Source organism: Ictidomys tridecemlineatus, chromosome 10, assembly GCF_052094955.1.
Source record: "Ictidomys tridecemlineatus isolate mIctTri1 chromosome 10, mIctTri1.hap1, whole genome shotgun sequence".
Taxonomy (NCBI): domain Eukaryota; kingdom Metazoa; phylum Chordata; class Mammalia; order Rodentia; family Sciuridae; genus Ictidomys; species Ictidomys tridecemlineatus.
This window is the reverse complement of record NC_135486.1, coordinates 49201232-49489589: the sequence shown is the minus strand read 5'-3', so window position 1 is coordinate 49489589 and position 288358 is coordinate 49201232. Positions and strand designations below refer to the sequence as shown.

Here is a 288358-nt window from a genome sequence, read left to right as displayed (position 1 = left end):
GACCATCTCCAGATGGGCCATCAGCCTCGGAACAGGAAGGAATGTGCTGTGGAGCAAAGACGCTAAGGGAGAGGGAGGGATGTGTGCCTTGTGACATTTACTGTTCAGGAAGGTTTGATGGGTTTTTGCTGGGTGCAAACTTTGAACAAGCTAAAAGTGATGGAAATTTCTGGGTCATTGATTCTCATTGAGTTCCTTAGGAGGAGTTGGCCTTGGGGAAAATAGGGAGGTTGAGCTTAGAGTGAAGGTTCATGCTGAAACTGTATGGGGAGCTTTTTCCAAAGCCACCAGGGTATATCAGAATCTTGTTTCAGGGGTGTGTGTGTGTGTTAATAGCTGTCCCCCAGTTGATGCCAATACAGGTCCTTATCTCTATCTGAGGTGCACAGACCAAGGCTGAGGAACAGAGAATAGCAGCATGCAGAAATGACAGTAACTGAGGCTGTGAGACCACAGCCCAGAAAAGGAGACCCTACCTTTGTGTAATTTATAGTGTACAAATTTTTTTCTCAGACATCCTTCTATTTGATGTCCAAGTTTATGCTCTGATAGTCAAGGCTGGAATATTTCTGCTTTATAAAAGAGAAAGTCAAGCTGGGACAAGCACATAAAGCAAAAAGGGAAGAGCAAAAAGAGGAAGAATCCTTCTGACCCACCTTGCTGTGGTACCAGTTCAGGCCACACTGAGGGTATGACCAGTGGAGCTGTGGCTGTTACCCAGGTACAGGTGGGGGAATTTCAAAATGTGAATACAAAAAGCATTTCTTCTATCCCTCTGTTAAATTCACCATGGCCAGACACGAGTTTCTTTGTTTGATGTCATTTTAAGCTGGGTTGTCATCATTCTTTTGGGAAAGTTTCTGGGTGGGCCGCCTCCCACTGGCAATGGAACAAGAGGGAGCTTTTCAACTCTTTTGGCAAGTTCTGGACAGCCGGATGTCTCTGTTGGCTGCACGGCAGCTTAGCTGCTCCCTAGCCCAATCTTGCTTCTCTCATTCACCCAGCAAATGTGTTTGTCCAAGAGCACTGCCCAGTACCCTCCTGCTTCCTGGGAGCCTGAGCTAGGATGGCTCACAGACTGTGGTCTCTACATCACTGCACGGTTTGCTACGTAAAAGGATGACGGTGAGCGGAGCCAGAGACCCGCCACCCTCACTGTGACCCTTAGATATGAGCCCCACCCAAGCACTCGTTCGAAGCCTTGGAGATGTACACAAAAAATGGAAAGAGTCTTTTGAGAAAGAATGTTGCAATTACTGGGAGTCTATTTCCTGTGTGTCCCCAGTCCCAAAGGGACCTTGGGAAAAATAAAGAAGGCCAAGTCTAGTTTAACTTGAGGTTGCTTTGGGCTCTTTATTGACCCAGATGTCCACTAGTATCACAAAGATTTGTATATGGTCCTGCCCTTTGTAGTAGTCAGCACTCTCCAGAGAAACAGATCAATAGGATGCTGATAAGAAAGGAATTGAATATAAAGTGTTGTATATACTTGTTCCAGGATGGGCTTTGACTTTCTCATTTGTCCATTTGTATTTGCAGGACCATATACAAATTTCTGTGATGCTAGTGGGCATCCACGTCAATAAAGAGCCCAAGGTGTCTATAAGTTAGACTAGACTCTGCTTTCTTTATTTTTCCCAAGGTCCCCTTGGGACTGGGGTTGTGCAGGAAACAGGATCTGGGTAACTGCAACACCCTCTCTCTAGGGACTCCAACTAATTTTTGGTGCACATCTTCAGGACTTTGAAAGAGGGCTCAGAGTCAGGGCTTGCATCTAAGGATCTCAGAGCAGTTGGTAGGTGTCTGGCTCTGCTCACTATCATCTTCCTATTTGGCAGTCCAAAAGCTGCAGCATAGGCTGACAGGTGGGAGCCCCTAGGAAGAGTGGATGCTGTAGAGTGGAGAAATCTGGAGGCCATATGTTAGCAGAATTCCCTCTTGCTTGGGGGAGGTCAGACTCTGTTCTTGTAAAGACTTCTTAGGTGAGATCCACCACATCATTGTTATTATCATGAAATACCAGAGGCAGGCTAATTTTGTAAAGAGAAAATGTTTATTTTGGCTCATGGTTCTGAAGGTGCAAGAGGCCACCTCTGTTGATGGCCTTCCTCCTAGCAGGGTCCTGAGGTGGTGCAGGTCACTAACTGGTAAGAGTCAGGAAGTTTGCAGGTGTGTGTATATCTGGTCTCTCTCTTCTAAAATCACCAGAATTCAACCATAGAGCTTCACATAAGAATCTTATCTAATCCCTAATCACCTATCAAAGGCCCTACCTCTCAACACCATAGTCAGATTAAATTTCCTCCTCTTAATAACCATAGCCTATTGATTTAAATGTTATCTCATCTAGAAACACCTTTACAGAAACATCCAGATGTGTTTGACAAGGCATCTGGGTGCCAGGGCCCAGCCAGGTTGGTATGACATTAACCACTCCTCCCTCCACATTGTACAATCTCTCACTCAGTTGAGTCCTGGGAGACTTTGGCCCCATCACCTTAACATTCCACATCCCATAATAAGCAGGCGGGGTTCCGCTGAGAGGGGAGTCCTTCGCCTGCTAAGATGTCTGCATCCTCAATTGGAAATGGATGTTTGCCCTCAAGGATTCTTCTGGATCCTCACTTTTTCTTGAGAACTTCGGACATTTCATGGTCTATAGCACTTCCATTTACCAGAGGCAGGCAAACTTACTGTACAAAGGGCTAGAGGGTAAATATTTTAGGCTATGTGGGCCATGTACGTCTGTCACGAATCCTTTTTCGTTTGTTTTACAAACCTTTAAAAATGTAAAAGCTACTCTTACTTTACTGGAGGTACAAAATTAGGCTGAGGGCTGGATTGGCCTGATTTGCCAACCCTTCATTTAAATGACTAACGTTCCAGGCTACACCTGGATTCTTGACACTTCTGGGCCACTTCAAATCTTCAAATCCATTAGAGCACTCACTCCTCCAGTTGCCTGCAAGGCCCAGGTGTGCAACAACAGAAAGCTAAATGACACAAACACCAAGAAGTCAACAGGAAGAGAGGGCCTCTTTCCCCTAAGCTCAGATAACCAAAAAATATTCCAGAAGCTCATTTTAAGATAAGGAAAAAATGCAGACTCTGGAGAAGGTATCCTAAAAAAGCAGCATAAAAGCTCTAAGGAAGGAGAACCAGGGGTGAAGAAAGACCATGGACAGAATACAAACCATGCTCCCTCGCTCCACCCAGCTGGTGACCCAGCTCAGTCCTCTCCATTTTGGGGAGATCAGATCTCTCTGCTTAGGGTTCTCAGCAGAGAGATCTACCCATAGTGGCCTCTCAGGCTGTGCACCTCTGGGTTGGGAGGAGGAAGCTCTGGGCTTTGACAGTTGCTGCCTATGGCTGAGACACACAGTCATGTGGTCAGGAGCTGCAGGTAGATGGAGTCACATTCAGCCAGAGGGGCCATCAGTCTCCTAGAGCTCTGACCAGTGCCAAGGGCCACAGGATTCTTTTTTTTTTTTTTTTAAGCCTTGAGGGGCTTAACCACTGAACCACATTTCTAGCCCCTTTTTTTAAAAAGGGGAGGGAGAGAGAGAGAGAGAGTGAGAGAGAGAGAATATCTTTTTTTTGTGGATGGAAACAACACAATGCCTTTATTTTTTCTTGTGGTGCTGAGAATCGAACCGGGGTCCCGCCCGTGCTAAGCGAGTGCTCTACCACTAAGCCACAATCCCAGCCCTCAGGGTCTTGCTGAGTTGTTTAGGGACTTACTAAGTTTCTGAGGCTGGCTTTGAACTCACAATCCTCCTACCTCAGCCTCCTAAGTCACTGGAATTACTGGCATGTGCCATGAGCCACCATGCCTGGCCAATGGGATTCTTTTTGTGTGTGTGTGTGTTTTATGATTAGCATAATTTTTTGTATTGTTGGTTGTTCAAAACATTACATAGTTCTTGATATATCATATTTCACACTTTGATTCAAGTGGGTTATGAACTCCCATTTTTACCCCATATACAGATTGCAGAATCACATCAGTTACACTTCCATTGATTTACATACTGCCATACTAGTGTCTGTTGTATTCTGCTGCCTTTCCTATCCTCTACTATCCCCCCTCCCCTCCCCAATGGGATTCTTAAACCCTGCTTTCTGGTGTGTAGATGGGGGAAGAGGGTGAGAGTGTTTTTGTTTTGTTTTTCTTGAACCACCTGTGAATCAAATCAGCTGAACAATCTTGTTGGGTAAAGACTTTCTTTTTTGTAACAGGAATTGAATCCAGGGGTGCTTAAATCACTGAGCCATATCCCGATTTTTAGTTTTTTTTTTTTTTCTGTTTTTTAAATTTTGAAACAGGGTTTCAAAGTTGCTCAGGCCCTTACTAAAGTACTGAGGCTGGCTTTGAACTTGCAATCTTTCTGCCTCAGCCTTCCAAGCCACTGGGATTACAGAAGTGAGCCACTTCACCCAGCTGGATAAAGACTTTTTGTAGAAATAAGAATTCTTTTTTACTGCAAGTGATATTTCAATATGTGTGGGTTCCCTTCTCCCATGAGAGGTAAATGAGAACGGAAATAGTTCACTGCTACTGTAGTCTTGTATTTGATCTCTGTTTATAAAGAACTCTCTTCTCATAGCTTAGACTTTTTATGAGATTCTTGGGATTTCTTTTCTCTCTTCCTCCCTCCCTCCCTGCCTTGGTTTCCCTCTCTCCTTTTCTATCTTCTAGCATCTGTCCAGTACCTTTGATTGCAAATGCTGTGAGAGATACGGTAGCAAACCTGTCCTCAGGCAGCTTGGAGGAAGGTATATCTTACGCAGTATAGAAGGATCCCTGTTCATTTGTAGTCTTCTCTTCTTCACTCAAAGCATGGTTTCTGTGATACAAACAGCTTATATCCCGGGTCTCTGGCCTCTGAGTGGTAGAACAGGAAAATGCAAATGTCCTAAGTACTGAATCAACAGTGGGAACACCTCACAGGGCCAGGCAGAGCAAGCGGAATGAGAGCTCAGGTGTCTAAGCCCAGGGCTGAAAATTGTGAGCTCTTGGAAAGCTCATTCCCTAGAGGGACCCATCAGAATGAGATGCCCCAAACAGAATGTTAGAAACAGATGCAGAGAAATAGAGAGTGCAATACATCTTGAAGGGTAGAACAGGAATAAACCTCCCAGACCTTTGATTGCTAGGGAGACACGATCGTTAACCCCCTCAGAATGGTTTTTTTTTTTATGGCATAATTTTAGATGCATTTTCAGAAAGTGAAATAATATATTTTAAGCAAATGCTTTGTGTGTCTTCTTTGAATAATGATTATCTTTTCCTAAGTTTGCCTTTCGATTTGATTAAAAATGTATTGTCCCAGCTGCTGCTGTTTGGATCCACTGGAATAAAGTCTGTAAATAAACTTGTTCCATAGAACGTTCCAAGTCTCCTCATGGGGTCCCAGAACTTTCTGCTGGGAAACCTTGTGGGGAACACGTATAAAAACTTCCACAAATGCCAGCATTGTTCTGATCACTTTAGAATTTGTACTTTGGTCCTAATTAATACAAAAAGAGGTTTTTCAGAGATATCCTATTTTATTTCTTTTTCTTTGTGAAGTAGAACAGTTCAACTGGCTCCTCTTATTGTAAATCATTCAGATCCAGCTAAAGTGCAGGAGACTAATAATAGGTGCTCTGAAAACCATCGAGTGTGTCTTCAGAATTGGCCTCAGATGGGGCTATTATTTTAATTTCCTGAGTTAATACAGGCCCTAACTTACGATAACGACGACTTTATGAAGGCAGGCTCTGGATAACAAAGCTGTTTTCATCCTTTGCTGAATGGTTCAGAAATCATAACTGCTTTCATCTGTTTTTTATTACATATTTTTTTTTGTTCTCTGACTCTTTGAAAAAGGTTTTACAATTCAGAAAACTAGGCCATCTTTGAGTAACGTAAAGAGAGAGATAAATGGCACAGCTATTTGTTCATTTAATCATCTCATTTACTTCTTTGTTTTTTAGATCAGTAAAACCAGACAAATAATAATAATACCTTCTTTATAAAGTTGTTGGAAAACTTAAATAAAGCCATGTTGTTGTTGTTGTTTTTGTTGTTGTTGTTTGTTTGTTTTAGGTACTGAGGGTATTTAACTCAGCGGTGCTCTACCATTGAGCTATATCACCTGCTCACTTTTATTTTGAAACAGGATCTTGCTAATTTTCTGAGGGTCTCACTGAGTTGCTGAGGCACCAAATCTGTGATCCTTCTGCCTTCGGCTCACTGATTTGCTGCGATCACAGATGTGCATCACTGTGTACAAACTATGTTTGCAAAGTGCCTGTCACTGTGTGCTTGCAGAAGGTACTATTGAACCTTAGTTTCCACAATGCAACTTTGCTGTTCACTCTTCTTTCCTTCTCAATAAATATTTAAATAAACGCCTCATGCTAGGGATTATAACATAGGCAGGGTATACAATGTTCAGAAAAACACCAAGTAAAGCAACAATAATAATAATATAGTATGAGGATGGTTATAATATAAATACAAAGGGAAATTTCTCTCTCTTTCTCCCTTCTCTGCTCCTGAAAAGGAACTGGGGAGCTTCCACAGTTTTTCTTAGTTGGATTAAGTCACCTTTGAGGTACCAAAGGTACGTGAAAGGGAGGGGTGTTGGGTCCCCAGCAGAGGATTCAGGTCTTCTGCTGAAGAAAGTAAGTGACTTTATCTTTGAAGAAAAAGGTACATTTATACCTTTTGTATTTGGAGGCTCTTGGGCTCCTGGCTATATTTAAGATGACCACTTTGCCAGGAAAGATGTTTTCCTCTGAATCCCTTGGCCAGGAAAGGAAAAGTTGCCCCATCTCCTCTGGGTTGGGTCTCCAGGGAAGGGAGCAAGTGGAGTCCCACAGGATGGAGACCTCAGCCAACTCTCTGCCAGCGCTTCTAGAATAGTTAGCTTTGGTGGAAGGGCTGAGTGGGGGCCTGTGTTCCCCAGGCACAGAGAACCCTGGAGACTGAGTAGTACCAGAGAGTGGGCTGCTTTCCCTTAGAGACAAAGGAAGTCTGTGCCTGGGGCAGTGGCCTGCCAGCCCTGTATTAGAGGACCAAAGTTTATAGCAGTTGACATCAAAAAGCAAGGAAAGGCCCTGGGGAGCAGCAGGAGAGAGGTCCTGGACTTCTCATTAACTTGATATGTAGGTTTGAGCTCATTTTTTTTTTTTTAAACAGAATAGATATGACTTTACTTGCACTCCGAATTTGTGCAACAGTTCCTACTGGCTACCCAACCACAAAAAACAACTGTGGTACATGCAGAAGTAGAGTCCACCTGAGACGCTCTTCAGCAACAGGTGTTTTCCATATAGTAATTATGTGCGCTTCAGACACTAGTTTGTTGGTTCATTTATTCAACAAGTTATGAAGAAGTCACAGTCATCCATTTTACTTGTCATTCTGGAAATTTCCATGGTCTCCCATCATCTTTGGAAGTAAGGATGAACCCTGCCACTCCTCACACCGACTCTTGATCTTTCCAGTTTTCCCTCTTCAGCCTTCATGTGTGGCACTGCCCAGTCAGAACCGACAGACCCTTCTCAGGTTTCCAATGTGCCCGGGGCTGTTCCATCTCAGAATAAACTTCAGCTGGTGAAGTTGATTCCGCTTAGAATGTCCGGACCCAGCTCTGCCACTCATTCCTGGATGCACTCCTCCGGCTGCTTCCAAAGCCCAGGTGTGCCATAGAAACCTAAATGACACAGACCCCAAGAGGTCCACAGGAAGAGAGGGACGCTGTCTCCCAAGCTCTAATGATCAAGTTGCCCCTTAACATATTCCAGAAGCTCCTTCTGAGGTAAGGAAAAATGCAGACTCTGGAGAAGTCTTCTCCATTATGAAAGCTCCATACCAGGACAACTAAGGGTGACTATGTTCCCTCCCTTCACCCAGCTGGTGACCCAGCAAAACCACCTCCATTTGTGGTTCATGCTTAGAGTCCTCAGCAGAGAACACTACCCAGAGCGGCCTCTGTGGGCTGTGCACATCCGGGTTGGGAGGAGGGAGCTGCCTGGGCTTGCACAGCTGCTTGTGGCTGGGACACGCTGTCCTGTGGCCTGGAGCCTGGTGGGGAGGCACAGGTGGATGGAGTCACGTTCAGCCAGGGAGGTCCTTTGGTGTCTCAGTGTGCTGGACAGCGCCAAGGGTCACGGGACTCTTAAGTCTTGCTTTCTTGTGTGAATGTGGAGGGTGGTGGGATTTTCCAACTAACTTTCCGTGACCTGTGGGGGGTGGTGTCTAACCCTTCTGAGGTTTGGTTATCTCCTTGGGAAAGGAGAAGATGTCAGAGGTCAGTTTTATATTTACATCCCAACAAGGGCCAGTTCAAACACCATTACCTTTAGGCTTTTCCTAATTCCCCACTCCATGGCTACTGAGTCTCTGTTTTAGGATTCCCACAGCATTTAGTTCATCTTATTCTACCATGGCCCACGTAGTCATAATGTCACATAGCTGTTAACTCCTTAAGGCAGGAAGTAGCTCTGACAAATCTTTGTATTCCTCTCCATGGCCAGTGGAGTAGAGTAGGAATTATTCACTCCTAGATGATTTGAAATCTTATAATATTCACTAACATTTATTGGGGGTTTTTTCTACGTGGTGAGCATTTTACACAGGCTCCTCTCATGTGGTTCTCCATAACACAACCTCAGGGGGTAGGTACTGTGATTGGCCCCACTGATGTCTTGGAGAAGTGAAGCAACTTACTTGAAGTCACTTAATCAGAGGGTGCATACAGGGTTGGCCCAGGCAGTGTGGCCCCAGTCCATGCTCTTGATCCCTGTACTGTAGGTGAGCTGGCTCATACTCATGTTGTCCTTATTAGGACCCAAGATGGTGTGGGCTGTCTTTGGCAGCTTACAGAAGAGGAAGGTTCTCCTCCAAGAAAGGATGAAGATAATTAGTCCAAAGGCCAATGGTTCTAAATCTTGGCTGCGCATTGGAATTATCTGGGCAACTTCTCTTTTAGTAACTGCTGAGGTCTTTGGAGAAACAACTGCAAGGGTCTTTGCATCTTATTTTTTATATTTTATTTTTATTTTTTGTAGTTGTTTTTTTTAAATTATGGCAAAATATACAATAACATAAAACTTACCCTTTTAGCCATTTTTAGGTGTATAGTTCAGTGGCAATAAGCGTTCACATTGGTGTATAGCCATCACCTCCCCGCCATCTCCACAATGTTTTCATTATTCCAAGTGGAACTTCAAACCATTAAACATTAACTCCCTGTCCCAGTCTCTCCAGCCCCTGGTGACCACCATTCTACTTTTTGTCAACAGGAATTTGAATTTGACTATTCCAGAGACCTCAGATGAGTGGAACACTACAGTACTAGCTTCTTTCACTTAGTACAATGTCTACAAGTTTCACTCATGTTGTAGCATGTGTCAGAATTTTATTCTCTTTTTAAGACTGAAACTATTTCAGAATATGTCTTCTGCATGGTGTTTATCCATTCTTTTGTCAATAGACTTGGATTGTGTCCATCCCCACTTTGGCTATGGTGAATCGCCCAGCTGTGTACATAGGTGTACAGACATCTGTTTCAGTCCCTGCTTTCAATTCTTTTGGGAAAATGGAAACAGAATTGCAGGACCAAATGGTCATTCAATGTGTAATTTTTTGAGGGTCTGTGGTACTGTTTTCTATACTACCTGTACCATTTTACATTCCCACCAACAGAGCACAAGGGCCCCGATTCTTCTCCATCCTGATCAACACTATCGATTTTCTATTTCTTGGATAGTGGTCATCCTATCACACAGTGGGTGTGAAATGGTATCATGGTATCATGGAAACTTTAAAAACAATGCCCAACACTGTACCCGAGCCCTATTAAGTCAGACTCTCTGGTGTGCCCAGGCCTTCGTGCCTTTTAAAGCTCCCAGGTGATTCCAATATATGGCCAAGACTGGGATCCAGTGGTGAACCCTGGTTGTGAGCTCTATTGCCACTGCCCTCTCTTTTCTTTTGAAGAATGATTCAAGTTACCTCCCTTTGAAGAAGTTACAGGAGGGAACAGAGAGCTGACAAAATGTCCCCCTGAAATGTGGGACCTGGGAAGGTAGTAGTGGGAAATTTGAATACTTCTGTATCTTTCACTTTAAGCAGCATTCACCATGTGGGGACCCCAGTTCCCAGTCACATCATCCTGAGCCATCCTGAAAGCCCCGTCTGAAAATTTCCTCTGCCAGGTGCCTAACAGGACCACATACGGGTTCTGAGACTCTGCTGTCAGTCAGTTTATACTGATGAGGGTTCTCCCTGAAAAGCCCCAAGCGGCTTCTGAGAGGTGTTGATAGCATGCCCTGGAGCATTATTTGCCTGTGTCCAGGCATCCACCAGGAATGTGCCTCCAGAAAGCCAGCTCCAATCCTCCCATTCCAGGGACTGAGCTGCTGATGGCACAGCCCTGTGACAGAGTCCCTTTGGGCATTCCCAGGTCTCTGGAAGCTGCCTAAACATTGCAGAGTTCTCCTGCAATTTCGCACCTTGTAGGAATGTCCTCAGCCTTCCTCATCTTCCTGACCTGCCTCCTCAGAGAACCAGTGTTGAGTGGTCTCCACTCTTCCAGCCACATGTCCCTTCTGTGTAGGGAATCACTATCAAACATCCAGCGCTGCCTTCTGTTCTTGCTTTGTGCTCACTGCAGTCTGTTGGCCTGGCTTTCTCCCAGCCTCTTACTTCCTGTCCCCATCCTTCTCAGAGGCTCTTCTCCCCGCCCTGCACAGTGGCAGGAGCCAAAGCTTTGGAGAACCACATGAAGGTTTCAGGTGGTTCTTAGCTTTCCTCTGTCCATGGGAGTGATCATCGAGATGCTCTCCTCTGCAGAGCCTCTGTTTCCTCACCTATAAAATGGGCATAATGCCTATCACACATGATTGTTGTGAGGATGATAGGAAACGAGGTAGATGAAAAAGCTCTGTCACTAAGGGTGGCATTTAAATAGAGTCAGTGAGCGTTACTGTCCTTCCTAACCCTTCCCCTTTCTCTCCTTAATCTTAAAAACTTCACCTTTATGTAAAAGAGTACCCCATATACGCAGGTAGGAAAGAAGTAAGGGAGAGACAGCTGGAAACATGGATCCGAAATAATTGAGAGAAAGCCTTGAATGCCATAAGCTATTCTGTAGATATCTGCTGTTATGGGTTGAATTATGTCCCTTCAAAATTCGTGTGTTAAAGTCTAGGTTAGCCCAGGATGTGACCTTATTTGAACTTGGGTGGAGTGAGGGTGGAGTCATCCTGGGGTAGGATGGGCCCTTATCCAACATGACTGGCATCATTCAAAAGGGGCAAAGTGGAGGAAGGTATAGGCACACAGGAGAATGGTAGAGATCCAACCCCACCGATACCTTGATGGCAGACTTCCAGCCTTCAGAACCGGAGGTAGTAAGTGCCTACTGTTTAGTTCCCTGGTTTGGGGTGCTGTTATGGCAGCTGTAGCAAACTGGGAACAATGCAAAACAGGGAGCCCAGGTGAACTAGAGAGGGTAACACAGTGGAAGGAGCGTGAAGAATGAGCTATGATGAGGGAGAGAGAGATGCCGTCGGCGTGTCCAGGTGGCAGGAGGGACTGAGGGATGTGGGAAGCCCTGGGCATCCCAGGGTGGTGCTGACAGATGTGGAGATGGATTGAAGTAAGAGGAAGGGCTGTAGAGAAAAGCCTGAGGTGGGTCTGGCAGGCAAACGACTCTGTGAGGTTTTAGCCATCCTTGTGACAGCTCTGAGGAATCTCAAGTCCCTGCCCCAGCAGCTGTGGGCTTTGTCTCCTCTTGCCTTTGATGTGGGTCATACGGAGTCCCTACACCTGGGCAGGGGGAAGATGCTTCTAGAAAACCAAAGGTGAATCTGGGTGGAGGAGTCCAACCAGATGTGACAGGGAGAAGGGCGTCGGGGGGCGGTCATAATAACTTCATGTTTCTCCAGCTTCTAGCGTTCTGGGGGCTGATAGTCCTCTCCAAAAGACATCGAATGAGAACAACATGCATGTAGTTAATAATCCTCATTGTTTTAGAAATGCAAACCAGGTGTTCCAGTCCTCCGGGTACGTGTGTGTCAATCTGCTGGGTATAATATCTGGTACAGAGGGAGAGGAGGGGGTCTTCTTACAATCCAAGACCTCCTGGGGCTTGGATGGTTCTCCCACTCCCATAATTGCAACAGGGTATAATTTCCTTTTAGGAAAGGAGGACCTTGCCCTTATGATAGTGACTTTATATGTTCTTGAAAATGTATGTTCTTTCACACCCATTTATTTATTCACTCATACACACACACACGTGTGTGTGTTTTATATATATATATATATATATATAACATAGTAATATATATATATATATATATATATATATATATATATATATATATATTACTATGTGTCATGCACTATTTGAACCTGTAGTTTTCTTGGGGGGATGTACGAGGGATTGAATTCAGGGGCACTGGACCCCCGAGCCACATCCCCAGCCCTATTTAGTATTTTATTTAGAGACAGAGTCTCACTGAGTTGTTTAGCACCTCACTTTTGCTGAGGCTGGCTGTGAACTCACCATCCTCCTGTCTCAGTGTCCCAAGCTGCTGGGATTACAGGTGTGCGCCACCACACCTGGCTGAACCTGCAGTTTAAAGGTAAATAAGAAAGAAAGAGTACCCATCCTCAGGAGCTTCACTGTTGAGACTGTGCCCTGCAATTTAGGAGTGGTACAGAGACAAATAGGGCAAGGTAAGATGCAGGACTTACAGGTTGATGGGCAGAAGGGCCCCCTGAGGAAAGATGGAGGTGAAGCAAGAGAGGGGCCACATGTTCTGGAGGGAGCAGTCATGAGGGACTGTGTTTTATTCTAGGTGTGCTGGATACTCCTGGGGAAGGCATGGGATCTGACACACATTTTGCAAGAACAGGTGCACAGAGAAATGTTCACTCATACACACACACACACGTTTAACTCTGGGTGTTGTGCAAGTCCATAAGCCCCAAGGTTCACCAAAAAGAGGGAGCTACTCTCTGGGGCTGGTAGAAGTGAGGACAGTGGCATGAAGAAAGAGAACAGGAACATGGCAGATCTTCTGCCTCCATTGCAGCGTCCTCCAGGAGCATCTTGACCACTTGGAGTTAAAGATAGAAATATTAAATGAGCACCTGCTATATGAGGGGGCACCTGAGCTGGTGTCCAAAGATAAGAAGATTCGGGGAGGCCCTGCCTGTAAAAATGTCTCCTGTGGCCAGACTGAGGCTTCTTACAAAGAGAACTTCAAGTGTGAAGAGCCAAGGGCGCCCTGAGCAGGAGAAGGTGGAGGGAGCTGTCTCATTATCATCACTGACATTTGTCATCATAAAAGACATATTAAGCATCTAATTGAGCCTGATATCATATTTTGTTTTTCAGAACTCTTAAGGCCTACACAACATGTAAATAAGCCAAACAGATATCCATATAAGGAAAGTTATTGGTATCACTAATTTTCCCTTTTTCTCTCCTTTCTTTTCTCATAGTTTCTGGCTCACAAGACCTGACTTGTATATGCAAAAGGTTATCACTGAGCTGGTGTGGAGTCCCCTGTCACGACTACCTCACAGATATACCCTTCCTCCAACACACACTTGTTTATGCTGAACTCACACCAACACACAACACACATCCCACATCACAATGCTACTCTTACAATGCACCACAAACACACCACCCCGTGACACCACAGCACATACGCACAGCACATGCCAGACACAGATATCCCACACGTCACATGCATACATTCTGCAAGATGCCTGGAGGTGAAGCTGCTGTCTGGAGAGTTGTGGGGAAAATATTGAGTTTTAGAGACAATATGGGACCACAAATGGAGAGAGAGAGAGAGAGAGAGAGAGAGAGAGAGAGAGAGAGAGAGAGAGAGAGCGCGAGCTGAGGGTAGCAGGATAGCAGAGGGACACTAACTCCCAGGAGGGCAGAATCCCAGCAGGACTGCTTCAGGCACTGACCCCAGGTGCTCACCTCCTTCTCTCTCAGTCAACTCCCTCCACAGGAGAAGGGGAGGGAGGTGACTAACCTGCTTGGTCTGATTCTTATTGGGCCAAGCCCCAGGGACTCTTAGGGGATTTGGAAGGATAAAAGGTGAATATGTAGGGGTGGCTGTTACCCTCTTGCTCTCCAAGGCTGGTGTGGTGAGTGCTTGTCCCTCATCCTCTGTTTCCATACCTGCACCCTTAAATACAGGGACAATTAGAGATGTTAAGAAGACGGTTGGCTCTGTTAATTGAGGGTTCATGGAAGATACCAGGCTATCACTTTGAGAGTCATTGGCATACAGTTGAAAGCTGTGACCCTGGAGGAGTCACTTGGGAAGAGACTGTGGATAAAGAAAAGTCAACAACTGAGCCCTGGGGCTCCTCGAGATTTAGAGGCCTGGTGGAGTGGGGTGTGATTAGGGGTGACCAAAAGGACTCTCAGAATAAGCAGTAAGTAAAAGAGGAGTTGAGAGTGGTTTTATGGAAAGTGTAATTGTCAACTTTTGGTGTGTAACGAACAATCCCCAAACTTCTGTGATGTGTAAAATAAGAATTTATTTAGCTTAAAACTGTGTGGGTCAACTGGGGAGCAGCGCCTCCATGCTGGCTCATCTAGGGCAGTCCTCTTCCTCGGCACATGTCCTTCATCCCCCCCACCCTGGCACAAGGGACATTCTCTTGGTGATGGCAGCCATGCGAGACAACAAGCCTAATCACACAAGCACTTTCCAAACCTTTGGTCACATCACACCGGATAAACTTCTATTGGCCAAAAGAAATCACAACCAGAAACTAATGTCAAGCTCAGGAAAACAGACTCCTTCTATTTGGTGGGAGGAGCTCCAAAATCATGGCAGAGTGTGCGCATGTGGGGAGTAGTGAAGAATGGCACCTGCTAGTGCAATCTACCATGGAAAGCCAGAGAGGACAGCTTCCAGGAGGACACAGTGGTCAATCCCCTCAAATATCCCTGAGAGATCAAGTAAGATGAGGACAGGCCCTTGACTGTTGGATTAGGCTGGATGCCACTGGAGACCTTAAAAGGGGGCATCTCGTTCTGGCAGAGTCCTGGAGATACAAGGCTCACTGAAGTGGATTGAAAAGAAACAGGAATTGAAAAATGGAGATAGTGAATACAGAACACTTCCACGCTTTTGCTATGAGAACTTAAAGGACATGAGATATAGATGGAGGGGGACGCAGGTAGCAGAAATAGCTTTTTCCTGCTGCTCCTCTTCCTCTTCCTCCTACCCTCTCCTCTTTCTCTTCTCCATCCCCCTCTTCCTTTTTTCCCCCCCATTTCTTCCTTTCTTTTGCTGCCTCTCTGATCCCGGGAGTCAATACTAAATCAATACTAATAATGCTAAGTCAATATTAAACTATGGTTCAGTATTATGGATTAAATGGGTTTCTGAAAGCCTCACTAGTAATTATAGCATCGCTCTTAGGGGAAATTGTATCCTGGGTAACCAACAGCCAATTTAAAAACATTCTTATAATTTGGAATTGCAGTATGGTGTGGAAATGTGCATTCATAACATATACACACCCCAGAAGTCCCAGTGGATGCCTAAGTTGTATTCACTACTGGAAGTTCCTCTTGGGTGAATCTGATGAGAGCATGGAGGATACTCTCTGTGATAGCTAATTCGTCTGTGGGTAAAAGGCCCAAGTGGGGTTGCTGAAGAGAAAACCCATATCAGGGAGAGGAATTTGTAACCGTCCAGGAGACTGTGCCAGGGCCCTAGGAACGTCTGCCAGCTGTGGGGATGGGGAATGGTTCAGGGAAAGGGAGTGCCTCTGAGGTATGGGGCCCAGTACTTAAAAACATTATTATAAAGATAAAGTTCCTTGCAGCGTTACTCACAATAGCACAAGATGGACACAGTCCAGCAGTCCATCTACAGATAAATGGATGAATAAAGTGTGGTGTACACGTACAGCCTTAAAGGATGGAAATGCTGATACCTGCTACCACCAGGGTGAACCTGGGAGGCGTTAATCTGAGTGAGGTAAGTGCTCACTGAAGGACAGATATTGTCTGATTCTACTTGCATGAGATACCCAGAACAGGCAAGTTCATAGAGACAGGAAATATAATAGTTGGGTGACGGGGGGCTGGAGTTTCAGGAGAGGGTCATGAGGGTCACGAGGAGTTAGTATTTCATGGGCACAGAGTTCCAGTTTGAGAAGATGTGAAAGTTCTGGCAATGGATGCTGGTGATGGTCGCACAGCAGCATGAATACTCTTAATGCCACTGGTCTGGACACTTAAAAAATGGTCAAAAGGCTAAATTTTACGTGAGGCTCATTTTATCATAATAATGCTAGCTAGCTAGTCAACTCTCCCTCACTGTGACAAAATACCTGGGATAAAGAGCTTAGAAGGAGGAAGGATTTGTCTTGGCCCATGGTCTCAGTCCATGGTCACTCGACCCTGATGCTTGGTTTGGGGTAGCATGGTATATCATGGCAGAAAATGCATGGCAGATGAGCCCTCGCCACCACATGGCAGCTGGGAACGGGGGTAGGGGTGGAGGGTGGGCAGGGATTCCATCACTTCTTAGAGGACACTCCCCTTCCCCAGTACCTAATTTCCACCCGGTAAGACCTCTCTCTTAGAGGTTCCTTCACCTCCCACTAGTGCCACAGGCTGGTGACCAATCCTTTAATATATGGGCTACTGGGGACATTCAAGACCCAAACTATAATAGATGATTATAGATGACAAATAAATCGTCAGACATACAAAAAGGGTTAAGGCAAATGTGGGGACTCCTCTAGGTGCCTCCCAAAGGCCCTTCCAGACCTGGCTCGATGACTCCCCACCTCTGACAGTCTCAGCCCAGTCCCCATCCTCTGAAGCCACAGAGTGGCACACGGGGCTCTTGTTATCAGAGTGACAGGGCCGCGGCTGTCTCCAGGAAGCTGTGGCTCTGGCCACCTAGTGAAAAGGCCTGGAAGCTGAGCGAGGGGTGTTGTTTTCACAAGGCTAATTAACCAAATGTGTTTTCCTTGCACGTGTCTGTGTTTTCGTGTTAGGTTTTTGCTGCAGAGAGGATATTAAAGCTAATTAGACTCTCAGCTTTGGACAGATCTTTGAATAACCAGTGAGTTGTTTCTTATGGAAACATACGAGTCAGTTTCTCTGTCCTTTACCTTAAATTACACACGTCCCAGCCCCACAAGGCTCAGGCTAGGTTTGAGGGGTCGCCTAAGGGCAGATAGATTGCTAGAAAACGTGTTCTGCCTCCGAGAGACTGTAAGACTCAATGGAGGCTGGCCTCTGGCTGCCCCAGGAAGTCCGTCTTTACTACCTAGGTCCAGGCAGGGCTCCTCTGTATGATCTTTTTTTTTTTTCCTTGCAGTGCCGGGAGTGAACCCAGGACCTTGTGCATTCAAGGCAAGCACTCTACCAACTAAGATATATCCCCAGCACCCACCTGTATAATCTTATGGCAGGAGACCCTAGCCTCAGGATCTCATCCAGAAAGGTGTCTTCTTTTCTCAGCACCGAGCTGTTCCCTAATACTCCCAAGAGTAGGGAAAGCTATAGCCAAGTTTCTAAGTAGCCCTGCACCTACCCCGACTCCACCCAGTCACACTGATTGGCCATGGGGTGGACACTGGATCCAGAAGAAACCATTTCAGAGATGAGATAGAGCTAATCAGATTCTCTTTCTAGGAAATATGAAATAGAGTCACTGAGAAAATGATTCAGTTAGCCTCAGAGTTCTTTTTTTTTTCTTTTTCTTCTTCTTTTTTTTTTTTTTTTTGCAGCCAGTGGAATCAAACCCTGGGTTCATCTAAGCAAAAACTTAGAATTCATAATTCCTGAGAACAAAAGAAATGGAGACAGCTTCAGACACTGAGCAGCAGCATCTCCTGGGCTGCTACTAATGTATGTGATTCTACCCCTGTTGTTTTGACCCTCCTTTCTAAATTCAAATTTACAGGAGGCAGTGGCCGGCTGAGATCCAGTGGAAATTTACCCTTTGGACAATCAGCTCTGGTCAATAGGGGGCTCACTCCTGAGTTTCAAGGGTCTTTCCAGAGAAGAGAAAATTTTGTGGACCTGGTTGTTCCTTGGGAGGTGTCTTGGAGCAGTCAGGATAGAGGCAGAACAGAGGAAGGCTGTTTGCAGAGAGGGAGGGAAGAGAACAACCCCAATGCATGGAGAGAAGCACATGCAGACAGTAAGGTAGGGACAATAAAGGGGGATCCTCAGCTATGAAGTTCAAGGATGGGTTCCTTGCCATGTCTTTGGAATCCCAATCTCTGTGGCCACCACAGAAGTGGTTCTGTCCTTGCTAAGATCACTGTGCATGGGTTTCACTCATCACTCCTCTCATGAGAACAGCCTGTGAATCTGCTGTCACATGTGAGTTGTGCAGCTGATCTCCACCCTTTACTGCAACTTAATTCCAAAGATGATTGCATTGGGCAGGTCTCCCATCCCCCCTCAGCTTCATCAGGCTCCTGGAAACCAAATGTAAAGAACTCGCCGTGCCTCGTGGAAAAGATGAGACTCAGGACTCCTGCTGGGAGGTGGCCATCTTTTCTTTTCCAAGTTCCCTGGGCCAGAACAACATTTACCCGGGGATCAAAGTTGCAAGAGTTGAAAATGCCACATTTATTCTGTGATGAAAGGACCAATTTGTTCATGCATGTCCCTGCATTTCTTACCAACTTGCCAGTTTCTGGCTTAAAGGACGTTTTGCCCAAATTCTCTGCAAATCTCTAGCAGCTGTGGCCCCTTGGAGAGAACGATGCCTGGAGAGAGTCAGAACAAATGGGAAATGTCACAGGGCAATGGACACCATGTGTATGGAGGCATGGAGCTGGGCTGGGTGTGGACCACACCGCAGAGGGACAGTCAAACAGAGGGAGAGGGGGACTAGAGTCAGACTACAGAGCTGCTGATGAGGCGGAGGTGGACCCAACAACTCTGGGGAAACTTCTAGAAGGGAAAGGTTACTTTCCAATTGTATCCTGAAGGCAGGGACAGCTGTGGGTAGGTGGACAGGACAATAGCAATAAGCAAATAACATATCCAGGCATATAAAGCAGCTGCCTGTAAGGGCCCTGTGTAGACTGGATCAGGATAGGTCAGAGCCAATATCTGAGGAGCTGCCAGGAGGACAGCTTAGACCAGAGATCTGAGCGGGGCATGGAGAGAGTGTGAAATCCACATCATGCCACTGACCATTAGCAGATAGGAAAGACAGACAGCTGGCCAAAGTCAGGCACAGGACCGGGTTCTGCTTGTGTCGGGGCCAGTGGCTCCCAGGCCCTCGTGAAGTACGAACTGACGTCAGGAGGTCAGCGAGAGATCCAGGCCAAAGTGGAAGGAGGAAGCAAAGCCAAGGCCTGAGCCAGGTGTAGGGGTGGGATACAAAAAGATGAACGTCATGGGACTTTTCAAGCAGTGTCATATCCCTCTTTGGGTGATTGTTCTTCTCTGTCCACTTGGTAACAGTGATAGGTCCCTGACAGCCACTTAGGTACAAAATGACCGTGCCCACTGGCCTCATGGACTATCTCAGGAGTGGGCACCTTTTGCAGCCGGGGCTGGGGGAAGTTCTCTTCTGTGAGCATTTGGGATGGGGGCTGTCCCCATCTCTGTTGGCTTCTTCAGCAAAGTGAATGTAGGGAAGAGAGAGTGAGATAAAGATAGAGACAGAGAGATACAGAGAAGATATGTAGGGCAGGAGGAGAAAGCTGGAAATGCCTTCCTTTCTTGCTGGGGCCTGTTTCTGAGGCCCAGGACCCCGAAGGCCTTGAGCCCCATGAGCTCCCTCTGTTGTATCCTGCATTCCTGATGTTGCCCCTTGGGAGGCAAAGTTAATTCTTGGGGAGCAAAGAAACCTTCAATATTACTATGGTTTGGGACCCACTGTTCGTAGCCCCTAAACAGATACATAGCATATCGTGGTCTTCAGATTTGATGGGGGTCAGGGACCTCGATTATCACCCAGAAACATCTGCAGTGGTTGCTGAGGGGAGTGATAATGAAACAGAAACCCAGCTCTAAATCCTTGCAATGCCCCACTCTTTTTCCATGATTTCAAGTCACAGTAGCCCTAAGGAAGACAGGTATCCTTGGCCAGTGCCTGTGTGAAAGAGGTGAGAGGCCAGCTGAGGGATCTTGACAGAGTGGACACCCCTCTGAGACAATCAGGATGGGAGTCGGGAGCCAGGAGCTCAGGGGCTCTGAGGGAGCCTCAGGCGATGGCTGGGAACAGGGAGGCAGCGGGTGCCTGGCCTTCCCCACAGCCTTTACTGGAAGCAGTGGACGTCTACTCTGATGGTTCTAGACCAAGTTCTCCACTCTGTGTGCTTGTGTTTTAAGATCATGTCTGCATTTTCACTCCCAAGCACTGAGGGTGGAGTTGGGCCGGGCTGGATTCAAAGTCCCTGAGCTAGAAAATGGAAGATATAACCCTGCACAGGGCAGACGGGCCCACAGGGAGCCCAGACTTGGCTCAGGCAGGTGCTGGCACTAAGGCCTATTTATTTATTTGTTTTAACAGATTTAATGGAGATATAATTAATAATGGCTTGTAATTATATATAGTCATAGATAAGCACAACCATCACTAGTCAATTTAGGATATTTTCATCACGATGAAGAGAAACCATGCACTCTTTAGCTAACAACACCCACCCCCGATTCTCTCGTCCCCTCTCTAGCCTTGGGCAACTACTAACCTACTTTCTGTCTCTGTAGATTTCTCTATTTTTGATTTTCATACAAATGGAATCATATAATATGTGATATTTTGTGATTGGTGGCTTTCATTTAGCTTCATGTATTCAGGGTTCACCTAGGCAATAGCATGGGTCTGTATTTTCTTTCCTCTCATAGGCAAATGATATTCCATTTTATGGATATACTACTTTTTATTTGTTTGTTGACAATGGACGTCTGGGTTTTTCCATCATTTTTGTATGAATGGTGCTACTATCAATGTTTGTGTACAAGATTTTCTGTGGACATATATTTCCATTTCTCTTGGGCATATATCCAGGAGTAGAATTGTTAGATCAAATTTCCACCAGCAGTATGTGAAGTCTGGATGTTTTCCCACACTCTTTCCAGCACCTCTGTGCTTTCTAATTCTAACTTTCCTAGTGGATATGAAGCAGTATCTCAATATGGATTTGAAGCAGTCCCCAGTTTTGCAGGTAAGATATGGTGGCAGGAGAAGCTGATCATGTTAGAACACTTGAAGGTGAAAAGGTAGTGCCTATGGCATTCTTGCAAGTGATCAGTCCCTAGAAGGTAGGAGCCTAGCCCAGGGTGAATAGGCAAGCAGGTCACCTCCCCCAAGAGAGATGGAAAGGATTTGAGCCTCTGGTAGGAGGAGTAGAGATCACACTGAATCTGCAGAGAATCAGAGTTATTTAGGGAAACTGAGTTAAAATCTCTGTTAAATAGATGGCAAATACCAGCAGATAGACCACCCCTTCTCACTGCGGCTCCCAGGGTGGGTGTCATGAATCATTTGTATTTTTTCATGTTCATCTCAGAAACAGTCTTGACAATCCATTTGAGGCAGTCACTACTGTTGAAAAAGGGTTGTCTTAAGAAATGTACTTACCTGTCATCCCAGGGCAGGCCCACACAGGATTGGAGAGAGGGAGGCTGTGACTCCGAGAACACTTGAGTTAAGACCCAGGACTTGAGGGAGCAGGACTAATGCTAGAGATCATAGTACTAATGCTAGAGTCCACCATGGATAGGGATGAGGTTGCTAGTGGACTTCCTGTCCCGGTCAGGGTTCCAGATCTACACAGTCAAGCTGAGCACAGGTGGAGAGCAAAGAGGCTGAAGCTTAGTGCTCTTATACACACCTGAGGATACGTGGGAGGGGAGGCTGGTGATATGATAAACAGGAGGACATGATGTACCTATCAAGAGGCATCGCCGAGCTTAAGGAACTATCTGACCTGGGGAGAAAGCTCCATGCATTCAAGGCTACTGGTGGGCATGGGTGTACTGGGCTGTGCAGGGTGCCAGATAGCTCAAGAGAGCAGTAGGCCCCAGGGCCAAGCATCTTGGGCAATGCAGGCCAAAGGAGATGGGCATGGTGTCAGGGTTGGGTCTGGCAGGGCAGGCATAGAGTTTAGATGTCCAGTGGGCCAGTTTGTAAAGGGTGGTTCCAGGAAGGGGATAGAAAACCAGAAAGAACCAGAGCAAGGCTCATGGGAGAAGTAGGGCACGGGGCGGGGTTGTCAACACAAATGATGGGTGCCCCCAGCAACCCAAGGGCTCTTCTCAGCTGAGGCTTTGGGGTGTCAGGAGTCTGACGGGGGGACAGAGGGCAATGAGAAGCACCAGGCTGGGTGGGGATTGTGTATGAGGAACAGCATAGCACAGCGTCTGAGGAGAAACAGAACTGGAGTAGGGAAAAGGAAAGTTCCAGCAAGGGGAAGAACTCTTCCAGACACAAAATATCAATAGCTGTCAAATCACGAGCAGGGGCTGACCATTTCACCTCTTTATTCACAAAGCAAATTTCTTGCCAGGAAAGGTCAGAGATGAGGTGTACTGTATGCTCAGAGCTGTCATCCGTGGAACAATAGGTGAGGTTTGGAATCTCTAGGTCTCTGAGTTGAAATCGCATTGGAGGAGGGACTTGGAAACCAGCCACATATTTTCAGTATCGTTATTTTTCCCTTTGGTGATCCTGTGCTGCCTCTAAGTGTGTGTTTGATGGACAGTCTGCTAATTCTGTAATTGGATTCATTGGCCCTAAACATAATAAGGGCTGTGTCTGCTGTATTGTAGGATTTTTTTTTTTCACTTGAAAAATAATGTTTCAGGAAATGAAACTGGAATCTAGAATTTATGCCTTTATTTATTCATTAATCTAACTAGCATTAACTGAAATACAAGCCAGGAGGATCCTGTCCCCCTGCAAAGAGCTTTTTTTTTCTTTTTTCCATTAAAGTTATGAACTATCTGAAAAGTAAGACATGTAATAGGCAGATGGAGACCAAAATATCACAATTAGAGCTGATTGAGGCTTAACCGAAAGTGTATCTTAGAGTGAGAGTAACTGGGCTTGTTGAACACCCATCACTAGATACCCCCAGGCCTACTCCCACAAGGGCTGGTACCATATCATTGAGCACTCTGGCTCCCAAGAAGAGAAAGGAAACATGCCCAGTTCCTTCTTTCCCAACCCACTATCAAATAAAGTCACTTCTCTTGCCTAGGGTTTAGCAAATTGAAAATGGGGAGCAATGATAGGAGTCTCACATTTGCACATAAATGATACCTTCAGGAATAGGTTAAAATTATTTCCCCCTAGCCACATCAAAGGACAGAAATAATAAAATTAAAACCAGTTGGCATTTACTGACAAATAACAATTGCTAGGTATGTTAGTCAGCTTTCCATTACTGTGACAAAACACCTGAGATAATCAACTTATAAGGAGGAAAGTTTTCTTTCAGCTCAGTTTTAGACGTTTTAGTCCGTGACTGGTGGGCACATTGTTGTGAGGCCTGTGATGAGGCAGAACCTCATGGTAGGAACACATGGTGGAAAAAAAGCAATCAATTCATGGCAGCTAGAAAGCAGAAAAAAAAAAAAAAGATGGGGCTGGGGTCTCAACATCCTCTTTGAGGTCATACCCCCAGTGATACAACCTCTTCACATTAGGCTCTACCTCCTAAAGTTTCCACTGTCTAAGGATTAAGCCTTTAATCCATGGGTTTTTGGGGGACACTTCAGATCCAAACAATTGTAAAAGACATTATGCCAGGAACTTTTGTCTGTTATATAATTTAGTCTTTAAATTATATAAAAGAATCTTATAGGCTATACTTTTATTGTCTCCATTACACGGATGAGGGACCAAAAGGGTAAGGAACCCATCCAGAGTCACACAGCTTGAAGAAAGTTAAACTGAGGCTTCACTGTAGGCAGCCTGAGGCCCAAAGACCCTCTTGGCCTCCAATAAACAAGACACAGGTCTTGCATCAGCCTAACGGGAAGACACTACGGATTCAGAAACAGCTGTGGTGTAATTTGAAAGGTGAGAGGTGCAAATAAAAGACTGCAGTTATTCAGAGGAGGAAGAGATGGCATTGGAATAGTGACCCAAGAGGTCCTTTTTATCCAAGCATGATTGTTTCTAAGAAAAGCCACTGAAATGAGAGCATTCACTAGCAAATAGTGTGAAAGCAATTTGATTGGGACTTTGTCTTAAAAAATCAAACTAAAAATTATGAATAAGATTATTTTGTCTTTGATGTAACGCAAGTTATGTTATAATTACAATTTTTAGAATGATTAAAGGCTGAATCCAGGGTTGATTAGAGTTTTCTTGTAAAATTGTCAGACCAAACTGTCTTAAGTTTTATAAAACACAAACTCCTTCACTTCCCGGTTGATAATCATGGACTCACCATAGAGGCTGTCTTTTTCCCACAAATGTTCAAGGGATTCACTAACTTTCCAAGAGCCTCCTCTAATTGTTTGGTGTCTAAATCACTGCCTTCTGAAAGTCCCTTTGGAGTTATCATCCTCTTTGATATTTTCCTCTTTAGTTACTAGTGATCGGTGACTTAGCATGAGATTCAACGTCACTGCCATTGACTTCGTGAAATCCCTCATCTTCCCCAAGATTTGGCTTTGTAGTCAATTGGCATCATCTTGCATTATACCATAGGCATTTATGATGGCCTTCCATTAGGGTAAGATTGAGAGGCAGACTTTGGAGGGGAGTGTAAATCCCAGTGTTAATCAAGGTCAAGTGGAACTAATTTTATTAGGATCAGTTCCTGAGTCAATATTTGCTTGGTAAGCATTTTTATTTCCAAGTGCAACAAGTACCTATGAGACGCAGATATGAAGAGACAGACAACATGGATCACTTAGTATGGAAAGGGCTTAAAGAGGAAATGATATTTATGCTGGGCCTTAAGGAGGAAAAATGTTGGATATGCAAAAACAAGGATCAGGGAGGATAGGGCATTGGCATGAGCAGAGATGGTTAAATAAAATGTGTGCACAGTAAGAACAGTAAGTATGCCTCGAATGCACAAAGCCCTGGGTTCAATCCCCAGCACCACAAATAAACAAACAAACAAAACAAAAGAAAACAAAACAAAACAGTAAGGATACTTCAAGGTAAATGTTGGAGAGTAGTGTTAGGAGAACTAGGTTTAGAACTAGACCTTGGAGGATTTTCAAGAATGGACCTTCTTTTTTGTAGGGAATGGGGAGCCACTGATGGTTTTGGATCCTAAGCTCAGCATGGAGCCTGGCAAGTGTGAAAAATTTAAAAGTTCAAAAATATTGTTGAAAAAAGTTTATATTAGGGATGATAGGTAGTATATTAGAACACACACCAGCAAAATACAATATAGATATCAAAATTACCTATATGTAAACCCTAGCTAATGGCGTAATTAAATTTTGATGAGGATCAAATTCCCATTGAAGTTGCTTGTGGTGAAATTTTGAGTTTCATACTGGAAATTGTTCTTTTTCAGAAAGAAAGCTGCATTGTAGAGCAAAACTTTTTTTTTTAAGGTTAAGACTTAAATGGCATGCTGTCACTACATGTCCCAATGTGCTTTTTGAAGCTGTCACTCTACAGTGGGAACATCTGAACTCTCTGGCCATGTGAAAGATGAACACAGTTCAGGAGACTTACTTTTGGATCTAGGAGAAACCCTTTGTATTCCAAATTTGAGCTTCTACTGATCTTTCAGTACAACAGAACTATGAAGAATTCTATGAAGAATCTCTGCATTTGGTTGAGCCTGTGAACGCTTTTGGGTGGCTGTGCGTGCAAAAATCATGTGCCCACAGGTATGTTAAAGACTCAAGCACAGCCAGCGTTCTTCAAGCAATAGTGAGGTTTAGCTGGACATCTCTGAGAAGACAGGGTTGCTGAACTGCAGCAGGGAATTTGCCCTGCCCTGAGTACCGTGGGAGTCACAGCTGATGTTTAGATTTCTCACCCTGTAATTATGATGATTAAAGACCTACAGATGCCCTCTTTCCTTTTTGGTAACAAAATCAATGTTATGCCAGAAATAAGATAAAACTTGAAATATGCAATAGGCAACGCTAATACTAATACTAATGCAGTAGGCGCTGCTAATAATGCTCTATAGTGGCTTTTCAGGTGGGGAAGAGGGAATAAAAAACAATGAATGCTAATTAGTTTACATTAATCAAAATTGTATTCAGCTCCCTTTTTTTTTCTTTTCAGAGCTCTTAAGTGTGCAGAAGCAGGTTATTCAAATTTCACCCCTATTTTTCAAAAATTAATAAGGGCCATACATTAGTGTAACATTCTGCCTGCTTCATAGAATATATTAGTAAAGGTTTTAATTACTGAAATTATACAGTCATAAAAAGATGATTTAATGAAAGCAATCATATCATTTGCATTCTAGGCCTGGCTGCAAGCAGACACTGTGAGGATCCGTAAATTTTCCTGAAGAGCAGTCGAATAATTACCACCATTGTAATTCTGCCTGAGGACACTGGGCTCCAATGACTTCAAGTTCCAAGTAAATACCTGTTCGTGGACAAGAAAACCAGCTTCGTTTGAGAAGGATTAGAGATGACAGTAGAGTCCTAAAATCCTTTTTCTTTCGCAATACCCAGAGCCTGTCTTTCCTAGAGGAATCCATTATGGCCTCACCTCAGATAAGGGAAAATTGATTGCTATGTTCTTTTATTGAAGAGGATCTTGTGATGGTTAAAATAATTAGAGACAAGGCTGATGTGATGGCCCTGATGTCAAAAGAGACAGATGATTTTCTTCACGTGGCAGGACACAATTTTATTCGCAGGTGGGCACAAGAAAGGGTTGTGCCCATTGGGTTTGCAGAATCAGACCCTAGGTGTGGGCAGGTTCACTGAGACTCATTCTCAGGAAGGGGAGATATAAGTGACACAGTCCTGACGAGGGCCACTGTAAGTCCTCTAAGGAATCGTTTGCTATGATCATTTGCTGTGTAGTGATGGTGTAGTGATGGTGGCCAGTAGAAAGGGTCAGCGGCCTGAACTCTTTTATTCTCCTTCCATTATACCAATCTTAAGGTGTCAATTCTGGTATTTCAAGTTAAATGTACAAAGTCTCCGACCCACTGTGCCCTCCTAATAAAATGCCCCTTACCCATGAACTCTAAGGCCCTTTGTTGATGGTTCCTTGACTTAATGACTACGGAGATTGGGGTGCACCTCCGCAACCATCGTTTCTTTTCTACTGATCCAACTGACTGATGTTCATTGTGAACCTACTCTGTGTGGCTTGTGTGTTGATCTTGGATAGAGGACAAGGATAACATGGATTCCACTCCATAATAACACTTTCAATTCAAGATAAACTTCATTTATATCCTTGGAATGATATAAATTTAGTATTATAATGGTTTAATGATAAAAAAGATCCCAAACCATTAGTTGAGCTGAGGAAGGGATTCCAAGAAAAGGCTGCATGCATGGAAAGACAGGAAGGAGATGGGTCAGGGATTCCCAGGAGGAGGGCTCTGCATGGACGAAAGGCAGAGGGAGAAAAAGGTTGAGGCAGGCTAAGGACACAGGCGGGTCTATTTTGGGTGGAGAGGAGGAATCAGTGGGAAATTGATAATAAAGGCAAGCTGAAGGCATCCTGGGAGGCCTTGGACACCAGCCAAGGAGTTATTCAGGCAGCACTAGGGAAAGATTCAATATATTAACTTTGGGGGGTGGAGGGTTTATTTGAGGCTGTGATTTGGGGCACTGGTGTGCAGGAGAGGGAGGAATCAGGGGGTCTGTTGGGTCTTTGAACATATGAGCCACAGGGAGCTGAAATGAGGGAGAAGAAACACTGGGTAGAAGATCCCTAAGGTCTAGGCAGCTGAGGAGATAGAAGGGAACCAAAAGGATCCAACAGTTCACCGAGATGCCAGAGTGAGTGATGGCCAGAATGGCACCTTAGGAAGAGGAAGGGGACACGGATAAGAGTCAGGGATGGTCCTCCATGGGACATAGGTGCTATTAGAATCACTTCAGATCCAAACTATAGCATAAGGCATTATGCCAGGAACTTTTGTCTGTTATGTAATTTATACTTTCAAAGAATCTTATAGGCTATACTTTTATTGTCTCCATTACATGGATGATGAACCCAAAGGGTAAGGAACCCATCCAGAGTCACACAGCTTGAAGGAGGTTAAGCTGAGACTTCACTGTAGGCAGCCAGAGGATCATTAGGGACTGTTTTGATAATTTATATTCCAATAAATTGGAAAACCTAGAAGAAATAGATACATTTCAAGGCATATATGACCCATCAAACTGAATCAAAAGGACAGAAAATCCAAATAGACCAATAACTAGCAGTGAAATAGAAGCAGTAATAAAAAGCCTTCCAACAAAGAAAAGCCCAGCACATGCAAACCAACACATGTAATTCATCACATAAAGAGAATTAAGGGCAAAAATCACTCGGTCCTCTCAATAGATGCAGAGAAAAACCTTTGAAAAAATTCATCAGCCATTCATGATAAAAATGTGAAGAAATTAGTGATCGAAGGAACCTCCCTCAATATCATAAAGGCTATATGTGAGAAATCCAAAGCCAACCTCATAGTCAATGGGGAAAAACTGAAAGCATTTTCCTTAACATCTGGATCAAGATAAGGATGTCTACTCTCACCACTCCTATTTAATACATACTAGAAATTCTAGCCAGAGCAATTAGGCAAGAGAAGAAAATAAAAGGGATAAAAAATAGAAAGGGAAGAAGTCAAATTGTCACTCTTTGCAGATGATATGAGCCTATACTTAGAAGATCCAATTAAAGCTATACAAAAAGACTGCTGGAGCTAATAAACAAATTCAGCAAAGTAGCAGGTTACCAAATCAACATACAAAAATCAATAGTTGTCCCATACACCAACAATGAATCTGCTGAGGAAAAAAAATCAGGAAAATAATTCCATTAATAATAGTCTCAAAAACAAAAACACAAACAAAAAAACCACCCAGGGAAAAAACTCTAACCAGGGAGGTGAAAGACCTCTACAATGAAAACTACAGAAGACTGACGAAAGAAATTGAAGGAGACATAAGAAGAGGAAAAGGCCGTCCGTGGATAAGCAGAATTCATATTGTTAAAATGTCCATGCTACCAAACACAACAGACAGATTCAATGTAATCCCCATCAAAATACCAAGGACATTCTTCACATAGCTAGAAAAAAATAGTCTTAAAATTCATTTGGAAGAATAAAAGACCCATAATAGTCAAAACAATTCTAAGCCAAAGAAACGATGCTGGAGGCTTCAGAATACCCAACTTCAAATTATAGCACCAAGCTATAGTAACAAAAGTTGCATGGCACTGGCATAAAAACACAAGGACCAATGGTGAATAGAAGACACTAAGACAAAACCCACACATATACAGTCGTGAAAAAACGACAGGGAGGGTTGCAGGGAAATGGGGGTGGAAAAAGGGGAGGATCATCAATCTAATTGATTTCCATTCATGTGTGAGTTTATTGGGATGAATCCAATCACTATGCCTCACCATAAATCTTTAATAATAATAAAAGAAAATGGTGCTGGGAAAACCAGTTATCCATATGTAGAATAATGAGACTAGTCCCTTATCTCCCACTCTGCACAAAAATCAACTCAAAATGGATCAAAGACCTGGGAATTAAAACAGAAACTATGCAGCTCCTGGAAGAAAAGGTAGGGTCAATACTTCAGCTTACAGGCATAGGCAACAGCTTTCTCAGGCAGACACCTAAAGCTCAGGAAATAATGCCCAGAGTTAATAAATGGGATGGCATCATATTAAAAAGCTTCCACACAACAAAGGAAACAATTAAGAATGCAAAGAAAATGCCTACAGAATGGAAGAAGAATTTTTCTAGCTATTCTTCTGCCAGAAGATTCATATCTAGCATATATAAAGAACTCAAACAACTGAACTCCAAAAAAAAAAAACAACAACAAATAATACAAATTAATAAGTGGGCAAATGATTGAACTGGCACGTCTCTAACATACTTCATATACAACCAGATATATGAAAAATTGTGCTGTATATGTGTAATAAGATTTATAATGCATTCTGCTTTCATTTATTTTTAGAAAATCAATTTTAAAATTCTAAATAAATTAATAAATAGGCCAATCAATATCTGAAAAAAATTCAACATTGTTAGTAATTAGTGAAATGGAAATAAAAACTACACTGAGATTTCATCCCACACCAGTCAGAATGGCAGTCATGAAAAATACAAATAAAAATAAATGCTAGAGAAGATGTGGAGAAAAAGGAACAATTTTATACTGTTGATGGGATTGTAAGTTAGTACAACCACTATGGAAATCAGTATGGAGGTTTCTCAAAAGACTAGGCATGGAACCTATGAAGAATTATGGAACCAACACAATTCTTTAATCTTAAAGAATTAAAATCATCATACTATAGTGATACATGCATACCCATGTTTGCAGCAGCACAATTCACACTAGCCAAATTATGGAATCAGTCCAAGTGTCCATCAATGGATGAGTGGATAAAAAAATGTGGTATATATACACAGGGGGATTTTACTCAGCCATAAAGAAAAATGAAATTATGTCTTTTGCAGGAAAATGGATGGAACTTGAGAATATTACATTAAGCAGAATAAACCAAACTCACGATGTGAAGGGTCAAACACTTTCTCTCAATGTGGAAGCTAGAAAGGAAAAAGGAAAAGAAAATGGGTGGTGCCCATTTTCTCATGAAAATTGAAGAGAGATCAGTGGAATAGAGGAAAGGGATGAGGAAGAGTGAGGATGGGAGAGAAGGGAAAATACTGAGATTGATATTGGCCAAATTGTTATATTTCGTGCATGAACAAATATGTTACAACAAGTCCTACCATTATGTACAGCTATAATGCAACAATAAAACTGTGGAAAAAAAGAAAAATAATTTGAGATAGATCATAGATAGAAATATAAATGGTAAAGCAATACAGTCTCTGGAAAGATAACATAGAATATTTTTTTTATAATCTTGGGTAGGCAAGCAAGATTTTTTAAAAATGTGTGAATCATAAAAAGAAGATTGATGCTGAGAAGGAGTTCTTCAAAACATTACCATTAAAGGACCAAAAAATATAAGTCATAAACTGGTAGTGGTATTTATAGAATAGATATCTAACTAAGAACTCATGCAGAATATTTAAATAACTTCTATAATTCAAAATCAAAGATAATTCAATGTAACTTTTTTAAAAATATAGGCAAAAGATTTTCAGGAGTACTTCACAAAAAAGGATAAGGAAATGTACTCAACACCATTTCTTATCATAGAAATGCAAATTAAAAACCACCATAAAATTGGCAATGTTAAGTGTCAGTCATGATATGGAGAAACTGGAACTCTCATAAATGGGAATTTATTTATTAAATATTTATTTTTTAGTTGTAGTTGGACACAACACCTTTATTTTATTTATTTTTACGTGGTCCTGAGGAGATCAAATACAGGGTGTCACACATGCTAGGCAAGTGCTCTATTGCTGAGCCATAACCCCAGCCCTCATAAATGGGAATTTAAATCATTATAATCTCTTTGGAAAAATATCTAAATATCTAAAACTAAACATTGATATAATCCACGATTCAGCAATTTCATGCCTACATATATACCCAATAAAAATGAATGCTTGTGTCCCTTAAATAGCATGAATAAGCTCTTTATTCATAATAGTCAAACTAATTGGAATGTTCATAATCATCTCACTCAAAATAACCAAATGCTTTGGAACAACTCTACTCTCCACCGATAGCAAAATGGATAAGAAATGATTTACTTCTTTACTCAACAATGTTGAGTGTAAGGTATATTGAGGGAGGTGGGTGGACAATAAGGGAAGCTGAACATGATCTATATCTCAATCAGTATGATCATAACACAGGTGGGTGTGCATGTAAAAATTCACCAAATTGTACCCTTAAAATTTGCCCTTTTCATTCTATGCAAGCTTTGTGTGTGTGTCTATACATATGTATATGTAGACACATACACAAGCACTTTTGTGCCCAACTATAAGAATTACAATTTAAGTTTAGGATCTTTCTTGGGTGAATGCAAGGAGAGAGAATAGTGAGCTATTGTTTGAAAAATGCCTTTGTGAACATTAACATGGGGTCTTTGTCAAAGCCCATGTAATCTATAGTACATGAATTCAGAGAATAACCTGCTATTTTGCATGTGGAAGGTTCTATTACTCCGGAGGTGGCCATACCTGTGCCCATTGAATGCAATGGTTTCTAGAAAAAGGAGCTGAAACAGATCCAGTCAGGTAGCTCTGGATCTCTAGAAATACATGAAGTCCTATTGCAGGGGACAAGGGAACAGATTCAGTAAGTAACATCAGCCAATCCAACATAAGGCATTTCATTTTCACAGGACCCCTGAATTCTGACTACACTCACTTAGGGAGGAAGGCGGGTCTTAGTTTTCTCGGGCCATGATGTGAGAGTCCAAACGTTCACTAGTGCTTAGTTGATTAGGAGGTGATCTGTTGGACTCAGGTCAAGAGGAATTACATGGCTGTGCTGGGTGCTGTTCTTCACTGCCCCATGCCCCCTCTAAGAATGAAGGATTTATTGACTCAGCTGCCGCCAGTTGACAGCCGAGGCCTGAGAATCTCCCTTAGCAGAGGAGAGCTGCCTGACCTAGGTTTATTCCTCTACCCCCCAGGGCTAGTCTATATCCAAAGACTGGGTAAGGCAGGTGAACAAAGGCCTATGACTCTTGTTTAGCTGGGGACAACTCTGAAGGGCTGACCCTCTGCAAACTGCCTGGGGGTTGGGTTGAGGTCTTTGCTGTACCTACATCTGAGCCCAGCTTCTCCCTCTGGCTAGCTTTCCTGCCTTGGCTTCCCTTTGGGACATTGGCCTAATGAGTTTCCTTTTGTTAATCCACTTTTTGGTCACACGTGAGATAGGCCAAGAGGTGCAATATGTGATTCTCTTTTAATTTTATAGGAAGTCTAAGGGGAAAAAATTAAAAATAAGCGTTGGAAACTTGAAGCTTAAAGCCCCTGGTCCTCACCTTGCATCTCAGGGTTATGGTTCAAGAATGCTGTAATGCTGTTATCCATAATTCCAATTTCTGGATGAACTTAAGATGAATGAATTCTTTGAAAAAATACTATCACTGATTACCCAATTAGCCAAATGATTGAAAAACAAGGAAGTATAAATCTAAACCAGTCATAGAAATAATGAACTTGATAATAAAAGATGAGGCTAGACAGTCCTAAAGAAAGGACAGGAAATCACAAAGTAGATGCTACTCTAGTTTCCATGGAGCTTAAGTTAAAATGATGAGAGCTCATTGTTAAGAAAAAAAAATAAAGACTTGTTCATGGATTTATCTAAATCCCACTTTGATTGCCTCCTTGAAGAAGGTGTTTAAGAGAGCAAATGATTTGTAGAAGAAATTTGCTTTGCCCATAGCCTTGGCCTTGGGCAATTCGCTTTCTTTCTCTCTGGACACCAGGTTCTTCATCTGTGTGCAGAGAGGTTCAGAATGCATCAGTTTCTCCAAGCTATGTTCCATGGAGCACTGGGGTCCCAAAGGCCATGAAGCAGTGTTACATGAAAGAAAAGTTCTATGATTGAGTAAGTTTGGGCCAAGCCATGTACTGTAGTACCCTTTTGAATATACACATTGCAAATAATATATTAAAACACTGCTTCCCAGCAGTTTTGACATCATTGCACACACAGAAAATGATGATACTCTATTTCTATGACTCACTGGAGCAAACAGAAGGGGATTTACATTTACATATATTACATTTTTCTTTATATTATATGCTCATGATTAGAAAATAAAACACAATGTCTTGCTTTTCAAAAATAATTTGTAATAAGAAGCAAGAGCTTGTTTTCATAAACTTTACTTTTTTAATATCAGATTTTATATTTGAAGTGGCTGCATATAAATCTCAACCAGGATTTTAATAGTCAGCCCTGGGAATAAAGTTTCTTTGACACATATGTGGTAGCAAAAAGCAAAATGGTATTTCTTATTCCTCAACTGGCAGAAACTTCTTCACCATTAGAATTTCGATAATTTGATCTCTTTAAGTTGTATTTTAAGGGTAAAATGATTCTTTAAATCCAGCAGCTTACCTTTTTCTTTTATTAGCAGATAAAATATCTTATGATAATATGTATAGATCTAGCATGCAATCAGACTTGATCATATTGAGTATTTCTAAATAATGATAAAGCTTTTCCTTAATCCTACACAGATGCTCCTTCATTAGTTTTTAATCATGTTTAGGATTCCTATATTAGTCCTAGTTAAATATTAGTAGTAAATCATATTAGCTCCACTTATCCAAAGTTAAATTTTCATTTTGAATGCATATACTTTGTCCATACACATTTATGTATTTTTATGCAATTCTTTTAATTTTTAATTAACTTCAACCAGATGCTCAAAAATTATCAGTTTAAACTATTTAAAAAATCATTAGCTATTCTTTAGTATATCTGCATAGTGTGAATGACTCATAAAATAATTATTAATTCTTCCTTTTATTCATAAATTGCTGACATAATTCTTCCAGCCAATGTACTTCAGTGTGAAGGTCAGAAATGGGTATTGTGATGCCATTGATTTACATAAAGGTGGAAACAGAGGGAATGTTCAGCTTGTATTTCATTAGATTCACCATTTTTATAGCATCATTCAATACAAAGTTTGCATGAGGACTTCCCTGAGAACAAAGCTGTGTATTATTTGTGTTTCATGGTTTTTGGAATGAAGCCTTGATGTATAGCTTTGCTTTTTCATGTCATCAAGGTTATATCATCAGTGCACAGATTTATATAGAACTCTGATAATATGTGTTTCAATGTTTCTGTTCTGTTTTGATATTCCATCACCTGTGCTTTGTTTAGTTACTTGTTTGCAGAACGAATAAAGAGTTTGTCTAAGTCGTTTCTTCAGGGATTCTAACCAATGCCATTAGTGAGCACAGTTATCAACATCTGTGGATCATCAACTTGCAACAGAAATATTTGGATTCATTAATTTGCCAGGTCCCATCCCCATGACAGGATGCACTTACCAAGAGCATTATTCAAAAGTGTCTCCTTTTCCGTTACTTCATCAGTCCCAAACACAGTGCTGACAATTTTGGCAGCTGGATAAAATGAGCCATTATGTCACTGAGGCATTTTGGCTTTTAGTTATTAATTGCATGGCTTTATATGTAACTTCTTGAGTTTGATCTGATAACGTTGCAACCCCTTTAAAGTCATTTGTTTCTTATTTTGCACACAGGGACACAAAAAACATTAATTTCTTTTTCCTGGAGCGGGTGGATGTTTTGAGATAACATGCTGACATAGTTCATTTGGCATCACTGAATTCTTTTATTTCTTTCTTCTCAATTGTTTCCAGGTATACATAACATACAATTTTCCATCTTATCAATTTACTGTACAGAAATGTTAAGCATATTCACATTATTGGGAACATTTTCATTGGTCTCAAACTGCAACTTTACACATTAACTCCTAATTTCCTCTTACTATCTCCTTTCTGTCTCTGTGATTTTAACTCTTTAAGGTATTTTATATAGGAGAAATCATATAGTTCTTGTCTTTTTGTGTCTAGCTTATGTTGCTAAGCATAACATCCTCAAACATCATATTCCTGCTTTTTTTGAGCTGAATGGGATTTCTATATGTGTTAGACCCCATTTTGTTTATCCGAGATCAGTTGATTGGCACTTGGGTCGCTTCCACCTTTTAGCTATTGGGAATAATGTTTCTATGAACATGAAGGTACAAATATCTCTTCTAGTCCTGCTTTTGATTCTTTTGGATATATACCCAGAAATGGAACCACTGGATCATATGGTGACTCTACTTTTTTAATATTTGAAGAAGAGACATACTATTTACCAGTAGCTATACCCTTTTACATTCCACACCAACAATGTGCATGGATCCCAATTTTTCAACATCCTTGCTGACACTTGTGATTTTTCTGTTTTTATTTTTTTTATATTAGCCAACCTAACAGGTGTAAGGTGATATCTCATCGTCAATTTTATTTGCATTTCCCTAATGACTTGTGATGTTGAGAATCTGCTAGGGTTTGGATAATGTCCCCCAGTGGCCCATGAGTTAAGGCATGGTCACCACCATGGTGATGACCTCCCAATATGGTACTGTTGGGAGGTGGTGGAATATTTAGAATGTGGGACCATCTGAAATCCAGTTAGGCCATTGGAGGAGCACCCTTGAAGGAGACATTGGGACTGCAGCCACTTCTTCTCTCTCTCTTTGCTTCCTGTCAGGCTTACTTCACTAGATACTCCCTCTATTGATGTAGTGCTTCATGTTCAAAGGTAACAGAGCCAAATGACCATGGACTAAAACCTCCTAAATTGTGAGTCCAAATAATTTGTAATTAACTCACATGGCAACTTTTCATATGCCTTTGACCATTTGTATATCTTCTTTGGAGAAATATCTATTCAAGTCCCTTGTCTATTTTTAAATCTGTTTTATTTTTCAATTTTGCCATTGAGTTATAGGGATTCCTTAGATATTCTGGATGTTAAATCCATATCAGATATGTTTTTCCCAATATGTTTCTCTCAAATATTTTCTCCCATTCTTCAGGTTGCGTTTCAACTTTATGGATCTTGTTCCTTAATGTGCAAAAGTTTTAAATCTTGATATAGTCTAATTGATCCATTTTGACCTTATTTTTGCCTCTGTTTTTGATGATATTGCTTCATTTTGATAGCTGGACCATACCAATAGGAATAGGTTGAGGAGGCAAAGAACGATCATGTACTTTAATCCACATTTCAGGCAATATACATTTTGGGGCTTAATTAGTGACTTTAACTTTTTTTTTAAACCCCGATTTTGCTTATAGATCTGATGAATTGTGCCTGCATTGCATAGGTATATGGATCAGACAGATCTGTGTTAAAAGTTTTGAGAGTTACTAAAGGAAAGAAACAGGTTTAACCAGGATAACCTAGAAATTTCTGAACTTACATGAAAACATTGGTTATTTCACAGAATATTGTACAGGTTAGTAAAATTACATGAAAGACAGTTTGAGAAAGTCTGGATTTGTTGATTTTTTTTTTTTTGACATTTCTGCATACAAGTTGGGTAAGTGATTCTGCTGACCTGGGCCAGGCTTAACTTACCTCAGCTGAGGTCAATCATACATCTGTGGACAGGTAGAAGACGCTTGGGTCCAGACCCTGCTGCCTGTGGCCGGGCATAGAGCAGTCCAGCCCAGCCTTATTTTGTGGCAGAAGCAAGGATCTGAGAGAGAGTAAAGTACACAAAGCCTTTTGAGGTCCAGGTTTGGACCTGGCACCCTGTCAATTCGGCCACATCCTATCAGTCCCAGTAAGTCACCACAGCGTCCCTGATCCAATCAGGGAATGGGGACAGGCTCCATCTCTTGATGGGAGGAGGTGCAAAGTCATATTGAGATGGGGAGGGGTGGACAATTAGAGCCATTCTGCAATCAGTCTTCTTCAGCCGTGCTCAAGGTAGCTTTTTAGTGGAAAAACCAAGCTGCCTGACTTCAAAGCAATCTACCCTAATTTCCATAATCTCGACAAGAAACAGCAGCTCATTACTCCAGATTTGCTGCAGAGCCTGGCCTCCAGATGCACAGGCTGGGGACAGATTGTGCCTTGTGCGTGCCCCACCCCCAACTCACACTTCTTTCTCTCAATAGGCAGGCTGTTGAAAAAAGATTAAAATGAACATCAAGACTAGCCCCCAAAGGGAAAAGAAAACATCAAAAGCCAACAGGTAACCTGAGAGCTATGTGAAGCAGGAGGAGGGAGGTCCTGGCCTATCACTCACATCTTAGGGGTCCAAGGAAAATGTACAAATGTCTACAGATGTACATGTTCTGAATCATGCAGAGCAGTATGAGGTGAAATATGATCTCCTACTTGAGAAATAAGCCTTCCTAAGAGTATATGAGCCAGGCTTGAATTTAAAATTCTTGACCTCTTTCAAGTTCTGTGCTAGGAACTTGGAAAGAGCTGGCCCCTAACACCCAGGCCTGGCACATTCTCTGTTCCCTTCTCTTCTCCCTCCTGACTCCAAAACACACTACAAGAAACCTTGTGTTTATATATAACAAGGAATTAGAGGATGCTTTTGCTAAAAGCACTGTTTTGTCACTAGGGCCTGCAGATGCTCGATGGATGACTAAAAGCAGGATAGAAGCTTGGCACCTCTGCCTTCATTTTGCATCTGTCTCCTTGATTACCTTAAACTTCAGGTCAAATTCTGGCTCAGTTCTGCATCTAGACATGTGAATCATTAAGGAGTGTTTATCCCAAACTGGTAATCCTCCTCCTTCAAGGCTGAAGATACCAAGATATGAGTAACTAAAGTGTTTTTCAAGATTTGCAGGAACATTCAACTTCCAGCTTTTAAAACGTCCTGTTCTGGAACCCTTGGAGTGGTGCCTGGAAGATTCCGGTCATTGCCTTACACCTTCCAGGGACACTGGAATCTTGTAGGCAGATCATCTCATAATGAGATTGCACTCCCAAACAGGAGCAATCATTTCATGGAAATTGAATTGTACCTCCTTCCAGGATCATAAGTCTGATAGATAAACATCCTGCAAAGCAGATGGAGATGTCCCCTTGGGTAATAAGGACTTCTCTAGAGCTATCTCTCATAACCAGAACTGAGATAATAATTAACCAAACTGTAGTTTGACCAGGAATGTTTAATTATGCATACCTCTAGCCTCCTGCCCCAATTCTTCCTCTGTTTAAACTTAAAGCTCACGTTAGTGCCCTGAAGACAGCACTGAGACACTTGATCTTATTACCCTCCCAGTATGGCCATGTTGATCAAGGTTCCTTTCCCGCTTTTCACCATTCCTTTTTCCATTGGTTTTTGGGATGAGTGGCTTGACCTAATTTGTTGGGACTCATAGACTCATAGCTTCTGGCCTAGAACTCCAGTAATCAACACACGTGAAGATCCACCTGTGAATACGTGCAAGTTCCAGCAGCATTCTCGGCACACAGCTGTCTACCTTTCTCAGGCAGCTAAGATCTGTGAGTCAGCACCGGGATGTCCTCCAAAGAGGCTGAAGTCATTTGAGCCAGCAGTTCTAGGGTTCCAGGCACAGAGGTCTTGAGTTGGGTGAGGACTGATGGTGGCCTACGCTTTGGGTGCTGGGTGGGTGTGGGTAGGATGTGGCTGAAGAAGGGAAATCAGAGTCTAGGACAGGGGCCCTCTTGCCTAGCTCTGAGGGTGGTTTTGTGTAGGCCAGCTGGTTTGTTTGGTGATCATGGAGGAGTTAGAATTGATTTTAAGAAATTAAATCCAAGATCCTTTTATGTCACTTCTTCCTGGGCTGGCCATTTCCCCTAAGTTCCAGTTTAGTTACTAATTATGGTTGTAAAAGGAGGCTGGGGAAGGAAGAAGGGTAAAGCCCAATCCAGGGAAAAATACCCTGAGGAGGACCCAGAGATGCCAAACACTGCTCTAGGATCTTACCAGAACCATCCATCCCTTAGAACATTCTATGCTGGCCTTTCACATCCACATGAGGAAGTAAAACCATGCCCACCAAACATGCCACTTGTTAGTCAGCTTTACATTACTATAACAAATAGCGGATATAATCCGTTTATAAAGAGAAAAGATTTCTTTTGACTCAATTTTAGAGGCTTTAGTCCAAGATTGGTTGACTCCATTGCTTGGGGCCTGTGGTAGTATATCATGGTAGGAACACATGGCATAGCAAAACCTCTCCCCTCATGATCAGGAAACAAAAAAGAGGTAGAGGAAGAGACCACGGTCTCACAATTCCCTTTCAAGGATACACCCCCAATGACCTAAAGACCTCCCATTTGGCCCTACCTCTTAAAAGTTTTACTACCTCCCAAGAGTGCCATAGTGGGGAACATGCCTTTAACATGTGGGCTTTGGGGGACATGTATACAAACCATAGCAGCCACCATTGACTACATGCCTCATGTCCAAACAGAAAATTCTCATTACATTTCATAACAAATTGATGTATGATAGCTAGAAACTGGAGACAATTCAAATGTCCATCAACAGGTGAATGAATAAACAAATTGAGGTCAATAGATATGCAGACAATGGACTGCTTCTTAACAATAAGAAGGAATCAATTATTGATGCACACACCATCAAAGATAAACTTCAGTTCTGCTGAATGATAAAAGGTAGACCCCCAAAAGAGTACATATTTTCCTATTTCATTTATATAGAAGTCTAGAAAAAGAAAACTAATCTACCGTGACAGAGATCAGTGGTTGCCTGAGATTAGGGGTAGGTATGGTGGTAGGCAAGAAGGGGAGAGGACTGTGGGGAGGTAGATATGTTCATTAGCTTGATTATGGTGATGGTGTCCCAATTAGATATGTATGACAAACATTAGTAAATTGTATATTTCAAATAAGGACAATTTAGTGTACTGTACCTCAGTGAAGCTGTTAAAACAAAATATACTGTATCTTTCACACAATTTTTCCTTAGAATGGATTTTTGTTTTTTATTGTTTTTTTGTTTTGGGGTGCCAGGGATTGAACTCAGGGGCACTGGGCCATTGAGCCACATCCTCAGCTCTATTTTTGCATTTTATTTAGAGACAGGGTCTCAGTGAGTTGCTTAGTGCCTTGATATTGCTGAGGCTGACTTTGGACTCCTGATCCTCCCGTATCAGCCTCCTGAGCGGCTGAGATTACAGGCATGCTCCACCATGCCTGGCCTAGAATGGATTTTTACCTCTTTAACAGGAAAAAGTAAGACTTTGTCAGAGCTGATCTGTGTTTTTCTGCAAAAGATGCTTTAGATGTCTTGGGCTCTTGCATGGTAGAGTTTTGTTTTTGCTGGGTTTTAAAAGCTCCTCTGAATGTTCTGGGCACCTTGAGATGACCTGCTTTCTCCTGAGACCCTCATTTCCTCCCAGCACATGCCTCCCATAGAACCCTGTTTGAGGAGAGACTGTCCTTGTCTGGAGGGTCATTTTTATTGTTTTTTGTTTTTGGGTGCCAGGGATTGGAGTGTCCCAAGGACCCTTCCATTGAGGTTATCTTTCCCCAGGAGGGCAGCCACCCACCACCCAAGCTGTAAACGTGGTCTTTAATCTGGTGTGCTGAATATTCTGGGCTGAGAGAAATGCCTGGGGCAGTGGGGGAGCCTCGGGATCTTCTTTTCTGGGAATTTCTACCACAAATCTCCTTGAGGCTTTCTTCTCTATGTGAAGTCCTGTGCCCTAGCAGGCATCAGAAGGATTAACTCCAAAAGAATATTGGAGGACCTCAAGGGCTAAATTTTGCAGACTTACTATAGAGAGATTACCCAGTGGGACCACAGATGGGGGTGACAGTGTGATGAGAGAATCTCTCCTCGGGCTTATTGTTTTCCTATCTGTCATCTTCCATAAGCTAGAGGGAGGGGAAAGTGATTTTACACAATGGCTGCAATGAAAAGCCTCATCTATGCTTTTTCCTCCTAAAAAAGGCATCATTATAGAGACCTTTAGGATTGCTGGCCCAGCATCCATTTTTGTTGTTTGCTCGTGTCTTCTTCCTAATGGAATCCAGGTTTCTTTTAGCTCTCCACTCCCCATTCACATGCTGTGGTTTGAATTGCGGTCCCTCCAAATTCGTATGTTGAAGCCTTAGCCCCAGGTATCTCAGGATATGAACTTACTTGGAGATATGGTTATTGAAGATTTTGAATACGTAAAGAATTACATTCCAGTGAGGTCATCCTAGAGTGGGGTGAATCCCTAATCCAGTACAACTGGTGTTTTAGTCAGCTTTTTTTTTTTTTTTTTTTTTTTTTTTGCTGCTGTGAACCAAAGACCTTCCAAGAACAACTTTAAGGAGGAAAGGTTTATTTGGGGCTCACAGTTTCAGACATCTCAGTCCATAGATGGCTGACTCCATTCCTTGGGGCTCTAGATGAGGCAGAACATCATGGCAGAAGAGTGTAGAGAAGGAAAGCAACTGGGAACATGGTTCCAGGAAGGAGGGAGAGAGGAGGGGGAGGAGGGGAGGGAGAGGGGAGGGAGAGGGGAGGGGGGAGGGGGAGGGGAGGGGGAGAGACTGACTCCACTTATCATGTACAAAATATTGAAGGCACAACTGCAATGACCCATCTCTTCCAGTCACATCCCACTTGTCTTTAGTCACCACTCAGTTTATCCCCCATCAGGGAATTAATTCATAGATTGGCTTAAGTCTCTCATAACCTAATAATTTCACCTCTAAGCTTTCTTGTAATTGTCTCACACATGAGCTTTCATGAGACACCCCTTATAAAAAGGAGAAATGAGGACACAGAATCAGATATGCACAGAAGAAAGATGTCAGGAGGAAATGTAAGGAGAATAGAGTTGTCTACAAGCCATGCAGAGAAGCCTGGAGGAGACTCTGGAATGAGCCAATTCTGTCAACACGCCTTGATTTTGAACCTCTAGTCTCCAGAATGCTGAGCTGGTAAATTCTGGTTAAGTCACCAGTTTATGGTACTTTGTTATAATAGCTCTAGTAAACCAACACACCGTGAAATTTCTAGGAAAAAGCTGATCAGCCAGTCCCTATTCCCAAGCATGTGTCTTGTCTGGCCACCAGCATGCAGCACACTCCAACCCCGTCCGCCTCCTTTCATCTCATGTGGTGCAATTCTATCTCTAGACGGTTGCTATGTCAATGATATGCCCAGAACTGCTGCAGCCATGTGGATACCATGAGCAAGTAAATCTTGGGAAGACAATGTGGAAAGTAGAGATGAAAGAAACTGGGGTCATATTAACACCCTTGAGTGGCTGAGAACTTCAATCAGTTCTAAAGCCTGCCCTGGCTCAAGAATTTCCAGTTTCCGAACCAACTTATCACCAGCGTTTCCAAGGCAGTTCAATTAGCTCCCTAAATCACCCTGCTAAGTGTGATAAGTGTGGTGCATTTAGGTGTTGTTTCCCAATGAAAAACAATCAAAGAGCTGGGCACAGTGGTGCATGCCTATAATCCCCGCAAGTTGGGAGGCTGAGGCAGGAGGATCCCAAGTTCAAAGCTAGCCTCAGCAACTCAGCGAGGCCCTTAGCAACTTAGTGAAACCCTGTCTCAAAATAAAATATAAAGAAGCACTGGGGATGTGGCTCAGTCATTAAACATCCCTGGTACAAAACAAAACAACAACAAAACACCATATCAAACAAAGAAACAAAAAACATGTAAAGAGAACATCATTCTCTCTCCATCCATCTTTACTTTGCTTAATTCTCTCCACTGCTGCCATGATCTGTTATGGGAAATAGACTCCATTCAACCAGGACATATTGATAGTTTACCATTATAAGACATATATACTGAGTACTGAGGGGGACACAGAGCCGAACAAGACCGTGTATAATGGAGCTTAGAATTCAGTAAGATAGATGGTTTGTGAATGAATGACTGATGGGAGGCAGAACAGAATATAAATAGTATAAGATAAGTCTACAGGGAGCTACATGGGATCATGAAACAGGGAGAAAAATTAATGGTGTAAAGAAAGCAGAACCCTTATTCACCACTGGGGATAAGATTTGAATTGAGTAAAGACCAGGATGTGTTGAGTCTCTTTAATGTGGCTGTAGTGTGTTGAATATACAGTAAGAGAGATGAAGTAGTTGTCACCTCATCAATATTCATTTTCTCTGTCCTCTTCCCAATTGCTCCTGATTTTTTTTGGGAAGTCTAGCATACTTGACCTAGAAAAAATGAACAGGCCCAATTTGCTTCTCCCCAGTTCCCTTAACATACAGGGTGTTGTCATTCAGGTGTGACCATGGGAACTGAACTTTTTCTTGGAATGCCCGGACAAAGGTGTTTTCTTTTCTTCTGGTGGGTGCCTATGTGAGGCCTGGCACTTATGCAACTATTTTGCTACAATGAGTAAAGATAACATAGGATAAATCCAACAGACAGAGGAGAGCAGAGACAAGAAAAATAGAAGTAGTAGGACTCCAATAACTTTGTGTATGTTTGGATGAGATAATGCCAAACAATTTGATTCCTAGACTTAGTTACATGTGACAATGCATTCTTTTTATTATTTAAGCCAATTTGAGTTGGATGATCAGTTACTTGCATCTGCAAATATACTGATTGATGCAGAATTCAGGAGTTCTAATCCCTTATGCAAAATCCCTAGAGTTAGGCACGTTTCTAATTCAGAATTTTTTCAAATTTAAGAAAGGTAACTCGGCTCCTTGCATATTATGTAACACCACACGTGGAATGTGGGCAGCAATCTGCAATCAGCTCATTAATATTTCTGCAGTGAAACATATGAATATTCATACTGGGAGGATAAATAAAGACTATAAATAGTCTCACATCAGTTCAGGTCAAGGTTTGCCGGCTAGGGAGCTTGTGTAAAACTTTGTGGAAGAAAACACTTCTGTTCTGAGGGCTTTTTGGATTCCACAGCTGCAGACAAGTGATTGTGGCTCACTCTACATTTCTCCCTGTACTTAAGTTTGTTCTAGTTCAGTTGAAAGACACCAGTTTAATAATTGAAGCTTTCTAGCTTAAGGTGATTTCTAACCAGGGTGATTTTGTGATGCAATCACTGTGTTGCAAATGCACTTAACAGCATTTGGGTAGGTGTCTGTTCACAGAATTGATGAGCTAGCCAATATATATTTTTGAACATCAAGTAATAGTCACAGCATAGTTCTCTACCCAGAGCAAGAACAAAGAAAGTGTAAAGATGAATTGGTCAGTGTTTAAAAGTATCCTGGCAGATACAAAAGACTAAATAGTAATCAACTGGTTGAACTAATATTTTTAAAGTAATTTTATTTAGTTGTAGATAGACATAGTACCTTTATTTTGTTTCTTTTTATATGGTGCCGGGAGATTAAACCAGGGCCTCATGCATGTGTGGCAAGTGCTCTACCACTGAGCCACAATTAATATTGGTTGAATTAATATTACAGTGAACCGACTACAAGCCTTAAATCTTCCTCTTAGAAAGCAAGCCAGGGGAGGGTGGGGGTAGGAGAGAGGGGTGGGAGAGAGGAAGGTTGGAGCCCTGGCTGAATTTTTGGAAAAGGAATCCACAATGAGTGCAGTTCAAGAGGACTAGAGCGTCATGGAAATGTGTCTCAAATTTCATGCCTGGGTCTTGAATTCCAGGTCAGAGAGTTTCCTCCAGACAGAGTTGCTCCACAGCTGCTTGAAATGGTTTCAGAAAATGTGGGAGGAAATGTTTTGGAGTCTGGTGGACTTGGGACAGATTTGGGCCCTGCTACCTGTAGAATGACTTCAGGTGAGTCTGTTTTCTTAATTTGAAATTAAAAAAAAATATTTAAAAAAATTTTTTTGCAAGACTGAGGTAAAAATTTCAGATAATGAATACATGAGGTGTCCAGTTCAGAGGCAGACATGTAGTGCTTGCTAACTCAGTGGAACTCATGGTTGTTTGCTCTTTTCTTATGCCTCTCTGCCCTGCCAGCCTTCCCTCCCCTCCTGATTAATTGCCCTATTCCTCTCATTAAAACATGACATTCAACAAGTATGAGAAACCATTTCTGCTCTTTCAAGAGTTTATATTGATGATGATGATGATAATGATGATGATGATGATGATGATTACTGCTAAGAAACTCAGTGGAACTCCACCTGTGTTTGTGTGATATAACCAAACACACATATTTGTTTCTTGTCCCTAATTCCTGGCACAGGGCTCTGAAATCCTTTGGGATTTCCTGGGTGACAGGAGCATCTTTTATTCTAATGAAACCCCAAATAGGAGCTTCCCATCTAAAAGATCAAGCCACAGTTAGAGGGTTGCAACTTTCAGTCACACTCCCAACCTCTGGGAAAAGGAGAGGCTAGAGATGGAGTTAATTGTCAATTATGCCTACATAATGGAACCTCCATTAAAAACTCGTAAGTGATAGGGTTCTGAGAGCTTCCAGATTAGTAAGCACATGGAGGTGCTGGGGGAGCAGTGCATCCAAAGAGGTCACGGAAGTTCATACTACTTCCCACATGCCTTGCTCTATGCATCTCTTCCATTTGACTGTATCTGAGTTATATCCTTTATGATAAACCAGTAAGTATAAGTAAAGTGTTGTCTGGGTTTTGTGCATATAGTAACAAATTACTGAGTGTGAGAAGTGCGGGTCATGGAAACCCCTAACTTTTTAGCCAGTGGTCAGAAGTTGGTTTGAGGTCCTAGTCTTGTGACTGATAGCTGAAGTGGGGGAAGTCCTGTGGTACTGAAGCTTAACTTGTAGGGTCCGCACTAACTCCAGGTAATGAGTATCAGAATTGAGTTGAAATTCAGGACACCTGGTATATCTGGACAGTTAGAGAATTAGTTGGTGTGAGGAAAACTCCCACACGTACTCTGCAAGTAGTCCAGGAAAAAAACATTAATAATGTGAGGCTCAACGGGCCCTAGAGTCAGCTCCAGTCCCTTCTCGAGCCCTATGTGTTTTGTCCTTGACTTTCAAAAACATCCTTAGTTCATTGCTGTTGCTTTGAATGGAATTCATTACTATTGGTATCTGAGCCATGAATATTTTCTTAAGAATCATTATCAGAGTTTTAGACATAGGCTTTTTGCAAAGTCTCCTTGGGTTGGTCATGGAAATGTGCTACCAGATCTCCACTGCAGGAGATCCAACGAGACTGACTAATGCTCCAGCTGGACCCACCACCATATTGAAGGTCAGGCAGCCCTAGAGTGGGTCCAGTCAATGACTGAGCAAGGTGGAGGCGATAAATCAGCCCATTCCTGGAGGAAAGGGCTTTTTTTGGTAAGCACTCTGTTTCAGCGGCTCCCCATCGACCTCATTGAACCCTCTGAGAACGGTGCTGAAGTCTGAGAGCCTTCCAGCCCAATTGTTAATCCTTTCCTCACCTCTGCAAGGGCCAGACCTGCATCACATGTGGAAGGTTGTCCTCCCTCTCCCTACTCCCCTCCCTTCATCCTTCAGACAGGTCCCCTGTACATCTCTTGCCATCTTGGCATCTGCTTTTCAGAGAATCTAAATAAGGACAATCCTGAACAACTTTTTGACAGGGACAACCTGTCGTGACAGCAGAGGCAAGGCCATTTCAGCCTTCCTCTTTGACCTCAAAACTGTTCTCAGACGGGGGCTGCTGGCCGAGCGCATCTTAGTGCCACAGGGATTAGATAAGATTTTCCCTCTTGGCCAATGTTCCCACTTGGAATGTGTTTTTCTCTCTGTCTGCTCCTGGCTGTGTTTTTTTTTTTTTTTTTTTCTCTGAAGCAGACACCAGCCTGGATCAAAGATGAAAATATCTAGAGTTGGCAGCCTAAAGCAGCTACCATTATAAATCGGGATCTCAATCCCATTCATTGTTTTAAATAGGAAAATGAATTTTCTGGTCCCAGAATACACCTGGTCATGTAGAGATAAGGGAGAATTGTGTGCTTTCAGGGAGGCATCTTTTAAGGAGGGCATGCATGTTTCACAGTATTTAAGTCGAGACTTGAATGTGAAAGACAGTGCGTGTGTGGCATTTTGCCATAAATAGTATGACAGATTCTTATTCATCACCCCGAAAGATAACAAAAAGAGGAAAAGAGATAATATAAGTCTTTGGCCAGGTTGCTTCACCATATTTCCAAATCTCTACATAGTGAGGGAATTGGGAAGGGAATGAGTTACTGGTACCATTGTAGGCAGAATCGATTTCAAATCCATTTTCCTGAAGCGTCTCTACAGGGACCGGGCACAGGACCATCCACAAAGGGGGAGACTAGCCGACCACCCTTCAAGACTGTCCTAATCACGAAATTGAGAAGCGTAGAGCTGCAGAGAGGGCTGGAAGGTGAGCCAGAGCCTGCTGCTTGGCAATCTCCTAACCTTCCCTGTGGAGTCTCCCTAGAGATAGGGCAGCCATGCCTAGAACCTCGTTGTCCCATCCTGGGCTGGTTTGCCTCTTCCACAGACCTGAGTAGCTCTCAGTCTTGTTTCTGTGGCTTTCTCCAGTCTATCTTTTGTGTTTCAGTGGCCAGTTAGGCCACCACACCTGCTCTTGCCCTTCATTTTGTTCCCACGCATCTCTTCTTTGTTCTCAAATATCTTGGCTGCTGGTTTCAATATTTCAATGGCACTTCTTCTCAGGGTGGACTAATGACTTGCTCTTGCTTGTTGAATACAACGATGATTCTCCCTCTTGGTCCCCATTGCCTTCTGGCTGCCGCATTTGATGAAAGTCATATCCATTCCCTACCCTTACCTCCCCGCAAGGTCTCCTTAGCCCTGCACTTGCTCAGGATCTTCTGCCTCTCCGACGCTCTTGTTTTCTTGCCAAGTTGACACCTAAAACTAACCATCATATCACTTTTAGTGGCTGGATGGACTTTATTTACCTCCTCCCCTCACTCTTTCTGGAATCATGCTCAGCTGGCCTCACGTATCCTGCTCAGTTGGCCCCAGCTCTTTACTCTTCTGGGGCCCCTCTTTCCTTCTTTTCCGATCATATCAATGCCCAAGGACCAGACGAGCCTTCTACAGCCTTCTCAGCCCACTTCACCCCATAATGACGTCTCCCTTTTCTGGTTTCTTTGCACTTATCTCTAGCTCAGATTGCCCTTGTCACCTGTGGGAAGTGATAGCCATCTATATAATTTCTTGGAGAGGAATGGCTTCCATTTTTCCTAAACTTGGAGATTCTTATAAAAAGAGAGGAAAAGAAGAAATCCAAGTGGCGACTGCAAAGTTAGAAGGCTGCTCAGATGGACAGACCCAAAAGGACATTCTCAGTAGGCCATAGGATGAGGTGTCAGGTTTGCAAGGTCCAGCTCCAGGGAGAGAAGTGGTCATGCCTGGTAAAGTCACAGCCCACCGCTGTCTGGCACATAGAAAATCCTGTGGGAAAGAGGAAAGATGGCCAAGCCTGGAGAGAGGTGGGGACTCTGCAGCCTTGTCTTTCCAGATTCAAGTGATGAGCTGTCACAGAGATGACTCCCAAATCCTCAGGGTCTATACTTGGTATTTCCTATAAGGATTATAGAATACCATTTGCCGATCAAATGTATTCTAATAGGCTACAGTGTTTGGAAGGAAAGCTATGTTTGGAAGAATAGTAACCTAATTAACCTTCAAAAATATCTCAAGGGAGCCCCATTTCATAGAAAGGGAGCCCTTCCCAGAGATGGATAGTCGCCCATAAGGTATGCACAGTGATTCAGGACCATACACCATAACATTGATTTTTCTCATCATTTTACATATATTTGTCATTCCAAGAAAGATAATGATTCTGTAAAGGCCCAGGACCGTGTTACACTGTACTTTCTCATCAAAAATGCCAAGTTATAGGGACATAATAGGTTCCGGATAATTGATGAGGTACTAAAATGAATGCCAAATATCTTCTTATTTCTATGTGAGTTATAAATAAGCACAAAATTAATGACATTATTTTTTGAAAATTCAGCATTGGAATTATTTAATATACTCTGTCCCCACTTAGAGGGTGACCCATGTAAAGTTAAGGAAATAGCTTTTAAAGGGAATGGAGGAGTCGGGGAGTTCCCCACAGCACAGAGTTGGAGAAGGATGGTTTGGGCTATGGGGATCAAGCTCATGTAAAGCACAGAGGCAGCTCTGGCAAGCTAAGGCCCACAGAGAGGAGTCAAGGGTGGGTTCTGATGAACCACTTGCAGTTGCCCCTCTGCCTACTACCAGAATGCTCCAGGAGGCCCCAGTACCATTAGCAACCCTCTCCCAGCTTGCTTCTGCCATTAGGATGGCACCCTTTGGAGATAGACTAACTCTACCTCTCTTTCAGATCCAGAATCTCAGGGGCAGTATTGGATGCTTCTGATTCCCTCTTACCTCCCAGAAAAGGCCCAGAGTACAGCAATTCTCACAGGGGCTGTTTGCAGCACTTGTTGAGGTGAGCTGCAGGATCCTGCAAGGACCCCTTTTCCCATCAACTCACTATCCAATCTTCAAGTGATATAAGATGCTCCAGCAGTTGGGGAACCAGGAACTTATGGAGTGGCACCAAAAATTCACTTCAACCATCTCTCAGGATGGCTGAGAGCCTACTCTGCCCCCAACAAATTGCATTTGTCTCAGAAGTGTGCATGAAGCATTTCACCCCAGGGCAAAGCAAACATCGTACCAGGTGATCTCCGATATCCCTTCCTGTGTCAGGAAGCAATGGTTCTAAAATCAGGGCTTAACTAGCAGCAGACTCAAGCCCTTTGCTTATTTTCCTCTGCTGCCTGCATTTGCTTTTTCATCTTGTTCCTTATCTCCTCTGCCTTATGGGACTAAGAGTAAAAGGAAACTCAAATCCATCATTTTCACAGTTTGTTGGCAGCTCAAATTCACCAGTTTTGCAGTTTATTTGCAGCTGTTAGAAAAAAAGCGTTGTTAAGAAGGTTTTGTAAGTTTTGTTAGCCTGGTAGGAGAGAGAACAGTGTGATGGGATAAATACAGCAAAGTTCCTTGCAGGTACAGGCAGGGAGTGACCGGCAACTCAGGGAAGTGAGCGAAAACTTTGGAGATTAGTGTACTGACATTGCAATTGGGGCTTAAGTAATGCTTAGGAGTTGCCCAGGCCTGTGTCTTTGTTGTTTCATTCACTAGGAAACCACTACCCCAGCAATTTTTGTGGCTAGTTCTTCTTGTCCTTTAACTATCATTTCACATGTCACTTCTTTAAACCCAAGTGTTCTCTGATGGGTGATTGGTTAAGCAAAATGTAACACACACACACACACACACACACACACATACACACACACTGGAATATTGTTCAGTTTTCAAAAAGGAAGTAAATTCTGATATATGCTATACTGTTTAAGGACAGACGAGGTAAGGCACCGAAGATAGCAGGAAACAGTTTTATTTCGATGCAGCAAGGTTCAGAGGGCACAGCTTCTGCTGTAATCAATCAATCCCCTGAACCCCAAGTTCAGGTAGTTTCAGAATTTTATACTCAATAGTTAAGGGGAGGGGCTCAGAAGTTCACAGTCTGCAGAAGTTCACATAAAAGCATTTTTTTTCTTTCACTGTTCTGGGCAAGTTAATCCTTCAAGGACAACACCTGAGAAGGGGAGAACTGCTTCTTCCCTTTCTTTCCTCCCCCTGCCAGCTGTCACCATGGAGCCCAATTGGTAACTTCTCTTAGAAATGTAGACATTTCTGTGAAACCCCAGCTCAAGGCCAGAGGCCTTGTTTGCATGTTTCTACAAACTAGTATACTGGATATGTCTGTGAAAAACTAGTAAGGGGGTGTCCAGCACCTGGAGTGCCGATTTCATACATATATATAATATATATATATATATATATATATATATATATATATATATATATTAGTTGTAGTTGGACACAATACCTTTATTTTATTCATTTATTTTTATGTGATGCTGAGGATCAAACCCAGGGTCTCGCACACGCAAGGCAAACACTCTACTGCTGAACAACAACCCCATCCCTTAGTGCCGATTTCTTCCAGGCTAGCGGCCAAATTAAACAGGGCAACACAAAAATAGGAAGTTTATCTACATTGTAGAGACTCTTTTGCTGACAGTACTAAAATCAGCCACGGTGAAGATTTTTGGAGAAGCCCAGTTAAGACTTTTCCTGGAGAAAGGGGGCACCAGTTCAGTACCATGGATGGACTTTGCAGGCATTACGCTGAGTGAAATAAGGTAGTCATGAAAAAGTGATTCCATGGATATGGAATATCCAAAGAAGTCTATATGGGAGATCTAAATGCACAGAGACAGACAACAGAATGGTGTTTACAGGGGCTGGGGGGCATTCTGGGGAACTGGGGTTTAATGGGTATAGAACTTCAGTTTGGGAAAGACAAAAAAAGTTCTGGAGGTGATGGTGATGATTGAACAACAATGTGAACACATTTAATATCATTGAACTGTACACTTGAAAATGGTTAAAGTGATACTATTATGTTATGTTATGTATATTTTACCACAATAAAATTTTAAGGAGTTAGAGGCAATTACACATGAAAAAGAAAAAAATGTTACCTCCTCAGAGAGGCCCTCTCTGGCTACCCACCCAAAGAGGTCTCCTTGCCCCAGTTCCCTGTTTTGTTTAGTTTTGTTTTCCATTCCCTGATAATTTTCTTCCTGTCCTTTCACCACAATTTGTACTTGTTTTCTCATAAGCTTCTTGAGGACAGAGATCTTGGCTGTTTTGCTCACTGCTGCATCTTCCTTACTTTGAACTTTGTTTAGCTCATAGTAGGTGATTGAGAAGGGCTTGTTCAAGGAAAGATGGAAGGCTCTGTATAAAGTAAAGTGCAATAGATATGTCAAAATTGTGCATTTCACTTTGTCCTTCTGTCTGGAAGGATTCCATGTAATGAAAAAAGTACAAGACTAAAGAAATCCAAATGCAGATCACTTTGTTGCTTAAAGCAGTAAAAATCTTGACTTGGAACATGCTTTCACTAGTGACTAATGCAGGTCTGAGGCTAAGCCAGGACATGGATTGACAAGACTTCAAGAGCGATGGCTCCTTGAGGCTGCTTTTGGCTGCAAGAACAGAAACCTTGACTCAGAATGTTCAGACAAGGATGATGCATTCCTTCACATAAAGAAATGTGGAGGCAGGGACTCCAGAGACTGGTTAACTCAGCAGCTCAGCATGCCATCAAGCTTCTTTCCCTATTTCTGTTCTGTACCCTTCACTATGTGAACTTTGTTCTTGGGTCAAGGTGACTCCCTTAGTTTCAGATGTCACACTCAAAGACATGAAGAAGCAATCACTACTTTGGAAGAGGAGAAATTTTCCTTCCTTGTGTCTCTTTTGGGAAAGTGTCATAATTTTGCATAGAAGACCTCTAGCATGTGTCCTTGTCCAGAATTGCATGCCATATCCGTGCCTAAGCCACAGGAAAGGGGAAAAGGACCACCATGTTGACTTAGACACATATAGACTTTTGGGACTAAGGATATACCCAGCTTTCTCCAAAGGACATGGCAAATTAAGGAAGATGGATACACATAAAAAAAGTTGTCATCTTAGGAAGAAGGGAATATCTTTTGGGAAGGCAGCCAGAAAAATTAGGGGTTTGGACCATAACACAATACTCATGGTGGTTTCATGGGGTGAGATTCATTGGTCTTTCAAGGTAGGATTGAAGGGAACATTATGTAGTCCTCAGACCTGTACTGCTTTCCCACCACCAATGTTAGCTTATCTTAGATTAAATTGGCCGCAAAGGATGGAAGGAAATGATACATCCCTAGGAACTTGCTATTCAGCCAGGAGAGGACATGCGTATTACTAAATGAAAGAAGCCAGTCCACGTGGCTATGGGTTGTAATTCCAATGAAATGACATCCTAGAAAAGTCAAAACTACAGAGACAATAAAAAGATTGGTGGCTTCCAGGGGTTAGAGGAGATAGAGGGAGGGATTCCTAGGGGCATCACAGGGGAATTTTAGGGCAGTGAAACTATTCTGCATGGTAGTATGATGGTGAATACACATCATTATACATGTGTCATCAATTCTATGTAAACTGTGGGCTCTGAGTAATAATCATGAGATCACGTAGGTTCATTAATTGCAAATGTACCCCTCTGGTGGGAGATGTTAATAGTAGGCCAAAGTGAGGGTTGAGGGAGATATGGAAATTCTCTGTACTTTTGGCTCAATTTTGCTGTGAACCTAAAATTTTCTCTGGAAAATAAAGTACTTTTTTAAAAAATAATTTCACAGATGGATATGTGGTAGGAAGAAAATGGGATGGAATCATAGGATAGAGAATGAAGGGGTCCAAGTGGCCACATCAGCAAAGTGAGAATGGAAGCTTTTCTGAGGAGGTGAGAGATCTGAGTCATGTAAAGAAAGAAGTCAGGTGAAGATGTAGGAGAAGATTATCCCAGGTAAGATAAGCTCCTGAAGGCAGGAATGAGATGGATATGTTTTAGGGAATTGACTCAGCCTGTGTTACTGGAAGGTGGAAGGCATGGTAGAGATGAGACAGGAAAGTTCAGCGGGCTACGTGGACCATGGTGATGGGAAGTCATTGAACAGTTTTGAGCAGGGAAGGTAATAGGGTCTAATTAATTCCCTCAAAAAATCACTCACTATGTGGGAGAGGATGTGTTATGGTCAGGGAAGGTGGACAGCAAGTACAGAGACAGGAAGAGTTGGACGAGACCACTGGTGTCAACCTGCTGAGAGACCCTATGGGCTTGGTCTACAGTTTTGGCTGTGGAAATGTGGAAAGTATTGGAATCCAAGATCTAGTTCATAACTAGAGCCCACAAGACTTCCTAATAGATTGAGTGTATGTGGAGGAGGGAAAGAGGCAAATCAAGCAAAGGAAATAATAAAAACGTGAAGAGAGAGCCTAGAGCATGAGATAAAATCTTTTTTAGTTAGTACTCTCAGATTATATCTACAATATATAAAGAAAAAAACTTATTACCATAAAACAGAAAAACAAACAAAAAAGAAAGAAAGAAAGAAAAGAAAAAAGGAACAAATCAATAAATGGGCAAAAGAACTAAATAGGCATTTCTCAAAAGAAAAAATACAAATTCCCAATAAATATTTAAAATATGTTCAGCATTCCTAGCAATCAGGAAAGAATAAATCAAAACTACATCAAGACTTCTTCTCACTCTAGTTAAAATGGCAATCATCAAGAATACAAATAATAAATGTTGGTGAGGATGTGGGGGGGGGGAATACATTCATACAATATTGGTCGGACTGCAAATTAATACGATCACTTTTTGAAGCAGTACGGCAATTCCTCAAAAAAAAAAAAAACAGGAATGGAACCACCATGTGACCCAGCTGTCCTACTCCTTAGTATTAATCCAAAAGAACTAAAATCAGCATATGAGAGTGCTACAGGCACATCCATATTTATAGCAGCCCAATTCACAATAGTGAATTCGTGAAACCAACCCAGATGCCTGTCAACAGATGAATGGATAAAGAAAATGTGTGATAAAAAAAATCTGTGAGGTTAACAGAGAGCCTACATCCTGGGAGCAAATTTTTACCCCTCACACATCATATAGAGCACTAATCTCTAGAGTATATAAAGAATTCAAAAAGCTAAGCATCAAAAAAAAAAAACAACCCAATCAACAAACTTGCCAAGGACCCGAACAGACACTTCTCAGAAGAGGATATACAATCAATCAACAAATATATGAAAAAATGTTCATTATCCCTAGCAATTAGAGAAATACAAATCAAAACTACTCTAAGAAATCATCTCACTCCAGTCAGAATTGCAGCTATTATGAAGACAAACAACAATAAGTGTTGGCGAGGATGTGGGGGAAAAGGCGCACTCATACATTGCTGATGGGACTGCAATTGGTGCAGCCATTATGGAAAGAAGTATGGAGATTCCTTGGAAATCTGGGAATGGAACCACCATTTGACACAGCTATCCCTCTCCTTGGTCTACACCCCAAAGATTTGAAAATAGCATACTACAGGGACACAGTCACATCAATGTTTATAGCAGCATAATTCACAGTAGCTAAACTGTGGAGCCAACCTAGATGCCCTTCAGTGGATAAATGGATAAAAAAATGTGGCATTTATACACCATGGAATATTACTCAGCATTAAAGAGAATAAAATCATGGCATTTGCAGGTAAATGAATGGTGTTGGAGAAGATAATGCTAAGTGAAGTTAGCCAATCCCCCAAAACCAAATGCCAAATGTTTTCTCTGATATAAGGAGGCTGACTCATAGTGGGGTAGGGAGGGGGAGCATGGGAGGAATAGACGGATTCTAAACAGGGCAGAGGGGTGGGAGGGATAGGGGGCAGGAGATTAGCAAGGATGGTGGAATGTGATAGACATCATTATCCAAAGTAATACAAATTGGTGTCAAAATACTTTATATACAACATACTTTATATACAGACACGAATTGGTGTCAACATACTCTATATATATGAAAAATTGTGCTGTATATAAATGTGTAATAAGAATTGTAATGCATTCTTCTGTCTGTCATTTATTTTTTTAAAAAATCAATAAAAAGAGATAACATTTGAATAAAATTTTTTTAAAAAGCATGTGAGGGGCTGGGATTGTGGCTCAGCGGTAGAGCACTCACCTAGCATGGGCAGGACCTGGGTTTGATCCTCAGCAATATAAAAATAAAGGCATTGTATTGTGTCCATCTACACCTAAATAAATAAATAAATAAAAAGCATGTGAATATACAAAAAAAAAAAAAAAGAAAATACCTTTTGCTTCTTCGGTTCAGTTAGTGTTTCTGAGCTCATAGAATAGTGATTGACATATAATAGGTGTCCAGTAAATATTTGTTGAATAAAAAATGAATGAATGATAAAAAAAACAGGAATGGAATCACCATTTGACCCAGCTTTCCTACTCCTTAGTATTAATCCAAAAGTACTAAAATCAGCATATGAGACTGCTACAGACACATCAATGTTTATAGCAGCACAATTCACAATAGTGAAGTCGTGAAACCAACCCAGATGCCTGTCAACAGATGAATGGATAAAGAAAATGTGGTATGTAGGTACATATATATGTGTATGTATATATGTGGTATGCGTGCATTCTCGCACACACACACATACACACACAATGGAGTTTTACTCAATCAGAAAAAAGAATGAAATTATGGCATTTGTTGGTAAATGAGTGGAATTGGAGAACACCATGCTAAGAAATAAGCCAGAAACAGAAAGTCAAGTTTTGATTTTTTTCTCTCATATTCATAAACTAGAGCAAAATAAGGGGAAAGTGTGTCTGTGGGAGTGGTGATTCCCATGAATATAGAAGGGAGATCAGTGGCGTAGAGGAAGGGGCCTGGGGGAGGGAGAATAGTTGGGCAAAGTGAGGAACAGTAGAAAGCCATTGACCAAATTCTCCTATGTCCACATATGAACACACTGCATAAATTTCACTGTTTGTGTATCCATAAAATACCAATTAAAAATAAATAAACAAATAAATAGAAAGATCAGTAGAGTAGAGAAAGGGGGAGATGGGAAGGGAGGAAGGGAGGGAAAGGGGAAGCACCAGGGACCGAAATGAAGCAAATTATATTCCATGTATGATTGTGTCAAAATGAGCCCCACTATCATGTATACTATTATACACTAATGCAAAAATATTTTTTAAAAGAATGACTTGTGGGTCTTTGGTCCAAGCAACTATGGTTTCACTAAATAGATAAGGAAAATGGGGAAGCAGGGAGGAACAATTTCAGTGAACAGTGGAAAACTAAGACTTGTGTTTGGACCTGTTAAATCATCTAGGCGGACTGGCCATCTAAGTGGAGATGTGAGTGGGTAATCATGTGGCGTCTGACACTAAGCTATAGATATGAATCTGGGCATAGTTAGGTTAAGGATAGTGCTTTAAATCTGGAGATCACTTAAGGAGAGATTGTAATAAAGGAGAAATGAACGTAAGAGCTGTGTGACTTGAACATCTTATAACTCTGCTGAGCTTGATTGTGAACTTGTCTTCAAGTGAGTTTTATAATAACTATCTATAAAAATTGTTATCATAATTAAGTTAGATAATGTTTACGAAAGTAACTGGCCCAAGTTTCAGTTCATGATAGATTCTAAAGAAATACTAATTTATTAACTCTGTTCCATTTCATTTGGAAATAAAAGAATTAGTATAAACCATTAAAATCAGACCTAAACAGAGTGAGTATCTAGAACTTGACTTTTTCTTTTCTGATTGATCACTTTTCAAAAATTATTTCTTGGGCAATTTGTAGAATTTGCCCTAAGGGATGGCTAAGGAAGGATTGATATACAATTTCTCTGCCAAAAGTCCAGATATCTTAGACAGGTGTGTGAGGAGATGGGGTAGCGTAGAAGAGGAAGGGAAATGAGGGAAAATATATGGGTGAGCATATAGTGAAACAGGAATGGAAAAGCTGAAGATTTCAAACTTTAACCCTTCAGAGAATGATGTCACAGCATAATAAATAGAGACATCCAGATGTTAATTCATTTGGTAAAAAGAGAGAAGTAATGGTGAGCTGGGTGTTGACCAGGTTGAGTGTAAGCTCCACAGAGAGCATCCAGAAAAGATGGAAGGTCAACAGCTCAAAGTAGAGTGGCTGGACTAAGCTAGTGACTCAGGATCTAAGGATCCCCTCAAGGAGGAGATGAATGGAGCCTGAGATTTGATGAGGTCATCTAAAAAATCTATAGAGAATGCCTTTTCCAGAGGGTTCTGTTATGGCTTGGATCTTATATATCTTCCAAAGGTTCATTTACTATAGCCTTGGTCCACAGCCTTGGCACTATTGAAAAACAGGGGAAGCTTTAGGAGGTGTGGCCTTATTGCAAGAAATTATGTCATTGGAAGTGTGCCCTTGAAGTGAATATTGGTACCCTGGCCACTTCCTGTCTTTCTTTGCTTCCTGGCCTCCCTGAAGGAAATAGACCTCCTCTGTCATGAATATCCACCATGATATCCTGGGCTGCTGCAGACCCAAAGCAAATGGGCCAAGTTACTACTTGGTGTGTAGTAACTTCTGAAACTACACACCCAAACAAACCTTTCCTCCTTTTTAAGTTGATCATATATTCATTTTGTTTCAGCAACAGAAATCAGATCAGCATAGGATCTTTTATTGCTATTTAATATTTCATGTGGATATGTTTGGCTTCCTGTTGTGACTATGAACTTCCTAATTGCTCTCCCAGTTTCTCAAAGATGACCTAGAAAATAACCGCTTTGCCTTTCCTGGCTTCAGTATCCTCAACTCTAAAAGAGACTAGCGATATGTGTTCCTATAAGGACTGAAGGAGATCATCTGTTATGACAGTTAGCACAGTGCTGGCACACAATAGATGCTTCTTGTATCTACAGAGGTCCCAAGAAGGCCCCCCAAAGATAGGTAGATCACATTTCAGGCTATGAGGTTCCTTGACATCACCTCAGAACGGAATTTAAAGACGGGTCAAAGTGAGATACAGATTGACTTTATTGAGAGAAAGCAAAAATACACACTCTGAGAGACAGGGTAGAATGCAGGCATTGGAGAGGAACATGCTAGCTTCCCTTTAGCAAGGCATATTTATGTATGTAAAATCTATAGCACAAAGACATGATCTAAGAGGGCATTTTTAGTCTTTTGTGTTGGTGACTTGACATGTTAATCATTACCTACTAGGAGTTGTTTTCTTTCTTTATTCCTTTATTATTGATGAAAAATGTTTATTGACTTCCTCATCGGGGTTTCACTGTTCTGCTTTGTGAACTTAAACAGTCCTACATTCGTGTAATGTTGAGGGTTTGATCGAGAGCATGACTTATAGATGAAATAATTAGATCCTAAAAATATAAATCACAGAAATATCTATTTGTTGAGCAAAACATTCTTACACCTGTTTTTTTTTTTCTTTAGGTCCAGATCAAGAGAGTTTATTCATGGACCTGTGGGTAGTTTGTGATCAAAGTATGTAGGAGTGGACTTTAAATCTGGACTTGACATCATGGCCACTCTTGCTCTGTCCTGCATGTCTCTTTCCTACCTGCCCTTATATCTTCTATCCTACCTCAAACGGATATTGAATATTACCTTGATTCTATGTATTAGATTCACCAGTGACCGAGCAGGTTTGGAGAAATGCATAGACTTGGAGCCTGTGGTCTCTGATGTAAAGGGAAAAAAAAAAAGGGCCTGTCCTTCCTAGAAATCAGCTTCAGGGTTCCCAGTATCTCAGGGTCTTCCTACCTTCCCCTGCTCCCTCACTGGGATCTGACTCCATCACGGCCACTCAGGAGACACCCAAGCTTGAACCTGACCTTGGTTGCTTGTTCTCCATCAGTCCGTGCTCTGACGAATGAAGGAAGGTGGAGAAAAGTTTAATTAGATTTCTCTGAGCTTCAAAGCCAGCAAGGGAGCCCTCAGGCTGTCTGATGTGTCCGTAGCTTCAGGCTACTTCTGAATTATATTTAGGGCCATAAGAAATCAGCTCCCCGAGGCGGAATCTAGCTCAGCCAGCACGGAGCAGGCTCTGAGAAATTTATCACTGTGGAGCACTGGGATCTTGACTTTCCAGATTATCTCTCTCAGAAGCCAAGTAGATGCCAGGCATGGTGGCACATGCCTGTAATCCCAGCAGCTCAAGAGGTTGAGACAGGAGGTTCATGAGTTCAAGGCTAGCCTCAGCAATGGTGAGGTGCTAAGCAACTGAGACCCTATCTCTAGATAAAATATAAAATAGGGCTGGAGGTGTGGCTCAGTGGTCGAGTGCCCCTGAGTTCAATCCCTGGTACCAAAAAAAAAAAAAAAAAAAAAGCCAAGTAGAACTCCCTGGGGATGGGGGAGCTGGGTGGGAGTGTGCAAGGTATGTGTTCTTTTAGAAATATAACTACTATCCATCACCATGCTCATGGCCTCCTCAATTTTTTTCTAAGCAATTTGAAACAGCCATTGAAAAGTTCATAAATGGCTCAAACTGAGCTCATGTGATGATTTTTTGGCTCACTGAAGTGCTGGGAAGCCACCTGGGATCTTATATCTGGACTTGGCTATTGCTCGGAAAATAGCAACCACATGCCCCATGGATCCTGGATTGACAACAAACAAATATGTCTTTAGACATTTCAAAGATTTGCTCAATCTGAGCAAAAATTTAATTTAAAAAAAATTAAATCAAATTTTGACAGTTTTCAATTCACAGAGACATTTATAAGAATAGTACAAAACATTTTCACTCGAATACACCCAAATGCTAACATTTCACTACATTTGTTTTATTCCTTTCTCTTCTACTGTATATATTGATAAGACTATCAATATTTTCCAACCCATAGACTCTCTTCAGATTTCACCCCTGTTCCTGACAACGTCCTTTGTAGCAATAGAAAACCTAGGACTGTGTGTTCAGTTGTTATACCTATTTGTTTTCCCTGAATGTAGACCTGTGATCGAATCTTTTTTTTTTTTTTCACATTCCTGATGTTGACATTTTTTATGGTACAGGCAGGGTATTATTTAGAATGTCCCTCAATCTGGGTTGGTGTGTTTCTTCATGGTTGCATTTGGGTCGTGTGTTTTCAGTGACAATGCTGCAGAAGTGGTGTGGTCTTTTCTGTGAGCCTGGAAAAGACCTGCTGTCCCTTAAATCTCCAAAACTATGAGCCAAAATAAACCTTTTCCCTTTATAAGTTGATTATCTTGGTCACCTGCTGTCCCTTTGTCTCATGATTGGTGATATTTACTTTGATCATTTGGTTAAGAATGGTATTTGCCAAATTTCTTTCTAGTAAGGTTCCTTTGTAAAATAGCGTCTCTTTGCTTGGTATAGTTACTTTGTAATTAAGAAATGTCTGTGGGGAGATACTGTATTTATTCTTGCAAAAAATGAGGTAGTGAGTGTCCTTCCTGAGCCCTCACTGAGAATGAACCTGTCTGAGACTGTCTGGTGAGCTGGGCCAAGGGAGAAGTCAGTTTGCAAGATCTGAATCAAACTGGGCCTCTGAGCATGGCTGAGGGGGATTTGTACTAGGCTCTTGGATGAAAGGGAGGGAGCAGGGGGCAGCAGGCAAAGGCTGAAGAATCTGTCTTGCACGAAAGACTATGAGCCACAGGAATGTGTATTCCTATGAAAAATCATAGTCCCTGGGGGACAGGGACATTCATTCTGCATATTCTGGGAACACTGTGCCCTGGGATGTAAAATCTGAACCTAGTAGCAGTGGCAGTGTAGAGGGACAAGGACTCTGGGGATTCACTTGGATAATGCCAGACACTTTTTATCTGGGCTTTCTGGAGAATAGGAGCAAGAAAGAGGCAGGCCATGGCCCACACATCAACTAGGATGACTGCACCCACTGCCTGATGCGTGAACAGGTGATAGTCAGCTTTCCGTACTATAATGAATAACCAAGACAGTCAACTTATAAAGGGAAAAGGTAAGGCTCATAGTTTTGGAGATTTAAGTCCATGATTAGTTGGCTGTATTTCTTTGCGCCTCTGACAAGGCAGCATACCATGATGGAAACATGTGGCAGAGCAAAGATACTTATACCACACGTCAGAGAACAAGAAAAGGAAAGGGCTGAGTCTGCCTGGTAAGGTTTACCCAAGAGGCTAGTGAGAGAGAGAAAACACGCCAGGGAGCGAGCTTTTATTGGGGAACAAAAAATTCAAGGGAAAATTTCATCCAATGAAGGTCGGAGGGGCAGCATTCCAAGGTCAGGGTCAGTGATTGGTCTTCGGGTCAGTGGCCAGGCACACCTCTACACGGACAAGCCCTCGCACCTGGGACAGGGTGGGGAAGACTCTGACACAGCTGTATCTAAATGCCTCTCACTCAGCCAGGGAGGTAACTCAAATCACATGCGGGAATGGCTTCCCACAGCTGAGGTCCCACAGTCCTCTTGAACGGCACCCTCCCCCCAATGACCTAAAGACCTCCCATTAGGCCCCACCTCTCAAAGGTTCTACCACCTCCTAATAGTGCCAACTTAGGGACCAAGATTTTAACACATGGGTCTTTGGGGGACATTTTATACCTAAACTATACCAACAGGTACTTTCAGAAGCAAATTTGCAGGAGTCTAAGATTGGAAAGAGACCACAGTCAATTAAAATTAAGAGGTGCTTCATGTTAGAGAATGGAGATGCCATGGGACATAAGTTCCAATCCATTCAACACTTTGGCCTGGCAAATCATCTCTGAAAAATTACACTAATCAAAATAGAAGTGAGTTTTGGTTTAATTCAGAATGCAGTGCCAACTAGGTGAGTGGTTCCCTCTGCTAGTGTCCCATGTTTGTCAACACAATTGGTATCCTCCTGCTCATTCATGGGCCCTCCATGGGTTTTGAATGATAGTCATAATTGTCCTCCTCTCGTATTACGTGCACCCTGAAGGAACCAACTCATAACTAGGTGCTTGCATAGGTTGACAAATTCATGAAGAGTCTTGCTTTAAAGAAAACACACAAGGAAGAGAGAAAAGGAAAATTTGTGATTTCTTGAGAAGAGCAGCTTCATTGAATCCACCAATCAGTTCCTCAGGGAATATTGCCCAATCTTTCATTTAAGTGAAAATCAGAACGTTATTATCTCTGGTGTGTGAAGAAGGGATCCTAAAGAATATTTACAATGGTATTAATTTTTCATTGACTCAGAGATAACTAGCATTTCCAAAATTCCACTTTAATTGTATGTGGGTACCACATCAAATCAAGCTCTGCACATCTCTTTAAGCATGAAGAGGCAGTATGCTAGAAAGGCTTAATTTGAGATGCTATGTGCATTTTTCCATTGTGTACGCTTTAGTAGTTTCCATTTGGAAGTTGTTGGTGGTACAGTGTTTTCTGCAATACAATCTTTACATCAAGCTTTTGAAAACATGCCAAGATTTACAGAACAGAATAGCCACGTGCTCTCACTTGTAACTTCATAAGTGATTCTGAAGCTTTGAGACATTCTTTTGGCAGGGCTGGATGATGCCCCAGGGCTTCAGACATCTGCCCAGACACCTGGAGGGATCTGGATCTGATTCCCTCTTCACAGGGTGGGGTGTGTTCTCTGGTCTGCTGTCCTCAGAAGCTTCATGTACGATGGCCTCTGAGTTTCCCTTGTGCGGAGGTCATCCCACCTGGAGCAGGGAGTCACATGGAGCTCATGAAACAGTTGTCGGAGAGTCTGACCTGGCCAGCAGGGACCTTTCCACCAGGCTGAAACATTTCCATTTCAGTAAATATTTACTGGCAGCTAGCACCAGAACAGATGCTCTGGGATGAGAGTTCAGGAAATACAAACAGCACCTGCCTTCAAAAGATGGACAACCTATTTGGGATTCAACCAACATTTATTGAAGAAGCATGATAGAAAATGAAGAGCCTGGGACGGAAATCACTGGGTTTGAGTTTGGACCCTGAAATCCCATCACACAGTCTCAGTTCCTCTGGATCCCCATTGTAAATGGAAAATAACAATTCTTACCATGTAGGTTTCTTGCAAAGAATAAGGAGAGTGTGGACATAAAAGCATTGTGCAATGTATGGTGCAGAATAAGAAGAGCTTATTAAACAGTCGCTGGTTATGAGGGACTCCATGTCTTAGGCACTTATACCTTCATTACCTCCCATCAACTCTAGAAGCATGGTGTTGATATGCCCCACTTACAGATATGGAAGCCTGAGGCCAGAGAGAAGGGCTTACTGGTAGTTAGGTTAATCATCAGTACAGCTGTGTTTGACCCAGGCCTGCTGGCTCCAGACTGGATGATGCCCTCCCCACTCTGACACAATTGGCCATTGTGGTGTCAAGATCATTGATCGAGAAGAAATATTCTGGCATTTTCGTAGCAAAACACACCACTAATAACAATGATCTCTTACCTTGGTGTAATCCCTTTAACTTCCTCAAGTGCTTTCACATCTATTATCTTCGATCCTGTCTGCTCCAAAGAGGTTTCTTTTTTTGTTCAACCTGGAAAAAAAAAAAATCACTCCTGCCAGGGCTTTTTCTGCCAGGAATCTCTGACTGTGCTAAATCGTGTCCAAATTAATGTTCTGGATGGTGTCTTCTTTATTGTGGGCAGGAGTAGGGTGGCTTTTCTTGTGGGGCATTGCTTCTATTTGGGGCTTTATGTAGCACCCCTACCGTGGCCCAGCCTACTTCCAGCTCCTTCCTGCTTTCTTTCATGAATTGGAGGAACATTGCCTATTTTTCACACTGTTTTAAAAGCCTCAAATCCATCTTGTGGTGAAACAAAAGTCACACTGGGAAGATACTTGGGACAGTCGGTCCATTCTTATGTCCCCTGGAGTGTGCATTCCCACCCCTGTGTGTATTTGCTGCTTTCCTCAATTGCCCTGTCTAATGAGTGACGTTCAGTGAACACTGATTGGTAAAACTCTATGGGAGTCTGGCTGCTCACGTTGGCGGCTCCCTGCCAAAATCCAAATGCTGCTCATTCACGTGTCCCCTTTCCATCTCCTCCAGTTTGGCTCAGGGGTGCTCACATTAATATTGGTTATATGAAATAGGCACATTTTATTCCTTCTCTCTGAGCAAGGCTATTTTTCAAACACTAAGCATAAATAATTATTCAAGAAACACTTCGCAAAACAAGCATTGTAGGACAACCAGGCAATCCAAAATCTATTTCAGAAGCTTTCACAAAAAGCAGGAAATTTGGGACAGGGGGGAAGCAGGTGCTGCATTCATTTCAAGATAAATGTCTGTGCATCCACAGGACAGGGTGAAGTGGAGGTGGGGGGCTGCCTGACTAGCTCCTAATAGAGTGGATGGAGAGGCATGGCAATGGGTTCCGTCGCCTCTCAGCTCCAAGTCAAAATGTCTGCAGACTCAAGCAACCCTGACCATAAAGGTAAAAATGAAAGCCTTTTTTTTTTTTTGTTCCGATATTTGTAGGAAGCATAAATGCACTAAAGTAAGAATTGACTTAGCATTTCTAAACACTGAGTCCCTCCCTATGCATATAACCTGGTATGAGGGGTTTTTTTGGCCTCACCATTGCTGAGGCTGGCTTTGAACTCACAATCCTCTTGCCTTAGACTCCTGAGCTGCTGGGATTACAGGCATGAACCACCACTCCTGGCTAGTTGAGAGTTTTAATAACAAAGCAATACCAGTACAGGCTGACAAGCCACGTCTCTGGTGGGGATCTCCATAGCAGTCTTGGAGGAAACACAAGACTGCCTGCTGAGTTCAGCTCTATTTGTTTCTTGTGTTTTGATCACATGGGTTGTTGCTCTAGACTCCTACTGAAGGGGCCCACGAACAGTAACACTGCTAATGTCATTTTCCAGAACAAGCTGCTTCACATACATTATCTCATTCACCTCACGATAATCCAGTGATGCAAGTATCCTTATTATGCTAATTTTTCAGTTGGAGAAACTGAGTCTTGCAGAAGGTCAGTCTACTGGGAAAGTAGCATTTAAACCCGGCACTGACTGGCTCTACATCCCATAGTGCATACCACGCCCTTCTGTCCTAGCCCCCATCCAAGGGTAAACTACCCTCCTGTCTGCAGCAAAGATTAATTGAGCCTATCTTCACATTTTACAGCATGTGCTCTTTTGTGTCTGGCACCTTCCACTTAACATTAAGGTTGTGAGATTCATCCATGTCATTCATGCCCTCTGCTGTCTGGACTCCACTGTTGCTATGGAAGCCATTGTGTAGCCTGAATGTAGTCACCCATTCATCATTGATGGATCTCAAATTGTTTCCCATTTTGGCTATTACAAAACACACTATTACTAACATATAAACTTTTAAAATAGTTTATGTGAAAATCATATCTGTGAATAATAACAGGTTTAAGGTTTTTCTCTTTCCAAACCTTTTACTTCTTTTGTATTTTCTTCTCGATTTTAAAAGCCTTTGCAGTTTCATCATCAAAAATAATGTAGGTTTTTTGTTAAGAGTCCTTTTATGAGATTAAAAAAAATCCCTTTCTATTCTGAGCTAGTTAATTTTTTTAACAAAACCATAAATAGGTATTTTGAATTTCATAAAATGTGCTTTCTCCTTATTGAAATAACCATATTGCTTTTGTTCTTTTAATATGCTAATAAGGTGAATGATAATTACAGATTTTCTGAAGTTAAGCTTTACATTCCTGGAATAAACTCAGCTTAGTCATGTATTATCTTTTTTCATAAAGAGCAGGATTCATTTTGCTAATATTTGTGTAGGATTATTGTCTTTATGTTCATGAATGAATGTTTCCCAATGAATTTTCTCTATTGTATTCTTTGAGTTTTAGTATCAAAGGTACAGTGGACTCATTGAATAAGTTTTCTTTCTTTATTTCCTCATTTTTTTTGCTTTGGTACTACAGATGGAATCCAGGGGCACTCTACCACTGAACTACATCCCTGGCCCTTTTTATTATTTTATTTTGCCGCAGGGTCTCCCTAAGTTGCCCAGGCTGGCCTTGAACTTACAATTCACCTGCCTTATCCTCCCAAGTAGCTGAGACTATTGGTGGTCTCATTTTTTTTTTCTCAAGGAGTTTGCATAAGAGTAGAATAATACATATGGCCTATTGATTAGGCTTGATACCTCATGTCTGTGCATGATGATTCTCTTTGTTGGAAAATTAAAGAACTGATTGACTTCTTTTAGCAGTTAGGGGCTATTGAGTCTGTAAATTTGGGACTGTTAGTTTTTTTGTTTTGTTTTGTTTTGTTTTTTAAGAAATGTCTTTATTTCTTCTAAGTTTCTACATCTTTGTTATCCTTTGGCATATATCTTTTATAGTATGCTTTTACTATTTTAGTCTCTACTGGACCTCTCATATCTTTTTATTAATTTATTATTGTCTAGTTCTAAATATTTTAAAATTGTTATTATTTTTTAATCCATAAAGTATTTAGAAGTGGCATTTAAAAAAATCTATCATCTATCTATCTATCTATCTATCTATCTATCTATCTATCTATCTATCTATCTATCTTTCTATCTATCTATAAACATATATACGGGGATTGAACTCAGGGGCACTCAACCACTGAACCACATCCCCAGCCCTATTTTGTATTTTATTTAGAGATAGGGTCTCAATGAGTTGCTTAGAACCTCACTTTTGCTGAAGCTGGCTTTAAACTCCTACCTCAGCCTCCTGAGCTGCTGGGATTACAGGCGTGAGCCACCTGTAAGTATATATTTTTGAGTTGCAATTTAATTGTATTGCAAATTGAAAGCTCAGTCCATATGATACTGGATTTTTGATAGTCTTTATTTACATTTCTCTTATGGCCCATTCCAGGTCAATTTTTGTAAATATTCCATTCTTATATGGAATCTATATTTACTAATTGACTTTTACTAATTTTACTAAACTTACTAATTGACTTTTTGTCTATCAAAAAAAATAAAAGAGGTAACTTGAACTTATCTTATTCCAATGATGACTTTGATTTCTCTATGTGTTCTACCAATTGTGCTTTATAGATATGGAAGATTTTTAGAATTGTTGCATCTTCCAGGTGAATTGAACATTTTGTTATTGATATCCTCTCTCTGTACTATGCTCTTCTATACTAAAGTCTCTATGTCCTGACAGCAGAAAGCTTTCTTTTGATTAATATTATCTTTTACTTCCAACCTTTCCCTGTCCTTATGTTTAAATGTGTCCCTTGTGAATATCACATGACTAAAATTTAGAAATATCTAGTGAGACAATCTTGGTCTATTATGTGGTGAGTTTAGTCATTTTTCATTCATTGTGATGACTGACATATCTGTATTCCTTTCTACTATTTGTCACTTTTTGCTTCTTATTGACCCACATTTTTCCTATGCCCGATTTCCTCTTCTTGACTACTAAAACTTTGCATTTTTGCTTGCTTCTTATTACATTTTTTCTTTCACTTGTTTGGAAGTTATACTGTATTCTATTTCTGTTCTTTTATGGTTTCTCCTGAAAATTTACCATGCAAACCTACTAAACTCTAATATGAGTATCTCAACACTTTTGCCAAATCACAGAAGCATTCTTCTCTTAACTTCCATACTATTGTCCTTTGGTAATTTGAGTTTGTTGCTTTAAATGTTTTTATTTCCATAAATAAAACATGAAAATCAGATATTATTATTTTTTATTTTATTTTATTTTAAGAAACAATGTCTATTAACATTTAACCTACTTATTTGCTTTTTTTTTTTTTTTTTTTTTGCACTACAGGATGTTTTTGCAGGATTATTTTCCCTCCTCCTGGAAACTGTACATCTTTTACAAGTTCCTTTGGCTTGGGTCTGTTTGTAGTAAACTCTGTTTCTGTTTCATTGAAAATGTGTATATTTCACTCTCGTGAGTGAAGATATTTTTGCTGGGTGGACAATCTTAGGATGACTGTTATTTTCTCTTGGCTTTTAGGAGATAATATTCCACTGTCTTTTGACTTTGGCTTTTGCTGTTGAGAAAGTTGCTGCCATTGTGACTGTTGTTTCTTTGTATGTGATTCATTTTGTTTTTCAGGGATTTGAAGATCTTCTGTCTGGTTTTAGTGCTCAGCAAGCTATTTTCAATGCCTAGCTTTGATTTACTTGTTTTGTTGGGATATTGTTGTGTTTCCTGTGTCCTCACTCTTGACTTTCATGAGTTCTAAAAATAATCGTTTGTTTTGCCTTATCCTCCATTTTCTCTATTCCATCCTCCTGAACTGTGGTTTGATATTGTAGCTTCTCACTTTATCTTCCATATTTCTTAAACTCTTTTTCCCATGGTATATCATGTTTCTCTGTGCTACATTGCTGCATTCTGGGAAATTCCAATAGCTCTATCGTCAAATTCACTAATTCTCTCTTCAGTTGTATTTAATATGCTATTTATCTTATCCTCTGTGGGTTTTTTTAATAGCAAAAACCATATTTTTACTTTTAAAAGTTCTATTTCTTTTTGAAATATGCCTATATATATATATATATTATTCCTTTCTACTTATTCATTTTTAGAATTTCATTGCTTCTTTTAAACATGCTATCTATATTGGATATTTTTTATTCTAATTCTGATACTTCTAACAGCTCAAGTCTGTATGGGTCCTAGTTTATTTTATTTCTGCTGATCATCCTTCATTATGATTTGTTTCCTTGTGTAGTGATCTTTGTGAGCTCATATTTGACTGATTTTAATGTGTGGAAAACCTGAGAGCTTAAATTAAGCATGCTTGTCTCCAGAACAGATTTGTGTTCGCTTCCACCAGGATCATGGGGCCCCAATTAGCCTGGACCAATATTTTCTCCTTCCAGAGTCCCTAGTCTAAACTAGGGAATCTCAGAGTCATCTTCTCCTCCTTGCTGTGGTGTTATTTGGAATTGTCCTCACACTAATTCTATCTTTGTGCATACTGATTTGTGTGTGTGTGTGTGTGTGTGTGTGTGTGTCACTGTAGAGGTTTATATTTATTCCACAATCCCAGAAATGCAAAAAAAAAAAAAAAAAAAAAAACATGAGTTATGTGAAGGAGATACCTGTTTTGATTCAGGCTGGCCCCCAAGATACCAAGTTTCAGGCTGGGGGTGTGGCTCAGTGGTAGAGTATTTGCATCTCATGGGCAACACCTTGGGTTCAGTTCCCAGCACCAGGGAAAAAAAAAAAGAAAAACTAGTCTTTTGCACTGTGAGAAGTTTGGACTGGTTTTTACATTAACAAAAAGGGGAAAGCGTATGAGAATCCAGGAAAAAAAGTGGAAATGTTTCATTGTCATTTAAGCAGTCTTCAATAAATTTTAGTTATTGCTTGTAGCATATTCTTTCTGTATCTTGTAATTTGTCCTGTGGCTATCTTATATATGTGAAGCTGGTCTGGTACCCTTTCTTTAGAATCCCAAGAACACCCTTGCCAACTCTATACTATTCAACTAACAACCCCAAAATGCCCAATTGGCAGGTTGGACCCAGTAAAATGCTGTATGCTGTAGTGCCATAATGGTCATTCATAGGGCTCAGAGAAGGCCTGTGACCCAGGTTGGTCTACTCCAAGCCGTCTTCTGGGATTTTCCATGTTGGAGGCCAAAACAAAGTGTCTTTTCTTGGATTGCGAATGGAATGCACATAAACTGGAGGCTTTTTGTGGCCAGCTTCCATTCCGCATAGACACAGTCAGTCTCAAGGCTTGGTTGACACAGGGACCTATTTCTGAGCTAAACCTAATGAAGATATTTAAGATATAATTATAAAGAAGTATGGTTAGTCACCAGAAGTATATGGATCCAGACTGGATCCGTGAGGAGACTTCCTTACTGTGATACCACTGAGACCTGAACCTTCTGCCCCTTTAGTCACCTACAGGGCAGTGAAAGAACCAAGACTTTTAGCAATGACTATCACCCACCCAACACTAGTGACAATTAGGCCAATGAGGAAAATAAGATCCAGAACTTTTTTGAGTGGTCCTCTGTAAATCTTTTTGAGTATTAGCTTGCCTCTGCTTAACCTCAAAAAATACAAACTTGCCAGTAAATTCGACCCATCAGCTCCTTTGAATTAGAACATCTGCAATATCAGAGTGAAACAATAACTCCTTTTGAAGCACAGAAAAATTAACTGGAAATAGAACTATTCTGCTTCAAGTGCTGTTAAAAAGGAAATGGGTCCTGTGTAACTAGACATAGAATTGGAAAATTCCCAGAACTTTCCGATTTTTGAAAAAGACAAAAAATCAATCAAATTGGCAAGTGCACGATGTCTCCAAAAGATTTTTTTTGAAAGCCTACTATTGAAAAACTCTTGATTATGCCAGAATAACACAAAAGGAAAAGAATATGGCTCCATATCACTTCAGTATCATTCCAGACCTAGAAAGGATTAAGGCCTGAGAATGCTCAATGGAGTTAGTAGTTTTCCCCTCAGTGCAGAATCCCTCCAGGATCAGAAAGAAGGGAGAATGCTAATAAAAGTGGGCCAGATGTGGAATTAATTCAATTATTCAGTCATTAGAGAAACACTTAGAAAATCCTAAAGTCAAGTAACTTCTTTGAAACTCCTGATGTCTTGCATTTTTTTTACATATTTATTTTTTAGTTGTAGTTGGACACAATACCTTTATTTTATTTATTTATATGTGGTGCTGAGGATCGAACCCAGGGCCTCACTCATGCTAGGTGAGCACTCTACCACTGAGCCACAACCCCAGCCCCCTGAAGTCTTCTATTTTAACGATCATTGCCAGTCTTTAAAATTCTGCTGTAAAACATATGTATATTTTAGCTTTTGACAAGAGTTAGGTTAATTTGCCATTAATTCTTCCCAAATTCTGAATATACTTTAGAAAAAAAGATTTTTAACAATAAGAATTTGTCCAGCATTAGATTGAAGACAATATTTCATAACAAAAGTTAAATTGGAATTCTTATCATGTGTCAGGTACTCAACATTTTTTGCGTGTATTCATCCATTTAATAACCACAACTTCATGAGTTATATACTTTATTTTCTTTTCATGGGTAAAGAAACATGCATGAATTGATTAAGAACCTTGCCTAAGGTTGCTTGTCAGTTCCGCAGAGGAGCCTGGATTTGAACATGGGCACTCTGGCTACAGAGCCTAAGTCCTAACCACTGGGCCCTATTTCCTCTTCAAAGGCCATGAAAATGACATTGGGGAGGCAAGGAGACTTGGGTTCAAATTCCAGCTATATTACTTACTAGTAGCAGCATCTTAGAAATCTTGTCCAAACTCACTTCTGTGCTTTTGTTCCTTATCTGTGAAATACCATAATACTTGTGTCATTGAGTGTTCATCAAATTAAAGGAGATAAACTAATGTGAAAAAGCCTAGTGGGTTCCCTATGTCTGGCATATAATAAGCTTTTGATAAGGTCTGGCTATCAGAGAGTATGATGCATTGATCCCCTTGTTTAGATCTGATATGAACTTAAATACAAATGTTTAAGTCAGAACACCAAGGTTAATATATTTTTGCAGAGAGACTCTTTCCCAACACAAACTCCTTTAAGACATTTCAGTTCTGTAATCAGTTTTCTAAAGTATCTAGTTGCTCTTTCCAAATTTTTCTTTTTTCTTTTTTTGTTTTCTACTAACAAAAGATTAGTTGCTTTGAGATGAATTGCACTTATTGATCTGTGTTTTTGGCAATATAAAATGTGACCAATTATACTCTCTGCCATTGTAGACTTTCCTTTATGAGAATAATTTCTACCCAGCTCATGTTTCCTGGGTCAAGGTCTAAGTGTTATAAAGAAAGTTTGACTCCATGATTACATTTTAGTCAATAACCAATGTTACTAACTGCGATTTTAGCAACGATTGATTTTTGTCTTCAGTTTCTACCAAATCTAGTTTTTCTGGAGTCAACTTTTGAAGTTCTCAAGAATAAAATGTTGTTGTTGTTGTTGTTGTTATTATTATTATTATTATTATGTGCCATTTTCTCCCAACAATGTGCATTGTGCAGTTTTAGTAATGGGAATTTTGTTTTGTTTTTATAAACATTTTTTGAGATCATTGCATTCTCACATGCTGTGTGAAGAAATGATTCAGTGAGATCCTGCATGCCTTTTACCTGTTTCCCCCCATAATCACTTCTTGTAAACTATAGTACTCTATCATACAGGATATTGACAGGATAAAGTCAAGATACAGAACATTTCCATCACCAAGAGCATCCTTCACATTTCAATTCCATATGTCACATCTACATCTGTCCATCTCTAGTCCACCAGTAGTCCCTAATAGTCTGTAATATGTTCTCCATTTCTACAATTTTGTCATTGCAATAATGCTATATTTAAACAGAACTGCACACTGTGTAATCCCTCAGGATTCAATTTTTTTTCACTCTGCATAATTCCCTGGAGATTCATCCAAATCATTGTGTGTGACAATAGTTGGGTTCTTTTCATTGTTGTGTAGTATTCTGTGGTCAGGCTGTACCACAGTTTGTTTAATCTTTCATCAATGTAAGGACATCTAAGTTAACCTTGTTTTCAGGCTATTGTGAATAAAGCAGTTATAAACATTCATGTGCAGGTTTTTGTTTCAACATGAATCAATATAAATTTCTCAATATAAAAATTCTACAAGTTCAACTACTGGGTGGTGTCACTTTTATACATGGCTTTTCAGAGTGCTTACGCCATTTTATTTTCCCAGCAGCAACATACGAGTGATGAGTTTCTCTGCATCCTTGCCAGCATTTGGTGTTGTCACTCTTTCTTATTTTAGTCATTTTGGTAGGTGAATAATGATATCTCATTATGGTTTCAATTTGCATCTTCCTGCTCTGTAGCTTGTCATCCCATCCTCTTAACAGACTCCTTCACAGAGCGAAGATTTTAATTTTAGTCAAGTCCACTTTATCAATCTTTCCTTTATGGATTGTGCTTTTGGCATCAAGCTTAAGAACTCCCTGCCCCTAGATCCTGAAGATTTTCTCCTGAAAGTTTTATAATATCACAATTTACATTTAAGTCTAGGATCCATTTTCAGCTAATTTTTTTTAAAAGAGAGAGAGAGAAATTTTTTAATATTTATTTTTCAGTTTTTCGGTGGACACAACATCTTTATATTATTTTTATGTGGTGCTGAGGATCGAACCCAGTGCCCTGTGCATGCCAGGCGAGCGCGTTACCACTTGAGCCACATCCCCAACCTCTCAGCTAATTTTTGTATAAGATGGGAGACTTAGACTCAATTTCTTTCATCAACCCCCACATCTACTTGCTCCAGCATTATTTGTTGCAAGATTCATCCTTCTCTGTTGAATTGCTTTTGCATCTTTGCCAAAAATTATAGTCAGACCCATTTCTGTGTCTCTGTTTTTGACTCTCCTTTTACATTCCTTTGACGTAGGCGTCTGGTCCTTTATCAAAACCACACCATCTTGATTACTGTAGCTGTCTAGTAAGTCAGGACATCGAATAGACCAATTCCACCCTCTTTTCTTTTTTGAAATCATTTTAGCTATTCTAGTTCTTTTGTCTTTCTGGATAAATTTTAGAATAATCTTGTCTGCAGCTACAAAAAAAATCTGGCTGGGATTTTGATAGGAATTATAATAAATCTGTATCTCGGTTTGGGGAGAATTGAGTTTTATTATGTTGATCCTTCTAATCCATGAGCAGCATGTCTCTCCATTTATTTAGTTTTACTTCTATTTCACCAGAAAAGTCTTATGCATGTTTTGTTAGATTAACATCTAGATATTTTTTTCTAGATATTATAAACAGTATGGTGTTTTTAAAATTTTAGTGACATGTATTTATCAATAGTACATAGAAATACTATTGATTTTTGTATATTGATCTTGTATCCTCTTTCTCTTACTGAAATCATTATTTCTAGAGTATGTATGTCGATTTCTTGGATTTTCTACAAAAATTATATTTCTATCAAAGAAGAATAGGCTTATTTCTTCCTGTCCATCTGTATTTATTATTATTATTATTTTGCCTCCCAGCACTGTTGAATAAGAGTGGTAAAAATACTTGCTTTGTTTCTGGGTTTGAGGAAAAACATTTTGGCTCTCACTATGATGAAGTTAGCTGTAGGATTTTTGTTGATGCTCTTTATCAAGTTAAAGAATTTGTCTTCTATTTCCATTTTTCTGAAAGTATTATTTATGAATGGGTGTCAAGTGATATGCTCATGTGATTTTTCTTTTTTAGCCTGTTAATATAACGTCATTAACAGTGTGATTGATTTTAGAATATTGAATCCACCTGGCTTCTTGGAATAAACCCCATTTGGTTGTGGTGTATAATTGTTTTTAACATATTGCTGAATGTGGTTTGCTAACATTTATTGAGGATTTTTATGCCTACATTCATGAAGGACACTTGTCTGGTTTCTCTTTATTTCATGCTGTCTTTACCTTTGGTTTGGTACTAGGATAATACTAGCTTTATAACATGAATTTGAAAGTGTTCCTTACTCAGGAAAAGGCTGTGTAAAATTGGTATTAATCCTCCTTTAAGAGTTTGTGAAATTCTTGAGCAAAACTATCTGGGTTGGAGATTTTATGGAGTGGGCTTACAATTATGAACTTAATCTTACTACAGTTATGGGGCTATTTAAATGATCTATTTTATAATGGGTAAGTTGTGAGAATTCGGTTTTTTTTTTCAGAGTTGGTTAATTCTTCTAGGTTGTCAAATTTGTGTGTGTAAAGTTGTTCACAGTGTTTATGTATATATATATATTTGTACCAGGGAGTAAACCCAAGGGTGTTTAGCCACTGAGCCACATCCTCAATCCTCCCCCACACTCCAGCCCACCCCTCCGTTCCCAGCCCTTTTTAAATTTTTTTATTTAGAGACAGGGTCTCACTAAGTTGCTTAGGGCTTCTATAAGACTGAGGCTGAGGCTGGCTTTGAATTTAAAATCCTCCTGAGTCCTTATTCTTTTTTTTTTTTTTTGGTCTGAGGATTCTGTAATAATATACCTGATTCATTCATTCATGAATACATATTATATATTGGTAATTTGAGTCATCTTTTTTGTCAGTTTTGCTAGAGGTTTGTCAATTTAATCAAAATTTTCTAAGAACAAGGTCTTTGTTTCACAGAGTTTTCTCTATTGATTTTTGTTTTCACTTTAATTTTTAGTCCTTATTGTTTTCTTCTGCTTGTTTTGGATTTATTCTTTTCCAGGTTCTTGAGGTGGGAGCATGGATTTTTGAATTGACACTTTTCCTCTTTTCTAATGTATGTAGCTAATGCTATAATTTTTCCTCTTGCTATGGTTTTAGCCATGTCTCATATATTGCACATTTTATTTCCATTCAGTGATATATATATATATATATGTATGTATATATATATATATATGTATGTATATATGTACTAGGGATTGAACTCAGAGGCACTCAACCACTGAGCCACATCCCCAGCCCTATTTGGTATTTTGAGACAGGGTCTCATGAGTTGCTTAGTACTGTTGCTGAAGCTGGCTTTGAACTCAAGATCCTCCTGTCTCAGCCTCCTGTGCCTCGGGGATTACAGCTGTGCACCACTGTACTCTGCAGTGCAATGCATCTTTAAATTTCCCTTGAGACTTCCTCTTTGACTTATGGATTACATAGAAGGGTTCTGTTTAGTTTTCATGTGTTGAAGGTTTTCCTGTTATCATTCCATTATTGATTTATAATTTGATTATATTGTTTTGTACGATTTCAATTCTTTCAAATTTGAAGAGTTTGATATAGGGCACAAGATATGTTCTAGCTTAGAATGTATTCCATGAAGACTGGGGGAAAAATGCATATTCTGCTGTTGTTGGATACATCTATAAATGTTGAATAGAACCTACCCTGTTGGTTGGTGAGCATTCTTAAGTTGTATGTTTCTTAATTTTGTTTAGTAGGGGTATCAGTTGTTGAGAGGGGATATTGAAGTCTCCAACTGTTCAAATGGATGATTCGTCTATTTCTCATTTCAGTTCTGTTAGTTATTGCTTCTTGCATTTTGTAACTCTATTGTTTGATATATACATGTTTAGAATTGCTATGTCTTCTTGATAGATTGAATCATAAAGTTTACATTCCTTTGCCTCTGGTAGTTTTCTTTGAATACTTCTCTGATATTAATATAGCCACTTTTTGAAAAAAAAATTCAGTCCATGGCTTATATTTTTATTGTGTTGATCAAGAAAATTTTCCCTTGTCTTTAGTTTTAGAACTTTGACTATGGTATATCATGAATTTCTATGGATTACTCTTTATGAATTATCCATTGAATTTACGGTTTACCCTTTTGGGGGTTTGCTTAACTTCCTTACTGAATTTGTCATTATTTCCTTGAGGATTTTTCCATCCTTGTCCTTTTCCTACTTTCCTTCTGGGATTCCCGTGCCATTAATGTTAGATCTCTTGCTATAGTCCCACAGGTCCAAGAGGCTCTGCTGTTTTTTTTCCAATAATTTATTGTTTCTCAGATCAGATTTTTTTTTTGTTTTATCTTCCAATCACATTCTTTCTTGTTTCCTACTCTGTTGTAAAGTCAACCCAAAATTATATTTTCCAGTTCCATATTTGCCATTTGGCAGCTCTTTATACATTTTGCTTCATTACTGAGACTGTCTTTTTTGATTTAAGTATGTTCACAATTACTTGTTACATTTTCTTTTTTACTAAGGATGTTTTGAAATGTTTTTTAGGTAATTCTAACATTTCTTGTTCTTCTGTTAGCATTTATGGATTCTTTTTTATTCCATTTGAGATATTCTTGGTTCTTGGTGGAGGGATTTTCAGTTGAAACCTAGACAACTTGGGTAGTGATGCTAATAAAACTTTTAACTTTTCACTAGGCTTCCTGTGACACCCTGCAGGAGTTTGGGGAAGTGTCTATGGAGCTAGTGGTTGAGAATCTAGGCTTTGTGTGGTCTCTGCTGACATTGCTAGGAAGGAGAAGGGAGCTTCTGTTACAACCTGGTGAGGGTAGAAATCTAGACTCCTGGCTGGGTCTTTGCTGGCTTGGGTAAGGATGAGGTCACAGGTTTTTCTGTGGTGTTTGGCTGGAGTAGAGTGATTATCATCTAAAATATTTCTGCCTTGTTAGGTTGCCCTTCCCAAGTGTTTTGGCTGGAAAGATTAGGCTTGAATTGGGACTTAGTCTGTACTTGGTGTTTGGGGGTTATCAGTTTCTTTAGCTTCGGGTTGAGGATATGTGAAGCAAAAAGAAAACGTAGGAAATGTACTACTGTGTGATTCCTTAAGTCCTGAGGTCTCCAGTCATTCTGATTTATCCTCACCTTTCATATACTGTGTTCATGTTTCTTGTCGTATTTAAGGGAAGGATAGGGAAAAGCCTACTCTGCTTCTGTCAGTGTTAGTTTGTACAAATCATTTCTGTCAGTAACATTCACAGAGGACTGGACAAAAGTATGTAAGTCTCTTGGAGCAAAGAGATGAAAATATAGGATAAAAATCATGAGATGTGTATGTGGATTCAAAATAGCCCCATGAGAGGCTTTTGACTGTATATTGACCACCCCATGTTATGCATAAATGTAAAGAAGTCCCAGACAATGACTCTAGCCTCAGATTGCTTGCAGTCTAGTTAGGAAACCAAGATGTAGATTGCAAAATGCATATGCTACACAAAGCAGTAACTATTAAGTGTTCATGAGACATACAGTTTGTCAGAGAGATACTCAAGAGGGGGTGTCTGGAAAGGTCTCACATTTCACAAAAGCAACAGAATGTGAACTAAGCTCAGGAAAAAAACAAAAACAAAAACAAAAAAACAGGCTTGGATATGGTGGAACAAGGAAGCTGGTGAAAAGGCATCAAGATGGGGAGAATAAAATGACAAAGGTACAAGGTCAGTATTATGAATAATAAAATCCACCATTATATTTATCTGGTATTATTAGAATCTGGGCATTATGCCAAATATCTTATTATGTTATTTAATCATTCCTTGGAATGTGCCATTGAAGTATGAATTATTTCCCACGTTACAGATGAGGAAACTGAGGTTCAGGGAAGCAACTTTCCAAATATCACATAATTGTATGGAGGGAGCACTAGGATTCATGCCCAGGTCTGTCTGAAATATATTAAGCATTAACCCTAGACTACCTGGATTGCATGCAATACTTCTCTAGATGATGGAATTGACTACTCTGAGCAAGTAGAAGAAAATAAGGTTGGGGTTTGAGGCATGATGTATGAACCCTCACATTTTTTAGCAGGGGACTCCCTGAACATTTCTGAGCAAAGGAATGAGGGCTCTACAGCAAGCCTCTTTGTGGGGGGGAGCATCAGGGAGTGGAGACTTAAGGTAGAGAAAGAAAACATAATGGAGAAGATGACCTGGTTTCCAGTAGCTAGGTGGAAAAAGTAGACAACACACATTGATCTCTGCACAAAGTCCCTTGTCAGGTGAACTTTAATATTAAATCGAATATTAAAACTAATTAATATTAGTAATTTCAATATTACTAATAAACCGGCACCATGATACATACCTATAATCCCAGTAGCTCAGGAGGCTGAGTGAGGCAGGAGGATCATAAGTTCAAAGTCAGCCTCAGCCACTTAGTGAGGCCCTAAGGAACTTAGCAAGATACTGTCTCTAATAAATAAACAAACAAATAAAATGGGCTGGGGATGTAGCTCAGTGGATAAGCACCCTGGGTTCAATTCCAGGTATAAAAAAAATACTAATAAAACAAAATAATTCTTCTGGGGCTTATTAATTCTGTCCCTGTCTGTCTCTCTCTGTTTCCCCTTCATCCTTCTTCTCCTTCCCTCAAAACAAATGTTACCTTAGAGTCTTTCTGAAGAAAAAACATTCAGAGCTTTTCAATGGAGACTTTGAGATGCGCATGGGTTAATTTCTATTTAGCTGCTGGCTCCTTATTTTAAAAATGTCATGTTACTGAGTCATGCTTAGTCAGTCATTCAGAGCCTAGTTAAGTTAATTAAACACAATGTGGGTAGATGGAAATGACATCACATACCTCCTTCAAAAGAAGCAGAGGAGAAATAGAGGGGAAAAGGAGGATTCCAATAGAATTTTGTTGCATAAGACTGGATAGAAACAACAACAAAATCAGACCAAATATATTCCAGTGATCTCTCAAATGGGACAGTCAAGACACTATGCTGGAATTATAATCAGGTTCAGGAGCACAGGGAGGGACGGCCAAAGCAGTCCTCAAAATGGGAGGAATTAGAGTTTATAGAACATTCTACAAAATACATTCCACGGAATGACCCATGGAGTGTGTGTGTGTGTGGGGGGGGGTGTCCATAGTTTGTTACAAAACACTAATTAAGCAAATGTTTCATTACTGCAAGTCTTTTCAGAGCCTTTAAAAATTTAAAGTGCACTATAAACTCTCAAGAGGGGACTTAATATCCAAGATTCCCAGATCTACTTATTCACAGAAATTCTCCTACCCCACTTTTTTTTTCTTGGAGATTTTAATTATGACTGGTCATTCACACTTTATTCTTTTGGAAGTTCTGGGATAGGAAAAGACTTATACATGGCACAAACTGTATCCCCACATGTAGATTATTCTCTGGTTCCTGGAGGCTATGCCTAATGTCTGCCTCTAAGATTTTTTTGAGAGCTACATGAATATTTTCTCTTCAAATAAAAATTTACAAAGCCAAGCAATTTTCTTCACAGCCCCAAATTTCTCTCCCCAACCCTCTAAACCACCCAAGTGAATCAATAAACTAGTTCATGAGAGGAAATTGCAGCTATTTTATATACTTTTAAAAATCAATAATTATAATCAGATTATAAACCCGAATCGCTTGGCCACATCTCTCTCTGGCTGCTGGGGCTGAAGCTTTTTGTCCTCAGTTCTCAATAGCCCCCTCTCGGCTGATGGGCACACAGCTGGGCCTCTGATGTCCTCTGGTCAAAGCAGCTGATGGGAAGCCCTCTGCCGTTCTCTCTCCTGGAGGTGAGAGAGCCCTTCTGAAACTCTGACAAGGTGGGATCTTTCCCGCGGGAGAACTGCTCCATTTTCTGCTCCTTTTTCTTAATGGCTTCCTTGATGCCCTCAATGTGGCACTTTTCCTCTTTTTCGGCTTTCAGCTTCAGAATGTGATGATTCTTCTCCCGCAGGATGTTGAGCTCCCGGAGGCGCTGTGCCTTGTCCCTGGGGGTCCTGTGTGCGTGACTCCTCTCCTGCTGGCTCTTCTGCTCGGCTAGCTCCAATAAGATCCTCTTGTGCATCTGCCTCTGCTCCTCCGACTCTACGGCGTGACACTTGACCTGTTGGAACTGCCCTTCCTCCTTCTGGGCCTTCTCCTTCAGCTGTCGGTACTGCCCCTTCAGCAGGCCCTGGTGGATCTCTTGGGACCGCATGGAATTCTGCTCCAGCGACAGCTTTCTGAGGAGCTCCTCGGCCTTGGCTTGGCAGTCCATGAGCACCTTGCGGGCCTGATAATTGACGAGGGAGCTCAGGTTGGTCTCCTGGACCTTCTTGGTGTCCATCGAGTGCAACTGCCTTTTGTGACAGGCCTCCTCCAGCCTCTTCCGCAGCTGCAGGTTGTTCAGTTCCCGCAAGCTCTGCAGTAACCTCTCCTGCTCTCGCAGGCGCTGAGCTTGGCACTGCTTGCGGTGCTCGGCCTCCATGCGCGCCCTCTCCATCCTCGCTAGACGCTGGTTCTCGGGGTCCTGCAGTTGGGACTCCCACCAACTCTCCTCCTGGATCGCGTTCTTCGAGTGGCCGTCCCGCCGCCGGCAGTGATGTTCGCGGCCTCGGCGACCCTTGCGCTCCTTCCGTTGCTGCCACTGCTCTTGACTCTGCTGCAGCAGCAGCCGGCGCTCTTTCTCCAGGGTCATCTGGACCTTTTGGTCTGAGCGCTTCAGCTCCTCCCAAGCGACTGCCGCCTGTTGCTGCAGCTCCCGCATTCTTTGGGCTTTCTGGAGCCGGTTTAGCACTAGGGACACGATCTTCTGGTCCCTCGAGGACATCACCGTCTCTTCCAGCTTGCACTTGAGAATCTGGTTCTGCGGGTCTTTGCTGGAGACCATGGGCTGGGGATACTGACTGGCTAAGGACTCCATCAAATCGTTACAGTCTCTTTGCTGGGTGTACAAACAGGCCGACTGGGTCCTTAACTCTTGGGAAGGTACGGAGGACTTGTCTGTGTGTAAAGAGGAAGAGGACCAGCGACCTACATGGCTGCAGATCGGCACTGCCCACTGGTCTTCACTCGGTGCTTTCCCTACCCCAGAAGCCACACTCGGGGGATTGGAAGCTCCCCCGGGGTACCGCGGGGGCGAATCTGTCTGGATGGAAGAACAGCGTTGGCAGGACTGAGTCTGTTGGGGTTGCAGATGGAGCTGCTGCTGCCAGGCCGAACGGGGCTTGGTCCCGTCCTCCCCCCAGGCTTCTTCTAGGCGTCGGCTGCCCAATCGGTGCTTCCGGACGCGGTCTGGGGGCCTCCGGGTCAAGCGAGTCAGGCTGCGGCTTTCCAGCGGCGAGGTGTTGTACCAGCGCCTGCGAGGCCGCGGCGTGAACGAACACCCGGGAGGCAGCTGCGACTCTGCCGCCTCACTCCGCGAATCCGACGTACAGCCCCAGGGGCCCGAGGCCGGTTTGGATTCGGGCCCATCCAGCCGCATGGGGGACCTACTCTCTGCGGCCGGCGGCGAGGTGTCCCAGAGGTTCCTGTAGCGCCGCGGGGAGAAGTGGCGGAAGCCCTCCATGTTCCCTCCCAGCGCGCCCAGTGTCTGCGTGAGCGTCCCGCGGCCTCCAGGAGGCGCTGCGGACACCCAACTCCACCCTTGGATCTTGAGAGGTCCCAATCGCCTGTGACGCTCTGGCCACTTCACAATGCGCCTGGCGCCGCCGGCTCCTCGAAGCCCGCGGCAGGGAGCTGAAAGGAGGTGGTTAGAGGAAGGTCTGCAGGAAATCAGAGATGACCTTTAAAGCTGAGGGTGAATAGTGAGCCCCACCTGTGTTTCAGGCAGGAACTTGAACTTGCATACCTTGAATTTTAAGAAACCTTCCACCGAAGTCGTCACCCTCAGAAAAGAGTGCTGTAGAATGGGTGGGGAGTCACGATGTGCGAATTAAGCAGCTGTGGAAGCACATTAGTATGCAGCACCACCCTTTTGCTTTTTGAATTACCAAGGCCGAAACATGCTTTAATGTTTACGTTTAAAACTTCAGCACAGGAAAAAGACAATTCTGATTTTTCTCGAAAATGGCAATTCCTGCTTTAGTCAAAACATGAATGCTGTGTATACATTTCCGAAAAAGTATCCGTGAATACTATGCAGAAATCACAGTTATTGTTGTTGTTTGTTTAGTCATTTTTCTACAATTTTGTGCCATTCTTTGTCCTTGCTGAGGCACCCCCATCCCCCTTAATGGGAAAAGCATTGGATTTGGTTAGGAAAACTTGAGCTTGACTCTTCTGTCACTTTCAACTCCCGTGATCTTGGGCAATTTGCCCTCATGTTCTGGAAAGGTGCCATGCCATTGGGGAAATGGGGCTGATAATACCTGTAATATAGGGCTGTTGGGAGGATGAGGTAAAACTGTATGGAAAGCTTGCCACCATAATACATTCAATAAATGTTATTTTGATGCCCTGCTAAGCTTCTGTGAAAATTTAAAACTCAAATTAACATATGGGGTGACAAAAATTTCTACAGATTTATAGCTTAAGAAAAGATGAATGGTTATAGGAATAGAATTGCTAGAAAGGGATAACCCCCCCCACCCCCCCCACCCCCCCCACCCCCCCCACCCCCCCCACCCCCCCCACCCCCCCCCACCCCCGTCTTGGGTAAGTCATTTCCCTTCTCTGGGGTTACGATGGTCTAATGGTTTGTTCCCCTCCAAAATTCTATGTTGAAATTTAATAATCATTGATAATGGTATTAAGAGGTGGGAGACTTTGGAAGGTCATGGGTGAGTCCTTCACAAATGGGATTAGTGCCCTTGTTCCAGAACAACCAGGTCACAGTGCATGAGAAGTAGCCCCAGGATGTTGTGAGAATGAAAAAAGAGGTAGTCAGATCCAGGATATCACAGAGTACAATTTATTGGGGAATTACTGATAGAAGTATGGTCGTACTTGCAACAGCAAGATGAATGCACCTCTATAATCTGGGTCAGAAGTAGGAGGTTTATATAGCGGACAGAACAAGAGTGACTTCATCCAAGTCAGAATGTACCTGGTTTTAAGGACATCAGGCTCATATCTAATGATCAAGTCACCAGGCCCTGATTATAAAGCTCAACATTACTATTCTAATGGTTTTGATCATTTATAGTGTGCTGGGAAAATATTTGGAGAAAACCAAGCAGGGTCATTCAGGAGCCATCTTGGTGGTTACAACTCAAGATGGCTGCAGATACATCAGGCTACAGCCATATTACCCTTATAAAAGGATTCCACGCAACTCCCTCATCTGTTCTGCCATGCAAGGACACAGTGAAAAGATGGCTGTCTATGGACCAAGAAAGGGGCCCCCACCAGACTCCAAGTCTACTAGGGCTTTGGTGGTCTTGGACTTTCTGCCTCTGGCATTGTGAGAAATACTTATATGCAACTCAGTCTATGAGATTTTGTTATAGAACCCAAATGGACAGGAGACCTAAAAGGAAAAATTATAGATAACATTCTTCGAATGTGACTTTAAAGAAGAAAAATGAATATTTTCCTCTTCAGTTCTCTTCACCCGTATCTCCTTGGAGCTTCACAGCAACCCCAATAGAAATGATAACATTTTCCTCAGGATAAATCTGAGACTTGGCTATATTAACTGATTTTTCCAAAGGCCATTTGGTCAACAGTGGAAGTTTTGAATTCAGCTTCACTTCTTTTTTCTGCCTCTTAGGAAATGCACTATTAATTGAGACATGCTTTTAAGATGCAAATCACAAAATATACATTATCAGAAGTAAATCAGAGGGCCATGGACTCCATGTCCTTGAAGCCTCTTTGCATCCCTAACTGCAGTGATGGAGCAGTGAGGCGCTTGACCTGGACAGTGTCTCCCTAGCAGCCATTACTTCTCTGAGGACAAGAAGTTTCTATCCTCAATGTCTGTGGGTGCCACTCACATCCTCATTCAATCAATCGATGTGATTATAATCCTTACAAGGAGATAGAAAATTTAAAAACATTAAACCAAATTTGAAATAGAATTACTTAGCTTTTGTAAATTAGGAAATATTTGGGCATGAATTGAGTTATGCTGATAGCTGAGCAACATGTCTCTGGTGAAGCTTTGTAAAACATTTTGCATGAAGTGTGGCTCTGGCCAATTCCCAGGCCACTTCCTGTCACAGAGAAGTAGTGTTAAGTGGGTGAAGGCATATTCCCCTTATCTCCCCCCGCCAAGAGCCAGAGATTGGCCACCAGTCAACTCTGCTTTCACCAAGTCACTGAGCAGTCATCTCACCATGAGTCTCAGCATCCTCATCACTGCAGAAGATGAATCAGTAAAGGCTCTTTCAGTCCCAAGTGAAACTGAAGAAGGGTTTAACCTATAAAATGCCTCAGACTTTGTTCTTTAAAGCCAAAATGAGTTAACCCATGAAAAACGCTTAAAACAGTGTCTGGCATGTTGTAGCTGCCTTATAAAACTAGTCACTGGAGTCATTATCATTATGCCCAGAGCACTAAAGATGATAGTTCTGTAGGGCTGAAAAAAGACTTAGTTTGAGACAAAGCCAAATTAGAACCCAAAGGCTCAGATTTCAGCTTTGAGCTCTTTGGCCTCTTGCTTCCTCGAAGGTTCTCAGAATTTGTCGTGAAATCACGCGTGGCTCGTTCACCACTATGGTGATGGAGTAAAGGACATAGTCTTAACTTTACAGCGCTATTGATTGGAACTTTGGGCCAGGATTAGAAAGGTAGCATCACTAGAAAAAACATCCAGGTAACAGATGTGATAAGTGGTTAAATGGTCACCTTAACTGAGTCCCCAGAGGAGAGAGGGATTTGTTCTATCTTGATTGTTCATAAGTGAAGTCTTTGTAAAGGATGACATTGGAGATGAACCTGGGAGGACAATGAAGATTTCTGCAGACAGGGCTGAGCAGAAAGAGGCAGCTGGCTGAGGAAGTTGCATGGCCAGCGTGGAGCCCCAAAAGGCCTGGAATATTGAGGTTATGTGTGGTTTGTGTAGTGGAGGTATGTGGGAGGGTGACAAAAAAGAGAGTCTGGGCCTACTGAGATTCTGTAGGGCCTCGAATGCCAAGCCAAGGAGCATGGGCTTCCTCCCCTGGGACAGCATTTCCAGCTAGGTCTAGAAGAGCTCTAGGATTCCTTGGAGCTTCCTTGGGCCCCAGAAACACAGGGAGAACTGGAAGTCTTTAGGGAAGGCTGTGAGTCCTCTGCCCCTGCTTTGCTCAGAGAAGCTTTAGATTGTATTTGTTTTCTACCCTAGAGATTGTTAAATCACCTCATTGAAAAACATTTGAGGTTCTTCTGTTTATACAAAAGGGTTAGAATCCACTATGTAGGTATCAGTGGGGATTTGGTAAAATCCAGAAAAGTGACCCCATGGATCTGGTGTTTTAGAAAGCTCAACCTGGCAACAATGTGGCAGATAAGAGGCTGGTACAGCAATCTGGGTGAGCAAATAGGAAATTAAACCAATGGCAAGGGTACTGGAAGAGATGATTTGAGGGGCAGTTCAGAGATTAAGGACCATGACCCAGAGATGGATTTGGTCTGGAAAAAGAGGGTTTCTAACCTGGGTTCTCCTGCTGATAATGGGTGACAGTGATAAAAATCAGCAGTCTGGGTGACCTTGAGGACAGTGATCTTGGAAATCAGGTGAAAGAAGCTGTAAGAATGAATGGATCCCACAGAGAACAGCAAACAGAATGTCTGGAACAAACTGATGAAACTTGGAAGAGAAAACCTCCTTGAGGGGCCTCGTGAGGAAGCTGTAGCCTTAGAGGACAGCTGCACAGAGCAGGGACAACCCTCACCTGCATCTTCAGCATCTGATTAAGACCCCTTGGAGGATCCCCAGCTTGGAAGTCATGTCAGCTCTTCCATGGGACAGATGAAAGAGATGTTTTGCAAATGCTAAGCTGCCAGGCATTCCCTTGATACTGAGAACAATCAGCCTCATTTTTATTTGGCAGAAAAATCCTTTGTGTGTTTCATTGGATGTCTCAGAAGGTGGCCTTCTGCCAAATGATGACCTGAACCTCTTTTCTTAATTTGTTGGAGTGTTGGAAAATATGGCCAAATGTGCTCTAACCCCACAAGTTAAATTAATCTATGGAATTAAAAGGGGTTTCGTGCCCTTCCTCAGAATAGACTGTTGATTGACGTGGGGACTTGAAATTCTAGAGCTCCTAATTCTTGGATGGATTAAAGGGGATATATCAGCTAGATACCACAGATGTCCCCCCAAAACAGTATCTGAAGTATCTCAGGTGGTATGAGCACTTGAATGTGGCTAGTTTAAACTGATAGATGCACAAGTATAAATTGCACAGTGGATCTCAAAAACTTAGTATGAAAATTATAAAATATACCAACTTAAATACTTGTTACATATTGGGATGATGGTATTTGGAATTCATGAGATTAAAAAAATGTATATTATAAAAATTAATTTCACATTTTCTATACTTGTTTTAGTGTAGCTACTAGTGAAGTAAAAATTACATATATATGTGGCTAAACATCATGGCATCTTCATTGCTTTTCTGTGAGAGGTATCTTTAAATTATTTTAACTGACACACAGACACATAAAAATTGTACATATTAATGGGGTATCATGTAATGTCTCAATATTATATATACATGATGATTAAATCAGGGCAAACCTATCTATCTCCTCATTTATTGTTTCTTCATGGGGGAACTTTTAAAATATTTTCTTCTAGCTTTTGGAAATTTACAGTACATTATTGGTATCTGTAGTCACCTTTCTGTGCAATAGCATCCCAGAATTTCATACCCCTGTCTCACTGTAAACTAGCACCCATTAGTCCACCTCCTGCCCCATCACAGTATATTTCTGTTGGACAATGCTGCTCTAAGTCATAGAGATTGCCCAATACTCATGTTGTAAGTGAAAACTTTTAACATCTAGGTAATTTTTATTTTATACAAATTTATTGCTTTAAAATTTCCTTTTCTAAGAAAATAATATCTAAGAAGATTTTTTTTCAAATCATTGTCTGGATGATAGGATAAATGATTAATTCCCAAAATTCAGCTTTATAGTACAATTTCACAGGATTTTATTTCTTTTATATATCCCTCTATGTTTTCCTCACTACACAACAAAACAGATGTCCCCCCAAAACAGTATCTGAAAATATAAAACAGGGCTTCTCTCTGCATGTGCCTACAATGTGCTTTCTACTCATTAAAAATATCAGAGCCACGAAATAGTAAAACCAACCAAACCAAACAAGCATGCAAATATAAGGACAATAAGTGGAAAAACTCTTTATTAATGCAGCGCTAAGAATGAAGATCATAGCCTACAAACTTCTCTTTTAAAGATAAAAAGAAAATAGTGGGTTAAGAATCTGGAAACAGGAAAGTTAAGTTGCCATGGAAACAATCGCTTACCCACCGTGCAAATATTCCATGTGTACGAGAGGTTATGTGGGTAAAAACGATGGCTGATACATGTTGAGAATGTGTTGGAGCATTGCTGAGTGCTTTACGTGTAAACCTTCCCACAACAATGCGAAGTAGGGCCTGTTGTTTCCTGAGGCACAGAAAGAGAATTGCCAATATTATGAAGCTGATAATTGACGGGGGATTTAGGATTGGTACCTGGATGCTCACACCTACCCCACCATCGGGACTTCTACCATTCAACCTTCGTGCTAGTGCTGCAAAATTATAGTCTACATTTAGGTTTGTAATGTTTTTCATATACATAACATGAACAAAACTACAAGCAGGAGACAGAAATGAACCAATTCTTATGAACTTGAAGTAAGTATGTTCAGAGCCTGAAATGAGTTCAGTTTCACAGGGAGCTAAAGAAGACTGAATTGCAGTTATTGGATCACTCAACAATGACATAGAAATACAAAACCGTGTGATAAAAGTTATTTGTTTTGAAATACTATCACACACATATAAACCTTCTACAAGTTTTACCCAGTGGAAATTTGGAAAAATAGTTGCATGCCCAATGTGAAATTGCTTCTTCAACTTCAACATAAAATGGGCATTACAATATTAAAAAAGATTTTAATATTTAAAAAAGAGTGTGCTTTGTTGAAACTTAGCAAGACTGTGTGGGCTTTTTAAAGCTCTATTTTTTATCTTTCTGTTTTGCCAAAGTCAAGCCTGGCGTTCCTAACTTCAAAGACCATTTGTTTTACAGAAAAGGCATAGGTGAGGGAAGACAGCTGCAATAGAAGTGTGGTGATGGATGGTTTGCTGTGACTGCTGACTGTGCATACATTGCAATATGCCATGTATTGTGAATGCTTTGTTGATGTTATCAGCAGGGTAGGTCTCCTAAAATTCCAGCCTCTGCCTCTAACCAGGTTTATTATGCTATGGAGGAATTTTCAGGGGACAGCTCCCAGTGTTGTTTCCACTCAGAGCCATCCACAGAGTAGAACCTCAGGGATTGTGTGGGATTCTCTCAGTGTACCCAGAATCACATCTGTCCATAGGAATCTTATGAAAGCCCCTTTGTCCATCTACCTGGGTCTTTTTAGGGTCACACTGCTGGGGAAAGTTATTAACTGTCCTCCTCTGTATGGAATGGTGCCCTCTTCAGGTCTTGGTTCAGAGGGCACTTTTCCTGATCTTTCTTTTACTCTTCACTCTCACAACTCTTTTTGAATGCCAGGTCATCTCCTTGGTGGTGTGTATTCATTTAACTTCAGGGTTCTATGAAAATTGGATTAACCTAGTCCTCCTTCAGCAAGTTCCACGAGAGAGAGGAACATACAGTGTACCTGACACATTGTAGGCTCTTAGTAAATACTTTTTGCATGAATGAAATAAATTACATTACTGATAATTCAAAAGTGTCTGGCCATAGCTAAGCCCTCACTGATGGGGATTAATGCTCCCATTTTTTCTATATGCAACTATTAGAGTGGTTATTACAATCTTTCCTATCCGATTGAAGCCCCTGGCCACACCTTTCCTCACTCATTCTTTGCTCCTGTTCTCAGTCCCTACCCTTTAGTCAAGATCATCAAAGCAAGCTCCTTCCCTTTGTGTGAGTCAGTTTTCCATTACTGTAACAAAATACTGGATAAATACCTTAAAAACAGGAAAGGCCTATTTTGGCTCACAGTTTTAGAGGTTTCAATCCTTGCCTGTGGCAAGGCAGCCCATCATGGTGAAATAATGTGATGAAAGAAGCTGCTGGGAAACAAAGAGGAAGGAGCTAGGATACCAATAGCCCCTTCCTGGGCATGCCCGTGTGAATGAACTACCTCCTACTAGGTCCCACCTCCTAAAGGCTCCACCATCTTCCAATAGTGCCACAGATTGGAGACCAACCCTTCAATACATGAACATTTGGAGAATGCTTACCTAAACAGTAAAACTCTTCCTCTAGGCCTTCACCTATCTTTTCTTTCTTTCTTACACATTGGAGATTGTCCCTGTCCCTTGCTAAAGCCACTACTATGGTTTTATGTCTCCATCTTAACCTAGGCCACTGTCCTTTCCTGTATTCCCTATCTTGAAAACTCCTTCTTCCTTCTTCCTCTCTTCTCCCATCTCCTTCCTCCTTCTTCTCCTCCTTTTACTTCTTTCTTTCTCCTGACTCCTTCCTCTCACCTTACAATTATACTCAGGAGATTTCAATCCTCCATGTCCCTTGGTACTTTAGCTCTAGAGCATCTCTGTCCAACAAAACTTTCTGCAATAAGGGAAATGCTCTATATATGCACTGGCCAATATGCAGGCCACTAGCCACCTGTGGCTTTTAGGCACATGAAATGTGGCTAGTGTGATGGAGGAAATGGATTTTTAATTTTATTTAGTTTTAATTAATCAAAATTAAAATAAGTCATGCAGCTAGGGTCTTATGTATTGGATAGCAGAGCTCTGAAGTGTAAATTATGAAGTTTTCCTATTAGTTTAAAATAAATTCATTTCACCATCTCTGGACCAGATATACTTGGGCAAGCCACTTAGCTTCTTAATTACTCAACTTTGCCATTATAGGGGCTGGGATTGTAACTCAGAGTTAAAGCACTAGCCTAGCATGCACAAGGCTCTGAGTTCAATCTCCATCGCCAAAATAAAATAAAATGAAATAAAACAACAATAACAATAATAGTACTACAGTAAACGGTAATTATAAGATAATTTCATTGTTATGAATGACATATTCTTGGTGTCACATTTAGCACATAGTGTATTCTTGTAGTCTAAACACTTAATATGTGTTTGACATCACTGTTTTCATCATCAACATTATCATGTTCATTAATATCTGAACCTATTCAGATATTCTTTTTCAAACTTCAGGTCAAAATGCTTTAATGACCAACAATATCAGTTTAGTGGCTTTCAACTAACATTTTTAAAAGAAATACTTTACTGTAGAATAAGAAATATTAATTGCTTTCCTTTAACAGGTAGATGTTAATTTTTGAAATATCTTTCTATAGATGGGTGCCCTGTATACCAAATAATAGAGTAAAATATAAATTTCTCATCACAGGTTGCATAGAAAAGCTTTGTTTCTCTAGAAATGTTGCTTTAGAGTTTAGAAGGTTAAGGCTGATATCTCTGAGGCCAAATCCAATGGTCTTTTCTCAGTCTCATCTTGATTTCTTGGTCCTATTTGTCACTGAGATTCATCTTCTGATAGACTGGATTTTTTCCCCTCCCTTGGCCTCCTCTGTTCATTCTTTCTCCTTCCAATTCTCAGAGGGCCACTTACATCACTTGAGACTATAGGCACATGTGGTAGATCCAAAGTAGCCCTCATGATTTTTTTCTCCTGTCACTCTTGGGAACCCACCTCCTACATTAAATAGGACTCAATTGTGTGAACAATAGGTTTTGAGAACATGACAAGTGTTGTGAGGCTGGGTCATAAATAATACTGTGGTCTCTGTCTTACTCTGCTGCTGGGGTAGCCAGCTGCTACGTGATGAGGACACTTGTGTTGGAACCAGATCTTCTAGCCCTAGTTAAGTCATCAGGTAACTACAGACTACAACCTTGTGAGAGGGCCTGAGCCAGATTCCTGATGCGTAGAAACTGAAAGATCAAAAATATTTGTTTTTCTAAGACTGAGTTTTGGGATAATTTGGTATGCATTGCTAGAAAATGAAGAGGGTGTATGCTTTAAATTGCATGTTCCTAGACCCCATGTTTTGAGTCCCAAGTTCAATTGAGATATAGATGTTAGTCAGCTTTTTGTTATGGCAGTGAAATACATGAGATAATCAACTTGAAAAGAGGAAAAGTTTGTTTTGGCTACCAATTCTGTAGGTTTTGGCCTGTGGCAAGGTAGCACATCATGGTGGGTATCATATGGTGGAGCAAGCTGCTCACTCATGACAGCCAGGAAATGAAAGAAAATGGACTCTCTGAAGGGACTGGGGTCCCAATAACCCCTCAAGGGCATGGCCCAAATGACCTAACTTCTTCCTGTTAGATTCTGCCTTTTAAGGGTTCTATAACCTCCCAATAGTGCCACAGGTGGGGGACTAAGCTTTTAACACATGGTCATTTGGTTGATATTATATAAACCATGGCATTCTAGTGACCCTGCCCTAGTGGAGAAAGAAGGGGAGCTGAATGTGGTTACATATGTGTGACTTTCAAGGGATGCTTCTTTCACCTGGTAGAAAGCATAATGCCTGGTTGTCCAATCTGCTATTGGGTGGTCTCTAACACAGGAACCTTGTTTATACTGGCAGACACCCTTGTGGCTCATGTGACCTGGGTCCAGTTGATGCCTGCCTGACCTTTGCTCACTTGCTGTCCCAAGGAAAATCCAGTCTAAACCCCTCGTTCTTCAGATGGAAGATGCAAATTCAGTGCACCACCATAAAAAGAAACAAATTCAAATTCTTTTGCTTAAGGATCCTGAGCAAGGAAGTCACAGTGACTCAAGAGGGTAGTCCTTTGTCTCCTGGGTCACTCAAGGCAAGAATGTTAGTCAAGGGAGAGGAGACAGACAGCAAGAGCAAGAGAGAACCAACAGAATACATATATTGATATATAAGTATATTAATATGTGCAATATATTAATATTATATATATTAATAGGATGTGGGTCATTTTGGGCTTGAGGGAAAATATCTGAATGGTTCACGTAAAGAAAGCTGCAGGGAATCAGGAAAGTAAGGAGCCTGGTTTGCTAAGCAGGAGAGATGACTCTAAGTTCTTTCTGACTGTAGGCTTGAGCCATTTGGGTGCGATGTAGACCTGGAAATTACAAGGGTGGCTGAGCCCTGCTCATCATATGAGAAAGTTAAACTTGTATGGATGCCATACAAGTAGATGCCAAAGCAACATAATTATAAGAATTCTCTATGCCCTACCCCAGGCCTACTGAAACTGGTTCTCAGGAGAGGGACCTAAGAAACTGCATTAATATCTGTGGGTGATTCTCTTACCTGTGCTATTTGAGAAGCACTTGTCTTATTCTTTTTCAAACTCACTGCCCCCACCTCACTCACCCCTATCTCCATTCCTCCTTTCCCTTATTGTACGGTTCGAAAAAGTTCTTTATAGACTCTTCTTACTGCAAACTCCCTGACCTCAATGAGGTCCACATATTCTGTGGCTTTAACAGACAGCCTTAGAGCAACTCCTGGACACACTTCTTCTTTTGCTCTGAGCCCTCTGCAAAGATCCTGTGGATTTTCTTTTGGCAATTAGAACTCAACACATCAAAGATTGAATTCATAACTGTTATCACCAGGTCTTTTCATTTTGTATTCTTTAGTTTTGTTAGTGCTTTATGGCTTAGTCTCCTAGACTCTAAATCTTGACATTATCTCTGTATGCTTGGCTTCACTCATCCCCAACACATTCTGGCCCCTGAAATCTGACAGTCCTTCATTCTTCAGAGCCTCCTATGACCACTACCATGTTTCCTGTGCACACCTCAATACTCTTTAGCTGGTCTGTTGGGATTGGGTCCCCATCATCTTTTTGCTCTACTCCTTCATCCTAGCTTCATTCTTAAAAGACTGGTGTCTGAACTGGGTGTGGTGGTGCATGCCTGTAATCCCAGAGACTCTGAAGCTTGAGGCAGGAGGATCCCAAGTTCAAAGCCAGCCTTAGCAACTTAGTGAGTTCCTAAGTAACTTAGTGAGACCTTGTCTCAAAATAAAAAATAAAATGGGCTGGAGATGTGGCTCAGTGGTTAAGCACTCCAGGTTCAATTCCTGGTACTAAAAAAAAAAGAACTGGTGTCTTATACAACTGATCATGGTACCCCCTCATTCAAAATCTTTTGATAGCTCTCCATTGTCTTTTGAAAAAAGCTAAAATTTTTTGATGTGACCTTAACAAGATGTTCTATCTGTATTCTAACAACTGCTCTCAACCCTAAACAAAAAAAAACTGTTTAGGCACAGGGGTTATCCATAATTTCCCAAGCATTCCCTAAAGTTTTCTCTATCTTTCTCACACTTTTATAACCCCTATAAAATTAATATTTTCAACCTTAAGGATAAAAAATCATGATAAAGCCCACTGCAAAATTTACTTGTGGTATATTCTACAATACAAATTGTAACTACGGTTTGCTTTTGTACCCTGCCATCCCAGCCCCCAAACCAGTGAGAAACAGAGTAGGAGTGTGGGTGGATAGGAGCCCTGTTGAGCATCTGGCTGCTTTGTTGATTTGGACAATAAAAGTGAAAGAAGCACTTTCAGCTTCTAGTGGAACTTTACCTGCTTCATCTGCCTTATTGGTCATGTTTCTGTGAAGACACATTCATTACTCATTCATTGAGCTAATATAAGCATTTATTAACCCTATCTTAGGCTGAGTAGTGAATGCAAAGATTAAGCTCTAGAACCTACTCTGTCATCTTAAATATACCTGGTATACAATAGCAAATGTCAAAGAAATAGAATAAACTCTCATAGACTTTCATAGGTAAACGAAATCATCTTGGGATTGGAGGAGTCAGGGGTGGGGAAAATTATTGTCTGTCTTTCTCTATGTGAATGCAAACTCTAGGAGGACAAGAATCTTTGTTTTGTTCAATTATGTATTTTCAGCACCCGGAGCAGAGCCTGGAATATAATAGGGTTCAATGCTTATTTGATGAATGAATGGGTAAAGTGAATAAAAAAGTTGTAAGTATAAAAAACGTGGGTTGTAACTGAGCTTCTTGAAGGCTGGTTTAATGTCTATTTGCATTTTATACATTTGCGTTTTATTTGGCATCTCTTAGGCACTCCATAAATGCTGGATGAATGGTGAGTAAAGAGATCCCATAGCTGAGGTTTGTTTTCTTGTTACCCTTTCCCCTAGTGTCATTAGGTATTAGCCTTCCTAAAGAAAATGTCTGCCAAGTTGAAAATGGTTTTAAGGGTAGGAATCTTTAAGAAACCAAGAGAAAAGTCAAGGTGATAGGAAATGAGACAAAAGAAAAAGGTCAGAAAAATATCATTTTAAGTGTAATTAACTATTGTACGTGTCTCAAAGCACTGGCTTACCTTTACCTTATAGTCAACTGAAATGGAAAATTTGACCATAGCTGGTGACCACGTTAAACCATCTCATTAGCAACACTTTTTGATTTCATCCAAGAACCTCTATAGAAGGCCAAAGCTTAAATTTATTAAAAATATTTATCCAATTCAGAATTAAATAAAAGAGCCAAAGGCCCAGATAATATTTCTGTTGCTGTTCTCCCCCCAGCTACCCCAGAGATCTAAATTTAACTAACTGAAATTATTTCCCAAGGATCAGATATTTATGCCAGGCTCTGAAGTGGCAGCTATCTTTGCAAATTGAAATAACTTGAGGCTCATTTTAGTGAGAAGCTTATCCATTAAGAACCCCACTGCATACAGAATTAATTGCTGGGAAAAGAATCAAAAGCAAGAGAACATCATGGCCTTGCCCTGAAGGAACTTACCATGCAAGCAGGTGAAACAGATATGAAAGTAATCCAGGGGTGCGGGGAAGCAAAGAAATATGTGAGTTCATATTAATTTACAGCTTCTTGGTGGGGCCTGCTAGTTGCCCATTAAAATCTGAACTTTCCTTCTATACTTGGATCAGTTGTCTCTGGGACTACATTTCCCAGCTCCCTTTGCAACTGGGTGAGACCTTGTAACTAATTAGCCATGTGACTTCATCTTGCCAATGGAATGTGGGCAGAATAGATGTGAGTCACTCCCTGGTTACTTCCTCCCTCCACCACACACACACACACACACACACACACACACACACACACACACACACACAAAGAATAGATGTGGCCGCTTTAGGCCCATCTATCTATCCTCCTATCCTATTGGCTGATGTTTTCTAAAAAAATGGAAAGAGGCTGGTTAGGTTCCCTTCTTACATAGCTGATCAAGTCTATATCTCAACTATTTCTCTTTTGGGGTTCTCACATGAAATCACTGTACACTTGCCCTAATCACCTCAGGGCTCTGTACTAGACAACTAAGGATAACCCCTATGCCTTAGAGCCCTGCAACATTACTCAAATTAGACAAGAAGCAGGGAACCCATGAGACCCAGCTAATCCCAACTCACTTGGCATACATAAGTTAACCCCTACAGTCCAACCTTCTTCACTCTGTGCCCAGGTGTACTCTGGTGGTCCTGCCTGACAGCCATTTCTCATTTGGGATTATAAATAACAAATAACTCTGTGTTTCAACTATCTGAGTGTCACTGTACTGTGTCCCATCATCTTATAACATTCTGAAATGATAAAAGACCAGAAACTCTTGGAAACCACGTAAAAAAGACAACAGAGTTTGCCTTTTGCTTGGGTTCCTGAATGGTGACTTCCCCCCAACTCCACTAATTCCTATACTGTCCTATGAGAGTGAAAAAAAAGATCCTACTATGTTGAAGTTATTACTTATTTTGGCTTACCTGTTATGGCAGTTTACCTAACTTAACTATTACACGGAAACGACCAGTCACCACTAAGGATGTGGTACGGTTTAGGAAGGAGAAAGAGGGGGGAGGGAGGGGGGAGAGGGAAGGGGGGAGAGGGAGGGAGGGGGAAGGGGGGAGGGAGGGAGGGGGAAGGGGGAAGGAGGGAGGGAAAAGAGAGAGAGGGAGGGAGAGGGAAAGAGAGAGAGGGAGGGAGAGGGAAAGATGTGTGTGGGGTAGCTAATATACAAGCCCCTGGGGAAGCTCTGGAGGGGAGCTCAAGCTCTGGGGGGGAGCTCAATAGATGCAACCCCTTGATCATGAACTTTACTACATCTAGGATCATGAACCAAGTAAACTTCTTTTGTTTATAAATGACCCAGTCTATGCTGTTCCATTATAGCAGCAGAAAATAGATTAAGACAGGGAGAGAGAAGTGGGAACTATCTCCTTTCTTTCACATGTGAATTATTTCAGAAAAAAAGGAAATCTTGTTTGCTTTACTGTGTTCCAGGCTCTGTGCTCAGCGATAGTGGACCAACTAGATAAATGCTATTCTTGGCCCTTGAGCTCAGTCTTGGTCTTTTCAGAGGCATGGTCAGGCAGGCTGCTCATCCTAACAGTCTGTGCTATGTAAATGAGAAGGTGCAGGGCTGGGGAGTGATGTTACACTTTGATATTTGGGAAGAATTGTGAAGCAGTGGGCTATCAAAGCTCACACTCTGAGGTCTCAGGGGCACAGGAGTTGAGGGGTGTTGAGAAGAAAGGAAGAAAGGGCCTCAGGGTGTACAGTGATGAGTGTAGTTGATAGGATATAAAGGACATAAATCCTTTTGGTTACTTCCTGTTTAAGTTCTGTCATGTCCCTCTTTGCTCACAAACCTCCAATGGCATCTCTTCTCCCTCTGTAAAACTCAGACCATGGGCAAGGTGTTTTAGGCTGATGGACTCAGGTGACCTCTCTGACCTCAGCCCCCTTGGTCCTTCCCATCACTCACTCCACTCCAGCCTCTCTGACTTCCTCCCTGTTTTCCGACTTTGACAGGGATGATCCTGCTTCGGGCACTTAGATTTGCTTTTCCCTCAGAAAACTGCATGACTTGCTCCTTGCCTCAGGTTTTTGTTTAAATATTATATTCTAAGCAAGGCTTTCCAGTAAACTTTATTAAAAAATTGCAGTCTCTGATATTCCGCACAAGGTGAGACACATTGCTAGCTCCCAACCTCCCAAATTCTCTTCTTCCTTCTGGTCACCTGGATGCCCAATAAAGACTACATTTCCCAGCTTCCTTGCAACTAGGCATGACCATGTGGCTTGGTTCTCACTAATGAAGTGTGAGAGAACTAGTTTATTAACATCTGCCTTATTAGCCTGAAAGAGAGAAATTGCCTTTTTTTTTTTTTTAAACAACTTTCCCTTAGGCTGAACTCCAGAGATTCCAGTGACCCAGCTTCAACTACACAAATGTAGGCAATACCTTAGGGAAGGGCAGAGTAATGAGACAGAGGAAACTTGGGTCCCTGAATGACTCTGTGGAGCAGAGAGGTCCTGCCAGCTAGAACAAGACATTTGCAGGAGAAAGAAATAAACTTCTATTATAGTTGCTATATATTTGATAAACTTTGTTACACAACTTTCCTACACTCTAACCTACACATTTCCTCTACAGTTTCCTAATTTATTATTTTGTCCAGCACTTAATACCATCTAACATATGAAATGTTTATTTTATTCACTATAGGTCTTCCCTAGTTAGAATATAAGCTCTTGTAGGGCACAGATATTTGAGTTTGTTCACTGTTGCATCCCCAGCTCCTAGAATAACATCCAGGTCTTAATAGGTGCTCAATTAATACATGTGAAATAAAATATTGTTGGCCACTCAGAGTGAAATCACAGCCTAAGCCATGAAGATGCTTTATTAAATTTCAAAAATCTATCTTAGTGCAAAGGGGTGGGCAGGGAGATGATAGGGGAGTGGAGTGAAAACAATGGGGAACTTCATGTCGAGGGGGTGGAGGGAAGGGGTAGGATGTCTAATTTCCCCAGATAAGCCCATGGGGCTCTCTTATATTTAGGAGAAGGATTCCAAGGCTTCCTTAAATTCCTGAACCTACTGGTAGTGGTTTTTGAGTCAACTCCTAGAAGAGCTTAGTAGGAAGTCATTCTCTCTCTCTCTCTCTCTCTCTCTCTCTCTCTCTCTCTCTCTCTCTCATTCCATCCACCCTCTCTCCCTTCCTCTTGTTGAGAAAAATACATATCAAAATATATTGTGAATAAGGGACTGGGGTTGTGGCTCAGGGGCAGAGCGCTTGCCTCGCACATGTGAGGCACTGGGTTCAATCCGCATGATTGAATCCACACGATGATCAGCACCACATGAAAATAAACAAAATAAAGATATGTGTTCATGTACAACTAAAACAAAAATATTTAAATGTATATATATTGTGAATAACTTATTTTGTAGATTCCTTGAGGTAAAATATAGTCATGAAAATAACTGTGGAATGGTGGAGAAACTATAAGAGATGGAGTTAAACTGTCTTAGATTCACATCTGAGGATCTTACTGGCTGGGTGCTCTTGAGTTAATGGATTGACCTCCTGTGTCTTCACTGTTCTCACGTAAGGATGAATAAGATGAGTATAACATTAGCTCTTTATTTTTGTTGTGAGATGTTATAGACTGAATTTCGTCCTTTCCTCCCAAATTCATATGTCAAAGCCCTACCCCCAGTACCTCGGAATGTGACTCTATTTGGAGATAGGGTCTTTACAGAGAAAGAGGCAATGAAGTTAAAATGGGCTCTCTAGGGTAGTCCCCAGTCCAATATAACTTGTGTCCTTATAAAAAGAGATTAGGACACAGACCTCACTATGCGGACACACAGGGAGAAGATGGTCATCTACAAGCCAAGGAGAAGCCCCAGAATGAACAACCCTATCAACAGCTTGATCTTGGACTTTCACCCTTCAGAATTGTGAGAAAACAAATTTCTGTTGTTTAAGCTACCCAGTCTGTGGTATTTTGTTGTGGCAGATTTAAGAAAAATGAAAAGGGAGATAATGCAGAAAACTGTTAAAATGTTGAGTTTAGCTGGCCTCTAAATACTTTCATCTTCAGTTGCACTAAAGGAAGTAAACTATTTAAAGTAGAGGTCCTGAGCCATACTGGTCAATAACCTACATAGTAAAAATAGAGCCCTTTCTGATACAAACTTTGAATGATGAATGTGACTAGGCAATGAGGAACTGGGTCACATCCAGAGAAAGGTTAAGGGCTGATGAGGGCCCTGGGAATTGTCACACTGAAAGAGATGGCTGTTTAACCCATAGAAGGAAAGACTGGAGTGACTGCAACACCATTTCCAAATGGATGAAATAGTCTTCAGTTAGAGGCATTCCATTTAGCTGTGTGGGTCAAGACCAGAGAGGCAGAACTAGTAGTGGGAACAAGTTTCGGGAAGGTAGATTTCAGCTTCCTTAAGAACTATTTGTGCTCCGTTTGTGTACAATGAACCAAAATGAATTCTACTGTGATGTATAACTAATTAGAACAAATTTTAAAAATTTAAAAATTAAAAAGAATTATTGGATGAGGCTGGGTGACCACTTTTTAGAAACATCAGAGAGGAGACCAAGCGTAGATACCATTTTGGACCAGATGAACTTGGAAGTTCCTTTCCATCTTGACATTTTATTAGTACTTAAGATATATCTCTTTTGATTGTAAAACACACACCTGGTCAACAAATATTTTTGAGCTTTGTGGATTTGATATCTATTAAAATGAAGTAGAAAATTCATTGAGAAAAAAAATTGAAAAATTATTCAATCTGCAGAGGACCATCTCAGAATATTGGAAACATGGAAAAACGCCCGACTAAAATTTTGGAGCCCTGAAGTACAAGCTTTATCAGGAATGCACTTGTGCTAGAGCCAAAATTTTAAACTTATTCTGTGTAAAGCTGTCATCTCAATTTTACAAATCGGAAAAAGAAAATACGGAGCTTGATTTATCTACTAAAGGCTAATCTATCCTGCAAGAATTTGTTAAAATTACTCTCAGTAAGAGTCGACACGGTAAAAGCTATAATTTCCCAACTATCATCAGTATGTGAGATTTTTGAGAAAGTCGATAGAAGCACGGGATGATTTGGTAGCTGTACCAGAAACATGGTTTTCATATCCACAAATTGCTACAGAATAATTCGAGTGCCACTGGTTCTAAAGTGCTGTCGGCCAGCACCACCTCATTAGCTCACACGCACCCCTTAATCATCGCGGCCGCAACGCGGGCCCTAGGAGCCCAGCCTGCAGAGGGAGGCCTATCCTGGGAAGGAACGGCAGGCGGCCAGGGCTAGTGGTGAGTGAGCACTGAACCCGCTGCTAGCTGAGCAAACCGCGCAGGGATCGCCAGCCAGGAGAGCTCTCTCCTTTGGGAGCTAGGAGGACAAACAGCCCCCAGAACTCTTAGGTTCCGATTCACAGCCCCAGGTACCCAACCTTCTGCTTTGGCACCCAGCACGTCCCGCCTCCCTGGGAGAGCGCCTCCTAAACCAAGATCCGGAGAGATCAGTGTATCCCCAAGACAGGCCATGAGTCCTGGCTCACAACGCCTGCAGCTGGCAAAAGAGAAAACACCAAGGTGCGGGGGAGGAATAGAGTGTCTTGGCGGCCTCGGGTTGTCCTACGGGCTCTGAGGAGACAAGCAGAGCCTCCGCGGAGGTGGATGGGGGTGGGGTGGGGTGTAAGGCCGGGGACGAAAAGGCTTTAGCAATTGACGCCCTCTGCTCCGCCCCTTTCAAGTTATAATCCGTTCGGAGTGAGACTCTTAGGGTGGCGACTGGAGGGCAGTGTCGGGACTCCTCGGCATAGAGCCACCTCCACGGCCGCAGTCTAGGGAGCTAGCGCTCTCACGCGCCGCGCAGCGCGCTGGGGCCACCAGAGGCCGTGCGGAGGCCGCGGCGGGCACAGTGGCTCGCGCAGCGTCTGGGCAGCTGGCCGCGGTCCAGCTCCTGGAGAGACGCGACAGGCCTCTGTGTGTGTGAGAGAAAGCGACTCGCGCCCCGACAGGTGCAGGCGCGCCAGCTTCCCATTGGTCGCGGCGGCGGCGGCGGGCCCCTTCCCCCTCCCCGCCCTCCGCCGGACCCCCTCCCCCGCCGCGGCGCCGGCTCGATTCGTGGAGGCGCGCGGCCGCCAGCGCGCGCACCCGGCCGCGCGTCCCTCGCTCCGTCTCCGCCCCCTCCCCCTTTCCGCGCCTCCGCCGCGCGCTCGCGAGCTCAGGTAGCGGGCGCGCGGGAGCCTCCCCGGGGGCGCGCGGCCGGCTGCAGTACCCCCCAAGCCACCCCCACTCCCGCCGGCTCGGGGGATCCTGGGGAGGGAGCGCGCGGGCGGCAGGCGGGGGGCGCTGGAGCCGGGTCCTGCCGCCGCCGCCGCCGCCGCCGAGGCTTCCGTCTTGCTCGCTCGCGCAGCGGCGGCAGCAGAGGTCGCGCACAGATGCGGGTTAGACTGGCGGGGGGAGGAGGCGGAGGAGGGAAGGAAGCTGCATGCATGAGACCCACAGGTAAGACCAGGAGCCCGGAAAGGGCTTTCCAGTTCGGGGAGGCGCACGCAGGCCGGGCAGGGGGAGTTTGTGTCCTGTTCTGCTCCCCAAGGGAGGAATTTTTTTGACAGCGCAATCTCATTGGGGACTAGGGCAATAGGACCCTCCCGATCCCAGGGAAAACCAGAGAAGTAGCTGGGGGGAGCCGGTGCCACATTGTGAGATTCCTAAGAGTGAAATGGTTAGGCCCGGGGAAAAGTGTTTTCTCAGCCCCTAGACGCTAGAAGGCTTTAGACTTTCCTGTCATGGTCACAGCCGCTGAATCCCGGGGACCCGGCGCAGAGCCAATGTGCGCTAACCCCTGCTCTCCCTCCCCTCCTCCATCCCTCCCGCACGCGCAGCATCCCACGGCGGCTGTTACTCAGTGTACCCTGCGCTGGGGGCGGCGGGGAGATCTCGCCGTGGGAAAGGGGGCGGGGGCCTTGCGGGGGTGAACTGGGATGGAGCCCGCGCAGCTGAGGCGCCGGGTCCCAGGGCCGAGGAGTGGGAGCGTGGCCCAGAGCTCCAGCAGCCCGGGGTATTGTCGTGTTCCGCTGGTGGTTGCAGACTCTTGCAAGCTGGATGCCCTCTGTGGATGAAAGATGTATCATGGAATGAACCCGAGCAATGGAGATGGATTTCTAGAGCAGCAGCAGCAGCAGCAGCCTCAGTCCCCCCAGAGACTCTTGGCAGTGATCCTGTGGTTTCAGCTGGCGCTGTGCTTTGGCCCTGCACAGCTCACGGGTGGTGAGTGACCCCACTGTGACCAGAGGGCCTGGGATGGCCATGGCCGGGCAGGGAGGGAAGCCGGATTGGCAGGACAGCCCCGCTGCACACGCCCTCACTCTGTACATCCAGACTTCAGAGATGCCTGAGAAACCCAAGGATTCCTGTGCCCCAGCCTCAGACCTACCCTTTATTCAAAACGCCTGGAGTTCCCAGAAAATTCCTCTGTGGAACCCGCACAGGTTCACACACCCACATTCTGTCTGGAGCTTCCCAGCAGCAGCCCGGCCTGGCTTCTCTGAAGAAAGAATAATAAAGTCTGATCCATTATTCTCACTTTGAGAGAAAGAAGTATGTGTTGGGGGGGGGGGAGGGGAAGTGGTGTATTTGTGGACCTTTGACCCTTACGCATGCCCTGGACAGACAGAGGTCAGGTTTCATCCTCTGGATTTAGTCAAGAGTTACAAGATCCATCTTTGGAAATGTAAAAGATCTGAAAACATGGCCAGACTGGCTGAAGGACAGGTTATTTGAAAGTTAACTTTCTCTTTCTTCAGAAAGTAGTGTGTTCAAGCATGTCTGCATGTTGGGGGTGGGAAGGGGATGCAGAGCTTTTTCTTCTGGAAGATTACTTAGTTCATCTAGGTCTGATTTACAGGGGAAAGCAAGTCAAGTGCTCTTCTATAAAGTGGAAGTTTGCTGAAATAAAATTGATAGCCTCAGTCTCTGTAGGCGGATAATCTATAACATACTTGGGTTTGAGGGACAGGGCTATCTTTTGGTTGTGGTAGAGGAAGACAAATGGAGTTCCTGTCTGAATTTCAGAGTCTAAGCATATCCCTGCCACCCCTACTTACTGCTGTCCATCATTGCTGTCCATTCCAAATTTTTGCTGAGGGCATGCTGATGTGGATGTGAAAAGGACAGAACTGTGTTTCCAGAGCCGAAATACTATTAATATGTGATTAAATTATTGCCAATTGAAAAACAAGTATTGCTTGATATAAATAGACCATTTATGTGTTTGAAAATATTGCTGTTTAATAAGAGAATCCAAAGATGAAGATGGAAAAAATGAATGAAAAATTAGCCAAAGTGGGGGAGGAGAATAGCAAATTGGTCCCTAATTCAGGCATTCCATTTAGATGTGTGAAAGATACCTGGAACCTTAAAGTGTTTGTTGTGATGTGTGCATCTGTCAGAATTAGGGAGAAAGTATTTGCTTTGGATATGGACCTGGTTTTTGTTTTGTTTTGTTTAGTTTTATCAAGAAGTAATTTTTTAAAAATAGAAATATCTCTGAGACAGGCATCCTTTTCATAGAGGACAAGGTCAGATCAGTTTCTGTGTAGTCTGCCAGGGCTCTGGTCAGAGCTTCTGTCCTGCCCTGAACACTAACTACCTCTGCTTCACTGGCAAGTAGAAATCAAGGGGCAGGACACAATGGGCAGGACTGGGCCATTTCCCCTCTCCTCTTCTCTTGCCTTTCAGTTCTAACTTTCATTCCTTCCAACCAGGTCCACATGATTTTTCCTCTTCTGGTTGATGTCGCTCATGTAGATAGATGACAGATTAATTAATCAGAATTTATCTATGTATGTCTTGTTATTGGGTGTATGAGGTCTGAGCACAGCCTGGATTTAAAGATTATGATCTTGGTTCCTCCCATCTGTATTTATTACACTTCCTTAGGACCCAGGGCAGAGCATGCCCTTCAGACTCTCCACTTACCTGTGTAGTCCATAGGGAGGTTCTTCCCCCACCCCCCACCCCCCAGAGAGGAGTAGAATAAGAGATTCAGACCCTTGGAAAAGAGAGTGGGAATAAGAGCTGTCTTTTACATCCCAAGTTCAGATCTTTCCCTTTAGGGAAAGGCTGGCCAGTAGCCTTGTTTCACCTTGAACTTCTTTGGGCAGAGAGTATAATTTGTTGAAGAATGTTTATCATTTTAGAATTCCTCTATGAATAAATAGTTTGGACAGAGAAGGGAGGTGGGGGACGTTTTATGGAGTTCACTAAATAGAGATTTTCTTTCTTAGGAAAGAAACCCACCTGAGGTGTCCAGGATGACAATAAAAGCAGCATTACTTTGGCTCTAGACCTATACTCCCCAAACTTTAATGTGCACACAAGTCACCTGTGATCTTGTTAAAAGGCAGATTCTGATTCCATTGGTCAGCGGGGGTGGGGCCTGAGATTCTACATTTCTAATAAGCTTCCAGATGAAGCATTCCTACGGGTCCCCAAACCATTCTTTGATTAGCAATGCTTTAGACTAAGACATTCCCTAAGTAAGTTGCTTCTGATTCCTGACGTTTTGCCATCATTCTCAATTACCAAATGCAAATGGCCTTCAAGGGAGCAGAAGTCTCACCCAATTTATCTAATCTTTTGGTGATACACAGAACTGAAAATCAGCTCTCAGAGAGTGCTTTCTTTTTTTATCCACAAAAGGTACATATTTAATAGACCCTGTTCTGAAATGTGGATTTTCATTTTTGATTGCTTTCAATGGAAAAGGAGTACCACAATAGTCTCAGCTAGGAGAGAGAAAAGCATGTGCCCAATACAAGTATTACAGAAAGAGCTTGAACTAGAAAGGGAGAAATTGAGAAAAATAATGAGAAAAAGGAAAAGGCTGGGGGAGAACTCCATCAAAACCAAAATGCTTTGCCCTAGAAATTCAATTTTCTGAGCCTTTTGAGAGTTTTCACGGGCCTGGCTTGACTTGAAGTGACTTCTAGGTAACTCTCTTCAGGTTGTCGTTTCTGAGTTAAGATGAAGGGCCCTCCTTTGGGGCCATTAAAACCACATACACTGAGAGGACTTTTACTAGGTTTACAGGGAGGTACAGGACATGGCTGTTTCCACATTCTGGAACCTTTTCTTCTTATGCCCCAGTTAACCTTTCCAGAAGGTATCTGGTTTTGAGTGGTTCCCTGTGTAGTCACCCAGGTTTAGAGGATGGGAGCTAAGAGCTGGCTCCTTGAAGGTGAATTTCCTGTTACCAGGAGCTCAGGCTGGGCTCTGATACTTGATAGCTTTGGGGTCTTGGTCTTGGGAGCTTCAGTTTCTCCATCTATAAAATGAGGACTGTGATATCTATCTTAATGAGAATGATGTGAGAGATGGAAATCATATAGGTACTCAGTAAATTCAGGAAGTAGTAGGGAGGAATGGTACATCATATTCTTTTTATCTAGAAGATCCCTCCCTTACACTTCATTTCCCACCCCACCTCCAGGAAACAAATTTTTCTTGCCATACTCTCTTTCATATTTCCCTGGTCATTAAATTCTGCCCTTACCTGGACTCCCATTGCCCTAGGTTGTCATCTTCTATCATAGTATCATCTCGCCTACTAGACCATAAGCCCGCTGAGAACGAGAACCTTGACTCAATTAATTTCTATGTCCCAGGCACCCAGCACAGCATCTGATTCATAGTAAATGCTCAGCTAATGTTGGTTGAAAGCAAGGAAAAAAAAAATTCCCAAATTACCACCATACCATCTAGGAAATAATTTCTTGGGTGAGTTACAAATGTGCAAAATTTTCATGGTAGTTGAGGCCACCTCCAGTTGTAGGTTTTCTAGGTTGGAGGTTGGTGAAAACATCAGGAAATGTCCCAGAGAAGGAGTAGCACTTAGGGTGAGATGACTGGAACATCTCAGGGGCAGGCTTCTTATACAATGATGGGGATGTGGTTCTGTGCCTGAACTCTACAGGAAACAGTTTAGTCAGGTTAATCTACAACATAGTCTACTTATAGGGAATAGTAGAGTAGAAGGAAAAATAGGTTTCAGCCTTATTATAAGGGTCCTGGAAGTTCCAATGAGGAACTTGCATGCCACATAGCAGGCACTGTTGGACCCACTGAAGATGTAGAGAAGGAGCATAATATCAGGTGAGCTGTGTTTATACTTTCTCTGCTTCCAAGCCTCCAACTTGGGGCAAGCCACTAGTCTGGCTGCCCTCTCTGCACTCCTGAGTCATGGTTCTAGTGTGGCTGGATTAAGCTTCTTGAGATCTCATTTGGGTCATGGGACCACAGCATTGAGCTATGTATCTACTGGTAGGAACAAATGCCTTCTGACTGACCGATGGTTTGTAGATGTGAGTGTCTTGGAGTTTTATTGAGAAAAATTTTCTTACATGACAGAGTGCAAAAATCCATGAATTTAAACTGCGCTTAACTCAGTCTGTAAACAAAGTCCCAGCTCCTGAAACTCTAAAGCATATTTCTTCAACAAAAGGTTGCCTTCATGTAAGCAGCATGGAAAATCTTCCAGTTTATCCACAGGATGAAATACGAAAGCTTTTGGGGGCAAAAGAAGGATTTCATATAACAAGGAGCAAATCTCTCATCTCAGAGACCTAGAGAGGCAAGACAGAGAATCAGTGGTTCTTTAATTCCTGAGAATAATGACAAGTATAGGTAAAGCTCCTTTTCTAGTAAATATTGATTAGGAACATGAAGAAAAGCACCTATGTTATTCTGTTCTTGGTTTCAGAGACATATTTCCAAAGCTTCAGATGGAAGCTCTGGTGTAGAACCAGGGGTCTGTAGTCTTTAAAGAATGGATATAGCCTGTGTGTTGAGCTTCTGCCATTAAATGGCTCCACGGTTTTTGGCAAGTTAGGTAACTTCTCCTTGACTCAATTTCTTCCCCATCATTAGCATTCTTTGGTTCTGAGATAATAGAAGTCCCTGCTTACCTGCACTTTTGTTTTCCGTGGTTTCAGTAACCATCATAGCAGTCTGAAACTATTCTGTGGAGAATTCTAGAAATAAGCAATTCATACATTTTAAAATGCATGCCATTCTGAGGAGTGGGATGAAATCTCATGCCATCCTGCTCTGACCTTCCTGATATGAATCATTCTTTTGTACAGAGTACAAAAGATATTTTGAGAGAGAGACATGACATTCACATAACTTTTATTATAGTATAACATTATAATTTCTCTATTTTATTATTAGTGACTGCCAGTAGTCTCTTACTGTGCCTAATTTATAAATTAAATGTTATCACAGGAATGTTTAGGAAAAGACATAGTGCAGTGTACATGGGGTTTGGTACTATCTGTGGTTTCAGATATCCATAAGGGGACTGGCAACTTATCCTCATAAGATGAATTGATGGGTTCTGAACTCTGAGTAAAGGCAGGATGTCTTTTTTTCCCCCTCATCTATCCTTTCATCTGTAGTTGTATGCCCTGGGGAAATACAGAGAAAGGGGACTCAGTTCTTGCTCCAGAGGAAATATACAAGTAAGAAGGAGTCAGTGTCTTCTCAAAAGTTTAAATGTAAAAGGCTTGCACAAAATTATGTTTTACATGTATATATATATATATATATATTTTAATTCAACTTAAAACTAGTGTTATTTATTGAAACCAATGAGAAAAGTGATCTTGCAGACTGCTTCTTTTTATCTTTGCCTTGTTTTGAAATCTCATTTGGTATTTGATAATTGAAAAAGTCATACATAGCAATGATAGGTCTGAATAGGTCCCTGGAATTAATGCCTCTGAATTGAGTGAAGAAAGGGGCAAAAAAAAAAAAAAAAAAAAGAAAGGCTGATTTGTTTACAAACAGTCACGTTTCAACAGGACCTACCACAACCTCTACGACAGATTTAGAAGATGCATCATATACAACATTTTGTCTATTTATTGGTCCACTCTTATAAGAACTATTGCTAACCAGGGAAGACTGGGAAAAGATGTGACATAATTTTAAACTGGCCCATACTGAGTGATTGATAAAAGTTTCCAAATCATTAATAACACTAATTGCAAACATTTAGAAAATGCTTAGTATCATTTTCCACACTTCAATCATGTTAACTCATTTAGTTTCTCGGGTAGATATTGTTATTTATCCTTTCTTTATAGAAGAGGAACCTGAGGCATGGAAAGATTAGTCCACTTGTCCATAGTCATCTGGCTATTAACTGAGACACCATGACCCAGGCTATCTTTGTTATTGCAGTCTTTGTTTTAGCATGCCCACACATGGAAATTCCAATCCCTAAATACCCGCCCTCCCAATGTTATCAAGTTTGACTCAAACATGTCTCTTTAAACAGCAGTTATCAAATATTTTGAAACTTTTGCCATCTCCCCTCTGATATAAGGGAACTCCTTTGTGTTGTGGCCAAAAAAGAAAGCATACCAGCAAGTGAACAACAAAATTGCACAACCTGGGGCAAAGTGAAGGCCAGAGTGCTTGCCCTTGGGCTCTGAATGGAGGAAGGTAAGGGACCAGAATCCTGTGAAAGTGGTTCCTGTGGGATGTTTGAGGGAGGTGGTCAGACAGAGCATGCCCTGATTCTTACCTGCTCTGAGAGGCCAGGTGTGAGTAAGTAAATGGTTGGTCTCTTGGGCCCTCCATTACTGACATTTCCATCCCTTTCTGATGATTCTCTGGGCTGTTTATGGCTCCCAAGGTGATATCTTTCCTGGACTGCTGCTTTTCCATGCAACTTGGACAAGCTCTAACAATATGCTAGCTAATATATGCTTGAAGTGTTACTGTTTGTGTAATGTTTAATTTTCTTAACACATTAAGATAGGAGATTTTGACTATTTTCTTTCCCTCCTCCTCCTCCTCCTCCTCTTCCTCCTTATTCTTCCTCTTTCTCTCTTTCTCCCTCCTTCCCTCTCAATCTTAAGAGATATCCTCAGTGAAGTTGCTCTTCTAGGTTCTGATCATGGTCATACGAGGCTAGAGTAGGAGTTAGACCTATTAGCAAGACTTTCCTCTTTGCAATTCTTGGCCAGGCTTTAAACCTGTCTTTTCAGTTGTATGATGTAGATGATAATCTAGCTGGTATATATTAAAAAGTAAAAGAAAAATGATATCTGAGGCTTGTGAGCCTGAGTAATAATTTCCCTGCAAGATTAAGTTTGAAGTAAGAATCGGACGTGATTGTTCATGAGATCTCAAAGTCACTCATTCTGCTGTGCAGGGTGCTGTGTTTGATGGTATGAGCTTGAGATGCTGTGTTTTAGGGAAGAATTTAGCCTAGTATTTCTGAAGAAAAAAGATGACTGTGCTACTCTAAGAGAAGGAATTATCCACTCAAGAAGAAAAACAAATAGAAATAATTAAGTGAGTTGCTCACAAACTGGAATTAAAAGTACATTTTAGAATTGCTTCTTAATAGGGAGTATTGTAATTGCTTTATTAATCTTAAAGAAGGTAAACAAACTAGAAATATCAGAGAAGTCAAACAAAAATAATTCTTGACATTTATTTGGAAATGACAATAAACTTGGGAGCTCTGTAGTGGGTGAGCCTCCACTGATTCCACTGTGGGGCAGAGGCACGTGCAGGCCCCAGCGGGTCAGGGCCTATCTGTGGGCATGGGTGTGAATGAATCTGTGTATGTGAGTGTGTTCCCAGCTGCAGGAATGGAGTTTGGTTCTTAAAAGTGAGAAGAGTTGCAGAGCCCAGTAAACTTGATCACTGATCACGTCATCATTATCCCAATAAATTGAACTAAAGTTCAAGAGAGAGGATGAGTAAAGGTGAGGATCTTTGGAAATAAAGGTTCCACTTGGCTGTCTCCTGTTTCTGTTGAAATCAGTGACTTTAATCTTCTGAAATTACCAGCATGGAAGAAGAGCTGAATAAGGAAGGTCACTCGTACACTATATTCTTTTTTTTTCTGAGAGTAACAAAATACAAAAAGACTTTATTTCTTGGGCTCAATTACATTTATAAAAGATATATGTGGTTGAATTTGGGTGAACCAGTTAGAGGGACAATCTATCAAGAAAAAGGTAAAATACATTCTTACAGTAGACTTCTTAGCATTGGTGTGTCCATAACACTAATCTAACTAGTTGTCAAATTCAAGTTCTCTACAGGAAGACCTTTTTTGAAACTTAAACTCAGAAGTTTCTGATTTTTATCCATAACATAAACAACAGGATCTGCTTATTTTGTACAAATGTGATCTGTTTTTTTTTAAATTTTTATTTGTTTTAATTAGTTACACATGACAGTACAATGACCTTGACATATCATACATTTGAATCAGATGGGATATAATTTCCCATTTTTCTGAGTGTACAGGTTGCAGAATCACATTGGTCATGCAGTGACATATACACACACAGTAATAATAATGTCTATCTCATTCTACTATCCTTCCTATCCCGCCATCCCCTCCCCCTCCCATCACTTCTCTCTACCTAATCTAAGGTAACGCTATTCTTTTTTCTTTTTTAGAGGGTTAATCTTATGAGAGGTTCTCAATGGTCCTTTTAGTTGGCTTCTGTTAACTGAGTCCTAATGATCTAATTCAAGGATGCATTTTAAATTAACAATTTTGTTTTGGCGGGGGACACATCTGCAAATTTAGGTTATAGTATGACAGTGCATATCCAATGGCTGATGGGGGTGACCTCTGTGTTTAAATTGTACTTAAACAAAATGGGGAAATAGTCTTTTAGAAGCTTACAGAGCCTTGCAGTTCCGAATGGGTATGTGACCTTTAAACAGCTCATGCAGATTTTTTTCCCTTTGGATTGTAAATGAAGGACCAGATATTTTCCCTATCATCCTTCTGGTCTCCACCATTTACTTTTAATAATAACTTGATGGATATGTTTTAATTTCTTGAGGTAAAGAACGGGAGATATGCATGGTCTTATAGGAAGTAGAGCCAATTTTCCTTGCTGCTGTATTAGCAGGCTGAGTGATGGTGACCTCATTGCTGTTTCAGTTTCATTATTTGGGAAAAGGGGCCAATACTGGGACCTTCTCTGGCTCTTGTGAGGATAAAATGCATTAAAAGGGATGCATCATCATCACTATATAAGGTATCAATATCATGTAAAACAAACTGACAGTGAATGTTTGCTATAGTCATCATGCAGAAGGTAGCCCTGCCAAGAGCTTTCATTGTCCTGCAGGGACCTAGCATAATAAATACACACTAATACCAAGTGGTACAGGCCCAGATAGATGTGTGCTGCAGGCGTTCACCAGGTAGCCACTGATCCTGGGTCCCAATAATCCCATAGGATCTACCACCATAAGATGGTTTAGTAAGTGGAGACTTATCTTGGAGGCTCTGGGGACAAGGGAGGAGTAAGGGAAAGCTTACCAACAAAGACGACATTTGAACCAGGTCTTGAATAATAAAATAATTCTCCAGGCAGAGAAGTTGGGAGGTGGGTTTTTTTTTTTTTCTTTTTCCCCCAGGAGGAAGGATAAAGTCAACAGAGGCTCAGAATGAGAAAGAATATGTACTGAAGACAAGGAATAGCTCAGGGCAGCTTTAATAAAGGACAGATTAAGCAGAAAGAAGAGACAGGAAGGGCAAGTTGGGCCTGCTTGCCCAGCTAACCACAATGCTTATGAACTTGAATGGTACACACTGGGCAACTGGGAGCCTACAAAATATGCCTTTAGGGGCATGATGTGATCCATTCTTTGTTTTAGAAAGCAACTTTTTAGCAATGTGGAAGATGGAGAAGCAGAGAGATTTTTGCTCATTAAACATTTATCATGCCTCTATCAGAGTATAGGTGGAGGACACTATGGGAAACAAAACAGAGTCCTGCCCTCTGAAAATTTATATTCTTTTGAGGGCCAATGAGGAAACGATTGCATTAACCCAGGAGGGACACGCCAAGGGCTTTAACTAGAGAGGAATAAATGGAGACAAGAGATGCAAAGAGAATTATCTAAGGCCAGACAGCTGGCTGGACGTGGGGTTGGAGGAAGAGGAACAGCCATTATTAGCAGAGCCCCAGCAGTGGTGGTTTGGAGGAGAAGCTAATGAGTTCATTTTGGATGAGGAGGCTTGCCTTGCCTGCAGGACATATATTTGAGCACCATCTGTCCATCAGGCATTGAAAACTCAGTTTGGTACACAGGAGAGAAATTGGGCTGGAGATGGAGATGTGAGTGTCATCTGTGTTGGGAGGGCTGCAAGAGGGATCCAGCTTTCCCAAGAAGAGAGTGTGGAATGAGCAAAGAAGAGAATGTGAGGATGGAGCCCAGGAAGCAGCCACAGTGAAGGAGAAGCTGGCAAGGAGTTGAGGAGTTGTGCTGCTAATCTGTACTGATAATAACAACTTTTTAAAAAAACCCAACCATGCTTGGTTCTGGCTATTAATTGCTCCTATGATTTGGGGGCAGAAAACTTTTTTTTTAAATGTTACTATTGGCATAATGTTTGGGTAATCTGAATTCTATCTAGATGTCCATATCAACTGCACAGAAAGTTAACAGGGCCAGGAGGGAGAAAGGCTATGATTAGTGGGATAGAGAATCAGCATAGAGATGTTTGAAGCTCAGCTGCAGATGAGCCGGGGAATTTCTTGGTCTTTGCTGGGAGGACAAAACTAAGAGGAGAACCAGAGTTCAACAGAGTCCCTGGGTGATTGTGTGTCTTGTGTTTCCTTAGACACCTGAGTGTCTAAGTGCAGTGATGTGGTGATGAGGTCACTTCATCTGCTGCTGCTCCTTTCCCCATCCTCCTGGACTCCTGGGAATTTTTATGTACTCTGTGCTCTGGATGCAGGTCCTTCTGGTATAAATTCCAGAGCAACCCTCTCCTCAGGTCCTTCAAGGATTCAGTATTCCCTAGCTGTCAGTTATCTTCAAAGTTAAGATTGCCAGAGAATGATCGCTCTGTCACCCTACCCTCGTGACCAGCTCTGTCACCTCTGAAGCAATTCACTTAACCTCTCCATGCTTTGGTTTCTTCCTCTATAAATCCAGGGCAATGAGGCTCCTTTCTCTGCACTTCACGGGGGTGTGAGATGTGCAGGTGTACAGAAGGTAGTGTCAGAAGGCATTTGATAAATACAAAACAGTGATTCCTGCCTGTCTGGAGAGAGGCATCTCTCTACTGTGCCTAGGGCCATTTTTTTGCCTTTTGCCTCCCTGAGTACAGAAGGAGGGTGAGGGATGCTCTGTGCAGCATGTAAACGTGTGGGTCCTGACCCCGTGAAAGCTCATTTTGTGTGGACATGATGTCAGGCAGCTGGAGGAGCTGTTTTGCTGCAAAATGGGATGTGCCGGTCTGTGCTCGATCCCTGCTGCTGGCGTGTTCAGTGAATAAGTTGCCTCTGGAGAAGGAGAAGGTCCTTGTGCCATTGAGAGGAACTTCTCAATAGCTGTTGGCCCAAGCCCAGTTGGCTTTTTTTTTTTTGTGTGTGTGTGTGTGTGTGTGCATTCACAGAAGCCTCAGGAAAACTAAATTAAACACGGGAGGCAAGCAAGCAATTCATTATAGGATTTGCAGTGGTTCATGAGGGAGGAATTGCTCCAGGTGCCCTTAGCTTTGCCTCTTCCTCATCTGGCATGGTACATGAGGCCGGAAGGGTATGGGCATGGTGGGTCAGCCCCTCAGGCTCAGGTAGGACAGTGTGATGAATCAGGAATTGCCACAGAAGAGCTGACTGCCTGTCTTTGTGGAATGCTTCCTCTCACCTCCAGCTGCACGGAGTCAAACTCTTAGGGATCTTCTTTCTAGCTTTGCATGTAGGATGCTGCTTCTGGCATTTGTGGGCTGGAGATCTTGGGATTCCTTAGCCTTTGTGGAAATCATAGGAAATCCTCTGTGTTCTAGTGTCAGAGCACTTCAGGAAAGCAGCCTGTTAGCCTGGTTGCGGGGGGTGGGGGTACACCTCACTGTGGCCTCTGCTCAGCACCTCACTGTCCTCAGACCTTTATCTTGTGTGGACTCCTGAAATGCCAGGGTCTGATTTGGAGAAGGGTTTCTTCAAATGCAACCTGATCTATGGGCTTTGGCTTAATAGCAGAGGGTCTTGTATGGCTTTCTGAGGTAGCAGGGCATTTATCTACCCTTGGGAGTAGTTTTGCAGAAATTCTACTCTTGCCATTTTCATTTACATGGAAATGAGCCCACAGAGATCCTGCCCTTTGTCATCTCCAGATGAAGGAAGACCTAGTTATTCCGAAGCTCCAGAAATGTACAGAGTATCTAAAACTGTCTTATCTCTGTAGCAGCTGCCTTTGCATCTTGGGTGGAGAACTGCAGCCACACTCAAGGGCAGATTCCTGTTGGTCTGTTGCTCCTGCTGCTGTTCCAATTGTTCTTTACTAGGTGTCTCCATGCATTGTGGTTACCAGGAACTCCAATCAAAGGCAGAACCAGTTGCTGATCTCTGCCTTCATGACTATATAGCTTGAGTGCCTTACATCTCCGAAGTGCCTTGGTCTTCTCACAGTGGCATTTTCTTTAGTGCCTGCTGTGTTAGTGTTGTGACGTGACAGAAGCTAACTTCCATGAAAATTAGCCAGACGTGCAGGTATACAGGAGGTAGTGTCAGAAATCATCTGAAAGATACCAGACGGTGATTCCTGCCTGTCTGGAGAGAGGCATCTCTCTACTGCCTAGGGCCATTTTTGCCGTCCGCCTCCCTGAGTACAGAAAGGAGAGTGATTGTACCAAGCCCGTTGCTTCTTGGGCCTTCAATTTAAATTGGAAGGATTTTCTTTTTCAATACAGTTCCTGATTAAGAATTACATGCTTTCATAAAGTTGGAGAACAAAAAGACCACAAACTCAGAGTCGGAAAAGAAAGGTGATGCTCTAAAGATGGTCCATTGACCTGGAAAAACTAGGATGGGACAAATTTCAAATTAGTGCTTCTGGTCCCCTTGACACCCTGTGCTCCAAGAGACGGCAGTGCTCTTTCCTTTGGCTGGCCTTCACACAGCTGTCCCTGAGCCTGGATGCCACTCCATCTCCTTTCTCCCATCTGGATCCTTCTCATCTCCTAAGAGGCAGCTTCTATCACTTCCACAGGCTTCTGTGATGTCTCAGATGGTCCCTGGCCTCTCCAGCTCCAGGAAATCCGTTCTCAGAAGTCTCAGAGCACCAGGGTCATGGAGTATTGAGCCAAGGGAACATGGGAGTGGTCTGGGTTTGCACGGAGTCCCTTGCTCCCCATAGGATCTTTCTAGGGTAGAGGCTGAGGGAACCTGGCTGAGTAGCTGCCCATGGATTCACCAGCTTCCTCCTGTGTACTTGCTCAACATGTTGTCCCTCCTTGCATTCTTTCACCAACACATGAGAACTCTGCATGTACCTCAGCCAGATTGTTGAAAAGATGAGGAAAAAGAAGGTTCCTGTCACCTGTGTGACAAATTGAAGTAGTCACTAAGAACAAGAGGTCTGGGGTCAGACATTCCCCCATCCTGGGATGGAATCCCAGCTCTCCTCCTTGATGACTTGATGTGTGTGGCAAATGACTTGTCTCTGTCTCAGTAAAATGGGGATAATGTTATGCATCCATGTTGTAGAACTGTTGAAAGGATTAAATAACTGAATATAACTATATGGATGGCATGTAGTGACATTTCGATAAATGTTGACTGTTGGAATCTTTAGTATCAGCATCATTAGGCTCCTTATTTAGAGCATCCATGACTGATTATCTTTTTTTCCATTGGACTGTGCTCTTTGTGTTCTAGATTTCTGTCGACATTTGTCTACTGCGTAACGCATGCTGGGAGAAGGACTAGGAGAGCAAACCCTGATGTCAGACCCCACAATGATGTTACAGGTTCCAGGAGGACAGGCACTAGACTTTCTCTCCAAGCACAAAACACGTGCCCAGACTCATTCGCATGTTGGTAGCTTTATCAAAGGGTGGAAGGACTCTGCAGCTGGGTTTGACAGCCAAGGCCTGCTGCTGCATTCATAAAAGATATTGTTGAGTGATACATTTTATTATTTTGAATTCTCCCTCTTTCTCTTCTTTCTTCTGACATCTAGGTCAGATAGCAACAGTGGCTGCTGGAATGGGCAGGAAGGACAATGACATCTGGCTTGCTCTTGAGCCTTGTTCTGTTTTTGTGAATGGCAGAACTGTGGATGTGGAGTTTTTACTTACTTCCATGAGGGTGGAATCATGGCTCTCGCTCATAAGGATGAAAAAGTGAGGGAGTCTTTTCATCTTTATATCTTTATCCACTCCTTTATTTACTCAACAAGAACTTATTGAGCACTTATTATGTGCAAGGACCACAATAAGATACAACACTGGCCCTCCAGGCATGCAAGTCTGTCTGAGACACTATCCAAGTCAGCTTGGGCTACCATAACAAAATACCAGACTGGATGGCTTAAACAACAGAAATTTATTTTCTTGTAGTTTTGGAGGTCGGGAGTCTATAATTAAGGTGCTGTCAGAGTTAGGTTCTGCTGGGGGCTCCTTACTGGCTTGCAGACAGCTGCCTCCTCAATGTATCTTCACATGGACTTCCCTTGGTGTGTGTTCAGGGTAGGAAGCAAGAGAGAGAGATTTCTGATGTCTCTTCTAAGGAGGATACTAACTAATGGGATTGGGGCCCCACCCTAGGACTTCATTAACATTATTACCTCTTAATGGCTATATCTCCAATTATAGTCATATTGGTGGTTAAAGCTTCAATATATGAATTTTGTGGGACACACTCCAGTTCTTAGAAGATACCAAAGGAAGACATATGTTAATTCTGGTACAAGCTGCTATGAGGACTCAGAGCTCTTATCCCAGCCAGGGGGAAATCTGGGAGGGCTTCCATGAAGAAGTGGTCCCAGCGCTCCATTCTAAAGCAATTGAATGAAGAAAGAGAAGGAAAAGCAATATGAGCAAAGGTGTTGCTACATAGAACTGCCGGTGTCCATATGTGTCGGTGGTGGGTAGAATGACTGAAAGCCATTTACTTATTCATGAATTTCACTAAGTCATTCACCAAACATTTCCTAAGGTTTACTCTGCATGTAGACACTGATGGTGGGTTCCAAGGAAGATGTGGAAGTTCAAATTTGCAGAGTTTCCCAAATTACAGGGCCATAACATTTGCTCTAACCTAATCAACCTACTGCTAGACACTCGCATTATTTGATTACAGCTGCTGGCCACTAAAAATCAATTGCAAGTGGCTCTCCAGGCCATGCAGTGGGCCTACCCCTGTTTTAGGTCAGGTAAATATTGAATTAATATGGGGACTTGGCCTGCAGAGAAGTGATGGGTTAATAGCTATAGTAATAGGAGTCTGTCTCCAATTGTATTTTTAAGTCATTTCAAATTTATCTTTTATGGGGCATTTTCTTCTCTCCTAGTCAAAACATTGCCTTTGTCTTCTTTATTCTTCTTCTTGTGATACTCAAAACAGATGGGGCATCTGAATGATTTGTGTGTCCAGGTTGGGCTGGGGGCATGTTCTAAGGGAGACCCACAGCCCCTTTTGTTAAAGAAGGGGCTTTGTGCAGAATGTCACACAGGGCAGTGGCTGAGTCAACTGCAGTATAGTTCTCTCTGAATATAGCACATCCTAGAGGTTCTCATGGACATGGACCACCTTCTGGAGGTCTCTGAACCCTCCTTGACCCGGCCCGTGACATGTACAAGCATGTCTGTGCATTTCCCGGAAGAGGATCTGTAGCTTTCAACAGACTCTCAGATGGGTGGTTCATTAACCCAAATGGGGTTAGAAAAGATCACAAATGTAGAACAAACTCTTTTAGAGTGAGTCTGTGGGTATGCTCTGGATAGAGATCATGCAGGAAAGGAAACAGTTTTTGAGAGATTTGGAAGTGATTTTTTTCCTCCTGATGAACCAATGCCCTTCTGTGAAGGTTTTGGGCTTCCCTGCCTTTAGGTAAAAGTTCATGATATACTAGAGAAAGAAGATACAGAGAAGAGGAGAAGCAGGCAGTGCTGGCTGGCAAATCTATCTGGACTGGCAGCTGTCAGAGAGCGCCTCCTTTAATTTAACCCTTCACCTGCCTGGCAATTGCATACACCGCAATGTAGAAAACTCCTCTGCTGTGAGTGCCTGTAATCCCAACTACCTGAGGAGTTGAGGCTGGAGGATCCTAGGTAGGTTCAAGGCCGGCCTGGGCAAATGAGTAAAGACTCTGTCTCAAAATAAAATTAAAAGGACTGGTGATGTAGTTCAATGGTAGAGTGCCCCTGGGTTCAATCTCCAGAATTGCAAAACAAAACAAAACAACAGCAGACCCCAAACTCCCGCTGTTTTTAAGTAGTTTCTATATAAATATTAAAGGAAGAAATAGATATAGAACAGGTGGAGTAATTTGCAAACTTGTACCAGAGCCTCTATTATAGGCAAGGCATGTGTGTAGCAGGGTAGGAGAGTCTGAGATGAATGATAGGCAAGATCCAAAAAGCCTGAGTTTCTAGAAAATTATGAGTGGAAAATATTTATCTTTATTTTTCTCCCTGAAAATGTGGACAGAATGAGAAATATTCCAATAAACAGGCAAAGGCGAAGCTTTTGTCTCAGTTATCTCTGTAATTCAGCATGTTCTTATGACATATTGAAGCATTATAGACTTCATAACTGTGATTATGCTGCTGTTTCCAATGTTATAAACGGATGGTTTAGTTGCATATGAAAACCGTTATTTTTTTTGTCCAATAATGAATATTAGAAAGGTAACAAATGTCCCTGCTGTTTTAGATCCATGGTTCTCCTAGTCTGGGCTTAGTCTCCTAGTTTGAGCTGGAGGGCCTTAGAGGTCGTATTAACACTGGTGAGAAAATGAAGCCCTGAAAGCGGATGAGGTACAGCTTAGTGGCAGAGCTGGAACTGGGACCCGAGACCCTGGTATGTGCTCTTGGATGGAGCTTCTTGGTAATATAGTTCATCTTCTTTGAACAAGGGAATCAGAATAGGACCCACTTCCTGAGGGTTGTGTGGATCAAATAAGAGAACACATGGAAAAGCATTTGATGGCCTGGCCCTAAAACAAGCTCAGTGAATGCCAGCCATCATTGCTGGTGTCATTCCTTATCTCTGATGAATCTTGTTCTCCATCACTTTGTCCAAAACCTTCTTGAAGAATGCCCCCCTCCCCACCTCTTGAGTAATGTAATTTCATATGCATATGAGTTGCTAAGTACTTCTTTTAATTTCCCTCAAATACAGATACCCTTCTTCTAGCTTCAGAAGGTGTCCCCTAGTTACAGGGGACATTCAGATAATCTTTGAACATCTTTGTGGAATTTAGTATGCTCTTGTCTTTCACAGTCCACCTCCCTGGGAAGGTCACTCTGTTAGTTCCAGTTTCATTATTTTCTCATCTGTCTCAGTCTTGCTTGGCTGAGGGGCATTAAATGGTCAGTTGCCCAGGCAAGTGGGCAGGCCCAAGGCTGGTGTCTTTTCTGATGTCAGAACATTGTTGACAGCCATCTCTGGAAGCACGCTGGGTAATGTGAGTGGTACTAAGCAAGAGCTTGCTGTCTGGTGCACATCCAAGGCAAACTGTGGCCTCAGGTTTTATAAAAACAAAGAGCTTCATTGCAAGGGAACCGACAAAAGAGGTTAGGAGATATAAATTCAGATCTGCCAACTGGTTGGTAGCAGGGGGATTTGAAGGAAGCGGGAGGAAAGAGGCTGCTTGTTGAGTGGATGGGAAGAAAGGGAGGTTTCAAAGTTCTTTTGCAAGACATAGAATGCCATCAAGCCTCTTCAAAGCTTGCCTGTTTCTTTGGGGGATGGAGTTATCATGTCCAGCACAGGGGATTTTGAGCTTGTCATGTCCAAGGATCATTGACTGGTTGAGCTGATTTCTTCTGTGCGTGTCCAAACTGTCCTTCAGTGGGCTCTAGGGTTTTTCCTGAGAGATAGCTTAAGCCCTTTGCTACTTAAGGGATTTATTTCCCACTGTGTCCGGGCCTTAGCTAATTTCTTTAGCTCCAGGGCACAGAGGCCCAAACTCCCAGGACCTTTTTTTAGGGGTACCCTGTTGGGTAGGTAGGAGCCTGATGTTTCATGGACACTGTATAGTATGAGCTGATTTCCTGGAGCCGGGCTTGCCCACATGGAAACTCAGAAGCAGAACTATTAGCTTTTACTATGCCTTACCATGGTGACATCATCAAAGCCAACCAGAAGCAAAATTAGGATAAAGCAGATTATGATTTATGTGAGAATGTTAATTCAACACCGTGTCTCTAAAAAGGGGAGAAATAGTATTTATCATGCTTAATACCTTGTAACTAATAACTGAGAAAATTAGAAAACTTTTCTGTAACAACTGCGTTTCGCCCTCCGTAATCATAAGTTCCACATCAGTGGATTCAACCAACTGTGGATTGGCTGAAAATATGTGAAAAAATATTTGAAAAAATTGCACCTCAACTGGCTATATATAGTCATTTTTCTTGTGATTATTCTCTAAACAATACAACTATTTACCCAGAATTTGCATTATATTAGGTATTCTAAGTAATCTAGAGGTAGTTTAAAGTATACAGGATGATATGCATAAGTTGTATGCAAATACTACACCATTTTATAAAAGGAACTTGATGTCTGCAGATTTTGGTATCTGGCAGCAGGAGGTGGGAGGCGGGATTATGGTCCTACCTGGAACCAATCCCCCATGGAGATTGAAGAATGACTGTATATATTAGTAAGAATATCTAGCTCAGTCCAGCAGAAGTTGAGTATTTATATGCTTTCTAAAATGTTTATGTCAGATAAGAAATCATAGCATTAAAAAATAGTGCCTTAATTATTTCATGTATGCATTCACATTAGAATCACTGAGTATTTCCTGTGGGAAGGGCAACCTGTCAGACTCTGCTGAGAATATAGTGATGATTCCTAAGATAGGACTTCTGCCATGGCGTGGGGCTTGAGGTACTTTGTTAGGAAATAATCCTGTAATCAGTAATTGTGATAGAAGATGCTGGCTGCATATCCAAGTATTTTGGGGTTCAGGAGTAGGAAAGATGGTTTCTGACTTAAAGAGGGAAGAATTTGTGACAGAGGTGACAATTGAGATAGGCTTTGAAAGGTATGTAGAATTTCAACAGGAGGCAATGTACAGTAGAGGATTTTAGAAGAAAGAGCATGAACAGAGGTGTTGCTGGGGCAGGGAAGGGCCTACTTTGGCCTTGTGTTAAAACTTGGTCCCCAGCCTGAGATGCTACTGAGAGATGTTGGAACCTTTAAGAGGTGGGCCTAGTGAGAGGAAGTTGAGTCATTGGGGGTGTGCCCTTAAAGGGGATATGCGGACCCCAGCCTTTTTCTCTCTTTCTTTTGCTTCCTGGCCACCATGAGATGAACAGCTCTGCTCTATGTTCTCCCTACCATGATGCTCACCATGGGCCACCCAAAGCAACAGAACTAACTGACTGTGGACTAAAACCTCTGAAATCATAATCCAAGATAAACCTTTCCTCCTTTTTAAGTTGATCATCTCAGGTATTTTTTCATCATTAAGAGTAAGTTGAGAATAAAATCATGGCATTTGCAGGTAAATGGATGGAGTTGGAGAATATAAAGCTAAGTGAAGTTAGCCAATCCCCCAAAACCAAAGGCTAAATGTTTTCTCTGATATAAGGAGGCTGATTCATAATGGGGATGGGGGGGGGAGCATGGGAGGAAAAGATGAACTCTAGATAGGGCAAAGGGGAGGGAGGGAAGGGAGGGATGGGAGTAGGAAAGATGGTAGAATGAGATGGACATCATTACCCTAAGTACATGTATGAAGACACGAATGGTGTGACTCTATGTTGTGTACAACCAAAGATATGAAAACCTGTGTTCCATATGTGTAATATGAATTGAAATGCATTCTGCTGTCATATATAACAAAGGAGAATCAATTAAAAATTGCTTTATCAAAAAAGTTTTTCATAAAAGTTATGATCAATTATCTTTATTTTAAAATTCTCATTTCACATGTGATTATTTTTAATAATCAATTAATTTTACTAGCTTAGCAAAGAAATAAATATTTCTGAATTGAGATTAAAAAAAGAAGAGTAAGTTGACTTGAGAGATAAAAAAGAAGAGTAAGTTGACTATCTGCTTTGGGGATAGACAGGCAATATGGCTGGAAGTGTTACAATAATATTAATAAATGGTAATGATGTTGGCTAATGCTTATCATTACTTGCTTCATGCCAGGCACTTTCAGGTGCTTTATACATATTAATTTACTCAAAACATCCCTGTGAATCAGGTATTGTTTTATTCCCATTTTGTATTAGTTAGCTTTCTGTCACTGTCATGAAGTACCTGAGAAAAATCAGCTGAAAGGAGAAAAGATTTATCTTGGCTCAGTTTCAGAGGTTTCTATCCAAGTCACTTGGCCCATCACTTTGGGCCTTTGGTGAGTCAGAATGTCACTGTGGGGAGCATGTGGTAGAGCAGAGCCCCTTATCTCTCAGTATCTGGGAAGCAAAGAGAGAGCAAGGAAGGGCCAGAGACAAGAAGAACACTGCCAGAGAACTCCCCCAGTGACCTAGTTCCTCCAATGTGGCCCCACCTCCTACAGTTTCTACCACCTTCCAGTCGTCCATTCAGTTATGAACTCCACAATGGATTAATCCATTCATGAGATCAGAGCCCCCAAGGACCAGTTATCACCCCAGAGCCCTACCCCTGCCCATTGCTGTATTGGGGACTGAGCCTTTAATACGTCAGCCTGGAGACATTTAATATGTCATCTGGAGACATTCCAGATGCAAAATTTAACACATTTTCAGATGAAGACTGGGGTAGGGAGGGGTTAAAAAGGACAGGTAGAAGGTCCTAGAACTAGGCTGGGGCTCTGGTGTAAGCTGTCTCACTCTGGCTCCCCTGAAGGCTTCTTCCTCATTGACTCCAGGGGTGCTCAGTGGAGGGAATCTTGATGTCAGGACAGGGACGGATTTACCAGCCACCCCTGTCTGCTTTTTCTCCATGGAACTTTTTTTTTTTTTCCCCTCCAGTACACCTTGAACCCAGTCCAATACCTCAAGGAAAAGGAAATCATAATTAGGAAAATCATTTTCTAATTCTTTGAAAAGTATTCCCTTTTTACAAAGTCATTGGGAGACCACTGTGGCAAACCCCTGAGAGTCTATGAAAGGAGGTGTGTGTTTGTTCCATGGGGCTGTGTTCCTCAACTGGGGTGATTTTACCCCCTGGGACATTTGGCAATGTCTGGAGACATTTTTTTATTATAACTGGTGTGAGTGGGGTGGGTTTGGGAGGGATTATACTATTGGTGGAGGGAAGAGACCAGAGATGCTATTAAACAGTTTACAACATCCCCCTAGAAAAAAGAAGAGTCCAGCTCAGAATGCCCACAGGTCAGGTGGGTTGAGAACCCTGTCTGGGTGACCAGTCTGGTTGCTGTGGTTGGCATGGTAAATTGGAGGGGAGATGGTGGATGTGGGTTACCCGGAGGAAGTCTTTCAGGGGAGAGGTGCTGAGGGCCCTGAGGAGGTGCTGTTGGCAGAGAAAGCCAGGGTACATATTTGAAAGGATGACAACAAGAGGATAGCAGGGAAAACCAAGGAAGAGATTGCAGTCAGAGGTGTCTCATGTGGGTATGGAATAGAAAAGTGGGATTGTTAATTGTAATGGGAATGTCAGGCAGGAGGCTTATTTTAGAAAGATGATGAGTTTGGTCTTAAGCTATTTAAATTTTGACATGGAGGTGAAATTACCTCGCAGGCATTTGGGAATGAAAGGTGGAAAAGGAGAAATTTGGATTAAAAATGCAGATGTAGAAGTCATCTCATGGGAAGTAGTCATCACCATCAGTGTTCAGTGGTGTGGAGAGGAGACTGAGGGACCAGGACACCCTTGAGTGCCAGGGAAAAGCCAGGACCTGGATTTGAATCCCAGCTCCATCTGTTAAAAAAAACAATCACAGAATCTTAGGCATGTCCTTGAACCTCTCTTATAGAAGACCCAAGGAATGTACAGAGAGATTGGTGGGGAGCCAGGACAGTACACTGTTACCAAAACCAGGGACATGAGGGCTTCAGGGGAGGGTGGTCGATGTGTGGAACTCTGCAGAAGGGAGGGGGTGGAGGATCAAAAATAGCCTTGTATTAGAAGCTCATTATGGACTTTGGGGACAGCATTTTCATTATTGGTTTGTGAGCACCACTTCAATGTAAATTAACCTCCCTGGCATTATACCTCAACATCCAGTCACATTTCTTTCTATACTGGGGAGAAGAAGTTGTGTCTATGTGGATTTAATAATCAATTACTCTTATTAACTTCGTTTTTTTTTTCCTTAAACAAGAGAAATAAACTGTAGAAGAGAAGAGAGAAAGGGAAGAATAGTTAAATTATAAACCAAAGGGAAGAGACAATAGGCAGGAAATTGTGGTTATTTCCACAGAATCTGTTTTTCTTTGAACCTCCCAACTCCTAGCCTTGAACATGAGAAAGAGTGCTGAATGTTCTGAACCCAGGAAAAGTGTCCAGACGGATTTGAAGAAGCAATCTGCCTGTCCTCCCTGGGTACATGCCGTCCTCCTGGATGGTAAGACGGGCCAGCTTTGTTTTAGGGAAAACAGGCCCAGCCTCCATTGACAAGTGTCCGTCCTGATTAAAGGAAGGCCCCCGGGGTCTGGAGAAGATGGGATGTGGTTGTGCATTTCTCTAGGATTGAAGTTTGAGCCTCATTCCGGGCCCACTGACCCTACGGAGCCTATACTGAGCCTTGTCCTTGGCAGCCCTTCAAGGCTGAGCTTTTCTCAGGGATGAACAAATCTCGAGCAATTTCTTCAGTGTATTAAGACTCGCTCTTCCCTTAGCTACAAATAAGCAGGCCAGTTTTATTCTCAAGAAAGGAAGCCGCCAGGAAAGTGCAACTCCAGCTTTCCCTGTGTTAACCGTGCCAGGCAGGTGGGGCCCTTGGACAGTCCCCTCTTTAATATTTTTGGTTGTTTGAGATTTTCCCTTGAGAAGCAAGGTCCCATTTCCAGCCCTCCCTTTTACCTCCTTGCTCTTGCTTATCTCACAAACCATGTACGCCAAGCACATAAAATACACTTCTCTCTTTGAAATATGGTAAGGTGGATCTTTGCTGTTCAGTAGAGAAATCTGCATATGTCCTTCCTCCACTTTCTTAGGTGGTCAAGCTGTCCACGTATATTTATTGAGAAGATAGTTCTTGAGGCTAAGTAGGGAAAATTATAACGCATTCCCTTTTTAACCCTTTGGGGGAAGTCTGGCTATTTGAAGGACATCTAGGTTGTTTTTTTTTTTTTTCTTAAAACCTCATACATTTATTGTCTCATACATTTGGTTTTTATTTTCTGAAGATGAGTGATATGGGGCTTGGAAGTGGCTAAGCAAAGATTGACATGTGCCTTGGAACTGGGCCAGGTTTTCTTTCTCTCTGTGCATGGAAATGGAGATGGAAGGGTGGAGAGGAAGAGTCAGGGAGAATGTATGGGAAGGGAAGCCACTGTGGTTCCGGTAGCAATTGCACAGGGACTCCCTTAGGTTAGAGAGGAAAACCATAGCTGGTTTGAATCTTTTTATCTTATTAAATAGTTATATACATATGTCTATATGTGTGTGTGTGTGTGTGTGTGTGTGTGTCTGTTGATGTAATTTTTTTAGAAAATATGGATAAGTAAAATTAAGAAAATAAATGTCATCCTCATCCTTTTAAATATGTGATGTGTGTCTATCATATCATATGCATATCCCCCACATGATACATATATATTATTTTGTACTCTGCTTTTATCACTTAAAAATATATTATGATATCTTTTGTAATATTTTAAGAATTCATCTTTTATGACTTCATTTTAACTCACTTCACAGATGACCTTCGTTTTTATACCTATCCTGCGACTTAACCATTGCACTGTAGATGCAAAGGCCAGCAAAAAATGGATAAGTAAAATTAAGGAAATGATTTTCTTTAATTTTACTTAATTTTCAAGGCAGTTTGTCTAGTAGGGGAGACAAATAGTCTGCTCATCACAAAAATAAATGTGTGCTATGGAGGAAAACTACTTTGGACTGAAAGTTCTTATAGGAGAGGAGTGAGAAATCTCATTTGGTCTGGGTTGAGGCAGTGTTCAAGAGAATACCCTTTGCTGGGGAGGTTGGTTTTGTGTAGAGAGCTGAAGGACTTAACTAGGAAAGATCAAAGGAGAGGGTGTTCAGCTGTGCAAAGGTCCTGTGTCAGGAGAAGTACAGAATGGTCAAGAACCTGAAAGAAGACTCTGGGACCAGAGTGGAGTGCCTTCATGTCTTTTGGCCATGGTTGTTCCTTGCTTTGAATCATTGATTTGTATTCTTTGTCATTTTTTTCTATTGAAGTTTTGATCTGTTTCTCATTCACTTGTGAAAACTCTTTCCAAATATGCACCTGTTCTCTGATACTACAGCGATTCTTGTAGTTTTCATTTCCCATTAAATGCATTTGTGATAATTCTATTAACCTTTTCCTCTATGGTTTCTACCATTTGGTGGCATGCTTCAAAAGTTTGTTGCCAATCTAAGGTTATTTAAATATCCAACTATATTTTCTACACTTGATTTTGTTATATTTAAACAATTGATTAATTTGAAAGTTCATTAGTGTACATTTGGAGAAAGGAGGATATATTTATTGTTACTCAGTTGTACTAATAGTATTTATTGAGTAGTCCATTATTTCCCCACGGTTTTGAAATACCATCCTCATAATATACTAACACTATAGATATCTGGATCTGCTTTTGGACCTTCCATTATATTCTATTGATTTGATGTCTTTCCTTGTACCAGTATCATATGATTTTGCTACTGTACCCTTTAAAACCTGATAGAGCAAATCCCCACTCATTATTCTTCTTTTCCAAAATGCTCTCAGTTTGTCCCATGAAATTATTCTTCTGAATAAATTTAAAATCATTTAGTTAATTTTGTAGATTAATTTGGGGACAAGTGACATCTATTCAATACTAGCGTTCTCAGAAAAATGGCAAACCTCTCCATTATTTTAAATCTCCTTTTGGATTATTGGGTAGAAAGAACACTTTTAAAGACAACATCAGTCCTGAGGACATTGCAGTTTCATTTAGAAAGTATCATTGACACAGAGAATATGAGGGAAATGAAAACTAGGCAAATTGCAGGACACTGAGGGCCCTTCTTGACTCCTGCATTCTGTGTGCCTCAGGCACCCGTCTGTCCTCTGGCCATGGTCTCACCATGGCTTTGATCCACCAGGGCAGACCTCAGGCCTGACTCTGAGAGCTGAGGAAGGCAAGGGTGTTGATTTCTCCAGGCTCATCTGTGCTGGACTCCCTCCTTGGTACTTTGCATATCACTTCATTTACTCTGGACATCGCCAGCTAGTGAGTGCTCACTAGCTTTCTTTCACTCCTGACTCTGAGGTTCTGGGAAGTTTCTTAACTTGGCCATGACAGGGTCAGTGGTGGGGTGCAGGAGTCGAGGTGGTGTCTGTTGGCAGATGATTAAAATGGTTTGCAACCAGGCCTCTCTCCTACAATGACCTACTCTCTCCCTTCTTCCTCCAGGCTGAGAACTGCCCTAGGGCATTATGACCTGGGGAGGAGAGGCTTTGAGAGCACCCACTGTGGGTGAGCTGCAGGTGCAGTAGTTGTGCCTGGGATATGAGGGGGACAGTCTCAATTTTCATTTTCATTTTAAAAAAGAAGATCGGATCCTGTCAGTGGATCCAGGAACCACTGGCACTTTTGCTTCTGATGTTAATCATGGGGAACATGATGGGAGCCAGTCCCTTCTGCTTCTCACACAGCTGGAAGGCACATCCGGAAGGCCTACAGGGGTGGTGGGTGGTGGGACCCTCTCCAGGATCTGCTGATAGCAGCTGCCCTGCCTCTTGTATAGCCTGGGCTGGTGAGATGCAGCCGCAGCTATGCTATTTTTAAGCCGTCCGCTACGCTCTGGTGGAGGCTGCCCAAGTCTGATGCTGAATCATGATCCAGCTTGCTAATTGCAGCAGCGCCTGTGGCCTGCCAAGTACCCCCGAAAGGCATCTGGTTCTGCTTTTCGGGCTTCTGTGATCTAGTAGGGTTCTGACAGAACGATCGGACACTCCCTGGGACAGAGGTGCCAGGCAGGCCCAGTACTGTCACTGTGCTTGTTACCTTTGGACTTGTCAAGACATTTACAGCAACAGCAAAAACAACAAAAAACACTTCCTTAAAAAACACATTATTATAGTTTCTGCTTCAAGATGAGGAAGTCAGCTTTAGGACTTTGCATATCAACTGTGTATATTTTAGCAATCAAAGATGCTTTTATTCCCTGTCTTAGAACAGGTAGCATCTGTATGTAAACCACATTAAAGAATATGGGTAGCACACGGGGTTGATATATGAGGTCAAGAATGTCTTTTTCTAAAAGTCAGTTTTGCCTGGGTGCTTATTGTATTTCAGAAACAATGGCAATTTAAGAAATGTTCCTTCAGGGAGCATGGCAGCCTTTCACATTCTGTCTCACTGGGGGCCTGTTGGCTGTGGTCTGTCTCCCCAACTTCCTTACTAAGTAGGTCACAGGACTGAGGCATGGAGAACTCACCTGGCCCTGCCCTCATCTTTTGCCTGGAACCTGCTAGACCCAGCAGCCAGTGGTCAAAGCAGGCTGAATATTATGACCTGTTGACAGAAGCCATCTTCAGATTGGTGGGGACTTAAAGGACTGGGTGTTGACAGCCCCTTCGTTATTACTTTTGGTGGTGGCACGTGACTCTCAAAGGATCCCCTGCTACTGGACACTTTTCCTGCCCCTTCTTTAACATGAAGCTAGTTTTTAGTTAATAGCCACAAAGTGCAGAATGCTCACTGTCCTGGATCTGCATCCCAAGCAGAGGCCTCATGAGGTCATGGCATTCCCAAGACACCATCTGTTCCTTCTGCCCCTCAGGAGGACTGACTGATTTCCATCTGTTTAGGGAGACAGGGCATGAGGTCTGAACTGTCTCCAGGGAAGAAGTCATGAACATGCACTTGTGACTTCCTGTTCTCAGGCAAACCAGGTGTCTTTTACTTCCTGGTGGTGTCAGTCTTTTCTCAGGGTCCTAGGTCTAGCACACAAGCCCAGATACCCTTCCAGGGTCTGGCTATGTGTAGTCCTCTATGTGTAGAAGATAATTGAGCAAATGATTGCAGGAGCTCCGTTACCTGAGTTCTACCTGGGGGATAAGGAAGACTGGAGGAGTGAAGCTGGGTGTTACTGCTGTCAGAGGAGGGCTGGCAGAATGAGCCCTGTTCCCCTCACTTCAACAGGTTAGTGCCTGCCACCCTCAGGACTGTCGGAAGCAGCTCTGTGCTGCATGAGGACACACATGTGGGCAGACCTTGAGGCTAATCCATTCTAGGAGAACTGTAACGCCAGGCTTCTGCATCCTGTGGGGACTCAGGTGTACAGTTCATGAAGCTTGTTCATGCCTCAGCATTCACTGGGGGTGTGAGGGAGCTAGACATTTAAAAGTCATCATGAGATTCTGATGGGTAGCTGGCTAAGTTTGATAACTCTGTGGTCATAACTCCTCTAATTCTACCTCAGATCTGGGAGGGATCTGGCCGTGAGAGATGCTACTGAGCTTCAGGAGCAGGGCAGGCAGCATGGGAGATAGCAGGTTGGGAGTATGGGTTCCTCCCTTCCACCCTCCACTGTCCCTCCTGGTTCCTTCCTTTAACCCGCTTTCCTCCCTTGCTCCTGGCCCTGCCATACAGCTTTCCTCCCTCCATACACTCCCAGAGGTAATGGCCCGTATTTAGTCTTTCCGCATCTCCAATTCACTGCTCAACCCACAGCAATATGGTTCCACCCCCACCACTCCACTGAAATTATCCTGGTAAATGTCACCTCCAAAGGCATGCGAATGCCAAATCCATGCACATGGTGAGTCTTGTCACTTCTCATCTTCTTCAGGCTCTTTGCAGCTTTTGACTTTTTCTTTGAATATTCTTCTCCTGTGACTGCTAGGATATTACTCTTTTCTGTTTTGTTCCCTTCCTCTAACCATTCCTTCAGAGTCTTCTTCACTTAAATTTTTTTTTTCAATTGTAAGTGGACCCAAAACCTGTATTTTTACGTGGGTGCTGAGGATTGAACCCAGTGCCTCACGGGTGCTCAGCAGGTGCTGTACCACAGAGCCAGGACTCCACCTTCTCCTTCAATTTTGCTTCCTACCCTCTCCCCAGAGTTCTTGGCTCTCTTCATGTTTCATACCACACAGTCTACTCATGTGACCTCATCTACTCTCATGATGTGAATTACTCCCTGGAACTGGATATATTTTACGGTTTAGATAATGAGGTGATCCCCAAAAGCTCCTGTGTTAATGCAGCAATGCTTATAAGTGAAATGATTGGATTGTGAGAGCTGTAACCTATTCAGTCCATCCTGGTTTAACTGGATTAACTGGGTGGTAACTGTAGACAAGGGGGGGCATGCTTGGAGGAAGGAGGTGGGCCCTTGGGTATGTATCCTGGAAGAATTCATCTTCCCTGTGGCCCCTTCCCCTTTTCTCTTTCTTTGCTTTCCATCCTCCAGGAGCTGAGTAGTTTCCCTCTACTACACCCAACCACCATGATGTTCTGCCTTGCCTTGGGCCTAGAGCAATGGAGTTGGCCCACCATGGACTAAACCTGTTGAGAACATGAGCCAAAAGAAACTTTTTCTCCTCCAAGTTTTTCTTGTCAGGTATTTTGGTCCCGGTAACAAAAAGCTGACTAACACATATTTCACCTGTTCTGATTTTTTCCTGGCCCCGATGAGGACATGAAGGTGTTTCTACCTGATGTCTCTACCGACTTGTCCCCCACATTCCTCAACTGATCTAAACTGAGTTATATTCTTGCCTCCAATTGCTTCTGTATCCACATTCCCCACCTCAGTGATGGCATTATCATCTGCCTTGTCCTCCCAATCAGAGGCCTGGGAGTCATCCTGTATCTCCATACCGGTCTATGCTGGCGTTTCTTCTCCATAAATGTTTTAGGGATTGTCTCTCCCCCTGTCTCTACTGCTCTCATCCAGACTCTCATCCATCTACTCTGGGACCATTAAAAAAGTTTCTTAATGGATTCTCCACCTCCAGTAGAGCCCAACTGACCCATCTTCCTTGCAGCTAATAGAGATGATATACTTTGAATGTGGCCCCTAAAGCTCATGTGTTGGAAACAGTCCTCAGTGCAATAGTGTTGGGAGATCAGGCCTAACAAAAGGTTATGACTTGATGAATGTCATTATTATCATAGAAGTGGGTTAATTATTGAGAGAGTGGGCTTGTTATGAAAGTGAAAAAGTTTGGCTCCCTGTTGGCTTTCTGGTACCCTCTTGCCCTTCTGCTTTCTGCCATGGAATGATACAGCAGGAAGACACTAGATACCACCCCTTGGACTTCCCAGCCTCATCTTTATTTATACAATTCCCAAGCTGTTGTGTTGTATTAGAACAACACAAATGGACTAAGACAGCTGTTTCAAAACATATTTGATTGCATTCTTAACCATTCAAGTTCTCCTAGCTGCAGGTGGGAGCATGAGTTTCAAGGGACAGCACATGAAGTCTTCTTCATTGTGAACCTTGCCTCTCTCCTGATTCAGTTTACTGCTTCCCTGTTTATCTCTCTTTTTCAACTCTTCGTGCAGCCTACTGGATCTGATTTCATAGCAAAGGACCTGGATATTCCTGAGACCCAGGACTCCCAGCCTCAGCCATCAGGATCTTTTTTATCATTTTAGTCCACTAACTTTCTTTAAAAGAGATGACTGCATTTATGATGCAATAGTTAATCCATTCCTTCATTTCTGAGGAGAGATATATGTATACGTAAATTTCACTGAGTTCTATGTGAGCTAAGACTTTTCACCACACTGTATTTCCAATTCAGTCAAAGAAATATGAATTTTTACATTGGCCTATGTGGATCTGTCCTGGGTAAATGTACTATTTCCATTCACCTTTTTAAAGAAATGAAAAATAGTTCAGGTGTTCTCTAGGAGTCCAGAGCCCTGGAGTGGAACAGATTGAATCCTGCTTGAGAAAGAGGCCCTGGTGGCCTCCAGTCAGGCAGCCTCTGAAGGGCTCCTGATGTCTTCTTAAGGACTTTGGTGTGCTTTGGTCCCATTTTCTCATTCTGAGCCGCCCTTGTTTTTGCCTCTGTTTGTGCTAAAAACTATAGCCTTTCCTTTTGGAGACAAAAACTACCCCGAGCAATGATTCTGTAAACTGCTTTTGTAGCAGGTACTATACAACTGACACTAGTGAGGAAGAGAAAAGTGTGTCCTGATGATTTTGTTCGTAGCTCACAGATGCAGGCATGTGACTGTGATCACATGGGGCCACAGTGTCCTAATTGCTGCCTCCAAAGCAGATGGCTTACTCAGGTGGTGTTAAGGTTGCAGGAGAGTTTTTGCTATTAACACCCAGTTGCAGCAGGAGCACCCTTTACCTCCCCCACCACCCCTATTACAGGAGTTCATTGCTTGGATTTTTATTTCTCTCTCTCTCTCTTACCTCTCAAGCTAAATTTAGACATTTGAGGTTTCAATTGCTCACACAGTCTGGGGGTGGGATCTGGGAGGTGTCATTCATTCATTTGTGGATCCCACTAATATTTGAGCACTAAGCAATTTGTGATGACTTTGAGAGATACAGCCCCTGTCCTCATCCAGTGCACAGTATGATAAAGCACATTAATAACAATAAAATGTGAAGAGTACTTTTAAGAAAGTGAGCTGGCTGCCCTCTGGAGATAGGTTGGCAGGGAGCAGAACTAGAGGAAGGAAACTCTTTAAAGGCTGCTGGTGTGTCCTTTCTAGCTATCTCAGCAACCAAAGCTCATCAGGCTGCAAGCTCTCCAGGTAGGATTTCTGGCAATGCAATGTGGGCGGCATTTTTAAGCTGTGGGGCATAATAATCACACACCAAATATTCTTTGAATCTTTCTATTGTGCCAGATATGGTGATAGGAATTGGTGGGTTAGAATTAGCATTAGATTTGAAGGCAGAAGAATTGGGTTCCCGGTGTGCTTGAAACATTAGCTGTGTGAATTTTGTCTCAAGTCCTTTGTTTAAAAAAAGTAAGAATAAAGGTCTCTGTTACAGTCACTAAGATGGGGGATGAAGCAGATTCACACAGATCCATGGTCTATTTATCAAATTTTTACATGCTAAATAAGATACAGGAAAGAATTCTAGAAAGCACAGGAATGTGACTTCTGGGCAGATATTAAATATGGGAAAGAGCAGTTCCCAGCCATGTTCTCCCAGATCTACCTCCTTAGAGGCAGCTACTTTCAAAACTCAAGACTGACCACAAGTCTACCTCCATGTTCCTAGATTGTTTGCTTATACTGGTATTTCTTGATTTATAAATTTTAGATGCTGTCTTAGTTAACTTTTTTACTTCTGTGACTAAAAGATCTGACCAGAACAATGGTAGAGAAGGAAAAGTTTATTTGGGGGCTCATGGTTTCAGAGGTCTCAGTCCATAGACAGCAGACTCCATTCCTCAGGGCTCAAGGCGAGGCTGAACATCACGGCAGAAAAGTGTGGCAGAGGGAAGCAGCTCACATGATGATCAGGAAGCAGAGAGGTTTCCACTTGCCAGAATAAAAATATATACCCCAAAGCCATGCCCCAATGCCCCACCTCCTCCAGCTACACCCTACCACTTCAGTGACCACTCAGTTAATCCCTATCCAGATTAATTTTTACTGATTAGTTTAAGACTCTCACAATCCAATCATTTCTCCTTTGAATCTTCTTACATTGTCTCACACATGAGCTTTTGGGGGACATCTCACATCCAAACTATAATAGATGCTAAAAATATTAGACATTACCCATAGATTTCAAAATATGGAGAATAATGGCAGTTCCCTTCTCCAATTCTTAATCATCCTTCTGTCAAAATTTTGTTTAAACCAATAGTCATTGTTTACATTATGACTTTGTAAGTACTGTTTACTGTTAAGGCAAAAAACACACTGAGATAACATTTCCTTTTTTTAACAGCTTCCCCCCCCCAAAGAATTAACAATCATTTTATTGTTATTTTGTTTTGCTGTATTTTCTGTGCCTCTCTAATTCTTTCCTGTATCTCCAAAAGAATCTGAAATCTTTCTTGCTGTCATTTTCCATGTGGACAGATGCAACCAATAATCCATCACTTTTGTTTTTCCCGTAGACATCCTCTCTGGTGCCCTCTGATCACCATTGCAATTGGGACTGGCTTTTCTCTAGATCTGCTGTCCAGTTATTTTGATTATCCAATAGTCTCCTGTGTTGACTTCCCTGTTTTTTGAATCTTGAGTCTCCCCATTTTTTGGATTATGCCCTGATATTGGTGGTACGTATCGTTTAGCAGCTTTCTGAGTAAAGGGGGTGTGAGGAAAATATTTGGAGATTTGACAGTTCCAATATATTTTTCCCCTGCTACTTTTCACACTTAGCTGATAGCATGGTGAATCGTAGAATTTTAAGTTAAAAATCTCTTCTCTCAGAATTTTGAAGGTATCACCTTCTAATACTGTTGATGAGAAGTACGATGTCGCTCTGATTCCCAGTCTTCTATAAATGACTTATTCTCTTCTCTCTCCATCTTTCCACATGTAGGATCTTCTCCTTATTTCCAGTTCTCTGGAATTTCCAAGTGGTATGGAAGTGTGCTCATTTCTTGTGGTCTTGTCAGTTTGGATGCTCATTATTTTAATTTCTGAGGATTTTTCTCATGTTATTTCTTTGATTATTTTCTCCTCTTCTTTGTTCTCTTCTTTCTGAGTTTTCCTTAAGTGGGAGGCTGCAGTTTCTAGATTGATCCTTAAATGCTCTTATCTTTTCTAATTTTTTTAAATTTCTGCCTTTTTGGTTCTCTTTTTAGAGAAATTTCTGTAACTTCCAAATTTTTTGTTGAAGCTTTTCAACTACTATCTTTTAATTACTAAGAACTCTTAATCGGTTTCTTTCTAAAATAGCATGTATGGATGCATTATATTCTCTTACATTACTGAGGATATTATTGTGATATTTTCTTCCTGCATTGTTTCATATTTCTTCATACTTATCTTTCAAGCTGGGGGCTTCCTTGACCATTTGTAGTTAAGATTGACACAAGGAGGGAAGCTGTGCTTTGTGGGTGAGGCTTGTCAATTCCTATCACTGAAGATTGATTGGACTAAAATTCGGCCATTTCACTGGGGTGGGTGGAGTGAGGAATGGTCTCTGATTGTCCACATCTGGAGATCTTTTCTCTGAGTCTGTTCATTTTCTCCAAATCTGGAGCTTCCAAAGTGTCAACAACTTCTCTTCTTCTGTGGTGGGGCAAAGGGAGGTCACCCAGAGGCCCCATCTAGAAGAGAGGAGCAGGGGTCTAATTCCCTTGAACACATTTCAGCCAGTCTCTGTTTTCAGCCCCACATCCACTCCATCTCTGGTGATTCCAGTTCCCCTACTGTTTGGGGGTTCTGTGACTTTCTGAGCTTACTTTCTATGATTTACTTTTATTCTTTCTTGCTTACATCTTTATCCACTTCCCATTTTCTAATAAAACCAGAGAGATGTTTTTGCAACACAGTGTTTTGTTGCTTCTCCTGTTTTCTGTGTTGTTGGGGGATTATGGTGTTTTTTAATCCTTTCTTCTTAGGTCAGTGGAGTTTTGGGAAGGAGAGAAAAATAATCGAAGGTTCAGTCTGCTGCACTCAGTTCAACTGGAAGCCCTAATTTCATTTCAGATTGTTTTGGAATAATTTTGTTAATTGCCTGCATAGTAGGGCCAGACACTATGTGGTTTACATGTATATTCTGTTTGAATCCTCCTGCTTGCCCTGTAAGGAAGTGCCTAATCCCAGTTTACAGAGGAGGACACAGGCAGGGGAGGTTTAGTGATTCAGAGCACAGAGCATTGGAGTCCAGGCTGAAGTTCCAAAAGTTCAAGCCTTAATCCCTGCCCCAGGGTGTTGCCTCTCCAGAGAGAGAGAGGGTGTGCCTTTTTGCATGTGTGAACCAAGGTGTACTCACCATAAAATAACTGAGGTTAGAGTTGGTGTCTGGGAGGGACAGGATTCTTTTATGGAGACAAGGAAGGAAGAGTGTACCCAGCTTTGAAAGAAGAGACCCAAGGAAAGTAAGCTGGCTGAGATCCTTTGGCTGATCCTGCCCTAGTACAAAGGCTAAGCCTCCTTCCCAGGACAGCATTGTAGACAAGGTGACTTTGGTGGTCTGTTGGGTAGTGTCCACTTGGATGCCAGGGGTGGGATGAGCACTGGGGTGGGAACATGGCATGAGATGACCAGTATAAAGCACTCTTAGTATATTGTATCTCCCCCTCAATAACCTTTAGCTGGAGGGAGATACAAAGGACAGGGGCAAAAGAGGGAAGGATCAAGCTTCAGTCTGAAGCCTGGGGAGGAGGCTTTAACCCCTAGTTCTGTTTCCTCATTACACAGACTGTGTTAGTCAGCTTTTCAGGATTCTGACCAAAATACCCGACAAGGACAATTTAGAGGAGGAAAGTTTATTTTGAGCTCATGGTTTAAGAATTTCAATCCATGAACCAATTTCATTGCTCTGGGTCTAAGGTGAAATGGAACATCCTCAAAGGGCACAGTGGAGGAAAACTGCTTCCCTGTGCAGGAAAGATACATCCTTCCAGGGCTCCACCCCAGTGACCCACCTCCTCTAGTCATGCCCCGCCTACCTACAGTGTCCACCTTGTCAGCCCACTCAAACTAGGATGGACTGATAAGGTTACAGTTCCCATAATCCAATCATTTCGGCTGTAAATATTCCTGCACTAACAGGAGATTTTGGAGCACCTCATATCTAAATGATAACATACACCCTGAAAGAGAGGGATATCTTCTATGACTACACCTGATCACCAAGGATTACAGAATGACTCACTACAGCTTAGGCCATATTTTGGTACCTGCGATATATATTTTAAAGTCTCAGATCTGTATTGCAGCATAAAAAATAATTAACAACCTCAAGTTTAAATGGACAGATCCTAAGAAACCTGTGTATCTCCCTGCAGTGAACTAGGAAGGCCGGTGGTAGGTAATGTTCAGGCCTTGAAGTTGTTACAGATATCAGCAGCAGTAAATATCCAATTTTTGCAAGAGAGCTCACTAAAGTAATTTAATCCCTCTGATGCTTATTGGAATTCAGGTACCATGTCTTAATATAGATATGTCCTTTATACATATAATGTCTTCTGTAGATACACGTATATATGAGCACCTATAAAACAAGTTGCTTTGAAGTAGCCCAGCCATGCTACCTAATACCGTGCTCCAAATAGTTTATGAACCGCATCATATGTATTTTATGGCCACATATAGCATTCCTGACACACCACCCTGACTGCTGTTTCACTTTGCAGTTGGCTTTTGCCCAAGAAGACTAGAATTCAGAAGCTGGAGAGTGGGAGGGCTTGTAATGAGTGACACACAGGTGGCTCTTTGCCCTGTTACTCAGCTTTCTCTGCATGTGTTCAAGGACGCCCTCTAGAATAGTCATATTGGGATTCCATGAAGCAGAAGGCAGGCAGAAGGTCAGGAGATGAGGGGATGAGAAGCTGGAATGTCACAGTGGTCCTTTAGAACTAATGAAGGACTTGCTTGCTGCATCGTCTGATAAGTAGCTATCTTGTAGTCAACTCCTTCTTTTGTTTTTGGTACAACCAGGGCATTTTTTTTTTTTTTGGTACTGTGGTTTGAAGTTAGGGGCACTTAACAAAGAGTCACATCCCCAGCCCTTTTTTGTATTTTTTTAGAGACAGAGTCTCACTGAGTTGCTTAGCACCTCATTAAGTTGCTGAGGCTGGCTTTGAACTTGCAGTCCTCCTGCCTCAACCTCCCAAGCTGCAGGGATTACAGGTGTGTACCACTGCACCTGGCCAACCTCATTGGCACTTTGATGTTGCATGTAGGTGGGTTTGTGGGGTGGTTTCTTGGGGAATACAGATGAGATCTGTGCCTGCTTTAGCATCTTTGAGTTGTCACTGCCAAGCTGGGGTGCAAGCTCCTGGGGGTCCTCAGCCTGAGCCTTGCTTGTAGGAGCAGATGCCCTGGTCAGATGGAGTCTTTTCAGCCAGGTTAGAAGGGGCACACAGGGTCATGTGTGTTGAGGCCTCGCTCAGTGTGAGTTTGTCAGGAGAGCTGCAGTTTAAAGTGGTAGACCCTGGGAACCTCATTTTTTCTGCCTTGTGAAGATAGTATCAAAGACCTTGGAAATCAACCATGGGCTTTTAAGTAGGCCATGTGGCATGATGGTCATTGTAAGGCCATGCTTGCATTTGTTCTTCGGAGGTCCTTTAGTGTTCAACCCCAACCACAAGGGGACACAGGTTCAGCTGTGTTTTTGCTGGAAATGACAGAGCTTTGTTGGCATACAAGGTTTCACAGCTGGCTTGGAATAGAAAGATTAAAGAAAAAAGTAAAAGCTTGCATTTGAGACCTCAGTAGCTCAGGGTGATGCTAAGGAGTCAGTCTGTCTATGATATGGGAATGTGAAAGCAACTTATGAACTCTAAAACTCCACCACATTGAGACAAAGTTGCCATTATTGCTCTTTGGATTATTGGCATTTGTCACTGAAATGAGCAGTTAGAATCTCTAATGCCATCAGGGAAAAGAGTGCAGATCTGATGTTGAAGTGTAAGCAAATGAGTTAGTAGGTGACCTTGGGGTGGATTCATTAAAAGGCTTAGTCGGGCCTATGTGGAGAAATGCCCTCGAAGGCCGTCAGTCAGTGAGACAGCAGTGTACCTCTGGCAGTGGTTATGACAATGTCAAGGGGAGGGTGTGGCAGATCTGGTGTGTAGATACCAGGCATTTTTTAGAACAAAGATCACCCCACACCATGTGACATTGCTCCTCATTCTGGTCCTTTCCCAGGCCATCCTTCCATCTTTTGCTTCTAATGGGTAAGTACTTCCGTGACATACATGCTTTAGCTTGCTCCATGGGGGCTGTCCCACCAGAGGACTCCCTGTTTTTACATGAAACTCGCCAACTATGGTGAATAGTACCACGAGACTAAACGCTGCAATCAATTGTGTCTACAATCTGTTTGCTTGAATTTGTCTTCACTGTACTTGAACTCCGTGGCTCCTGTTGCCTGGGGCGCTAACTGTACATTAGCTGCATGAGGCTGGAGACACGCAGTTTTGTTTCTATTAATGCCAGGAGAAAGAGAAAGTTAAAAGCAGTAACTAAGACAAGTGGTGTTGTTATTGGCAGATATTCCTTTTGCTGTTGACTAACCTGTTTTATTTTTGTTAGCGTGGACTTTATTTTCTCATTTGTTGTTTTTTGAGTCTCCTTGGTTAAGATTTAAAATTTGATGAAAATAGGTAATGAGGGTCCTAGGAAAGAATAAAGATATTTCAGCAGTACTTGGAAAGCATATTAAGCAGGTGAGAGAACGAAGGCCTGGGGAATTTTCCAAACAGAAAACTTTTATTTCTTAAATATGAAGGGAGAACAGTGATATGTGGATTGTGGTTTAGTCAGAAATCCAACCCTTCAAGTTTTGGACCTTTTATAGCTTTCCCTTGCTACAGTATGCCAGTGTGCTTTTAATTTAGTGGTGGCAGTGGAGAAATTGCAAAACCTCCCCAGCTGAGGACGTGCTTAGGAATTGAATGAGTGTGATAATGAGGATGAATGTGAGTTGCTTTTTCGAAAAAAAAATATATGTATATATAGAAGAGAGTAAGTTGTTGTAGCATGCACGAAGAAAGGAAACGGTTCTTCCTTTCCTCCCTCCTCCATCATCCATCCTCTGTTCTGCCGTCTGTCCGACCGTCCGTCCTTCCATCCATCCATCTATCCATCCATTCATTACATCAACTTTCATGGAGCTCCACCATGTGAAAGGCCCGGGGTAAGGACTTTAGGGATGCAACGCTAAACCAGGAGCGTATGCCTTCTTGAAGCTAAGAGTAAGAGGTGAGCATAGAACACAGTGACTATAAAATAGAGAAATGTAGATGAAGTACCCAGGGAACACTGAAGAGGGGGAAGTTGCGGTTTTGGGACAAAGGAAATTGAGCTTGGACTTGGAGTGTGAACACATGGGAAAAGACAGGACAATTTTAAGCAAAGATATTTCCATTTTTTTCTTTTTTTTAGGAATGAGATTATAAATTTTGCTGGGTGTGTTGGTGCACACTTGTAATCCCAGCAACTTGGGAGTCTGAGACAGGAGGATTCCAGGTTTAAAACCAACCTCATCTCTAAGCAATTTAGAGACCCCTGTCTCAAAAAAAAAAAAAAACCAAAAAAACAAAAACAAGAAAACAAAAATGTATGTGCTGGGGAATCTGGTATAGCGGTAAAGCGCCCTTAGGTTAAATCTCCAGTACCCCTTCTTCCAAAATAAGTTTTTAAGTCAGGACAATCCACAGTTGTATTCTTATTCATTATTCATCCAGAACAGGATACCTTGGGTCATGAAAGTGATAGATACTCCCACAGTGTTATCAGCATGTGAATTTTAACCTTCTCCCTGAGTATAATTACAGAACTGGACTTAACGACTCCCTTTTTTCACTTTCTTTATATTCATTGATAGACTGTTGAATTAAGTTGAAGATTGCCCCCATAGTACAATGAGCTGGAAAGGAAGGGAAGACTTGTGAAGAGGGGTGCACTGAGTTCTAGGACAGCATTGTCAACTTTAGACCACGAAAGTCAGTGGTAAGAACTGAATACAGGGCCTGATTTTTACCTTTTTGCCACTGGGCTGTCCAGTGACATGTGGATTTGAAGCCTTGTGAATGTAGGATGGTGCTTAAGGTCATCAAACTCCTAGCCACAATCAAAGTTTGTAGAGTGGTGGTAGGTGAGATATCTCTACAACCAGGAAGTGGACCAGGGAGCCTAACCTGACCCCAGGTGGTAGAATGGAGCCAGATGGTCTAGGAGCCTCTGAGGTATAGCTGTCAACATTTGAGCCTGGCGGTGATGGATAAACCAGGCAAGCACCCAGTGAACCCTGAAGACACTCCTGGAGTCAGCACTGGGAGAAATAATGAGACTCAGGAGAAAGCTAAAGAACTTAGTAGTGGTAACATTTATTATTTCCTCATCACTCCAAGCATGGAGTCCTTGAATGGTGTGGACAGCCAGGTGGGAAAAATAAACACAGAGGAACATTTTGATAGGGAGGAATCCCCGATAAGTCTCAGAGGAACTGGGAACTTCTAAAGGACAGAAGATGGATTCTCTTTTCAGAGCAACCCTGTTTGTGTACTGAATGGCCAGAGTAGGAAAGGGGCTGGTGGGTCTGAGTCCTGACCCACTTACTGTGAAACCATAAGCAAGTCATTTAACATCTCTTCTTCCTTATCCCTAAAATAGAGGATGTAGAGACTCAGTAGGAAGGACTAAGTGAGACCCAGTACCTAACAGTTGTTCACAAAATATGCACAAACTAAGATGTGTTGCTAGTGGTCATGCTTAGATATTTTGTGACATTGTGATCATCATGTCCAGGAGCAGAGGTGAAAAATGCCAAGTTTTTAAAATAACATTTTTTTGGAGAACACTAATTACTAATGGCAGATGGCATTACACCTGTCGTGCTCTGTTTCCCTCCAATCTTGAGCACGGAGGAAAGATTGCCTTTGTGTATAAAGGGGTTGGAGATGGCCCCTGAGAACTCTCCTCTCCTGTACTCTTCCCCGTGGACCAGCTCCAAACATGAAATTACCCCTCAAGAAGATATATTCTTAGCAGGCTGGTGCTTTGCAAATGATGGAGAGTTTGACCAAGAAGATCTTATATGTAAATGTGCAGCTTATTGAATCTTTGAGATGGCAACAGTTCCCTTTGATAGGTCCATGTGGATGGCACTCATCCCCAGGGTACCAGACAGAGAGTACCAGACAGAATTATCAGAACCATGGAGTAAGCAGGATCTGGAGCTGTTCTCCTGGAGCACTCAGCCTTCTGGTCCCAGGTGCAGGGAGTCACACAGTCAGATTTGAACCATATAATAGGAAGGCCACTTTCTCTTGCTGTCTGTGATGTATGTAAGTCAGGATGAGTTGAACCTGGTAGAAAAGAGATTGTGCACCTTGATGAAGCTTGTTATGAGTTGTCTTTCCTTAACAATTCATAGAACTACCTGAATGTCCATTATTCATCTCCTCATCATTCTTGGGTGATAGGGAGACAAGAAAAAGAGGCATGTCTTTTTTGTTGTTGTTGCTGGGGATGAAACTCAGGGCCTTGTGCATGCTAGGCAAGGGCTCTACAACTAAGGTAATCCCCAGCCCATGACTGGGGTTTTTTTCTGAGTTTTTTCTTATGGCTAAACTCAATCAAATGATGATGATATTTGTGAATTCTTTTATTTCTTGATGTTTTTGTTCACTTATTAAATAAAGCCTTCAGTACACAGGTGGGTTTCCTTGCCTTTTGGGGAAGACAATAAAGAAGAGAACCCCGATGCCAAGCCACATAATGAGACCGGACTTTTATTCCAGGCTTGGTTGGGGATGGAATCACTCAGATATCCAAATGCCTAGGTTTCTTGGAAACATGAAGGCAGAGGAGTCATAGGTTTATCTTAAGTGCATTGTGGAGTGGGTGCCATAGAGATAGACATCCAAGAGAAGCACCCACAGGAGGGCAGTTCCTTGATCCTGGGTGAGGCTGGGGGAATGAGGGGATGTATTTACAAGGACCTTGTGTGGAGAACAGCAAATGCAGCTACAGAGGCCATGCCTGCTGGTTCTCCCCGTGAGTGAGTGCCCATTGCCTCTTTAGCCATTCATTTGGAGACCTGTTCACTCTGGCTTTCCCAAGTGCTGAGGCAGGTGGCATCTTGTCAGCCTAGAGTCTATAGGCCACCCTAAAGAAGTTTTGCTGCCTTGCTACAACCAGATGTCCTTTAAAGGTCTCCTGGAGGTAGAGTCTGAAAAGGGAAATATCTGCACTATGGGTTCATTTCCAGAGGAGAAAGGCAAAGTGCAGTTGTGTTTTATTGATCCGGCATCTTTGGAGGAGTGGAACATTCCAGGAAATTAATTTTTCATAAGCTAAGTTTTAATCCTTTAGAAACAACCATTTTGGGGCTGAACGTTGCTCAGTGGTTGAGTGGTTGCTAGCATGGGCGAGACACTAGGTTTAATAATTTCCAGCACTGCAAAAAAGTAAATAAAAAATAATGATATAGATGGGGTCCTTCTAAAATATGTATTTCTCTACTCTATTTAATGGAGAAATCTTGATGTCTTATATTTTATTATCAATAGTCACCCTTATGTGATTCTATGTCAGTGACACTCTCAGTAGCCATATGCCCGTGCACTGAATGGCCCAAGAAAGCTGTTCCTCTGTATAGTTCTTATAGCTTTGATTCTATGTTTCACTTTTTTTTTTCCTGACCATCTGTAAGTTGTCACTTGCTCCCTATGTATCTAAGCTCAGTTTACCTTCATAAGCATTTGTTGTGTGCTCACCCTGTTCCAGAGGCTGTATTAGGAATTGGAATCACAAATGGGATGTGGTGGGATGGGGGAAAGCTGAAACTTACACATTGCAAATAGATGTGCCAAAAATATGAATAAAAAATTTGAGTCCTTTACTTACTATAACTTTTCATGTGGCACTGAAGCCCTACATCCACAGATGGTAAAAGACCCTTTAAGTGTATCTCCCTTATGCTGAATTAGTTGCTTTGGGTAAGCTCAGGCTCTTTTGCTAATCATCTGAACAAATTAATTCCAGGTTTAGAGCTTCTCTCTAGGCTGTTGGCATTCAGGGCTGTAATCCTCAGCCAGCATGACTCTTGGTCTTAAGATCTCTTGGCATGGCCACCTACCAACTGGTCCCTTTTCACTGAGTTTCAGACTCATTATTTACTTTGCCCCTTGCCTAGGTGGTTGTATTACTTTAATAACATATATGAGTTTGGGTACTTTTAAAGAAAAGAGGTCTATTTGGATCACAATATTGGAAGCGGAAAGCCCTGGATTGGGCAGCCCCATGTGTTCAACCTCTGGTGAGGGTCTCATGGTGGTTGGCATCATGGTGAGTATATGTGCAGAAGAAGGAAATCATATCACCAGACAGGAAGTCAGAATGAGACACTGAAGTCCCACCATCCCTTCCAAGGGCATGCTCCCAGTTGACGGGAGAACGTCCTCCTAAGCCCCACTCTTAAAGGTTCCACTGAGATCCAAACCTTCAACGCATGAATATCTGGGGGGACAAACTGCATCTAAAATATAGCAGTGGTCCTTCCCTGCAGCTTAGCTAGGGGGCCCTTTTTCTTCTCTCCACAGCAACCTTGAGGCAGGCCTGCTGACTCTGTGTCTTACATGTCTTCCACTGGATCCCTTCAGGCCATGGAAGCCAAGGACCCTCATGGGTGCTGTCTTAGGCCCTTGTCAATCAGAGCCATATGCATCACCACTTTCTTTCTGTTGTGGACATCTCAAATTGGTGCTGAGACATTTGCACAATGGTTCTCTGCACCCAGAATCTTAAAAGAATGCAGAAAACAAGCACTCTAAGCTTTTATCTTCTTCCTTTAACTCATCTTCTTCCCTCTTTTTTTTCCCTTTCTTCCTTTCCTTTCTTTTCTCCTTCCTTCCCCTCTTCATCTTGAGGATCAGTGCCCAGCACAAGACTAACAGGTACATGGAACTTCCCTGTAGCCCCACTACAGAAGGAGGAGGGTAGCAGGGCTGTATCTTCTTCTGCCTTGTGGGGGCAGGTGACAGCCTTTCTCCACCATACCTTCCTTCTCTCTGTGGCCTCCCTTGGTGCTATGCTCCTCTTCCCAGGGGAAGTTCTATCTGTAATTATGTGAAGGCTGCAGGGAACAGGATTATAAGGGAATGAAAAATACATCATTTTAATATTTTCAAAATATTGTTCCATTATACAAACATAAATAAAACATGGTCTCTGTCCATGAAAATCTAACTCTAGTGAAGGAGACGGATTTGTGACTGATAATTTCAGAATGATTTGGAAAATACCCAGCGCCTGTCTCTGTGTCCTCTGCTTCCTGCCTCACATGTACACACATATGCACAACCTCACCCAAGCCAGACACCCTTGTAATCTGCATATGGTGTTTGCCGCCTCTTATCTTGTATCGCAGTTATTTGTGTACAGATTTTAGCTTCTAGAGGGCAGGAGCCTTGACAGTTTTCCAGCACCTGGCATAAAGTCCTATTTTTATTAAAAAGGAAAAAAGAAGTCTTTCTTATGCAACATGCAGCATTGTGTTTGACACTGAGGTGGCAAAGATAAATAGACCATGAACTTTTAGAAACTTGCCTTGTAGGTGAAGGTTCTCAACAGAATTCAACAGGTCAGTAAACTTAAGTGGGAAAAAAGGATCTTTTTCATTTCATAAATTTCTAACTGAAGTACAGTCTTTACTTGTGGAGGTAGAAAATTGACCAGATTTTATACAAAGATTCTTTGTATGAAGGTCGAGTTCCCAGGCCCACAGACTGAAGAGAGAGCTTCCTTCTCCCTTGGGTGAGTTGCAAGGAGTTAAAGGCCACATTCAGCAGCTTCCTTTATTTTTAGAATTCTCCCTGCATGTTTGCCACCCATTGGTTTATTCCAACCAAGGGAGATGTTTATGTTAGCAGGCAAACCTGTTGTCTCTGCAAGAGGTCAGCTGTGTCCATGTCCGTGGGGATATCTGTCCATCTAGATGTTCATGGGGGCCCCAGAAACCAGAAGGGCACAGCCACCCTAGGTATAAAATAAGAGGGGCTCCCATGCCTGAGTCTTGTTCTATGTCCTGAGTGCATTTTCGCTCACAGGCACAGGGCTTCTTAAATACCAGCCCATTCTCACCTTCCCTCCCCTGCTTATGACACTACAAACAGGACAGGACAGATACCACGTGAGACACTGCTGTCTCTTGTAGACGTGTGAAATTTATTGAGATGGTGGAGGCATAGAGAAGAGATGAAAATAGCTTTCCCTGCACTCACATTTTTTTTTAAGGACAGAAATGGAACTTTTAAAAAAAGATTATTATTATTATTATTATTTAAATCTCTCCTGGATGAGGAGGGGTAAAAGGGAAGCCATTGGAGGCTAGGAAAGCATCTGTGTGTCAGGCATGACCCTGACTCTCATTCTGTTCTTCATTTAATCTTCACAACTCGGCGAGTATTATTCACCTGGATTTGCTCATGAGAAAAATGGAGTCATAGGAGGAAAGAACCTTGTCCAATCAAGACTGCCTTGCTAATTAAGTGGCAGAACTGAACTCAGGATGATGTCTAATCAGCTGGAAGTCCTTATCTTTCCCATCAATACTTCTTCAGTGAAAAAGTCAAGGGGCATCTCTAAAAGCATATTGTGCCTTTATTTTCTTTGGTAGTTGGAAATGTCAGTGTGAATTTTTTTGATTTTATTGACAAAACAGAAAGAACCATAGATCAAAATCAGAAAGAAGAGAACTTTCCCTAGGAAAGAAGTTGGTGCTGTTGAAAGAGCAGCTTTATTCCCTCCTACCAGTGAAAACCAGATGTGTTCCCTGTTGCTGCACATGTTGGCTTATGGGTGAATTTTCAGAGTTTTGTTCTGGGTGGATGTGCATGAACCTGCAGTGGAGTAAGAGCCATCTCATGGGGAGGTTATTAACCCAGCCTGGTGAGAGGGCAGAGCTTGCTGCACTCTCTGATCTTACATCAAGAAGGCTGAGTAGGGAAAGAGCTCTTGGTGAAGTCCAGGAAACTTGGCATAGTCATAGCCAGGCAAGTCTGGAGCCAATGGGATTGTTGGCCTCATGGGAAACATTGATATGAGTGTTTCTTTTTTTAATAATATCCTTCAGGAAATAAAGAAGTGTGAGCTATTTTAAAGACCACTTCCCCAAGTTTCTCAGGTACTTTCTGAAAAACTAAATAGAATTTCAGGACAAAACCTTTTCAGAACCAAATTGAGGTATGAGAGACTCCAAAGACTCTGCTTGGTTCCCTTTTAGGGCTTCCTCCCTGTGCCCCTTACAAAGTCCATTCCTCATCTTCCTCAGGCCCACCTCCTCTCCATAGGCACATATCCCTGCCTCATCTGCCCTCCCTCTTCTGCTTTGGTCAACCAGATTCTACAGTTCAAGACCTTGAGAGGTGGAGACTGGGTTGGGAGATATAGGTGGCCAGATGAACCAGCATTCAGATCCTGGCCCTGTGACCTCCTAACTCTGGACAACTGATTTAACTTCTCTGAGACTCAGAGTATGTGGCCATAAGCCCTGGCCTCATGTTTGTCCTCCACTGGGCATGGCACTGACCTGGAAGGTACATCTTGGATGTGGCAGAGTCTATTTGAATGGAGGAGTGAGGAATTGTGACATCTCATCTTCAGAGAATAGGAAGGATGAGGTTGATGGCTTCTCCAATGGCAGTATCAGGGCATAGATGGTCCCAATACTGCATGATGTCTCACCTGGCTCCTCATTTCCTGTCCCCTACTGCCACTACCAGTGTCTTTCCTCCAGATTTCAATATGGCTGAGACTATGGAGGCAGCTCTAAGACAAGAGGCTGCATCCAATAGAATTTCATAAGCCATAGGATGCAAAGTGTTGGTATTTTGATGCCTTCGGGAGAATGGTATAAAAAGGAGAGAGAGATGTTCCCCCATTTGTGCTGGTTCCTTTTGAGCTGTATCAGTGCATGGATGAAGTCCCTTTCTTTCCCCATCCACTTTACCTTGTTTTGGATCTTAACATTTTTGCAGGTCATTTTGGGTTTCACTCATCATCCTATGCTGTCACTCCACTTGCAAGCCTATGCCACACCTATGTATGCATCCCTGGTCATTCTAGCACCTTTTCTTCCTGCCTTTATATGCAGGATTGACACCTGGAGTTGCTTACCCTGGGTTTCCCAGTTTCTCAATGCTTTTGAGTCTCCTTTTCTTTCAGATTCTAACTATAGAATCAGCCCTATTTTTTTCTCTGACCTTTGGAAAACCTGCTACTGTAAGTATAGACTTTTGAGATGAGATTGTATGTATCTAGCATCTCCTTCCTCTCAATCAGGACTTCTCACTGCAGTCTGTTCCTCCAAAGGCTGGGTCACTTCAACTTGGACATTAATTTCTCAAAACTCAGTATCACTTTCCAGGGAGGAGCTGCCCTTGTAATCAGATGTGTTCTTTAAATTTTTTAAACAAATAGCCACAGAATATGTTTTTCAAAATGATTTTTATTTTGCACTCCAAAATAGAAAACATAAAACAAATGGTGGTCCCAGAGCCTCACTCCTTCAGCGACTCCTTTTTCTCTCTGAACAAGTCCTGAAGTAATCCACATTCAAGAAAAGAAAGTTCTCAGCAGGTAGAGACCTTGTCGCTCTGCTCAGAGGAGATTTCTGAAGCATATCTGGATCATCTTTCTTCCTTCAAGATCTGTCTGCCCCATTCATTTTCCTTCAGGTCTACAGGCCCCAGCAACATCACCACACCAAGGGCCCCACCCTGAATCTAAGACTTGAGACAAGTGGTAGACCCACTGGTCACTTTCAGCTCTGTTTCATCCCCTCTGTTAATATCTAAAATGTGGATATTTCATTTAGTCCGCATTGCTCTATGAGGTAGGTACTGCTTTCCCATTTTGGCAGCCAGGAGACAGAGTTTTGGGGAAATGAAAAGGTTTGGTAACTGGCATAAAGTCACAAAGCTCAGAGACGGTGAAGCCAGAATTCAACCCTGTATTAGCTTTTTCACTGCTGCCACTGAAAGACCCGATCAGAACAACCATAGAGGAGGAAATGTTTTTAAGAGGGCTGACAGTTTCAGGGATCTTTGTTCATAGAAGCCCAGCTGCAATTCTTGAGGTGAGGCAGAACATCATGCCAGAAGAGTGTAGCAGAGAGCAGCGGCAGCTCACATGATGATCAGAAAGCAGAGAGAGAGAGGTCTCTTCTTGCCTGATGCAAATGTATACCACAAAGCCACTCCCAGGTTCTCACCTCCTCCAGCCACACCCTACCACCACTTCAATTACCACTCAATTTTTAGTTAATCCTTATCAGGGGATTAATTCACTGATGGAGTTAAGACTCTCACAACCTATTCTTCTCCTCTGAATCTTCTTGCATTGTCTCAAACGTGAGCTTTTGGAGAACACCTTACATTCAAACCATAACAAACCCCAAGCATTCTGATCCAAATCCAGATTTAGATCACTCATCACATCTTTTGTTGTTGTTGTTGTTCTAATTAGTTATACATGACAGCAGAATGCACTTTGATTTCATAGTACGTAAATGGAGCATGATTTTTCACTTCTCTGGTTGTACACGAAGTAGTCACACCATTTGTGCAATCATACATGTACCTAGGGTAATGATGTCCATCTCATTCCACCATCTTTCCTACCCTCGTTACTCCCTCCCATCATCTCCTTCCCTTTTGACAGATCCAAAGTTCCTCCTTGCATCCCATTATAGATTAGCATCCACTTATCAGAGAAAGCATTCAGCCTTTAGTTTTTTGGTATTGGCTTATTTTGCTTAGCATGATATTCTCCAACTCCATCCATTTACCTGCAAATGCCATATTTTAATTCTCTTTTAATGCAGAGTAATATTCCTTTGTGTGTGTGTGTGCGTGTGTGTGCGTGTGTGTGTGTGTGTGTGTGTGTGTGTATATATTTCACAGTTTCTTTATCCATTCATCTGTTGAAGGGCATCTAGGTTGATTCCTAACACTATGTTCCTGCCACTTCTGTTGCTAGGTTTTGCAACGCAATTCATGCACCAACTCCATAGTCAGCACAAATTTCACAGGTTATGGATACAGTCTCTTGCAAGACTGCCTTCCCTTCAGGCACCACCCACATCTACAGGGTTTCCAGACCACCTGTATTTCTAGCCAACTGGCTAAAAATTCTGGGGTTCCCACTAGCCCATCAGGCTTCATAATTTGCTAGAATAACTCACTAACTGAGGAAAGTACACACTTAGAAGTTTTGTTATAAAGGACACAAATCAGGACCAGTCAAAATAAGAGATACACAGGGTAAGATCAGGGAGGGTCCCAAATGCAAATCTTCCATGTCCTGGGGATACATTGCTCTCCTGGTATATCAATGTGTATTGCTAACTAGAGAAGCTCACCTGAGCTTTGTCCCCAGTTTCTGTTAGGGTTTAATTATGTAGGGATGACTGATTAAATCATTAGCCAAGTGGTTGAACTCAATCCCTATCCCCCCTTTCCTCACTTGATGATGGTGGGCTGATACCACATGACTTAAAGCTCCAAGACCCTGAGTCATCTCTTTAGCATAATTATATGGGGATCACCATGAGTCACCTTGTTAGCGTAAACTGTTGGGACCCACAAAGACTTCCACAGTGTAAGAAATTTCATGGATGTAGAGGAAGCCTCTGAGCAACTAGGGATAACAGCAGGCCAATATAGCCTAGCTCTATTTTTTATTTGATTCTTGCCCGTCTCCCTACCAAGGTATCTACATGGTGTCTGGACGCCCATAAGCAAGTTACCATGACTTCTCACCAGGTCACATTACCCAGTTTCTAAGTTGAAAATGATCCAGAAAACTCCAGCCCTCATACTGCATTTCTCCAGCTGCCCCCCTGACGAGTAGAGATGGGGAAAATGTATAGTTTCCTTGAATCTCTGAATAAGGGAGCCCAGATTCACAGTTGCACCTCTGTGATTATAGTCAAATCTGCTGCCCTTGAACCTTGGTTTACTCATCCAGGTCATTCTCAAATTGCATTTGGATAGCACTGCAGAATTTTCTAAGCCCTCAGGCATCCTTGCCTCTGGGGGCCCCACAGCTTTGAGAGATAGGGTAGTTCCAGATCCCTTGCTTCTTATATTAGTCAACTAGGCTCTAGAAGCTTCTAAAATTGCTGAAGGTGATGTGTTACTGAGGTGATGGAACTCTCTAGCAGCAGGATTTGGAGCCAGGTGCTCTATCTCCTGCATCAGCCAGTCTCACCCCATCCCCAGAAAGCCTGCGTGAGTGATTTAATATGATCCCTTTTTGCTCTCATTTGAAGTTGAGGCCCAGGCTGCATTCAGTTCCCAGCCTATCCTATTTGCCAGCTAATGAGACAAATTGTAGGCTCCATAAAAAATTAAACAGCAGCTGCTTCATTTTCTTCCCATCGAACTTTGAAATTATGGCAATCTCATTTACATGGCAGCTCTAGGTATGGCTATGTGGGCCTGCAGGATCCAAGAGTCCTTAAATTTAACCAGAATCATATGTTCTTTCAGATTGGCTGGTATAAAATATTTTGAGCAACGATTCATGAACTGAACCATTAGCCCTGCAAATGGAGCACATGACTTCTGCTTCACCCTGTTGGCTGCTAATTAATAAGCCCTTACAGGTGGAGGCACTACCTGTGGCTTCTCACTGGAATAAAATCAAAGAGATGAAATCAGGAAGGGAATGGAGCTTACAGCAAATTTGCAAACAGCTGAATCCTAGAGTGTAACGTTCTATGCCTCTCTTAAGAAGTAAGAGAAAGTAGACAGGAATCTACTGTGAGCCCCACGTTTGCCTACATCATTGGTGCAGAATTTTTTTTTTTCTTTCTGGTTTGTAATTATAGTCTGTCTGCATTTTGACACAGAAATAGGAGCACTTACCTGCTCCAGTGTGAGAGGTGAGGAGATGATAGTATTTTGCAAGTAAAGCAAACAACAAAAAAATCCTGAGTCTATTTATGAGCAAATTTAAGAATTTCCTTGCAATCTTCCTTTGCATTCATCTTCAATTTATTTTCATATTTGACTGCTCACAAACACCTTTCACCTCCATCTACCTAAACTTGCATTTAAACCATAAATTAGGATAGAAATCAGCAAGTAAAAAGGACCAGTGCTTCAATACCCTTTAGGGATTATGATTGATTGATTGATTGATGAAGCAAAGATGCTCCATAGCAGCACAGATTGTCTAGAGAACATTTGATGTCATTTGTAGTGTTTCCCCATATCTTCTAGGTAGTGTTTCAGCTAAGATTGGAGAGGATATTTGTTTGGGGAACTAGTGGTATTTCATCAACCCACTTTTGATTCACCCCCTTTCTCCACAAAGCAACTAACTCCACTGACAGCATATTTATAACACAAGTGTTTGGGAAATTAAGTGGCTTCAGCGAGGATGCAGCAGTTCATTATCAATACCGTCCAGACGGCTGCTCATTCCCAGCACCCATCTGTGCTGTTTCTCTCCTGCTCTCATGATCTCGTGAGACCTGCCCAGTGCAGTTTATTCTCATCATGCAGGCAACCCTCTTGGGAAGGAGAGCTATGAAACACTCTGGTTATATTCTAGTTGTTGCCAGACTTTAGACAATTGCTGCAAACCTTCAGAGCCCTGGGTGGCTCAGAGGTCACACTGTTCCTCAGGAAGATGATTGAGGGGAACCACTGAAGGGACATTGTGTTATTTGCAGTTACCTATGTGGAATTTAATACCCACCAGAGAAGACATAGTCCTCTGTGCCACACACCTCTAAACCTGACTTTTTGTTTTGTCTTGTTTTGAGTCTTGAGACTGTGTGTGTCTGTGGAAGCCCACTTTTCTTACCCATTCTCGGTTTGACAGTCCTGTGCTATCAGAGCTCATATAACAGTCTTGTGCTATCAAAGCTCATTTAAAAAGTGACATTTCTTTCTTGATTCTAAGTGTTCATTGTAGAGAATTTGGAAAAATCAGAAAGGTATAAAGAATATAAAAATCACCAATTAACTTTCAATCCCAAGTAGCACAGTTAAAATTTAGGTGTGTTTCTTTTCATTCTCTCTCTCTCTCTCTCTCTCTCTCTCTCTCTCTCTCTTCATTTACATGCATTCTTTTTCCATATTCAAGAAACGTCCTGCTATGTACAAATTTTAAAGTTGATGTAAGGAATTGTCCCATAGTCATTAACATTTAATGATTAGGAAATCTTCAAAAACATAATTTAATGACTTCAGAGCATTTTTTCATATGAATTTATCATTAGCTACTATTTTAGCTCAGGTACCTCTGGTAAAGGAGCTCTTGGGAAAGTTGTAGCTGACAAACATGTTTGGGAATAGAGGTGCTATGAACTTTTGTCCAAGAATTTCCAGTAAAAGAAGAACAGAGAGTCCACTCCCTTGCTTCAGCCCAAGGTCACAGGGTTAAGCTGTGCTTATGTAGGAATCATAGCACTGGGCTTCAGAGGCTGGCTCTTACAGAGAGCAGGGTACAGATTCACTGGCCTCTCTGTTTGATTAAAGACACTATCCAGAGATGTTTACCTGAAGGTGAAGGATGGCTTTGCACAATTATGGAACTTGGTGAAATATTATATGGGCAGTCTTTTCCAGCCCCATCCCAGCTAATCATCTGTGGACCAATCATCAATCCCAGTCATGCCCTGGTGGTGTCCAGCCATAGCCCTAGAGATCTTAGTGTACACCAAATGACAGAACTCAGCAAAGAAACTCTAGTGGAGTTGATGTGACACTCTTTAAGCAAGAGAAGTTACCCGGAAGAAACCAAATTACCCATGTTTTATGGTTGATAAAGCCAGGTCAGCAAACTCTACTAGTCAAAGGTACATCAGGGAGTTGTCCAAAAAGATAATCTTTTGGTGGAAGACATCTTGTCTTTAGGAATGACTTCTATGAAGGCCTCGTACATTCTAGAATAGCTACTGGGGTCTCTCTTTCCTATTCACACAAAACTTATATATCAAGAATGAGGTTTCTGGTGGAGAAATGTGACATTCCTGTATTTCTCTAAATTAAATTATAGTCAAACTAACAACTTGGCCACTGCTTTCTGGGAAGACTCAGGCTGCCCCTTGTGGCACTCCTTCTGGCCTCAGCCTGTTTTCCAGCCCTGGATGGCACTCCAAGCCCAGCCCACTGGCCTGTTTGCAGAACCTGCACAGGTTCCACTGTCCACTTCAAAACCCCTGCATAGGCTCCCCACTGCTTCCCCGAGATTGGGCTTTCTTCTCCTAACAAAGGCAATCAACATGAAATAGGCTGACAGCACAGTGTGGGGTATGAAAAGAATACTTTGATTCTATCCAAAACAGGAGGTTGATCTGCTGGCTGGGGTGGCAGAGATCTTCAAGATGGTTGGGGACTGTGGGTATGCTCTGCTATTTCTTTATGTTGATTTTTACCTTGCACCCTTGTTGTTGGGTTGCAACAAGTTTGTATTGTTTGTTTTCAATGTCTTACTCTGTAACACTTTGAGGAGGTTTGTTGAAAGAGGAAGAAAAACAACTCTGTGGATCCAAAGAATGATGTTCCCTCAACTTTTTGATAGAATCTGTTGGCATACTTTTTGCAAATGTGTTTCAACAAATTCATGCTGTCATCCTCAGAAGGAAATTCTTCATATTTCTTCCTATTTAGATGCTGTCCTTTATATTTCATGATACCTGTACCTTTTCCTGGAGATCAATCTTGTCAGTGGTCCAAGGAATAAGTGCCATTAGGTCAAGATGCCTATTGCAGCAGGGGCCAAGTATTGCTGAAGTGTGTTCTGCTGCCCTTGGGGTGGGAATGGATTTGCATTAGGGACCATGGGCCTGGGTTAGGGACTTGGCCCGGTGTTCTAATCCCTCTTCTCTGAGTCAGTGCTGTGTGAACTTACATAGTCATTTACACTTTTTTGGTATCAGTTTTCTTATCTATGAAATAGGGAAAATTATTTAGATTAGTTTGAAGATTCTTTCTAATAATATTAAATTCTGTAATTTCTGGACGAAGTTCGTTTATTGTGTTTTTACACATTATTTCATAAATTTTCATAATATTCTTATAAAGATCCCATTTAACTTAAATAGCCCTACAAGGGAGATAGGTGATAAAACTTGGTTTTTAACATAAATTATTATTTAAATAAACTATCCTGACATATTTAGATAAAAGATCTGCTGGTAGCATCTTAATATTTGTTGCTTCAACCTAAGACAGTTGAATCATAGACAGTGGGCACTGGAATGTCTGGGCAAGTTATTCTATGGTAAATTTATATAGGTGGCAGAAGCAAGAAATTTCTTTGAGCTTTCTTAAAAACAAACAAGATTAAAAAACAATCAAACAAACATAGCCCTCATCTCTTTATTACTTGCCTAAGCAAGTATATAGGTTTACCCATTAGTATGTAACCTGTGGTGAGAAGGACAGTTGTCTTGCACCTACGATGGTAAGTCAGCAGAAATTTCTCTTCCATCTTTTACTTCACAATCTGCTATAGTTTGGATATGGCATGACCCCCAATCCAGGTGTTAATGGCTTGGTTTCCAGTCTGTGGCACTATTTGGAGGTAGTGGAGCCTTTAAGAGGAAGGGACTAAATGAGGTCATCCCCATGAAGGAGAAACTGGGACTTTGGCCTCTCCTCTCTTTCTTTTGCTTCCTTGCTGCCAAAAGGTGAGCAAGTTTGCCCCACTGTACTACCTGCCATGATGTGCTCCTTCACCAGAGACCCAAACTGATGAGTTAGCCAACCATGGTCTGAAACCTCCAAAACTACAAGCCAAAATAAACCTTTCCTACCTATAAATTGATTATCTCAGTTACTTTGACACAGTGGCAGACTGCCCGCTCCCAATGTCCTAGGGGCACTTTGAGAATGTAGAGAGAGATTAAAATCCTCACCTATGAACTGGACTCTAGTTTGTGAATGAAATGTAGAGGGGAGAGAATACATGGTATGGCTATAAAAGGTCGTTTGAAAGTTGTTACAGTTAACAGTTGGATTTTCATAAAGTGACTGTGAGAACTAATCCCATCAAACTGTTATATTGATCTCATGGGGATGAAATGAGACAGAGTATGTACAATGCTTTGTAAACTGTGAAGTGGTGTACATGTGGGAAACATATTTAAGTATTGTTCTAAAGCTGTTGCACACAGAAAAGAAAGTAAATTTGATTATCTAAAAAGATAAAAATTTGCTATAGGCATTTTTAGATTACATTCTAGAAAGTTTTTTTTTTTTAAAGTACTTTTGAACTATCTTCTGGGCTGCTTCAGTCTGCTTGTACTCTGAAAGTTGTAACCAATTTTATCAAGAAGAGATTAGAAATTGTGGAATATAGAAGTAGAAAGGACCTGAGAAAGTACCCACTTGCCTCATTGAGTGATAAGATATTAAAACCCAGGAAGACCAAGTTACTTGTCTAGAGTCACAGAGCTAGCTGGACAGGCAATCTGAATTATACTTGCTAAGAATTTGTTTTGAAAAGAGCCACACTTTTAACCACATCAATCAGTTTTTTAAAAATGTATCCAGCCTCATTCAATTTTTTTCACAATTGATAATCTTAAAAAAAATTTTCATCAATTGCAAAATTTCCCTTCCACCATCTTCCTAAAGATGAGACAAACCCTCAGATTTTTTTTTTTTTGCATGATTGGTTCCGTGTGCTTGCTTTGTTTCAAAAAGATAAAGGTTGATTCTGTTTTTCTGTGTTATAATACCACAGTCTGGAATAATTTTGTTATGTTGCTGGGCATGTTTTTATGGAGCAGTATCATGAGACTGGAATAAAATCACATTACGAGTTAGCATTGTTATCAGTTTTATTGGAGCTGAAACTGAGTGAAAGGATTTAGGAATAATTGGGTAATCAAAGTGAATTAAATCAAGAGGGGGAAAATATCAGTTCTGGCATCAAATGGGGACTGCTGTGACTTCCACATCTGTGGTCTTTATCCATTTTAATCAAGTCTAAATTATGCCATTAAGACTTATTTTTGCAGCGTTTACACTTACTCAGACATAGTGGATGTTATATTCGTCTATGGATATTTTGTGAAACATTAAAACATTCTCACTATTTCTAGGGAAAAGTTACCTAACTTGATTAGCATCCAAACATTCAGAGTTGATATTATGTTTATAACCATGGGTGCAGTGTTCCTGTAGTTTCTGGGAAATGGAATCCACATACTAAGCTTTCAACCCATGTAGATGAATTCTACATCCCTTAAACTCATTGTTGTTTTTTTTCAGAAGAGTAGGTTTAAGTGGTGTCTCATTAGTATAAATCTGCTATAATAAATAGCATATCATGCTATTAGTGTGGCAGAAATATTGCTATAGTAACTAGCCCAGTCTTGCTTCCTCGTGTTCCTTTGCTGTATTTCCCAAGGGATACTGCTTTTGCAGTGAGAAGTCTGTTTAGCCTAATAAATAGCAACAGTGATCAGCTTCCTTTCATTCCTTCTCCAGATAGCTCTTAAGTATGTAACTGATAATACACTGAATTATGGAATGAAGTGGCACTAAGTTCACAAACAAGAAAATTAATTAAGGAAACTTTGGTTTCCCTTGTTGCAATTTGAGTTTCCTTTGAGTTTCTGTGTTGTTGATTTTTGTGCATGTGAATTGTCTCTTACTGGAACATATATTTTAAACTTCTTTTGTTCTGAGCTCTTTGTTCATATATCTTAGAATCCTTGGTGTTTCTGTTGTTTTGGTTTGGTTTGGTTTGATTTGCTGATACCTGGACACACACATGTGCGCGCGCGCACACACACACACACACACACACACACACACACACACACACGCCTGGGCTGACCTAGGGGGTACTTTGGAACTTGAGAGACCCAAGAGAGACCACTGACAGATATGGCTGTTGTCTCTTAGAACAAAGCCCGGAGCTGTGTGTGTGCTGAAGACCACTAGCCTTCAGATTTACCCTTCATGCTAGGCTCTTGGAGAAATCAGAGTGAGTTCTTTTTCTGGAGGTTTGAGTGTTACCATTTCCTGTTTCTTGGCTTAATCCTTTGGCCAAGAAATGGACTCCCTTTAGAAGTATTTGTGTGTGTCTGCTCAACAGTCATTATCAAAGACATTTGATTTGAGGGCAAGTTAGGAAAAAGGATAGGCGTGAACACTTTTCAGAGATTAAGGTGGCTCTAGGAAATTAACACGACTGCCTCTGTTCTTGCTGTTTGGGGAATAGGTTGAATTTTTTTTTTTAAGAGAGAGAGAGAGAGAGAGAGAGAGAGAGAGAGAGAGAGAGAGAGAGAGAGAGAGAGAATACAGAGAGAGAGAGAGAGAGAATTTTTTTTATATATATTTATTTTTTAGTTTTCGGCGGACACAACATCTTTGTTTGTATGTGGTGCTGAGGATCAAACCCAGGCTGCACGCATGCCAGGCGGGCGTGCTACCGCTTGAGCCACATCCCAGCCCCTAGGTTGAATGTTAATAACATGATAGCTTGCGGACATTGATTGTGCACTTGCCATCTGCCACTTACTGCCTCACGCGTATTTCCATCTCATGTGAATTTCACAGTAGTCATGGAGGTAGGCATTGTTCTTATAATGCCCATTACATAGGTAAAGAAACCTGAGACTTTCAGAAAGGGTAAGTAACTTGCCCAGGGTTGTACAGCTAGGAAATAGCAGAGCTGGGATTCAAAACACAGTCTCGCTTCAGAACCCGTGCCCTTAAGCACCAGGCACATTATTTCAAGTAAATATGTTTTCAAATATCACGACAAAGTGGAGCATATGAAAAGCAGTGTTTTTCAAACACTTTGTGATCCACTGAAAGAAATAGAGTTTACGTTGCCGACAAGCGTCTGTGCACAAATAAAACAGAAAATTGCACCATACAGTGCTCACCCAGAGTAGGAGGCACTCTGATGTTTCCTTTCTATTTCTCTTAATTTCTAAACAGTGCTGGTTGTGACCCTGAAACTGATTTTTTAAGACCTAGTATAGCGTCACAACTTGCAGATCAAAAGCTACACAACGTCCTGGATGTAAAGCTGTTGGGGACATCCTGCTTCCCATTGCTGAATGAATGCCTGACAGATCCTTTCCCCACAATGCCCAACATTGTGGACAAAGTAAATACATAAACAGATTATCATTTTTCTTTCCTCATCTATTTGTTTACATGTCTATCTCCCCTTCTTCCCTTTTCTTTTTAAAAAACAAAGCTGAAATTTTGCCAAACACAAAGATTGTTTAGGCTGAAACACAGACGGTCGGTCAGTGGAGAAACAATTAATAATGATATTGTTATGGAAATATGCACTATAATGAAATTTTATCAAGCAAATCACATTTCCCTCAGATTTCAGTTGTGTTTTTCATAGTGTGTTGTGTCTCCTGCTGTTTCTACTGCATGCTGGTCCTGGGACCTCCTCTTATTCTTGCAAGGTCTCCTCGGGTCCACACTGGCCTCTCCTTCATAGGCAAGCTGGTTTGCCTGGGCTTTCTTCCAGCTCCATCTCTACAAGGGCCAAGGCATTCCTGGGCAACCCAGGTTAGCAGCAGGCCTTCTGGTATTTTCTGGGAGCTGTTTGGTAGCTCCTAAACTACCATTAGGGAAGAGGATCCTCTGAATGCCTGAGCCTGAGCTTGGCTCAGGACAGACCTCCAGAACATGCAGAGCTTTCTAGAATATGACACAGCAGGAGTGCTCCTGCTGCTGTCAGTGCAGACCCACACCTTAAAGCCATGTCAGGAACCTGGTGGGCATGGCATGGGCCAGCCCAAATGTATGCTTGGCTGCAAGGTGGCTGGTAGCTTTGGCACGCCAGGTAGTTTTGTGTTATCTAATCACCAATATCCAGGAGCCTCATATTTGAAAATATTGACATTGGATTTGGCTTAGATGCTTAATAGGTTTAACTTAATATGATTTCTTTAATGTTTCTTCTTTCTTCTTCTTCTTTTCATTGCTGATCTCTTGTTATAGGTACAACAGTAGCTCAAATTGTTTCTGTATATTTTTCTTACCCTGATCAAGACAGGATGTCAACACATGTGTTCACTGAGAAAAATAAATTTAGGTAGTTCTAAGAGCTAGGGACTTTTGAGATAGAAGAGAAACTGAAGGTGGTACAGGACAAGATATGTGTTGGCAGTAAGGGAATGGTTAAGAGACCCACTCATCCACAGATCCCTGGGAAATTATGCTGATTCATTTTGGTTGTTCTCTCGATCTCTTTACTCAATTACTAAAAATTTAAGCCCAAATACTAAATTTTCAGCAGCTCGTTAAGCAGAAAAGGTTTTTTTTGTTGTTGTTTGTTTTTTGTTTTTTGGTTTTTTTTGGACGTTTTTCTCTAATGGGACACAGGGGCCCTAATATACCTAAAGTTTTTTGAAGCACAAAGATGGTTTATTATTGGATGGTCTACAAGAAACTTCATCTTTATTGCTGGTGATGAGGAAAAGGCAGACTTTAGCCATGTGAAGCTGGAATTAGAATTTTAAATCAATGCAGGGAGCTTTTCAGTGATTGAAGACTTCCTCAAACCTACCACCTCTTTCTCTTTATTGACTATGGAGGGATTATGAACCCTATTTTCTAGGACTGTTTCATGCAACAGGGGTTAGGATCTGGGATTAGGTTTTGTTTTCCCCAAGGACATTTTCATTACCAGGAATGTACGGTAGAACCACTTTGTGGTCTCTAGATGTTTGATAACCAATTACTTGGATTCTTGGATGTGTTGGATGACAAGTCATGTTCCCTGGCTTTATCACACTGAGATAAATGCTGGTGAGTGTCAACTTTGACACCTTGTGGATTTTTTAATATTTAATCATTAAACATTTCAGCATTGCTGTTTGCTCAGCCCTGCTTTGATAGATTCAGGGACACAAAAATATTTTTTTTAATAATATTCTTTCCCTCAAAGAGTTGATAGCATCGTGAACAACTGAGTCATCACACACTGAAATATGAGAATAGAAGGCTAAGTAGAGACAATGTTGCTAATGGTAAGAACGGCGGAACTGAGAGTCAAAGACCCAGGTTTTAGTCTCAGGACTGCAATTAGCTGTTGAGGTGACTGGACCAGCTTCTCAACCTCTCCAGTCAAAGGGGTCAGACCAGGAGGACTTGAAGGTGATTTTCATGCCAACTGTGTGAGTCTGCAGTTAAGTGCTTTGGGGTGAGAGCAAGCCTTAGTGATTGCTCTCAATTCTGTTTAATATTTGCAAATATATCTGTTTAAGCTTCTGCAGGGATGGCCCTTTTTCACTAGCCCTCTCACTAAGAAAATGCATACAAAATCAATTTTTGTGTCTATATCCTGTTTCTTCCCCCAAAGACTCATATAGCAGTTTACAGAGAAATGGAAACCCAGCCCTAGTTCTAAATTGATTTGGCTACATTTGATACACTCTTCCTTTCTAGAATATGACTTTTCAGTTATAATAGCCCAAAAGATTGCTTTTCATACCTCTTTCATTTTTATGATTCTTTTCAAAGACTTCTTACATTGCTCACAGTAAAACTGTCTGGTAGGTTTCAGTAACTCAAAAGTAACCAAACGAGAAGTGTCAAGACCTCATAATCAGACTTAGGGTCTGATGCATGTCTTTGTATAGGAAGAAGGGGACAGCTGAAATCCCAGTTCCTCATACAGATTTTCATTAGGAGAAAAGAAAAAGAAATTTGGCCTCCATTGAGGACCAGAGTCCAAATTGCAATTCTGCCCTTGCCTTGGACCTAGGGTCACTGGCCAAGAAAACCAGTGACAACAATGATCATGTCAGCACTCAAGAGGGAGATGCTGGCTGAGCAAGCCACCTCTTATATTAGTACCAGAGGGGCATTAGGCTGAGATGCTGCACCTGGGTTGTCCATACCCCAAGGCCCAGGCATTGCCCTCACCTGGTGAACTGCTTACCCAAATTCAAGGAATCTAAGAGAAATAGCATCCTCCAGAGATGGGGGAAAGATAGCATTTGTACCAGTCACATGTTTTAAGTGCCTAAATACCTTTAGGAAAACTGTGTACATCTGGATTCTCCAAAAAAAAAAAAAGGAATTAATGAGAAGATTACTATCTATATCAATATTATCTATATCTACCTACCTATGTCTCCTGGTATAGTTCAAGTCCAAGTGCAAAGATCTGAGACCCAGAGGAGTCAATAACATAAGTTCTGATCTGAGTCCAAGTCTAAAGACAGGAGAAGACCTCTATACCAGCTTAAAGACAGTCATATGTAGAAAAGGGATTTTTTTTTCCTACTTAATGCTTTGTTCTGTTCAGGTCCCCACCCATTAAGTGAGGGCCCGTGTTAGGTGGAGCAAACTGTTACAGAGTCTAATGCTGATCTCAGCCAGAAGCACCCTCAGAGACATGCCCAGAATGATATTGTACCAAATATCTGGGTACCTATGGCCCAGTCAAGGAGATGCATAAAGTTTAGCCATCATGAAGATAACCTCTTATATATATATGCACATGTTGCCCTCTGAGTTGGATGTTGCAGGAAGTGCCAGGGTATGCCACCATTGAAGACTGATCAATATGGAATGTTCCCTTTTCCTCTCACTCCTCCCCAGCATAAACATGTTGGAAATTATTCTGCGTGCACTTTTCTCTTCTCCAGGCTGTGGCTATTTAGTTCCCAAACATAAGCAGAATTTGAAGAATGGACAGGAAATAGATTGAGACTTCAAGAATAGAGGTTCTTAGGTGAAGATTATTTGAGTGGGCCTGCAATACAAACTGTTCTCCACTCCTCTTCTCTAACACCTATACCAGCCCACTTCTTAATGGATATACTGTCAGATGGAGCTGATTATCATCATTATAGAAGGACACTAACAATACCACTCTACAGAGAAATGACCCAGGCTGGAAATTGATCTACTGGGGAATAATTTGAAAAGTGTAATCTGATCTCTGGAAGGCCCTAGAAAATTACTATTTTATCTTGCTCAATGGGATTAGTTGTCCAAAATGAAGAATATTCTCTTCTTGTACTATCCAGTCTTCTGGTTGCTCTCTTTCCACTACTTCTTGTTCCTCTCTTCTGTGACAACAAATGGATCTGGTGGCCAGCAGCATTGATCATTAACACCAGGCCAGACACAGAAACATGCTCAGAAGTTGGCCACAGTTAAACAAAAGCTGATGTAGATGGGAATGTTCTCTAATAGGAAGAAATAATAATTGGTTTCACAAGGAGATTCTGTTGCTTTCACATTATAATTTTCATGAAGCACTCATCATTTATTTATTACCATAGGAGTCGTTTCCCTGATGGATTCAGTCATTTTTCTGATGGGTCTTCAGTTCTCTTTGAATTATTTGTCCTCTGAGACAGGGCAGCTCTGTGGCCAAGGACAGAGGGTGTGGCTATCTGGGAGAATGTGGCAGTCAGCAGGGCTGACTATTGGCAGGGGATGGATGGCAAAAAAGTATGTGTTATGGGTGGGGTGGGGGGTACAGGTGTCTCAACCAAAGTCCTAGAACAGACCCACCTCTGGACCCCATATTAGTAAGGGAGCAAGAGGGCTGAGGTGATTGGGAGAAGATGATAGAAAATTAAGGAAACAGCTCGCTCAGATTGGGAGAAGAAAGGAAAATGGAAGAGTATCGAGAGGGAATGTGTTTTGCTGTAGGAGAATATTTCATATCTCTTGTGTTGGTGGTTTATATAAGCTTTTTGGACTCTTGGGCCATGAATGCTACTGCTTGGTGGGGTGGGGCTGGGTGGGGTCCAACAAAGTAATTGGCATTCAGTTCCTGACTGATCCGTTCATAAGCCATCTATCCATTTCACCCATTCATCCATCATCTATCCATCCACCCTGCAGCCACTCATTCATCTATCCTGCATTAACAGCACCTTCAATGGTGGCATACCCTGGCATTAGAGTGACCAGTATGTACTATACACACCGTTAGGTGCTGAGGAGGTGAAAAATAACGTCTTGTCTCCCCCTGCAGGAGTTCTCAGCCCAGTGCGAGAGATAGCTAAGTGGACCAGTGGTCATAGTCAGAATGAGGAATACCCTGAGAGAGGTGAGCGCAGTGTGTCTTGTTTGGACTTTGAAAGGGAAGAGAAGGTTCTCTGGAAGAGGTGCTGTTTTAGCTGAGTCCCATACCATGCATGGTTTGGGGAGCATCCTTCTCTCAGTAGAGGTTCTGGCATGACTTCTCTTCCTATTTTGGTGTAAGACAAGTCCACGTCCAGGCTTGGGTCCTCTCTCCTCTCATGTTTGGGGGTGGGCAGTTTACTCCATTCGCTTCCCCTTCACTCATCCTTGACCACTGCCTCTCTTTCATTCTCCATTGTTTCTCTCCCTGCTGTGTAGAGACATGTTCAAGTCTCTTTCATCTTAAAATTTTAATACAACAACAGTAAAACCGTTCCTTGGCTCTACTTTGTGGGTACCCGCCTCTCTTTGTTCTTCCATTCACATTGAGCACACTTACTGTGGACTCACCTCTTTGAATGTTGGCAGACAGGCTTCCACTCTGTGGTCAGTTCTTCCCTGTTCTTTAAGCTGCCTGAAGAGTGGTTCCAGTGTTCTGTCTTTAGCCAGTGGGTGCTCTTGACCTTTGCTTACCTGACCAGTGGGTGACATCTGACTCAACATCCCATTCCTTCCTGAAATGCTTTCTCTTGTTTTTGGGACACAAGTCAGGTCTTCCTTCTGGATGGCCCTTGATTCTCCATGTCTTCCTTGGGTGCCCCTTAATTATGTGTCCTCAGCTGCTCCTGCTCTCATGCTGTGCTAGTCCCAGGAGCTAGTCTCATGCCATACCCACCTAGGCCTTCAACTACCACCTGTGCATAAATGCAGCTCAGGGTACTGAGGACCTTTAGGCTCATTCTCCAGCTGATAGCCAGAGACTATCTGGGTGTTCCCCAAAACTTGGACTCCCTGTGCCCCCCTGAGCTTCTTATCCTTCTCCCTAGACCTCCTTATCCTTCTCCCAAGGTTCCCTCATCATCCTGTCCTGCCATCCTGATTATAGACCGTCTTAAATGTCTCTCTTCTAATTCCCTCCCCTGATCAAGTCCCCATCCATCTGACCACCAGGGTTTGTGACTGTGTTCTTCATGTCTTTCAAGGCCCTGTCCATTCTACTGCTTCTCTTTCCTCTGGTTCACAAGTTCTCCCCTGGATGGTGGCAGTAGGTACTGACTCTCAGACAGGTGCTGACCTTGCTGTCCAAGAGTCATATGAAGAACTCTGTAAAACTGCAGGCCATTGACCCCCTTCCACCCAAAGAGAGCCTGGTTTAGCTCATCTGTCTTTTAACAAAATCGCCCCATGATTGCGAGTTGAAGCTTATGGCCTGGGAGTCAATTCAGATGATTTCCCATCCCCTGCCTGGTCTATATCCATCAGTTCTCCACATGGGTACCAAAGAGATTGTTCTACAATGCAAGTCTGATCTAATCATGTTCCTGTACAAAACTCCATACTTGTCCCCCATATCCCCCTCCCATGCATCAAGTATAATCTCTGAGCTAACACATAGCCTCCAACTCTTTGTCTTCCATTATCTACAGGGCCCCACCTACAGCCTTGTAGAACCATCTCTTTCCTGAAATGTTCTTAGTAACTTCCCCACACCAAATCTTCTGACCTGTACCCATGGTGCCCTTTCTTCTGTCTGGTTGGACCATATCTGCTCATCCTAAGGATTCGGCTGGAGATCTTCCAGAGGTCTACCCCATCCTTTGATCAATGGCCCTCCATTGACTGATACATATACCCCACCTCCACATTGCAAAGCAGAGACTGGTTGTATCTGACTTAATAGCATGAGTGAGAATGACTTTCCCCCCAAGTCTGCCAGAAATATTCAGACCACTCAGATTTCAGGGCTCTGAACAAATGTGCTTTTTGGCTTTCTAGGCTGTGGTGAAATCATTGCTGCTGATTTGGCCACCTCAGTCCCACCATTTAAAAGGATGCACCATGAGTTTGCCCATCTCTGCAGAGACTGGAGGAAATCGTTGGCGCTCATCATTTAGGAAGCACTTTCCCTCAATATATAAACATGAAGCCATTATTTAATGCCTTTCCAATACCCCTCTGTTAGGCTGGAACACAACTTAAACTACTGGGGTACTCAATCCAGATATAGTGGGAGCAGCTGCTGAGAAGGCTGGATGATGTCTCCTTTGTAAACCTGTCCTCAGTTTGATAAGATATCAGACCTGCTCCTGTTTAGAACTTGTGAGTGACAGATGTGGATACTGTCTTTTCTCCTTTTTGGCCATTCACTCATTCCACAATTCCTCATCCAGTGACTTCTGGACATCCTGTCATCACCATGTCTCCTGTGTTGCATGGTGTGTAGAGTCATGATGCCAGGTGGAGAGGAAAGCAAGTGAGTCTTACACCAGCACACAGGAGTTGGAGTGGGGAAAATTTAGCCTTAGCTGAGGATTTTTTGAAAGAACAGGATATTAAATAGGATCAGATACCTTATAAGTCTTATATCGGAGCAGCTGCTGGAACCAGGTGTTTCTAGGCAAGGCCTTCCATAGAGCCAAAGCAGTCACAGTCTCAGTTAATGGTTCTTGTGATCACGCTGAAAAGATGTCAGACTTGTCAAGTGTAGTAGCTGGCATGAGTTTATTAGAAGGGATAGGAAAAAGGAAGAGAGTGGGTCCTCTCAGAAGAGAAGAAGGGTGCACTTCTCATACTCTCCAGTTTTTCTGTGGGATGCTGTAAGTTTTCATACAGTCCCAACCAGGTCCACCTCTGCCTTTTGACTGATAGCAGGATTGCATCAGACTTTCAAGTCCCCGTTGCACATGGTCTTACTCCCACAGAGGGGAGGTTTTACTATTATAATTACATGCTAAAGATCCAAGATAACTCTGGATCACTTTGGCCCATGCTGACTGGTTCTAATTGGAACTTGTTCTTACAGATTTTATGGCTAAGGGGCTTTACTTCCAATTATCCTATCTCCCTGATTTCTGAAATCTGGTCCATGTAAGGGTCACAAAAATCCTCCTGTTCAGTGTAATTTGTGTTCTTATGGGCAAGGAGGAGCCTTTTGGGTCTGCATTTCTTCTGCAGGTTGTTTGCTGAGGACTGTAGCATGTCTTATTGGCTTAAGCCAGGCAGGGCTGCAGGTGATTTACTTTTTAAAAGAAAGAAAATGGGGGTCAGCATAGTAGTCAACCCAGTTTATAGAATTATCCCTTCACCTCATGTTCCCATTGTTCATTCTACTTGTAAATTCTCCAAGAGCCCAGGCCTGGGGTGAGACTCCTCTACCAAATCTTTCTCTCTCTCTCTCTCTCTCTCTGTGTGTGTGTGTGTGTATGTGTGTGTATGTTGCTAGGGATTGAACCCAGGGCTTCATGCATGTGAGGCAAGCACTGTACCAACTGAGCTAAATCCCCAGCCCCCATCCTTTGCCAAATGTTAACAGTGTTCAGTTTGGGATGCAGGCTGGTTCTCGGTATCTGTTCAATAAGGATTTTTCCATTGATTTTGAAAGAAAACAGAGTATTATGTCTTCGTAGAGCTCAGAAGTTTCCATTCCTTACCTTTGAGGGTTCATATAGAGCATTATGCACACAGAAGACACTTCCGTATCCTTGGCCTCTCCTAGCCAATGAGACAGGCACTGAAATATTTATACTCTTGGCTCTGTTGTTGGTGTAGTTGGAGTGGTCCAAGGTGTATGAATTAATGTAGTATCTGCCATTTATATTTAGGGTATACTAAATTAGGAGGAAGACCCTTGGCATCAGAAGAATGTATTCAAAGACCTTTTCTTCCCTGTCAATGTAGGGTTCGATGATCTTCATGTGTGTGCTGACCCAGGAGTCCCAGAGAATGGCTTCAGGACTCCCAGTGGAGGGGTTTTCTTTGAAAGCTCTGTAACCCGATTTCACTGCCAAGACGGATTCAAGCTGAAGGGCTCTACAAAGAGACTGTGTATGAAACATCTTAACGGAACCCTGGGCTGGATCCCAAGTGATAGACCCATCTGTGTGCAAGAAGGTAAAGTGCTCACCTCAGTCTCCTCTCTGTCTGCTTCTGGCTAAACCTGCCTGATAATGGAAAAGCAAGAGTGTTCAGTGAGGGCTGGGGCAGGGGATAGATTAATCTCAGCATTAAAAGAAATAGTCAATTACAATCCAGTTTATCACCATTTTTGTAAATGCAAGAGAGCAACTCAGATAACATTAGGGCTATTTATGATTAGTCTGCCAACTCAGCACTCATTTTCACGTTACTCAGTAAAAACTGCAGTACATATATTGTACCAAAACTAGATTTAGTGATACAGAAGATATACATTACTCAGAGGATTAAATCAATTACTACTTATCAGTTCTGTGTTAGATGTGATTCATTTAAGGAAAGAAAGAACTGTGACAAGCAGAGCAGATTGACACGGGAGACATTTATTTCTAGCAATTATCCTGAAATGTATTGGTGGTGTCAAGATATTCATTTACTCCTGGAAATTACCCTAAGTCCATTGGTCAAAACAACTTAATATACATTTTGCTTTTACTTAATGTGGACACATTTAAAGTTCTAAAAAATGCACTGTGTTTAACTAATTGGGATGCCAAAGTGGTTGGTTATGTATCTCAGAGGACAAGGCTGAACTTGGAATAGGCATGAATCAAGAATTAATTCTAGCCCCAAATTTCCATAAGACATAGAAATTCTATTTCATTGAGTTCATTAGGAACTAGTTTCAGATTCTCCTGACATCATTATTGAGTTTACCTTGGGAGGGAGCTTCTAGCAATGATATGTCTGCAATTATTGTGACTTAGTGTATATTTCTTTTATGAAACGATTTAAATAATTTAAACTGACAAGCATTTTAAAAGTATCTATTATGCTTTTCCTCATGGAAATTGTAAAGGATGAGTAAGATGGTGTCTTGCTCTTCTAGTACTTGCTATCTTTGCTTTTATTTTCAAGATATATATGTGTGCATGTATACATTTTTAAATATATGTATGCCAAAATTAATATAATATGGATTTAGGGTTTTTAAAAATAAATTCACCTTTTCCACTTGCATGCAGCCCATGCATGCATAAGATTGTATTTAATTAAGAGTTTACTTGTTGCTTCCAAATACACCTCCCTGCCAAAACCTATGGCCAAAGATACCCAGTGCTTAAAACTCAGGCAATGCAGGGACATTAGGTAACAAAGAAAACCAGAATAGCCTTCCTGAATATCACCCAAAGATGAAGGCCTTCTGTTATTTGATCATCATGGGGTGGCAGGGAGTTGATCACTTTTTAGATGAGCTTCTTCCCAACTCCATAAGCTGAATAGTAATTCCAAGAAAAGGACTGAGAAATCCTTGGGTCTGTGTGCCTGGTTTAGCCCTAAATGTGCTAGGAGGGACTAGGAGGAGCCAGCTTATTTATTATGCAACCTGAACCAAGGTTTCAGGTCCCCAGAGGGGAATCCAGGTCTGTGCATTCCAGTTAAGGTATAGGCTCCAGCCATCAGTTAGGAAAATTTTGAAAAAATCATTCACACACAAGGAAGGCTCATATGTATTTTTTTAATCCCATACTCCTGATTGGCTTAGTACATACTTTATAATTGTTCTAGCCATAGTTAATAGTGTCAATGCAGGTGAGTCAGAGTTATCTTTAGGGCATTATGGTGAATTGAGTGGCCCTTGTTATGTGTTTGGGGATGCTGATAAGGAGGAACAGCTAAACATTAGTTCGGAACATGCCTTTTGCCCCCCCAGTCAGTAAAGCCACAGCCTCTCTGGGCACCGTTCCTGAACCCTACCATCCCCAACACGTCTGCACATTCCCTTTATTTTTTTTTCCCCAACAAGACTGCATTGTTTTAAGGAGGTATCTAGCATATAGACTGGGTACCTCTGCTTATTATATAGTATCTTCTTTAATTACTATAGCAACCCTACAAAGTAGGTTCTGGTACCTTATTTTATAGACAGAAAAGCGAAGGGGCAGAGAGGCTAGATTCCCCATGGTCTCATAGGTAATGGAAGAGTTGGGATTCAGATTCAGATGTGTGCTTTCTGGGATGTTCATCTCCTAACGAAGGATGATTTTTCCTGGGAAGAGGAACCAAGCTCTAGAGGTAAGGAGAAGAGAGATGATGAAGCAAGTGACACCTAGCAAAATCACTCCAGGCCTGCACCCCCCTTTGGGAGGTGGCCTGCTGTCGACATGCTTGGTAACAACCTGTTTGTGCAGGGCATGGTTCCTTGAAATGTATTCCAAAGATGGCCTGCATCAAAGCTTGTTGAAAATGTGTATTTAGATCTCCTTTCAGGTCAGAATCATGTGTAGAACGTTTAATAATAAAAGTGCCAGGAACCCATTACAAGAGACTCTGTTTAGTGGAAGCCCAGGCCGGGTTATTTCTAAGAGCTCTCAGGGCAATTCCAACAGCACCCAGGAACCCCATTCAGTTACCTACCTGATTGCAGCTAACGGTGGCATAGAACCCAGGAGGAGAGCTGTCCTTGCCACAGTGATGTCTCCTTGCTTAACCCTTCTTTATACTAGTTCCTTCCATGAAAGAGAAAAAAAATCTCATTCATTCATGAAGCAGTAAAGTACTTACTAAAATATATTAGCTCCCATAGACCTGACCAGAATTGCTATAAAAGATGAATAATTTGATGTTAAGAAGCTTCCTGGGGAAAAGGTGCAATGTGAATTTAAGTATTATTATTACATTATAAGTTTTCAATTAAAAGATCCAACTTGACCCAACTAGAGCTGGCAGTAAAGTTGGCAGCTAACTCCTTTATTCATCAAAACTGTGGGGTGCAAGCATTTTTCAAAAGCAGAGTAGTCTTAGTCCTTTTTACAGGTACTCATATATTAAGGCAAATCGTCTCCCAGCTCCAGAAGCTTCGCCAAAACAGATGGATGCTTTAAAAATGTTTTATTTAGCACCCTTCTCTTCTCATGTGTTTTCTATCATCTAAAATTTCTTTCTTGTTGCTGTAGATAGGAATTATCAAAAACCACAGACTCTGCCCACAAGGGCAAATATTTGCCTATCTTCCCTTAAGATATTCTCTTCTCATTTTCCGTCTTCTAAGGTGGGGAAAGAGCAGAAGGGTGCCTCTGCCTGCCCTCAGGATCACTGACATTTCTTATGCTGTGGTTAGCAGAAGTTACTGTATGCCTATCCTCCCTCCCTTCAGTGTCATTTTGGTTTTTGCTTTTAAAAAAGATTTCTTTAACTTAAATGTGGTCATGACTTGAAAAAATATCCAGAGGAAATAAGGTCAGGTCAGACTGGGGCAGATGCAGTAAAGATAAGTGACAGAAATGATCAGTTATCATTATTGCAGGATGACAGCTGGACCGCCACAGGCAGGGTTCTCAAGTCTACGCAACCAGCCCTGTAAGTGCAGAGGGAAGGTTCAAATTAGAGCAGTGTCACTCCTTAACCCGCTGTGGCACAGGCTCTTCCACATCACAGGAGTGCTAAGATCCCGCCCTGTCTGTACCCAAGCCCTGGAGGTGGGGGTGGCTTTAAAGAGAATTTTTAGAGAGTTATCAGGCAAACGGAGAATAACAACAACATGAGCACATGCTCAGATCCTTCTCAGATTGTGTGTAAAGGTCACATAATGATTGGTAGCAACCTTGGACACCAAGCTGACTGCAGAGATTCCCCAGAAAATGGTTTTTCACAAATTCACAGCTGAAACAGCCCAGAATTAGGTTGACTGCTGATGAAAAATGCAGGGCTACCCCCACGGAAGTCTTTCCAACCCTATCTCAAGTGGAATTCATCTTTTCTCTTGACAGTCTGCAGCAGTTCAGGGCTGATCCTGGCTCCCCGGTCAGCATCTTGTGAGTCTGTTAGGTATTAATTCAGACCTCCTCCGAGGCCCTCACAGAGTCTCAAGAGCCAGAGGCTTCAGTGTGCAGAGTTCCCCCCTCCCCAGCCTGCTCAGATTTGAATCTAATTACACTTGGCTGACACAGCTCCTCAGAGATGGGCTGGGAGTTGTTAAATTTCGAGCCAACCTTTACATTTTGACTGCTGTCTTCAGTCTACATAATCAGAGGGACTGGCCTTGCATATCCCATCAGAGGGTGCATCTTGATGTTTGACTTCATGGGAATTGCCCCAGGGGTGTGTGAATGAAGCACACTTCCAGGTGCCAAGCTCAAAGCTTTTTATGCACTAGGAATCTAAATTTAGCAAGCACCTGCAGGCAGGCCTCAGCAGCATCTTGAGGTATTTGCCATGGGCACTCCACAAGCAGAGCATCAGGAAGTGAAGTGGGTAGGAGCTCTCTAAGTCCTCAGCCCATGAGAGTCGGCTCACTTCTGGCCACACGTTGCTTTCTATCACTTCTTTGTTGTGCAACATAAGGCTACTTTGCAAAAAAAAAAAAAAAAAAAAAAAAAGGAAAGTGACCTCAAACTTTCTTTAAAAATAAAAATTGTGTTTATCAAGAGAAAAGCAGGAAGTCAGAAAGATTTTTCCTCTAGAGTGAAATTCTAAGGCAAACCCAATTTTTTTCCACCAATCTACATAATCTACATTTAGAAGTCAAATGGCCTTCTTGAAATCTTTTGACAAATAATTAATATTTTTAAATGCCTTTAAAAATTTTAGTGCCACTCCAATATATTTAGTTATTCATTCCCTAATATTCTGTTAAGCACTCTAATTGCCAGACCCAAAGGCTCCAATGGAATTGGGAGAGATGGTTACATTTTCAGTGAATTTCCTTGTTTTCCCTTCTGGATTAATTTTTCTGTTGTTGTTTTAGCCTTTTTAAAATTAATGGAATAGCATTGGGGGTTTTAGCTCAGTGGTATAGAGCTTGCCGCTTGCCTAGCATATGCGAGGCTGTAGGTTCAATCCCTAATACAACACACACACACACACACACACACACACACACACACACAGTAAAAATAATGAAATATAATTCTTACACTAGAAAGTTCATAAAACCAAACAGTCCAATGAACTATTGCAAAGCAATACCAATGTCACCTTTATCCAAGAAATGGGACACTGCCGGCTCCCCAGAAGCCCACTCCCCATCACTGCCCCCTCCCCTTCCTGAGAGCTAGCACTCACTTCCTGTCGTAATCACCTGGCTTGAGAACATGTGCTCCTAAACGTGATGCTATTTCTAGTTTAATTTTTGCCTTATTTTTGAGTTCATATACATGGGATTATAGCATAGAGATTATTTTATGTCTGTTTTACTTTATGCTTATGAAATCAATACATATTATTGCCTGCAGTAATATGCACTTTTTTTTTTTCTTGGTACCAGAGATTGAACCCAGGGACATTCAACCATTGAGCAACATCCCAGCACTTTTTTTTTTTTTTTTTTTAAGATATAGGGCCTTGCTAAGTTGCTGAAGCTCATGAGTCTTCTGCCTTAGCTTCCCATGCCACTGGGATTACAGGAATGCACCACCACTTCTGACTACTCTGATCATTTCTATTTTTATTATTTATTTATTTACTTACTTACTTATTTTGGTGCCAGAAATATAATTCAGGGCCTTACACAGGCTAGGCAAGTACTCCCCAACAGAGCTATATCCCCAGCCTGCTTAGTGTTCTAATATATAAATATAGCATAATTTGAACTTTCTAATGTTAATGGAAATTTAGAGCATTTCCAATTGGCTTCTGTTAAACATAGTACCACTCTGAACATACTTGAACATACCTGCTGGTGTATGTAAAAGCTCTCATTTCTCTTGACTTCACCAGAATGGAACTGCTGAGGCATAGGATATGTGTATGTCCACTGTTAATAGGTAGTGCCAGTTTCCCAAAGAGGTTGTACTGATTGACACTCCCAAGAGTGGAATTTGCTCCTTGCCAACACTTGGTGTTGTCAGTATTTTAGCCATCGGGTGGTACTTCTGGATTTAATGTACATTTCCCTGGTGGGTAGTGTTTAATGGCCAGCTTTTATTCTCTCTTGGAAGTGCCTCTTTAATTCACTTGCCTACTTATTAGTTGTCTTTTCCTTTTTGATTTTTAGGAGTTTTTATATATACTGGATGCAGGTTCTTTGTTGATTATGTAAATGTTGAAAATCTGTCCTGTGGCTTAGGTTTTTACTTCTTTTATCATTACTCCATTTGATGAACAGATTTTAGTTTTAATGTAGTGACATTAATCCATCTTTTTCTTTATGCTGGAGCTTTTAAAGATTTATTTTGTCTTGTTAAAAAAGATGTTTTTCTACTCTGACAAAGACATTCTCTTATGTAGTCTTTTTAGAACCTTACCGTTTTGCCTTTCACATTTAAATCTCAAACATGTCTAGTGACATAGGTCACAATGTCTATCATACAATCTGGCACTCGTCATTAGAATGATGATTTTGTCGTGTCGTAAGATGGAGGTCCTGGTTCAGGACTTTCTGTGATGTTTTATTGTCTGTCTGTCTTTACATCAGTGTCATTGTAGCTCTGTAATAAATCTTAAACTCTGGTAGGGCCAGTTTCCCTCTCGCTCTTCTTAAAGAGTATCTTAACTCTTGTTATTTTGCATTTCCACATGAATCAGCATGTCAATCATCAAGATAAGTTTGAATTTTTAATATGATTGTACTGGATTATAGTACTGAATTAAATTTGGAGGGGGGGATAATGCTTTTGCAATATGAGTTTTCCCAATGGAGGAACATGGATTATTCCATTTATTTAGGTCCTTTACAATTTTTCTCCCCCAATATTTTATAGTTTTCTGAATACATATCTTGTATATTAGATTTATTAGATTTTATTAGATTTATGCCTAGAAATAAAAAAAATTGTTTTTGAGGATAATTATTTTATATTTTGTTTTTAAAATAGGTCATATATGAGCTGGGCATGGTGACGCATGCCTGTAATCCCAGCAGCTTGGGAGGCTGAAACAGGAGGATCACGAGTTCAAAGCCCGCTTCCACAATTTAGCGAGGCCCTAAGCAATTCAGTGAGAACCTATCTCTAAATAAAATACAAAAAAGGGCTGGGGATATGACTCAATGGTTGAGCACCCCTATTTCAATCCCTAGTACCTCAAAAATAAAAATTGGTCATATGTGGAAATTCATGTATGATAAACTCATTGCCAATTTGACTGAATTCTTTGGGGTTTTATCACAAATGTAGTTGTGTGATGTGTGAAGAGTACAACTTTCGTTTTTTTCTGACTTTTTGTTTCCTTTTCTTGCACTCCTGCTTTGGTTAGGAACTCTGTATAATGCTGAATACAAGGAGCAAGAGTGAACCTCACTGTGTTAGTCCCAATCTTACATGGGATGCCTTCCATATTATTGTGATAGATTTTTTTTAAAAGATATCTTTTATTATATTAAGGATGTTTCTTTCCATTCCTATTTTGAGAGTTCTTTTAAATTTTTATGATCATGAACAAATATTGAATTTCATCAAATACTTTTTCACATCTATTAAGATGGTAATTTTCTCCTTGGTTCTGTTTGACACTCTTTTTAAAATTAATTTATGTAGTTTATATATATGACAGCAGAATGCAGTTATGATTCATTGTACACAATTGCAGCACAACTTTACATTTCTGTGGTTGATATGATGTAGCATCACACCTTATGTGCCGTCATACATGTACCTAGGGTAATGATGTCCATCTCATTCCACCATCTTGCCTGCCCTCATGCATCCTCCCTCTCCTCCCTCCCCTTTGCCCAGTTAAAGTTCTTCCATTTTTCTCAAGCCTTTCCCCTCCCTGTTATGATCAGCATTCACTTATCAGAGAGAACATTGGCCTTTGGTTTTGGGGATTGGCTTACTTTGCTTAGCATGATATTCTCCAGCTCTGTCCATTTACCTGAAAATACCATAATTTATTCTCTTTTAATGCTGAGTAATATTCCATTGTGTATATGTACCACAGTTTCTTTACCTGTTGAAGAGCATCTAGGTTGCTTTCACAGTTTAACTATTGTGAATTGTGTTGCTATGAACATTGATGTGGCTGCATTACTATAGTACGCTGATTTTTAAGTCCTTTGGGTATTGAGCAGGAGTGGGATAGCTGGGACAAATGATGGTTCCATTCCAGGTTTTCTAAGTAATCTCCATACTGCTTTCCAGATTGGTTACACCAATTTTCAGTCCCACTAGAAATCTATGATTGTGCCTTTTCCCCAAAAATCCTTGCCAACACTTATTGTTGTCTGTATTCTTGATAACTGCCATTCTGACTGGCATAATATGAAATCTTAAGAGTAGCTTTGATTTGCATTTCTCTAATTGCTATAGATGTTGAACATTTTTTAATATATTTGCTGATCGAGTGTCTATCTTCTTCTGAGAAGTGTCTGTTCTGCTCCTTAGCCCATTTATTGATTGGGTTGTTTGGTGTTAAGTTTTTTGAGTTATTTATATATCCTGGAGATTAGTGCTGTACCTGATGTGTGTGTGGCAAAAATTTGATCCTAAAATGTAGGCTCTCTGTTCACCTCATTGGTTGTTTCTTTTGTTGAGAAGAAGCTTTTGAGTTTGAGTCCATCCAATTTACTAATTCTTGATTTTATTTATTCTGTTGTGATTCACCTTAGTTGGTTGTCAAATGTTAAATCAACCTAGGATTCTTGAAGTAAACCCATCTTGTGACATATTTTAAAATTTATTGCTCGATTGAGTTTGCTAATGTCTTGTTTTCAAGTTTTGCTTTTGTGTTGCTGAATGGATTGGCCTCAAATTTTCCCTTTCTATAATGTTCTTGCCAGATTGCGTAATCAACCTCGTAAGCAGGTTGGTGTGGACCTTCAGAAGAGAACGCTAAAAAAGAATTTCTGTGAGATTGCTGCAATTTCTTCTGCAAATACTTGATGAAATTTATGGGGAATGGTCATCTAGGCCTGGAGTTTTCTTTGTGGGAAGGTTTTCCATTTTGAATTCAATTTATTTTAGATTTTTCTGAAGTATGACTACTTTCTGTTTCTTTTTTTTTTTTTTTTTTTTTTTTAATAAGATTTGGCATTTCTTTTTTTTTTTTTTTTTTTTTTTTTTTTTATTGATTGTTCAAAACATTACAGAGCTCAAGACATATCATCTTTCATACATTCGACTCAATTGAGATTTGAACTCCCCAAATACATAATACAGACTCACTTCTGTTACATACTCACGTTTTTACATAATGGCATATTAGTGACTGTTGTATTCTGCTACCTTTCCTATCCCCTACTATCCCCCCTCCCCTCCCCTCCCCTCCCATCTTCCCTCTCTACCTCCTCTGCTGTTGTTCAGTTCTCTCCCCTTTTTTCCCCCCACCCCCTTTCCCCTCATAACCTCTTATAATTTTGTGTATCACTGAAGGTCTCCTACCATTTCCATATGTTTTCCCTTCTCTCTTCCTTTCTCTCCCCCCATTCGTCTTAGTTTACTGGTAGTCTTTTCCTCATGCTCTTCCTTCCTGTTCTATTCTTAGTGGCTCTCTTTATATCAAAGAAGACATTTGACATTTGTTTTTTAGGGCTTGGCTAGCTTCACTTAGCATAATCTGCTCTAATGCCATCCATTTCCCTGCAAATTCTATGATTTTGTCGTTTCTTAGTGCTGCATAATACTCCATTGTGTATAGCTGCCACAATTTTTTTATCCACTCGTCTATTGAAGGGCATCTAGGTTGGTTCCACAGTCTAGCTATTGTGAATTGTGCTGCTATAATCATTGATGTGGCCGTATCCGTATAGTGTGCTCTTTTAAGGTCCTCAGGGAATAGTCCAAGAAGGGCAATAGCTGGGTCAAATGGTGGATCCATTCCCAGCTTTCCCAGGAATCTCCATACTGCTTTCCAAATTGGCCTCACCATTTTGCAGTCCCACCAGCAGTGAACAAGTGTGCCCTTTTCCCCACATCCTCGCCAACACTTATTGTTGTTTGACTTCATAATGGCTGCCAATCTTACAGGAGTGAAATGGTATCTTAGGGTGGTTTTGATTTGCATTTCTCTGATTGCTAGAGATGGTGAGCATTTTCTCATGTGCTTGTGGATTGATTGTATGTCCTCCTCTGAGAAGTGTCTGTTCAGGTCCTTGGCCCATTTGTTGATTGGATTATTTGTTATCTTATTGTTTAATTTTTTGAGTTCTTTGTACATTCTGGATATTAGGGCTCTATCTGAGGTGTGAGGGGTAAAAATTTGTTCCCAGGATGTAGGCTCTCTATTTACCTCTTTTACTGTTTCTCTTGCTGAGAAAAAACTTTTTAGTTTAAGTAGGTCCCATTTGTTTATTCTTGTTATTAACTCTTGGGCTACGGGCGTTCTATTAAGGAATTTGGAGCCCGACCCCACAATATGTAGATCATAGCCAACTTTTCCTTCTATCAGACGCAGTGTCTCTGTTTTTATATCTAGCTCCTTGATCCATTTTGAGTTAACTTTTGTGGCTGGCGAGAGAAAGGGATTCAATTTCATTTTGTTGCATATGGATTTCCAATTTTCCCAACACCATTTATTGAAGATGCTATCCTTCCTCCATTGCATGTTTTTAGCCCCTTTATCAAATATAAGATAGTTGTAACTTTGTGGATTAGTCTCTGTGTCCTCTATTCTGTACCATTGGTCCACCTGCCTGTTTTGGTACCAGTACCATGCTGTTTTTGTTACTATTGCTTTATAGTACAGTTTGAGCTCTGGTATCGCTATACCTCCAGATTCACACTTCCTGCTTAGAATTGCTTTTGCTATTCTGGGTCTTTTGTTTTTCCATATGAATTTCATGATTGCTTTATCTATTTCTACAAGAAATGTCTTTGGGATTCTGATTGGCATCGCATTAAACCTGTAGAGAACTTTGGGTAGTATCGCCATTTTGATGATGTTAGTTCTGCCTATCCATGAACAGGGTACATTTTTCCATCTTCTGAGATCTTCTTCTATCTCTCTCTTTAAGGTTCTGTAGTTTTCATTGTATAAATCTTTCACCTCTTTTGTTAGGTTGATTCCCAAGTATCTTATTTTCTTTGAGGATATTGTGAATGGAGTGGTTTTCCTTATTTCCATTTCAGAGGTTTTGTTGCTGATATACAGGAATGCCTTTGATTTGTGCGTGTTGATTTTATATCCTGCCACTTTGCTGAATTCATTTATTAACTCTAGCAGCTTCTTTGTAGATCCTTTTGGGTCTGTTAAGTAAATTATCATGTCATCTGCAAATAGCGATAATTTAATTTCTTCTTTTCCTATTTTTATGCCTTTAATTTCTTTTGTCTGTCTAATTGCTCTGGCTAGTACTTCGAGAACTAAATTGAATAGAAGTGGTGATAGAGGACATCCCTGTCTTGTTCCAGATTTTAGAGGGAATGCCTTCAGTTTTTCTCCATTTAGGATGATGCTAGCCTGAGGTTTAGCATATATAGCTTTTACAATGTTGAGGTAAGTTCCTGATATCCCTAGTTTTTCTAATGTTTTGAACATAAAGGGATGTTGTATTTTGTCAAATGCTTTTTCTGCATCTATCGAGATGATCATATGGTTCTGGTCTTTAAGCCTATTGATGTGGTGAATAGCATGTATTGATTTCCGTATATTGAACCAGCCTTGCATCCCAGGGATGAATCCTACTTGATCATGGTGCACAAGTTTCCTGATATGTTTTTGTATTCGATTCGCCAGAATTTTATTGAGAATTTTTGCATCCAAGTTCATTAGAGATATTGGTCTGTAGTTTTCTTTCTTTGAAGTGTCTTTGTCTGGTTTTGGGATCAGGGTGATGTTGGCCTCATAGAATGAATTTGGAAGAGCTCCTTCTTTTTCTATTTCTTGAAATAGTTTGAAAAGTATTGGTATTAGTTCTTCTTTGAAGGTTTTGTAGAACTCCGCTGTATACCCATCAGGTCCAGGGCTTTTCTTGGTTGGTAGTCTTTTGATGGCTTCTTCTATTTCTTCCTTTGTTATTGGTCTGTTCAAATTGTGTGTGTCTTCTTGTCTCAATCTGGGCAAATCATATGCCTTAAGAAATTTATCGATATCTTCGCTATCTTCTATTTTATTAGAATATAGGGTTTCAAAATAGTTTCTAATTATCTCCTGTATTTCTGTAGTGTCTGTTGTGATATTGCCTTTTTCATCCCGTATATTAGTAATTTGAGTTCTCTCTCTTCTTCTTTTTGTTAGCATAGCTAAGGGCTTGTCTATCTTATTTATTTTTTCAAAGAACCAACTTTTAGTTTTATCAATTTTTTCAATGGTTTTTTTTGTTTCAATTTCGTTTATTTCTGCTCTAATTTTAATTATTTCTTGTCTTCTACTACAATTGCTGTTGTTTTGTTCTTCCTTTTCTAGGTTTTTGAGGTGTAGTGTGAGTTCATTTATTTGTTGGTTTTTTCTTTTTTTGATGAAAGAACTCCAGGATATGAATTTCCCTCTTAAAACTGCTTTCATTGTGTCCCATAGATTCCGGTATGTTGTGTCTGTATTATCATTTGACTCTAAGAATTTTTTTATCTCTTCCTTTATGTCTTCTGTAACCCATTGATCATTCAATAACATATTGTTCATTTTCCATGTGGTGTAGGATTTTTCCTTCCTTTTTTTATCATTGATTTCCAATTTCATTCCATTATGGTCAGATATGGTGCATGGTATTATCTCCACACTTTTATATTTACTAAGATTTGCCTTATGGCATAATATATGGTCTATTTTTGAGTAGGATCCATGTGCTGCTGAGAAGAACGTGTATCCACTTGATGATGGTTGGTATATTCTATATATGTCAGTTAGGTCTAGGTTATTGATTGTGCTGTTGAGTTCTATAGTTTCTTTATTCAGTTTTTGTCTAGAGGATCTGTCTAATGGCGAGAGCGGTGTGTTGAAGTCACCCGTAATTATTGTGTTATGGTCTATTTGACTCTTGAACTTGAGGAGCGTTTGTTTTATGTAGATTGCAGCTCCATTGTTTGGTGCATACAAATTGATAATTGTTATGTCTTGTTGGTGGATGGTCCCTTTTAACAGTATATAGTGTCCTTCCTTATCCTTCTTAATTAACTTAGGTTTGAAGTTGATTTTATTTGATATGAGTATGGCCACTCCTGCTTGCTTCCGAGGGCCATGTGAGTGGTATGATTTTTCCCAACCTTTTACCTTCAGCCTGTGTATGTCTTTTCCTATCATATGAGTCTCCTGAAGGCAGCATATTGTTGGATTTGTTTTTTTGATCCAGGTTGCTAGCCTATGTCTCTTGATTGGTGAGTTCAGGCCATTAACATTTAAAGTTACAATTGAGATATGATTTGTACTTCCAGTCATGCTTCTTTATTTATTTATTTTAGTTTGGCTAGTTTTACTTTTTTGGTTATTTTCTTCCTCCTTTACTGAGATACCTCTTGTTGTTAGTTTTGGGCACTATTTTTCAATTCCTCTTCTTGTAGTATATTGCTCAGAATGCTTTGCAGTGCTGGTTTTCTTGCTGCAAATTCTTTTAGCTTTTGTTTATCGTGAAAGATTTTAATTTCGTTGTCAAATCTAAAGCTCAATTTTGCTGGATACAGTATTCTTGGTTGAAATCCATTATTTTTCAGCGTTTGAAATACATTGTTCCAGGATCTTCTCGCTTTCAAAGTCTGTGCTGAGAAATCAGTCGTTAACCTAATTGGTTTACCCCTGAATGTAATCTGTCTCTTTTCTCTGGTAGCTTTTAATATTCTCTCCTTGTCCTGTATGTTGGCTATCTTCATAATTATGTGTCTTGGAGTTGGTCTATTATAGTTTTGAATGTTTGGGGTCCTGTAGGCTTCCAGGATTTGGCAATCCATTCCATCTTTCATCTCTGGGAAGTTTTCTACAATTATTTCATTTAATATGCTGTCCATTCCTTTGGTTTGAATCTCTGTGCCTTCTTCTATCCCGATGACTCTCAAGTTTGGTTTTTTAATGGCATCCCATATCTCTTGAATAGATTGCTCATGGGATTTAAGCATCTTTTCTGTGTTGACTATACTCTTTTCAAGTTGATAAACCTTGTCTTCATTATCTGATGTTCTGACTTCTACTTGATCAAGTCTATTTGTAATATTCTCGTTTGAGTTTTTAATTTGGTTTATAGTTTCCTGCAATTCTAGGATTATATTTTGATTCTTTTTTAAGATCTCTATCTCCTGGTAGAGCTCGTTCTTTGCCATTTGAATTTGTTTGTTTAACTCATTTTCAAAATATATTTTTATTGCTTGGACTTGCTGTCTCATGTCTTCTCTAATATTCCTTTCCATTTGAGTTAGGTATGCCTTGAGTTCTTTCCCTATCCCTGCTTCTGATGTTTCTATGTCCTCTTGTAGAATTAAGTTGTCTTGCATTGTTTGTACTCCTTTTTTCCCTTGTTTTCTCATGTTGTCCCCGTTGCTTTCCAGCTCTATTTGATTGTCGTGTTTCTGTTCTCTTCTATAGATTTGTTTCGGTTCTGTATTACTCTGATGCCTCTCCTTAGTGTTGTTAAACTATGCCTGCTGACGTGGGTTCCACTGTGAAGGCAGATCCGACGTCCGAGCTCCAGTGACGACACTACTTCGCTATGACTGGCCCCAGTTCCTTGCCGGGGTGTCCTGAGGAGGTGGTATGACTGAACTGTCTCTGTTTGATTTCAGCTCCCAGTCGCGGCAGGCAGGCGGTCTCCAGCCGCCCAGTATCACAGGCCGCAGGCGGGTGATCGGTCACCTGCGGCCGGGTGTTCTCCTACCGCCCACCTATGCGGGCAGTGGGTGAACTGTCGCCGGCGGGCCTGCAATTTCCAGCTGCCCAGTCTCGAGGGCCTTGCCTCTAGCCTCCTGGTTTCTCCTGCTAGCCTTCTGTAGCTGCAGGGCAGGCCGCACGAATCAGTCGGCCTGGATCTCCGGGGTCCCACAGTTGGCAATTGGGATCCCAGGCACTCTGTCCTTTGGATTTTTCGTGCTTGCCCCTCCCCCAGCTCTAGCTAGACAGGTTTCCTTTTGGCTGCAGATGTGTAGGGGGGGTTGCAGGTCAGGTGCCTCTAGTTCCCCCCTAGTCTTTATGCAGGCTCACTCTGATTCTCCCTCCCCCGGCAGGCCTAGGAGAGATTTTATTCGAGTTCCCGATGTATGGGGGATGGGCTGAGTGCCACACACCTGTTTTGTTGTTGAGATCTGTCGGAGAATGGCGGTGGAAATTTCAGCTGTTCAAGATGCTGACTGCTGATTGCCTTGGCGGAGTGTCCGCTGTGGGGGATGGGACTGTACCGCTTCCTTCCCCGTCTAAACTCCCGAACTCAGCCCGGGGGTCAGTGTGGGCTTGGCTGGCGGGATTCCACCTGGTCTCAGCCGAGCCTCTCCCTGCTTGCTAATTAATGGCTTCCCTGGGGCGCCACGCCTTCTGTAGCCGCAGGGCAGGCCGCACGAATCAGTGGGCCTGGATCTCCGGGGTCCCACAGTTGGCGATTGGGATCCCAGGCACTCTGTCCTTTGGATTTTTCCTGCTTGCCCCTCCCCCAGCTCTAGCTAGACAGGTTTCGTTTTGGCTGCAGATGGGTAGGGGGGGTTGCAGGTCAGGTGCCTCTAGTTCCCCCCTAGTCTTTATGCAGGCTCACTCTGATTCTCCCTCCCCCGGCAGGCCTAGGAGAGATTTTATGCGAGTTCCCAATGTATGGGGGATGGGCTGAGTGCCACACACCTGTTTTGTTGTTGAGATCTGTCGGAGAATGGCGGTGGAAATTTCAGCTGTTCAAGATGCTGACTGCTGATTGCCTTGGCGGAGTGTCCGCTGTGGGGGATGGGACTGTACCGCTTCCTTCCCCGTCTAAACTCCCGAACTCAGCCCGGGGGTCAGTGTGGGCTTGGCTGGCGGGATTCCACCTGGTCTCAGCCGAGCCTCTCCCTGCTTGCTAATTAATGGCTTCCCTGGGGCGCCACGCCTTCTGTAGCCGCAGGGCAGGCCGCACGAATCAGTCGGCCTGGATCTCCGGGGTCCCACAGTTGGCAATTGGGATCCCAGGCACTCTGTCCTTTGGATTTTTCCTGCTTGCCCCTCTACTTTCTGTTTCTTATTGTGTCCATCTTGGTCAATTGTATAGCTTTTATTTTAGAACTCCAACTCCACCAAAATTTTCTGATTTCTTGACTTTTTTTGTAATATTCTTTTTATTTTTTAAAACAGAATATGTTTTGATGTTGCTTATTATTCTTTCATTGTTATATGTGCCATCCCTCTTGGTTTCTTGATCATTTTTACTCAATTTCATTGATGTCACAAAGTCAACTTATGGTTTTGTTAATCCTCTCCTGTGTGTCTTTCCTATTTCTTTCATACTCACTCTTTATTTTATTTCCTTGAACTTTCTTTGGGTTTAATTGCCTATCCTTTTTTTTTAACTTTTGTATAAGAACTTTTAATTTGAGTATTTGGTGATAATGCTAAATTTGTGTGCACCTAATAATACTCCTCAAAATTTACAAAGCAAAAATCAATAGAACTATTAAGGAGAAATGCACAATCACAGGAATGGCTTTAAGCACCCTTCTTTTAATAATTTATAGAACAAGCAGGAGGGAAAAAATAATAAGGATATAAAAAACTTGAATAAAAGTATTAACAAAGTTGACCTAATCAACTGTAAAATATACATTCTTAATTTTTAGATATTTCTTTTTCTAATGTGTATTTTTTTAAAGAGAGAGAAGAGAGAGAGAATTTTTTAGTATTTAATTTTCAGTTTTTGATGGACACAACATCTTTATTTTATTTGTATGTGGTGCTGAGGATTGAACCCAGCGCCCCGTGCATGCCAGGCGAGCGTGCTACTGCTTGAGCCACATCCCCAGCCCTCTAACGTGTATATTTAAAAGAAAATTTATAGTTATAGTTTTATCTACATAGCATACATTTCAATGTGCAGTATTTTCATTGTTATTCAATTTAAAATATTTATTTTAAAAAATTAATTATTTGATTATTTATTTATTTATTTAGTGGTACCAGGCATTATACAATTGGGGTACATTTCCAGTCCTTTATACTTTTTATTTTTGAGACAGGATCTTGTTAATTTGTCAAGGCTGGCCTCAAACTTGTGATCCTTCTGCCTCAGTCTTTGGAATAGCTGGGATTACAGGCATGCACCACTGCACCTGGCCAAAATATTTTCTATATTTATTGTTATTTCTCTTTGGACCCATGGATTATTTAGAAAAGTATTTTTCAGCTTCCAAACATTCTAGAAAATTTCTATTTTTTTTTCTTATTTTATTGTGGCCAGAAAACATGCTCTAAAGTTTCAGTCATTTGAGATTTTCTTTATGGCCCAGGTGTGGTCAAACTTTGTAAATGTTCCATGTATGCTTAGAAGAATGTGTAGCAGTCTCAGTCCTACAGAATATGGGTAACTAAGAACCCACAGAGAATTACCATCCAAGTGTTAGGTATTAAAAAAAACTTAAATAAAACATAAGCATGCTAATTGCCTTTGTCAACCACAAATATTTTCCTTCTGTAGACCAATGGAAAATAGTAAGCCCAAGATGCATGCTTACCTAATGACTTTGACCAACTCTCATTCAGGTGGCTTTTTCTCAGTGGTTTTAAGCTGGGTCATACTAAAAATTCCACATTAACATTTAGCTGGGAGCCCCAATGTATTGAGTGTCTTGGTCTGATGCTTCTTCAGATTCCATTAAAATCAATGTCCTTTTAAAAAGAAAGAAACAACCTGGATCCGCCCTCCTTATGAAGCAAAACCACCTCTGAGGTGGGGCTTCTTTTTCTATGAAGCACCCTCTCTCTCCAGTCAGTGCCTTCCCAAACGGCATTAATGCTCAGCCTCTCCATTTCTCTGCCTGACATTATGCTTATGGTGACATAATTTGCCTTGGTTGATTCCTTTCAGCTTCTGCAACCTAATTCTAAGAAATGGTGATGTTCTGATAATATTCTCTCGAGTTGTATTGGAATGATAGTTCTTTACACCAGGAGGGGTGTGAACAGCACTGATATGGACAAGTAATTCTGGAGATGTTAGTAGATGTTGAGTCAAGAAAGGATCGTGTGGTACGAAGTTCAGGAATCCACAAGAACACCCTCACTTCTGACATCAAGTTTGGAGGTCTCCAAGCCCACCTCAGGTTCAGTAATTCAGTAGGACTCAAAACTCTGAAAAGCCAATATACTTATGATTAAAGTTGATTACAATGAAAAGATATGGATTAAAATCAACCAAGGGAAGAGGTGCATAAGCAGGGTCCAGATGAGCTTCCAGTTGTCCTTTCCCAGTAGAGCTGTGCAGATAGTGCCTATTTGTTCAGGCAACAACAAATGACAATATATATGTAATATTGAGAATCCCCCATGAAGGAGACTTGTCCAAGCCTTGGTGTCCAGAGTTTTACTGGGAATTAGTCATGTAGGCATGGTAGACCACTGTGTGGCTGACCCTATTCTTGTTGGCATAGATTATGTAGAATGGCCCAAAGCCTCTGGGTAAGCAAAGACACTCATCCAGGCAAGATATTACAGGGTTTTAGTGGTTGCTTCCCTGGAGCTGAAGGCAAAAGCCCCACTTCTTTTTGGGCAGGTTAATCCTTCACTGCACCTATGTCAAACCCTTTGAGGATATAGATGGGATTGTGTCATGACCCAGGCTTACTAAGCACAAGGAGCTCCCCATCACACTAAAATAGGACCCCTATTCCCTGCCCTACCTACAAATCCTACTAGCCTTTCCCGCTCCATCTTGATTGCTATATTCCAACACACAGATCTTCTTTTGTTTTTCAGGACACCAAGCTCTTTCTTGGCCTTTGTACTAGCTGTTCCACTGCCTGAAATGTTCTTCTCCCAGTTCCCCACATAATTGGATCTTTGTTGTCATTCAGGTCTCAGCTTAATAAATGTCATTTCCTCAGAGGCCCCTTGCCTGTCTGCCCAAATTAAATGAGTCTCCAAGTCAGTCCCTATCCTATCACCTTGTTATGTGTTCGTCATAGCAGTGAGCATTGCTTATTATTTCCTAGCTCATTTGTCTCTTAATTTTTCAGTTAGCAATTTCCCTCCATGCACATAGTAAGAGTAATAAGAGTTCTCTGTCTGCAGCACCTAGAACATACTGGGCCTAGAGTGCGTGCTCAGTAATTCATTGAATGAATGAGCAGCTGGATGAATAAATAAATTTTCTGAAAACTGGTTTAGGCAAAATTAAGTAGAATTCTTTATGTCAATATCTTCAGAGCCTTTAATATACTAATGTAGATTATGAATCTCTGAGTATTTCCAAGATTAGTTTTGGGGAGCATTAATGTGGAAACTTGGCATTTTCAAGGAGTCAAATTCATTTTCACATGTAAATCCCATTTTAAAGAAAAGTAATCCAAGTTATGGTACATATTCTTGAAATTTTACTATGCCTGACCCATCCTTTAGGACTCTACTCTCTGTAATTAAGCTGATAAATTAATTTGTACTTAGGTATAAATGTGTAATACTGCCTTAGGATCGTTCACTCCTTCTCTTATGTATTCATTATATTGAATCCCCATTGATACGAGGAACAGGGCATAAAAATAATGGCAGTGGTGGGCTGGTGAAAGATGGTTTCCAGAATGGGAGCCATTGGTATTCCTTAGGTTATGTATGGGAAGTGTACATTTATGCCTCCTGTACCTAAGTTCTAATTGCTGATATTTTTCATAATCTTTGGTAAAAATATGTTTGAAGTGGCTTTAAAAAATTCTGTTGATGAACTTATGCTATAGAAAATTGTGTGACAAACAATCTCCAACTTAATGATGGTTCAACTTACGATTTTTCAACTTTATGATGATGTGAAAGTGATATACATTCCATAAAAACTGTAATCTGAATTTTGAAATTGAATCTTTGCATTAGGCAATATGATACTCTTTGGTGCTGGGGTGCAGTAAGCCACAGTTCCCAGTCAGTCAGGTGACTGAGGGGAAATAATTGATGCTCCCCAGTGTACTGTGGCTCACCTAGGGTGCTCAGTAGGTGAGTTATATTAAACACATGTTGACTTACAATGTTTTTGACTTACAGGAGTTTAGCTGGACATAGCCCCATCGTAAGTGGAGGAGCATCTGTATCTCTATTTGAAACTTGTGCATTGATAAAGATCACACATTTCTTTTCAGATACTACAGGTTCTGGATTCTTCTTTCCATTAAAATAAGGTCTGTAGTTTTTGCTGTCTCAGACAACTCAGCAGGACAATACTCATTCCAGATGCCTCTTCTTCCAACCCTACCCTCCTTTAGTGAGGGGAATCGATGCCAGACTTCACATATAAAAAATCGAATGTGAATTATCTTTTCTTCTGTCAAACTTTAGGTTTCTGTTAGAGCCAGGCTATGTCAGTTTTGACCTTACTCCTAGGATGCAGCCCTCCTGACTTTTCCACTTTTGTGGAACTTGGACTCTAACTTCTTATTCCCCAGCTGGTATATGGCTCCCTCACCTAGTAAGCGACCCCTGCCCTACTTCCTATGGAGACTCCTCTTTGGAATTTGTGAGTCTGTGAATTCCCTTCAAACCCTGTGTTGTATGCTCTGCACTAAACCCAACTCCTGTGTGTGGAAACTTGGAGTTCTGATTAGAAATTCCAAGCCTTCTTGGTTAAATACCACAAACTGATAAATCAGTCTTGGGATCAAGGCTTGGGCACTTCTGCACCTGGGCCAGCCAGTATCCACATGTCTGTAATGTCCAAATGGACATTCTGTCCACTATTTTACTGTCTCTAACTGGCTACCTCTGAGTATACCAGTTAATTCTTGAGCAAATTTTAAGTCCATCATGAAAAACGTATAAATTACTGCTACAGATTCTGTTTATTGCCAAGATTTTACAGACAGATGCCTCGATAAATGTGTTTTTATTTGCTATGAATGACTTCTGCATAGTGCCATTGAAAAAAATATATAATTCAGATTCTTCCATTAAAAGAAGGCAGCTGTGGTGTGCAGAGAGTTGTCAAATATCTTGTGACTCCAGTCAGGATTATTCTGGGGCTGATTTAGAGGGAGTTTAGCTATTCTAGCAGAAAAACTGTTGGTTAAACGTGAACAGTTAGAAAACCCCTTTCCATGGCCTGTAGCACAAAAAATGAGAGGTAAAATTGAAACCAGAAGACAGTTCTCCAGCTGAGACTCTATGTTGAAAGCCACGGGCTGTGGGACAACCTCAGGGGAAGGCTGAATGGCTGGGCCGGGCTGAAAACCTGTTAACCAGGCTCCCGAGGGCTGTGTGCTCATAGGGTTCTTGGGCATAGGTTTGGATGACTCTGCTCCCCTTTTTTCTGTGCCAGGTGTGTGCACAGGTCTGGAAGCAGAGAAGGAACATCAGAGGAAGTGGGACACAGGTCCTGCTCTCAAGCTAATCGCCGTGACAAAGGCTGAGATACAGGCACAACTTAGGTGCACTTGACTTCAGATGGCCCACACAGGGCAGTGAATGGCCTCGTGTCCTTCATGCCCTGTTGTCAGGCCCTCTCCTACAGGGAGGCCCCTTCTGCTTGCCTCTTTCCTATCACTGACATCTTATTTTCTGGAGTCTGTTTTGTTCAATTCCCAGCCCCTCCCAGTATGCCCAACCCCCACCCCATATTACTACTGGGATATGCTCTTTTCAAAGCCACCAAAGTTCACAGCCACCAGAGCCATCCACCAGCCAGCCATTGATCCTTTCCTTCCTTTCTCCTTCGTCAGGGCTCCCAGTATCCAGAGTTTCAGAACTAACTGTTTAAAGCTTAGAGCAACTTGAAGATCAAGGTCCTATTCATACTATTCCATACATATTGTGGATTCAGTAGGCTTTGGGGAGTGGCTGAGAAATCAGTAATCTTTTTGTAGCATGGAAGAATTTTTGGAGGAAGTATCTGTGATTGACAAAGTGTTATCCTTGGTTGCCTGTTTTCAAAAAATTAAGCACCAACTAATTTGGAACAGAACCCATCTAGAGATCACAATTCCAAGCACATATGCATCTAAAATCAGAAGCATTGTCAAGATGGGGTGTAGCCCAAGGGTAGAGCACTTGCCTTGCTGGCTTGAGGCCCTGGGTTCCATCCCCAGCACCACAAAAAGAGAAAGAAAATAAAAGAGAAATATGCATGAAATCAGAACCATTAAGCAGAAATGTGCCCAGAAGAGATGGAGAGACACATATCATGATCAGTGTGACTTAAACCAGGTGGGATTAGTTGGGCAGTATTTGGGGTCAGTAAGGGTAGGGAGAACAGGATCCCAACTTGGCAGCAAGGAACACAATGGCCTATATGGTAAATTAGAAGTAGACACAGTTAGAAGTGGATAGTTGTCATCCATTGATTTTATTTTATCTTTTTATCAGTTTGGTGTGTGGACTCCTTGTTCTTCCTCAGCATCCTTCTGACCCCCAGATTTGCTTGCGTCTTCTCTTCCTGGACACAGGCACTTTGCTCTACTCCATTTTTAGGAGGTAGTGCAGCTGCTTGCTCTGAGCCTTTGTGAGATTGGCAAGAGTATGTGCTGCTCTATTTTTTATCTTTTTAGCAACAGATAAGGCGGACAGGAAGTTTTATTGGCAAACTTGGCCGCAGCTTGACGTGTGCTGTTCCACACACTGTGTTTTCTCATTGGGCTGGGCCCCAGGGAAAAGGTGGCCTGATGGGTGACTCCAGTCTGACAGTCCGCATCATGTCATCTGTTGTTCATAAACCAGCAAATATATAACCAGATGGATTGTTCAGGTTAATCCCCAAATCTTGTCTTTTTATTATTTATCTCCAAAATTGTTCATAAGATCAATATTGTTCATAAGATCAGGGTAAAGTGTCCAGCAGGAAATGATTCCCTTTATGCCTGGGTCTCTCTTCATGAACTCTCTCTTCCTGTTACTCCAGGGAAGCAGGTTATGATGCTTGTCATCAGGCACCTGAGCCTAGTGACAAGTAAGGTATCATGTGCCAGAAATTGTATAGGTCAAGAACAGACCTGAAAATAAGAGCTTTCTTGTAAAACTGTTAGCCATTTTAAGTTCCAGACATAATGTATACCTTTTTCACCAAAATTGCAGATTGCCGTATCCCTCAAATTGAAGATGCTGAGATCCATAACAAGACGTATAGGCATGGAGATAAGTTAATCATCACCTGTCATGAAGGATTCAAGATCCGCTATCCCGACCTCTACAACATGGTTTCATTATGTCGTGATGATGGAACGTGGGATAACCTGCCCATCTGTCAAGGTAAGGGAAGGAAGCCTCTATCGCCGGCTGTTCTTCTCTCAGACTCTATTGTACATGTTCTTTGATAGAGTGATGGAGATGATGGAGCGGAATGCGAAGCCGTCCACCCCACACGTGTCCTTTGTGCCTTCACTGCTCTTGGGTTGTCCATCTCCATTGTAGAGGTGCAGCTCCATATACCCACCTTCACGGTATAGATGGGAAACCCCTTATTCTTTAGCATGTCACATGGTCTCCTAATCTAGAAAATCATATAGTTGAAGAACTTGTAACTGGGCTATGAACACAATGATGAACTATTGTATATTGAATGGAAACAGCAAGGCATTTACACTTATTTCAGTGGTGGTGAGAATACAGTTAAAGCCCATCTTACAGAAGGCTATTTTCTCTTAATAATGTTATCCCTTTTTATAATGCATGAAGAGCACAAATATCATCAAATTCAAATTTCATCCAAACCACACGGTGAATATTCATCTTCTCATATTTTTTTTTTCAAATTTGCCTGGGCTGACATAAAAGGACCCTGTTTGTGAAAATAAGCCTTTGCATTTCACATTAATTCTGATTTTATTTTTTAACATGTGACTTGGACCAAAGGACCAAAAAGCCAATGCATAATTCATAATTTGATGGAGAAAGAAAGCGATCTCATTTGCTCCAAAAGCTCTAGCATGTTCAAGTTGAGACGAATGTTAACTTTGTGCTTGGAAATCACAACTGGCAGACTCCAATATTACTTTGTGCAACTCATCGTGGGAAATAAATTGTTTCCTTACACTGGAGTTTAAGAGTCATGACCCCGTGAGGAAGGGAGCTTCTGGAAGTAGGAGGACAGAGTCAGCCATACTCCCTGCCCTTCCCTCAGAAATGGCCCGATGTGCTGGCCTGTTCTGCATCCCATTTCTAAAGGGGTCACGTGCCTTATTTACATGCTCAGAGGCTGTCTACAAAATAAGCAGCTGGCTCCTTCCTGGACTACTTATTCAACACACTCCATGATCTGCTGATGGGTGGTTGGTCTGCAGCACTGTCAGAGCCGTGCTGAAGATCACCTCAGACTCCAGCCACTATGAGTTTTTTCTCTCCTACTCTTTCTGTTCCATTTTGGGTCACTAAGTACTACATCTTCTTTAGGAATTCCTTTTTCCCTTAATGACTTTCTAAACATAACCCATAGTTTACCTCTTGGGGTGTCATTTTGAGTTCAGATACTTGCTTCCCCATGTCTCTGTCTGGCCACCATGGCTCCCCATCCTGTCACCCCTTAGTCAATCTCCAGTCAAGACAGGACTATTCTAAGTCTGCAACACAGAGAGTCGACTGACTGGCTTCTCTTATGTGTGTGTGTGTGTGTGTGTGTGTGTGTGTGTGTATTTTGTGTGTTATGTAACAAACCAGAGCCTCGTGCATGCCAGGAAAGTGCTCCCTCTCTCTGAGTTACATTCCCAGCCCTTGACTGGCTTCCCGAGAGAGTTTTGTCTCTTGGGACAACATATACATCGCAACCTGGTTTTAATTTTTCCTCAGAGGCTTCATCCCACCAAGGTTGTGTCCTGGTGGCCCGTGCTGTGGCCCCATGCCACCCTGCAATTCCCTGCCTGTGGAGAGGTTCTGCCAGCTGAATCTGCACCAGCCTCCTCCCAGCCATTTGTCTAACACGGGATAGGGAATGAGGAATCAGTTACCACAGACAGCCTGACACCTCTCCAAGCCCCCTGGGGGAATATAATTGGTCCTTAGAATGACATTTCATACAATAACTTTTATTTTCACCTATGGATCCAGGGGCTAAAGCCTGAAGAGGCTTCTCTCTATTATCTAGAAGTGCAAATGGAAATCACATTGAACTATTGAGTTGAAGCCAGTTTTTTACTGTTATATTTAGGACAGTCTGCCTCCAACCAAGAGTGAGCATGTCTTCCCCTCTCAACTCTGATTAAATGCATGAATTTTAACCCCTGCCATCTCCTCCGGGGGTGAGGTGAGAGGCTGCTCAAACCCCATTTTTTTGTGGGAATTTTATATTTTGGAGAATAGTGTCTGGATGCCTCCTGCTCTCTATGGGTCATAGCTAGTTTTTATTTGGGAGAAACCAGTTTATTCATGTGAGTAGGTTAGAACAGCAACCCATTCCTAGGAGGAGAGCGAGCATAGTCATTCTTGGCAACTCAGTTGAACTATGCATAAAGGTTCTAACACATTTAGTTGTTTATATTAATGTGCTTACCTTAATTATTTATTTGTCTGTTTGCTTTTGGTACTGAGGATTAAACCCAAGGATGCTGTGCCACTGAGCCACATCCCCTGCCCTTTTTATTTTGAGACAGGATCTTGCTAAGTTGCCCAGGCTGTTCTAGAATTCACAATCCTCCTGTCAGCCTCCTGAGTCACTGGGAACACAGTGTCCGACTGTGCTTATCTTTTTTCTCCTCAATTATTGATTATGTTTATTACACACACACACACACACACACACACACACACACACTTTGCTATGAACATTTTTAGTTTTCAGCTGCAGGGTGGAGGTGGAGGTCAAAAGCAATCTAAAGCCATGAGCCATGAGACTCTCTAAAGAATGGCTGAACTCCACCACCTTTTGAGTCTGGTCCATCCTAAATATTAGCTGGTTCACAATGGAGTCTGTGGGTAATGCAGAACTTGGGGTCCCCAGGACACAGGAACTGCACCATCCTGGGAGTGAACGCTTCCCTAAAATCCTGCATTCCTGTACCTCACTTGTCTTAACCACACTCACTGTGATGCACGGGCACCATACACTAAGGGGTCCACCAAAGCCATTTGCTGAGACATTCCTTCCAGACACTTAACACTATCCAGCACAGTCAGTTTGTAGAAAGGTTCTGCCATCTGCCATTGTGCATGTGATGCATACGATCTGTACTTGGTGACTGGAAGGGGGAGTAGGTATTTTCATTATACATCCTCAACTTCACACACAATTAGTTCTCCCCTGGAAGAACACCAGCTCTGCAGTGTCATTATTCCCTCCAGTGAAACTACTGAAGTTAAGAAGAAATTCCATGATCACAGCGGATGCCACACACAACAGAATTCTGTGCCATTGGCAATGTTATACTGGGCCACCATAGGCTTCTAGACCAAAAGGCAGCTAATTCTTTACAGAAGTAGGAATGTGGGATCCAGGTCCCAGTTCTGCTGTGATAGCACACTGAATTCTGCGCTTGATGCACTGACTCATTACTGACAGTGTTTCTCCTTGTGTGTTCCCCAGAGCAGCAGCTACAGTGGTACTTGGACCATTAGCAGTGCAAATCCTCAGGCTTCAACCTAGACCTGCAGAAACAGAAGCCCAGGAGGCTGGCCCAACAGTCTGTGTTGCACCAGGCCTTTGGGTCTTTCTCAAGTTTGAAAAACCTATCCTGCAGAATTCTTCATCTGCTTCATGTAAAACACAACTGAATTTTCAAAAGTTTAGTGGTACCTGCTAAGGGAAGTTTCCCTTCCATAATCTGTACCCATGGAATCAATTTTTGAGCTTAACTTTCCCAAGTCCCCATCACATCACTAAAACTTTTGGAGCTTCTCTCCAAGGGCTCTTCAGTGGATCTCAGCCCTGACAGCACCTTTGGATGACTTGGGGAGCTTTTAATAAAAAGCTTTTAATAAAATACAGTGATCCTCAGACCCAGGGCAAATGATGTCCCCTCAAATGATGTCGGCGTACACTGAGGGCCAGAACCACTGGACTAGGGGTGTGCCAATCCGTATCACACGCTCAACTACCATCCCTTACCCTCATTTGTAACTACTTATCTGACTCTTTAATCTCACTTGCAAATATACAAGCAAATATCTGAATTAGAAGTAGAAGAGGTTAGTAGAACAAGGAGTCTGTGTGTTAAAAACCAAAGTACTTTCTTCTTCAGAGGCCGTTATGGGATAGATAAGCGATGTCCCCCAAAAGCTCACGTGTGAGACAATGCAAGAAAGTTTAGAGGTGAACTAATTGGGTTATGAAAGTCTTAACCTACTCCGTGCATTAATCCTCTAATAGGGATTATGTGGGTGGTAACTATAGGCAGATAGGGTGTGGAGGAGGTGGGTCCTTGGGGGCATGCCCTTGTGGGTTGATATTTTGTCTATGGTGAGAGGATGGCGCATGCTCGCTCTCTCTGCTTCCTGGTGCCATGTTTTGAGCCACTTTCTTTCACCACACTTTTCTGCCATGATGTTCTGAATGAATGAAATTGACTGTCTATGGACTAAGACCTCTGAAACTGTGAGCCTCAAAATAAACTTTTCCTCCTCTATTTGTTCTTGTTAGGTCTTTTGGTCACAGTGGCAAAAAGAGCTGACTAAAACAGAGGCAATGCTGTTTTGTTCTTTCTTCTGTGCAGTGGGCCAACCCTGAAGAGTCCCAGTGTGCTGGTTGGCTCTTGGATGTACAAAGATGACCAAGTGAAACTTTCCTTCTCTTCTTTCACATTTCACAGGCTGTCTGAGACCTCTAGCCTCTTCTAATGGCTACGTGAACATCTCTGAGTTCCAGACCTCCTTCCCAGTGGGGACTGTCATCGCCTATCGCTGCTTCCCTGGATTTAAACTCGAGGGGTCTGAGTATCTCGAGTGCTTGCACAACCTTATCTGGTCATCCAGCCCACCCCGGTGCCTTGCTCTGGAAGGTAACACATCTTAGCCTTTTGGAGTTGCATTTTGAATTATGAAAGTGGGCATTTCGATGGGAAATAAAGAGCTGCAAATGATGGCCAGCAATAACCTTTATTCCCTGAGTCCACTTTTCTTGCTTTTGTCCAGAGCAGAGACCACCTGCCATGAAACCATACTTCCCGTTAGATGTAAAATTTGCTTCCCCCATCCTCAGGCTCACAAGGGGAGGAGAGTGGGTGAAAGAAAAAGTTGCAAGCATCAAAGGTTAAACTCAGAATATTGCAAAGTTAAACGAAATGTCTTCAAAAATTAATTTTCTCTGCACCAAATGAAAACATATTGCATTATGGCATCATTAATCTCACCCCTCGTTTTATTGTTGTGTCAATGTTTTCTCCATATTTCCATGCATTTTATAGCTTAGCTATAAATGTTTTGCTGCAAGCACATCCTTGGAAGCCTGAAAGCAAGAGCTCTTTCTTCCTTGTTTATTAAATCTATATGATTACAGAGTGTGCATCACTAAAGACCACTAATCAGCGGTATAAGATAGTGAGGGGGAAGGGCATCCACTGCCAAGATCAAGGCAGTGTCATGGGGTCCATAAAAGTCTTGTGCTAGACAAGACGGACATACTGGTTCAGCCCTTGCTTTAACACCCACCTTGAAATTATGCCCGATGTGATTCTTGGCATGTGAATAAGTGGGTGGGAAGGGAGCTCCATTGGGAAAGAAAAAAATAGAAAAAAGAAAAGGAAAACTCCCATCAAGAGCTCCTCTAAACCTATTTGGAACCTTGGTTGGAAAAGAAACAAATAAAGAAGCAACAAAATGTGGAAGCAAACCAGTTCTTACAGGTTTACAGCAGCTTTATAGTGTGCAGCTCTGTGGGAGGAGGTAAGAGTGGGCAGTATGTCTGGAGGGCGATGCTCAGAGGAATCATAGAAAGCATTTATTCCTAAAGGAAAGGATGGAGCCTCCTTGGAGGGAGAGGGAGTGGTGGGCGGCAGGGAGAGTGGAGGGAACCCTGGGTGGCAGGGAGAGTGCCAAGCCTGGGCCATTTTTTTGCCTTATCCCTAGGCTGGTCATTAGAGCTCCTGCTTCCCTCACCTCTCACCTGTCCCAAATCCTCTAATGGATTGGCAGGATCCCAGGGTAGAGGTGTTGGATAAAATAGAGGACACCCAGTTAAATTTGAATTTCAGAGAAACAATAAATAATTTTTAATAGGAGCATGTCCTGAAATGTTGCATGGAACTTAAGGTTAAAAAAAAAATCCTGCTTTGGCTTATCTGCAATTCAAATATAACTGAATGTCTTGTACTGCTGTTTGCTGAATCTGGCCATCCTTGCCTGAAGAGACAAGGTCATCCCCTTTGTTACCAGTGGACTAGCCTTTCTCTTGTCTGGCTACTGATGGTGGGTCAGGGTAGGCACATGAAGAAGGGGGCCTGTCTTCTAGTTCCTGGAGGCTTTTTTCTACCCAGATGACCAGGGAGAGAGAGGGGTAGTTTAAAGATATCATTATTATGATTTTATCTATTTGAAATGCCCATTTTAAATTTTTTTTCAAATTTGGCTTAAATGTGTTTCAAGCAGTCAGGTTTTGATAAGCTTCATTTGGGGACTTAGAAAGCAGTTTTTATGGAGCCTAGAGAATATGATATGGAGAGACATAAAACAAAATCTTAACTTCAAGAGGCAACGATCTAGGGTTGTAAACAGAAGCTGTGAGCAGCTTCTGGTTGAAAATGAGTCTGCTTGCTTAACACATGCCCTTTTCCACTGTAGCCTCAGCTCTGGGCTGCAGAAAGATGCTGAAGATCCAACCTGATATTACCTGTGCCGGGAAGGCCACTTGAATGCCTTTTACCCTCAGTTGGTTTTTCTTTTAAATAATGTTCACATCTTGATTTTTCAATACATGTCTCTTTAAATTATCTGATGAATTTAATTTGTGAGTCTTTTTAGATGCACCACTGCTAAAGGTACAAAAGCCGAGACTCTAAACTGAGAGATAACAGAGTTGGCCAAAGGAAAACTAGATAGAAACTGGATGAAGGCAAACAATGAGCCTGGTGTGATGGCACATGCGTACAGTCCCAGCATCTTGGGAAGCTGAGGGAAGAGGATCACTTAAGGTCAGAGTTCAAGTTTAGTCTGGGAAACAGAGACCCTGCAGAGATCCAGTCCCCGCCCCCCTCAAAACAACAATAACAACAACAACAACAACAACAAAAAGCATAAGCAATGGATTAAAAAAATAAGAGGCAGAGATTCATGAGAACACTATCCAGTTGTGCCTAGGTATTGGCACTTCTTTAATTCTTTCTTCAAATTGTATATCATCTTTTTCAACCTCAGTGCCTTATTTATGTAATATTATTGCAGGGTTTCAAAAGAGATGAACTGTTTCTGGGGAATCTACCCCTTTAATATATCACCCACACTCTCCCCCACCTTCCTGTTTTCCTAAACCCACAATTTGCATGATTTGATTTTTCTTGATGGCATAGTAAAAATGATTGCACTGTGCTGTAGAATCATGATGTTATTGGGGGCTTTAAAATACGTTAGGGTGCTCCTATAGTGAGTGAGTGGGTGCTGTGCAGGTCTTTATGAGGTTTTTATCCTTTCCCCTTCCTCTCCTACTACTAATGCATCAGCTACCAGTGTACCTGTCACTCTCAGGGAGCAAGTGGTAGCATCTTTTCCCCATGCCCAACTTGTTGCCTTGCCTGCTGTGAGCCAGGGTATGGGATCCCTAAGCTGATCATGGGTATATCAATTAAGACTGTTGGCCATCAGGCTGGCTGGCTTCACATCCTGGGTCTCTTGCTTAGTCACTTTGCCCTAGAACAAGTGGTTTTGCCTCTATTGGCCTCCATTTCCATTTCCTCATCTGTAAAATGGGGTGGTGATCTACTTACCCCATGTGATTGTGAGGATTTGGTATAACAAATCTGACATATTTAGTGAGGTTTCTGACACATAGCAAATGGCTAATCAATTGATGTTTTTAGAGTTGAGTAAAAGTCACCGTATAAACAAGTGAGGATCTAGGCATAATTCTGAATGAATAAGGTGCCCAGGCTTTGGGGTATGTACATTGTGACACTAATTTTGGTTGTTCAGGTGCAATGTTAGTTACTTGCATGTTCTAAGCTGTGTTTGTGTAAGATGGAACAGATAAGGGAAGGAAATACTGAACAATAAAGATAATTGCCTATATTTTTGAGAGATAATTTTTAGTCAGCTTTTTTTTTTTTTGCCACTGTGACCAAAGGACCTAAAAAGAACAACATAGAGCAGGGGAGGTTTATTTGGGGCTCATGATTTCCGAGGTCTCTGTCCAGATGGCCAACTCCATTGCTCAGAGCCTGAAGCAAGGCAGAACATCATGACAGAGGAAAGCTGCTCAGGACAGGGCAATCAGGAAGCAGAGAGAGCTTCACTCATCTGGGACAAAATATAAACCCCAAAGGCATGACCCCAGTGACCCACCTCCTCCAGCCATATCCTACCTGCCTACAGTTATAGCCCAGTTAATCAGTGGATTAAGCCATTGATTAGGTTCTACCCCTCAACCCAATCATTTTGCCTCTGAGTGTTCTTTCATCGTCTCACACATGAGCTTTTGGGGGACACCTCATATCTAAACCGTAATAGGTGACTATATATGTGCCAGTCTCTTGACCAAAGTATCTGTTCACTGCTACTAACCCCACCTTGCTGATGACCAAAGCGAGGTTTCTAATGGCTCAGTAACTTGCCCAGAGTCAGCTAATAGCGAGGGAGCTAGAACTTGAGCATGAGTCTTTGTCACGCCAAAACTCTTGATATAAACCTGAGTCTGATGAACTTATTCTGACTTTGCGATCCAACAGGGAAGGTGATTTGGTTTTTCAAAAACTAAAAAACAAAATTAAAGCTTTATTACATAGGAAGGAATTTATCATTCTAGGCTGTGGTCCTCCTCAAGAAATGTGGTGCTTCACTTCAGCTAGTGAGCTGGGCAGAGATGGTCAGTCTCCTTTCACAGATGGGGACACTGACACCTTAGAGGATGGCATAACTTGCTCTGACCCCCTAGCTCTCAGGTGTGGCTTTTTCTGCCACATGGCACCCCCTCTCCCTAATGGAATGGAGAGCCAACACTTGACCTGTCACACTCACATGTAAACAGTCCTATTTTTGAAGGTCAGCTTTGGGAGGAGTTGATCATGATCATTTGGAAGAAGAGAACTTGGTAGTATCATCGAAGGTAGGAAGAGTTCCAAGGACCAGTATAGAGGTCAAGTATTTTTGAGCCAGTACTCTTATGCTCATATTATGAGCAGGAATCCCTTCTGGAGCACATGTGTACCTCCATAGTGTGTAGTGGATAAAGCACCCGGAATCACCAAACCTTGAACAAGAATGTTGGCTGCAATATTTTGGACCTGAAAGGAACTTTGTGTGTCCTTTTATGTTGGCCCATCTTTCTGTGGGTATACATGCTTTTCCTCATCTGGGTGTATCTTAATCCTTTCCCTTCTCAGGCCCTCTTCATCTCTGAGGATATCACCTCTCCCTGTCTCATTTCCATGCATTGAATCCAATAATTTTTAAAAGAACCTAGTTAATGAGTATGGGCCATTTCTTTTAAGTGCTCAGAACTCAGTTCACCTTGCCATCAGGGTTTATTGAACACCTGCTAGGCCCAGAGCAAAACTAAAATGGGCACTGGGGAATTGCAAAGAAAGAAAAGGGCATAATTCTTTACTCTGCAGAGTTTACAGTCTACTGGGGAAAATGAGAAGACAAATTCCATTATCTAGAGAACAGATCATTACAGGTGGCATGTACATGTGCACACACACAGATACTTTTACCAAGGAGCATGTGAGAGCATCTGCACTTTGGAGAGGGTAGAAGGACAGTTCTAGTAGGTGATATTACAAGTGCAAAGTGAAAATTTCTGTCCAGGGATTTGTGGCATTTTTCATTTATTTTCCCTGGAGACCAAATAGTAGCATACTTTCTGGCTCCACTTGATTCACTCATATGGAAGGATTGTGCATTTTGAAATTGGAGAGCTCATCAGCCCAGGAAGCAGATATGTGTGTGAAGGACACTGGTCCAAAAGTTGAAGGATGGGAATGTAGGATGTTGAGGGTCATAAAGCAAGGAAATGTAGCCACACCGCAGATAAGGTTACAGGGAAAGACATGTGCACACCTGAGGCGGACTAGGAAGAAGAGGTGCCAACTGTCCAGGATCCCCAAGACACCGTAGTTAGGTGATGCACAACCACAGAAAAGGGCTCTTTCTTCATAAGAGGAAGGTTTTCCAATGGCCTGGTGGTGACACAGAGGTGCTGGTTATCTAGTTCAAGAAATTCCTGGTGGCAATTTGCTCAAATGGCATGTCAACAACAACAGAGATCACGTGACCATGCATCTGTGAGGCAAGACAAGAGTCAAAAGAACAGGTGATTGAAGCCAAAACTTGGCATTTGGAGTCCTTGCTGGTAGCTTCCATCTACTTAAAGTCTCTTTTGTTTCCCTAACAAAGGACTTAATTCCCCAACCAGAGGTCCTTTCAATAGATCTCCAGAAACAACAAGAGAGTGGGGGATCAAATCCAGAAAGGATCAATCAAATGTTCAGTGAGATTAGACTTTGGAAAGAAAGTAACCAAAATCAGTGCAATATGCTCTTTCAAATAAGTGCCTGTGAGAGCCCTGTACTCATTCAGCCAATTGTTTTAAGGCCTCAATTTTGAGGATTTTGCACGATCCAGAGCACACAGTGATGAATGAGTTGTACAAGGTGTCTGCCCTGCAGGGGCTCTTATAGCTCATGATGCTGTTCATGAAATCTCACTATCCTGGCAGGTGTATTCAGAATATTCTATCTGTAAGGTATCTAGGGTCTCCAGAGGTAGGGGTAACCTACTCAGGCTTCTGAGAAGGTGTTCTCAAGTGAGGTCTTCCTGGTTTAGAAAATACTGGGAGGGCTGCATTGTGAGTCACCTTTTGCAGTGGTGGGGCTGGCTGCTGGGGAGTCTGATGTGTTTTTCCATCTGCTTTTCCAAATAGGGGAGAAGATCATTTCAGGAACTACAGGTGCCTAACACTTGCCTTGTAATGACCTGGGCAGTGACTTCCCCAAAGTTGACATTTTCCAGAGGCTTTTTCAGCCCCATGGCTGGCATTTCTTCCAGGAACAAGCAAAGCCAACCCCATTAAGGAGCTGAACATCTGAAACTTTTTGTTTTAAATCTAACCAGTCTTCAAACTCAGAAACCCAAAGTGATCCCCCCATTCTCACTCATCTCAGAACTCACATGGACAGAGATGAAGGTTTAATGAGACAGTGTCAGATTCAATCGCACAGAATGCAGCAGTGTGATTTCCCGAGAACCTACTAGTGCCTAGGGATCCTTTTAGCTCTGTGTCCTTTTATAAGAAATGGAAGAGACATAAGAAACTGAAGAACCCTGTTTGCCCAAATAAGAAATAACTTCAAAGTTTCCAATTTGAGATCAAAATTCGAAGCCAGCTTGGATGTAGAGGGCAACCAGCTCCTGAGCTATAGTTTGTAGTATACTTTGTTCCCGAGTCAAAATATGTTCAGGTACAAGAGGCTCCTGGCATAAGAGCCTGCCATGATTTCTCCCTCCAGGAATCTTGACTTTACTGGGAAGCACCTCTGGACTTCAAAGCAAATCCTTCGTAGGGAACAGGAAGGACACAGCAGACAGTATGGGCCTCATCAGATGAGGGGCCCTGCTGACCTTAGGAAACCAGAGAGAGCTCCCATGGGGGCAAGCTGCAGGGGATAATACTCAAAGCTTCTGTCCAGACTGACCCACCCCTTCCACAGGTGGGAGGTTCGCAATTCCCAAATGGAAAATTCAAAGCACCAAAAGGAGTCTTGGGCCTGTTCCCAAAGAGGTGGCTATAAATTATTGTCCATGAGGAGATTCATTGTTACTAGGTCACTTCCCCAAACCAGGGTTGGGGATCTCCTGATGACATTTATGCCCTCTTGCCACCTTTCACTAGACAAGTAAGGGAATCTCGGAGTCTCCTCTTCCTGCCCAGTGATCCAAATAAGAAAGCCTTGGATGCATACGTGCCTTGGTCCATCAGATTTTAAGTAAAAAGAGAGAAATGACAGAAGAGCAGTCATAGCAGGGATCTCATGACACTGACTTTGACTTGCTGATCATAGAATACAGAGTATGGAAGGCCTTAGACATCCCAGATTTACTTTCCCCTGCCTACCCTGCAGCACCCCAGCATCTCCTTTATGGAGATGAGTCAGCAGCACCAGAGCTGAGCCAGGGTCTTGTGTGGCCTGGGAGTGCCCATCGAGGTTGGCACATACAGCCTAAGGCTCTGGCACCAATTGGCTGCCTTGCATGGGGAGGCACACACCACTCTGTCCCCTTTCCCTTCCTCACCTGTGTTCTTGAACAGGGGAAAGCAGTATTTTGAACTTCCTTGTCCCATAAGCAACTCCATGACAGAAAGTGCCTCTTTCCTCCATGAATTCTCAGCCCTGGTGTGTGGTATAACTAAAGCTTCCCTCAATCCACTTGACATCTGTGGACACTGTGCAGGTGCCTTTATTGTGTGATCTCTCACCCCAACAGTCACGAAAACACGACTGGTGCCAGCTGCAGATGAGACCGAGGTTCAGAGAGCTTCCCTTCCTTTCCCAAGGCTACCCCCTCGTCAGCTAGCCGGTACACTTCCTGAGCCCAAGCCTTCTACTGACATCACTCCCATGGCCCTGCAGGACCTAGCGCACCTACTGAGCACTATGGTCTGGGTTCTGACCCTAGCTCTGTTTCCTCAAGTGGAAAGGGAAGGAGTTGGAAGAGTTGACCTCAGAAGTGCCCTCCTGGCAGCCACATTCTTTTCATTGCTCTTCCCAGAATTCTTCCCAGAGAGTCTGCCCTGGACTTGGCTGGCTGTGCAAGGCAGGTAGCAAAGTGAACGGCTGGGGTGCTAGGTTGTTCCTCCTCTTGATGGCAGTTGACATCATCTCCCTGCAGCTCATATTCATGGTCGACCATGAGCTTTCCATCACTGGGAGGAAACAGAGAGATAAGAACAGAGGCTCATGGAGGGTCATCCTGGTAGCAGGCACTTCACTTGTCCTCTGTATTCAGCCTCAAGACAATCCTGGGAATAATGATTCACTCTTTACAGAAAGGAAACAGGCCCAGTAGCAACCCTTGGCCTGCAGGAGCAAGACTCAGAGCAAGATTCAAAAGCTTCTCTGACCCAACCTCAGGCTGGGTTCTTTCCTCGGCACTGTGCTGCCCTCCGTGGAGAGACCACCTGAGTACTCTACTTAGCCACCAGAGGTGACTCGTTTGTTCATTAATGTTCCCCGTGGATTTTTAGCATGCTCAGGTTTTGGAAGAAATCATATATACACATATATATATATATATAAAATATGATTTTACCCAAGCTGTACTGCATACCATAGTGAACAAGACAGTAATTCTTTTTTTCTTTTTTCCATCTATCCCTTTTGCCCATGTAAGGTTCTGTTGTCAACCAGCATTGTACTGAGTGCCGTGGGGCATCTGCTTATTAGGAATTCAAGTCATGCTCACCTCAGCTGTAGTGATAATAGCAGTGACCAACTGGTCACCCAACACCCGCCTCCCCCAGCTTCTCACCCTTCTCAGTAGACCAACTGGCCAGGGGCATGGTCTCCATTAACCTCTGCCAGCCTTTCAGGCTCCCTGCAGACTCACCCATGATCCTGCCAGCAGCTGGATCCAATTGAAATTGCATCAGCAGAAAATGAAGAGCAGTGAATGCCTTCTCTCTCCTCTTGAAACTACAGAGCAGTGGGGCCTCTTTTCATGGGAAGGTGGAAGGAGGCCTTCTGATTTATCCGCTTGCCCCAAACTATCACTTTCTCTCTGCTTTAGCTGATGTTAGAGGTGTATACAAGGTTAGGAAATGCTTGATCAGGTGGTTTGGGGCTAGTGTCCTCAAGGCTCTGAGGCCCAGCAAAGAAGGCCCCAGGTTAGCTTTCCTCCCGGCTGACCCCAGCCCCAATAATTCTGTTTTACATATTTATATAGCATGTTCCCACTCAAGATTTATTGAAAGGAAGAGTTTGCCAGTGTAACATCTGAAAATCGTTCTCTTAGTTCTGCCTTCTCAAGAACCCAAGACCAGAGAATTGAAATGATTTGCTAGGGTTGCATAAAAATTCCAACATCTCTTCAGACTCCCAACCTTCAGGTGTGGAAGTAGATGGCTAATTTACAACCCTGAGTAGGAACCCAGCTTACATCAGCCAAAACCCGATGGGATTTTTAGATCTTATTCTTGAAAACAAAAGAATTTCCTGTTTGCTTTGAAGACAAATGAGTGTTCCTGGACTTGTGAAAGAGGAAATCTTGGGCTTTGTTGGTGTCCTGTGTTAGCAACATTAGCTAGCCAAGCCCAGTCTGAAACTCGGAGAGGTCAGTTTGTGAACAGAAATGCATTCTCTGATCTGGACACATTGTCCGTGGGTAACATCCCTTTTGCCTCTTTTGTTCCCTGGCAATGAAAATTTCTGTAGCTGACGCTGTTTGTGTTACAATCACCTTGCCTGTGACCCTGGAGGGGTATTTTATTAGCAGGAAATGCAAAATAGCAAGCAATCCTGTTAATTTATTGTTCACAAGCAATAGTAAATTATCCTAATACCATTTTCATGTACTGTTCTTATATGACAGCAGAGTGATTACAAGAAAATAGTAGCTTGCATGCCACACAAGTGTGTGTAAATTTTTCTTTCTTTTTTTTTTTTTTATAAAGACTAATTGCCCAGTGGCATTCCTCTTCTTGGTCACACATCACTCTTGTACTCATGTGTAGACTGTACTGTAACATCAAGGAAGAAGCTTCCTCCCCTTGCTTTCTTCCTCCTCTTTCTCCTCCTCCTCCTTTGTTCCATTGAATCAGAAAACACTTCCAAGAGGCTTCCTTCCTTCCTTTTTTTTTTTTTTTTTTTTTTTTAAGTAGATCCAAGTTTCCAGGCTTTGCTGCTATTGCTTTCTAGGCCCTTTTTCTCCTGGTCATTATGACTTTTGACCTGCCTGTCCTGAACTCTTCCTTGTCCTCTCTCTCTGGATCTGCTGTCCACCAGCCTATGCAGCCCCTATGTAGGTCCCTGCCCACAGGGCCTTGCTTTCCTTTTGTCTCATTGGAAGCATGTGACCATCAATCCTCCCTCTCTCCTGGCTTCCAGAATCATTATTTTTTATTTTTTAAACTGCACTTAAGTGCAGAAATTTCCGCTGAGGTCGAAGGAACAAAACTGGTGGTTCTCTTCTCCCCACCAAAGGGGCAAACAGAGCTGACAGCTCCATTGGTTTGAACAGTGACTCCTACCAAATCAAGAAAGAAAGAGGTCACCAGAGGAGGACCCCATAACTCCCTCCCCCATTCCTGCACACTCTCAGAGCTGGGATCCCCTCAGGGTCGTGCCCACATCCAGGCAGGCCCCTCCCTCCACTCTCACCTGATGAGCAGGGTTGTGCCCACGTGGGAGGCTGCTCTGTTTGGCATAGGGAGTATGGAACATGACCCTTTACTAGATTCATGGTTTTCACCAAAGTATATTTTGGTTTTGTCCTGCAGTCCCTTCTTATTTTTTGAAAATCCAGACATGGAAGCTGAAGTCTTTTTCTTATGATGTTTAAATGTCAAGCCACTGAAAAAAGTGCAGCATTAAGCAACCACAAAGCCATGACCAGTGGTTTGAGCCCCTCGCTTATACCCCCAGGATGACTTCATTGTGCTCAGAAAATAGATGAATATGACAAATGGGAAATTGTATTTGTCCTTAAACTCTAGGGTATCATCTCATTCCCCCTCTAGGCAGGATTTATTTCCTCCTTCCCTCTCTGGGAAGTTAGGCGACTTGTATTTCAGAGCAATAAAACCTCTTATGATCAGGTGCCATGCAGAAGATGATAAATCCCCTCAGTCACTTCGAGTCTCTCGGCGTATCTACAAAGTGGTCTGGGGTCATTCTTACAGGTCCTTTCCTAGTTTCCTTCACCTGCCCACCTCCCACTTTCCTTCTCCCAAATTACCTGTCTCTTTTCTCAAAGAAGCTAGACATCTAGGGTGGTAGGCAAGTCAAACAGCAGTGCCTGTCCATGCCCATCTTTGTGTCTTTTGTCATTCATCTTTTTTTTTTCATAAAACCTCTTCCCACAATGCCTGTGTGTGCAATCTTTTTCACTTTTTGTACACGAGGAGGTTTCTTTTTTATTTGTTTTGGTTTTGCAGAAAGGTCATACCTGATTCTAAACTGTGCCTAGATTCCTCTAAAGTGTTTAAGGAAGACAGTGCTTTACCAGAGCTCATCTGTCTCCTCAAAAATGGTTTCTGAAGAAAAGCCTAGGACTTTGATCACATTCTGGTCGGTTTGCTCCTCGATGGGGGAGAACCAAATGCATTTTCTAAGTCTGCCTCTTCCACCCAAGGGAAGGGATTTAATATGATCCATCCATTAAGAAGTCGGAAAAAATGGTTGGATATTTTTAAGATGCAGCCAATTATATTGAAATTCAGATTTTAAAACTAGTCCTTATCTCAAGCTATCACAAGGGAACAACGGTGCCTACATAAGTCTGTATTTTCATACCATAAGTGTTTTATTCTGACAGAATTTTTTTTTTTTGAGATGTGGAGAAAAGTAAATTTGTGGGAAGATGGGAAGCCAAGAATTCTATAGACAACCATGCCTAAAATAGCCTGGGAGAGGAAACTCACCCAGCCATATTGCTTGATGTTTTAAAAGACATTGTGGGCCTTTGCATTATCTGTGGGTGATTTTACTCTCCCCAGAGCATTTAAAAAAACAAAAAACAAAAAACAGCCTGATTTTGACTAGCACCTCCCAGAGAGAATAACCAGTATCTCCCTGAGGAGTGCTTGGGGTTCAAGGCCTGGGATTCAGTTTTTTCCTCACCCACCCATTGCTACATAGCTCACAAGTTAACCACTTTAAGGGACATAGTGTTTCTTATTTCAATAAGGAGGATCTCTTGGTATTCCAGACGGACATTCTGATATTACCTAGGAAACCCTCATGCTTCCCAGTGGACCTGGCCCAAAGGCTGGGCTCCACCTTCTGGACCAAGGGTGGATTCATGCTATATTTGCTTACAAGGGTGACTGTAACAGAGTATTTGAAGTAGGTGGCTTAAAACACCAGGATGAGAGAGAGGCATCTAGAGGGATCTTTCACATATGATATCCAGTTTTCCCATCACCATTTGTTAAAGAGACTATATTTTCTCCAACAAAAGGTTTTGGAGGAAAAAAAGGGAGGAATCACAAGAAAATAGGAGGGAGACAATAAGAGTAGAGGAAGGTGATCAGGTGGAGGGATGGGCAGGGGGAGGTCCTGGGAATAAAAATTAATCAAGTGATGTTGTAAACGTGTGTGAATGTGGAACAGTGAAACACCCTATTCTATATAATTAATATGCCCAATAAAATAAAATAAAACAAACTTATTCTCTGCTGGATCTGGAGGGTAGAAGTCTAAAGTCAGCAGGACTGTACTTCCTCTAAGGCTCCAGGTAGAATCCCTCCTGGCCTCCTCCTAGCTAATGGTAATGGCCACGGCCCTTAGTGTGCCTTGGCTTGTAGCTGTATCACTCTGATCTTTTCCTCTGTCGTCACATGAACCCTCCCTAGGTCCGTATCTTCATGTGGACGTTTCCTCTCTGTGTCTCTCTGCCTCTTCTTTCAAGGACCCCTGTCATATAGGATAGTATGACCTCATCTTCTCCATCTGCAAAGTACCCTGTTTCCAAATAAGGTCACATTCATGGGACCTGGCACGTAAGAATTTGTGATGGGGGAGGGCACAATTCCATGCTCTCCCAGCCTTGGGAAGAAGTCGCCTTCTCCTCTGAATTCCCTGTGCTTCTTGCTTCCAGATTAAAAGGACTACCTTCAAGTCTTTGCAAACCCTAGCTGACAAGCATCCTTTGAACTGCCCACACCCCCTTCCTGAGCCAGCCTGTCCTCTAGCCCCATATATGATGCCTTGCCTATGTCCACTGAGCCAAAAAATGAGTTCTCCTTCTCCGTCTATCAGGATCTTTCCATCTCTTCACATCTCTATAAGCCTCATGGCTTTTCTAAACTAACTCCACTGTGCATAATACATATCTTAGCAAATAAAGAAATCATTGCTCCCAAATCTGGCCGTTGAGAGGCCCTACACTCCATTTCCTTTATGTACACTTAAAACCCCATGGCAAGTCTCACTCTGAATCCACAGTGAATGGATTCAGAGTCAGCCTCACATATGGTCCAGTCCCAGCTCTGCTATTTACTCGCCAGGTGACCTTGGGGAAATAATTTCACCTTTTCTGAGCTTCAATTTCCTTTTCTGCACAAATGAGGCAATAACAACACCTGCTCTGCAAGATTGTTGCTAGGATCAAGTGAAATAGGTATGTATGCTGCCCTCATAGTAGATGCTTGTTAAATGTTACCATTGTGATTACAGCTTGCCTTTTATCTCTTTGGTGCATAGTGTAGCTAAAAATAGTAACTATCTCCTTTTTTTAATTGAGCATCTACTTTTGTGCCAGGTACTTGTTGCTTGTTGATTTACAGATATCATTTCTAATTGTTATAAATGCCCAGCAAGTAGGCATCATCGTTCCTGTTTTACAGATGATGAAAACTAAAGCTCAGAAGGAAAATAAAGATAAAAATTTAAAAAGTAAAATGCCCAGGTCACATAGCTACTCAGCACTTGAGCCAGAATTTGAACCTAGGGCAGAGATCAATATAATGTTTTGAGCAACCAATAAATTTCTGATGTTTAAAATAAAAAAAAATAATATTGGGCAAATATTTGAAGCACTTTTACCAACATAAAATATTCCTATTTTCTATATATAATCTAGAATCATACCGAAAAGCATGTATGCACATGTACAAACATACACACACCACACCACACACACAGCTAGGAACAACACATGATTAATTACTCCCCACTATTATTAACTAACTACTGAATTATGTATCTCCTCATCTGCTAGGATTTGCTATTGGACAAGAATAAGAATTTCACAAATTTCCAAAAACTTTTAGAAAAAAAAATAAAGGATAACAACTTGAGGTTCAGAAAATCCCATTCATGAATCTATCTGGGTGCCACCTTGGTCTAGTTTGTGAAGGGAGAGATTGAGAATCATGAAGATACACTGGCAACATTGAACTCCAGCATCCTCTCTGAGGGTGGAAAGATTTGCTGGTTCCAGAGAGAGGCAGAAGAAACAACAACTCTAAATGCTCCTTTACCTGTGGGCTTTTTGTCTTACCTTGTGGGACATAACCCCTTTTAATCTTGTGTCCTGTTTTCTCTCCCTTAAAGAAATGAAGATGCCCTGATTGCCATTAGAATTCTAACCACAGGAGGATTTGTATGGGGAAAGGTTCACTGTCTTCAGAGCACTTTGATTCCGTGGATGTCTTGTGATTTATTCTTACCTGGTGTGGTCCAGGCTGTCCTTGATGTAGCCAGTCCTCCAGTCATTGCAGGGAAAGAACAGAAGCCTCATAGAACACAGAAACACATACCAACTTTTCATTTCAGTGTCAGTTTTTGCTGCAAAGACAGTACATCATGGGTTTGCACCTGTTCGCTCACCTGCGTGCTCCTCCATGGCTTTTGATGGCTACACCACCAGACATACTTCCTATGTAAAGCTTGATTTGTGTATGGTGTGTGTGTCTGTGTTTCACACTGAAATTTCACAGTGGTCATCAGATGCATTCTGTTTCTTCAGGGTCACTCTACTGTGGGACACTGTGAGGGCAGATCAGAGCCCCTCCCTCAGGGCCCCTGGGTAATATTGACCTTATTTGATTTGTCAGCACATCTCTGAGCAGGTAAACACCATGTTCCATCCGGCCTGGAAACAAGCAAAGCTCCAGCCTCATAATCATTTGCTTCCTTTGGTGGACACATTTATCGGCCATCTATGTTGTTATAACAAAACAAAAATGGAAAACGTAATGTGCTGTATAATGTTTATTGATTTTTCCCTGAGCTAAAAGCAAAGTTTTAGATGTAGCCTTGGAAACAACTGTGACTTTGACATGGAGAGTCCCATGCAGCTTCCTGGAATCATTACCCAAACTTAGATCAGACTGGGGAGAGCTGGCACATTGCCAGCTTTGACGATTCAAAGAAGTGAGCAGAACTTCTGAGGACAGAGGTTGGGTGATTCTGTTCATGTTAGAATTAAACAGTCCCTATACTCCTGGTCCCTCTTAGAGCCATGCTGATGATATGCTAGGCTGTCTTGGGATGATGTCCTTGCCTTCAACACACAGAATCACTGGCTCTACCACCACTTCCCCTTGCTCTTCAAAGCCAACTGAGGTCAAGATTCTGCCATTAAGAGCCAGGATTCTCACTTGTCCCCACTGAGCTCAGCTACAAACTTTCCTAGTGGTGTGGGACAGTCCTTCCCAAATGGGACTATGCTTGTGAATCACCTGGGAATCCTGCTAACAGAAAGTTTCTGATTTGGTAGTCTGGAGTACAGCTAGAGCTTACACACATCTAGCAAGCTTCTAGCTGAGGCCAAGCTAATGGTTCACTGGATAGCAGTTCAGATAACAAGGCCTTCAGATCAGATACCAATGCAGTGTAATTGAAACACCCCACCAGTGCCACTGAATCTTGTAAGCCAGCCATCCCCAGCAGATGGAGAACAAGGGGAGCTGATTTTTCCTCGATCTCTATTGTAACTGCATGAGATAGTGATTCTCAACTCTGACTACCCATTACAATCACCCAGGAACCTCTTAAGACGTAGCCATGGCCAGAACCCAGCCCTGACCAATGAAACAAAGTTCCCCATGTGTTTCTAATATGCTGCAGGGCTGAAAAACCACTGACCCAAGTCATTAAGACACTCTTCAAATGCAGCACTAATGTAGCAGCAAGGGAGAGTGCTGACTGTAATAATGTACTCTAATATCTAAAGAATTCCTGCCTTGCTCTTACACAGAGCAGATTCACATCTGTTACTCCTTATACCAACTGCATATGGTGGACTACTACTGTGACAAGGTTCCCAGAAATGAATCGTGGTTCAAACAAAATGGAAGTTTACTTCAATGTAGTGGTACAGAGTGACTGTTGGTCTGTTGGTACCTCTTCTCCATCTGGTCATTCCCATGGGCCAGCAGAGGCTCTATTCTCCTCTTGGTACAGCTTCTAAGGTCCCTTTGGGAAGTCATTCTAGCCAGCCAAAAGCATGGAAAGGCTTCATGAGTAAGGCCTAGAGGTAGTAACGTCCCATTGATTAGAACCTAGAGGAACACAGGGCACTGGGTAATGTGGACCAGCTGGGTATCCAGAAGATGAGGAAAACATGGATTGTGGGGAGTAGCTAACAGCTCCTGCTACTAGCCCTGAAGGGACAGCTCCTTCCTGCATGAAAAATATCCAGGGGGCTGTGTAAAGCTTTGGAATAAGTAAGAAAGAAAATATCTAGTCAAAGCATCTGGGCTTAGTGGCTTAAAAATATATTTAAAAATATATATTTTTTTAAATTAGAGGCTATAGGTTAACATGTTCTATCAAGTTTTCTGTCCCCACCCCAAGAATAAGTTGTGTGAATATTCATAATGTACATAGACTATTTCTAAACCTCTTTCAAAGCAATTTTTTTTTCTATACTGGGGATTGAGCCTGGGGACAGTCTACCACTGAGTTACATCCCAAACTTAAAAAAAAAAAGTGTACTTTATTTTTATCTTTAGACAGTGTCTCTCTAAGTTGCCCAGGCTGTCCTTGAACTTGTAATCCTCATGCCTCAGCCTTCCAAATAGCTGGGATTACAAGAATGTGCCACCTAGCTTAAAGCCCATTTTTAAAGCCTCTTTTACACACAGAGAGAAATCTATGTGAGTTAGGGACTATAACATATGATGTTGAGCTCTAAGTTCTGCTTCCCCACCACTAAACAATGGCCTCATTATACTTCTTTATTCAGAAAGTGGGAACCTACAGAGAACAGCTCTCTCATCTTTCCACCACCCTGGCCATGGATCTCCATATGCCTGTGTTCAGCTCTAATTCTTCCCTTCTAACTTGTCAAATACCAGCTCCTTCAATCCTGTACATGATCACATCTTCTTCACCTTCTCCATGACTACCCTCCTTCAATCCCCTGCACCTTTATCATCAGTCTTTTCTCCATGTTCTCCACTCTTGCCCATGAATGAACAAGACCAGAGCTCTTCTACGGGATGGAGGGAGCCTCCCCTGGCCCTCCAGCTGCCCATTTGCTGCTTCTTTGCAACAGACTTCTCCAAAGAGTCATCCACAGCTCCTACACCCATTCACTCCTCAACTCACTCCAAATGGATTCTCCTCTATGACTTTACAGAAGTTGTTTTTCTCAGAGTCACCAGTGATTTCCATGTGGCCAAATCCAATAGTCACTCTTTTCTTCCCATATTTATCAGCTTGCTAGGAACCACAGTCTCTGCTGTTGGCATTGTGAAACACCCTGATTTGCTCTGCCCATTTCTTTTGCCCTCTCTGATGTCTCAGCATTGGGACTGGGACCCTTTCTTTTCTTGCTGCCATTTCTTTTACATGAGCTCATATAACTGTGTGGCTGTAGATATTATCTCCATGCTCATGACTCCGGAGTTCTAAATTTATCCCAGACCTTTTCTCCAACTGCTTGATTGACACTTGTATGACTCTTACTGACAGCTCAAACCTAACAAGTGCAAAGCCAAACTCGGTACCACTTTCCTCCCACAAAGCAAACACCTAACTTGGTAAATGGCACCCCAGTCAAGCCAGGTCAGGGATCTGGGAGTTATCTTTGATTCTTTCAAATCAATCTAACAAGAAGTCCTAGAGTAGAAATGAAACTGGAATATGTAAAGCTATGTCCTACTGCCCTGTTTGCTATTGTGTTGACTATCATCTCTCCAGGGCACAGCAGCTGCCTCCTAACAGATCTGTGCCTGCTCTTCAATAGTGTGTGCACACAGTGGCCAGAGCTGCATTTTTAAAATACATTAATCCTTGCTCTTTGCAGTATTCCTTCACATATCTGATAAAATCCCAACTTCTTGCCCTGATGCCACGGAGCTCACACATGCTGTCCTATCTGCCTCCTGACCTTGGTGCCGTGCCATCTACCTTCTCCTGTCACTCACAACCACCACCTGGGCCCCCCCTTCAGTGCTTCCAACCTTCCTTCATGGGTGCCACCCCCTCTACCTGACATGTTCTCACTTACAGCACTGCCCTTCACTGGGTCCTGGTCATTGTGGCCATGCATTCACATGGGCGTCTGTGATGGAATCAGTGCTTCTCACCGTGCTAGAGAAAGGACCAGGATTGGGTGGTGTTTTCCAATATGCTGCAGCCCAATGCTTGTATAATAGACAATAAAAATGGATTCTAGAAAAATAAAATGATGAAGACATAATACAAGCCCCAATATTAGGCTTGACTGTTGTCAAATTACATTTAAATAAACAGGAATCAAAAACACACACGGGTGTTGTGACAAGGCCAAATTGATTTCTTATTTTGTCACAGACTCTGCAGTACATAGCTGATGCATAGGTACTGGTCTAGGTCCCCATGAGGAATAGGGCTGCTCTAGATTTCAGTCTAAAAGTCACCTCTTTTGGGGACTTCCCAGAACAGCTCATTTAAAGTATATTCTTGCACCCCCACCTCAATAATGTTAATTCTCTTCTGACTCCCGTTAATCTCCACTGTGGTAGAGAATTTGTGATCTGACTCCCATTAATCTCCATTGTGGTAGAGAATTTGTGATCTGATATAACATGAGCAGTTCCTTAGTTTGAAATCAGTCTATTGCTTAGATAGATGGGCAGTTTCTTCCAGCTCTGACCACCACATTCGCTGTTGCAGGCACTTTGTTACCTGCCTATAACTGTGGGAGGGGCAAGAGAAAGCATCTTCTGACCATTCTCCATGAGGAAACAATCCCTCCACCACGATTCAAGTGGATTTTAGCCACCAGGTTGTAGTAGAATCCACTCTTGTCGGGGTTGAAGACTCAGGTGGGGGCCCTTGCATTGTCCACAAGATATCCACATATGACCTATCCTCTCCTGATGGAAACTTCTGACTGCAACCTCTCTCTCCTCCTGCTCCTTTTCTCTTTTCTGTTGCTCCCCACTGGCACTGTCCTCATGATCCCACCCCGCTTGTCCCCAGAAGTTCCGTCTCTTCTTCCCCAGGCCAAGACTCTTTCCCAGCCTCCTTGTGTGTCAAGAGGATCTTCAGTTTTTCCAGCATGGTGTGCACATGACTCATCTAGAGGAAGCAGGGAGGCCTGGCCCTTAAGCTTCTTAAACATTTTACCTCTGATTTTCTAGTGCAAAATGTAGATCTGGTTTGCCAGTACTGTGTACATTTTGGATCTTACTGTGGCTCCTTTTGATCTACATGTCTTTTATACCCTCTTGGGAATGTGCAGCTTGGGATCTCCATCCAGTATATGAGAGTGTGGTAATAATTTTTTTTCAGAAGATGGAGCAGAGGGCTCACTCAGACACATAAATATTCATTTGCTTACCTATCATCTGAAGACAGGACCAAATAGAACCTAGTTTCTCTGGTTCTCCAAAAAATACTTGTTACATAAATGAATTTTAAAATGTGTGAAAGAGTATAATCCATGTACCTAGATAGAAGAGTGAAGAAGCTAGAAAGTCTAAAATGCAGACAGTCCAAGTATAATTGGCTTTTTTATGCAAAAGGGGGTACTCTCATGCTAATAATGCAAAAAATAGGAAGAAATCGTGGAGGAACCTTTTATTTTCCTTCTTGGAAATGCATCAGGCTTTCTTTGTAGGTTTATTTTGCTTCAGGCAGTAGAATTAGTTGATCTTCTCTGAGCTCAGACAGTGGAGATGGGCGCTTGTTATACATAGAACAGGAGGGAAGTCGTTTGAGAGTTATTTGCCTGTAAGCAAATGAAAATGCTCCAGACAACACACTGGTAGTGGGGACAGCATGGGTGTCTGCTTCCAATACTCCCCAAAACACAAAGTAGCACTTGCTACTTGACCATGGGGGCCCTCTGAGTTGTCCCACCCCTGCTGGTGTAGTGAATAGCACTCCCAGAGACTGAGAGTCACCAGTCTTTTGAAAAAAAAAAAAAAGATTCAGGGGCTGATGATATGGAAGGAGTGACTTTGGTAGGAGAAGGCTGCTCTGAGTCCCTTGTAAGGGCAAAGGGAGGTTGGAGGACTGTCTCACAGGGAAGCCACATCTATCCAGAAGATGGTGCAGTCCATCTCCCAGAAGAAGCTAGGCAGGACTGCCAAGAGTGAGGCAGGAAGACCAGTGGTGCATCCTTAAATCCTTCTGGATTATCAGCTTCCTGGTCTGAGAGCAAGGCTACATTCACCTCTCCAAGAGGGTCCTGGTGTCCTCATGTTGCAATGACCACAGAAAAGAATCTATTGCAGGAATCCCTGTGTCTGGTCTGCTCCTCATGGGGAGCATCTGGCTAGAGAGACACTCTCCCAACTCAAACTTAATTAGACCATATTTTTCCAGGGAATGTGGAGAGAATCAGCAGGTTTAGACATTTATGTCTAGGCCTTCATGGAGTGTGAGGAATTTGGAGATCCCAGGCAATCAGAAAAAATGCTTTCCTCTTTCCAAACCTCACTTTATGGCTAAGCTGGGGTTGCAGGTCCCCATCCCTGAAAACAAGCCAGGCAATATTCTGATATAAACTCCAACTTTGCTCTAGTGAGTGAGTGTTGTTTTCTCTCTTTGATAAATGAAGAAACAGTGAGGGGGCAGAAACAGAGGGAATACTTCCTAAGTTATTCTGTGAAGCCAGCATTACCCTAAAACCAAAACCTGACAAAGACATTATAAGATCAATAGCCTTCATGAATATAGATGCAAAATTCCTCAACAAAATATTAGCAAATCGAATCCAACAATGTATAAAGAATTATACCATGACCAAATAGGATTTATTCAGATATGCAAGGCTGGTTCAGCACTTAAGAATCAATTAAGTAGTCCATCAAATCAATAGGTTAAAAAAAGAAAGCACTTGATCTTATCCACAGATTCAGAAAAAGAATCCAGTAAAAATCTGACACTGATTCATGATTCAAAACTCAATAAATTGGGAATAGGGGGAAACTTCAACTTGATGAAGAATCTCTACAGAAATCCTACAACTAACATCATACTTGATAAGAAACTAGGAGATTTTCTACTATGATTAGGAACAAAGCAAGGAGGTTCTTTCCCACCAATTATTTTCAACCTCATTCTGCAAGTCCTAACTACTGCAGTAAGTCAAGAAAAGGAAATAAAACTTGTACAGCTTGGGAAAATAAATAAAACTGACTTTGTCCATGGATGACGTGATCATCTATGTGGAAAATCCAGAAGAATTGATCAAGAAAAATTCTTTAAAAAAAAACTTCTATCATTAATAAGTTATTATAGCATGGCTGCAAGACACAGATTAATAAGCAAAAGTCTACCATTTTCCTATGGACCAGGTGTGAACAAGTGGAATTTGAAACTTAAAACAGTAACGTTTACATTTGCTTTCCCCAAATAAAATGCTTAGGTATCAATCTAACAAATTGTGTACAAGATTTATATGAAGAAAACCATAAAACTTGCATGAAAGCAATCAAAGAACTACCTAATTTTATCCAGATGTTAGTTTTTCCCAACTTGATTCATAGACTCAGTGATCCTATTATTATTATTATTTGGGGGATTTATAAACTGATTCTAAAGTTTATATGGAAAATCAAAAGAACCAGAACAGCCAACACAATATTGAAGGAGAAGAACAACTTCAAAGGACATTGCCTGACCTCAAGACTTACCATAAAGCCCGGCATGATGGCACACATGGGTAATCCCAGCAGCTCTTGAGGCTGAGGAAGAATGATCAAGAGTTCAAAGCCAGGCTCAGCAACTTATCAAGGCTATAAGCAATGCAGTGAGACCCTGTCTCTCTAAATAAAATATTTAAAAGGGCTGGGGATGTTGCTCAGTGGCTAAGTGTTCCTGGGTTCAATCCCCAATACCAAAAAAAAGCAAAAAAAAAAAAAAAAAAAAGCCAAGGACTTACCATAAGGCTACAGCAGTCAAGACAGTGTGGTATTGGTGAAATAATAGACAACTGAACAGGATAGAAGGCCCAGAAACAGACCCACATAAATATGATCAACAGAGACAAAGAAGCAAAGGCGACACAGGAAGCACATATAGTCTTTACAATATGTGGTGCTAAAACATCTCAACATCCAAGTGCCAAAGCGGGGAAAAATCTATATAGATACACAACTTGTCACAGATATGAACTAAAAATGGATCATAGGCCTAAGTGTAAAATGCAAAACTATAAAGTTCCTAGAATATAACATGGGAGAAAAATCTAGATGACCTTGGGTATCATGATGTCTTTTTAGAAACAACTTTGAGAGTATGATCCATGAAAGAAATAATTGATCAGCTGGACTTTGTTAAAATTTAAAAATTCTGTTCTGTGAGAGTTAGCATCAAGAGAATAAGAAGACAAACCACAAATGGGTAGAAAACATTTGCAAAGGGCACATCAAATAAAGGAGACTCTCATCCAAAATATAGAAAGAACTCTTAAAACTCTACAAGAAGAACACTAATAACCTGATTGTAAAATGGTCCAAAGACCTTTAATAGATATCTCGCCAAAGAAGAGATACAGATGGCAAATGAACATATGTAAATATGCTCTGAGTCAGGTGTCATTGGGGAAACACAAATTAAAACCTCAACAAGATGCAACTACACTACCTATTAGATTGGCCAAAATCCTGGACGCGGACACACCAAATGCAGATGAGTATGTGGATCAACATGAGCTCTTATTTCTGGGGGCAATGAAAACTGGTATAGCCACTTTGGAAGACATTTGGGTGTTTTTTTTACAAAACTAAATTGGATAGCCAATCCAATATCAATTGTGCTCTTTGGCATGTACTCAAAGAAGCTGAAAACTTGTGTCCACATGAAAACCTGCCCACAGATGTTTATAGCAGCTTTATTCATAATTGCCAAAACTTCAAAGTGACTTTCAGTATAGGTGAATGGATAAACAAACTGATACCTTCAGACAGTGGAATAGTATTCAACACTAAGAAGAAATGAGCTACGAAACCATGCAAAGACAGAGAGTCTTTTTTTTTTTTCTTTTAGGACTTTACAAACACACGTTGTAGTTGGGTTTATCCTGACAAACTACATGCGTGATGATTTTCCCCTTTCCCTCCCGTGCTCACTCCTCTCTTTCATTCTCCTTCCTCTATTCTACATGACTTCTTTTCACTCATCTATTAATTTGTATTTTGATTGTTTTTTTTTATATTATCCTATCCTTTTCTCCCCTTTCCTTTATTTTCTCTAGCTTCCACATTTGACCTTTGAGTTTCTAGATTTGGCTTATTTTGTTTAGCATGATATTCTTCTTTCCATCCACTTACCAGCAAATGCCATAATTTCATTGTGTTTTATGGCTGAGTGTGTGTGTGTGTGTGTGTGTGTGTGTGTGTATCACAATTTCTTAATCCATTCATCTATTGATTAGCATCTGGATTGATTCCATAATTTAGCTACTGTGAATTGTGCTGTTGTGAAAATTGAGGTGGTTTTATTGCTTTAGTATGGTGATTTTAGATCTCTTGAGAAAATACCAAGGAGTTGGATAGCTGGATCATATGGTGGTTCCATCCCTAGTTTTTTGAGGAATCTCCATATTACTTCCCAGAGTGGTTGTACTAGTCTGCAGTCCCACCAACAAAGTACAAGTGTTCCCTTTACCCACAACCTCATCAGCACTTACTGTTGCTTGTGTTCTTGATTGTTGCCATTATGACTGGAGCAAGATGAAATCTTAGTGCTGTTCTGATTTGCTTTTCCTTGAATCCTAGAGATATTGTACATTTTTTATATATGTTTGTTGGCCATTTTGTTTGTTTTAAGAAATTTCTGTGTCTTTTTTTGTTTTGTTTGTTTGCTTTTTTGGTGTTCAGCTTTTTGCGTTTATTGGATATTCTGGATATTAATCCCCTATCCAAGAAGTAGCTGCCCAAGATTTTCTCCCACTCAACACAAGATCTTTAAATGCATATTCTAAATGAAAGAAACCAATATGAAAAGACTACATACTGTGTGATTCCATCTATATGACATTTTGGAAAAGGAAAAACTATAGCAACAGTAAAAAAAAAAAAAAAAAAAAAAACAGTGGTCACCAGCAGATGGAAGGATGATGAGGCAGAGCACAAAGAATGTGTGGGACATACTCTGTGTGATGCTGTGAAGGTGAAGATGTGGCATTGTACATTGGTCCAAACCCACAGAACGAATATCAGCAAGAGTGAGCCCTAATATAAACCATGGGCTCAAGACAATGATGAGGTGTTAATACAAGTTTGTTACTGGTAACAAATTCTCAGGAGAGGGATGTTGATTGAGAAGGCTGTGCATGTGTTAGGGCAGAAGGCAAACGGAAAATCCTGGCACTTTCTGCTCAACATTGCTGTGAGCCTAAAACTGCTCCCCAAAAGTCTTTACATATATGTTGTAAATGGATATAGATAAATAACAGAATAAAATGGCTTTGGGGTTTTTTTCTAACCAAGACAAAAGAGCACTATATATCTTCATCTTTTTTTTTTTTTTTTTTGTACCAGGGATTAAACCAGGGATGCTTAGTCACTGAGCCACATCCCCAGCCCTTTTTTCCCTCCCTCTCTTCCTCCCTCCTTTCCTTCCTTTCTCTCCCCCTCCTCACCCCCCTCCTCTCCCCTCCTCTTCCTCAACCTCCCCCCACCCCCCCACCCTCCCCACCCCCCACCCCCCGCTCCTTCTTCTGCTCCTATTTAGAGACAGGGTCTCTCTGAGTTGCTAAGTGCCTTGCTAATCTGCTGAGCCTAGCTTTGATCTCGGGATCCTTCTGCCTTAGCCTCCCAAGTTGCTGGGTTTATCTTCATCTTTATGTATTTTTTTTTAAGGAAGAAATCTCGAACATCCTTTTCTTGTCCCTTATTTTCCAAGTCCCAGATTTGCAATAACTGTGATTTATTTTTGCATGGATGTAAGTCCACCCCACATAAACTTGCCTCTTGCTCTACTAATACCACCACGTCTGTGTTGTGAGTGTTGTTCCATGAAATACAGGATGTTTGCATAAAACATTCCATTTTTATCATGTACCTTTTGCCCTAAGCTCTGCACAACTTTTAGATCTCACGGGAAGCACTGACTGGCATTGTTTTGTAGATGTTAGAACACTGACCTCTTTATTGTACTGGTCTCTCAGAGGTGGGGCTGGCAAAGCTCTGGCTCACATCACTAGGACATCCTTAAAATGCACACAGGTCCTTGCCCGATGTAGCCATGAGGTAAAGAAACTGGTAATCTGTTGTTATTTCTCAACTTCTTTTTGCATTAAAAAAAAAATGGGACCAGGTACCGCATAGAAATTACAGCTCATGGACAATGGAAGAGTGGTGGACAGAGGAGGGTCTATGGTTTATCATGAAGACTATGAAGTTTTTATTCACTTAAAAAGTATTTACCAAGAATAATGCTGGGTACTATCGACGTGACAAAAATTTAAAAGATAGCTCTCTCAATGAGGTCACAGATTTATACATGTATGGATGGTTCTTGACTTAGGATGGTTTTGACTTAAAGATTTTTCAGCTTTATGGCTGGGCACTAGGGTGCATGCCTGTAGTCCCTGCAACTGTGGAGGCTGAGGCAGGGGGGTTGTGAGTTAGAGGCCAGCCTCAGCAACTTAGCAAGGTCCTAAGCAACTTAGTGAGACCCTGTCTCAAAAGACAAAAAGGGGTAGGGATGTGGCTTAGTGGTAAAACATGTCTGGGTTTAATCTCTAGTACCAAAAAAAAAAAAAGATTTTTCAGCTTTACTGTAGTGGAAGAACAGTATGCATTCAGTAGCAACTGTACTTCAAATTTTGAATTTTGTTCTTTTTCTGGACTGACAAAAGACAGTAAGATCTTCTGATGCTGGGCAGCAATTTCAAGCTGCAGTTCCATCAGCTGTGTGTTCACAAAGGGGAGCAACAGATACTGTACCACGTGCTGTATTGCTCAGCTTGAGTATTTGGCAGGTTGGGTTTCTTAAATGCATTTTCCTTATGATACTTTCTGTTTACCAAGGCTTTATCACGACATGGCCTCACCATAAGCTGGGGATTTTTTTTTTTTTTGTATGAGCAAGTAAAATGCAGCATCTTAGGAATTCTAAGAGCATTGCCTGGGTGTGCAGGGAAAGCTTCCTGAGGGGTCTGGTGTTCATGCTGCTATCAATCTGACCAGGAGGAACCAGGCAAGTGAGGCGTTTAGAGGCAAAAGAGCTGCCTAGGAAAATTTCAGGAGGTTAGTAAGAAATAGAGAGATTATTAGGGGAAACCACGGTCTGACAGCAGGCCTCTGGCTCACTCACCTGTCCAGCCTCAGCTCCTTCTTAGCCAACATGAGGCATATTGAGGGTTCCAGGCCTCTGCATCTCAGTCCCTCACTAGCCCACCTCCATCGAGCTCCATGAGAGACTAAATATGGTAAAAACTGTATTCTGCCATCGTGGGTATAGAGAGGCATTTTCCTGCTATTCTGAAAGGAGCTATAATCCTCTGTCATCAAACAAGGAGCAGAGAGTTGACACCTGGTGGACAATAACTATTGTCCATTTCTGGCCAAACTGCAGCGGAGCCTCGCTTGGACTCTGCCTGGAACCACAGAATGTCTAGACTGCAAACCTCATAAAAGCAATAACTGCTGCTAATAATCTCTAAAGCTGTGAGAAACATGTTAAAAATAGAGTTACAGAAGAATTTTTGTTCGTGCCTCCCACAGGTTCTGGCAGGTATGGCTTGCTTAGAACTAGTGGCCGATAGGATCTGAGTCACAGGATGATCGGAAGGGAATTCTCAGGGGTAGCTTTGCGCTTTTACTCACCAGCAGTCTAGGAACATGTGGGTTATTTCAAATGCTGGCCATGAGGCCACCGTGCCCTGTGTTGGAGGCTTCTGTGTGTGCCTTCCGTCATGTGGCATTGTCTGCCTCTTAGAGAAGGGGCAGAGAGGATGGGGTACCAGAACTCAGTTTAGCTCCAAGGGGAGGCTGTGTTGGATGGAAATAGAAGTCCCTCAGGATTTTTAAATAAGTTTCAACAAGTTTATAAATTAATTGTGCTTTTGTTGTTGTTTCCTTCCAAGTCAGAGAACACTTCCCCACCCTCTGCCCTGATTGCACCTCTCAGGGGTTTCCTTTAACAGAGAAGCTAATGGTCTGCCAGGTGCAAGGTGTGAAGACAAATGTTTCCACTTAGAAGTGAATGCATCTCCATTACAAGGGATCATGACAGTCTCAGAAGGAAAGACTCTGCAATGGATGGATTTTACTCGGCCTCCAAGAAAACATGGCAGTTAGATGCAACCAGGTTCTCTAAAGGTTCGGGGCTGCCCTGTTATAACCCAGGGATTCTAACTGCATAGGAAGCCTGGCAGTGGCAGTCATGGGAAGGGTGGCATGGAGACTCCAGCAAGTTTGGGCACCAGTGATAACCACTAGCTATTATTTACCACGTCCCCGGGGTGTTCCTGACGTTTAAGCCACGGTTTATATACGGCTTCTAATCCTCACAACGACCAGTGAGTTGGGAACCGTTTCTCTGATGGGAAAGTGAAGACCTAGGAAGTCAAACAAGCTGCGAACACAAGGGTAGAGCACTGATTTGAACACAAATTTGGGTAATTCCACAGCCCAGCCTCCCTTTGTCTCATTAAATGATGGATTGTACAGTACAGCAATCTTTAGCACATCATGGGACTGCTTGCCTTGGGGTTGATGTTATGGTTTGAACAGTTCTGTATCCTTGAGGCCAAGTGAGAAAAATTGCTGCTGATAACAAGCATGCCTATATTCACAGGGCCTCTTTCCTGAGGTTTTCTGGGCCTTGAAAACAGTTCTGGCAATTTTCTGAACCTACCAGGGCCCTTGGGGACTTTTTGGAGAGCCTGCTAGGAGGAGAGCCTCAGTGCTCTGGATGCTGTAATTTTCATCGAATTCATGCATAATCAAGGTGTAGCACACGATGTTTTGATGTATGTGTACATAGCAAAATGATGACTGTAGCCGAGCAAGTTACCTGTCCTCCTCACACAGTTACCACTTTATGTCTGTGGTGAGAACACCTGAGATCTACTGTCAGCCAATTTCCAGGATACAACACAGCACTGCTAACCATGGTCCCTTGATCCAGATTTGTTCACCCTCCCTAACCGAAACAGATATGCCCTTTGAGCAACATCTGCCCACTTCCTCCACCTCCCTACGCCTGGTAACCACCACTCTATTCCGTTTCTGTGAACTTAACTTTTTTGGATTCTACATATTGGTAAGACCACGCATCATCCAGTATTTTTCTTTCTGTGTCTGGCTTTTTTCATTAAGCTTAATGTCCTCCCTGTGGTCACAAATGGCTGGATTTCTTTCTTTTTCAAGGATAAATAATACTCCATAGTGTGTGTGTGTGTGTGTGTATGTGTGTGTGTGTGTGGTGTGTGTGTGTGTCTTTTCTGTTTTAAATCCATTCATCTGTTGGTGAATACTTAGTATACCCATGCCCATTCCACTAGCATACAGCTGGACTCCGCTAGCTTGCGGCTGTGCTGGGGACCTTAGGCAACCAGATGAGCCTGTATTCCTAGAGGTCACTGGGGTACCCTTCCCTGTGTTCTTACAAGAACTGAGTGGAAGAAAAATGGCATAGAGGAGGGCCAGTGGCCAGGGAGGAGCCCTCGCTGACTCACCCCTGGACCTCTCAGACCAGCCACCATGGCAAGTGCCTTTTTCTCTGTCCCTCTTCCTCGACTGTTGCCTTCTTTACCTCCTTGGATATTCCCAGAACACCCTGGAGATGCTGAATCTGAAAAGAACCCCCATTTGTGTGAACGGAAATGCAGAGGTGATGTGACTCCATGCCATGGACAGCATGGTAAAGGGCACCTGCCAGCCCAGGGAACACCCCTGGGGCAGCAAAAGCTCCCCAGCCTTCAAAGTCAGAGCTTCTAATCATGGCTACCAGGGCTACCGTGGGGCCCTTCTAGCAACCCACCCGGTAACCAACATTTATTGAGCACACCCTGGGCTGTGGGCCTCAGGTCTGTCCCTGGGCCTTCCTTTCATGACACCATGTTACAGGCAGAGTTCCCGCTGAAGACCTCATTTCCTAGGCTCCCTGGTCACCTGGCTTCCCACTAGCTCTGCCCAGGGGGAGACCGGAGGGTGGCAGGTGGAAAAACTAGGTCTTCTCCTCTACTGTTTCTGCCTGGGACATCTCCTGCAGTGTCTGAGTGTCCTTGGCTCCAGCTCCTGCAGAATAGACCTCTGCGGTTCCAACTTCTACTGAGGATCCCAGCAATGAAGACCCCTTCATCCTACCCACCCAATGGTGGCAGTGGCCTCCTGCAGCTGCTGATCTTGGGGTGCCCCTGTTGGCTTCTCCTCTCTCCCATCACCCATATAAGCCACTACCTCATGATGTCCCCTCTCTTTAGAGACTTGGGTCTTGGCTGGCCCTACAGATTCATATAAGTTGGTTCTGAATGAAGGCTTTGCCGGCATTCCTTAGAACAGCCCCCAGGGACTCTTGTTTTATAGATCAGAACCCTGAAGCTCAGAGATGAGAAAGGACTTGGTGTCTCATGACTAGAGAGTAGTTCAGCCAGAATTAAGACCTACTCCTGTCTAGAGCAAGCCTGGTGTCCCACTCACTCCTCTGGTTGCTACTTTGAGCTTTTGTTTCCTCATATCTAAAAGAGACAAAATAGGTCTACAGTGCAGCACTGTTTACAGGGAGGGAGGGAAAGAGGGGGAGAATGAGAGCGAGCAAGCGAGAGTGAGCCTGTATCCATCCATATGCCTTGGGATGCCTCCATGATGGGTCCCATCTTGACACCCAGCCTCAGTGGGCATGTGCTGCCAGTGAGTCCTACTATATGCTTTTCCCCGTGCCCTTCACAGGGAAGCCAATGTGGGCTGGTGGCTCTCCCTGCAAAATCAGCCAGTGAGTGATGGGCAGTACCCAGGGATCTACACTGTCTAGGGCATTTGGTTGCCCCGAGCAAGGGGCTTGAAAGTTAACTCTCTTTTGGATTTGTGTGTTTTTTTTTTGTTTTGTTTTGTTTTTGTTTTTGTTTTTGCTCTAAGTTCTTAGAGGTTTCCACAGGTGTCGGTTTTAGGCTGCCGTTGGTAGAATTCATGGTTTTATTATTTCCTGAAGAATGCTATTTATTTCTTAGTCCTTCTCCATGAAAGAGAGCTCTCTGTAGTAGGAGATGAATAAGGACCAAACTGCTAAAACTGTCTTTCTGGTTCCAGAGATAGAGCCATTCTTTCCTTGCAGCCCAGAATGTAATCTTGAGATAGGAAACTAAAACTAGCTTTTCTTTTCCCCTGATCTCATGGTATATTAGAGTCAGAAAACCCTCAAACTTCATCTAGCACAGAATAAGCTTCTATTTTGCAGAGGAGAACAATCAAGGCTTCTGGAGATTAAGTGAACTGTTTAAAGTCACACAGTGTGTTGGTGGCAGAAGCAAACCTAGAACACAAGGTGTCTCATTCCCCATTATGGGAAGGGGGTGTGTGGCCTGGATCCACAAGCAGAGGTAGAAAAATTGCTCCATGTTTGTCATCAGCCAGATCCCAAGATGACACTGGAGGATCCGGTTAGGACCACAGCCCTGTGTTTCAAACAGTTCCAAATCACTACTGTGGTTGCAGAAGCAGACTTGGCATAGCTGTGCCTTTCGGTAAAGATTTTGTCCACAAATATCTTAATTTTATTTACTAGGCTGTCTGGCACATAATAGCATGCATTATTAATAGAGTAGCTAATACCATCTATTAAATAGGCACACTCTTTGCATTGTAAAATGAGCCTCTCTTTTGCGGTGTGCTTTACAACACCATGTGAAAACAGCATGTGCTCAGAATATTCTAGCAGGCTTCCATTTGACCTTATGTGAAAATACAAAAGAAGGGGCCAGTGCTGGCCCATCTCAGTGTCCTGGTGATGAATGCAGAAGCACATCTTTAAGCCGCATGCTCTCCTGGACCAGTGTGTGTCTGAAGGGCTTCTGACAGGGTGAACCTCTGGTTCTGAAACTCTTATTCTCCCCCACTGCCCAAGTTTGTCCACTACCTCCAATGGTGAGTCACGGAGATTTCATCTGCCACCCGCGGCCTTGTGAGCGCTACAACCATGGAACTGTGGTGGAGTTTTACTGCGATCCTGGCTACAGCCTCACCAGTGACTACAAGTACATCACCTGCCAGTACGGAGAGTGGTTCCCTTCCTATCAAGTCTACTGCATCAAATCAGGTGGGTCCTCGGAGGAGGAGTGGCAGGCCCTCCCGGGACTGCTTGTGTCTGCTCCCCTCCCACAGCCAGCATCAGGAACAGGCTGTGGAAACGTGTTGCCGATATGTGGGGCTGGGCTGTCCTGTGCCAGATGATTCCAGGCCCTGTTCTGAGGGTCAGGAGTACTAACCTGTCCATTCCCAGGTTAAAATGCTGGTCCTCTGGACAGGGTCCCTAGACCCTTGGCATCCATGAAAGGACCTCGGGCTCTGGTCAGTTTTCTCCCATCCTTGGCAAGGATACAGGCAAGGATACAGGCCTGGGGGTGTGACCAGAATCCTGCACCCTGCCCTGGGACTCAGTGATCCACCTTCCTCTTCCACTAATGAATGGATGTGAGAATACAAACGATACTATGGACACTAAGGCTTTTTCTCACTTACACAAATGGAAGTCATTTTCACGTTCCAGTGCTTTCCTAACTTAGTGACCAGTTACTTGAGAACTAGCTTCACCACTCAGCCCACCAAGGTAGTGACCACATAACAGAGGCCTGGGTACCGGCATGCCAATCTCCTGCCCTGCCCTGCCCTGCCCTGCCCACTGTCTCCAGCATTTTCCAGACCATGGCCATGGCCACTGCTCCAAGCCACAGTGATGGCTGCATGCTGCCGCCCTGGACACAGCACGTGAGGGACATGCTTTGTTAATACTGGGAATCTGGAGGCACACAGGTGTCCGCGTGAACCAGCAAGGGGAGAGGTGCACAGAATAAGAGGACGGCCACCGAGCATGAGGAGAGGAGGGAGGAGGAGGAGGCAGGGGACGGGGTAGCTTGTGGCAAAAGGCTGAAGCTCTGTTCTGGAAGGTTCTGCTCTTATTGAATCTTACTTTCAGGCACTCGATGGACAAAGTGAGGCTGAGAGCTTTGGGACAGGCCTGTCCCCTTAATCCTCCTTTTTTGGCTTTATGCTACCACCCCTTACCCCAGCTAATAACATGTCCCAGAACATCACCAAGGCCTATAGTCCCACTCCTCCCTCCCCCAGCCCTTGGTCCATTTCAGAACAACCTCCTTCAGAAAGAGGACCCCTGCCACTCTCTGCACAAGGAGGCCCATTATTTAGGTCTATGCCAGGCTCTCAGGCCAGGTATAGAATCTGAAAGGGAAAGTCTGTCTTCGACCCCACAGAGCCCGTGCTGCAAGGTGGGTTTTAGTGTTTGTGAATCCTAATGTGATTGATAGGCACTGTGCCAGGTGCATGGTGTCACTGTTGAGCCCCAAGGGGCCAATAGGTACTCTCTGGGTGTCTCATGTGCCAGATGAATCCATCAAAGGAACCTACGGGGACTTTGGCACCTGTCACAGCACAAACCTATTGCATGGTTCTGTTCTCTCACGGCAGAGCAAACATGGCCCAGCACCCACGAGACCCTCCTGACCACATGGAAGATCGTGGCATTCACGGCAACCAGTGTGCTGCTGGTGCTGCTGCTTGTCATCTTGGCCAGGATGTTCCAGACCAAGTTCAAGGCCCACTTCCCCCCCAGGTCAGTGCAGCAGAGAGAGCATGTGACAAGTGTGAAGCCAAGGTCCTTGGGTGGAACAGGGAAGAGAGAGAAACACCTTCCTGGAATGTTTTGGGGTATCTGGGGGCCAGAGCACCATGGGCCTCATTTGTCCTTCCCCCAGGAGAACATTCCGGGGCGGGCATTGTGAGGGCTAGAGAAGGGAAACAAATGAGGGCTGCCTGGTGCTCACTGCCCCACAGGGCGCCACTCCCACCTTCATGTGGCCCTGGAGGACGAGACATGGACAGAGGACAGAGGTCCTAGGTGTGTGTCCAGCAGAGGTCAGTTGTGTGTATAATGGGCAGTCACAGGAGGGAGAACAGACATGATGGGCAATCAGGAAGGGGCGAGTGAGCCTCTGCCCTGAGTCTAATCTGAGCCTGCTGAATGGGATATTTGGAGGGTGTATCTCTATACCCCGACCCTGTGCCCCACCCACTGCCCCTGTTGGCTACACAAATAAGCTCAGCCTGGTGTCTTCACCCCCTGTAATTACCATAACAATTTAGGACCTAATGCCTCAGAACAGGGCACTTTCCAACTAAGAACAATCTAGCTCCCAGGATCATGCAAACCACCCCTGAAAGGGGGAATCTTGCTTAGGGAAGGAGAAGGCTCCTGGAACCAGCCACCTCCTTCTCTCCCCTCCAGGAAAACCCAGTGTCTCTCTCACAACTCCCTATGAGGAAAGGGGCAGCTTATTGGGGACAACATTCACTCCCTTTCCCTTAGCCCCACCCGTCCAGGGCAGGACACCTCACTTCCCTTAGCAATGCTAAGTCAGGATGTGTTAGTCAGCTTTGTGGTCACCATGATGAAATGCCTGCGATAAACAACTTCGAAGGAGAAAAGATTTAATTTGGACACAGGGTTTCAGAGATTTTATTTCGTGGTCGGCTGGTCCTATCACTGTGTGCCCGAGGCAAGGCAGAACATCACGTCAAGGAGCACACAGTGGAGCAAGGCTGTGCAAGTCACATTAGCCAGAAAGCAGAGAGAAGGGCATGGGAGAGAGGCTCAAGTCCCAAGATCCCTTTCAAGGGCCCGTGTGCAATATCTGATTCCTACCACTAGGTCCCACTTCTTAAAGTCTCCACAACCTTGCAGTAGCGCTATCAACTGGTCCTCAACACAAGAGCTTTTGGAGTGGATCCAAGTCATAACAGTGAGTTAGCAGCAGGTGCCCCGCAAGGTCACGTCTTATAGGCATGCCACTTTCCCTAGCCATGAAAGTGTGCTAGGTATAGGGTCACCTGCACCCCTCTCCATACCAAAAGATGTGTCTGTGCCACCCTGGTGCCATCACCAAGCCCATCCTGAAGTGCCAGAAACTTCCTTCCTCTCAAACCTGCCATCCCTTCTGAGTCTGCATCATTATTATTTATTAATCCAGGAACCATGTTCTATCACTGAGCAATTACGGTGTCTCAGAAAGGCCGAAGGATCACAAAGAGGAGGCTAAATACACGGCTGTGATTTATAGTACATTAGAGTACTTTAAAATGGCCCGCAGAAGCTATTTTTCTACTTCTGCTTGGAAGAAGTTTCCAGGATATCGACTAAATATTAAGATGTTTCAAAAATGTTCTCAAAACTCTTTCACTTGATGTTCTAAATCCCTTGAGTATTTCCGTCTTGTATTATTCTCTTGTTTTGGAAAATTCGATTCCATCTGTCCAAATGGATGGTAAGATTCTCAAGGGCAAGTCAAGAATGAAGATTGTTCCCCCTGTCCCAGGAATACAGACACTGTGGAGATGTTTGATGATAGGGCATATGGCAGCTGAGCAGCCTGGTTGGGGCTTAGCAGGTCATGGGGGACGCTGCCTGAGCACAGGCCATTAGGGCGGTAAATGGAGAATACAGAGAGGCCTGTCCTGGACAGGATGACCTGGAGGTGAAAGGGACAGTGAGGAGACCTAAGTGAGAAGAGGAGGTCCTTTGTCCAGGATGCACTAACTAGCGGCTCTAAGAGAGGCAATATCAGATTCCAAATATCCTTCTCTCCTGCCTGCCACCCTCTAGGGAGCATGGGCTTTGATAATCTTCCACCCTCTCCGGGTAGCCTTGAAGAACTATAGAGCAAGGAGCTTACCACCATGAGCCTAGGCCTTTGCAAGATGTTTCTCATAGTGGACTCCAGACCATCCTTCAATCATTAGAGAAAAGTGCAGTCAGATACTGTCCTCTACCTCAGGTGCCATGTCCAGACCTTTCATATCTTTGGGATTTGGAGCCATTAGCACTTGGGGATTCAGGCTCCTCCTGCCCAAATGGGTCACCTTTCCTTCCTGACATGTCACTATCTGAACTCAATGCAGCTCAGAGCTCTAGCTTTCAGCAGAATCAGTAAGCTCTGTCCGCCACTTACCACTCTGGGTTCCTTCTGGAGCCAGGAACAGAGTGCAGTGGTCCGATGGAGCCCGGGGTTGGTGTCAGACACCACCTGGGCGCGAGCCCAGCTGTGCTGACCATGCAGAGTGATGAGATACACAGGGGCCAGGCCCGGAGCAATGCAAGTGCCCCTACATGAGCATGCCTGTGAGGTGACAAATTGGCTTCCCAGCCACCACCGGAGCCCTCATGCCAGCAGCACAGGCTGTGCGTAAGCTACCATGCTGGAGGGGTCAGGAGGTGGCCTGTGAACCCACACAACTTGAATGAGGAAGTCAGGTCAGAGCGTGCTCCTAGTCAGACTTTTCCATTTTGTTGTTATTCTGTCTTGTCTAAAATGAGTGGTTTTTATACTAGACCAGAAAACAAAACAAAACATATCAGGCACAGACTAGTCATCTTCCACGGGGCACTTAGGGTCCACCATTCCCTGGAGGTTTCACGGTGCCATTCTGCTTTCAACAACCATCCTGGGAGATACAGCAGAGGCACCTTGGATATTCTGCTAGATTGGGTCACATGGTTCCTTCCCTTCCACACACAAGTTCAAAGCCCAAACCCAGAGGCCAAATTAGGGAGGAAAGAAGTACAGGAGGTAGTAGATCTCAGAGGCAACAGGGGCACTGAGGCAGAAGGATACCAGAGTGACAAGAGCAAAACCTCTTCCCTCTCAAGCATGGCCATGGTGGGCTTCACTGTCTGCCAGAGCAGACCCAGAAATTAGGCTGGTTCTTCTGCACCACCATCCATGCTGGTCTCTAGCACCCACTGGGAGCCCCAAGCATCCCAGCTCTGGTGGGGAGCATTGGAGTAGCCTTCTGACTTATTGACACCATTTCCTCCACACAGGGGGCCTCCCAGGAGTTCCAGCAGTGACCCTGACTTCGTGGTAGTGGATGGTGTGCCCGTCATGCTCCCGTCCTATGATGAGGCTGTGAGTGGTGGCTTGAGTGCCTTAGGCCCCGGGTATCTGGCCTCGGTGGGCCAGGGATGCCCTATACCTGTGGACGACCAGAGCCCCCCAGCATATCCTGGCTCTGGGGACACGGATACAGGACCAGGAGAGTCAGAAACCTGTGACAGCACATCGGGCTCTTCCGAGCTGCTCCAGAGTCTATATTCACCTCCCATGTGCCAAGGGGGCACCCGCCCCACCTCAGACAACCCTGACTCAATTACTAGCACGGCGGGGGAGGTGGCATCCACCAGCCCGGGCATCGACATTGCAGATGGTAAGTATTTGCCCCAAGGCTGAGCTGCACCTGTAAACACCTCACACCCAGCATCCTTAAGCCAGCCCCTTGCTGCGCACAGCCCGGCTCCCTAGCACAGGGCTGAGTCATTTGCCTTCCACTCAGCTCCCATTGTTTTCTGCTTTCGGTAATAAGTAGAGGCTTTGGCCAAGGCCAGTCATTGTAAGGAATGATTATCATTTTGCAAATAATAGGTCCACTAATGGAAATTTTAGGAGACGCAAAGGGCACCACGCCATCCAGAGTTGAAAGGCTACATTGGCCCTGCTTTAGTTTTGTAGCAGGTATGTGATACAGGATGGTTTCCTTCTTTATCCCTTAATTAGGCAAGGCTTCTTAAAGCAGAGCTTAGGAACAGGATAACACACCCAGGCAAAGAGAAAATGTCAGGGCCCTGACAGTATCCCAGCCCCAGAGAAGTGCTGTGTATAGAGAAGTTACTTTTACCCCATGTGAGATAAAAGGTGCTCATGCACCTGTTGCGAGGAAGGGCGGAGTACAGCTCATGGAAAGGGAGGGAAAATGTATCAATTATTTAGGGATCTGTTTCCCAAGGGAGGAAAGCACCAGCCCAACTTTGCAACTATGAATTCTATTTTATGGTATTAGCAACACAGAAACAGAGGCCTCTTGGGTCCCCACAGAGTACCTTTCCTGAAAACCACACTGCCTTTCTGAACTTGAATCTGTCACTAAAGTCTAACACGTTATTTTATTCTTTTAATGAACTGGGAATAGGATCACAATTGCTTTCCAGCAAATAGATGTTATACCAAAGAGTTGGCTTATGTGATCTTTCTTCTCCTCACTGATTTCTGGAATTGTCAAAATTCCAAATTGCTATGGTGTTTTTAGTTATCCTAAGCTCATAAGCGTGTCTTCTTTAACAGAGATCCCTCTAATGGAAGAAGATCCCTAACTGGGTGAACGCCTCAAACTTCGACTGCCCCTTGGGGAAAGGAATCTTCAGCCTTGGAGGGAAAGCCACAGACAGACAGAGCTTGAGGGCATGAGGGACATTTTCTAATCTATCTACATGGGGACAGAGATTCACATCATACATCTCGAACTCAACAGTGAGGCTAACAAACTGCAGGGGCAGTGCTTTTAAAAGACACTCGAGGATTTGACAAGACCAGTGGGGCAGACCCCTGTGCTGTCCTGAAGGAGGTGTTGAGTGTGCTCAGTCCTGCGGAACCTGGGGCAGTGCCATACGCACCCACTGCATCACACATCCTGTTGGCCTCTGTTATGAGTGCTCCCTGCCCCCTCTGAAAGCATGTCACATTTTGTAAATTTGCTTCTCAAATCTGCTTCAAACTGTTGCTGGACTCCAAAGCTGGACGGGTCAGCCTCTGCAGAAAGTCCATGTTGAGCTACCAGAAGAGGAGCACACCTCCCCTGTGCCCTCAGTAAGGGACCAACTTCCAACAGAAAGGCTCTCGGATGACATTCGGACCATCTTCCTTCAGCCGGGAAAGCTCTGCTCAGAGCAGGATGTGGCGGTCCCCATCAGAAAGGGAAGGAAAGACAAGCAGACTCTACTTTCTGGCAATTTCTTCAAGGAGGGGAGTTCTCGTACTCTGTGCCACGGAGCATCAAAACATCAGCGTTTGGTGATGGAGCATCAGTATTTGTGTTCGTGGTATGGCACGTGGGTCCCTGGTGTTGGCTAAGTCACGTGACTTTACGTATGATCAGAATGTGTTCAAATACATCTCATGGTGGAGAAAGTAACTAAGGTAATGTTTGGTTTGGGACTTTTAAAAAGACTCCATCCAACAGTTGACCTGAGTCATGAGTTTCTTTCTGGGTGACTGTTATGTTGCCCTTACTCCAAAACTTAGACATATTTTTATTTTCCAAAACAGAAATTGTTTCTGTAAACATATTCTTCCTCCAAAGAAAGTGAATTCTTTATTTCCCCACATTATTTTGTCCTGCAGAATCAGGAGGCTCCTCCCAGCCCCAAGACTGCCTTCCTCTCTTGCTTCTGGGGCCTCGAGCTGCCTCTCCTGCCTGCCATCCCTACAGTCCTGCTGCAGGGGTCTCAACAGTGCCCACTGGGTGTTGTTCCTATGAAACTGATTGATTGATATATAGCAAACAAACAAACAAAAAAAAATGCCCTGACTCCGAAAGTGTCTCTTCAAATATATGTTGGTTTGTGGAGTTGATTCCTTTCCTCCTCTGGGTTTTAGACAAATATAAACAAAACTCTGATCCATAAAATTGCTGTGCCGACAGAGCAGTGAGGGCTGGAAGCTTGATCGGGTCTTGGTTTTTTCTTGACACAGACTGATTAAAAATTAAGAAGAAAATGTCAGTTTGAAGCGTGACTTTAATAGTGGAGTGGAGTTGGGCGGGCAGGAAGCCGGTGGCAGTGATCATGGGTGATGGGAAGAAAATGTGGGCTTAAGAACTGAAGGCTAGTCTGGGGTTGTGACTCAGGCATAGAGCGCTTACCTTGCACGTAAGGTAAGGGTTCAATCCGCAGTACCACATAAAAATAAATAAATAAAATAAAGGTGTTGTATCCAACTATCACCAAAAAATAAATTTTAAAAAAAAGAACTTGAGGCTGACCTAGAGGACACCTGGAAAGGGCTTGCCTAGCCATCACCTAATGCAGAGCCCACCCTTGGAGGAGGTGCCATCAGCAGTGACAATGGCGTTGAGCACGTGGTTACAGTGCTGGCAATTAGAGATGGGGTGACAGCCTCACCCTGCCCCGGCACAGCTTCATACCACTGGTCCCATTTATTTGAAGGAGCCGGTATTCACAAGGGCGGGTGGGTGTTAGGCGTCACGTGGCCTGATAGTGTGGGCCAGGTGGGAACAAGGGAAATGAGCCCTGTGTGGGCAGCCTCCACCCGGGAGCCAGAGCTGGGCTCTTCTCCATTCTCACACCTGTCCTCCCTCCCATGACCCCTACATGTAGCTGTCTCTCTGAGATCACTAGGTGAGTGTTCCATGTTCCATGAGACACACAGAAGGAGGCATGCAAGGCTATCTCTGTGGCCTCCCTTGCCTTCTTCCAGAAAACGTAGCAGCAGTGGACAGCCACCAAGCACAGGATTGCCTTGCCAGCCCTAGCCCCGGGGGAAAAAATGCCACAGTGCCAGAGACTTCAAGGTATTCGTGGCAACATAGTTCTAAGCACAGAGGCTGGCGGGAAGGCAGAGCATCTTAATTGCAACATCAGACAATGCCCAACCAAATCTCCAGGACACTCCCTGCCATCCCTGTACTCTGTAGACACACCAGAGATTCCGCTACAAATATTTACAGTGCTGTTGTTCTCACTACTGTGAGCATATGTGGCAAGAAAGAATCCACATGGTATTCCAAGCATGTCATGATCCTGGCTTTCATTTCTATTAAAAGTCTCGGAGGCCCTGGGTGTAATGGAACAGAATCACCTTTCTCCTGCCACCTTCTGAGTGCAGACAGATCTGGCTGTATGGTGACTTGGTGCCCTAGCCATGCACTGTGTGAAAGAACCATGCCAAACACAAATGCCCTCTGCCTCAGGGGAGGGCTGCCTGGGACACACAGCTGAGAAGCCCAGGGTGCTGTGACATGCCAGCCCAAGGTGTCCGCCCGAGTGTTTATTCCAAGGAAGAGCAGAGCAGATGTTTTCTGGCTGAATCGTTCCTTCTTATACGCACATCAGAAGTCACGGGTATCTTCACACTTCATTTCCATGTAGCTTTTTTTAATTGCAAGGTTGTGATTTGCTGGTGTGGAATCTTTAGGCCCTTTCCCACCTAATTTCACCCGGCCCAGCAGCTGGCATGCAGACAGGGCTGCTGTCTGTTCTTGCAGAGATCCTGGTACAGAGCTGCCCTGCAGGTGCAGGTGGGTCAAATGCAGAGGAGGCTCCTGGACCTCAGCCTGCTCCCACTCCTTCCTCCCAAGTCCAGGCCCAGCAGTATGCAGTTCCCCTTCCTCTAGCTGTTCCTCACAGAGGCTGCACAGCATCATGTGAGAGAGTGGGCTTTGGAAGGAAGGAGACAGACATCACCTGACTTCAAAACCTGCCTCCTTCCCTACCTGGCTGTGTACTTGGTCAAGGCATTGACCTCCTTGGACCTTAAATCCTAAATGTAGAATTTGGAGATGGTTTGCCTTTGTCTTCCTCTCTGGACTGTGGGGAGGATGATGGCTAATGTTAAGTCAAGTACCCAGTACACAGTGGGTATCTGATGCATGGAAATTATTGTCCCCCTTTTGAGTGGGAAGAAAGTGTCAAGTGAGTGAATAATGGCCACATGCAAACCCAGATGCTTCTGACCTGCCTTGAACCCTTCAGGATCCAAGGTGTTTGCAAGTAAAACTTGCTTGGGGTTTGCTGAAGCAGACTGGAATGAACTATACCTGTTCCCCTGGGAGCCCCTGCTTAAGTGCCCATCCCTGGCTTGCTGTATGCTAAGATTTTGAGCAAATGGAAATTTTCAATCTTTACCCATTAGGCATGTGCCCGCCTTCCCAGCACATCCCATCTCTGAACGCTACACAAAGTTCTGCTCAGGGAGGCAGGACAGCCTCAGAAATTCCCTCAAGGACCCTGAAGGACTCATCTCCGCAGGCAACCCTGTAGATTATCACTAACCTGCTTCCCTATTTTATTGTCTATTTTGGATTTAAAGCATAAAAGTTAATGCCTGTACATTTTCAAGGTGATAACTGGGAAAGTCTGCGGTCAAGATGCCTATTCTAGCAGGTAAAATAGGGCCCTGGAGAGTGACAGTCACTTATTAGGGAGGGTGAGTACCAAGCACGGTGGTATTGAAATCATAAAACTTAATGCAGAGTGTGCGCATCAACAAGGGGTTTAACTGCCATAGCAGGACGTAAAGCAGCCCACACTGGGCTGGAAACCAGTCCCCAGGTACCTGCAATACATTATTTTAAGTGGCCAAAGGAGTAGCCCAGCTAACTAAATGGGAGCCAAAAACCCACCTCACTGTGATGTTGATACCTCGTCCATGAGCTTCAAGCCACTTGGTAGCTCACAGAACACTGAGCTGCTGGTCACCCAAGGCCACTAGAAAAAGAAACCTAAGCACTAGCAGATGCATCGAGTTTGGGCAAGGGAGATGGGATGGAGCCTGCGGGAATCGAGACTAATATTTTCTGCTTGGAGCTGATAAGTATTTATAGACCCTGTTTTCATCAATAAATATTTCATAAGCACATATTCCATGCCAGGCTGTCTGTGCTCTTCAGTCTAGGAGGCAATAAGGACTGGGAAACATGCAGCTATGACCTGGGAGCTGCAGGAGGCCTCACTGTAGGCGGGTGCTGGATGAGTTCGGGGGGTGCACATTGCATGCCCTGTCCCAGGGATGAAGAGAGGAGACTGGGTTTGGGAGATGAACACTGGTTCTGCACTTCCAGAGCCTAGGATTGGGGTTAGGGGTGGAGAAAAGGAAAAGGGGGGAGGTGGTTGGGCAGAGGGGCAGAGAGATGGAACTGCAGAGGTCAGTGAGGGCCAGTTCATAAAGGGCCAGGAGTTCAAGCTAGGGAGGTAAATGGTTTCCCTTAGGGAAAAGGGGAAACCTTTGAAAGTGGGAAGAAGAAAAGTTGCTAGGGTGAGATGGGGAAGAGTGAGCAGGTTTGAGAACTATTTTGCAAGTCAATTCAGTTTTACTGAGTGTGACCCTAGGACTTAGGGTCTCAGGGTGTTAATGAATGATTTGGATCTGAAATGTCCCCTAAAAGCTCATGTAGAAAACATAGTCCCCAATGCAGCAAGATTGGGCTGGGGGTCTAGTTGAGTGGCAGAGCACTTGCCTAACAGGCCCTAGGTTCAATCCCCAGTGGTGCCAATCCCCCACCCCCTACCAAAAAAAAAAAAAAAGCCAAGAAACCCAGTGTACCAATGCAGCAAGGGGATTTGGGGCAATGATTGTATCGTGAGGACTCTAACTTCATCAGTGGGTTAATCAATTGATAGATGAATACATTCCTTGCGGGGAGGGGGACACGTTGGAAGAAGTAGATCACTGGCAGTGCCCTGGGAGGGTTTGTCTTCTCTCTGGCCCCCTCCTCTCTCTCTCTCTCTCTCTCCCTGCTTTCTAGCTATTATGAGCTACCACACCCTTCTGCCACAATGTTTCTGCCTTAGAACTGGTTGACCATGGACTGAATCCTCTGAACTCATGAGCCAAAATAAACTTTTACTTCTCTAAGTTGTTTTTGTCAGGTAATTTTGTTATAGTGACAGAAAGCCGACTAATACACAGGGGTGGGAGGTGCTCCCGGGTGCTGGTTTCCTCAACTGTAAAGTGAGAGAAAGGAGCAAAAGATCTAAAAGGTCTCTTTCAACTCTTGACTGGGGAGAAATTCTCTTCAGTCCTTCCCTCAATCTCTCTCAGCAATTGACCTCTCCTATTTGTCTTCTAACCCCCACCAACACCCATCTGATGCTCATCCTGATCCTTGTCCCGTGAGGTACCTGCTGCTTGGGACTGGCCCCTTAGAAAGGGGTCCACACTTCAGATATTCTGCAGGTGCCCTCAATTTGGATAGGAATGAGAGACAAGAGACACCAGACCATAAGCAATTCTGGTCTCTTGTGGCACTTCTGTGAACCCTGGTTCACTTGGCCGTGGCCAGGAGGAACAGGTGTTAATGGTAACCCTCCTGGAGTCCATTTTAGTGTAATGACTTAGAACAGCTAAAAGCCCAAAGAAATCTATTAGATCGATTTAGCCCGCAAATTCTTTATAATTGTGTTGCATTTCCCGTTCTAGGAAGCATGCTCACCTACCGAGTATTCGTGGGGAGAGGAAATGGAAAGGAAACAAGTTATAGGATGATAATATTGGCAGAGTCTGTTTTTATATTTATCCCAGGGGGTAAGGAGGTGGCTTCACTCATTCCTATTGGTGCATATGCAGCAACTTCATTTTTTAGAGCATTTTTAGATTTAGACAACTATTGCTCAGAAAATAGAGTTCCCATACCCACCCCGAGAGAGGGTATGGGGGAATATCCATTATTAATATCTTACATTAGTGTTGTATAATTGTTATAATTTATTAAACAACATTTGATACAATATTAGCTAAACTCTAAAGTTCACATCAGGGTTGCCTCTTTGTGTTCATTCTGTAGATTCTTACAAGTATATAATAATATGTGTCTACCATTTATAGTATCACACAGAATAATTTCACTGCCCTAAAAATCCTCTGTGCTCAAACTATGCATCTGTCTTCCCACACATCCCAATCCTAGAAACTACTGGCCTTTTAATTTTCTCTTTGGTCTTGCCTCTTCCAGAAAGTTACATAGCGGAAATCATATACCATAAAGCCTTTTAAGACTGACTGTGATCACTTACTAATCCACTATATTCAAGTTCCCCCGTGTCTTTTCATTCCTGTAATTTAAAAGGAAAAGGACAGCTGTCCAGTTTTCAGATCTTGAAACTCTACCTTCATAGACTTCTTGGCTCCTGGGACTGGAGAAAAATGTGAGACAGGTGAGTCTCTGACCACAGTCCCCACCTCTCTAGATCATCCAGGATTCAGGGAAAGACTTTCCACAGGTTCCTCTGGTATCACATTCTTGGGTATGATAAGCCTCCTATGTCTTTCCTCCCTTGGGTTGCAATTTTGTCACACAGGCCATGTTACATCCTTGTTAAACCTCAGGCTCCACGGCTCCAAGGTGTTTTCATACTTTACAACTCCTGAAATCCTTTCCAATTCCCTCATAAACATATAAGGAAAGTCCATGGATTTTCAACGGTGCTTGATGCTGAGGGGCTGCGGATGGATAAGATGAGCCTACAGTGGGTAGGCAGACACCCACAACAGGAAACCATCAACACGTGGAGATACTACACCTGTACTAGGAGCCTTGGGAGTCCCTGGGAGAGGCCAATAAGCCCACCTGGGAATCAGGTAAAGCCTCCCAGAGAAGGGGACTGCTGAGCCACTTAGCACACAGTGATCAACTTCTATTTGTACACATATTAGCCACTCTTTACCTACCTTCTGGTAGAATCTTAGAGCTAAATGGGACTCTGCTCCACTTGGTTGGTGGTTCTTTGCCCTCCTCCACAGGTATCTCATGGTGACATTTTCCACTCTGACCATTAAGTCATCTCCAGTTTGCCATCAAGACTCCCTCTAAGCCCATTTTAAGTCAACAGATCTTTTGGGGCCAGGTCTTGACCCACCAGAAAGCAGCCTAACCTGCGGTCATCCAGCTCACATTTCTAAACCTGTCCTCACAAACGTGATAAATGTGGACAGATACCCTGTGGAGAGCCATCTGCAGAGTCCCCTGCAAGAGCACCCCTCATGCCATCAGAAGCACAGAACCATGAAGAATGAAGCTAGTCTGACATGACCCGTTCTTTGTTCACTTACAGTCTTAGAGTGATTTTTATCAACCACCCTTTCAGCATCTAAAGGCTGACAGCCATATGTTTAATAATTGATCCAGATGTTTATCTAACGTCCACACTGAATTCTAAAGTCCACAGGTCACAGAGTCCACCGTCTACTTCATTTTTGTCAAACATTGTCTCAGGCAAGCACTCTGGTTTCTCTGGAGTGTTCTGGCCTCCATGGTTCCTCATGTTGCTCCATAGTTCCTAATGTTGATGTAGCAAGATCAGCTTTGAGTTTTCTGGGCACCCAGGCAGTGCTGCCTCCTGGTTAAATTCTTGGGTACTAAAATCAGACCTAGATTTAAACTTCATCTCTGTTACTTACAGAAGCAAAGTCAGGCAAGATCATTGACTTTTAAGACTCACATCTTTCTTTTTTATTTCACTTATTTATTTATTATTATTATTTTTAAAATGCACAACAACAGTGGAATGCATTACAATTCTTATTACACATATAGAGCACAATTTTTCATATCTCTGTATATAAAGTATGTTCATGCCAATTTATACCATTATACATGTACTTTTTTTGCTTTATAATTTTTGATACACATATATACCACAATTTTTCATATCTCTGTTTGTATATAAGGTATGTGATGGTCATCATTATACAAAGTACAAAGACTTGAGTTGGGTGTCAAGACTCACATCTTTCTGACTTCATTGTTTGTTATAAGGATTTATGATGACAGATGGTCATCTATGATGACACAATGATGTCATAGGCCACTCAGAAGGGGGTGTGGTACAGAGGAAATACTCAAACCAGAAGCCACTCTCAATATTCTGTCACAGACATGCATTGCTTAGAGATGACAATCTAAATTCTAAGAAATGCACTGGTAGGTGATTGAGTCACTGTGCCAACACCACAGGGTGTACTCACACAGACCTAGATGGCACAGGGCCACCATTAGACAGGACCTCTTGATGCCATTGAGAGACACAGTAACATGAGATGTGTGAGGCAGCTGCCGATACAACAAGGTATATAATTTTATAGTAAATCCTTTTTTCTAAGTAGGAGTCCACTCCAAAATAAGAAGAAAAAATATAGTAAAAACATAAACCAGTACCATAGTCATGTATTGTCATTATCAAGTACTATGTACTACACATAATTATGTGTTATGCTTTTATGCAACTGGCAGCTCATAGGCTGTTTACACCAGCATCATCACAAATTTGTGATTTTCACTATGACATTACAAAAGCAATGACAGCACTTGGCAATAGGAATTCTTCAGCTCCATTATATCTTCTGGGACCACCATGGTATAGCTGATCCTTCCTTGACCAAAATGTCATGACGTGATGCATGATGGTATTTTCCCTTCTATCCTCCAAAGAAATCAAGAAGGGCCCCAGCGCAGTGACGCACACCTGTAATCCCAGCAGCTCAGGAGGCTGAGGCAGGAGGATCGCGAGTTCAAAGCCAGCCTCAGCAACGGTGAGTTGTTAAGCAACTCAGTGAGACCCTGTCTCTAAATAAAATACAAAAATAGGGATTGGGGTGTGGCTCAGTGGTCAGGTGCCCCTGAGTTCAATCCCTGGTACCTCCACCAACCCCCCCCCAAAAGAATCAAGAAGGGGCCCCTTAAATGGGAGTTCATAACCCACTTGAATCAAATGTATGAAATATGATATGTCAAGAACTATGTAATGCTTTGAACAACTAACAATAAAAATTAAAAAAAAAAGAAAGGGCCCCTTTCATGTATGTATGATGTGTCAGAATACATTCTACTGTCATGTATAACTAAGAAGAACAAATAAAATTTAAAAAGAAAGGCCCCTTTCTTTTAGGAGCTGCAGCAGTGCTGTGTTGAACGTCAGGGCATCAGGATGTCCAGCCGACCTTGTTCTTCTGGACTTTAAAGGAAGTGAGAATTCTCTGAGCCTAGATTAGGCATTTCCATAGTTCCTGCCCATCTGGACCCCAGACCCATTTTTCACATCAGACAGCACCCTCAGGCATCCATGGGACCCCTCTTTTCCCATCCCAGTATGAGTTCACTGAGGCTGGGCACCCCCAGACTCCCTGTCGGAATCACCACTATGAGGGCTAACACCCTGGAGGGAAGTTTCTTGTGGCATCTCAAGCTGTAAGGCCAGCCCCTCCTGACACTGAATTTACTAAAATATGGTGCCCTAACAAACAGGATAGAGGCCTCCTTGATTGACTCATCAGGCATTGAGGCATCATCACAGTTAATGCCAAAAGAATCTTCTAAAGTCACACTGTGCATCTAGCACAGCAGTTCTCTACTCTCTTGCCCCCCACCTTGGGGACATGTGACAATATGTTTTGGGACGTCACAACTGGGGGTTGGTTCTATCTAGCAAGTAGAAGTCAAGGATACTGCTAACATCCACCAGGACTGGGCCCACCCACATTCTGACATCCCAACAAAGAATTAAGCAGCCCATGTGTCAACAGTGGGCCACTGTTAAGAAACCCTGATTTAAGAGAGGCATTTCATGTGCCTATGGGACTTACCTGATGTCCTGCATCTAGTACATGATACTAGTTGGATTGGGCTTTTGTTCATGCTTTGTCAGGGCATCTAGACCCTTTTTCAGACTGGACCTCCACAGCCAAGTAGTGCTACAGCAGTGGGAGAAGTCATGTGAGATAGAGGGAATCTTTCTCAGAAGAATATTTTTAAATGCATAAAATAAAATCAAGCCAATGAATTATACTGAAGGCCAGTTATCACAACACTTTTAAAAACTAATACATAATGTAATGGTGCTATTTTTTTAATGAGCAACATTAAATAACAAGGTCTGCTGTAGGTCTAACAACTACCATAAATGCAAGGTGGTGATCAGTTGCAGAAATGATGTTGGGGATGTCTGTAAACCCTGTCACGTGAAATAAAAAAAAAATTGGTAGTTTCTTGGACGACAGAGTCAGTCACAGGGACAGCTATATTGTGGTTTACTGCCTACATGGTCAGCAAAAGAGATGCTACATGCCATTAGAGGTTAGTGAAAATGAGATGCAAATGTTTTTTATCCAAATCCATGGACCCATGAGTTCTGTCCTCTATATTTAAAACTTTAGCTCTAAATCCTGGATTCCTAAGGAGTGAGCTGCATCCCAATGGGCTCAATTTTTCTTCCTCAATGGGTGTAAGTTCTGGATTCAGAGTGGATACTATACAGTCGTATGCTATAGAGTCACCCCTAGAGTAGCCTTTGTCATTTAGTTTGCAGTGAAATGAAGAAAACAGGCTTTGGAATGATAAAACCTGGATTTGTATCCCAGCTCCACCTTCCTCTAGCTGTCTGAGTTTGTATTCGTGACTTAACCTCTCTGAACTTTGGTTTCTTCATCCAGAAGATGGGGAGAATGCTACCTACTTTATAGGTTTGCTGTGAAGACTAAATCAAGTGCCTAATGCAAATGTTGACCACAGAAGCAAGTGTTTGAAAGGGGTACTTGTCGTTATTCTTAAGGGAAGTCAAGAGTTGAATAATATTTTCATCAAGATTCTGAGGAGTTGACATCATAACAACATATGGTGTCTGATGGGTGTCTGTCACATCATCTATGTCTCCCATCTGCATAAGTGGCTTTCCACAGATTCTACACCAATCCTACCCTGCCCCTCCCCAGTTAGCCACATGTAAATACTTCTGTGGTCATTTTTGCCTCCAAAGCCACAAGTTGACATGTAACAGTTTATCTTCCATACCTGGGCACTTGCCCTGTGGACAAATCCAACTCAGCCACCTGGTTGTAATATCCACAGCCCAGTTGTGCTAGGGCAGCAGGAGAAGATTACCAAGAAACCAAGAAGATACCCAGAAATGGAAGGTGAGTCATAAGGTCTATTGGAGAATGCTACAGGGAAGGTCCAGCAGAGAGGGGCTGAGCAGGTGCTTTGCAGGAGAGTCGGATGACAACCGCTGGACAAGTACACCTCTGTTGCTCATGGTGCCGACAGTGCTTCACCAGAAGATAGGGCTTCCTCCTCTCCCTTGCAATGTTTTGTCTGCTTTGTGCAGGGGCGGCCACCTGAAGGAGCACTTCTCTTTCCACGTGCTCCAGTCTGCGCCAGCTACCGCAGAAAGAGAGGTTTTGTAGGTTAGCCTACAAAACATCATTAATTTGCTTAGTCTGCTTCATTTCTTGTATGACCGGCATCCTGAGGAGCAGCTGTCCTGGCATGCGTGCAAGAAAGCAGCTTTCCACACACAGCATTAGCTTGCCCTAGTTCCCGGAACACAAGAGAAAGTCAGCTTCCTTCTCAATAATGCTTATCTAGGCTGCCTCTCACAGTTTGGGCTTGGCTTGACCTTGTGAACTGAAAGGGGCATATCAGGGACATGGTGTTACTGTCCTCTTTTCCTTTAAGTGATGGTTCATCCACAATCTCAGGAGTAAATCTGAAGCTGTATGTATTACCCTGTGTTTGGAGCCGTTTCATTTTTATTAGTGATTTCGAAGATTATCTTCAATTTTCTAAACTCAGAAAAGTGCTCCTAACCTCAACAATTGGTCCTCTCAACCAAATTTACCCAAGCATCTCGTGTGGACCAGCTAGGTTGTCTTAAACCAAGTTGAAAAAGTTACCTGGAATTAAGTGCCACCTAAACCCATGTCAAGTGTGTATACAGCTCATCCTAACCCCTTACTACACGTCCTCATCTGGATCCATTTCCTGTTGAGGGAACCAAATCATGAGGTCTCCTGCAGGGTTCTTTCTGAGGGTCTTGGACAATCATCACCCTCACTTTTATCTGAGAAAATGTGTGCATGGCAGTGTTTCCCTAAATGCAGATTGGTGATAGATGTTAGGCGAAATAAGGGTGCTAAGTTAAACTTGGGGAAAATTCTAGGATGCCAATAGTTGATTTCCATACTGAGGGATTTCTCAGAGGTTTTTTATTTGTTTGTTTGTTTGTTTTTGGTACCAGGATTGAACTCAGGGGCACTTGATCACTGAGCCACACCCCCAGCCCTATTTTGTATTTAGAGACAGGGCCTCACTGAGTTACTTAGTGCCTTGTTTTTGCTGAAACTGGCTTTGAACTCGCTATCTGCCTGCCTCAGTCTCCCAAGCCACTGGGATTACAGGAGTGCACCTTGGCACCCAACTCAGAGTTTTTAGTGGTAGTGGTAATATAGTTTCCCACATGCCATGGACTGAATGCTGTGTCCACCCCAAAATTCACATGTTGACATTTAATCCTCAATATGATGTGCTAAGAGGTGGGCCTTTGCAAGATGATTAGATCATGAGGGTGGGGCCCTCGTGAATGGGATTGATGCACTTGTAGAAAGAAACCAGAGAACTCTCTCACCCTCTTTCCACCATGGGAGGACATAGGAAGTCAGCTATCCACATTGTGGAAGAGCACCCTCACCAGAACCCCACCACACTGGCATCCTGATCTGAGACTCCCAGAGTGAGAAATAAATATTGGTTGTTTATAACCCAGTCTGTGGTATTTTATTATAATAACCAAAACAAACTAGTACATTCCAGGATCCTCCTATTACGCAGCATCCCAGGATCCTTCTGGAGAACGCTAGTTGGGGATCAGAATGAGGCTGACTATGAGAACACAGCACCCACATATCATGGCCCCACACTCATGTGTTCTCTTCAGGGTGTGGCTAGAAGATCTCGGTACTCATTACTGAGGTGCTCTGTCCCAGCTGAGGTCACACACCATTCCCTAGCAGGATCCTAGGACTATGGTCATGGTCCACCTCCAATGGATGGGCACTCATCTGCTTCTGGAGGATCTCACTCACCAGGGATGTACACACTTCACTCCCAAAGGAAGGATCAGATCAGGACCTGTCTTAGCCTCCCACTCAGAGCCACAATGACCAGGCCTCATGGTTACCCTGACTTCACCCCAGGACTGGACTAGCAGAGGTGGGCAATGGCGGGGACTTAGGTGGGCCAGGATGTGGCCACTGAGGGCCAGCTGATGAGCCACAGTGCTGCAACCCGCACAGCGTCAACAAAGGATCTCCAGTAGAGGTGATAGGAGATGAAGAAAAGCAGATTTTTTTTCAAGTAAAACTGGGGCCAGGTGGGACACTGCACTCTGATGGAGGAACAGTGACCCAGAACTAGCTCCAAAAGTTTATTATATAGGGCATCATAATCAGGAAGTTAAACAATAGGGGCATTGTAAAGTGTTCAAGGCCTGTGAGTTATTAGGAGGCTTCTTTGTGCACTAAAAAGTTACAGAACTAGAAACATTTTTGCAGCTATCCTACTGTTGCAGTGCTAGGAACATCCTACTATTATCCTGCTGCACCCAGGAAGCCCATTGTCTTTGAATGTCTGGTAACTGTTAGCATCAGAGCCAAGTATCAAGGCTGTTAACATCCTTGACTTTTGGCAAAAGATGTTTCCCAGGCTTGGATTTTGCTGACATTGTAGGATCCGTTGATGACTGGGGGATTCCTCTGCTCTCCATACCATGGGAGGGAGGGAAGGCCCTAACCAGGAGCTTGACCACCAAAGAGAGGACAGCTCAGACATGGTATCATCAGCACTAAAGAAGCTGAAAGAAATGATTTCAAACTACCAACGATCAAAAAATAAATAATTAAGTAAATTAAGGTCCCGGTGCTTACAGGAAAGACAGACTTATCTTTTTATTCTCTCTATAGTAAATGATAATACAAAATTATCATCCTATGAAGAGATCAAAGAATATACAACCCAAACATGTGTAGGATTAAAGTACTACAGAAGAGTGGCAGAAGACGATCCAAATTCATTTAAAAAAATATATTGTTAGTTTACTGGGATTTTTTGTGTGTGTGATGTCTATGTTGTCAGATTTTTTAAAAATGTGTTATTTTGTTGTGATTTCTCATTTATATAAATATTTGTATTTGTAGTTTTGCATATATTTTTTTCTTAAAAAGGACACACCAAGAGTTGAGGCAGGAGACTGACTGAGAGGCAGCGGGTGGTCTCTGTGGATCCCTTCCAGCTCTGTCATCTTCTCAGTCTCCGTAAAGCCAGGGTGCTAGAAACACAGGCCTCTGCTAATAAGGACTAACATTTGCAGAGCCTATCAAGCTTCCATGTCGGTTATCTCTTTCAACTCATTCAACCACCCAAGGGTACATAAGGTTAATATTTCATGGGCCTAAAAAATAAATACTAAAATAATAATATCAGAAAAATCAATGTTCCTTTAGACTACACATCTGCTCCATGGCCTGAACTGTCCCTCGGCCTTTGCCAGTGCTGCCCCCACCTTCCACCTTCAGCCTGGAGTCTTTCTGTACCTCTTCAATGGCTCCCAAGGCACTGCTGTCTCCACCATTTCTCCAATTTCTTTATTTACCAGACAAAGGGCATCATTCAGGAAAACCAAGAGACCTGTTTCTAGGCTTGAGTTTCTCACAAAATGTGTAATGCTAAGCTGGTCTCTCCCTCTCGGGGTTGCCGTCCCCCTTCCCTTGCCCTTGTCCAATAAGCAAGTTGGATGAGGCTGGATATCTTTAGCTGAATCCTGGATTTAGGATTCCTAACTTCTAACTTTGCTTGAGCAGTATTTCTGGTCTGAGCTCACTCCTCTGCCCTCAGAAGGCTGTGGGTACCAGCTCACGGGGAGCAGCACCCCTTCCTCCTGCCAGGCCTGCCGTGTGCTCAGAGTGTTACCCAGACAACTGCACCAAAGCCAGGCTGAAAGTTGCTGTTCCTAGGTCCTAAAGGGGCAGAAACTGGGCACAGAGTTTGTCATGGGAGGATTTCTTCTGCCCTTCAGCAGAGAAGGCAGGAGCCCCAAACTAACTCCAGGTAATACAGGGTTCCCATGGGCAGCAAAAACAGACTGGCCACATTCTCCCTCTCCTGGACAGGGCAAAGAGCCATGGGGTGGTTTCAAAAACAGAGAGCCAGGGGGATCTGCAGTCATAGTATCAGCCCTGGGGAGCCCAGAGCTGGTAGGATTGGATTGAGCCCTGAGCCAGGAGCCTGGACTTCTGACTCCCAATGGATTCTGACTTCTGTCAAGCTGTCAGTCAACATGCACAGAGTACCCCCACCATTTTGGGAGCTGCACTACTAAGTGACTCCATTCTCTGTACATTCACCTTCTGGCCAGGGTCTGATCCAGCCCATCCTGACCCCTTCCCTCCCCCTTCCCTGACCCCTTCTGCTCCTCTCCTTCCATTAGCTTCAACTCCAGAAGGCTCCCCTTTCTTCCCTAACCCTGCCTCAGCACAGGAATTCAGAGAAACCCCCGTCTCCCTTAGGAAAGTAGGGGGGCAGCCTACAGCACCCGAAGCTTTTTATACAGGCAAAGGAAAGAAGCAGAAACTGTGTACTCCCCCCAAAAGGAAGAAACCCATTCTGAAGACCAGAATCAGAAAAATCCACAAAGAACTTTGGCTCTGGAATTCCTATCCAATGTTACCTGGACAGTCCAGTTTGGGGAAGGGAGGGAGAATGCGGGATGGGAGGAGGGAGGAGAGCTGGAGAGGGGGACCCTGGAGGAGACAAGGAGGGGAGGTGGTTATGTGGGGAAGAGGGTGAATCTGGCAGGAGAAGAGAGCCCTCACCCCCCCTAGGCTGACTTAATCTAGCGGACAGAAGCACCCTGGGCTCCCACTGCTGCCCCTCTGCCGACACACCTGCTCAGCATTCCGGTCAGTCCCCATTCCCATCTGATCTCTGAAGCAGCTCATTCTGCATGACTCATGCGCCAGCTGGGCAAGGAGGCTGGTTCTCTGCCAAGTCCCCTGCTCTCTCCTTGCCTCATCCACAAGTCAGGGCTGCCTCTGAATGCTGATGCGATGCTGGAGGGAGGGGCGCAGCCCCCTCCTGCCATGCTTCTCAGAGGTCAGATAGAGTCCAGCCTGTCTGTGTCTACTGATTTCCCTTCCCGCTGACCCTACATATCAGGGCAGTTCAGGGCTTCTGAAAGGAGCTGGGGGTCAGCAAGAAAAATATAAAATGTGGGAGTTGGAAAGATGACCCCCAACCTGGCTCAGCTCTCTGGGCCTCAGTTTCCCCATCCACAGGTCAAGGGTGAGCAGGTAGGTAGCTCATAACATCCCCTCTGGCTCTGATATTTTCTGCTTCTTCCTTCACTGTCTACGGAGGTCCCAGGAGCATAATGCAGCACATTATGGGGGCAGAACATGATTTCTGAGCCTCTGGAAGACCTCTGGAATAGGGAGCAGGCTGTCAGGTCTGGGAGATGAGGATGATGATGGAGAAATGAATATAAAGTGTCACACATCTGCTGAGCAACACTTATGCCCCATCTTGGCTTCACCTGGGCAACCAGGTGTAAGGCTAAGCCAGCCCCAGGACTCGAAAACTATGTCCTTCTATGGTAGAGCCCAGGGATGGGTAGAAGGGCGGGGATGTGTCCCACATGGATGCCAGTCAGCAAGAAGGGCTGGCGATGGTATAAACCAGCTTCCTTATTTTAAAGCAAGCATTTGCAGTATTTTAAAGGTCTGAGCAGAGCATTATTATATCTGCAAAGGGCTAAGGAAGAGAAATTGAGAGGAAGAAGTTATATCCCAGGCTGACTCTCCGGTGCACTGCAGAGTCCTCAACAGTCCCACGTGTGATGATCCACTGATGTCACTGAAGGTCCTGAGACTAGATCAGGGTTGTGCTGTTGCACTTGAATTCACATTTGCCTGACTTCAGACCCTTGTTTGTCAGCATTAAATGTCCTAATAGTGATTTTTTTAAATCCCTTATAAATTGGTAAGACTTGGGCTACGCTTCTTTCTTCAAAAGGCTGTGGCTCAAGCTGGGTCCCCAAGAACTCCAAGAAAAAGGAACACAATACAGGCCTGGCTCAGGAGCATGGACAATGATGTCAAGGACTGAATTATCTCTGACCAGCCCTCCCAGGCCATCTATCTACTTGACTATATTTATAGAGTGTCCACCTTTGTGCCAGGCATTGTGCAAGACCTAGGGGATTCAGGTTGAACAAGAGTGACCCAGACAGGCCTCGGGACACTTAGGATGAGAAGGAAAAGACAAGCCTTGGGCAAATGCAGTTATACAACAGGTGCCAGGGGAGGGGAAGCACTTGTCTCAGACAGGGACTTCAAGCCTACTGCCGACTGCAAAGACCTTGCCTCTCCAGGGCAGTAGAGAGCCCTAGAGGCTAATCCTTCTAGCTGCAGAAGGGGGACTAAAGAAAAGGTGTGTTCAGAAGCATGTAGCCTGAAGCAGGTGGGTGAGGGAGGGGCTGGACTAGAAGGATAACCAGAGGCAGCACTGATGTACCTAGGGGAGCAAGAGGGAGGGATCAGGAGTTTTTCCTAGTGCACAGCTTAGGTGATGGACATCAGTCACCATACTTTGGAGAAATGGATCTTGGGTGTCAGAGGAGGAGATAGTGCTTCACACTGAGTTTGAAGAACCTGCAGGACTTGGAAGTGAACACACAGACGAGGCGATGGGTGTGAAACACAGCAGCAAGGCTGGGTTGGATGTGAAGATTGGCATCATCTCCATCTGCATGGTTTATTTGCTGCTCACAGAAGTGGAGCCACTTAGCCCTGAGAGCTTGTCACAAGCAGGCAAAGCTCAGCCAGGTGAAGACAAGATGACCCAGAGAGTGTGTGAGGAGCAGACAGCCTGGGCTGACCCCTGAGCATCGAACCAATGGGCTGGGAAAGTGGGGAGGGACAAGGAATGGGAATAGGTGGGGAGCAGCCCATAAAACAAATGGCCACAGGAGGAGGAATCGTGGACTGCCATTGTGTGTGGTGAGAATGAGGTGGTGTTTGTGTATTTTCTGACACTACAAGGTAAATTGTTCCTACAGGAACTGCCCTCTTCAGAGGTTCCTTGCCACTCTTCCTTCCCCATCTCTGCTACCATGACTGGCCTCTTACAACCCTGGAGCTTGGGTGGGAGCCAGAAAATCCAATTTAGTCTCTCCCCAGCCGCTCACTGTGCAGGACCTGGGCTTGTCCACTCCCCTCTTGCCCCTCATTCCAATCTGGGGCCTGGTGACTGTCTCCTCTGTTACCAATCTCTTCTCAAAATAATCCTTCCAAAAGCTGAACCCTTCTGAAACTTCTCATTCCCTGAGATAAAGGGAACACCCCAGGACACAGGTCTCCCACTGCCTTGTACCAGCCTCTCCAAATATCCTCTGGCTCCTTGCTAGCACTGGGGCCACCAGCCCCTGCCTCAGCTCCTGCATCACCTCCATTGTCCTGGGTATCCAAGAGGCCTTTCCTGAGCAGATGTTCCCACCAACTGACCACTTCCTCTTTAGGGGACCTCACCTTGCCCCACACCTGTGGACACCTGTATCTTCAGGTCAGTTGCATGATGGGAGCCTGGGGTCCTTACCCCTGGCTGTGCCAGAGGCTTCACCCAAATGCTCTTGGATCCACACAAAAACCCAAAGCTGGGTACATCTACCCTCTAGTGGAACGTGGGATGGTTTTATGTGCTATTCAAGCAACCTCATTTTAATCATTAGTCATTTATTTTTACCTTTCACTTATTGAAGGTGAAATTTTTTTCATTATAGAATAATAAAATGATTTCCTTTAAAAATCAGTGTATTTCATTCTAAGTGAATAGATATAAAGAAAAATACCAGCAAGTAACAGCACGTTCCAGCATGTGTGAGCATGGTGACTGAGTGACATTTGAGAGTCACTGGAGTAGCGAGGTGAAACCTGGGATCCCCCTGGCCCCAGCACTCTGCTCTTTATAGCCCTGACTGCCTGGCCCAGGAAAGGATCATTTGCTGCTCACAGAAGCAGAGCCACTTGCCCTCCAAGTGCTGATGCCAAGCTCACCTTCTGGGATGGACAGGGCTGTGGGTGTGGGGTAGGGCACAGGGGAGGGCTAGGCAGTGGTCCTAGCAGAGTCGAGCTGAACTGGTATCCCCCTCCATCCTCAGTCATAATCAAAAGTCTAAAGGAACATTATGTTCCAGGGAGGGAACACTGTGTCATGCTGGGCCACGGGGACACTGCCTCTGGCAAGCCCCCTCAAAGTCATCAGATGTCAGTGAGGTCAGAATCTCTTAGAGTTCTACTTGTTTCTGCACTGCAGGCTCTGAGGTCAGGTCTGGCTCTGGGCTCAGACGCCCCTGGATGAGGAAACAATTCAAACAGCTTCTGCCTCTCAGGCTGGCTCTCCAGGGGAGCAAGCCAGCACCGGGAGCCAGCCAGGCTGGACAGGTGCCTGCCAGGGCCCGCTGGGAGTCCAGGCTGCCAGGCCAGCTGAATGCCAGCCAGCTGTGGCTGTGTCCCCTCACTGAGTGGAACCTCCCAGTCAGTTACAGAAACAGCCCTTCAGTTCCTGCCCCAGGACCTTCTGTCACCCTCAGAAGGAATATGACCGTCTCCTTCCTGCAGCAGGGCTCTCTCCAGATAGGACTGCCCTCATCTCCCTCCCTCCCACTCCTCACTCTTCCCAAAGCCCACTTCTCTTTGGTCTTCAAATGACCCCTGCCTTGGGACTCCCTCTGACTGGGACTGTCTTGCTCCATTTTCTCCACTGTCTGGATAATTCTGTTCAGTCTTCAAGTTTCAATCTAGGCATCACTAAGCAAGCACCCTTCCTGGGTTCTGCTCCAGAAGCTGTACTCCCCTGTGAGTGACCTTGACTTGACTCATGTCCTCTTCCTCTAGACTAGAAGTTGCTGGGTGGCAGGGCCAGGTCTGCTTCTATCACATCTGTACTCATGGTGCCCAGTTATGCTCTATGAGAGAATGAATGAGTGAGTAACCATGTGCTTCTAAGAACGCATTGCCAATATGAAGACATTGGTATAAACTGTCAAGAGAGTGTTTGGGGATCAGCCCAGATTTCATATCATTGGCCCTCTGCAAAGGGGGTATCTTCCCACAATCTCCTTGAGTAAGGATCGCACACCCCGAAGTTCAAGGACTCCAGAATCTCTGTGACTTACACCCACATAGCTGAGCCTTTCTGTTCTTCCTCCGACAGACACATAAAGGATGGGCCATCAGGTGTGATATCCAGGAGCACAATGCAAAGGGTATAAGAATAAGAGAGGGACATGGAAACATGGCTAAATACCCCGCTCACCTACAAAGGCAGATGTAGGGTGAGGGAATACACATGAATGTCCAGGAAGATCCCCTTCTCATCTCTTTTCTTAATTAGAAAAGAAGGTTTGGGAAGACAAGAAGATCCCTTGCAGAGTCATCCAAGAATGTTCTCTCTGTGTTAGTTGTTTTTGTCACTGTTAGTAACTACTTTGGAAAAAGTGGCTTATCACGAAGAAAGGTTTATTTTGGCTCATGATTGCAGAGGTTTCAGTCTATGATTGCGTGGCCCTGTCACTCTGGGCCTGTGCCAGCACAGCATATCATGGCAGAGGAAGCTGCTTACCTCATGGTGACCAGGAAGCATTTAGGCAGATATGAATGGATTTGAATTTTGGTTCTTCCCTTCCCTAACTATCTGACCTTCAACAAATCACTGATTCTCCATGAGCCTGGCTTTCCTCATCAGTAAAATACAGAGGCAAACACATTATTAATCTCAATAGCCAAATGCTGGAAGAAACCCAAGAGCTTATCAAGGGAAGTGTAGTGTGTCCATACAATGAGATATGGCTGGCCCTCCATCAATATGCAGTTTTTGCATTCAAGAATTCTGATTTTGATCCTGGATCAAAAATATTTAGAAAAAAATATTTGCATTGTATTGAACAAGTACCGTTTTCCTTGTCATTATTCCTGAAACTATACAATATAAAAACTATATATATAGCATTTACATTGCATTAGTTATTATTAGTAATCTAGAGATGGTCTGAAGTACATAGGTTTCACGCAAATGCTGCAGGATTTTTTATGAGGGTCTTGAGCATCGGCCGACTTTGGTATCTGTGGGGGTCCAGATACTAGTCCCCTTGGATCTGAGGGAGACTATACTATTCATTTAGGGTAGGATTAAGAAGGAACAAAGTCCTGATATGTGCAATAGCATTCCTTCAACATATAAATCTTGCTGACAGTATGTTCAGTGAAAAAAAGTCTTAAATGCGTGTGTTCTGTATGATTCAATGATTCAATTTTTTATGAACTCCTGATACAGACAAAACTAACGTATGGTGGAAAAATAAGAACAGTGGTTGCCTCTGGGAAGTGGGAGCAGGAACTGACTGAGAAAGTGCAAGAGGGAACTTTCCAGGGGTTTGAATTACATAACTATTTGCATTCTTGAAACCTCAATAAATATGTACTTAAGGCAGATGCCACTGCCTTGCACAGAGGTCTTTTCTCTGGGGCGGCTGCCACAGGTTCTGCTTCCCCCATCCAGTTCCAACTGGTGCCACTGCCAAGGACCTGCTGCCAGCTTCTGCTGACCCGCCCCCACTACCACTGCTGCCGCTGTCCAGAGGTCCACTGCCAGAGTGCCTGCAGGTTTGGTTGGGCACTGCCACTTCCATCTTGGGAGATGGACCAGCTGGTTTGCCTCCACTGCCATCTTGGGGTGCAGCCGCCTCTGTTTGGGGATACCAGCTGGGACCTGGAGGTCGAGTGTCAGTGTGCCTGTGGAGTTGGCTGTTCCTAGAGTCTTCCTGCTGGGAGTGCTGGTGACCGCCATCTTGCAGCTTCTTTTTAGGGTCGCACCTCTGTGTGAGCATATCCCTGGTGATCTCTCTGCAAATTGAAAGGGCATTGAGATCTTGAGACTGCAATGTGACCAATGAAACTCAGATCTGTGGGATAGTGACTGAGTCTTGGTGGGCCAATCTGGGCCTGGCAATCCCATGAAGAGTCAGAGACAGGACCGAGAAAACTTTGAGTGCTGTTGCAGACAGTTGTTCAATTTTCCACTGAGTTTTTTGGTTTTTGTCTTAATATTTTTTCTCTCTTCTCTAGCATCTTTACCATATTTGAAACCCAGTGTTTTTCATGCATCAGTTTTTGAGGACTGTGATGTATGAAAGGTGCTTTGCCGTTTTGTTGTGTACTCTTACATTTTAATTTTTTTTTAATGATTTGTACTTTTCCTCTCACTTGTCGTTTTCCTGGATTCTCTCTCTTTCTCCCACTAATGGTCAGTCCCTATCAATTCTTCTTCCACTCTTCCTATAGATTTTTGCTTTCTGTCTTCTTTCCTCCTCCCTCATGGACATCATGTCCTGCACCACTTCTGTTCTCTCTTTGTCCAACATTTGAAATTGTAAAACCTTTTAGCAAATTTACTGTATACAGTGTAGACAATAATTGAACTCATCAATTCTGTTCATTGTGAGAAAACTATGGAAATCTTAATAGGATCTAGTGGGTTTGGGGCTGTATGTTGTTTACATGGGGTGCTGTTGATACTGGTCTCCCCCCCTAAAGGCAAGGTACTGGTAACCTTCAGGGGCACTATAAGTCTGCAGGATAGAATCTGTTCTGCTCAGATCTGCACTGCTATCTGGGAAAAACACATGAATAACATGAAAAAACAAGGGAATGAAGCACCCCAAACAAACCAAGGTGCTCCAACAACAGAATCCACTGACAATGCAGTAGAAGAAATGTCAGAGAAGGAGCTTAGAATGTACATAGTTAAACTTATCTGCAACGTAAAGGATAATATAGGAGTGAAATAAAAAAACATAAGAAGTGAAAGATCACTTCAATAAAAAGTTAGAGATTGTGAAAAAAAGGAATCAATAAACAAAATTATCAATTTAATAGAAAGCATTACCAACAGACTACACCACTTGGAAGACAGAACCTCAGACAACGAACACACAATATATAATCTTGAAAATAGGGTTAACCCTGCAGAGATGATGGTAAGAAACCATGAACAGACCAAATATAAGAGTTATCAGGATAGATGAAGGAGCAGAGATACAACCCAGAGGAATGCACAATCTTTTTAATGATATAATATCAGAAAATTTCCCACACCTAAAGAATGAAATGGAAAATCAAATACAAGAGACTTACAGAACCCCAAATGTATAAAATTACAGCAGACTCATACCAAAATTCATTAGAATGAGAATGACTAACACAGAGAATGAGGATAAAATCTTGAAGGCCATGAGAGAAAAAAATCAAATTATATATAAGAGGAGATCAATTTGGATCTCAACTGATATCTCAAACCAGATCCTCAAATCTAGGAAGTCCTGAAATAATATATTCAAAACTCTTAAAGACAATGGATACCAACCAAGAATTTTATATCCAGCAAAATTAAGTTTCAGATTTGAAGATGAAATAAAAACCTTCCATTATAAACAAAAGTTAAAAGAATTCACAACTAGAAAGCCTGCATTGCTGAATATTGTGAACAAAATATTCCATGAGGATGAAGTGTAAAAACCACCAAAGAGAGGAATACTAAAGGAATAGTAAATCAAAGGAGAAATTAAGTCAAATTAAAAAACAGAAATAAATCAAAATGACCAGGGACACAAATTATATCTCAGTAATAATCTTGAACATTAATGACCTAAACTCATCAATCAAAAGACACAGACTGGCAATCCAAAAACAAGACCCAACAATATGCTATCTCCAAGAGACTCACCTCATAGGCAAAGACACCAACAGACTAAAGATGAAAGGATGGGAAAAAACATATCACTCACATAGATCACATAAACAAGCAGGGGTTTCTATCCTCATATCAGATAAAGTGGACTTCAAGCTGAAGTTAATCAAAAGGAATAAAGAAGGACATTTCATACTCTTAAGGGAATTATACATCAATAAGATATAACAATCATAAATATTTATGGCCCAACAATGGAGCATCTATCAAACAAACCCTTCTCAACTTCAAGAATCAAATAGACTACAGCACAATAATACTGGCTCACTTTACCATACCTCTCTCACCCCTGGATAGTTCTTCCAAATAAAAACTAAACGAAGAAATTCTAGAACTAAATAATATAACCAATATTTTAGACTTAACAGACGTATAAAGAGTTTTTCATCCATCAATGAGCAAATACACTTTCCTCTCAGTGGCACATGGATCCTTCTCTAAAATAAACTATATTTATGCCATAAAACAACTCTTAGCAAATACAAAAAAAAGAGATAATACCCTGCATCCTGTCAGATCATAATGGAATGAAACTAGAAACCAATGATAGAATAAAAATAGAAGCTACTCTAACACCTGGAGATTAAATAAAATGCTACTGAATGATGAATGGATTACAGAAGAAATCAGGGATGAAATAAAAAATATTTAGAGATAAATGAGAATAGTGATACAATATATCAAAATCTCTGGGACACCATAAAAGCAATGCTAAGAGGAAAGTTCACTGCATTGAGCTCATTCATTAAAAAGAATAAAAAGTCAACAAATAAATGACCTAACATTACAACTCAAAGCCATAGAAAAAGTAGAACAAATCAACACCAAAAACAATAGAAGATAGGAAATAAATAAAATCAGAGCTGAAATCAATGAAATTGAAACAAAAGAAACAATTCAAAAAAATTACAAGACAAAAAGTTGGTTCTTTGAAAAATAAAATAAAATTGATAAAATCCTAGCCATGTTAATGAAGAGAAAACTCAAATTACTAAAATATATGATGAAAATGGAAATATCATAATGGACACAACTAAAATAGAGAAGATAATTAGAAGCTATTTTGAAAATTTATACCCCAATAAAATAGAAAATCCTGAAGACAGCAACAAATTTCTAAAGATATATGACCTACCCAAACAGAATCAGGAGGACATATATGATTTAAACAGATCAATTACAAGTAATAAAATAGAAAAAGTCATCCAAAGCCTACAAATCAAGAAAAACCCAGCCAGGCACAGTGACACACTCCTGTAATCCCAGTGGCTTGAGAGACTGAGGCAAGAAGATCATGAGTTCAAAGCCAGCCTCAGCAAAAGGGAGGCACTAAGCAATTCAGTGAGACCCTGTCTCTAAATAAAATACAAAATAGGGCTGGGGATGTGACTCAGTGGCTGAGTACTCCTTATTTCAATCCCTGGTACCCTCCCTGCCAAAAGAAAAAAAGAAAGAAAGAAAGAAAGAAAGAAAGAAAGAAAGAAAGAAAGAAAGAAAGAAAGAAAGAAAGAAAGAAAGAAAAGCCCAAGACCAGATGGATTCTCAGCCAAGTACTACAAGAATTAACATAAATATTCCTCAAAGTATTCCATGAAGTAGAATATGGGGGAATCCTTCCAAACTCATTCCATGAAAATAGTATCACTCTGATACCAAAAGGAAATAAAATTTCAGACCAATATCCCTGACAAATATAGATGCAAAAATTCTTAATAAAATACTGGCAAATCATATAAAAACATATTAAAAAGATAGTGCACCATGATCAAGTAAGGTTCATCCCTAGGATGCAATGTTGGTTCAACATATGGAAATCAATAAATGTAATTTATCACATCCATAGACTTAAAAACAAGAATCGTATGATTAGCTCAACAGATGCAGAAGCAGCATTTGACAAGATATAGCATCTCTGCATGTTCAAAACACTAGAAAAACTAAGAATAGTAGGAAAAAACCTCAACATCACAAAAGCTATATGAGCTAAATCCAAGGTCAACATAATTCTAAATGAGGAAAAATCAAATGTATTCCCTCTAAAAACTGGAACAAGACAAGGATGCCCTCTTTCACCACTTCTATTCAACATTGTCCTTGAAAATCTAGCCAGAGCAATTATACAGGAGAAAGAAATAAAAGGGATACAAATAGGAAAAGGAGAACTCAAAGTATCAATATTTGCCAGTGACAAATATATAAGACAAATTTATAAGAGAGAAAAAATTCCACCAGAAAATTTTAAAACCCATAAATGAATTTAGCAAAGTATCAGGTTACAAAATCAGCACTCATAAATCAAACATGTTGCTATGCAGTGATGAATCTACTGAAAGAGAAACTAGGAAAACTAACCTATTCATAATACCTTCAAAAAATAAAATAAAATAGTTGGGAATCAATCTAACAAAAGAGGTGAAAGACCTCTACAATTAAAACTACAGAAAACTAAAGAAAGAAATTGAAGAAGACCTTAGAAGATGGACAGACCTCCCATGCTCCTGGATAAGCAGAATTATTATTGTCAAAATGGCCATACTACCAAAAGCATTATACAGATTTAATATAGTTCCAATTTAAATCAAATGGTATTCTTCATAGAAGTAGAAAAGGCAATCATGAAATTCACTTGGAACAATAAAAGACCGAGAATAGTCAAAGCAATCCTTAGCAATAAGAATGAAGCAGGAGGCATCACAATACCAGACCTTAAACTACTACAGAGCCCTAGTAACAAAAATGGCATGGTATTGGCACCAAAACATACATGTAGACCAATGGTACAGAATAGAAGACAAACCCACATAAATACAATTATCTCATACTAGACACGGGTGCCAAAAACATTCACAGGAGAAAACATAGCCTATTCAATAAATGGTGCTAGTAAAATTAGAAATCCAAATGCAACAAAATAAAATTAAAGCCCTATCTGCCACCCTGCACAAAACTCAACTCAAAGTGGATAAAAGACTTGGGCAATAGACCTGAGACTTTGCGCCTAACTGAAGAAAAAGTAGGCTCAAAACTTCACCATGTCAGCTTAGGATCTGAATTCCTTAATAAGACTCCTAAAACCCAAGAAGTCAAATCAAGGATGAATAAATGGAAAAACAAAAAAAGAATAAATAAATGGGATGGATTCAAAGTAAAAAGCTTCCTCTCAGCAAAGGAAACAATCAATAATGTGAAGAGAGAGCCAACAGAATGGAAGAAAATCTTTACTACATGTACATCGGATAGAGCACTAATCTCCAGGATATATAAAGAACTCAAAAAACAACACCAACAAAACAAATAACCCAATCAATAAATGGGCTAAGGAACTGAACAAACACTTCACAGAAGAAGAACTACACTTGATCAACAAATATATGAAAAATGTTCAACATCTTTAGCAATAAAGAAATGCAAATAAAAGCTAAGATTTCATCTCATTCCCGTCAGAATGACAATTTACAAGAATACAAACAACAATAAATGTTGGCAAGGATGTGGGGGAAAGGTACACTCATACATCGCTGGTGGGAATGCAAATTGGTGCAACCATTATGGAAAGTGGTATGGAGGAGATTCCTTACAAAATCTGAAATAGACTTGACCCAGCTATCCCTCTTTTCTGTTTATACCCAAAGGATTAAAATCTGCATATTATAGTGATGCAGCCACATCAATGTTTATAGAAGCTCAACTCACAGTAGCTAAACTATGGAACCAACCTAGATGCCCTTCAATAGATGAATGGATAAAAAAAATGTGGTTCATATATATGATGGAATATTACTCAGCCTTAAAGAAGAATGAAATTATGGCATTTGCTGCTATATGGATGGAGCTGGAGAATATCATGCTAAGTGAAATAAGCTAATCCCCCAAAACCAAAAGCCAAAAGTTTTATTTGATACATGGATACTAATTCACAATAAGAGGCAGGGGAGGGTGCTAAGAAACAATAGAGTTACTTTAGATTAGACAGAGGGGAGTGAAGGGAGAGTAGGGGGATTCAAGGTAGGAAGGATAGTAGAATGAAACAGACATTATTACCTTATGTATACATACGACTGCATGACCAATGTGATTCTACAACATGTCCAATCAGAAAAATGAGAAATTATACTCCATTTATGTATGATTTATCAAAGTGCATAAATTATCCTACTGTCATGTATAACTAATTAGAACAAATGAAAATATGTATTTAAAATTTAGGCATTTCACTGTATGTACATTTCACCTTAAAAGAAAGATGTGTTACAGTGTTGCACTCTAGTTAATTATTACCTGCTCCGTGTAGGGGGAAGCATACTGATGTTTGTAATTTACTCTGAAACACATAAAATACTCTGAAATAAAACATGAGTCCATGAATGGGTTGAGAGATGACTAAATAGATGGATAGATTAGGAGACGAAGTAAATATAATAAAATGCCAAGGGTAGAATCTAGGTGGTGACAATCTGTGGTGCTCACTGTAGAATTCTTTCAGCTCTGCTGTTTGTTTAAAAAAAATTTATAATAAGTATTTAGGGGAAAAAATGAGTACTTTTCTTGCTGGATTGTTGGGCAGATTACTAGAGGTAAAAAACTAAAAACCAGAGGGGCCTGTTTTGTGCTTTCTTCCTATTATGGGGTAAATTATGGCCCTCACAAGCTCACTTGTCTGACTCCTAACCCCAGCACCTCAGAAAGTGAGGTCATTATGATGGCCCCTCTCCACCAGGATTTCTGTCCTTTGTAAGAGGGGGGACTTGGGGGCACCGACAGGCCCACAGGGAGAACACCATCTGAACATGAAGGCAGAGATCAAGATTCTACCTTCCAGCCCCGGGAAGGAACCAACCTGGCTGACTTCTTAATCCCAGAATCTGGCCTTCAGAGCTCTGAATCAATATATTTCTGGTGTTAAGCCACTCCACTTATGATACTGTGCTGGGGCAGCCCTAACTGACCCATTCCTCTGGACCTCCATGAGGCCCTAGATTACAAGCTCCATGTGGGAACCTAGGGCCCTTTTAGCCTCTACCACCCTAAGGGTCTAAAGTCCCACTTGCTTCCTCCACCTCCCCAGAGCAGTGTATCCCCTGCTCTGTGAGTGCGAGGAGGTCTCTGCGTCAGAGAAAGAAGTTTCCCCTTATCGTTTAGTTTAAACGGGAGATGATTGAGTCATCGAGGTCTTCAGTCATGAATGGGATTAGGTGCCCTTAGAGCAGAACTGGATAAAAGGAGTTCAACTCTGCTGCAGTCTGGCTGGGCACAAATCATGAGCCGCTTGAAGATTCAAACAGGAACGAACTTTATTTTTTGAACCCACGCTGCCCGCTGCCCACCGCCCGCTGCCCACCGCCCGCTGCCCACCCGAACTCTCTAGGAACTCCCCAGAGAGCTCAAAAATAGCGGGCACCAGAGGCAGTAGGAACTGCTCCTTCTGGCAAAATGCCAGGCACCATCTTGACCTGGCCCTGGCTCTCAACACAACTCTTGCCTTTCTGCTTTCTTCCATGTGAAGACACAGTATTCCATGCCTCTGGAAGTTGCTGCCTTCAAGATGCCATCTTGGAAGTAGAGACGGGTGTCACCAGACACCATATCTGCCAGTGACTTGACCTTAGACTTCCCAGATGTCAGAACTGTGAGAAACAAATTGTCATTCATTATAAATTCTCCAATCCCAGATATTTGTTATGGCAGCACAAAGTTGATTAAGACACAGATCTTTGAGCCAACCTCAGAGAGTATGGTTTTCGGAGCATGACTGCCATCTATAGCTTTGAACTTGCAATCCTCCTGTCTCTGCTTTTAGAGTAGCTAGGATTATAAGAATGTGCCACTGCATGCAACTACTGCTATATTTTTAACGGTCATATCTGAAATATGATTTATCTCCTAACGGGTGTTTCTGGGGAGGAAGGACCAAAGGCCACATAGACAGCACCACACTGAATGTCCCCCACCAATGCTAATTGCCATCACAGCCCACCTAACTGCCCCCAACAACCTGAGTGAGTTCTATTTCCAGAAGCCTCTCAGTTTGGCATAGATTGACACTCCTTATATTCAAGTCCATTTATCCCTCAAGGGACCCTGCTTCAGTTCTCCCAGGGAACCAATAATGGCATCCAGAAATCAGTCCCTAAGTGACAGGAAATAGGACACTGCTGGGAGCAAACTGGATGAGGGAAAATGAAGGAATAAGCCAGGTAGAACCAGGTTCCTCTTCCCCCACCCAGGAAGGAAGATGAGGGTATCCTTGAAACAGACCGAGTTTGTTAAAAGCAGACACCAAATCTCTTTGTTCATGCCCCAGGTACGCCAGGGCTGAGTGCAGAGCCTGGCATGAGATCGGTGCTCAACCAACACTAGGTGAACAAATGACTAATCACCAGGAAAGCCATGGGCCACAGAAGCTCATAACAGGAGCTCGACCTCAGTGCCCAGATACCAGAATTGTGTCACTGGTTATCTGCTGTTCTTTAACCAGTCACTCCAAACATCAGTAGCTTTAAACACTCACAACATTTTTATTATCATCTCACACTGTTCTGAGGGTTGATTGAGCTCAGCTGGTTGGTCCTCACAGAGCATAACGAGGCAGGAGACTGCTCAAATTGTCTGTAATTATGGGTGTTCAGCACAGACCTTGCCTGGAGCCTCAGCCAGAAGGTCTACCTGTGGCCTCTCCACACATCCTGGACTTCCTCATAGCATGATGTCCTGTTCCGAGAGCAGGTAGCCCAGGGAAACTAGACAGAAGCCATATTACCTTTCAGGACGATCCTCAGGTAATGTCACTTTATCCAAAGATTCAAGCCCTCCCAAATTGGAGAACATGGACCTCGCCCTCCCCTTTCAGTGGGTGAAACACCAACACCACATTGTAAGAAGAGCTTGTGGGGTGGGTTTTGGGGGACCATCTAAGAAACACATTCTGAGACTTGATGCTCAGCCCCAGATCCCTTGGGTAGAGAGTTAAAGGCCCCCATTGTGAGTCAGGGAAGGTTCTCAGAGACTTGACAAGAGCGATTGCCGAGGCCTGGTCTTAGGGAAGGAGAGCTACTGGAACAGAAATGGGAAAGGGCCTCTGTGGAGCTGGCTGCATAGAGAACAAGAGTCAGCAAGACCCAGAGGGCAGCGGCAAGTGGCAGAGCCAGTTGGGTAATCAAGAGGAGCCTAGCCCTCCCTCTCCAAAGGCTCCAGGAAGGATAAATCTGAAAAACAGTCCTGCAGATGCCTTCAAGCCCTACCAACCACCAGCCCCACCTGGCAGGTACTTCTTAGATATTTTACCTTGGACCACACAGGGGCATGCCCTCTGACTGCCATGGTGTTGTGTGCCTGGGTTTGACACACTGCGGTGCTTCTCACAGATCCCAGGCCAGTCAGTGCCAAGCCCATGCAACACCTTTGTCCATACAGGCTCAGCCCCACACCAGGGCACGCCGCTTGGTGAGCCATGCAGAGCTGGGTGTCAGCCTTTCACGAGCCTTTGGCTACCTTTGTGAATGAACTTTTCAGCCATTTCACATAATTATTCTTCATTGGCTATAATTGCTACTGTCATGCTCAGGAGTCTCACCTTAATCCCTTAATGGTGAGAAACACAAAACTGCCAATTAAAGGGATCTCAGGCTCTATTTGAAAACATTTGGGGGGGGGGGCTAAGGTTGTGGTTTAGTGAGAGAGCACTTGCCTAGCACACGTGAGTCACTGGATTTGATTCTCAGCACCACATAAAAATAAATAAATACAAAAAAGGTATTTTTTTAAAGTATTTGGGATAATCTATGGGGTAAATTCTTGGTCCATTATCTAGGTTTTCCCTCATTCCCCCAAAAGCAACCATCCCAGTTCATCCAAACTGACAGGTTTCAAAACTTGGAGTCCTGGGCAACTGGAAAAAGTTGGTTACCCTTAAAAACCTTAGTTGGAACTATTAGCACATTTGTTTATTCTATATTCTCTGACAGCAAGATTGGGCTCTTTTCATGCATTTATTAAATGCTTGGATTGCCTGTTCTGCAAATTGGTAGTTCATATTCTTTTATTATTTTCTTCTACATTTTATTGTCTTTAAAACTACATTTAATATATAGATACTCTTTCAATGGTTTAAAAGATATCAACCATTTATGTGTTATATACCGAAGATATTATTTCCTAGTCTATTATTTGCTCTTTGATTTCATTCGTGGATTTTTAAAATTAATTTTTACCATTATTTTATTTTTTATGTGGTGCTGATGATCAAACCAGTGCCTTCCACATTCGAGGTGAGCACTCTATCACTGAGCTACAACCCCAGTCCTTTTTACTGATTAAAAAAAAATGACAGCAGAATGCATTAAAAATCTTATTACATGTATACAGCACAATTTTTCATATCTCTGGTTGTATATAAAGTATGTTGACACCAATTCCTGTCTTCATACATGTACTTTGGTTGATGATATCTATCACATTCTACCATCATTGCTTACCCCCTGCCCCCTCCCTTTCCCTCTGCCTAATCTAGAATTCATCTAATCCTCCCATGCTCACCCTCCCTACCCCACTATGAGTCAGCCTCCTTATATCAGAGAAAACATTCAGCATTTGTTGCCGCAGTCTGGCTGGGCACAAATCAGGAGCCACTGAAGCAGGAACAAACTTTATTTCTGAACTCCACCAGCACACTCCACACATGCTCCTGGGAACTTCTCCGAACGACATGCGGCTCCTCCAGGAACCAGCAACCAGAAATATCCCTCCTCCGGCACTTCTCCAACCAATGGGAACTCTCCAGGAATACTCCAGGAATACTCAAGCAGAACTCAACGGGAACTCCGCCAGAACTCAAAAGTCATCATCTTAATGGCTCGGTAGCATCACTTCTCAACCACTACTTCTGGCAAAAATGCCATACGTCATCCCGACTTGGCTGTGGCCCTCAACAATTTGTTTTTGGGGGATTGGCTAACTTCACTAAGCATTATCTTCTCCAATGCCATCCATTTACCTGAAAATGCCATGATTTTATTCTCTTTTATTGCCGAGTAAAATTCCATTGTGTATATATACCACATTTTCTTTATTCATTCATCCACTGAAGGGCATTTAGGTTGGCTCCACAGTTCAGCTATTGTGAATTGTGCTGCTATAAACATTGATGTGGTTATGTCTCTGTAGTATGCTGTTTTTAAGTCTTTTGGGTATAAACCACAAGAATTAAAATCAAGAATCAATAAATGGGATGGAATCAAACTAAAAAGTTTCTTGTCAGCAAAAGAAACAATCTGTGAGGTGAACAGAGAGCCTACATCCTGGGAGGAAATTTTTACCCCTCACACATCAGACAGAGCACTAATCTCTATGGTATATAAAGAGCTCAAAAAGATAAGCACCAAAAAACAAATAACTCAGTCAACAAATGGGCCAAGGACCTGAACAGACACTTCTCAGAAGAGGTTATACGATCAACAAATATATGAAAAAATGTTCATCATCTCTAGCAATTAGAAAAATGCAAATCAAAACTAAGATTTCATCTCACTCCAGTCAGAATGGCAGCTATTAAGAATAATGATAACAATACATGTTGGCGAGGATGTGGGGAAAAAGGTCCACTCATACATTGCTGGTGGGACTGCATATTGGTGCAGTCAGTATGGAAAGCAGTATGGAGATTCCTTGGAAAACTGGGAATGGAACCACCATTTGACCCAGCTATCCCTCTCCTCGGTTCATTCATGGATTTTTTTTTTTATAAAATGTTTAGTTTTCTTGTAGTCAATGTATATCTACCCTTTCTTGATGACTTCTGGGATTGCTACTTATTTTAAAACATTCCCCTCTCCCCCCACAAAAATATATTTATATATATTCTATTTATATTAATATATGTATTAATTATATTTACATTAATATTTATATATCATATGTAATATATATATACTTTTAAATTCTATTCTAATATCTTAGAATTTTATTTTTACATGAAAATCTTTAATGAACCCAGAATTTGTTTTTGTATATGATTAAGGTAGAGTCTCCTTTATTTTGGAAGGTATTTCTTTTTATCTTGTTTTCAATGTTTATTCCAATAAATCATTTCCCTGTCTTGCTGTATTAAGTCTCCCAAAGCAGTGCTGATCCATAGTGAAGACAACAGAAATAACTTAAGCATATTTTTTTCATTTAGTAAAATGTTTGATCTTGCTTTTTAGTGAATAGTCTATTATAAGTAATTTCTATTTATATATTAATAATTCATATACTAATAATCTCTCAGAATAAAAAAAACATGAAATTGGCTACATAATTTTCTTAGAGCTGGATAACCAGGCATCCCGCTATGAGTGATAAATCATCCCTTCTCTCTGACTGGAAATGCTACCACTTTTCACTATTCATCTACTTCTGTGCTCTCTAATCTTTTCCCTTGACACATTGGTCAGATCCTGTGCCATGCTGTTTGGGACAGGTAGCTGGTCTTAAATTTTATTGTCAGATAGAGCTGTCCTTTCTCATTTGTGTTTTCTCCACTGTTATTCTCTAAACACTTGTCATTTAAAATTATTTTATCCACAAAAAACTTAGAATTACTTTGGTCCTTAGAAGTAAGTTTCTAACTGTAATAGCATTAAATTTATATCTTAGTGTCTCCAATTTATATAGTAGTTTTTCTAGGGACTGTCATTTTTATGACAGTAAGTATTTCTATATGAAAATACAGCTTGTACATCTCCATTTGTAGAGGGAGGTTTTTATGTCCTTCAATACAATTTTGTCATTTTATTTATATAAACAGTATATCTTTTCTTATTAAATACATCCTACAAATTGTATGGTATTCATTACTATTATGAATGGGATATTTGTTCTATTTCCTTTCCAAATGTGTATTGTTATTATAAATCAAAGCCCTATATTTACATATTTATCCACCTATCTTCCTCAAAATTATCTTAATAACTTTAATATTATTTTATTAAAATATATGAAGTTGTCTGAACATACTCCCAATCAGCTGTAAAGATAGTCTTGTCTTCTTTTTCAGTATTTATTCCAATCAATTCATTTTTGTGTCTCATTGTATTAAAGACCCCAAAGCTGTGTTGACCCATTGTGGTGACAACAGGCAGTCTCTTGTTCTCTAACTAATAGAAATGACTTCAGCATTTTCCCATTTAGTAAAACGTGTGCTCTTTGTTTTTAGTAATAGTCCTTATTATGTTGAAGTAGTTCCTATCTGTTTACACCAAACAATCTCTTAGAGGGGAAAAAAATATATGTACCTGTCAGACACATGATAGCACTGGCAAATACCTATGAAATTGGCTGTATAAATTGTGAAGCATGAGTCATATTTCTATTTGTTCTCCAACAGTGAAAAACTCATAAATTGTTTCGAGGCTAGAAAAAGTAAAACAAGAGAACGCTCCGGGTCCTCTTGCCAGGGCGATTCATGACCCACCCCTTCCTTGCTTGGCTCTTGCTGACCCTTAGCCCCCACGCCCACCTTAACCAGCATCCTTCCTGATCTTTCTTCTCCCACTGCCTGGTCGAGTGGATACCCACATTCCTCAGGAAGGGGATAACAAATAAGATGTGCAGGAGCACCCTATTCTAGGGAGATCTTGGCAAAAAAAAATTTATCTTCCTCTTTCCCCGATTATCTGCAACTTTTCTAGGATATGCCTGCTCTTATTAACTTTAAATAACAAGATAATTCTGAATGTCTTCAAGCATGGCCTTTTGCCAGGGCTGCTCAGTAGGTGGATAAGCAGGGAAGACTCAGAGAGTCAAAGACCTTGTGAGTAGGGAAGCCACAAGGAGCAAAGGAAGTACCCAGACATGGAGGGAGGAAGCCATCCTATCCACTAAAGGAAACGGTTGGGATGTCCTCAGGCAACACACACCCTGGAAGGATCTTCCTACACACAAGGGCTGCTCAGGAAAATCCAAAGACGTACTTTCCACACGCTCAAGTGTGACTGGTCTTCCATGATACAGATGAGCCACGGTTTGCTTAACCATTTGCCTACTTGTTGAAGGACATCTGAGTTGTTTTCAATTCTTGGGCTATTATGAATAAAATTGCTAGAGACGTTTATGTACAGGCTTTTATATGAACATAAAGAAGCCATCATTTCTTTGGGATAAATGCTCAGGCGTGCGATTTCTGGGTCATGTGACTGTTGCTTGTTTAAGTTTTAAAGAAACTGCCACATGGTTTTCCAGAATGACTGTGGCTCTATTTCTGGTTTATCTATTAGGTTTTTCTCACTCTCTCTTCACCAACACCTTTTCAGTTTCCATTGTCATTGATTTCTGCTCTTTATCATTTTGTTTCTTCTATTTGTTTTGTTTTACCTTTCCTGAGCTCTTAAGATGGGCCTTTGATGATATATTTGAGACTTTTTCTCTTTTCTAAGGTATACACTTAATGCTATAATTTTGCCTCTTGGAACTGCCTTAAATGTGTCCCACAATTGATTCATTGTATTTTCATTTTCATTCAGTTCAAGATGAGACTTTTTTCTTTGCCCATAGATTGTATAGAAGTATGTTGTCTAGTCTTCAAGTATTTGAATATTTTCCTCTTATCTCTCTGCTCTTGATTTCTCCTTTCATTCCATTGGGGATTAGAGATCACATTTTGTATGAAGATTTGCTGAAGTTATATTATGGCCTATCTTTTTTTTCAGATTCATTTTTAAATTTATTTTTTATCTTAATTTGTTATATATGAAAGCAGAATGCATTATTACTCATATTATACATATACAGCACAATTTTTCATATCTCTGGTTGTATACAAAGTATATCCACACCAATTCATGTCTTCATTCATGTCCTTAGGGTAAGGATGTCCATCTCATTCCACCATCTTTTAACCCCCATGCCCCCTCCCTCTCCCTCTTTCCCCTTTGGCCTATATAGAGTCCATCTAATCCTCCCATGATCTCCCTCCCAACCCAACTATGAATCAGCCTCCTTATATCAGAAAAAAACATTTGGGATTGGCTAATTTCACTTAGCATTATATTCTCCAACTCCATCCATTTATCTGCAAATGCCATGATTTTTTACTCTTTTATTGCTGAGTAAAATTCCATTGTGTGTGTGTGTGTGTGTGTGTGTGTCACATTTTCTTTATCCATTCATCTACTGAAGGGCAAAAATGTATGTCAAGCTGTTATTGTAATGCGAAGTGTTCTGTAATATGCATTAAATCTTGTTGGTTGATAGGATCGTTGAATTCCATAGCCTTGCTAATTTTTGTCTAGTTATTTTATAATTGTTGAAAGAGACTCATTTATGTGTCCAATTATCATTTTCATTTATCTGTTTTTCCTTCCAGTTCTTCTGTATTGCTTTACAAATTTGCAGCTCTGATGTTTGGTGCATATACATTTAGGTTTTACACATTTCCTTGGTGAATTGACATATGTCCATTATATAGTTCTTCTGTTTCTGATAATTTTCTTTGCTCTGAAGTTTACTTTATCTGAAATTAATATAACCATGCCTGTTTCCTTTTGATTAATGTTTACATTATATATTTTCCCACCCTCTTAACTTTCAATTTTCCCATGTTGTTATATTTGACATGAGCTTCTTATAGAAACATAGAGTTGGGTAATAGGGAATATTTTTTTTTCTCATTCACTGTGCCAATCTTTGTTTTTTAATTGGTATATTTGAACCATTTATATCTAACATATTTACGGAAATGTTAGGTCTTAGGTATGCCATTTAATTTTATGCTTTCTGTTTCTCATTTTTCTTTTTCCTGCCTTTCTGTTAGGTGCATGAACATCTTTTAAATAATTTCATCTCGATTTTGACTTTTTAAAATAACTTTTTGTATTGCTTTTAGTGGTTGTTCTAGGTATTGTATTATATTATATATCCATAACTTTTTAGCCTTGTGGTGTCTTTCATTTCTAGTAATGTAAAGAACTCTTACTCCCCTTTATGTTCCTTCTCTCTTCCTCCCTCACACTGATTGTTGTAAAGATTTCCTCTGCATACACTTAGAACCACATCAAAGGATATTGCAATTTTATTTCAACTGTCAAACATAATTTTAAAAACTCATCAAGAAAACATATTATATTTACCCACATTTTTGCTTCCTTCTGTATTCTCCAAAATTTCTTTCATTATTTTCTTTATGTTTAGAGAATTTTCTTTATCCATTCTCTTAGGGCAGTGGGAAATTAGATTTTTTTCATCTGATAATATCTTTATTTCCATTTTATTCTTGGATGATATGTTTGCTGGATATAAAATTCTGGGTTGACAATTCTTTTGTTTCAGCACTTGAAAAATATTATCCTACTTCCTTCTGACTTCCATGGTTTCTTATGAGAAATTTTCCGTCATTTTAATTGTTTTCTACTATAGGTAAAATGGCTGCTTTCAATATTTTTTTCTTTGTCTTAGTTTTCTGAAGTTAAATTATTATGTTTCTGGGTGTGGGATTTTTAATTTTTATCCTCTTTCAGATTTTCTCAGATTCCTGAATCTGTAGGTTTATGTTGCTTGCCAAATTTGGGAAGTTTTCTGCCTTTTTAAATTTTTTTTTTTTTTTTAGAAAAAAACTGTATTCTTTCTTCTGTCCTGGTACTTCAATGACACAAATTTTGTTTTCTGTGGCTTTGTTCTTTTTTAAAATTTATTTTCTTTCTGTTTTTCAGATTGTATAATTTCCAGTGTTTTTTTTCTCTTAGTTCACTGATTCTTTCCTCTGTCTTCTATATTCTGCTAGACTCTCCACTGGTCATGGTATTTTTAAGTTGCAAATTTTCCACTTGATTCTTTATATTCTCTATTTCTTTGCTAAGGCTTTTTTATTATTTTATGTTTCAAGTGTGTTCCTACTTGTTGATGGAAGCAATTTTTGTCATAACTGCTTTAAAATTGTTATCAGATAGTTCTAACATTTCTGTCATCCTGGTGTTGACCTCTGTTGATTATCATTTTTCACACAGTATGAGATATTCCTGGTTATTGGTAACAAGTGAGATTTTTTTTTTCATTGAAAATCAGATGTGTTCATATTATAAATCTCACTTAAATCTACTTCAATTGACTTTCTGAGTCAGTAACCTGGAAGGCTGGTCATGTCTTGTTACTACTAGGCCATATAGAAGTTAAAAATGTCCACTCAACCTCTACTGACACCCAAGGAGGGCACCCCAAACCCAGTGAGTGAGGAGTTCCTCATTGTAATGTGATCTCTGCTTATGCCATAGAGGTTTATCTTTGTTACCATCTGTCAGAGATGAAAGTCCTGCTCTTTATTTGTTTTTTTCTAACACTGCCCTCAAATGAGTGTTGGAGCACCTGATTATAGCCTCATGAGGGTGAATGTCTATGATCCCTACCAGGCCTTTGCTAGCATGGGTGGGGATGGGGGGTTTTTCTGCAGTATTTGGAAGGGGTATTATTATATAAAAGAATGCTGTCATAATAGGCTGCTTCCTTCCTCCTGCTTTCACTGGATTGGGTTTTTGTTTGTCTGTTGTTGGTTGTTGTATCTATTACTGGCTTCTTCAGCTTCAGATTGGAACCAAAAAAGAACTCTATCCAGAAATGTTGTCGCTGCGAATGGTGTGAAAATACTTTGTGTACAATCAGTGGCTTGAAAAATTGTGCTCTATATGTGTAATATGAAATGAATTGCATTCTGCCATCATGAATAACAAATTAAATAAATAATTTAATAAAAAAAAAGAAATGTTGTCACTGTGTCCTTCCTCAGGTCTCACAGTGCATTTTTCCCTCTAACATAGTCTTCCTGTGCTTTATATAAACCATCCAGAGTTTCTATTTGTCCTTAACATAAGGAAAAGGGAAAAATATATCTTTTCCACATAGTCCCACATAAAGTGTGTGTGGTGCATGCATGCATGCACCTACGCGTGCATGCACACACACACACACACACACACGTGTGCACACAGTACTTATTCTATTATTGGCTTTGAGGTCCAATTTTTCATTCATCCCTTTGTTTCTCCAGCTTTACATTCCTCTTATTTTGCTCCATTTTTGTTTACCTTTCGTGCCCCATACTCCTTTCTCCTGAGCTCTTTCCCACCTTTAAACCTCTCTCTCTCTCTCTCTTTTTTTTTTTTTTTTTTTAAGACTGAGGAAGATTCTAATCAATTCAGCAGAATCATTAGGCAACTGTTTAAAACCCATCAACCTCTTGATTCTACCTCATTCTCTCCTGGGGTAAAGGAGCTCATGAGGCCAGGTTGGGCTTCCTGAGAGCTTCAGGTGTTGAAAGTTATCCATGGACTATGTGTGGACCAGATCGTCATGGAAGCCCATTGAGTGGGAAACCTGATATCTGGGAATTTACAGTGGCAGGCCTGCTGTAAGATGGCCCAAGTGCATGTGACCTCTCACCCAGCTCTGCCAAAGGTCCCACACAGCACAGCAGATGGGGTGACCTGCTGTAGCCACATAGCCTTTCTGAGATGGGTGTGGCCTGCCAAGCTGCCAATCAACCTGTTGACTGCAAGACATCATGAAGCAAGACTCCACCCCTGAAACCTTATTCCTGCCTTTGATGCTTTCCCTTAAATAAAGAATTGGCACACACCTGTAATCCCAGTGGATCCTGAGGCATAGGCAGGAGGATCACGAGTTCTAAGCCAGCCTCAGCAATTTGGTGAGGTGCTAAACAACTCAGTGAGACCCTGTCTCTAATAAAATACAAAATAGGGCTGGGGATGTGGCTCAATGGTCGAGTGTCCCTGCGTTCAATCCCTGGTACCCCCCCCCCCCAAAAAAGGAATTGGAGCCATTTTTTAACTGTTCAACTCCAGTTCCTGTGTGGGTGGACCTATCAAATGCTCTGTATTTAAAACTATTTTTCTGATTTTATCTTTTAATTCTTCACTAATTATTTCAGACTTTATTTTCTAAGTGTTTTATTCCCTCCTGTGCAGAGACAATTATACCCTGGTAAGGTGCTGGCCGCCTTGTGATATTCAGGGATCTATCTGCCCTTAGGGTCCACAGACATTTGGTGGCATCTTCAGCTCACATAATCCTACAATTGAACCTTCCTAGTGATCAATTTCTGTGACTAACTTTCCTCTTGTCCCCAAGTGTGTGTTGCTTTATGCCTTCCACATTTAGTTCTTTGAAGTTCTGACAGATTTCTTACACTTTCTCTCTACCTATGTGCATTCTTTTCTTGTTATGAGGTATAGATTGCAAAACCCTGATTATAAAATCTCTGGCACAAGTTCAGCACCTTCTAGCTCATCTGACTGCCCAAACCCGTTCTCTGGACTTGCTTTAGGCTTTTTTGGTCCTGCTCAATGTGATGTTCTAAAGTGTGGTCAATCCAAGACCCGATTAAAAACTTAACATCTAACCCTGTTGTCCCTGCAGAGTTTCCAAAGATAAAACCAAATAACTAATAGTCTATTTATTTTTCTAACAGTCTCAGGAAACAACTTCATGCAGGGCATAAATCTGTGTAAAAGAGGTAGTAGCTACATTGTCCTAGCTAAAGGGTAAAGCCACATTAGTATGCAGTGCACGGAAGAAGAGGCTGACTTTAAGTCAGAATTTGCATTTTCTCCTTGCAGAGCTATTTATCTGAGGATGTTAAAGTTCTATGTATGTGTGGAACTCTTATTTAGCAATGTATAAATGGACTCTGGCTGAATCCATGTAGTTTAGACAGATTTCTAAAAGTGGGCAGCATGTTCTCTGGCACAGATTTCCATAATTCTATAACACCTGGCTCCCAGCCTGAAGGAAAAACCAAACCTAGCCATGCCTCTCCCTGCAAGAGAATTCCAGAAGAGAGAACTTAAACCTCAATCTCAAGGAGTTGAATGATATTCGCCTCCCTAGAAGGGACTGTGGAGGAGAGTGTTGCCCAAGGATTGTCATCTGGACTTTCCCCAGGGAAAATATACTTTAACAAGCAAAGGAAGACACTGAACAACAAGACAAAACTAACTCTGCTGCTATGGTTTGGATCTGAGTGTCCCCTAAATGTGCATGTATTACTAAAGGCCTGGGTCCCAATCTATGGTGCTACTGGAAAGTAATGGAGCCTTCAAGAGGAAGAGCCTAACAAGAAGTCTTCAAATCATTGTGGGGGAGGGTGTGCCTTCAAAGGAGGTAATGGGACACCAGTCACTCCTCTCTTATTTCACTGTTCAGTCATGAAGTGAGTGACTTTGCTCTGCCCTGCCAGGATGTGTTGCCTTGTCACAGGCCCTGTTATGGTTTGGATGTGCGGTGTCCCCAAAAAACTCACATGTGAGACAATGCAAGAAGGTCCAGAGGGGGGAAAAATGATTGGGTTATGAGAGCCTTAATGCAATCAGGAAGTTAATTACCTGATGTAAATGAGTGGTAACTAAAGGCAGGTGGGGGGTGTTGCTGGAGTAGGTGGGACATTAGGAGCGTCGCTTTGGGGTATAGATTTGCATCTGGTGAGTGGAGTCTCTCTGCTTTCTGTTCCTCATATGAGCTGCTTCCCTTTGCCACACTCTTCCTCCATATTGTCAGCCTCATCTAGAGCCCAGAAGAATGGAGCCTGCTGTCTATGGATTGAGACCTCTGAAACCATAATCCCCTAAACAAACTTTCCCTTTCCTAAAATTGTTCTGGTCAGATCTTTAGTTGAAGCAGCAAAAAAGCTGACTAAAACACAAATTGGTACCAAAAAGTGGGGGGTCTTTGCTGTGATTAACCTAACCATGTGGTTCAGAAGCTTTTTGAGTTTTTTGGAATTGGTGGGAGGAATTTTGAGATGCTTAGTAGTGCCATGTGCAAAGGCTTTAAATTGTTGTAAGCAAAGCTTATTGGCCAATTCTGGTGGGAGCTCAGGAGACCAGAATGCCAACAGGACTGAGGATGGTGAAGAAAGGGCTCAAGAGGGTTCAGAGGAGGACTCTATTGGAATTTGGACTAGAGGCTATTCCTTTATGTTCTGGCTGAGAAGTTGTCTGAATTATGCCTGTGTCCTGAGACTTTCTGTGAGGCTGATTTTAAAAACAATGAACTTCTTCATCTGGCAGAAGACATGTCTCAGCAGCATAGCATTCAGGAAGTGGCATGGGTATTGCTAGTGGCTTTTAGCCAAGTTTATTGTGATATTTAGGAACAGAAAGCAGAGCAGAAAGATTTGAAAAACTTGGACTTGAAAGGCTGAGTACAACTGGAGCTAAGGAAGTTGCAATTGTTAAAGACAGTATTGCCAATAAAAAAATCCTGAAGACTTTGCCTAGAGACTATAAGAAGGATGGCTTGAGGGCATCTCTGGAAATGGCAAGACCACAACCACCTCAGGCTCAAGGAAGTAAAAGTAAAAAAATTCTCTTGAGAAGAGGCCAGTGGGGAATCCTTCTTGCAGAAGGGGGCCTAGGAAGTTTTTTCAACATGCTCAGCCACCCAGACACTCAGAGGCTGCTGCAGCCAGGATCCCTGGAGGCATGGCTACTGCTCAAGATGGTGGCAGACCTTGGTGTCAACCACATGGTGCTGGGAATTAGGGGTTCATGGGGGCTTCCACCAAGATTTCAAAGGAAGGCCTGAGAGGCCAGGAAAAGTGCAGCAAGGTCAGAGTCCCTGAGGGCAGCCCTGAGAGGGCAAAGCATGGAGATGTGAGGAGGAAGCTAAAGCTGCAGAAATTAAGAAATTCAAGTAATGTGGGACATCATCCTAGGAAAGCCGCAGAGGACATCATGCCGGGCACTCCAGATGCCAGACTTAGAACTACAGGACTTGTTTGCCCAGCTGGATTTTGGTTTTGCTTTGGTCCTCTATGCTCCAATTTTTGTAAATGGAAATGTTTACTCTGTACCTTTACATATTGGATACTAGTAAATTGCTTTTAATTTTATATGAGTTCACAATGGGAAACTGCCTTGAGCTTCAGAGAAGACTTTGGACTTGAACCTTGAGCATTCTTGGAACTGTTGAGACTATGAGAACTCATGGGAATGGATTACATGTATTTGGAATTGTCAGATGAGTATGAGCTTTTGGGGGCCGGGGCAGAATGTTATGGTTTGGGGTGTCCCCCAAAAACTCATGTGTGAGACACACAAGAAGGTTCATAGAAGAAATGATTGGGTTATGGGAGCCTTAACCCAATCCGTGAATTAATTACCTTTTGGGATTAATTGAGTGCTAATGGAAGGCAGGTGGGTATATAGCTGGAGGATATGGGTATTGGGGGCATGGCATTGGGGTATATATTTATATATGGCAAGTGGAGATTTTTCTCTCTGCTTCACTACATGAGCTTGTTTCCTCTGCTACACTCTTCTCCCATGATATTCAGCCTCATCTTGAACCCCGAGGGATGGAGTCTGCTCTTTATGGACTGAGACCTCTGAAACTGTGAGCTCCCAAATAAACTTTCCCTCCTCTGCAGTTGTTTTTGTCAGGTCCTTTAGTCACAGCAGTGAAAAAGCTGACTAAAACAAGCCCACAATCAATAGGGCCATGGACAGAAAACCCCTAAAATCATGAGCCAAATTAAAACTTTTATTTTTATAAATCAGTTATCTCAAATATTTGCTATAGTAACAGAAAGCTGACTGACACTCCTCAAATCATGACACATCTCAAAATCATGCAAAGAGAGGCTGGACTCGATTTGAGTGACACTAATAGCATCAAATTGATGTGGCTGCTGTGGCTGCTGGGCAAAAGATCCCAGTTTATCTTGTGAGCTGAACTCACTTGATACTAACAACAGAGGTTACTTTGAGAGCTCTTGTTGAGCTCCACACAGGCCATAGGTCTTAACTCCATCCTGTTGTGGCTATGCAACTTAACCACTGAGGGATTTGTGGGAGAAAGTATATGTGCATATCTTTGGTAATAATGTCCTTGGGCCAAATATGCTCAGAATTCACTTGTCCCATTCAGAGACATTAAATATATGTCTCTCTTTGTCTCATGGTCATTCTTATATCACCAAGAAGACTGAAAGTCTCTCAAAGACAGGATAAAATCTCAGACTTTAACCTTTCCTGGTGCCTAGCTCAGTGCTGGGCTCCATTAATGATGCGTGGACTTGAAAGGGCTTGACAATTCCTCTTAAAACAAGGACTTAGAGAATCTTCTTTTGCTAAAAGTGATGACTCTCCATATATAGGCTTGCAGATGTCCAATATGTAACTAAAAGCAGGATAAAAGTTTGCACCTTGACTTAGGGTATAGCTTAGTGATAGAGCACTTGCCTAGCAAACCCGGTGTGGTTCAGTCTCCAGTAACTACACACAGACACACAGGCACACACACACACACACACACACACACACACACACACGTTGGCAACTCTACTTTCATTTATATGTCTCTTTCATTGCCTTCAATTTTGTGATGTACTCAGCTCTGCACATAGAAATATTACTCATTTAAAGAGTGTTCATCTAAAAACTAGTAACACAAAAGTGTTTTGGTTTTTTAGCCCTGTTTTCCTAACCTATCTCATCCCCCTTCAAGACTGAGACAAGATTTGCAAGGACATTCCATAATTAGCTTTCATACTATCAGAACTCTGAGGAGGTGCCTAGAAGTCTCCAGTCATCTTCCCCTTCCAGGATGAAGGATCTGATAGAAAAACATCCTGGGCACCAAGTGGAAATTGCTCCTCAAGCAATAAGGACTTCTCTGGGACCACCTTGCAGAACCAGAACTGAGAGAATCATCAGCCAGACCACAGTTTGACCAGGACTGCTCAGTTATGCACTCCTCTCACCCCCATCCCATTTCTTCTTCTATTTAAACCTATAGCTCATGCCAGTTACTCCAAGACCAGGCTGAGATGCTGGATCTCACTTGAATTTCCTAACATCACCGTATTGGTTAAAGTTCTTTTCCTGCTTTTCACCATTATCTTTTCTGTTTTGGTTTTGGTGCAAGTGATCATACCAGCTTTTTGGGACGCCTGAAATGAGGCCTTGGGCCTAGGATTCTGGGAGCATTCTTAGCAGTTCGTATGGCCGGCCTGGGACAGGTAGGTTACTGTGGCATGGAGTGGCCAGAGACAGAGAGACAGGAAGTTTAATCAAGATGGTTTGACAGAGGGGGGCACTTCAGAGGAGGCTGGAATCAAGGAAATAGTCATAGTGAAGAAGATACTTAACCTCACTGAAAAAAAAAAATGTGCATCCCCTCCCCTCAAACAGAGCTCTCTATCCCAGCCAGTGCCAGGACCTATTTCTCCACTTCTGGGCACAAATCTGGGTGAGCATATATGTGTCATATCTTGATTTCCTGAGGCAGATCAGTGAGAGACTCCTGGGCTCTGCAGAGGGGAACGTTTCTCTTCCTAGAAGATTCCGTATAGTCATTGCTGGGGCAGGTGATAAAGTTGAGTAAATCATTCCTGAAAAATAGTCTGTAGTAATCCTTGAGGATGAGGGGAGAGATGGATTGGCAGGGAGAGTGTAAGGACCATGCAAACCTCTATGTAGGAAAGAACCAGTCTGATTAGGTTAAGAAATACAAAGACTGAAACTACAAAGGATATCCTGAGTTGTCCTCTCTCTCTCTCTCTCTCTCTCTCTCTCTCTCTCTCTCTCTCTCTCTCTCTCTCACACATACACATATGCGCAGATGCACATGTGCTTACACACACACACACACACACACGCACGCACACACACACACACACGTGCCCACCCTGGGATTTCTGGACTCCTCCCAGAGGCTGCCTCTTTACCTGCATTATCATTAACCAGAGTCTCCAGTTTATCACCTGCCTGCTCCCCCTGTCCCTCCTGATGCTTTAGTTTCTCCAGGGCCCTGCCTGCTCTTCATTTAATTTCACAGCCTGTCACGGTGCTATGATTCCAAGGCAGAGGGAGGACAGAGTTATTTATAAAGCCTCTTCTGTCTCCCCAGCTGCCCGCCCTTTCCTCCATTCTCCTCCCCTGGCTTGCGGCTTCCAGCAACCTCACCACTCCCGCCAAGACAGGGTGGATGGAGATTCTTTCCTGGTCCACTGAGCTGTCAGAGCCCCCAAGACTGGCTGTGCAGTCTTCACCCTTCACTAGATAAAAACAGAGTCTTTATAAAAAAAATTAATAAATAAGCTGCCCGGAGAACCCACAACAAAGGCTGGTTTCTGGTAGATCTGCTGGGCTGGAGCTCTGAGGAACTGCCATTATTTGGGAGGGGGGTAAGGAAGTCTTTTTATCTTCTTGTTTATAGGAGCCATTTTTACACAGGGCCATCTTGAACACATGGAAACACTTTATCGAGGAGCTGGGGTCTTGGTCGCGTGGCACTACATTGGCTTGGCTGGCATTCTGCTCTGTTTTCCCTTGAGTGATTCTCTTCTGTTCTTGGGATTCTTTGAAAGTATTTGGATGTCCTCAGACTTGAGCAACTACCTTCTCCCTCCCATTTCCCCATTTCTTGTTTCTCAATTCCCCAAAACACAATGGTTGACAGAATTGGAAGCCCAAGGGTCAAGCCCTCACTCTGCTCTTTGTTGTGGATGTGATCATGGGGAAGTTATCCCTCCTCCCTGGTGCAGGAGGCAGAATGACAGTGCCTGTCTCAAGGGCTTGAAGTGATGCATACACAAAGCCTCACTGGGCATGCCCTACATTTGCAATTGCCATTATTATAATTTTGGAAATCAAGCTTCCAAAGGAAGAATAAGAACTGCATACATGAATGATCTCTAGGACTTTGTGAGACTCTCTAGGACTTACTTAGGATGTGCACCATTATGGCATCTGTGACCCAAACGGCCCCTTAAAAGTGCTGGGCCTGGCCTTTGGAGTCCCAGGGCTGCATATTGGGGGCAGAAGTGTGTAGGAAAACAGGGATAGCTGGGCATGGTGGCACACACCTATAATCCCAGTGAGGCTGAGGCAGAAAGGTTACAAGTTCAAAGCCAGCCTCAACCATTTCCTGAACCTCTCAGATATTTAGCAAGTCTCTATCTCAAAATTAAAAAAACTTAAAAAAGGACTGGGGATATAGCAGCTCAATGGTTCAATCCCCAGTACCAAGAAGAAGGAGGAGGAGGAGGAGGAGGAGGAGGAGGAGGAGGAGGAGGAGGCAGGGGCACAGGGAGTAGGAAGCTCTAGTCAGAGATCTGGAATCTCTCCACTCTTGTGACCATGGGCAGTCCTCTTAACTCACCCATCAGACCTCCTCTCCTGGCCTCTGATTACTCACCCATCAGATGAGGATACCAATTTCCCATTAGGAATATTTTGGTGAGATTAGATGCCATGTATGTATCTAGGTGTAGCATCACCTAGCTCAGAATGTGTGTTCAGAACATTTCAAGTTGTCGATGCCATGCCACCTACTTGCCCACTTTGTGATAAGCATCACCTTCAGTGGGTGCCAAACCTCTGTGTAAGAAGAGCAGTAATAGGGATGTTATCTCTTTTCCTTAAATAGCATATACTTGTTCCCAAGATACCCTCAAATACTTGATCTTACTACTCTGAGCCTGGGCAGGATTCCAGCCCTTCTGAATAGGCAAGCAGATTGTCTTAGTCCAGTTAGGGTGCTCTAGGAAAATGCCACCTATAGGGAGATTTATATGCAGTAGACATTTATTTCTCACAGTTCTGGAGACTGGAAATCCAAGACCAAGACTCCAGAAGATCTAGTATCTGGTGAGGGCCCCTCTTCCTTACAGATAGCATCGTCTCTAATTTCACATGGTGGAACGGACAAGGGAGTCTCCTGAGTCTTCTGTATAGGAGCACTAATCCATTCATGAGAGTTTTTCCCTTATGACCTTATTGCCTCTCAAAGACCTCACCTCCTAATACTATAACATTGGATATTAAGTTTCAGCATATGAATTTGGGTCGGGGGGACACAAGCATTCAATCTGTAGCAGGAGGTCAGCCAGTTCCCACACCTGCTCCCTCATCCTAATCCAGGCTTTCTGTTTCACCCATGGGTACAGCCCCTCCAGGAGGTCTGCAGAAATGGCAGTGCCCTCCCGTCCCCCACAGGCATGGCAGCCCCACAGAAGGTGAAATGGGATGATGTTAAATCAGGGAACAAATTGAGTGGCTCTGACCAGCATTATTTTAAGAACAAATGAATAGAATAGAACAGAAGTGAACAGAATATTTCAGAGTACATTGCATATAATAAGAGGAAATATTGTTTCATGAAACTTTCATGTGTGTGTATGTGTAATTGATAGTAAGTGTGATTTTTGATTTGGGTCATTGTCAAAAATTTTTTGAAAGCACTTCATTGGATATTGAAATTTATACTGATTGCTGACTGCTGTATTCTGAGGAAATAAACTTTTGGCAACCACCACCCTAATTATTCTACATTAGAGACGTCAGTGGATTTTTGTCTCCCATCTCTCCAGTCTGGTACAATGATAGGAAACGAATTCTTCCCATACAACCTGCCTTCACCATACAGCAAACCCCTCCAGAAATCTCTGAAAGCTCTGGGGCCTCAGTATGCCTTACTGAGTGGATGTACCTTCCTATTGGCTCCCAACAGGTGGCCACCTTTCCTGCCATCCTTGTCTTCCCAAGGAACTTTCTATGTGCCTAAAAAGAAAGCATCTTTCCCCCCTCCTCATATCTCTATCCTCCAGGCCCTGCCCAAGTTCCACTTCCTTTCAATGTACCCTCACACGCAAGCCATTGTGAATCCCTCCCCGTAAACACACATCATTTCTTATGCAATCAACCCATGGGGTTCCTGGTCATGTGTTGCTGAATTGCTACATTAAAAACCACTCTTTCTCAGCATACTGCTTCTGAGATTCATCTATGTGTCACATGCATCAGTAGCTTGCTTCTTTTTAAATCTCTGAGTCAAATATTCCACTGTACATGCCAATGTTTCTTCATCCATTTGCAATGAGTTTGACGAAAGTGCAAAATCTGGAGGAAACCGTCTCCACAAGATGACCCTTACTTCGCGTGCCAAACACAACAAATTTGAGGATCCCGATGGCCACCTTCACTTATGTCAGCTGGAATCTCCACAAGCACTCTCAGGCTTGAAAATCATTAGAACAATTAATTCATAGAACTCAGGAAGGCATTATATTTACATAGTTTTATTACAGTGAAAAGATACAAATTAGAATGAACCAAAGATCTAATGCATAAGGCAGAATTTGGAAGAGTTTCAAATATGAAGTCTTCATGTCCTTGCAGACATGTTACCTTCCCAGCATCAGTGAGTGGCAATATAAACAGTATTGTCAATTCAGGAAGCTCATCTGAGCTTTGGTGCCCTGAGTTTTTATTGGAGCTCAAACACATACTGATTGTGTGGTTGACCTTGAGTCTACACCATTTTCCAGAAAGCAGAACTGACATGGTATATCCCAAAGGCCCATCATAAATCACAGCCAGACTGTTTGGTGACCAAGGGCACCAGGCAAGCAATAACACTCTTGTATCAGGACATTTTAGGGATGTAGGGATGAACTCCTAGTAGCTAAAAGCAAAGACCAGATCTCTCTTTGGTTAATTCTTAATTACAGACCTTTTACCTGCTGATGGACAGTTGCAGTGTGGCCAGTTTGGGGCCCTTAGGAGTAAACTTAGTCATATATGTGACAAGATAGGTGAATCTCAAAAATATTAGGCCAAGTAAAAGAAGCACATACTTACTATTCCACTGATTGAAGCAATAGAAAAGGTAAATCTAATCTATGGTGATGATCAGTTACAGCTGCATAATTTGTGAGACCCAGTGCATTTTGATGTGTGCAAATTGGACTCCAATAAAGATAATTAAGAAAAAATCTCATTTACTGAACACTTGCTATATGCCAGCCACTTTGTTAAGCACGTCACAATATTAACATTTCAGAATGCACCTAGTGAAGCCTATGCCACAGATGAAGAAATTGAGGCTACAACTTGCCCAAGGTTTCATCATATAAGTGACAGTATCTGGATTTGAACCCAGGCCTATTAGGCACCAAAGCCATGCACTTAACCATTCCATATCAGTACTCCTGCCCGCCATGAGGCTTGATGTGACTTTTCGTATTTTTTTTTCCTTTTCTTCCATTTACTGTAAGTCCTCAAGAACAGAGATGACAACTGTAAGAGAAGGATATACACTTGTGCAATTGTGAAGTCTTTATTAATATGTATTTAATTGATGCATAGTAATTGTGCATTTTAGGGAATATCATGGCATTTCTTTCTTTTTTTAAAAAAAAAATATTTTGGTACCAGGGATTGAAGCCAGGGACTTAACCACTGAGCAATAGCTCTTTTTATTTTTTGAGAAAGGGTTTCACTAAGTTGCTTAGGGCCTCCCTAAATTGCTGAGGCTGGCTTCAAACTTGTGATCCTCCTATTGCAGCCTCCAGAGCCACTGGGATTACAAGTATGTGGCACCACATCTGGCTAGTGGCATTTCAATACATATGTACCATCAGTCATGGGATAACGGGCATATCTATTACCTCAGATATATATCATTTCTTTGTGGTGGGAACGCACAAAAAGTTATGCCATTTGATTTAAAATTCCTCTCTATTAGTTATTTTAAAATAGTTAATTAACTGTTGTCAACCATAGCCATCCCACTGTGCAATAGAACATTAGAAGTCATTCTTCTTGTCCAACCACACCCCCGTTCCTATTAACCATCCTGTCTCCATTCCTCCCTCCCCCACACCCTTCCCAAACTCTGGTAATTGCTATTCCTTATACATATTTTTTTTCAGACTGCTTTATCATTTACATATATCTTTATTTATAATAAAATTGGGGTCTTACTGTACAAATTCTTTACAACATGATTTTTTTCATATAACAGTATTTCACAAGTTTATATTCTCTCATTGAGTTCTTTGAGTTAAGGTTGGTTGAACTTTCAGAAGAGGAGAGGAGAGAGTTTCAGAGTGTTCTGAACTGTCGGTGCCACACCACTTTCCTGCAGATGGTAATTCTACCCTCACACCTGCACAAGGTCCCCTCACCCCAGTTGGGGATGGTCTTCTCCTTTACATACGGACACTGAGGATCCAAAACTTGCAGGAAAAAAGTCCTTTGCAGGTACATTTGGCTCTGTTTTTTAGAATGGTTACATTTCTTTAAAGAAAGCTGTAAAGGGTAAAAGATGACGTGTGTGTGTATTTTAATCATTATTCTAGAACATGATCTTTCGTGGGTGCGTGTATTCCATGATACAGATGTATCATAATTGATTTAGCCAATTCCCCATTGTTAGGTCACTCACCTCCCCCATTCTTTCAGAATTATGAATAATGCTGCAATAAATCCATACATGTATAAACATTGTGATTTAATTTTAAGCCACTAGCTAAAATTAGTCAGAAATTTGTCAGAAAAAAGACTAGAATTTAAAAGTTCATAGGAGGAAGTTTACGGGATATGGTCTCAGTTTAGGTGGTGGCTTCCTTAAAAACAGTGTTATGGGTTGGATCTTGAATGTCCCCAAAGGCCCATGTTATAAAGGCTTGGTCCCCAGCATGCTGGTGTTAGGAGATTGAAGAACCTTGAAGAGGTGGAGCGTGGAGAGAAGTCTTAGGTCTTTGGGGGAATGCCTTAAAGGGGGTTGGGGGTATCAGGTCACTTCCTCTTCTCTTTCACTTCCTAGTCAGGAGGCCAGCAGGCTTATTCCATCATATTCTCTCACCACGATGTATTGCTAGGGACCCCAACTGATACTCAAACCTCTAAAACTGTGAACGAAAACAAAACTTTTCTCTTTGTAATTTGACTAGCTTAGGTATTTGTTATAGTGATGGAAGGCTATCATGAATAGACAGGCCACATGCTGACACACACAGCGGTGGTTGAAGCAGAGCATTGCAGCAGCAGCAGCAGGTCCACGCTAAGTGGAGGACCAAGTTGATATTTTGCCTCTTCTTGTCCTGCACTGATTCATTTGTGGTCTCCCAGGCAGATCAGCATCTCACCAACACGTTGGTCAGAAAGAGGCTGAATTTGTCACTGCAAAGAGAAACCAGAGGTGCATCGGATTTCAGAGTTCTGTTTTCTTTTTCCTTCAGGCAACATTTGGCAATATTGTCTACTTGACAATACACGCAGTGAAAGTTCTCTCTGTGCTCAGGCATTGGTGAGGAAGGATCTGAGTTTTACCCAGACTGCGGGGTGAACTGTACCAGAGGATCCTGGCCACAATTAATAGGAGAGATCCCCTCTTCTCATGGTCTGTGAGTGACAGGGCTGAAAATTGCAGGGGGAACAGGGTTGTGCCACCACTGTGTGTGTCGAGGAGGCTGTAAGGGTCAGTTGGGATTCCCAGGGATCCCTTAGGATCTCTCTTCCAAGTCTGCAGGCTTCTTCCGGGGTCTAGTGTGTCTTTGTTTCTAACAGGTCCTACGCAGCACTCTTTTGGTCAGGACAATTACAGAGGTGTAAAGCACCCCAGAGCTTTCTTATAAGATCAGCCCATAGCTTTCCCTGTTGCTTGCCATTTTCTTTCATGTACTTTTTAATAAATAAACCACTTACATATAAACATAAATCCCTTCTCAGCATCTGCTCCTGGAGAACCCGACCAAAGGCCTTGTGTTCACAAAAAAGTAAAGTTAAAAAAAAAAGCTATTGGCTCTTTCCATGGCTTAAATCAGCATCTAGAGAATGGAGGATGATCGGGAGAGAAAAAAAAAAAATGGCTCAATGTGCATGAGCTGGGGAAGAGCCTGCCAGGATTATTTATGCAAGATGTTCTGAAGATACATCAACATCTGTTCCCAAGTAAGGAATAAGTTGAAAATCCCTATCTCATTTCCTGCCACCCTATCACTCTGGGTTGAGCTTCTTAAATGTGCTATTCCTCTCACCCCAGGATGCATGAGGATTTGTTGGGCGTGAAAGAAATAAGAGGCTCAATATGAGATGTTTTCATAGAGCATGAATT

At 42.4% G+C, this 288358-nt stretch overlaps 2 protein-coding genes across 4 annotated transcripts; one reads left to right on the top strand and one right to left on the bottom strand.

The window, feature by feature from the left end:
- Positions 1 to 79439: 79439 nt before the first annotated feature.
- Positions 79440 to 82806, bottom strand: Ccdc185 (coiled-coil domain containing 185). The gene has a single exon (XM_005326585.4). It carries the CDS (start codon positions 82759 to 82761, stop codon positions 80905 to 80907), a length of 1857 nt encoding a protein of 618 aa, XP_005326642.2. The 5' UTR covers positions 82762 to 82806; the 3' UTR covers positions 79440 to 80904.
- An 18916-nt stretch (positions 82807 to 101722) lies between these two features.
- On the top strand, positions 101723 to 239712 carry Susd4 (sushi domain containing 4). 3 transcript variants are annotated; one of them, XM_078022898.1, is made up of 9 exons: positions 101723 to 101745; positions 103249 to 103428; positions 168712 to 168924; positions 191953 to 192126; positions 196611 to 196799; positions 228126 to 228317; positions 229703 to 229847; positions 233112 to 233494; positions 234406 to 239712. In XM_078022898.1, exons 2-9 carry the CDS (start codon positions 103284 to 103286, stop codon positions 234432 to 234434), a joined length of 1470 nt encoding a protein of 489 aa, XP_077879024.1. In that variant the 5' UTR covers positions 101723 to 101745; positions 103249 to 103283; the 3' UTR covers positions 234435 to 239712. The 3 variants fall into 3 exon arrangements, with proteins under 3 accessions (XP_077879024.1, XP_077879023.1, XP_005326568.1); XM_078022897.1 differs by lacking the exon at positions 101723 to 101745 and adding an exon at positions 102363 to 102383; XM_005326511.5 differs by lacking the exon at positions 101723 to 101745 and adding an exon at positions 102422 to 102663.
- Positions 239713 to 288358: the final 48646 nt, after the last annotated feature.

What these genes read in the sequence shown, in the direction of transcription:
- Ccdc185 (XM_005326585.4), bottom strand. Translation starts at nt 82,761, where the DNA reads ATGGAGGGCTTCCGCCACTTCTCCCCGCGGCGCTACAGGAACCTCTGG.
- Susd4 (XM_078022898.1), top strand. Translation starts at nt 103,284, where the DNA reads ATGTATCATGGAATGAACCCGAGCAATGGAGATGGATTTCTAGAGCAG. An exon ending in CCCTGCACAGCTCACGGGTG is followed by an intron (nt 103,429 to 168,711) that starts GTGAGTGACCCC and finishes CTGTCAATGTAG; the next exon opens with GGTTCGATGATCTTCATGTG. An exon ending in CCGGTGCCTTGCTCTGGAAG is followed by an intron (nt 196,800 to 228,125) that starts GTAACACATCTT and finishes CCACTGCCCAAG; the next exon opens with TTTGTCCACTACCTCCAATG.